Here is a 288,358-nt window from a genome sequence, read left to right on the forward strand (position 1 = left end):
AGCAGATGAAAGAACAAAGAGCACCCAAAAAACAGCAGCAACAACAAAAAGCCCCAGATGGATTCTCATCTGCTTGTAGCTTAAGGCCTACCTGATGAGCTAAATTAACACTAAAGACCATATCTGCTTTCCAGTATCCTCTAACACCTTCAGCTATCAGGCAAGGCCATTTTCTCTGCATAGAAAACTCAGGTCTATGGCCTGAAGCTCAGCAGGTGCGATTCAGCTGAAAAGTCACCCCTAGGAGCTTCACCTCTAGGATGAAGTTTCCACCTCTGCCCAGACGGGTTACTCTCACCCCATTATTCCTATTTTATCTTGTTCAGTTCTTTTGCCACTCTGAAAATTTCCAATTGTTTCAATTATTTTTAAATCTTCTATATCAAACTATTTTCTATATCAATAATTGACAACAAACAAAACAAAACAAAACAAAAAACCAACCCCAGGGGCTGGAGCAATAGCACAGCGGGTAGGGTGTTTGCCTTGAAGTCGGCCAACCTGATTTTGATTCCCAGCATCCCATATGGTCCCCCAAGCACTGCCAGGAGTAATTCCTGAGTGCATGAGCCAGGAGTAACCCCTGTGCATCGCTGGGTGTGACCAAAAAAGCAAAAAAAAAAAAAAAACCTCAAAAAACCAACCCCACTTTTAATTATTCCTGTCTATCCCCATTAGAACGTAAACACTGGAGAGAGAACCCCAGGACTGCTCTGTTAGCCACAGTATGCCCAGGGTCTAGAACAAACAGTTGTCGAATGAATGAAAAAAAAAACACAAAACACGCGAGGAACCCAGTTCCTTTAAAAAGCCGGCCCATCTGGTGACTTCTGCGACAAGGGAGGCCAGGGCAGGCAAGTGGAGTACTGGCCGTTGCTCGGGGCAACCACTGTTTCCCAGCAGACGCGTGCCCACGCCACCTGGCCCCGCCCCTCCAGGCCCCGCCCCCGAGGCGCCCCGCCCCCTCGGCCGAGTCTCGGCCCAGTGGTAAAAGCAGCGCTCGCCCTTTAAAGGGCGGGACTTCTGGTCCACGTCGTGCACGGCCGCCGGAAGAGGAAGTTTCGCTGCCGAACGCTGCCTCGCTCGTCCGAATTCGGTGGCGCCACGTCCGCCGGTCTCCGCCTTCTGCACCCCCAGCTCCGGCGGATTTCGCCTCGACACCGTCCAGTGGCGGAGCCGGCCGCGTGGTGAGGGGCCGGGACGGGGCGTCGGGCGGCTGTGCGCATCCTGGCCACCTAAACCGGGCGAAGATGTCGGACATTGGGGACTGGTTCAGGAGCATTCCGTCCATCACGCGTTACTGGTTCGCCGCCACTGTCGCGGTGCCCTTGGTCGGAAAACTCGGTCTCATTAGCCCGGCCTACTTCTTCCTTTGGCCCGAAGCCTTCATCTATCGCTTTCAGGTACTGACCGGCGGCAGAGGGAGTGGAGACTGCAGGTCCCAGGAGGCCCCGCGGCGGTCGGGCGCACAGCGGCATGTCACGGGCGCGCGGTGCCTGCTGGGATTTGTAGTGCCCATGGCTCCAGCGCTTTAGGGCGGGGTCCTGTGGCCCGGGTCCTGAGGCTAAGGGTCTGGATCTGGAACCAGGGCTTGCAGAATCCGAGGCGAGGAGACGTGCGTTTGGCCCGCTGGAAAGGGGCAGATTTCGCCTTTCTGTAGAGGTAGCGCTCCCTGCATTCAGAGGAAGTAGAGGGGAGCTAAGCCTCTGAGAGTTGTCAATCTAGTGGATGCTGCTGATTAGCTTGAATGTGGTAGATGCCCTCTGACCTCCCTGTGACACCACGTGGGTGACATGTGGATTTCAGTTTTCCCAACATCCAGTTGAGTGGGTCCCCCCCCCCCCCACACCCCATGCTAATGAACTCCCCTGCATAGGAGTTACTTGAAGTCAGAGGCGCAGAGTGCGTTTATCTTTCTGCATCATGTAGTTGAATCTATGAAGGAACGAACCAAGAATAAATTGCTCCAAGAATGGAAGAAAACCGAGTTTAATAAAATGAAATGTTAAAAAAAAGGAAAAAAGACAGAAAGAAAAGAAAAAGAAAAGGAAAGAAAAAAGTTCAGAAAGTAGTGCAGGCAGTAGGTCCTTTCACGTGTCTGACCCAGGCTCAGTACCCAGCACTTCACAAAGCCCCCAAGAGTAATCCCTGAGCACAGCCAGGTGTGTGGCCCCAAAATAAAAGCAGACAAACAAAGAAACAAATAAGGCCTTGATATTTTAAGTATGAATGAAACAATCCAGACTAATATGCCTGGAAAGAGAAAATTAGTTTTCTAGAAGTTATTTTATGCACTGAATTCTGTGATTTCGATCTTTCAGTCAGTGGCAGGTCAGTATAAAAAAACAGACTTTTGAATTTTGTGTTGTGTCCAGAAAGCATTCTAGAACCTCTTCTTTACACTTTCTTGGCTGGAGGTGAACTCATTTAGCTTCATGACTTTTAAATACTTTTTGTAAGCCCAAGACTCCAAAAGAAAAATAGTTTCAGTCTCGATCTAACTCCTGATTTCCAGACCTGGATAGCTAACTGGTACTTGAAATTAGCACTTGGCCAAACAACATTATCTCAAACTTAACCTGTCCCTTTTAGTCTTTACCTGAGAAGTAATAATGACACTTACGTTGTTGTTTGCTTTGAGATCATACCGGTGATGCTCAGGGCTTTCTCCTAGCGCTGCACTCAGGAGTCACTCCTGGCAGTGCTTGGGGGACCATAAGGGATGCTAGGGATCACACTCAGGTTGGCCACATGCAAGGCAAGTGCATTACCCACTGTACTTTTTTCTCCAGTCCCAAGTAGTGACACTTTTATGGCCAGATGCTGAGTTAACAGTGTTGGAGTCATTTTTGACTTGTCTCTGTCTCATGCCTGACCGTCTGCAAATTCTACTTATTGTACCTTGGACATAGATCTAAAGTACAGTTCCTTTTCATTCTGCAAGCCATTCTAGCTTTGCTCATTCCGTTGCTTCTCTGGATAGCAAGGGGGCTTATTTTCAAACATAAATAAATCGCTATCATTCTGTCTGAAGGACTGCCCAGATACCTTCTCAACTAAATAAGTGAAATCCATGACCACTTAGTGAATTGCAGGATCCCCTTGTACTGTCCAATCTCATCTCCCTCCCCCCAATCTCCACCTTGTACAAAAGGTTCCACAACGGACTCCCTGCTGGTCTGTCCACAGCTTACTTTTTTCCTGCTCCAGACCTCTACATACAGTGTTTCTCCGCCCGAGGAGGGTCACGTGGTTTGCCTCCTTCCTTCATGTCTCTGTGCAGGTGCTACCTAATGGCAGGGCCTTGCCCTGTATAAAAATATGAACCCATCCATTTCTCTCCCTTTGATTTTTTTCTCTTGTGATTTATCCTACCGTCCCTTGGTATTGTTAGAAAAGAAGGCTCCCTGGGAGCCTGAGCTTTGTGTCATGTCCACTCTCTGCATCCCCTGGGATAGTGGCTGGCACACAGAAGGTGCTGGAGGACTGGCGGATGCATGGGACCAATTGGGGCCATAATGGTGAGTAAGGCAGTTGAAAGCTCAGCTCCCTTGAAGAAAAGGGGAGAGAGGCAGGTGTTGGGGAGTGACTCATGGGGTGTGTATTTGATGCAGTATCTTAGAAAAGCCTCAGAGAAGATTTTTGGACAGAATCTGGGACTCTGGGAATAACTTTCTAGGGAGAAGGCATAGTAAGGCTTAGAGACAGGAATTAGGAACAGATACTACGAGACAGTCAGCGGTGGGGATGAGGATCCTTAGGTCATTGCTAGATTGGTTTGAACTTTTGGCCTTTTGGAAAAGGACTGACAAGTTTACTTTGACTGTGGACGAGCTTGGTGTGTTGAATGGGGTGAGATAGGGCGGGGGGCTGGAGGGGGCGCCTAACCTGTTCCTATGAGCTAAAAGGCAAGAGGGATGGTGATATGGGCCAGTGTGTGCGGAGACAGGGCAGCGATCCACGTCCCAGCCGCAGTGGCCAGGATTGCGGCTGTTTGAGACAAGGGTGAATGGGTCTGGCTGCAGGACTGAGCAGTGTCTAGGCGAGTGGAGTGGATGCTGGAGCTCTTCACCAATCTGGGGAATGCTGAGGGCAGTGGGGCCTGAGGACACGGCAGCATCTGCACCGAGAGTGTTGCTCTGACCCTGTACCGTCTCCAGCTGCTTTGGAGGCGTCCAGATGGAAACGTGAAGCAGGCTGTTGATTAGAGTGTGCTTCTGGCATGCAGCCTGAACAGCACACTGGTGTTTTTTTTTTTTTTTTTTTATGCATTTGGTAAATGTATGTTGACAGACTAGATGTCAGTAGACTTGTCCTTGGGTAAAGGATGTTCACAGGAGCTGTGATTGTACGTCATTCTGTGAGAAAGGACTTGCTCCAAACTGGTCACTTCCTCTTTTCACAGAAGCCAGCTCATTTTTGCAATTAGATCCATCAAAGGCTTTCTAGTAGACTCGCAGTGGGGCTGTGACAAGCCAGGGATGGATTAGAAAGTGATTACCCTTGTGATCCACCTTCCTTTGTTCCTCCCATCTTCCTGGTTTGGTTTTGTGGGGGTATGACTTGGAGGCTGGGGTTCTCCCTGGGGTCCCCCGCCTGGCCCAGGTGGGGAAGGAAGGCCGTCTGTGCTTTCTGCCCTCACCTCAGTTTGCCGCCAAGGCGGAACCTGTGCTGCACAGTGGCCTGGCGCTCAGCCCATCTGTAACAGCTTAAGCAGCGTGGAGATGATTGATTTCGGGCTGTGCAGCCCTGTAGGAAGGGACAAATGACTTCTCCTCTTATCTCTGACGCTCCTTTGACTTGTTAGGCCCTCCAAAGTTTCAGACATTCCTTTCTTCATGGAAATGGCAGCAGTGTGAGTAGAGACTTGAGGAAATGCTCTTCACAGTGGGTGCTGGACAGTGGTGGTGGAATGCTTTAAGGTTGGTTCCTGATTGCCTAATGGAGAGCTGGAGTCCCCTTACTCCCCCTCCCCCCCACCCAGCTCTCTGTGGTTTGAGACCATGCATAATAAAAGAGATTGGGTAAGCATCACCCCACCCATCTGTATTTTTTTTTTAATTTTATAAAGGGCTGGAGCGATAGCACAGTGCTAGGGCGTTTGCCTTGCACGCAGCCAACATGGCCGACCCGAGTTCGATTCCTCCGCCCCTTTCGGAGAGCCCGGCAATCTACCGAGAGTATCTCACCCGCACGGCAGAGCCTGGCAAGCACCCTGTGACGTTTTCGATATGCCAAACACAGTAACAACAAAGTCTCCAATGGAGACGTTACTGGGCCCGCTTGAGCAAATCGATGAACAACGGGAGGACAGTGACAGTGATAAAGTTGTTCACAATGATTTATTACATTCAATATTCCAACACCAGTCCCATCGCTATTATGCCTTCCCACCACCATTATTTCCAATTTCCCCACCACCACCCAAGCCTGGCCCAAAGGCAGATCCTAAATAATTTATTTAGTATTGCTTGTTACAAATAACCTGCTGAAAATGATCTAAAAAGTTTTTCTTAGTGGAAAGTGTGTGAAGATCCACCCCCCTGTGTTGTGCTGCTCCAGTGGTCCTCTCAGTCAGCTACCACAGCTGGCCCCAGGTTAGCTGGTTTATAGGCCCCTGCAGTTGCAGTTTCTAGTTTCGATAGTTTTCTTGTTGAACTCTTTTGCATAATGTTGGTGGCCAAAGCACACCTTTATGTATCTGGCAAAATACTGTTGGTGGTGATTTCTGGTGCATTATTTCCCTTTTCTGTTAGAGTGTTCCAGGCAGTTGAGTCATGGTCTCTATGCTGGGCTTAGCTGAAGACTGGTAGGATACCCGTCACCGGCCTTTAATCCTTCGGAGTTGCAGGTCATCTATCCTTAGGAAACCCCCTTTTATTTTTATATTATTTTATTTTTGTTTTTGGGTCACACCCGGGAGTGCTCAGGACTTACTCCTGGCTCTTTGCTTAAGGATCACTCCTAGCGGTGCTTGGCGGACCATATGGGATGTTGGGAATTGAACCCTGGGTTGATTGCATGCAAAGCAGGTACTTGCCTGCTCTATCATCGCTCTGGTCCCAGAGTCGTTTTTTTTTTTTTTTTTTTTTTTTTAACAGGAGGACTGTGACCGTGGGTCATACCCAGCAATACACGGGTTACTCCTGGCTCTGCACTCAGGAGTTACTCCTGGCGGTGCTCAGGGGACCATATGGAATGCTGGGAATCGAACTCTGGTCAGCCACATGCCAGGCATATGCCCTACTCGCTGTACTATCTCTCCAGCCCCACAGAGTCCATTTTTAAAATCTAAAAATGGGGGCAATTTAACGTGATAGTAGATTTGGTTTTTGTTTTTGGGCCACACCTGGTGATGCTCTGGGCTAATTCCTGGCTCTGCATTCAGGGGTCACTCCTGGTGGACTGAGAGGACTATATGGGATGTCAGGGATCGAAGCCGGGTTGGCTGCTTGCAAGGCAAGCACCCTTCCTATGGTACTGTCATTCCAACCTCATATTCGTTCTGTTCTAACTATTGTGCTTAAACCATCTACAGTTTGATACATTGGTGGGGATGGAAGGGAGGAAAGTAGAAATGAATGTTCTCTGAATATATTGATTGGGAGACATATTCTAATTTCATAAATACAAAAGTAAGTCTTTTCAAAATGATGAAATGCTACCCACTTCATGTCTCCATTTAATAAGACCCATGGAAGCACGTTTGTTGGAGTGCCCAGTGAATAGTCTGCTAAGTAAGCTATTAAAAATAGTAGTTTGCTTATAGTGCTAGTTTTATTTATTAGCCAGTTATAACTCCAGCCATTTTTGCCTTCTATCCTAAGCAGTGCTATTAGTATTCTAATTTTAATATGTAATTGAAATGTAACTTCTCTGTTCTTACCCTATTATTTGTCCCATTGAGAGTGTCCTGACCTGAAATGGGCAAGAACCATTTCTCTAGGAAATGACACCAGCCTCGACCCCAGTTGGAGCTGGTCCTTATATTTCGGTTATGTTATACTCAACCCGATGATAGCAGCCCTAGCAGATTGATTTAAGAGAGTTCTTGCCTTGCTCTTGACTGACCCAGGTTCTTTCCTTGGTTCCCCCTGAATACTACCTGGAGTGATCCCTGAGCGTAGGCAGGAGTAAGCCCTGACCACAGCCGGTTGTAGCCCAAACCCAAAAACAGAACAAAAGGTACCAGGGAAAAGAGACATGCGCATGCAAACCTGGAAGGGGAATGAGCTTTATCTGTTGGTTGAGCATAGAAGTAGAAGACTCACAATTTGGAGTTAGGAGCAGAAGATTGAGCTGAGTGGTTAAGCACATGCCTTATATGCATAAAACCTGGGCTTAGTCTCGGGCACTGCAAAACAGCAATAAAAAACTTATAATTTTTATAGTTAAAAAACTCCTTTTTTTGGCCACAACTGGTGGTGTTCAGGGGCAGCACTTGGCTTGTGTTCAGGGGTCCTACTCGGTGCCAGGAGCCAAAACCCACACATTTTTTTTTTAATGTAGGAGTACTGTTATTTATTCAGCCACTGATTAGCTAATTGAATTGTGCATGAACTCCAGTTTACTTTTTTTTTTCATTTTTTCTAATTTTATTTATTGAATCACCGTGAGAGCAGTTACAAAGCTTTCGGGTCTAAGTCTCGGTCATACAATGAAACACCCGTACCTTCACCAGCGCCCATTCTCCACCACCAAAAACCCCAGTATACCCCCATCCCACACCCTTCCCCTACCTGTGGGACAGATGATTTTCACATTACTCTCTCTCTACTTTGATCACATTCAACATTTTGACACCAGACCCACCATTATTATTTGAGATTTTACCCCAACACTCAGATCTGCTGAAAAGGCAACAGTAGACAATTTGTGTTCTATTGCTGGTTATGAATAGCATATGATGTCGTGTGGCTGCAGTAGGGCCACGTGATTTTGAAATTCTGAAATTTTAACACTTAAATCTGGAGGAATTTCTGCCAAAAGCCACTGGGTTTCGAGATTTGCTCCTAAGTCTCTGGGATCATGGTCGTTGAGCAGCTTGGTCAGGAGCCAGAGAGGCCGTTCATGGGCGATGACTTGGGATCTTGTTGGGACAGGGAGACCAGGACCGGTTCCACCCCCATCCTGTGAGGCCCAACAAGTTTCGTCACTGCGGACCCAGACCTGACTGTCCAATGGCCTCTGAAGGATGACAGCCACCGAGCCGCCAGGGGAAAGCAGGCGGAGGGACAACACCCTTTCCCCCCGGGGTGGCCTGGCAACAGTAACCTACTGTGGGGTCTGGACGCATTTCTGCCAAAAGCTGCTGGGTGAAACCTACACATTTTACTGCAAATCATGCTCTCCAGCCTACTAGGCTAACTAACTTTCCAACCCAGCTAGAATAATTCTCCTAAATTTTCTGTTCATACTGGACAGTCTTGCTTATTAGGCTGCCCATTTCTTGATAGGTATATTTTTTAAATTGTTGTTGAGCTACAATATATAAGCAGAGTAGTATATGTATTTGTATATATGGTATATTCTTGAATTTTCCAAACATGAATACATGTAGGTAAGCACCATGTAGACCGAGAAATAGAACCTTGCTTGTACTCTCCAAACCTTCTCACTTGCTCCTACTTTCCTTAGATTGTTTTAGCCAGCTTTTTTTAGCATCTTTGAAAGAATATGGTGTTTATCCTTGTGTATCTAGCCTCTTTCACGCAGTGCCTTGAGAATGCCCATATTATTGCAGGTGGTTTTCACTTGCTCCTATCCATGCAGCCCTTTTGGGTGCTGAACTACCATTTATTGATCCATTCTATAGGTGTGGGCCTTTTTGGGTAATTTTGTTTTGATTTAGTGAAAACTATGACTGTGACCATTCCCAGAACATGTTGTTTAGTTGATGACTTTGAAAGAGTTCATTTAAAGTTCTCAATTGAGACATCATTTTTTTGTTTGTTTGTTTCTTTGTTTGTTTTAAGTGGTGCCCAGGAGGGATACTCCCAGCTCTGTGCTTGAGTTCACTCCCAGTGATGCTCAGGGAACCAGGCATTGTTGGGATTGGAACCCAGGGCCTCCCATCTGGAAGGCCAGGACTCTCCCACTGAGCCACAGCCTGTCCTCAGGACTGAGTCTTCCATTTGTTTTTCTTGTCTACCTGGATAGATAGATATGCCAAACCTTGCTGATACTGAACAGTTGGCATATGGGTGCCTTTCCTCTCTTGCATAGATGGTGACCTTTGTAGATTTTCTTCATTCCAAATCAACTGTTTATTGTTTCAGTAAAACCGGAGTGGGTGAGTGGGGGAACTTTGATCATGGGGTTTTTTTTTTTTGGTTTTTGGGTCACACCTGACAATGCTCCGGGGTGACTCCTGGTTCTACACTCAGAGATCACTGAGGACCATATGGAAAGCTGGGGATTGGACCTGGGTCAGCTGCATGCAGAGCAAGCACCATACCCTCCGTATTATCTCTCCAGCCCTGTAAGGAAGACACTTGTAATTATTTCAGTAGTAGAATGTTGGGCGGAAGTTGGTGAAATAGTAACTGAAGAACAGTATCTTGGCCTGGGGTGTAGCTCAGAGAGTTGAAACACTTGAAGGTGTGTGGAATCTTCAGCTTTGGGTGGCCCAACACCGCCTGGTCCCCTGAGTACTCCTTGGGATAGCCCAGAAACCAAACCAAGCCAGTTTTTATTACTATTATTATTTTAAGGCCTTAGATGCCCTTGAGCACACGTGGTCTTCTTGCTTGTGTCCAGTGAAGGACTCTGGATGGATTTTCTCACTCTCACAGGAGTCTAGCTTTCCTCAGGAGAATGGTGGGGATTTGTAACACTTGCCTTCAGAGTGTTAAGTCAAGGTGTGCTTCTCTGCAGGTCCTGGGCTCATTGTGCCCTACCTGGCTGCCTCTTCAAGGGTCAGTGAAGGTTTTCTAGTATTAAAAGTCACTTTCCACCATTCCCTAAAAATAAAGCCGTTTTCTATTTGAATTATTTACATATGAGTCAGAAGAAAGGGAGGGATTTGGTTGAGTACCTGCCACGGATCTCAGAAAAATATTATATTGTATCTTTCTGAGGAGAGAAAATATCTCTTAATGTTTTCAAATGATCATTTTAAAGGAATACAAAGATAACATTAAGTCTTTTAGATTGGTGAGAACAAGTATACCCCAAGGGTAAGCTTAATGAATGGGGGAAAGACATGAGGTATTTTGACAGACGCTGATTTCCAAAACACAGGTGCACACGGTGGCTAAAAATAGTGTCAAGTTGTCAGTGTTGTGAAAAATATAGTCAGCAAAAAAAAAAAAAAGAGAAAAAGTCAACAAAAAAAAGGTTGCTTTTCTAGTCAGGCCTTGAGTAACTTATGAAAACATGGGGGGTAGTTTAAAATGGGAATCTGTAAAAACCAGGTCAGCATGAGTCTCCTAAAAGATCGTAATAATCTTACACCCACAGATCTCTTTTTCATCCACGCACCTTTTAACTTCTCCTCCTTAATTCCAGTCTCTTACCAATTCTGTGACATAAAGAAAACAGGAGCCACAAACAAACTCTACTGGGTAGATGAAGAAACAAACTCAGAGGCCTGGAGTTTCTGAGGCCTTGGGCTGTAGGAGCACTGAGGCAGCCGAGGCCTTACTCACTGCTGGTTTTTCCTCCAGGGGTTTTTAATGGGCAGGGAGAATGACTTTGTAGATTCAAAGCACGGTTCATTTCAGGATTATGAAAGTCATAGTCAGACCGAGTTTTTACCAACTGTAGTGACACCCCGTAATGGTGTTAGTTGTGAAGGGGCAGTTAAAGTAGGGGTTTAGTCTCATAAACTCTGGAGACAGGCTGTCTGCGACAAAATCTGAGCCCGGTGCCACTTACTGCCTATTACTTAACCTCTTCTCATCCTGTTTCCTCGTCTATAAAGTCTCCCTCCTGAGTCAGGGCTTGCTCTTTCAGTTTTTGACCATTACCCAAAGTAGGGCAGGCGTTCGCCTGTCATTCTCTTTTACAGATCGAAATTGACGCTCAGCAATGATAGCTTGTCAGCTAAGCCTTCAATCTAGCCCTTCTCAAATCATTTTCAGTGCTGGGCTCTCCACTTCCAGACTCTACGGGTCCTGTGACAAAATCGTAAATAAATCGAAATGAATTTCTGCCTGTCATGCTGTGCTGGTTTAAATAAAGTTGGGTACTTTGAAAGTTTTTGGGTGTGTAGAGGCTGTTGTTCACCCCGGGCTGTTAAGTGAGCTCTGAGGATTACTTTTCCTGTGCGTCTGGCCAGGTTCCACCACTTCCGTTCTCCAGATCAGCCACACCCGAATGCTCTCGGTGCTCCCTGTCCATTGGTTGTGCTTTTGTAGTTCTTTGGGACCATGTACTGTTGTCCCAGACATTTCCTGCTTTGCGTTCTCCGTGTGCTGCTTTGGAGAGCCTCTCTCGGAGGCAGGGGTTGAGCCTCAGGCTTGTGCAATAAGATACACAACTCTTAAGCCCACAGCCAGCTGCAGGATGGCAGGTCCAAAATTTGGGAAAGGTCATCCATTTCAGCCACTGTTACTTAACATTGTTCTGGAGCTACTAGCCAGGAAAAGAGACGGATAGGATGGAGGTACAACTTTTATTTATAAGGTAGACTCAATATGGTTGGGACACCATTTCTGAGTATACAAAAGAAATAGATAATTCAACATCAGTGGTTAGGTGTTAACAATAAAGAGCCAGGCTGAAGAGATAGTAACAGCGGGCAGGCAGCTGGCCAGGGTTTGGTCCCCTGCATATGGTCCCTTACACCTGTCAGGAGTTATCCTTGAGTACAGACCCAGAAATAAGCCCTGAGTACTTGCAGTGTGTGCTGGGTGTGCCCACCGTGTCCCTCCCCTCTCAATCCCCCCAAAAAGGTGTTCTACTTTTAGAAAATTAAATTACTGAGATTAGCCAAGAAAATCATGACAAATGTGCAAGAAAATGGGAGGGAATTATTGAATTTTTAACTTTTTCAGATATGAAAGTAGGAATAAAACTAGGAATTGAAAGTGCCGAAGTAGTAGTACAGGGAGTAAGGTGCTTGCCTTAGACATGACCAACCCTGGTCTGATACCCAGCACCATGTATGGTCCCCTAAGCACTCCAGGATTGATCCCTGAGCTCAGAACCAGGAGTTGGTTTTGAGCACAGCCAGGTGTGGCCCAGCCCTCCCCAAAACACACACACACACACACACACACACACACACACACACACACCCCCAAAAAAACTAGGAATTAAGATATCTTGATAGTGACATAAGAATTTAATTCCAAGCAAAATAGTGTAGAGGTGAACTTTAGTATAGAAGGTAATATGTGAATGATACAAATAGGCTTTTAAATCAGTAGGAAAAAAGATGGTTGGCTTTATAGATAGGACTGGGAAGCTGAGTGGCCTTCTAGAAAAATAAGTTGAATCTTTTCTCTGCTCCTCAGAGGAGCCATGAATGTGCGCTAATAGCACCAAACATTGCATATTCTTGTGAAGTATTTCATCACTGTGCTACATGATTGATACATTTGCCCACATTAAATTAAACTTTACATGTCAAAATATGGTAAAAATATCCTAAAAGCAGTCTAGCAATGAATATACCAGGAAATATTTGCAACAAGAAGAAAGGAAAATTTCTGTATATATAAAGAAACGTCAATCTAAAGGGTTTTTTTGTTTGTTTTTGTGGGGGACCTGCCCCTGGTGCTTTGGGCCACCTCCAGTAGTGAGTGGAGGCCAACGGGGCTCTGACTAGTGCTACTGGGCTCCTGGTGTTGGTGCAACATGCAGGGCCGAGGAGCAAACTTTAGGTTTTGGTTTTTAAAAAAACTCTAGGCGAATACGAACTTTACTACATGATGTGGAGGAAGAGAGAAATCAGGCATTCATCTGCATTTTAGGAGGAAATCGAAATTATCCAAATATTTGTTACAGGATAGCGCATGGGCCCATCTGCGCCTTGTTCCAGGCCTCTAACAAGTACCGTGAGTGGCTTCAGAGTGCTCCTTCTCTGTGCACTGCCAGGTTTCATGCAGAGGACTCAATCTTGGGGTGGCACACATGGATGCTTTGCGAAGGCATTGCGGAACAGTTTAGTTGTGTTGTTGGGGATGGGAGACGGGATCAGGAACGAGGCTTGCTGCAGTCTTCTCTGTGGGTTTTGGGGGTGGTGGTGGAAAGGGATAATATATCTAAGTCATGTATCCATATTACCTAAAGAGCAGTTCAGTTTGAGCACGGGGAATAATACTGTCGTACCTCTCCCTTTTGAGTGTCTTTTGACAAGGTTGTCATCTCAGTATTTTGCTCTCCTAAATAGAGACATGATTCTACTGTCGGTAATTGTCTTTGTTACCGACAAATTGTCTTTGTCTTAATTCACTTTTGACAGACTTAAGTATATACCTGACTAACCATAACCATGTCCTTCTCTAGGACTGCCTTTTTTCAGCCTGCTTTGCAAAGTGTGTTTTTCATTTATGATGCCACTTTATACCATTGATTTGCAAATCGATGTAATTAAAGCTGGTGTGAACTTTTCTTGTCTTCTTGAATTATGTTGGTGGTATCTCTTTGGTAGCACTCATCATTATGACGTGTATTTGCTAGGATTGATTTTATTTAGTTAAAATGAATTAATTGGGCTTAGAGAAACTAACAGCTGTGTTTATTTTGATCTGGACAGATTTGGAGGCCAATCACTGCCACCTTTTATTTCCCTGTGGGTCCAGGAACTGGATTTCTTTATTTGGTCAATTTGTATTTCTTATATCAGTATTCTACACGACTTGAAACAGGTATGTTACCCATAGTTTTAAGTATTGTCTATTAACCAGTCCTTAAGTTTACTTAGGGGCCAGAGTTTTGAGCGCATATAGAGAAACGCCTTAGTGTCTGTAAATGCCCCAGAAGTAGTCAGACATTTATGATTTTTTTTCTTGGATCCATTCCCAGGGGTGCTTGGGGACTACTTCTGGTGCATAGGGATTGTTCCTGTGATTTTTCAGGGGACCCTAAAAGGCTGGATATTAAACCTGGGACTCCTGTGTACAAAGATGTACTCCAGGGGCTGGACAGATAGTACAGCAGATAGGGTACTTGTCTGACACGTGGTTGACCTGGGTTCGATCCCCAGCACCCCAAATGGTCCCCTGAGCCCCGTCAGGAGAGATTCCCTGAGCACAGAGCCAGGAGTAAGCCCTTAGCACTGTGGGTATGGCCCCCAAACAACAAAAAATGAACAGAAATATCCCACCAGAGACATATTTCAGCCCTTTGAGCTGTTTTTCTGATGCAGATTATTTGATTTTTGTTAATCCTTACAGCAGATTCATGAGGTGTAAGCAGCAGTGTACAATTAAATGCGCTAAAAAAAATGGGGAGAGGTATACACGTTTTGCCCATGTACTTACAGGCTGAATCATGTACTTCCCATTAGTCTGACATCTCACTCATTCCTGGCACACATCAGGCCCCGTTCTGTGCTGCTTCATGGGCCTGAAGTGTGTTATTTCCTAGATTGGGTTCAGAAAGCACGACTTATGCAACTGTAAGCATAGGTTTAGTGTCATAATAGAAACCTTCAGCTCTAAAGGTATATAACTTGCATTTAAGAATAAGGTAGTTGGCTGGAGTGATAGGACAGCGCGTAGGGAGCTTGCCTTGCAACCACTATCCCTGTGTGAGGTGAGGCGTGATCCTTGAGGACAGAGCCAGGAGTAAGCCCCGAGTACCTCTGGGTTTGCCCAGAGAAGAAAAGAGAAAAGATAAACCTGCTATGACTCCCTATGCTGTGGGTAAAGTGTTTGTGTATTTGGGAGGTGTCTGCCGCCTATTCCCAGTGACACTCAGCCCACTGAGCTGGATATCAGTGCGAGGATGTACTGCTGTCCTGGGCCACACTCAGTAGTGCCCAATGTTCAAGCGCCTCCGTGGCTACCCCTGGCTGTGTTCGGTGTTCAGGTGCCTACGTGGCTGCACTCAGCCATGCTCAGCAGGTCATGTTGGTGTTGGGGGTGAGGGTGAGGGGTCACACTTGGGTCAGTTGCATGCAAGGCATGCTCGTCCTTGTGAGGTTTGTTTGCTTTGTTTTGTGAGGGTCTGGGCTTACTCCTGGCTCAGTGCTCAGGGATCCTTCCTGGCAGGGCTTAGGGCTCTCTGTGGGGTGCTGGGGTAGAACCCAGGCCAGTTATGTGCAAGGCAAGTGTACTGTCTCTCTGGCCCTGCTGTGAGGTTTTTAATAGAAATCTTTTCTTGGGCCAGGGAGTTAGCTCAAAGGGCTGGAGAACATGCACTGCATGTGGGAGGCTCGAATCTGATCCCCGCACCACACTTCCCCAGAACACAGCACCAGGAGTAGTCCCTAGGAAGCAACCAAGGTGTGGCCCAAGACAAATAGACTGAATTTCTTACTGAATCGGTACGTGTTTGCTGCCCTACCGTATATGCTATTTTGAGTTGCTTATATGAGAAACAGTAAATGACGTTGCTGTGTCAAAATGTGAGTATCAGTTTGTGAGGCCGACATGAATTTGCGAGGATTGGCTGACTACCAAGGCTTTATAAACCTGTTAGCATAGGATAGGGAATTCCAAGCCATTAAAAAAAGTAAATCAGTTTGAGATGTGTGAATCAGATTTGTAACTCTGGGGAAATAGAGGGGTACTTGGTGTCAAATGTAATTTTCCCGTAAATTGCTGCATTTTCAGTGCTTTTTGAAAATAGGGAAACTGTTGTATTAATACAGGTGTCGGGTTGTAGACATTTATTTATTGGATGGGACCTAACTATCCCCTTGGTTTCACTGAAGGAAGACAGGAAGTTTAAGGATGTTAAATAACTAGGCTGAGGTGAAACTGACAACCGTGATTGTCACACCGATTTCAGAATTGTGATCCTTGAGTCCGCCAGAATATATGATTTCCCTTCTCTGTCCTCTCTGTCCCCTATTACGGTGCTGACTTTCTTACTAGTGTTCTGTCCCTCTGGCATAATTTTATTTAGATTAAAATGTTAGAGTAGTGTTTTTTTTTTTTTTTTTTTTTTTTGGTTAGCAAAGTCTAGATTAAATAGGAGTGATGTATGACTGGTCTAAAAAATGTTTTTTTTGTGGCTGTGAAAAGATAGTACAGGGAATAGGGTGCGTCACTTGCATGCAGCTGACGTGGCTTCTATCCCTGGCACCACATGTGGCCTCCTGAGCATCGATAAATGTGCCCCCCAGCCCCCAAATAAAGTTTATTATGGAAAATTTTCAAATATAGAAAGGAAGAGAGAAAGGTTGGGGAAACCCTTTTTTTCTTTAATTGAGATCAAATTTATATAAGATGAAAACTGCCATTTGAAATCATCCTGTCCAGTGTCTTGAGTATCTTTGCTGTTACATAACCACCGCCGCGTGTGGCATTCCGGGCAGGCCCACAGAACACAAAGGACAGTCCCCGTTAGTCCTTCCTGCTGCCCCCACGTCCCTGACCAGCACTGATCTGGTTTCTGTATGGACACACCTGCCTGTTTGTGACATTTTGTCTCCCGTTGTGACTGTTATTTTCACTTAATATGTTTTCAACGTACTTGTATATAATTTCAAGATACTGTGTATCAGTGGGATCACCTTTTTCCATCACTCCCTTTTAACAGATACCTTGAAAGCCAGTCTGTGCTCTTGACTGTCCCATGATTGTTTGAAGCATAATTCACAAACATTTAAAAATTTATCTTTGAAGTAAATACAGGGACTTGAAAATCCTACTACACTTAATAATCCTAATACACTTAATTTACAATAATTTCACGACCACTTTTTATTTGCAGATCGTCTTCTCTCTCAATTACTTAAGGTCCCTCAACCCTTTTACTTACACCTGCTGCCTAGTCAGGTTCTATAAGCACTTTGTAATTCTGTTGTCTGCATGACAACTTACAGGATCAGACCGTAGATGTTGGTGTGTACTGTAATTCTTAAAGTTGCTTCTAGTTCTCTATCATCCAGTAAAATTTGAAATTCTAGAGCTGAGAAACACTTTTTAAACTGCCTCATTGATTATTCATGTATGGTACAATTCTACGCATTTAAAGTATATGATTCAGCGAGTATTTTGAGTTGTGCATTCACTACACTCAACTTTAGAATGTTTCATCACTTCAGAAAGAAGCCCTGGATGTACTTGCAGCCATCCACATTTCCATTCACTCCCCTCCTTCCCTTTGGGGTCTGAGTTAGCCTGTGGCAGTCAGAACCTGTGACTGGAATCCAGTTAGGAGAGCACAGGTTGACCTGGGTGACTGAAGTTTAGGGCAGGCTTCTGGGGATGGACTTTTGGATATTTAAAAAATATTTACTTTTCTTTTACTTAAGAGAAGCAAATTAAAAATATTCTACTTTGGCATTAGCTGTGTTTTTGAAATGTTTCTTTACATGAAATTCACTTTGTTCTGAAATTCTGAACCATGAGATGTTTGGCTTATTCTTCTTTTTAGGAGCTTTCGATGGAAGACCAGCAGACTATTTATTCATGCTCCTCTTCAACTGGATTTGCATCGTGGTATCCTTGAATCTATTACATGGGTCCAGAAAGTAACTGGGATTTTTTTCCCCACCCCCAAATTTGGGGAAATAGTATTCTGTTTATTATTTCCACTGACAGAAGTTTGAGTCTTTGTTTCACTCGAGGTAATAAGTAAGAATAATTAAGATTCTTTGAAAGCTAGAATGAATCAGCCCTGGAGTGGTTTGTTCGCTTGTCACTGCCTCTGTGGCATTTCCCCGCAGTGGACTGTGTTTTATAGCTGTTCCCTCTTCCCCTTCTTAATTCTCTGTGTTCTCGTATGTGACAACTTGACAACGGCACAGGGATCCTGTGCCATGAGATAGCGTTGGAAATCGGTGGTCCTTAGTGGAAAATGGGTTTACGCCCAGCCTCCTCTTCCTGCTTCATTGCTGTCCTGGTCTCGGGGCTCTGAGTCCTCCCTGCATCCCTCTGTGAGGACCTCACTAGGGATGAGGCACGGCCCCTCCCTTTGTCCTGCCTCTTCCAGCTCTCTGCCTCGGCCCGTGGGGGCAGAAGAGGAGGCTTGGTGACTTTGGGGGCTTTGCTTGAACGTTGGCCAGGAATCAAGAAGACGTGGTCTCTGGGTACCCACTCCACTTTTGTCCCCTCTGGAAAGAAAAGAAAAGCCTTTCAGCTTGGCTCTGGAAACCTAACTGGGATGAGAATCGTCACGGGTTTCAGACGGCACAGGCATCATCCTCTGCCAATGGGAGGAGCGAGGCCACAGCATCAAGGGCAGGGCAGAGGGGATGCCACAGAGAGCCCTGTGCTTAAGCCCTGAGGGATTCTGGCCAGTACTGTAGCCTGTAGTCTGTCTATGGTGAAGATGAGCTCATATCTGTGTGATTGGAGGGTTTTAAGCAGTTTGAGTTAGAGAAAAGTATTTTCCTTTAGAACACTGGAGATGAAGGGAACTTTTTTACCAGGCCTGGAATGCCTGCTTGGTATTTGATCTTTAACTTTACAAACCAAGATTACTGGCTTAGCAATGGATATGCAGGTAAGTGGCCATGAAGCTGTCTCATTTTCTTTATTACGTTTTATATTTACAGTTAATAGCCTCTTACAGAAGTTGATACTACACTAACTAGGTAGTTAATCATGTGGGGTTTTGTTGTTGTTGTATTTTTTTGTTTTGGTGGCCACACCCTATGATGGCTGAGGGCTCAATTCTGGCTCTCTCTGCACTCAAGAATCACTCCTGATAGTGCTCAGGGGACCATATGGGATTTTGGGGATTGAACCTGGGTTGATCTTGTGCAAGGCAAGGCCCTACCCGCTCTATATTTATTGTTCTGCCACCCCTCCACCCCTCCATTTGTGTGGCATTTTGAAATGGTGATCGTAGTTTTATTTTGAAACTCGTGCATGGGTTTCAAATAGACGTACTAATTTTTACTCACTTTTGGCTTATATGTGACTATTGAGAGTAACGGTTATCAGTTATTGCCTATGCTTGCATGAGGCTCTACATTTAAAAAGATTCTTCAGTAGGAAAGCTTTGTTTTGGATGTGTGGGGGCCACTACTCCTGGCGTGGTGCTCAGAGGTCACTTACACTGACGCTTAGAGGATTGTTCCGTGCTTGGAATTGAACTTGGGTCTCGCCCATTGAGCTCTCTGCCCTGCCCCAACCTGATCATTCTGAGCTCATCTACAATAATTGGGTTTCATTCTAGGGTTTTCAGTTAAAGTTATCATTTTGATGAGTTGAATTTCTTTTTGCCTTTTGAATGTGAGAATTCGGAGGGGTAAGTTCAAGAAAATAGATCCATGTTAAGTGCCTCTGTATTCTAAGTGCCTCTGGGCCCCATCTTTACATGTTGACGTCTTTTTGCAGTTGCTGATGATTCCTCTGATCATGTCAGTACTTTATGTGTGGGCCCAGCTGAACAGAGACATGATTGTGTCATTTTGGTTTGGAACGAGATTTAAGGTACTGTAACCTACTTGGAAAACTCCTTTCCATCTTTGTAGCAATCCTTTCTTCAGCTGAGCAGTGTACTTTCTGACTTGTCCAGAAGAGGTCACTGCTGAGCAGTGTCCAGCAGGCTGGCCCCTGCTGCCTTCCCAGTCACCCCCCTCCCCTCCCCCCTCTCCCACTCTCCCCCACCCTCCCACCCCTGGGTTTCCTCTGTTCACCTGAAAACCTTTGCTTGCTGTTACTTCTCCCTCCCTCTCTCCTCAGGCCCCGCAGCCATGTGTCCCCAAGTCACCTCCTGTTTGTGGATGCAACAGGAGGAAGAAAAGATATTCACGGGGAACTTGATCTTTAAAAATCTGTTCTTAGCACTTTCCTGTTACCTACTTTACACTTCAGTTTAAGCATTGTTTTTTGTTTTTTGTTTTTTTTTGCCCCCAGACACGTCCCTTTGTGTCTTCTCCCACAGCTTTTCACCTGTAACATGTTTTATTTTCTTCATTTTGACCCCGTTCTTTCACATTCTCTGATGAGATACATGTTCAAAATAAGTTTGCATGATACGTAAAAGAAGATGGGTATTTTTAGTTCCCTGATTATAGGGGCCATGTTTTGGCTTGCATCCACTTTTTGAAGCTATGGGTTGAATTAAGCTGGGCAGGGACTGCATCAGAGCTGTGGGCCAAGTAATACTCGGTCTCCAAGTACTAACGTATGAGGCGCTATCATTATGAATGCAGAATGTTACGCTTTGTTATTTGGGGCCTCCCCAGCAGTGCTGAGATCCCGGCACCGTTCCTGGCAGTACTCAGCCCAGTGACCAGGCACTGGCACTTTGGTACTAGGTAAGGTGATGTGGTTTGTGGTGCAGGGTCACACACATGCAGCCCTGGGAACTCTCTCCATCTCCAGAGAGAATGTTTTTCATTTTTATTTGTTTGAGGGCAGTGCTGCCTCCCAGAGCAGTGCTCAGGGGTTCGAGGGCCACCCTTGGCCACAGTTGGCCAGCTGGGCTGCAGGGGTCAGTGCTCAGGCCTGCTAGTGCTGGGAGCCACCAGGGTCACACATGGTGGTGCTCAGGTAGCCTTGCAGTGCTGGGGCGCAAACTGGGGTCTTGCGTGCCAGGTGCCCCGACCTCTGAGCTGTCTCCCTGCCCTCCTGAGGGCAGCTTTACGGACAGCAGCAGTAGTGCTCAACTGACCTCAGAAAAACTACCAGTGACTTTCCAGAGGATTAAATAAAATCTCCCAGGATATCTTAAAACATTCCAGTGTTCAGTAAATGGTCACGGTCCTCCCATTATTCATCGATTAGCTCGAGTGGGCCCAGTAACATCTCCATCATGAGACTTGTTGTTACTGTGTTTGGCATATTGAATACGTCACGAGTAGCTTGCCAGGCTTTGCCGTGTGGGCGAGATACTCTAGGTAGCTTGTTGGGCTCTCCGAGAGGGGTGGAGGAATCAAACCTGGCTCCACTGGGCCAGCTGTGTGCAAGGCAAACGCCCTACTGCTATGTAGTAGCTCCATCCTTTTTACTCATGTTTGTGTGTATTTTTTTTCCTAGGCTTGTTATTTGCCTTGGGTTATCCTTGGATTCAACTATATCATCGGAGGCTCGTAAGTGATACGAGATTTATTTAACTGGAACCAAATCCATAGAAGACTCTCATTGTTCTTTGTCTTCCTTTTGTAATCTTCATAAAACTTTCAGAAAAATCTCAGCAATGAGATTGGAAAGTTAATGTAAAATACGTGGATTTTGAAGTAATGCAGGGACGTAGCTGTAGCACTTTAAGCAGTGAATGGTTGTCGCTTACCTCACTGTTGTTGGTCACGTCAGGTCTTGATATGTGATTTTGTTGGTTGGTTTGGGGAGCGTCGCACCCAGTGGTGCTCAGCTATGGCTACTCTGCCTGTGTACTTACAGGCCATTCCTGGTGGTCACGGGATCCACATGCAGAGTGTGCACTCAGCCTGTACATGCTCTGAGTAAATGCTTCTTTCTGGAGTTTTCTGTCTGGATTGCACAAGCACAGACTCAGTTGTCTCTGAGCTGACTTCCTGGAGTGCTGGGGATGCATAAAGTTACGCTGTCTTTGATCTGTGTAAGCATTACAGTTGCCAGGGATCGTACCCAGGGGGACTGGGGACTGAACATGCTAGATGTGTGATCTGCCACTTTGCAGAGTCCTTTAGTTTTCTTTTTTTATTTTGTATTTTGGTTTTGGGTCCATACTTGGCTGTGCTCAGAGCTTACTCCTGGCTCTGCTCAGGGTTCACTCTTGGGGGTGCTCCAAGTGGGATGCCAGGGATTGAACTTGGGTCAGCCGTATGTAAGTCAGGCGCCTTCCCCGCTACTCTAGCAATCTGTCCCCTAATCCAGTCAGAATTTTTTTTTTTTTTTTTTTGCTTTTTTTGGGTCACACCCAGCAATGCTCAGGGGTTACTCCTGGCTTTGCACTCAGGAATTACTCCTGGCGGTGCTTGGGGGACCATATGGGATGCCGGGGATCGAACCCGGGTTGGCCGCGTGCAAGGCAGATGCCCTACCCACTGTGCTATCGCTCCAGCCCCGCAGTCAGATTTTTAAAGGAGGATATCCAGGTGCAGCTATTTTAAGAATTCCCCCCCCCTTTTTTTTAACACTACAAGGTATTGTTATTAGTAATAGGGGTTCCACCCAGCAGTGCTGGTGGGGGGCTGGTCTCTCCACTCCTGGGGCTGCTTAGGCCATCCTCGACAGTGAGGTGCTTGGGGGCCCCCAGGGCCTCACCGAGCAGCATGTGGGGGGTTATGCGGTTCCAGAGGGTGAATCTGGAAGCTTCTTCTTGCTGGATGTGTACTCTGTTGCTTGGTCTCTCTCCCCAGCCCCCTCCAGATTATGTCTCATTTTCAGTGGGGTTTAGGGCTTGCCCTGCATGCGCCTGGTGCTTTTGCTCCCGGGGCGCCTCCCTTCTGCCTCCGTCAATGCTGAGAGCACCGTGAGCTGGGAGTGGAGGACATCCCTGCCCGCCACATGGGCAGAGCCAGGGAGTGCTTTCCTGTGCCCATGTGTCTCTGAGGTGGAGGGGGATGGAGAGTAGCTTTGGAGACCCCTGATGGAGGCTGGAGGAAAGCTGTTTATTGTGGGCACCGGAGCACAGCTCCAGGAGCCAGAGCCGGGCCCTAGGCACACCCTGGTCTTCTGCCTCACTCCCCTGCTTCCCCCGTGGGCCTTCACCGGGACCCACGGTCTACGGATTCAGCACTCACCACTGAAAGCTTTCAAGAGCTCGCTTTGCAACCCCTCTAATTCTCAGGCCGAAGGGAGCCCAAGCAGTATTTTGTGGCGAGGCTGGGACGTGCAGAAGATGTTGGTGGGCTGCTAGCCTTGAAGAGCGCAGGCCCCCTGGGTCCTACCCCCCAGGGTTGCGCTGGCCGCCCACCTCAGGGCTGTGCTGTCGTGCCTGGCCGACTCTCCCATGACCACGCGGCTGTCTGGAGATTAATTGAACTCTCTGTTTGCAGGGTAATCAATGAGCTCATTGGAAATCTCGTCGGACATCTCTATTTCTTCCTAATGTTCCGGTACCCGATGGATTTGGGAGGAAGGAATTTTCTCTCCACACCCCAGTTTTTGTGAGTTCTTGCCCTGCCCTTGCCCTGGTGTGTCCCTAGGGGCTCAGATAGGGGTTTCTCTCTCCGATGGGGCTTGAGCCTCTGGGTGCACAGGTCCTGCATCCCGGTACTCTGGGAGCACAGCAGCCTCGGCTCAGTCTTCTGGGAGCCGAGCTTTGGGTGTCCCCGGAGGAGTGCTGCACTGGGCCAGGATGACCTGCCACGCCTGACCCCCGTGCACCTCGGGGTGGGGGTGGGGATGGTACACATTCAGCATTTTAATTTTTATGGGCTTATTTGAGCTTGAAGACATTCTCAAACCATCTTCCCGTGAAGTCAGAGCACGATCAGCACCGGGTCAGCATATGCATCATCGGCAATCCAGTGAAGCTGCATGCTGCTCCCTCCCATACCCCCCCCCCCCCCCCCAGGGCCGCGCTGCCCTCCACTGCCCAGTTGACCCATGTCCTCCACCCCCTTCATTCTGCAACCAGTCATCACCCTTAGAGTCCAAAAGTCTGCTTTGGCACCGTCAGTGTTTCTTTGGTTAAACATTGCAGAATTGAGCAGGTGTCGGCATTCGAGGTCCTGTGGCCCAATGCTTGGGACTTTGTGCTGGCTCTCCCTCATCTGCAGGGAGGCCAAGGGCCCAGCTTTCCTCTGACACAGACTCAGGGTGGGGTCCCTTCCCTCAGTGCCCGTTTTTGAGGTCGCGGAAATTGATGCGGAGCTTCCGAGCTTGCCTGTGGGAGGGCGTCAGCCTGCGAGGCATCTGGGAGGGACAGCAAGCTCCCTTACTCCCTTCCTGGGACTTGGCAGAGCCCGAGGGAGGTTGGTGCTCTTCGGTCCGCGAGCTGCAGGACCGTCCACCCAGGAAAGGCCCCTGGCTGCTAGCCAGGCCCTGCAGTGTGCCCGACGTCAGCCCCGGGTCCGGCTGCACGTGCCGCCTTTTGGTTCCAGCATTCTGCTGGTTGTCAGTCCCAGGGGCTCAGTCTAGCAGAAAGTGCAGGTAGCGCACCACTCAGCCCCCTTTCCTAATTGATTAGGAGTTAGGATTGTTTTTTTAAAAAGTCTGATAGGAAAAGTCATTTTGAATTGAGGAAACAGATTTATATAGAATTTCGGGTGTACATCGTTACTCAGCGTCATAATGGAGTATATACTTAATATATCTGCTACATTAATTGCACTTATTAGGGGTACATTTTGAAATATGATATATGAACAGAAGTACACTTTGGTTGTTGTATGGGCTTTTTATTTGTTCTTGGGCCACACCTGGCAGTGCTCAGGGGTTATTCCTGACTCTGCAGTCAGGAATCACTCCTGGCGGTGCTCGGAGGACCATATGGGGTGCTGGGGATGGAATCCAGGTCAGCCTCATGCAAGGCAAATGCCCTCCCTGATGTACTATTGCTTTTTTTTTTCTTTTGAAGTGCATAAAAAGAAACTTTCTCTTTTGAGCCTTTAAGCTAAAACAACAACAACAACAAAACCCCAAAAACCAAATGACCAGTCTGCTGTCTAATTATCAAAGGACACATTAACAGCAGGCTTGGATTTCTGCTGTAGGTTTTCAAGTCAGATAGCAGATGCCTTAATTTAAAAAAGAAAATACAAAAAAACCCCAAACCCCAACATGGAGCTTTGGGGGGTAGCCAAGGGCTATTTTCCTTTAAGTGGCCATATTCTGACTTAACAGTTTGGAACTGTTTCCCAGTCGGGGGCAGCAAGTGGACAGGAGTCTCGTGGAGGACCAGCCGCTCGCGGGAGCCCGCCTTCCCCCAAGCTCTCTCTGTTGGTGGAAGCCCTTCTGCTAGATTTTGCATAAAGATCAGATGGCAAAATGTAGCTCCTTGCAGAAGCAATAACTGCTTTGAAATTACCATAAATTTTTGTTGATTATGTATAATTGGGCATCTTCTTGCACTAATGACTTGAATTTAATCTCACTCTTCTTTGAAGCCGTGACGATGGCTGCCATAGAGTCTGGGAGCACATCGTGTAGCCGAGCAGCGTTGCCTTTTTGCCGTGTTCCTTTTACTCTGTGCTGTGGAGGAGCGCTGCTGTACGCGACCTTTAGGGGTGCTGAGAAATGCATCTGGGACTTAAGTGTCGAGCTGTGTCGGTTGAGAAGAAAGGATGCGAGTTAGAGAATTCTAATGTGCCTCGCTATTCTGCATTCCGTTTAGAAAACTAGATAGATCCTCTTCTCTGCACTTACTTTCTAACTAGAGGAGTGTTTTGGGGGCGGGAAGAAACCTGAAAGGTATCAGGGATGATCTGAACCAGCATCTCTCAGCAGAAGGCCCCCCTGTGGGCTCCAGAGTATTCCAAGGGGGCCACAGGTGAAAAAGACTGAGGCATGGAATCGTGGCATAAGACGAGTCGGCCAATTAGTTCAGCCTGTTTCTGCCCCTCTGCTCAAAAGTGACCCTGGTGATGTTTGGGGGACTGTCTGCTGGGCCGGGGATGAACTTGGGGGTGGGTACATGCAAGTGAACGGCCTCTACTATCTCATCAGCCCCAGAAAGACTGGCAGTGCTCAGGGCTTACTCCTGGCTCTGTGCTCAGGGATCACGGGACTGTGAGGAAGGACCCCAGGGACCATATGGGGTCCTGGGGATCAAACCCAGGTCGGCCTCATGCAAGGCCAAATCCCTTACCTTTCTGACCCTAAGACAGTTGTTTTGGAGTGTGAATTTAGTCGAAAACTTAGTACATGTAAGCAGCATGCGAAGGTGTGTTTTCTGTGATCAGAACAGAGAGCCAAGATGGATAAGGTGGTGGCCTCGGCTCACATAGTTCCTCCTGACAGACCCACGCTGTGGGACCCGACACAGCTCTGGTAAGTGTGTGGACCTGACTCACTTGTCTTCTCTCCCTTCCCCCGCCCACTCCAGGTACCGCTGGCTGCCCAGCAGGAGAGGAGGGGTGTCTGGATTCGGCGTGCCCCCTGCGAGCATGAGGCGAGCTGCTGATCAGAACGGTGGAGGCGGGAGACATAACTGGGGACAGGGCTTCCGACTTGGGGACCAGTGACGGAGTGGCCTCTGGCCTGCCCCCGCCCCAGCCTCTCTGCTCATGATGAAGTTCCTCTCAGTGCTGGGTGCGCTTAACCACCGAGTTCTAGCTAACGCTGTTGGACCTGACCCGCACTGAATGTAGTCTTTCAGTACAAGACACACTTTTTCAATCCTGAAGAAAAATATAAAGTGTTCCTCCAGTTTCATGATTCCCATTCAACTCCTTCCTGCTATGAAGAACAAATTATCAACTGTGCAAATTGCAGAACTGACTATAATTTTTGGCGTCTTCCTTTTTTCTGTCTTGAATAACGGGGTCCCGGCAGTTCTTGGTCTGCTGGTATGCAGCGCGGTGTCCAGGGGAGGGTCACCAGACCTTTGTCAAAGGGACTGTTCTCTCTTACACACACGCCACTTCCCTCCTCTTCCCAGCCCCCCAAGATTTGCAGCTAGAGGAGTTGCCCAGAAAGTGACTCTGCCTTTGACAAGCTCTTATTTATTGACTTTTGCCAAGGCTTCACCGAGAACTGATCCCCACCACTCACCCCTTGGGGGTGGGCAGAACTCTCCCAGTAGGGAGAAGACTGGAGCAGCCGACGACAAGCTCTCAGCTTCTGGAATCACTGTGACCTGCCATCATTGCAGTCGGTCAACACCTCTTTAGAGGTCTTCGGACAAAAAGCACCACGTAGGGCAGTCACAGATGGGGGCTTGTCGGGGGTGGGGGTGGGGTGGGGGTGGCTGACAGTTTCCCCTGAAGTCCTGCATTAGGGGTGCATCGCTGACCTTGGTGGGCAGAAGTCCAGACCCTTTTGTGTTTCATAGGGAGGGCATACTGACTTTGGCTGCACCCAGTGAAACTGAGTTGTACTCCAGAAAGTTCCAGATTACATTGGCCATAGGCTGATGCTCTCTCTGAGAGGTTAGCCCTTAGGTGTTGATACTATTTTATTCTCAGTACATGTAAATTGAATGAGGGAGGAAAGAGCTTTATATCCCTGATTGAAATTCTCTCTCTCTCTTTCTCTCTCTCTCTCTCTCTCTCTCTCTCTCTCTGCCCCCTCTTCCCCCTCCCCCTTCTCTCTCTCTCTCTCTCTCTCTCACACACACACACACACACACACACACACACACACACATGCACACACACACCATGTTCCACGGACATCGAAGCACATCATTCGGGGTTGGGTTGTAATGCCTTGAGAATCTGTGTCTGGGAGCCTTTATTATTTTGAGTCATGAATGTATTTCAGGAGCAGCTTAGGAGCCCATGACTCCCCTGTCCTCTGTGGGCTTTCTCCATCAGGGTAAGGCTTGTCCAAATAAAAGGTTTTTTTGACGACTACAGTGTTTTTCACAGCTCTTCATGTTTTTTTTTTTTTTTTTTAAATTCCAAAGGCAGCTCACCAGGAGCTGGGTTCAGTGGGGATCAGTTTCCTGGCAGGAAACAGGGCCCCCAGACTCCCAATAGTCTTGACCCCACCCCCCAACTGTGACGTCTGTCCCCCTGTGGACATGGGGATTTGGAGACGACTCCTCACGGAAGGCTTTGTTGCCCCTCCATGCACAGGTCACCAAGTAGAAGGTGGGGGAGAATCTCAACGGCCTTGTGGAATCCGTGTGTGCGGAAGCGGCTAGTGGAGGAGGGAGCCCTGGCACTCACTGTTGCCCTCAGCACCATGAGCAGACTCTCCTCAAGAGGCGACAGGGACCCAAATTCAGGGCACCTGTTCCTTAGATTCTTCCCCTTAGACACCTCAGGAAGCTGATCATTTTATGGCTCTTGTCGCGATGACCCTTGTTACTATTTTTTGAAAAGAATTTGAACTTAGTGAGCTGTTTTGAGATCGGATTTGGCAAGGCCCAGGCAAGCCAATGGATTCTCTATGATTAAAAAAAAAATCCTTATTTTGTACAGAGAAATTCCCTTTTTGTAACTAATCCTTTTTATTGGCAAAAATTGTAAATTAAAATATACAACTTGACGGTTGTGTGTCTTAAGTTTCCATGTCCCCACTCCCCCCGCTGTTGGGATATTAGGTAATCCATGCAACCAGTTTCAGGTACTGAGGCGTGCCCAGAGTTGGTTGGGTGCCATTAGAGCTGCATACGATTCCTGAATTCTATTCCATGTTGGAGAATATCGATAGGATTTAATCATTGCTGGGAGGAGGATCACTGGGTTTGGTTTTAATGAACCATGATCATCCTAAACATTGGGTTCAGGAGGTTTTTTGTTTATTTTTGTTTTTCTAGTGTATCTCTAATTAGGCTGTTGTGTGCCTTTGGGGTGTTTCTCTAGTTTCCACCGGTGGCTTTGAGTCTGAGTCCTGTAGGATTAGTTTAATCCCCTTTCTGGGGGACCTGGAAAGGCAGCTGTGTGACAGCCTCTTTCCTGGCACCTGCAGCCCAGGCCTGCTTGGGGCCTCTTTCCCCTCCTTGTCCCAGGGAGGGCCGCTGAGAAGGAGCAGGGCTCTGCACCCCCTTCGGCTCCGGGGAACTCCCCAAAGCATCAAGGAGCCACTTGTCCATTTTTTGTGCCAGACCAATGTGGTACCTGTCTCCATTGATGAATGGTGACTGAGCCCTGGCCCCAAGACCTTTAGGAGCCGGACTGCCTCTGATGACACGGCCCTCGCGGCTGCCAGCACCTTGTTTCATTGCCAGTGGTGCCGAGGGCCCTTCTCTTCCCCTTTCACATTTAAGTATGACAATACAAAGCTGAAGACCTTTGGGGAAACAAAAATCTCCATTCTGCTTGGACTTAGCCTATAGTGCCTTGAAAGTCGAAAGAACAGGCTATGTGTAGTTTACTTGTTTGCCTTCCCAGGTGGTTTGGTAGCTTTACTTGGAATCGGGGCATCAGGCCTTGTAATTTCTTACGTGTCTGCTTTAAGCCCAGAAAGCTCCCCCCCCCCCCCCCCCCCCCATTCTCACCACTCTGTTAGGGTGGTTCCCGATTCGGCAGCATACCTGGCTGCAGGGCATGATGTAGGTGCTGTGTAAATCCTTTATGCCTCCTGGCAGCTTCCCACTTGGGCTATACTGAGCACAACCTGGGCCTTTTTGGAAAAGCCGCAACTTTCTCAGACTGGTGTCCATTCTGCCTCTTTATAACGTTGCCGCGGTTCGATCTTGAGCAGGAGTTGGGAACTCATGTTTAAGCGAAATGGGAAAGACTATCCTCATTTCTCACCCCCTTTCCTGCGGTCAAGAAATTTTAGGCTCAGGGTGTTGCTTGACACAGAGCAGCTGACTGGGACTGGGGTTCAAGCCCCTGCACCTCACGGTCCCTCCAAACACGGCTAGATCTGAGCAACTACAAATCCTCAGGTCTCAGCAGTGAGTCGTCTGGCTCAGTCAGAGAACCACTGGGAAGGGCACCAGACCTGCCTTCCCATCTCCTTCTCCCTAAACCCCTCTCCAAAAAAAAGAGAAAAATGCAGCTAGAACATGTCCAAGATTTGAACTCAACTTGGCTAGTGATTTGCTGTTGAGACCAAAACTCATCCTTGGAGCCTAAGATTCTGTTTTTGCCAGGTTGGAGGGAGGCAGAAGTTTGGAAACATTTGCTGAAGATAGAAAATGAGTTCTCCATCATCCTTGGGGGTAGGAATTGCCTTGGGGCCTTGAAAAAAACATCAGTTGAGTAGTGTCTGGGCAGATGCAAATAGAACCTGGTCTTTCTCTTCCTGATTCTCAATATCAAGGCTGGCAGCCCAGGCCATTTTAGAAACTCATTTATTGGATAGCTGAATGCAATTTAGTTTCTAAGCTGCTAGGAGTAAGTCAAATATTGTCTGGGACAGGCCTAAGAAGATTGATGGGGCTTTTCCAGTGAGAGAGGGAAATGGTGACTCATTGAAACATTTTCAGATTTCTCCTTTTTTCCTCCCTTTTGTTGCTGGGGATCGAATCCGAGACCTTGAACAGGGCAGACAGGTATTCTACCTCCGGGTCACAACCCAGGCCTCCAGATTGTTTTTTAAAAAGTAGTTGGTGGGGGGTGGGGGGAAAGGGGAGCTGGAGTGATAGCACAGCGGGTAGGGCGTTTGCCTCGCATGTGGCCCACCCGGGTTCGATTCCCAGCATCCTTATGGTCCCTGAGCACTGCCAGGAGTAACCCCTGAGTATCGCCAGATGTGACCCAAAAGCAAATAGATGTATTTTAAAAAAAGTACTTGGTGGGGACCAAGAACACGTGGCCAATTCAGGTTCTGTCCCCACCACCACTTAGAGTCTCCCGAGCCCACCAGGAGTTATCTCTGAGCCCAGAGCCAGGAGTATGCCCTGAGCAGCACTGGGTGTGACCCCCAGATTAAAGGTCATTGGTAGAACTGGAGATACAGCCAGAGGTACAGGCTTGACTTGGGGTGTGAGACCGTGGGTTTGATTGCCAGCTCCCCTAGGACTACTGGTAGCATTTCTGAAGCACCAAGCCAGGAATAGCTCTTGAACACAGCTGGGTGTGGCCCCCAAATAAAAAACAAATGAAATGAAGTGGGCTCTGCAGCGTGGGGAGTACAGGATCGAGAGGCTGAGAGAAGCTGTAGAGCTGGTAGGCTGGAGAGAGAGTTCAGAGGATAAGGTAACCTTGCATGCAGCTGACCTGGGCTTGATCTCTAGCATGGTCCCTTCAAGCTTGACAGAGGTGATCTCTGAGTGCAGAGCCAGGTGTAAGTCCTGAGCATGGCCCCCCAAACCAAGTAAAGCCTCCAAACTGCAGAGTAGGTGACATGTTGGCCAGTATAGGATTGAGTGTAGGTGTCAAAATGGCCTGAACTGTGTGGCATTGGGCGTAGGGTCTGGGGATTGGAGGGGCGTTGAGCAAGAGTTTCTACTGGACATCAGATTAAGTGTCCCATAAAAATAAGAGCAAAATGCTATTTAGTGGGCCTTGAACAACATGGAGGGCAGGGATGCCAACTCCTACCCCTCCCAGTGGAAAATGCACAGGGAACTTGTGCTTCACCCCCAGGTGGGACTAGTAATAGCACCATGGTCGATCTACACAGATTTGCATTTGCATTTCATAGTGTTGAAGTGGATGCTTCATTCTGGTCTTGGAGCGGATGAGAAGGGGAAGTGGAGGGTTGGACTTGCTGTTAGGGGTGCCAGAGTGGGAAGAGATGAAGTGTTCATGGAAGGGTTTGTATCACTTTAAGAGAAGTCAGGCAGTCTTGAATGATCAGAACACTTGCCAGATAGTCTACTGGTCTGATTCTACATTTCCTTCCTTGTCAGCTGCTGCTGCTGCTGTGAGAATGCTGATCTATTATAGTTTTCTTTTGGGGGGTGGGATTCAGGGCTTATTCCAGGCTCTGTGCTCAGGGATCATTCCTGGTGGGCTCCGAAGACCAAATGGGATGCCGGGGATCAATCCCAGATCTGTCATGTGCAAGGCATCTTACCCACTATACTATCTCTCTGGCCCCTAGTTTTCTTCTGTTGCTTCCTCTGGGGTGGCGTGTACCTTATGTAGGCAGAACTACACTCTTAAAGCCTAGGGTATCCAATTGTCAACTCGTGTGCTATTGTGAGTGCCATGTATTGCTGGTAACTAGGTGGAGGTTGTGGATCAGCCTGGAAGTCCAGCCACTATGGGAAGTGCATTTTTAGTGGGAAATATACTATGATCTCAAACCAGGAGCTTAAAATGAACTTTGGGGCTGGAGAGATAGTACATAGGGCAGGGCGCTTGCCTTGCATTCTTCCAACCTGGATCTGATCAATCCTTGGTGCTACATACAGTCCTCTGAGCTCTTCCAGGAGGGATTCCTGAGCCAGGAGTAAACCCTGAACTCCTTGAGCTCCTTTGGGTATGGCAGAGAGAGAAGAGAAAGAGAGACAGAGACAGACAGAGACAGAGATAGAGATGAGAGAACTTTTAGAACCTGGTCACTTTTCAAAAGATCCCAGAGGAAGACAAATGATGTCTTCAACATCGCATGCAGAAACTCGAGTACTCTTGCAGCCAGAAAGGATGCTCTTCCCTGTGACCTGCTGGCTCCAGAGCTCAGCTCAGTGACCCTCATGACACCTGTCATCATTTGCTTAATGTCTCCCCCATGGTCTGTTAGCATCGCCAGAGCATAGCCGCTGCCCTGTGTTCATGGCTGTGTTCCCATTACTTAGCACGGTGCCTGTGGCAGGAGATTCTCTGCCGGTTGCATCGGACTGAAGGTTAGAATGGGGCAGGGCTGTGGCTTGTTTTAGGTGTGAGCTAATGGTTTGCTCTCCGAGGAGTTTTAGAGGAAGTCTGTCTGTGAGGGAATCAGACCCCTGGAAGAGGGTATCAGAAGAGGCCGGAATGGTTCAAATTTAAGATACTTAAAAAAAAAAAAGTCATGTAGACTCTACAGTGTCAGTAGACAATCAGTGTGTTGCCTCTTCCTGGGGGCTGGCGCTGGCTCTGTGAGGTCCTTGCAGGTTAGAGGCAACCAATCATCAAGGAGAGCTTTGGGTTGTGATGGAAATGAGGCTGATACAGAAGCCGTATACTGGAGGTAAGATGTGTCTGTCCTTACTGCCAGGCCCTTGGCACCCAGAGGGTGTGCCCAGACCTCCTCTCGGGAGGAGGGATTGAGGTTTTTGCTGACCACTTCCATTAGTCAGCATTCTTGGATCGAGGTCTCCCTTACAAAGGACAGTCAAGGAAGTTTATTGAAGTATGTAGAGGACCTCCCTAAGCTCAGGGACCTATAGGAGTTGGCTGAGGGCAGTAGCAGGGACCCAGGGAACAAAGACGGATCCTACCACATCCACTAGGGAAAATCACTTCCCCTTTTTTTATTCTCTGCTTGCATCTTATTCAACTCCTATTATTGGGTTAGCTGGAACTTTCTGCCTTTCCTGTGGCTAGGGTTTCAGGGGAAAACATATAATTGACAGGCCCATTTAGGCGACATCCCCATGGGGGAGAGGTAACTTTCCAAAAGCAAATCAAAGTGGTTTTTTTTTTTTTTTGCTTCACAAGTAGACACTACAGCTGCCCACTTCCAGGGGAGAAGAAAGAAAGAAGCTGGACGCATCTCACATCCTGGCTGGTCCCCAAGCACATGTAAAGCACATGTGTGACCTCCTGAAGGAGCCCTGGCTTTGCTTCATTCCATCCTGGGAACAAGTCAGCGTTTCCTCCCCCAGCTTCCCTCTAGCATTAGCAGGCAGCTTCGATTTGTTTTTGTTTCTGGCCACACTGGGCAGTCCTTGGGGACTGTTTTTGACTCTGTGCTCAGAAGTGACCCCTGGTGACACTTGGGGAACTGTCTGTGGTGTGGGCGATCGAAGGAGTGGACCACAAGCAAGGCAGGTGCTTTACCCAAGCAGAGTCATTTTGGCTGAAGTTTTTTGGGGAAGAGAGTTGACTAGGACATCACAGGGACACTCATCACACTCTTGACAGCGAGGGCCCTGTCTGTCTGGTTCACTCACCTCTCCCCCACCCTCCACCCCACCCCTCACCCCAGTACCTGGCACAAAGCTTGGCACCCATTGCTTCTTGGAATACCTATTTATTGAAAGTGAATCCATTTCATAGCTTATAGCTATCAGCTGGCTCCCTGCCCTTCCCGTTTCTTCCCCATGTGGCTTTTCCAGTTCTCTCTAATTTAACTCTGGCTCAGAAACTCTATACGCAGCAGAATTAAAGTCTTGCTATTAATCAGGTCTACCCACCTTACAAAAGCTTCTCAAAATGATGCAGACACAGAGCAATACTCTGGGTCAAGGAAGGAGGGAATTTTGCTGCCCCCACCCCTGAAAAAAACACACACACACACAAAGATTTTATTATGTGCATAGTCTCCAGGGTTCTGCGCTCTCCTCTGTGGTGGGCTGTGGTGGTCCTCATAAGTCCATGTGCTGATTTCCAGAACTTCTGAATGTGACCTTATTTGGGAAAAAGAATCTTGGCTGATATCATTAAGTTAAGGACCTTGAGCTGAGGAAATGATCCTGGAAGATCCAGCTGAGCCCTGAATCCATGACAAATGTCCTCTAAGAGGACCACAGATGCCTTGGAGGCAGGCACAGGAGAAAGTGATGTGCAGTAGATAGAGACTGGATGGATCTGGCTGTCAGCCAAGGGGTGCCTGAAAAGCCAGCAGGCACGAGAAGGGGCAGGGGAGGGACGCTCCCTGGAGCCTTTGGAGGAAGCGTAATCCCTCGAGAGGACATTTCTGTTGCTCTCCACCATCCAGTGTGTGGTGACGTGTGGAAAGGAACATACCTCTGGAAATCCAGTCAAGACTGTTCAACTCATCTTTCCATCCTTCGCACACACTGTGCCCTGTATGCCCCTCACACTCATTTCCATTTCTTAAGGAGCACTTAACTAAAATCTCAGGGCTGGGACTAATAGTTACTAATACTTACTAATAGTTACTGGTGCCTGCTTGAGCAAATCAATGAACAACAGGATGACAGTGATACAGTAAAGGAGCACTGTGAGTGACGTTGCCTCCCTTCAGGTGAGCCAGTCAGACTCCAGCTGAGTTGATGAGAGACACCGACCAGCTCAGATAACCTGATGCCTTTCTTGACTTTCTGAAAGGGCCTTTAAGCTAGAAGCTGCCCAGTCCACTCTGCATCCTGGTATTTGTGTGCTTTTGTCTTAGACCACGCTGATCATCAAAACTGATCATCAAAAATGGAATTTGGGGTTTCTTTATTTTGGGGAGGGGTTTGGGGTGGGGATGTTTAGGCCACTGACTGTACTCAGGGCTTACTCCTGGCTCTGCACTCAGGGCTCACTCCTGGCGCTGCTTGGGGAACTATATATAGTGCCAGGGATCAAATTCAGGTAGAGCATGTGCAAGACAAACATTCTACTTGCTGTACTATCAGCATGAATTTTGGATTTTATATATAAGTTCAGAAATCCTTTAGAGGGTTCCTTAAATGTTAAATCAGATTTTCAAACAATTTTTAGGCATGGAACTCAGCTTTCTGAAACCTCGGTATGTTAAAGACAAAAGTGAAGCTGATCTGAATTGGGAGCAAAGAGAGAAGGGCCTTAGCTAAGTGCATCCCCACCCCATTTTAGCCCCCAATCTTGAACAAATCCCTTGTCTTTTCCCAGGATTTCCATTGTTGATAAAATTATTTTTCCAAGTTCATCTTCTTTCTAAGCTATTGCTACAGAGAACAGCTTCTTAGTCTTCATTGGCTTTTTAGGAGAGCATCGATCACTACCTTTTACAGTTTGGAATCACAGTTATTACATGGAGATAAAAATGTTAGCTTCATTACTATGGAAAGCTGGCTTAGAAGATAGGGTATAGGGGTGTCATCCTGCAGACATCCTGAAATGCATCCCCAGAATCTGAAAGACTCCATCGGCCACTGGCACAGCCAGACGAGGACAGAGTTTATTGCTATGAGCTTACCAGAGAGAAGAGCAAAGAAAGTGGCTCTCAGAGGCGTGATTGGCTTGATGAGAGCTGAGCTCCAGGTCCCATCTACTCCTCAATCACATGAGTCTTCCACTGGGGAGAAAATGAGTTTCTTGTTTACTTTTTCTTCTTTGGAAATTCCCTCTCTTCTCTGGAAATGCAAGAAATAGGAACGTTGTCTTCGCTCCCATTTATAAGAGAGAGGTTCCTCTGGGAGACCCAAACTCAAAGGGTTCAGTGAGGGTAACTGTGTCACAGGATATACCTTCTTCTAATAGGATAAGGGCGTTCGCCTTACAAGCGGCCAAAATGGCCGACCCGAGTTCGATTCCTCCTCCCCTCTCGGAGAGCCCGGCAAGCTACCGAGAGTATTCGATATGCCAGACACAGTAACAACAAAAGTCTCCAATGGAGACATTACTGGGCCCGCTCGAGCAAATCAACGATCAACGGGAGGGCCTTTACCTTTACCTTTCTTAATAGGATAACTGTCAGGTCGGTTACACTAACAGCTGTAACAAACAACCTCCACACCTCCATGGCTTATCACAACAGATTTCTTGTTCAGCTCACAATCCAGTGTGGGGGTGGGCTGAGGGGCGTCCAGGCAGGGGAAGAGAGCAAGAAGTGGGGGGTTTGTCTTCCATGCAATATTCAGGAACTCAAATCTCACTCGTGCAGGGATTTAAAAATCTTGGTGTGTAGTTGTGTGCTGTTGCAAGAGCTCTCAGCAGCTCAGCCAGCGCCCAGGATCCTGAGTCCTTCACTGAATTCTTTGCGGGTGATGAGTAGATTGTGCAGGAGATTTTAGGGGCCAGGTGGAGAGCAACACATTATTCTTAGAGGAGTCCAAAAGAACATTCCACAACAATGCTGTTCTTAAAAAAAAAAGACATTTTATTGTGTACTGTACATTCAGAAAATCGCACACATCTGAAGTGTTTTTTACCAACGGGAGTACAGAGTAAACATAAGTTTACACAAGGTGTATAAGTAGCACCCTGGTCAGAATGTGTGACATCATTGGTCCCCTGCCCTGGGCACCCCCCTCTGCCCATGTCCCCACCTCTCACTGACCTCACCTCCCCACCCCCCAGCGGGCCACAGTACTGACTTGTAAGCAGGTAGATTTGTTCTCACCTAGTTTGGAATATTCTGGAAGTGGAGTCAGACTGCATGGATTGTTTAGTGTCTGGTTTCCTGTGTTTACCGTCGCTCTCGTGAGTCATTCCTGTTGCTAGGTGCTGCGCTGGGCTCGACTCCCGTTGCTGGCGAGGACGCAGTGTGTGGCGGCGCTGGGCGCGCGCATCTGGTCCTCCGTTGACCGGCATCTGGGCAGCTCCAGGATGGAGCGCGGCAAGCTGGGGTGGGCATTCTGGGACACATGGCTGCCGAACATATGGGCGCCTCTCAGGCGGGGAGGCTGCTCCTCCCGCCTCATTCCCAGAAGTGACAACCATGAGATCACCGAGTACAGGCTTCGTGGTGGCAGGAGTTGCCAGTTTCCTCAGACAGGAACAACGCTCACCCCGCCCCCAGGGTGCCACCCATGGAGGGTGCATCCTAGTGATTGTTCTTCCCCCTGCTTCTGAGAATCCTTCTCGGTCCCTCTTTGTTAACTTAGAGTCAGGGCTGTGCTGGATACCCTCAAAAGTCCTCTTCCAAGGGAACATTTCCCCCAATTTCCTCCAACAATTTTTGTAGGGGTCTGGGGGACTTGGGCCACACCTGGAGGTGCTCAGGGGCTTGTCCCAGCTCTGAGCTCAGGAGTTCACTCTTGGTGCTGCTCAGGTGCTGGAAGATTTCAAATCCTGGGTCGGCAACTTTAAGGATGCAAGGTTGGGGTTAAGTTAGGTGTGCCTGGACTTGTATACCATCTGTCTGGCTCCAAATCCAACATTGTGAATGTCAAATTTTCTCCTCTTTTTTTTTTTTTTTTAAATTTGGAGTGGGAAGTGGGTCTCTCCAGGCTTACTCCAGGCAGTGCTCAGGGACCATGTATGATGCTGGGGATCAAACCAGACTTGGCTTTGTGCGAGGTAAGCACCCTACCTGCTGTACTTTCTTTCTCTCCAGCCCTCCTCCCCACCATCCTCTCTCAGACCATTCTCCACAGTCCCCAAAGGTGGGAACAGATTTAGTCAGAAAAGAACTGGCAAGGCAGGAGAGGGGAGGAGAACGCTGGGGAAGGAACTGAAGAGGCAAAGAGGAAATTGCCTTTGGCCGTGAGAGGAGAGCTGGGATACACACATGAATCATGATTTCTATCTGTCAGCAGGAAAAAAGGAACTAGAGAAACCCTGAAAAAAATCACTAAGATGGAATATCTGGAGAAGTGTGGGGCCTTAGTAAGCTGTGCTCCAGCCTGGTCCTGCAGAGGGGTACGGAGCGGAAAGGGGTGTGTGTGTTGGAGAGGTAGGGGGGTATTGGGCAAGGCCAGGGGCCCCCTCCCAGGGCCATAGGCGAAATCCCCACCCCCAGGCCGCCCTGAGCTCTGTGCTAAGGCAGCCGAGGGCAGAGTCTTTCCAGCTCTCTTGAGAAGTGCACAATCATTAATCAGCGTTAGCGGGCCCCTCTCAGACTAAGTGGCCTCTTGTGATGAGGATCGGACCCTTGAAAAAAAAAAAACGCAGCCTTGTAGCATTTTGAGTGTGCATTTGACAATGGCTTTCTGGAGAGCAGTGCGAGTTTGGGAGGGGTGGTCGCCAAGCAGGCTGGTGACGTGTGACGTGTGTGTGTGTGTGTGTGTGTGTGTGTGTATGTGTGTATGTATGTGTGTGTGTGTGTGTGTGTTGGGGTGCAGACCTGGCTTCCTGCCTGTGGAACAAAGAACGATGGAGAAGTTGAAGGATTGTCCTTAGCGGTAGGAGACCAGATTCTGCTCTGCAGGGCGAATTCTGACCCGAATCTTATCTCTCGAAAGTATCAGAAGGTCCAGGAGTGATGAAGACATGGTGGTGGTGGTGATGGGCTGGGCTCTCCCTGGGAACTCCTCACCTTGCAGTAGTTGAAAGAGGAGGCCTCAGTTTCCCCTTGCCAGCTGCCGTGAGCAGTCCTGCTTTTGGCGGCCCCATTCTCCAATTTTGGGTCCCTGCAAGTTCCTGGGCTCTTTTTGTTAAACAGGGAGTTAAGATTGTTCATCATAAAATTCTGTCCCAGAGCTTATTCTCACAGGGAAACCAAGATGATGGAAAATACCTGAGGCAAATGATCAGACTCACACCAGCCCGATCACCCTTTAGATCCCCCGCATTCTCTGTAATTCTTGTTGATTGCTAAGAAATGCAAAGGGCCCTTTAAAAAGGCCTACACAAACCCTTACTTTAAAATTTTTTTTTAAAATTTTATAAGGTGGTTCACAATATTTGATTACAGATAGCACAGCGGGTAGGGCGTTCGCCTTACAAGCGGCCAACATGGCCAACCCGAGTTCGATTCCTCCGCCCCTCTCGGAGAGCCCGGCAAGCTACCGAGAGTATTCGATATGCCAGACACAGTAACAACAAAGTCTCCAATGGAGACGTTACTGGGCCCGCTCGAGCAAATCGATGATCAACGGGAGGGCCTTTACCTTTCAAACACCAATCCCACCACCATTGCACATTCCCACAACCAAATTTGGGATGTTTTCATCCCAAGCCTCAATCTCTGTCCCAAAGCACAACCGAAATGATATATTTTGTATTATCTGTTATGGAAAAACGCTGAAAATGCTACAAAAAATTACCCATAGAGGAGACAGTATGAAGATTGTTCTATTTTGGCAGGGGCCATTAAGACATTCTTTAGGGGCTGGAGCAATAGTACAGCGGGTAGGGAATTTGCCTTGTATGCAGCCAACCTGGGTTCAGTTCCCAGCATCCCATATGGTCCTCTGATCACCGCCAGGGGTAATTCCTGAGTGCAGAACCAGGAGTAACCCCTTTGCATCGCTGGGTATGACCCCCCAAAAATTCTTTAGAATATTACTAACATGTTAAAGGTTGAATGATGTGAGCTTTCATATATATATATATATATATATATATATATATGCATGGTTTGTTACTTACTATCTGAATCCCATCAAATGTGGTGTGGTACTTATGGAGAATGGGTAGGGAGTGTCTTATGATGTGCATTTGTGGCAGAGCAGTCCAGGAATATGTTTACTCATAGGTGAGGCTCTGCCCGAGCGTGTGGGGAGCAGCCTTGAATGTGGCAGTGGGAAAGGCTCTCACCTACCCCCCTCTGGGGTGCCTCGAGTGAAACAGCCTGGCAGGGAGTCCAGTGGCATGGCTATGGTGGGTGTCATGTTGCTCCCTTCCAGTAGAAAAAGCTGTGTGATCTGGAAGGTGGCCCATGAGGAGATTATCTGGCACCAGCAAGAGGTGGCTTTTGGGCATGACGCCTGGGTCACCAGAGACTGGAGGGAAACGGGCAGAGGATCTCCGCTCCCTGTCCTGTTGAGCCAAGTCTAAGGTCACAAAGTTCCACATTACCTGGGTTTTGTGTGACTTCGCTCTTGTGTGAGGCTCATCCCGAGCTTGTGGGGAACAGCCTTGAGAGTGGTGACAGTTGGGTTCTGGAGGTTTTCGGCTGCCAGGTATGAATCCCTTGGGGCGGGAAGGGCTCTCACCTGCAGCCTGGTGCAGAGTCAGGTGGCATGGCTATGGTGGGCGTCATGACAAACCCTTACTTTTAACGTAGTCCTATACTAAGTTCTTCTCCCCCATGGGGAGCTCCTTTTCTTTCCTACTTTCCAATAAACTTTTCTACTTTCCAACTCTGAGTCTGAGCATCTTTATTATTCAATATTTTCATCCTTGATAATATTGAAGAACCTGAGAATGGTGAACAGAGACCCACGACCACCCCTACCTCACCTGGTCCTAGTGACACAGCTGTTGCTCCCACCTCCCCTCTGCTGGCTATAATGGAATCAAACCAGGTGGTTCGATCCAGGTGGCATTTGGGTCCATGATAAACTCTGGTATCCTGGTGCTCTCCAAATTCTTATTGTGCAGTGATGTCCGAGGTGTCCCCCCCCCCGCCCCCCGGTTCCTTTCCCTTGTGTCTGAGCTCCTGCTGATGTTGCAGGGACACTCATAGATCACTGACCTCAGCAGTGCAGTCTGAGGGGCAGAGACGAGCAGAGTGAAGAAATAGGAGAAATTTATTGGTGTGTGCTCCAGGGCAGACCCCACGGGTTCCTGGCAAGACTCAGGTAAAGACCCGTGCCTTGGAAGAGGCTAAGTGGGATTTGTTTTCCACAATAATTTATTACATTTAATATTTGAACACCAATCTCACCACCATCACATTTACCCACTGTATTTTGAACATTTCCACCACGAACCCCAAACCCTGCCCCCAAAGCAGAACCAGAATAATTTATTTTGTATTGCTTGTTATGAATAATCCACTAAAAATGATCCAGAAGAGTTTCCTTAGAGGAAAGTGTGTGAAGATTGTTGTATTTCACCCTGGAGTCATTAAGCCCGTCTATAGGAGATTATCGACAAGTTGCTAAAGGTTGAACCGTGTGTGTGTGTGTGTGTGTGTGTGTGTGTGTGTGTGTGTGTGTGTGTATTCCCCCTGAGACTGGTTGCCTTCTACTTTAAACCCCATCAAATGTGTGTGCTACTCTTGGTACATTAGTGTTGTAAAGTATGAGATGTCATATGGCTGCGAATGTGACTGTGTGTTCTAGGAATTCTAAAATGTAAAATACAGTTACACAGCAGATTCACTCATGGGTGAGACTTGTCCAAGCGCAAGGACAGCAGCCATGAGCTTGGTGGTGATTGAGTTCTGGAGGTTTTCAGCTGCTGGGGCTCTGTTGGGGCAGGGAGGGGAACTCCCTCCACCCTCCAGGTTGGCCAAGATGAGACGGCCTGGCGCGGGGTCTGGAGTTATCTCTGAGGCATGTCCTTCTATGTTGCTCTCTTCTGAAAGCTTTATTTCTGACTCTGGATCATGACCTTTAATGAGATTGTATGGTACCAGTGGCAGTTTGTGGGCATGACTGCCAAGGTACCAGAAACAGCTAAGCAGGATTTTAAGTTGTCTTGGGTGGGTAAAGGGAACAGACACCTGGGACTGCTGTGCTTGGTCTGGCTCCCAGTATCTGTTGGGGGTTGAGGTGAGGAAGCATGGAATGCAACCAGGTGGCTTCCTGTCTCCAGACAGGCCATAAGTCCTGTCCTCCGAGCTGGGGAGCAGGTAATCTTTGATTCTGGGAATGTCATTATTTCACGCGCTCGCTGCCATTTATTTGGTTCCCAGCAATCCTTACAGACACAATGACCCCCCCACCTCCCTGTCATCACCTGCCCCTTCACCCTGGGATCACCTGATCAATTGACTTTCCGTTAATCATCGATTTGCTCGAGCGGGTGCAAGTTACATCTCCATTTGTCCCTGTGGCGTGCTAGTGTAGCCCAGTGGCGTCTGTTCGCTCTAGGAACATGAAGAGCCTCAAACCAATCATTCATGATCTTGATGTAGAAGTCTGACCATCTGGTAGGTGGGTGGCCACGTGGTCTTTTGACATCCTGTGGAATCCAGTCGGTAACAGCTCTAGTCCAGCGGTCATCTTTAAATCTCATTACGTGACCAGCCCATCTGATTTTCGACACCTTGGCAAACGAGACAGCATCCCTGATTCTTGATCGTTGACGGATGTTGGAACTCTGGATTGTTACTCGAAACGTGATTTCCAAGCATAGCTCTTTCAATTCCTCTTTGGGAGACCCGAATAGTGTTCTTATCCTATTTGCGTAGGGCCCAGGTCTCTGAGGCATATGTTAATGCAGGAAGAACAGTGGAATCAAAGAGATGTGCCCGGAGCCGGAGGTTCTTCGTCCTCTTAGCTATTTCTTCGACGCTCTTGAAGGCCTTCCAATCTGCTCTCTTCCTCCTGCGCAGTTCAGGTGCCAGGTCATTTGTCATGTTGACTTCTCGACCTAGGTTCACATAGCTGTTGCATTCGGAGATGGTCGTTCCGTTGAGAGCAAATGGGGCGTCAGGAACGAGGCTGTTTCTCATAAACATTGTCTTCGTAAGATTCAGCTGTAGTCCTACCTTTCCACACTCACAGTCAAAGTCGGCCAGCATTTGTGCCGTTTGGCTGATGTTTGGTGTTATTAAAACAATGTCATCAGCAAAGCGGAGGTGGTGTAGTTGCCGACCATCTATCTTCACTCCCGTTCCTTCCCATTCCAGTCGTCGCATGATGTTCTCGAGGGTGGCACTGAAGAGTTTCGGTGAAATGGTATCACCTTGCCGAACCCCTCTCCTGACATCAACGATCACTTCTTTGTAGAATGGTGAGATCCTGGTAGTTAATCTGCAATACAGCTCACGGAGGATCTTGATGTATTGAGCTTGAATGCCCTGATTGGCTAGGGCTTCAATGACCACTTCTGTCTCAACAGAATCAAAGGCCTTCTTTAAATTACAATGAGTCTCATTCACCTGACCCTGAAGGCTTCACCACCCTGGGATAACATTGGGTTATTCTTGTTCCTCCCACAGGGAGCTTAGGTTTATTTACTCCCACAATGGTGCTCCTGAGGCACACCCAATTCCATAAGGGACTAATAATCCCATATTGCTTTTCCCTTTCCTTTGTGTCATTTGCATGGTTTAGCAATGTCCTTTTTGTATAGACACAGGAAGACAGTTCATGCTATGCTTCTGTAACATGGGAGTTAGTTGACTCCAAAATCATATTTACTCCTAAGCATCCATATTTACTTGACTTAAGCCTCAGTTGCCCTTAGCTCCTTAGCGCCTTAGCTCCTAGCAGGGTCCCGACGAAGGGACTGGAAGGGCAACACATCTGTGTTGGGGAGTAGAGGTGCGGGTCACCCTAGGGCGGGGAAGCACCCAGACACACCTCCCACGTGGAGAGGTGGGCGAATCTCAGCCCACGAGAATGCGTGCTGCTTGCTCTGCGAAGTTACTTTTATAGAGTTTTTCCAAGCCGCTGGGAAGAAAAGTCCGTTGCTAGGGTGTTGCCAAGGGGAGGGCTGGGAACTGTGACTGGTCTTTGATATTCTGAGCACGGCCTTTGTTCCTGCAGGAGCGGCTCTCTCAGGGGGTCCAGTGATGCTTCAGCCTGGAAATCTGCAGCTCAATCAGTATCTTCTGATGTGTTTCTGCCTCTCCGAGGCTACCAAGCCTAGTTTTGGGATGCTTTGGTCTTTTTTTTTTTTTTTTTTTGCTTTTTGGCATTGCACAGGGATTACTCCTGGATTGTGCACTCAGGAATTACTCCTAGCAGTGCTCAGGGGACCGTATGGGATGCTGGGAATCAAACCTGGGTTGCCTTGTGCAAGGCAAACGCCCTACCCACTGTGCTATCACTCCAGCCCCAGGATGCTCTGGTCTTGAGACAGTGACTTCTTCTAACCTTCATTGCTGGGGCCTCACCTCCCTGCCTGCTTCCAACCCTTTCCTCACACCAGTCTTTAACTTGACCCTCACGAGTCCACTGAGGAGGGTGTTGTTATCAATTAGAAAACCAAGGTACAGTTACTATGCCATGTTCTGCTTCAGGGAGGCAGAGTGCCAATTGGCCACCAAAGTTTCTTTTATAAATTTGTTTGTTGGCCACACCTAGAGTGCCCAGGGTCTACTCTCAGGTCAGTGCTCCACAACGGTCCCCTGGTGCTCAGGGGACTATGAGGTGCCAGAGGGATGGAACCCAGACCACCAGTGTGCTCCAGCCCCTTGAACTAGCTCCCAGTCCCAAAGTGGTATTTATCTCAGTGGAGCTGTGGGCCCTATGTGGTACCCTAAACCCATCTGTTAGAAATGATCTGGATTCAATCCCCAACACCGCCTGGTTCCCCAAGAACCGTTGGGAGTGACCCCAAGCACCGAGCCAGAACTAGCCCTCAGTGTTATATACTGCCAGGTGTGGCCCCCAAACAGCGAACTACTAAACTATACTCGTGCCCCGCATGCTTTTTGTAAGGCCATGATACTTTTTTTGAGGAGGGGAGGTGGAATCCTAACAACCAAGAGCCCTCACAGGCAGACAAAGAAGGCATCCAGCCCTTCAAACTGTCTCCTCAGCCCCCTGCTTGGGAAGTTTTTATCTTGACCCTCCCCTGAGTCATATAGACCAACAAAGGTTGCTTCCAAATGGTGCTCAAGGAACCTGGGGGCCACTGCTGGGAGGCCTTGGCACGCTAGCCTGAATGTTTGCCAGTACCTGCCTTGTGGGCCAGTAATTGTCAGGGCCATACCCTGGTGTTGCGCAGGGGACTTAAGGACCACACTGAGCAGTGTTTGGGGCTTCCAAGGTTACACCCAGTGATGCCCAGGGGTCCACTCAGGGGACTGGGGATTGAGTATTCAAGGCACACAACACAACACCGATGTACTATCTCCCTGGCCCGTTCACTTCAGTTTTAATGCACACTTCCTTTTTAATGCTTGTTGAAAGATTAGTGAGTGGGAGACTAAGAGACTCTTCAGGAAAGCTGGAGACTTTGACTGCAGGCTGGATTCCTGGCGGTAACCTTCATGTCCCTGCCGCAGCTTTGGTCAGATGGGGCTGTGGCCCTTCTCAGAGGGGGCAGGAGCTTGGTCTTGTAGATGCCGAAGAGCCTTGGCACCTGGTGGTCCCATGGCGCCGTTGCTTCCTTGCATGGACTGCACGTAGTTGGCCATGTCTATGTACCCGCGCCCACGCCACCTGCCAGGTGGAAGGTGGGGTGTACTCCACCCTCCAGGACTGCAGAGGGGGTACGGGAGAGCCAGGAAGCCTCGCGAGGGCCCCTTGCTTGTGGCCGCAGCAGGGACTTAGGGGAACATCATTTCACTTTCTGGTGGAGTCCCTGGGACTTAGATATACCTGTGGGTGTGTGGCTCATCCCTGACCTTTTGTACTGATGTCAATGGGCCCCACGGGTGACTTATGTGAAGTAGCGAGGAGAAAGATGGTCATTTTCTCCCCATCCACCTCTGCCACCCAGGGCCCAGGGTTACTGGGTTCGTGTCTTGCCTCACAGAAAAGAATCTCAGGAGTAGACAAGCAGGGAGGGAAAACAGATTTTATTTAGAGATGTTGAAGAGAAGGAGGAAGAGAAAGTAACATGCTCAAGAGAGAACCCAGTCTTCTCCAAGGGCAGAGAGAGCCCCTGCACACATGCCAGAATTAGACATGTATGACGTATGAAAGTACACATCTCAAGAGGGGAGATGTGGGCGACACATGTGCTCGGGCACCATATGTGCTTGGCCACTTAGCACAAGCAGCACATAGGCTCAGGCAGCGTATGCGTGCCCTTCCTTTGTTCAAGGCGGCCTTTATAGGGTTCTTCCAGCCTGTTCCCAAGTGGGGCTTCTACCTGGGCAAAAGTTCATTGCTAAGGAGGTTACCAGGGGGCTTGGGGGTGGTGATGGTCATGGTCATGGTCACCATGAGGTACAGTTGTGGACATTACAATACAAGTTTTTGTGCTTGGGTTTCAGTTATACAATGATCGAGTACCCATCCCTCCACCAGTGCCCATTCTCCACCACTAATGATCCAGGTATCCCTCCCACCTTCCCATCTTCCCCCATCCCACCCTGCCTCTGTGGCAGGGCATTCCCTTTTCTCCTTTTGGGTGCTGTGGTTTGCAAAAGAGGCATTGAGTGGCAATCATGTTCGGTGTATAGTCTACTTTCAGCATGCATCTCCCATCCTGGGAGGATCCTCCCAACACCCTTTACTTGGTCTTCCCTTCTCTGTCTGAGCTGGCCTTTCCCCTAGATGTGCGGCTGGCCTTCAAGCCACCTCCATTGCACTTTCACCCTCCCCAAATTTCTCTTATTTAGGTTCTTCCTTTCCCCATGCACACGATGGGGTGGGGGCAGAAACCGGACATTCACAGCATCCTAAAGAAGAATATCTGCTCCCTAGGGTCCCTCTGGGACATGTCATTGGAGGGGTTCAAGACTGGCTCACCCTGGTGACTCCAGAGGCCCGGGGCATGCGATGGAAGGAGAGAAGGGCCTAGAACACCTGAGCCTGGCACATCTTAGGCTCTGGGGCATACCCTAACCTCTGTGAGCCGGCAAGTGAAATCCGAGGTTTCTCAAAAGCACTTGCAAATGGGAGCATTTTTGTTTGGGGGCCACACTGGTGGTGCTCAAGGCTTACTCCAGGCTCTGTGTTCAGGGATCAGTCTTGGTGGGGCTCAGGGGACCATCTTTGGTGCTGGGGATCAGACTGGGGCTGGCTGTGTGCAAGGCCCTTCCTGCCGCACTGTCTCTGGGGTGGGGAGGGGTCATTCATGCTCCTCTGTCGTCAGTCCAGAGGGATCAACCTTGGCTTTCGCTTCTTGGTAGTAGGAGTCAGGTGTTGGTGGTGCAGTCCATCAGGACGGCTGAGGTGCTGAGGTTTAAAGACAGAGAGACTTGGAGGGAGCCCTGAGAGGCAGGGCACACAGGTGGGCGGGGGAGGTGCACTGGGAGCTGGAACAGGAGGCTGCCCCCTTAAAACAGAGCTTTGGGAAACCTCTAGAAACCGGGATTCCCGCCCCCCCCTTCCCTTCCCTTTGCTATATGCATGCCAGGGTGTCGCACTTCGGCCACAGTGCTTGGAGATCACACAGCAGTACCATGGGGATGGCACTCGGCATGTGGGCTGCTGCCATGGAGCTAGACTCACAGCCTCCCACAGGATCCCGGGCCCAGCTGGGACAACAAGCGGGGCTTTTTAAGTGAGACCTCAAAGAGGAACAACGACTGGGCTGGAGTGATAGCACATCAGGTAGGGCATTTGCCTTGCATGCGGCTCGACCCAGGTTCGATTCCCAGCATCCCTATGGTCCCCCGAGCATGGCCAGGAGTAATTCCTGAGTGCATGAACCAGGAGTAACCCCGGTGCATCGCTGAGTGTGACCCAAAAAGCAAAAAAAATTAAAATAAAATAAAATAAAAAAGAGGAACAAGGACTAGGGCGGGGGAAGGAGTGGAAGGGGCCTGAAAAATAGGCTGTGGGGAGCAGAGGGAGAGTTGGAACGGGAGGATAAGTTCAGCTGGACGTGGACCACAAAAGCGGTTTGAATTTACCTTGAGCCATCGGAGGGCACATTCTCTGGCCCCAGAGAAACCCAATTGGCCCGGGTGGTAGCTCCAAGCAGATTTCTAAGCTCCAGGTGCCAAGAGCATCTGCGTCATCTGCTCTGAAATTGGAGGTGCCCAGGATTTCGGGGCAAACAGAACCTCTGCCTCACAGGTCTGTGAGGGAGGAGAGTCTTGTCCATGAGTTGTGGAGCCCAGCCCCCAGTGCCTCATGAAGGTCGGAGCAAGCCCAGGACCGGAAGTTGCTCCTGCCAGGACCCCATCACTTCTTGGTCCCTCTCTCCACCTGGGGTGTCAAGCCAGGCAGAAATGACAATAGTGGGGATTTCCCACCTGACCTTCAGAGGTTTTAAATAAAAAAGGTTTTTTTTTTATATGTAAGTGCTGGACAGATATTACAGGGGTTAATGCACTTCCCTTGCATCCTGCCAACTCTGGGTTGAGTCTCTGGCACTGCATATGGGCCCCTGAGCACCTCCAGGGGTCACTCCTGAGCACAGAGCCAGACACAGCCCCTGAGCACTGCTCTGTAGGTATCCCGTGCTCCCCCAAACAAAGCCAAAAACAAACAAAAGATTTTATATGTGATTGAACTGAGAATTTTTCTCTCAGGTATTTGTCATTAACAACCCACAGTGTATCAGGAATTTTTTTTTTTTTTGTATCAGGAATTCTTGATTGCTTCAGAACACCAGGAGTAATTAGGAATTTTGCCAAACTTTGCCAAATTTGCTCGAGCGGGCCCAGTAACATCTCCATCATGAGACTTGTTGTTACTGTGTCTGGCATATCGGATACATCACGGGGAGCTTGCCAGGCTCTGCCGTGCGGGCGAGATACTCTCGGTAGCTTGCCGGGCTCTCCGAGAGGGGCGGAGGAATCGAACTCGGGTCGGCCATGTTGGCTGCGTGCAAGGCAAACGCTCTACCGCTGTGCTCCTCCCTCCTCCAGGTATCTGGCACAAAACTGTTCTACAAACATTTATTAAATGAAGTCATAAAATAATATATTTACCTGTAACAATGGTATTTATGAAGATGGACTGGTACAGATACTTTTTAAAAAAGATTGTACATTTTAGGTTTTCTGTAGAATCCCAATATAGTGGTGTACTAGAATTTTAATTTCAATTTTAGCTCAGGTAATAGAGTTACAATAGTATTGAAGGTTATAGTAATGGTGTCCAAAGTTACTGCATATCCCACCCCTCGCCCCCACCACTAATGTGTCCATGACCCTTGACTCTTGTCTGCTTCTCCCCTTCGCTCTGCCTGTCTAGCAAGGGAGGTGCCCAACACACCTTCTCCATGTCACTTCTGGTCTTACCTTCTTTTCTCTCCCTCACACTCCCCTCTTCCCCCCTCCATACTACCATTATTTGCTGATTGATAGTTATGATTTTGGTAGACACTGTTACCTCCCTGGGCCAAACTCATGCTACCTTGCAACCTGCCACCTCAGTCCTGTAAGCCAGCAAAGAGGCCCACTAGGAGGGTTGGCCTTTCTGGGGAACTGAAGGTTGTTTTCCGCCTGAGAGTAAAATCCACAGCTGTGCTCAGAGAAGCAGATGGAAGAGAGAGCAGGAAGTGAGGAGTGACAAAGCTAAGCATGGATCTGCCCCAGTCAATCCCTGTCTCCTGCCCTCTTACCTCTTACCTCTTCTTGTGTTAGGTTTTTGGATGATTAAGACCTTGGCTCAGTGGGCATCTTGGCCAGAAATCTCACCATGATTCCATTTGGAATTGACTTCCTTCCTCTCTCTCTTTCACCTTTCTGTGTTCGACTGTAGCTGTTGACTTGTCTGCTTCTCCCCTTCGCTCTGCCTGTCTAGCAAGGGAGGTGCCCAACACACCTTCTCCATGTTGGACTACTAGGTCCGAGGTGGTCGGCAATGAACTCGACAAGGTCCTGACTGGTGATCTGCTGCAGGCCTGGACACCAGGGGTTCATTCTGGTTGAGCTTCAATAGTTTTATTTCCTCAGCAATGACTTGCTGGGCATAAAGTCAGCACTCAGAAGTGAATACTGAATGGAGGGTTTGGTCAGTGAAGATATAAATATCATATTCCTTCAAAAAGAAAGACAGGAGCACTTTGAATTTTTTTTTTAAGATTTAATATTTTCTTTCATTGTTGAGGTATCACAATTTATCATAGTATGGTTATTTCTGGGCTGGAGCAATAGCACAGTGGGCAGGGCATTTGCCTTGCACGTAGCCTACCCCCAGATTCATTTCCTCCGCCCCTCTCGGAGAGTCCAGCAAGCTACTGAGAGTATCTCACCTTCATGGCAAAGCCTGGCAAACTACACATGACGTATTCAATATGCCAAACAAAGTAACAACACGTCTCACAATGGAGACATTACTGGGCCCACTTGAGCAAATCGATGAACAACAAGAGTACAGTGCTACTGTGCAGTGCTATGGTTATTTCTGTCTTAGGAATACAATATTATTGCACACATCCAAAACAGGATCACTTTGGAAAGTAACCCATAGGCAAAGATTTCACCAATTGTTCTTTTCCACAATCTCCTCGTTTCCATTCACAGCCACAGGCTCAGGTGTGAGTTCAGGGTGGCTGAGAACCACCTCCACAGGCCTTCCCAGCAGAGGGACAAAGAGATGGGGTACTCATAGAAAAATGGTCAAAATGGCCCTTTTAATGCAAAGCTGTTATCATACTTATAGAACATCTGAAGGGGTTAGAGGTATAGGACTGCACGTAGGTATCATTGACCATTTACAGAGGTAAAGAGTTTTGATGGAGGCAATTCTCTTGGGATTAACTCAAGGAGACAGTCTGTCTCCCAGGGCTTATATGGAGAGATTTGCTCAGGGGCGACAAGCATTATATTGCTTTTCTCTTTCCCTTGCTACTTAATACTTGCAGTTATTTGCATAAACACAGTCAGATACAGATTCCAAAACTTAGTTCTCTGGGCTCTGAGGGAAAGCAAGGCTTTTACTGTAAATCCCAGACTAAGTCCTCAGGCTGGTTCAGCTTGTCCTTCCCCATGGGGTTTCTCTTAAGTCATAATGGCTTGCATCAAGACTGTGTTTTTATGCTTTCTAGATTGTGCCATTTTGATGCCAGGGTAGCTTTGCTGCTCTCCCCTGGTCCATCCAGGTCCAGTAGCGGGACTCCTTTTTTGGGGTGTTAGGGACTACAGCAAATAAAGCCACAGTCAAGTAATTATGACGGATGCCCAGAGTAGATATATTTCAGAGTCAATGAACTCCCAAATATTAGGAGCTAGAAGTATTGGCCTTTCTGTGTTTAAGCGAAGAATATTGCTCTAGTGTAAAATATGAAAAGGTTATAGGGAAAATAGAAAAGCAAGTAATTCACCACAAAGTCCATAGTCACCAGAAGGTATGACTTATAAGTAACCAAGCCTGAGTGGGCCCAGTAACATCTCCATCATGAGACTTGTTGTTACTTTGTTTGGCATATTAAATATGTCACGGGTAGCTTGCCAGGCTTTGCTGTGTGGGCGAGATACTCTCGGTAGCTTGCCGGGCTCTCCAAGAAGGGTGGAGGAATCGAACCTGGCTCAGCCAGGCCAGCTGCACACAAGGCAAACGCCCTACTGCTGTGCTATCGCTCCAGCCCAGGGGATTGTAATAATGAGAGGTAAAATACAAAGGAAAGATTAATTATAAACTCAGAAGCGCACTGTAAGCTCCTCTGGTGGGAGGAAAAGGGGCAATTCACTGATGAAGTCTTGGGGTTAATATCCAACCTTCTGGTACCTGGACTCATAGCTGCTTTGCTGGTAGGCATCTGTGTAGTGGGTTGGGACCCGAAATCTCAACCTGGAAAGGCGGGGGAGGAGCAAATAGCTTGACTTTTGAATGAGAACTGGAAGTCTAATCAAATATCAGCAGCTGTCTTACAGCTTGCATGTCAGTGTTATGACTGACGTGTCACAACTCAAAATTTACTAAAGGTTAAGAATAGTAATGCCAGGAGCATGGGCCTGGTAGCCCTGTACCAGAATAACATGGTGAAAGGCATGCTTATAGATGAAAGTCCATGTGCAAATGAGGTTTTCAGTTTTTGTACTACTGACTAGTCAAAGTTAGCCAAGCAGTGATTGGTCAGATTTCAGTGTTGGCCAGTCTGAGGCTTACAGTAACCATTCCAGATGCACCTGGCCCCTATCCTGTATAGCTTTCTGGCTCTGGTTTTTATCCAGGTATGGGATGGCTCCATGCTTATTGTTTTCTATATTATTTATCACAGTATTTGGGTCTAGTCTAGGGGATCAGGAATACTGAGACCTGAGGATTAGAGCCTAGAATTGCAAAGCTTATTGGAAGAAACTTTATAGTTCATCTATGGACGATGGCCAACGTGTGGTCCCACACTATTCTCACAACCAGTCCTACTTACTTGCCATTGCAAAACATTATCACATATATTAGTATACTGTCTTGCAAAATATCCCCTGTACAAATAGGACTAGCAATTTTGTCACTTCCGAAGTAAACAGAATGTAGTCCATTGTTTAGGCATTTGTTCAAGTCACATAACTGCTCAGTGGTAAAATTGGGAGCAACATGTAGATCTTTGACTCATTTTTTTTCTTTTTTTTTGCCCCCACTATGTTATATGATTGTTATTATGGCCTCTTCATATGGCATTATCTCAGGTAGGTAGAGTACATATTATCCTAAAGCCATAAGGTTTAAATAATTTTATCATTCATCAACTACCCCCTCATTTATCTATCCAGCCATTCATTCATCCACTAAATCATCCAGGCATTGGTTCATCTAAATATCCACTCATTCATTTATCTACACAAATATTTACCAATTCACTCAACTACCTACCCATATGCACTCATTCATCTATATTTTCACTCATTAATTCTTTCATTTACCAACCAGTTAACATGTTGACCTTTGACCTCCCACTCTGTCCTCGACAGTGCAGAGGGAAATGGAAGCTACAAGGTAACTGGGATCTGATTCTTGCCCTTGAGCAACTATGTCTGATGGTGGAGAGAGGCTGAGAAGGCTATTAACAGAGTTCAGTGAAAAGGGCGAGGTGAGGGGAGGGGAATTAGGGGGAGGAGGAATCTCTCCCTGTCCTGGCAAGATGAAGAAAGGTGGCAAGATGATTCTGCCAAGATGTTTCTCTTAGTATTCTCAGCCTTGACTGCAGTGAAAAATATACAGCAGGTGCTCAATAAGTGCCAAGGATACTCTGTGTGAGAGAAACCAAACATGTGATCAGAAAGGATCGTAAGAACAAGGATCATTACCACTATAAGGAGACTCCATTCCACTCCTTCCCAACAAGCTGCAGTCTGAATGTGGTTACTCATTCCCATCAGAAGGCAAACCTGGTCCTCAATATTCCTTGAGATCTTGAAGACTGTTCATATCTGCTATTTGCTTGGATTTATAAAATAGAGAGCTCCAAGAGACCAGAGCAATAGTACAGGGGCTAGGCTCTTGCCTTGCATGTCGCCAACCTGTGTTTAATCCCTGGCATCCCTTATGGTCCCCTGAGCACCCCCAGGAGTGATTCCTGAGTCAGAGCCTGAGTAAGCCCTGAGCATCATCAGGTATCTTCCTCCCACCAAACAAAACGAAAGAAACAAACAAAAAAACCCAAAGAAGTAAAATAGAGAGCTCTTCTGATTTCTCATAGCTATGTTAAGCAAGGTTTACAAGGGATGATTAATAATTTTGCAGCCCGATTTTTGGGGGGCGGAGCATGTCCAGCTTTGTTCAGGGCTTCCACCTGGTTTTGAGCTCAGAGATCACTCTTGGCTGGCTCTGGGGACCATGTGGCATGACGGGGATTGAACTGTCACTCTGATCTTGCAGTCCAGATTTTTAAAATAAGTGCAAAGGCTGGAGAGAGAGTACAGTGAGTATAGCACTTACCTTCACACAGCCCACCTGGGTTCAATCCCTGGTGCCACGTATGGTCCCTGAGCTTTGCCAGGAGTGAACCCAGAGAACAGAGTCAGGAATAAGCCCTGAGCATCACTGGATGAGTTCCCTCCCACCCTAAAATAGTAATAATGACCACTGAGACTTCAGTGGTAGACGGTAGAGTATGTGGTTAATGGTAGAGTTTGATCCCCAGCACTGGAAAAAAAAAGTGCGTTGAAGGATTGGGGAAGTAACTCATGTGAAACACTTGCACATAGAGGCCCTAAGTTGAGTCTCTAAGCACAGATGGGTACAGCCCTGGTGGCCATTAGAAATTAACTATCTGATCCCACAGAGCCAGGCCAGATATTTCTGGGCATGGCTGCCAGGCTCCCTGAGGACTTCTTGGGAGACTCCAAAACAAATCAACCAAATCTAAGCAAACAAAACAAAATGAAACCCTAGGTTGGAGAGAGAAAACAAGGGTTGAGGTGCCTTCCATGGGACAGACGCAGTTAGATCTGGCACCACATATCACTTCTGTTCCCCTTGACTTCTCAGTCCCTCCAGGAGTGATCCCTAGCACAGAGTCAGGAATAAGCCCTGAGCACCATCAGCATCACAGTGCATAACCTTCTCTCCACCAGAAACACAAAACAAACCAAAACAAAAACTTTAACATGGGTTTGGTCTTCCGGAAACCTGGGCTTAAGTCTTTGGCAGTTGCCTAAAGCTGGTCTTTTTTTTTCTTTTCTTTTTTTTCATTTATCGGACCACACCCAGTGGTGCACAAAACTTATGGCTCTGTACTCAGGGTTGACTCCTGGGGCTCACTGACGAACCGTATGGGGTTCAGGGGGATGGAGCCAGGGGCCTCCCTATCTGCTGTCCTATTGCAGTGGCCCCTGAAGCCATTCTTGTAGACACCTTCCCCTAAGCTGAACTTGATTCCTCTGAGGTGAAAAAGGACCCCTGTCAGAATGCAAAGCCCCCCACTTTCTGGTGCCAGGCCGTTCTTCCCTCCTGCACTCCTCTTACAACAATGTCAACTGCCTGCCTTACCAAAGCATGAGGAACGCGGTGGAACACTGCTTCTGCGACAGGCAAGGACTGAAACTCTGTGGGGGAGAAAGGGCCCTCGGAGGGGTGGCCCTTCCTCTGCCTGCTCTGGGGTGCCTGGCCCGGGCACCCCCTACCCCCATTTCCCAGGGAAGTGTGCACAGGGTGTCTGGCACCTGGCACCAGGAAGATGGTGCAGGCATCCTTAGAACAGCTGCTTGGGGGCCACTAACAAAGGCTCTCTGTCTCTCTAAGCAATGCCATTGTGATTAGAGCTTGGTGATGGACCAAAGCTGGGTGCTACATTCTGAATTGGGAGAAATGTACCTCAGTCATCACCTTTTTAGCTTCTCATGCTTCTGTTTGCTGCTCTTGAATGAAATACTGTTTGGCACATATGGTTCTTCTAAGTTCCCTTTGGAAAGCTTGCTAACAATCTTTGTTCTAAAGCTTTAGTTCTAAAGCTTTCTTTTCAGCTCAGTGAAGTCCTGAAAAATCCCCCCAAAGCCTGTAGAGTATCTCTTTTGGGAAGCAGAGTGGGGAACTTTCAAAAATCTCCAAGCCAGAATGACCTGTGAGTGGTCATCTGTCTAAATCTCCTCACTTTTCAAATGAGGAAACTGAGGCTCAAAGAGGGAAAGTAACTTGTCCAAGGTGATACAGCTCATTTGTAGTAAAGCAGGGACCAGAATTCAGGGTTCCTGAATTCCGGGGTGGTCTCACCAAGTGATTGAAAAAATTCTTTGTTAACTGCTGCTTCAAAATTTGTTTCATCTACCAGGGCTCAGAACTCCTGCCAGGCAGAGACCTGTATAAGCAACTGTGAGGATGAGGATGGTCTATGCAAATGGGTGATAAGACTCATCCTGTTCATTGTAGGGTATGCTTTGAGTTGGTTTTCCAACACTTGTAGTTTTAAGGGTCTGTACTACAGAAATGTGCTGTGGTGGCAGTATGGGCTTCATCTGCTACTAACAGTTCACAGAATTCAAAGGTAAGTAGCTGAGGAGTAAATCTGAAGAGGTGAGCCTTGCTCCAAGGTTTATGACCCCAGTTTGCCTCTAAGAAGGAAGTTCAGGGTAAAAAAGTCAAATCACTTTGAATTACCTTTTTTTTTTTTTTTTTTGGCTTTTTGGGTCACACCCAGAGATGCACAGGGATTACTCCTGGCTCTGCACTCAGGAATTACTCCTGGCGGTGCTCAGGGGACCACATGGGATGCTGGAAATTGAATCTGGGTCAGCCGTATGCAAAGCAAACGCCCTACCCGCTGTACTATCACTCCAGCCCCTGCATTGCTTTATTTTTTGGAATATTTTTTGGAATATTTTACTTGTTTTGGGTTATTCCCAACCAATTTTAAAATTTCTCCTTACACAAGCAAATAATTCTTGGCATGTTTTACAGTTTTTTTCCTAAGTAATTATTATTATTTTTTAATGAGTGGGTTTTAACTTGGGTGATTTGATTGCTATTCAGAGTTGGTGGTCAAAACTGAAGGTCTCTTCTTTTGTAACCACTTCCTGGGTTCCTGCTACTTACCATCCTGACATTGTCTGTACCCTTTCATCTCTGCTTCTTGGGGTTTCTTCTGCTTTGCCCACTTGGTACAACACATCGTTCAAAGGATAGATCCATTTCCCTCAAGAGGGAAGGTCTCTAACTTATCTCTGTGTCTGGCAACTGCACAGGGATAAGCAATGGATGGATGAGTGAAAGGCTTCAAATCTAGCCCAGGGAAGCACAGAGATTTTGTGTCCAAAGTGGAGTTACAAATATCCGATAAATCCGGAGGGATGGGTGTTTGTGATTGTAACTCAAACATGAAAGCTTGTAACTATATCTCACGGTGATTCAATAAAATAATAATAAAAACAGTATCTGCCAAATCCAAGGAGAGGTGAATTAAAGAAAGGTTCACTTTTCTCCTAAAGGAAGATGTTTGAAAATGTTCAGCGGTTCTGGCCCTGGCGCAGGGGCAAGCTGGAGTGTGCACACAAGTCTTGATTCATTTTTATTGATCAACTTTCCCCCCCTCCCCCAGGCAAGGCTGAGGTTTATAAGTACATCCATCTGTGAGACACTCCAGATGGGAACTTTCAGGAATCAGTAGGAGGGAACTGACATCTCTCTCGGCTGGTTCCAGATTGTATCGTGAGGCCAGTGAGTGCTGTCGTTTCTGAGAGTGCTGATCTGTGTGGCTCCTCTCTCTCTCTCTCTCTCTCTTTGTCTCTCTCTGTCTCCCTCTCTCTGTGTCTCTGTCTGTCTCTCTGTGTCTCTGTCTGTCTCTCTGTGTCTCTCTGTGTCTCTGTGTCTCTCTGTGTCTCTGTCTCGCTCTCTGTTTGTCTCTCTCTCCCTCCCCCCTCCCCTCGGGCCTGCCTCTGCCTCCCCACTCTCCAAAGTCTTGGGATCTACACTCATAAAACAGGTTCTGCAGTGAATTAGTGAACTATTATCTCCTCCTCCAACCTCATGTGCTGGAGATGGTGGGGGATGAGCTGTTTGCAGAAACTGGAATGAACCTGAGCATCACCCGGGACTGGTGTGCAATTATAGCCTGATTCAACAGGTCTGGGGCATGGGGCGGGGTGAAGGCTCTGCATTTCTCACAAGCCTCCTGCTGGGTCCCGGAATACATGAGAACATTGGGGGACTTGAAAGTGAGCTTTCCAATATGGCGGCCACAGTGGACACCTGGCACTGTTCTAGGGCTATTCCTGGCTTTGTGCTCAGGGTGGGATCCCTAGCGGTGCTCAGGGGACCATAGGTGATGTCAGCAGTTCAAACCAGAGTTGTAGCTACATGCAAAGCAAATGCATTAGTCCCTGTACTATCTCTCTGGGCCCTATTATCTTTCAAGTTTTGAATAGCTATCTTCAACTTAGCTGCTGAGGGAAAGAGCGTAAGGGGAATTTTGTTTTTGTTTTGGGGCCCCACACCTGGCAGCACTCAGGGCTTATTCTTGGCTCTGTGCTCAGGCAATAACTCCTGGCAGACTCAGGGGACCATATAGGGTCCTGAGAATGGAACCCAGCTTGGCTGCAGGCAAATAAGATGCATTATCCTCTATACTATTTCTCTGGCCCCAGGAGGGGAATTTGGAGGAACTGTTCTATTAAAGGGTCTAATAGAACAGGCTCCGGGTCTCAGTTCAGAGGTCCTGATTACGCTGTGTGTAAGGCTCAGAGAGATGGAGAGGAGGCCCCGCTCACACCTGCCCAGTCCGTCTTGGAGTAAGGCCAACCCTGGAAAGCCAGTCTTCTTAGGGATGGGGTGGTGCCTCCCTCCCCAGCTGCCTGGGAAGGTCATGTGACTCCCCTTCAGTCACTGAAGCTCCAGGGAGTTTGTACCTGGCCTGTGGGGTAACATTGTGCTCTGCAGAATTCAGTGAACCTGAGAGAAGGCCCTTGAAGAGAGTGCCTCTGTCCCTTACTTAGTCCTGGGTGTCCAAGAGATGTGGTGACGGTTCCTGAGTCGGCTGTCACAGTGTTTCAAGTTTCACAATGAGATGCATGGCGATAGGAATGAGACACAGGAGTCGGTACCCTTGGGCCCCAAGTCAAGCAGCAATGAAGCAAGAGGAGCAGAGGACAAGGTTATAAAAATGTTTAGTCTTTGCTTTATTGAGTTACAACAAATGAGCAACAGGTTAGAAAAAAACCGCTTTTGTTCCAACTCCCTAGTATTTTATTTGTGCAGTGTACTCAAACAATGGGCGGTGAGTGGGGGAGGAGGATGGTTTGCAAACACAGTTCATATTGCAACATTTACACCAGATAGGCCTCTTGGTTTAAGAGTTAGGACTAACTGGGTGTATGTATGGGGTGCGGGGAGGAGAAGGGGGTAAAGGAAGTGCACCCAGGAATCTAAAATTAGCCCAAAACAAACACACAAAACAAAGGATCAAGTCATGGTGAGGCCTTACGCTGCTATCTTGTCTAGTACCACTCTGGGAAAAGGCAGCTAGGCACAGAGATGAGAACCAGCCACCGTGGGCCTTTGTGCCATTGAGAGGGGGAAAAGCTCCTTTTGTTCTAATGATGCATGCATCATGGTAACGTGAACCAGCACAGAATCCTCTCTAAGGGACAGTCGCCTGCCACCCAGTGCACCTGGTGCAGGTAGGCCAGGAAGTTGTTATTCTGGACCCAGCCCCGGGTAGTTCTGAAAGCCAGTGCTTAGTTAAACAAGGAGCCTGCAAGGGGTAGAGGGAAGAACTGGACACAGGTCACTTTGAAAGATGTGCCCACAGCAAACCCTCTTCCAGTTGCTACCGATGCCCCAAACTTAGCCCTTCCCGTTCCCCTGAAATCTCCCGAACTTCTGACTACCTTTAAAAAATGAATTCTTCCCTACCTAAAATCCAGTAGATATAATGACACTAATGCTAACCTTCCCCCCCTCCCCCAGTAATACCAATGAGAAAAGAATACAAGAGAAAAAGCACAGGTGATTAGCCCTCCCCTTCCTGGGGAAAAAAAAAACCCAACAACCCCCAAACCCACCTTCCAATGATAGTGCTGGAAAAGGAAGTTGCCCTTGATAAAAAAGGTAACAAAATTACCACATTGTACAAATCGTTCCAGTATAGCAAGAGGTGGAGGCTGGGGCAGAGGAGCAACTATTTACAAGGACCCATTGAAAATGCAGTAGTAGGACTTTGGCACGAGGAATTCCCACCCAGACCTCTGGGTTCCTGAACCCTGCAGGCACACACGAGCTACTGAATAGTTCCACTTGGAGTCTCTGGCCAGGGTGGCTGGGGGAGGGAAGTTCTCTTCTTTCATCCAAGACGAAGTGTCTCCTGTCTCAGCACAGCAGTTCGGACAAAGTCTCTAGAAGGGCAACACAACCAGAGAGACGGGAGGTCATTTCTGACGGATATGAATACACAGAAGCCGCGAGCCATAAGTATGTGGAAGGGAAAAAGGGTATCACCCATCCAACCCAACAGATTGCAAGTCCAAAGTTACTTTATGTTTTTGCTTTTGCAACGATTTCCAAAGTCTCTGGCTGGCTCTAGGTGCACCTTTAGAACCGCTGGACCTCAGTGGTTGCCTCTGACCTTTCCCAAGGGGTGGGGCTCAGGCTAAGGTAGTTGGCAACACTCTCAGAGGGTGCTTGAAACAGGACAGTTGGAACAGAAGATAGGGTGGTTCCTCCACCTGGGCCAAAGCTTGCTCCAGTCACCTCGGGTGTCCAGTCTGCCCCCTGCCACTTCCGGTGGAAGTTGCCATCAGTCAGGCCAATGTTCTGATGTTAGGGCTGCTGCAAGTGGGTCTGTTACCATGCAACTTCCAACAGTCTAGTCAACTGCAGATACTGGAAGGTGGGTGGGGCTCTGGGGACAGTGCCTGCCGTAGTCACTACTGACCCCTGCTGCCTCTTCCCACTCAGCGTCTAGGCACACAGGATTCTCAAACACAGTGAGTGAAGCATCGGGGAAAGGACCATGCTGTCAGAGAGTTGTAGCTGGTCAAGAAAGAATAAAGTCATGCAGTTTGCGGACACTTGGATGGAAGGTGGAGGGTATTGAGCCGAATGAAGTAAGCGAGAGGCAGAAGGACAGATTCTAAAGGATCTCACTCATCTGTGATAGGTCCAGAAACAAATCAAGGGTACAGACAATCTCACCAGATGATAAACCCTGGACACTGGGTACAGACCCCAGAGTGCCAGGCTGGGGGTACTGTGAGGTTGACAGGGAACATAGGACGACGGTCTGGAGCATATGGATGGTGGCTCAGGGAGGTCAAAGTGGGCACTAAAGCCATAAGTGCTAATCAACATATAATGGGGGCTATGGAGGGGGCAGAAAAGGCCTCTCAGAGGTGACACAGGGACAGGGTGGAGAGTCTGGGGTACTTTGGTGGCGGTGGTGTGCAATGACCTTGTACATCATTTCTGTAAACTTGACCCCAGAGAAATGAATCAGAGGGCAGGGGCACGTGTATGGCATGCAGAGACTTCAGCACCACACATCCTCAGCAAGACACATTTCTTCAAGCCTGGTGGTGGTGGTGCCAAAAGGCCAACAGATATGGCCCTGGTGGGCCCCAGCTCTCCTATGCTCAATATCACAGCACGGACCTGAACAATCAACCATTTGCCTCTCACAGCTGGGTACTGCTGAGAGTGACCCAAGCTTCTGATCCGTACCTGGGAAGCCCCATTCCACCCCACCCCCAAAGTGCATAAAATAAATTTCAACACTATTATAGCCCTATTACCTAAAATATAGTAATAATAATAATAATAATAACACTGTAGAACTGTCCTCCCGTTGTTCATCAATTTGCTCGTGCAGGCCCAGTAATGTCTCCATTGTGAGACTTGTTATTGTTTTTGGCATATTGAATATGCCACAGCAGCTTGCCAGGGTATGCCGTGCAGGCAGGATACTCTTGGTAGCTTATTGGGCTCTCTGAGAGGGGTGGAGGAATCGAACCTGGGTTGGCCACCCATGTGCAAGGTGAATACCCTAACCACTGTGCTATCACTCCAGCCCAATAATAATAATAATAATAATAATAATAATATAATAAATAATAATGGTGGCTGGTTGTAGAATAACATTGGTTTGTCCTTTCTGCCTTGCCACAAGGAGTTTAGGTTTATTGGGTTACTTCCATCACAGTGCTCCCATTCCTCTGTATTTATCTGTAACCTCTTTCTTTGTGCCCTGCTTCCCCAACCCATCAATGGTCAATCACCTTTATCTCCTAATCAGACTCTGTTAACTTGCAAATGTTGCTTCTCTCTTCTCCTTAAAATCCTTTGCATAGTTAATTCTGAGCAATGTCCTTTTTGTGTAGACACAAGACAACAGTCAATGCTATGCTTTTGTAACTTGGGAGTTAATTGACTCTGAATGACGTTCACTCCTGGGCTTCTGTTCCCTTGACTTAAGCCTCAGTTGCCCTTACTTCCTAGCACCCCAAAAGCAGGGTTCCAACAAGAGAATGGATGTGAGTTACCCTGGCATCGAAATGGGCCAGGCCAAGCGTCATAATACTTAACTGTAAATTAAGAACATGGTCACGGACAAATTTTGTCATGATTTAAAAAGTAACAACTGGATTAGAACCCTGCTAGGGTTAGGAAAGATTAATCTGGCCTACGCACTCTAGTGTGATATCTATAGTGAGATGTCCACAGGAGAGCCGCCCTACAAGCTTAATGTATCTCTTACTGTGTCCATACAAAATGACCATTAAGATAATAGCACAGTGGTAGGGCATTTGCCTTACAAGCGGCCAACATGGCCGACCTGAGTTTGATTCCTCCGCCCCTCTCGGAGAGCCCGGCAAGCTACCGAGAGTATCTCGCCCGCACAGCAGAGCCTGGCAAGCTACCCGTGACGTATTCGATATGCCAAACACAGTAACAACAAGTCTCATGATGGAGACGTTACTGGGCCCGCTCGAGCAAATCGATGAACAACGGGAGGACCATGATACCGCGATACTGAAGATGAAAGTTTAAATGGTTATTGGACTTAGGAAAGGAGAAAAACCTCTAGGTGGTATTTCACCCTTGAGCAGATCTCCTGGCTGCAGGTGATCAGGAAGGGCTTTCATATGTTGATTGTGCTACCAGACCTAGTTGTTGCTGCTACCTCCAAGGTCAGGAGATGGGAGAGACTAGAGAGACCAGGATGGCAGTTAGAGTGTGGGGAGACTAGCAAGGGGGACAGGAGGAGACGGGAATGAGGGGCAGGGTAAGACTGGATTGGGGAGCTTAGTGAGACTGGAACAGGCGCATAGGGAGAATGGAATAAATGGCAACTGATCACCAGCCAGCCTGACCCTTGTTTCCTCCTTTGTCTGCCCTTGGCATTGGCCATCCCAAGTGGGGAAGTGGCCCGAGACCACCAAATGCAGGTGGTGAGAGAGAGCTGCAGGCTTCTTAGTCGTTTTACGAATACACAGCTCGTGACACAGGCTGGTGACAAGATTCACAATAGGGGGTTTAGAGTACAGAGTGAGTCTAGCCTCTTGCTAATATCCTGGGTTCCTCCTGGACTTTTGTCACATGACCAGAGACATCCCTCCCTTACCCCTGTCCAGCAGAGACCAACCACCTGATGTACTTACGACTGGGTCCCTGAGCCCCAACTCTCAGCTTTGGGAGGAAACCTCAGGACCATCAGGTCCATCAGGTCACTTTGCCACCGATGCTCCAGCTTCTCCCTGAGCCTGGGGCTAACCTACAGTCTCCCTAGTTTTCTATCTCGGGGTCAGTGGGCTAAAGCTGAAAGAGGACGATCAAATTCCTGAGCACAAATTGCTGCCCTGTTAATTTACCCACTGGGGAAACATAAAAGAATTAGAATTCTTTCCCCTGTGAGAACTTGGTTTCTGCTTCTCTTTCATTTTCCCTATAGGAATTTCCCTCAGGCTCTCGGGACTCAGGAGAGAATAACACTGCACTCACTAGGGAAAAGAAACAAAACTGAGCAAGAGATGATCATGATTTATCATCTTCATCAAGATTTGAGTCTAATTTTCTTCTACTGGCTGGGGAGTACAGAGAAACAGGCGATTCTTTTGCACCCTTAGGATGAAGATCACATAGAGGCAAGGACACAGGAGGACGAGTCTTTCAATGGAAAGGGCATTTCCTAGGGCAAAGAGAGGCAGCCAAAGAGGACATGCCCAAGCTGGCACCCCAGGGGAGTTGACTGAACTCTTTAGGATTATTTCTGATTTGTGCAAAGCAGGGGGAGGTTCATTCATGGGTTTTCTGAGGAGTGGGCCCTTGGTCCCTAAGGAACAGGCTTTCACCCCTTTGAGCTCCCTCCCAATACCTATGCTGGTTTGCCAGCTTTGATTTTGCTGCCATCGTCAGGTATTCAGACCACGACCTGAGATGGGTTACAGGGCAAGAGCTAAGAGCTGAGGAGTCAGTGTCAGGCAGTGTCCTGCCAGCTAGTCGGTTGTGTCTCAGGGGCAGGGTCTGGTTTTACAATTGAGACAAATACAGTACACAGGTAAGAAGGTGCATTTCCAAGCAGACAGTGGAAAGTCCATACTTTTTTTTTACATTCAGGTTGTTCTCAACAGAGATCTCAGGCAGCTCTGGTCCATGTGATCAAAGCTTGCTTCCTGTAGTGATATGGGACTCCTCCAGGGCTAAATTTCCTCCTTAACTTTAGGGGAGACTGAATGAGTAGGAATCAGAGGGGCCATGGCTCTTCCTACTCCTTCTCCATTAGAGGACAATAGAATTCAACAGAATTTGAGCTAATGTAGTTGGATTGTATACTTTAGGCATTTTATACACTCCCCATGTGCTTGTGTGTGTGGGTCTGGGTTTATCCCAGCTCCATTACATTCTAACTCAATGCTGGGTTACCTTTCTGTGTCCCCTTCTATTAAAATGAATGTCAGCTTCAGAGAGTTGTTAATACATGTACCCCATAACACAAGTCAAAACTTAAGCAGTGCCTGGCATAGCAAATATTATATCTTGTCATTGCTCCAGCCCCACCTCTAGTTCCCCCCTGTCCCCAACCTTCTCCAAGATGTAATGGGCACTCTACCAACCTGGCCAAATTGGAAAGGCAGAGAGCACATGACCAATTTCTTCTCCAAGTGGAGGAGAGTGTGTAACTTCAGAGCCAGTATCCATGGAACATGTGCTGGTTCTAATGCCAAGTGCCTGTTTAGTTTTCACTCTTCTCATTTAAGGCTAACAACAACAGACAACTCTGAGTAAGGGCGCAGACTAAGTTTTCATCAATTTATATGCTGGGGACTTGATTTCTGACTCTATTTGGAGATGTCATAGTTCCTAAATTGTTACAAGCTACTCAAAGCACCATGAGAGACCTCAACATTAGGTACTTGGAAAAGGTAACAGATAGCGAAGATATAAAGCCAGGTGTAGCCCCAAAGATGTGTAACTCAGTAAATATCCAATGATTAATTCTTGGTAAATAGGAGCGATAGCACAGCTGGTAGGGCGTTTGCCTTGCATGTGACCAAACTGGCCAAACTGGGTTTGATTCCTCTGATCCTCTTGGAGAGCCCGGCAAGCTACTGAGAGTATCTTGCCCACACGGCAAAGCTTGGCAAGTTATTCGAAATGCCAAACACAGTAACAACAAGTCTCACAATGGAGACGTCACTGGGCCCGCTTGAGCAAATCGATGAACAATGGGAGGACAGTGACAGTGACAGTGATCTAATAATCAGGATTTTCCCTTGAGTTTTTCCTTCAACTGGAAAGCAAACTGTATCCAACTCCCCTGATATTACCAAAGAGAGTGAATGAGTGATAAGAAAAAAATTTAAAAAAAGAGATGAAATAACAGATCCCAAGTCATAGAAGGTTCTAAGTTAATTCTCATGTTGATATAATAAATACTATTGTGAATCTGCTCTGAATCAGGCCCTGGGGCTTCAGACAGGAAAGGGAAATGTTTCCTGCTTTCAATGGTCTGGTGTAAGAAAGAAACAGGTACAGAAAGTTATATTTTTTCCACCCACCGATTCATCCATCCACCCATCCACCCACCCTCACACCCATCCATCCATCCATCCATCCATCCATCCTACATAAATCTACCCTTCCACCCATCCACCTACCATCACATCCATCCATCCATCCATCCATCCATCCATCCATCCATCCATCCATCCACCCAACCCCCATTTGTATTTGAAGAGTTAATCTAAATGGTGCTGGGATATACCTATTCTGGATCCTGAAGTATAACCAGAATGTAATAATTGACATCCTTGATAATTTTTAAAAAGCTAAACTTGGAGAAATTTTCTTCTAACATTGTGTATATTTTTTTTTACCTCTTCTGCAAGGCTACCTCTAAGAATTAAGTACTGATAATGACCATACATCAGAAGGCAGCTAAAGCAGTGGCTTTTTTTTTTGGAGTCAAATTTAGATACTGGCTGAGAGACTTATGCCACTGCCATTTAATTCCGTCAGATTTTGGACCTTCATTTTCTCTTTAAAATAATCAGGGAGAAATTTTCCACAAGAGGGTTTGAAGCAGCTTTTGTGAGAGTCCAGATGGCCTCCCCCAGCCCCCGCCACCCCATATACATGTCTCACCTCTGCTGGTCTAGATCTTGGGCTGGGGGTGATCATTTTGGCATTATACACAGAGGGCCAGAGAGCACAGAGTTTGTTAAAGCACTTGCATGTGGTTAAGCCCAGCCTGATTCCTGGGCACTACCTGCTGTGGCTCATCCCTTCACCCCACAGAATAAAAACAGTTTGGGGCTGTAGATATAAGGTACGTGCTAAGCACAGAGCTGTTGCTGCAACCCTAGTTCGAATCCTAGAACCGTATATGATCCCTAGAACACACTAGGAATGGTCCAAGCACAGAGCCAGGTGATACTCCTGAGGACCACTGGATGTGGCCCCCAAACTGAATCCACTAAAGAATACCAACTGGGATGGAGAGATGATAGTACAGTGGGTAGGGCACTTGCCTTGCATGTGGTTGACCCCGGTTCCATCCCTGGTATCCACCAGGAGTGATCCCTTGACTGCACAGCCAGGAATAAGTCCTGAGCACTGCTGGGAGTGACTCAATAACAACAAAATAAAACAACAACAGAAAGACACTCCAAAGTTCTTGCTGTGTGAACAGTGGTCCGTGAGTTTCCATTCCTGCATGGAACTAGGAAATGACCACATGCTGTAGGTTCAGCCTGGGTGGAGGTGGTGTGGCAGTGATGGCAGCATTGTGGGAAGCTGGTACCCACCAGGGTTAGGCACTGGCTTGAGAGATGAGAGGTGGCCTCCAGCCTGCAACCATGATCCCCGAGAACTTGGGTGGGGGGACGTGATTCATGTCCCATGCTGTATGGATCAAACGGACTTCAAGCTCAGCTTTATGGCTGCCTTGGGTGTTGGTGGAATGCTAGCAGCCCCATGCAGGGGCTCCTGGGCAGACTTTACCAATCTTGAGACACTAGACTCTTTCTGGGGACAGAGTTGAATGGAGCCAAAGGATAGTAGCATTCTTGAGAGTACTGCCTCCCCTTTGAGTCTCAGTTTTCCCACTGACATCATTTCATGAACCATGCAGGAGACTGGAAGACAATGAGTGAATGAATGAATGAATGAATGACAAGGCCAACCAAAGGTGGCTGAGTTTACAAACCAAGAGCTGTGGGCAATGTCCGGGATTCCTCTGGGAGCTCTGCATTCTCCAGGATCTTACTGGTGTTACTTCCTTAGAGGCCACCGGGGTCCTCCATTGGTTTTAAACTGAGTTCTTGTGAAACTCACAGCAGAGGGTTCCCAGCTGCTCTCAGAATATTTCCACCCCGGCCAGGGCATCCCTGCCAGAATACTTCCTTACCCTCCTATATCCCTCTTTCCACCTACTGTCCCCGTTTTCCCAAACTCATCAAAGAACAGGTTGCTAGGCTTAAGGCTTCCATTTCCGGGGACCTCATAGAAAGCAGACACATCAAGGGCTTGGGTGGCACGACCCATTCTGTGGATGACACAGCCATTAGTAACCATGGCAACCTTCCCTTCCCAGGTTTTTGTGGCTCACCAGGCTCTTTCACATTTGAAGGGGTCTGGGGACACAATTAGTGCAGTTTCCAGCAGGGTCACTTAAGCACACTCAGGGTATACCTCCTTCGGTCACAAAAAATACCAAACACTTATCGGGCTAGAAGAGAACCACCCGATATCTCTGTAAATCTGGATATTTACTCTTAAATCCAAAAAAAGAAAAGGAGAGGGGAAAAAAAGAGGAAGAAAAAAAGAAAAGACATATCCTTGTCCTGTTTCTTATAGCAGCTACTGCAAACAGGTGGGAGGATGTTTCTACAACTGCAAACAGATTTGAGAGTGGGGAGGACCCCCAGGGTGGGGTCCACACAGGCCTTTGGCAATAGTACTGCCTGCCACCCACCGGCACAGCCCTGCAATGGCAAGCACGCCTCCTCCATGCTGGGCTCTGTGGAGCCTTTTACAGTTGAAATGTTGGCAGCCCCCTGCGTGGAGCAAGTCTGGGCGCTCCATCTTCCCAAGCGCACATGCTGACTTCCTGTCTCTGTCACATTTCATTAGCCTGTGTCTTGTTTTAAGGCAATAACCACTGCATTCTTAATTGACCACAGCATGGTATAAACACTGCTCTGACATGCACTAGGAAATTAATATATATATGTATATATATATATTTATGTGACTGGCTTTATTGCCGTATGTACTATTTGGTGGAGCCAAATTGGCAACATCTCCAAGGTGTGCCTGTCAGGACTTAAAAACTACCTCATCTCTTTTCCTGCCTTAAAGAAAACAAAAACAAGGGCCTGAGAGAAAATACAGGGGTGTTTGCCTCATGAGGCTGACTTGGTTGGATCCCCAGCACTGCCTATGTTCTTCCAAGCACTGCCAGGAGTGACCTTCAGGGCACAACCAGGAATAGGCTCTGAGCAATGCTGGGTGTGCCCCCTGAAACCTACCCTCCCCCCCCAAAAAACCCCCAAAAGTAAAAAAGCCATACCAAACTCAAAGAAAATAAAAACAAGCTTTAAGAGATGGAGGAATAGCTCAGCGACTTACAAACTTGGCCTCACTAGCGTCAGGCCATGAGTTTAATTCCTGATGCCACCTCATGGGCAGAATGCAATCTTGGCAGTTCTGCTGTCCGTGCAGATTTGCAGCCAGATGTGTGGGAGCCCCTCTACAAAAAGAAACAGAGCCCAGAGAGCCCTATCGCTGCCGAGTGCTGCGTGTCTCCAGGGGCCCTGGGGCGCACCACAACCAGAGCACGTGTGAACACCGCCCTGCTGAGTGAGGCCCTTGGCGAGCTCAGGTGCCAGGGACACATGTCTCGGTGACCAACATGCTGAGTGTGTGGGACCCACCAATCATTGCACTCACCACCATGAAGGGGAAAGTGAGGAAATTTAAAAAAAAATCACGGTTGGAATTTTTCTTTTTTTATTTTTTAGGAAGATTTTTAAAATTTAGGTTTTGGGTCACACCAACAGTGCTCAGGGGTAACTGATGGTGGTTGGGGACCATGTGGGATGCCAGGGATCAAACCCAGGTTGGCTGTGTGCAAGGCAAGAGCCTTACCCACTGTACTCTCTTTGTCCCCTGGAATTTTTCTTTTCTTTTCTTTCTTTTTTTGCTTTTTGGGTCACACCCAACAATGCACAGGGGTTACTCTTGGCTCATGCACTCAGGAATTACTCCTGGCAGTGCTTGGGGGACCATATGAGATGCTGGGAATTGAACCTGGGTTGGCTGTGTGCAAGGCAAATCCCCTACCCCCTGTGCTATCACTCCAGCCTCTGAAATTTTTTTTAAGAGAAGAAAAGCCATGATATGAATGTACTGGGAATAAATGCTTTTCAAAGGGCCAATCAACTGCGTCAATAGCTCTGTTTACTGCAGCTAGAAAGAAAGCCCAGCACTGTCCCCAGGCAGGAGGAGTCTCAGGAGAAATTACCTGTCTAGGCGTGGCCAGCCTCTGCAGGGGCTGCATCGGAGTCGGAGTCGGCCAGTTCTGCCGTGCCCTCGGCTGCAGACCTGTCTGAGCTGGCGTCCTCCTCTCCCACGGTCACCTCCACCCAGTCCACAACGCCAGATTCGTTCTCATTGCCCTGGCCGTCCCGGCTGTTACCCTCCGGCCGGTCCGAGGTGGCCTCTGAGGGCTTGGGAGGCAAACGGTCCTGGACTTGTTCACTGCCGACTTTCCCCCTGGGCACCAACTTCTCCAAGTCCTCTTTGCAGAGCTTTTTGGGGTCCTTGAAATAGGGGGGACCCGCTTCGCTCCCATTCTTGGGGCTCTCGGTGACCACACCCTTTGCTGCTTTCCTCGAGAGGGCGTCGTAGCCGTGGTCGTCTGCCACAAGCTGCTGTGGCTGCTGGTACTGCTCCATCCACTTCAACGTGCCCGTTTTGTGCAAACATCGGTTTTCCTTGAACCAGCGCACGATCTCAGTTCGGACCAGGCCGGTCTTGGCTGCGAGCTGGTCGTACTCCTGAGGAGTAGGCCACTGGGTTCTTGCAAACGTGCTTCTCAGGAGATGAACCTGTTCTTGATTTTTTGTCGTTGCTGGGGAAGGGCTTGGCAGAGAGCTGGCTAGCTGGGCGCCAGAGAGCTGGTCAAGGCGAGCCAGAGCACCGTTGGGGGCCACCGCCTCTGGGCCTTTCTTGCCAGACCCCATGGCATCCAAGATTGCTTGCTCCATGCTGTCCCGGAGCTTTCTCCTCTCCGAGAACCAGGAGTCGATCTCCCTCCGGCTCAGCTTTGTCTCCACCCTGAGCCGATCCAATTCCGCTTGGGTAGGGAAAGAACTTTTCACAAAGCTGTCCTCGAGGACTCTCACCTGACCCTGGCTTTTCTCTTTGAACTTGGCGGGGGTGAAGTCTGGGTAGGCAGGGTACGTGCGGCCGTGCTGGGAGGTGGTGACGGCCATCTGCTCTTTGGCAATGGAGTCGCTGGTGATGTGGACGATGCCCCTTTGACACCGGTACCGGTGGTCACTGAACCACTTCTTGATCTCGCTCCTGGCAAGGCCAGTCATCTCCATGAGCCGGCAGACTTCGGCATCGTCGGGGAACTGGTTCTGAAGGAAGCTGGTCTTGAGGTGTGAGATCTGCTCCTTTGTCTTCTTGCGGTCACTGGCGGAGGGCAGCGGGGGGTTGAGGATCTTAGGGGAAGGCTCTGGCACCTGGGCCACATGTGGACGCTTGGGCTCTGGGGCAGCTTGTGGGGTCACTAATGGTCTCTTCTGGCTGTGGTTGGTGACTCCAGCCACGGCAAGGGCAATGGGGGAGCAAGAGACGGTGGTGGAGCCGCTGGTGACTTGGGTCAGCACCAGGCTGGTCTGGCCGAGGATCTGACACGGCAGCGCTGTCTGCAGAATGGGCTGCGGCATCTTCGTGGGGGCAAGCTGGGCAGGCAGCACGGTGATCGTCGGGGGCACGGACTGGATGGTGCCATTGAACATCTTCTTCCGAGCCTCCTCCACCTCCTCCGGGGACCAGCTGATGCCGTGTTTTAGGCGCTGGGTGGCGAACCAGATCCGGATGTGCTCCTCGGGGTGTTTGGAAGCAGCCGTCAGCCAGGACAGCTCCGCCTGGGTGGGGTAAGGGAACTTGTTGAAGGAGTTGATCATGGTGGCGTTGGTGTCCAGGGCGGAGTTGTATTTGGTAGTATTCAGAGGGACGGGGACCTTGGGGACAAGGTTGATATTTGGTGGGAGCTGGACAGAAGGCATGACGTGCCCCAGGGAGTCCTGGAGCAGCTCCACGCTGCTTCCCAGCCTGGAAAGGATCTCTGCAGCGTCCGTCACCAGGCGGGCTGTCCCGTCCATGTGACTTTCGGGGGTGACCTCCTCAGGCTTCTTGGGCACCTTCTTGGCATCCGCTTTGGGTTTCCCCGACTTCATGATGGGGGTCTTGCTGACCGGGATGCCAGGGTCGTGCTCGCCAACCCCAGGGCCGCCGGTGGCGGTGGACATGATGTGGTGGGTGGCCTCAATGGACTGCTCCAAGACCGTCTGATTGTTGCGTTTGATCAGCTTCAGCTTAAAGTTGGCCTCGCCGGGGTGGAACTTGGCATTGTGGTCGGACAAGGAGTCGTACTTTTTGGTTGTGAAGTTACATTCGGCGCACACGTAGAGGGGGTTGAGGATCACATTGGGGTGCTGCATGTCCACGTGCTCCGTGAACTCGTTCAGGTTTTGCGTGGAATAGGGGCAGTATTTGCACTCGTAGCCGCCCTGGAGTTTTTTGGACTGACTTTCCCCGCTGGATTTCACCTCGATCACTTCGTTTTCTTTGGAAGCGTTTTCTGGTTCCGCAGCCCAGCTGTCCTTGGGCGCGCTGGGCTGTGGCAAGTCCGCTCCTTTCTCTTTGGCCCTGTCTCCTTCCTCGGGGACCTCTTGCTCCATGACTTGCGAAGTCCGGACCATGCACGGGGTTGTGGATTTCCTTTTGCTTGCCATGTTGTCTGTCTGTGTGCAATGGCTGGTTGAAAAGGGAGTGGTCCGGTGAAAAATCTGCAACGAACAAAAGGCTTTTTGGCTTCCCCCCCCCACCCTCCAATGGCTTTGGCTTCCCTTGTATGCTGAAGTTTTGTGTTTGAGTCTTCAGGATGATTTCAGCATAGAAGACTGTGACCACTCCATGGGCAAAACACAGGAGGCAGCATCATATCTATAGGACAAGCAGGGGGAAAAAAAAGAAGAAGAAGAAAGGGGTCAATGTTTCTCAGGGAGGATTGTGTATTATCAGGGATTGAATTAGGGACCTCACAAGGCAAGGCATATATGCCTTAATCCTTGAGCCATCTCCCCCATATCCCAGAACTGAATGTTTTGTTCCATATCACCAAAATAAACTCAGTGCAGAAAATCCAGAGCATGCATCAAACGATAAAGAAAATAAAAACAGCGTGAATATGACAGCTCCTACGTGTCCTTAATTTCACTTGAACAGTTCCCATTTTCATAAATATTGGGCAATAACTAAAAAATGACCACGTGATAGCATATTGCAGGGACATGCCATAGAAAATATATTTAGTCATTTGACTTTTGTTGGTCTTGTTTTCAAGTTTTGACTTGATCAACAAAGTTGCAGCCAAAATCCTGAGGCTTTACTTCTGTTAATAACTTTAGTTGAATGCTTAGAAATAGAAGCACTTAACCAAAGAACATTTCAACTTCCCTTCACTCACAAGACTAAGGAATTATTATTATTATTATTATTATTACTTAACCACTTGGCCTTTCGCTGGGTGTGAATGAGAAGACTCAACTTTCCACTTAGCCTATGTAAGATATCACTAATAAGAGTCTTGCAAGTTAAAGGAGAAAACTGTTTTAACATGCTTTTTTGGGTTGCTAATAAGGTTGAGCTTTTTAAAGAGATTTACTTGCCACTTATATATTTTTTGTGAGTTTTCTATTTATGTTCTTTTTGTATTATAGTACTCCGTGGTTTTATTATTAATTTTCTAGAGTTCTCTCTATATTAAGAATATTAGCACTTAGCTATATTTGTTTAAAAAGTTTTACCAGTCTTTCATTTACCTGTTTGGTTAGCATATGGTGTTTTTAAGATTTCATATGAATAAATTAAAATTTTTAGGCAGTAGACTTATGAACCTTTACCCTTGTGTTTTCTTTTACTGTGATTTTATATTTAGAAAGTGATTACCTTTCATTTTTTAAAAAAATTTTATTAGTGAAACACCATGAGGTACAGTTGTAGACTTAGAAATTTTTGTGCTTGGGTTTCAATTATATAATGATCAAATACCCATCCCTCCACCAGTGCCCATTTTCCACCACCGCGGGTCCCAGTATCCGTCCCACCCCCCCCCATCCCCCCACCCCACCCTGCCTCTTGGCAGGGTATTCCCCCTTGTTCTCACTCTCCTTTTGGGTGTTGTGGTTTGCAAAAGAGGCATTGAGTGGCAATCACGTTTGGTCTATTGTCTACTTTCAGCATGCTTCTCCAATCCTGGGAGGATCCTCCCAACACCCTTTATTTGGTGCTGCCTTTTCTATCTGAGCTCCCTTTTCCCCTGGCATGTGTGGCTGGCCTCCAAGCCATGGAGCAAAACTCCTGGTACTAATCTCAGCCACTCTTGGGTGTTAGTATCCTATTTTGTTACTTTATGTTCCCCAGATGAATGCAATCTTTCTATGTCTATCCCTCTCTTTCTGATTCATTTCGCTTAACATAATACTTTCCATGTAGTACCAAAAAGTGATTACCTTTCTTGATAGCTGAGACATACTTTTCTATTTTCTTATGGATGTTTAGCTTTATGTTTTTATGTTTACATCTGGACTTGAACTGATCTTGGGTGAAGCTGAAAGATACTGTATTTACCATCCATGATTTCAACAGCAGGCAGTGTATTTTTTAATCTCCTTCCCACCAATTTATAAAATAGCTTTTATCATACATTAAATTAAAAATACATACTATGCTTGCTTCTGGTTTTTCAAGTTTATGCCTCTGATCTAGCTATTGAACTCAGTTTTTTGCATATTTGAACAATGGTTTTCAACTTTTTACGCCTATGGGCTGGCACCAGCCCAGGGACTAACAGATGAAATGAAGGGATTTGAAAATGTTTTAGTATCTGGGAAAGTGAATGTTATCCCATCACTCTTCTTTTGCATTTTGAGAAAGTTCTGGGTTATTTTGATCATCAGTTCACACAAATGTATCTCATAAATCAGAATAATCTGTAACATAAAAAAGAGACCCTGTTAGCATATTAAGGGGGGTGGGAGAGCTTCAGAAATGACTCACCCGGCTGAGCACATGCTTGGCTGTAGGAGGCCAAACTAGGAAACCAATGGGCCGGGCCACTTAAGCATCTAAAAGTATGGGCTGATGGGAAGGAGGGTCTTTCCTTTTGTGGCTAAGGGAGGAGGGAGAAGAATGTTGAAATAAAACCAGCTGACATCAGGAGGAGGAGGGAAAGAGAGGAGCCGGTTCATCACCCCATATCCCTCCTACTGCCCTGGGTTGGGGTCCCTTTGGTGGAAGGCTCAAGGGCAGAAGTGAAGAAATCATTTTCATAAGCACTTCTGTGGGACCCTGGATGTGGGATCCAGGCTGTGATGCTTGTGAGCAGAATGCATGAGGGGGCTCTCTCTGTGTGAACCCAGGACACTGGGACACTTGTATTTTTGTGTTAGGCAACTTCATCAGCTGTTGGTAGGGGATCTCCGTGGGTTACTGGAGAAGACAAGAAAGCAGAAAGGACCCATGTTCTTTACTAGTCATGCCCAAATTGACATCCTCTGTTCACTGCTAAACTTTGAGCTCAGGATCTTTTACCATTGGCTGTTTGTTAATCCCTTCCTTACTATGTTTCTTCATATTCCATATATATGAAGAGATCATAAGATCACATTTGTTTTTTCCCTATGACCTCACTCAACCTGACACTCTCTAGTCCCATCCATGAAGCAGCAAACTCTATAATTATCTTTTTTACAGCCAAGTAATATTCCACATATATAAATATATATATATATATCACAGTTTCTTTACTCACTTTAATATCTTGGACACTTAAGTGATTTCCTATATTGGCTACTATGAAGAATGCTAAACATAGGAGTGTAAATGTCTTTTCAAAATAGTGTTTTGGTATCTTGGCGTAGATGCCAAGAATTAGAATTGTTGGGTTAAATGGAAGGTCCATTCCTACTTTTTTGGGAGCAGTCTCCACACTGTTTTTCACAGAGGCTGAACCAAATGACAGTGGATTTCCACAAACAGTGCATGAGGTGAATCTTGGGATCTTGAGTCTCACCCCCCACCCATAAGCTTTATACCCTGCAGAGTCTTCATCTCCATCAATGGCTCCAACTTGGCTCACCTTGACCCAAAGCCTCTTCACCTCATCCTCCATCACTAACCCATCAGCAATTCTGTTGACTCTTGCTGTCACATCCTTTGGGTAGCAGACCATGTCTCACTCCTTCTGCCTCTCCCTGCCTTAGCTCCACTGTCATTTCCCATCTGGACGCTGACAGCAGCCTCCCCTGGGTCTCTTGCATCCTCTCCTGCTGGGGGATGTTTTCAGACAGCTCACAGTTCTTGTACGTGATGTGCAGGAAACCCCACTTCTCAACAGAGCCAACTCCATCTTCTAACAGCCTGCAGATCTCACCATGTTCTGGTCCTTGCTACCCTCCCATCTCACCTCACATGTCAGCTTCTGGAACAGGGAAATCACTTTCACCCCTCCCTCCCCAATGCCAGAACATTCCACTAGGGCTCATCAGGGCTCCCAATTCCATATCAAAGGGTGGCCTTTACCTGGCCTCCCACTCATCTCAAACGAATAACTCCCCCAGGATCCCATTTCCTTCTCTTTACTACTTAAGGCATCCTCTTGCGTCACCTTCCCTGTTGTGAGTGGGTACAGCTCAGCTGGGGTTCTGTGTACTGAGCAGATAGTAGGACCAGCACCTTGAGACAAAGATGACTAAAAGATAAAGCTATGGATCCTATCAAGTTTTCAACCAGTATTGGTTTGCTCTGGCTGCTATAACAAGTAGCACAGACTGGTGGCTAAGACCACAGAACCTCACTTTCTTGGGAAACCTGTGCTCCTGGTGCATCAGGGTGAGGCAGAGCTCTGGAAGCCCAGGCTGAGGAGGGCCTCTGGCGGGGGAAGGGGCTCCAACAGGGAGGGAGTTGGAGGAACGCACTGGTGCTCCCTGGAGGAGGGAATGGCATGAGGGAGAGGACATCTGAGGCATGACAGAGACTGAGGTCAAAGGGCAAAGTGTGAGGGCAGGGGCTGAGAAAAGAGGGAGTGTGAAGCTTGACTCTGAGGAGTTGGGATTTCATCGTGCTGGCATCCAAATATTAAAAAAAAAACAACCCTCTGAGAGCGAGTCACAGAAGCACCTGGACTGCTATGAGTGAAGGAGGTTAGAGATGGCAGGGCGGAGAGCGATACCAGTGAAGTTAAGCACAGACGAGCAAGCTTAACTAACTCCAAATTAAACAGGGCAGGCTGAGAGACACTCCTTTCTCCAGCTTCCAACTTGATCCTTTAAGTAGATCTTAAGGGTTCTTGATTTTTTCATCTGGAAATTTCTCCCATTCAGTTTGACTTTCATTCTCCACCAAGGAATTAGATGGATGTCTCAGGTTTAACACATTGATGCCAGTGTGTGCCACCAGTGGCTCACACATGGACGTGGCCCCATGAACACAAACTGCAGCACGGGCGTCAAAATATTGACATGGCTCGTAATTGTTTCCCCGAATAACACCATTCTTTTCACTTCTCAAAAATTCCGTGTAGATAATGAGGCACAGAGAGGTTAAGGAGTCTGGTTAAGGTCACACAACTATGGAGTAGTGAGCAAAAGGCAAAGGTGGGCTACAGGGAGAGAGCACAGGGAGGCAGGTTTGCATATGCTAACCCTGGTTCCATCCCTGGCACCACAGAGTCCCCTCAGCACTGTTGACTGCAGTCTTGGACGTCTCTGAACACTGCTGGGTGTGATCCCGGCAACCCCCAACACCTCAGGGTCTGAACAGTACCTCACTCTGGGGCCCTTGTTTTGGACTGCCAGCCCAGGGAGCCCAGAATCCCTGTGAGGACCCCCGCTGGGTCTCCTGCTTGGGAGGCCCCTCCCCAACAAAGAAAGACCAGAAACCAAACACAAAAGCAAAGGTGGACTACAGTGGGAGTAGAAAGGTTCTAGAAGCTTCTCCCAAGTAGGCATTTTCATGCTGTCAGCCCCTGGCCCCTGCCCCTCAATCTCCAGAGACATGGTGACAGCATTTTCTGATCTTTCCCTGTAAGTGGCTCTAGGTCCTGGGGGGATGGAGGGCGGGAGAAAAGGGGAGGACAAATGGGTCAAACATAGATTGACCCCAGAAACTCTTCTCCAGGTGGTTGTGATGGGGCAAGGGCTCTGTCCTGGGCCTCCTCAGGGAGGAGCCGCAGGTGATGCAGAATCACGAGGCCACAGGTCCGCTCTGGTGGCTCTCCAGCCCGAGGGGCTCAGAGGATGGAGTGAGTCCAGGTGCCTCTCCCTGCACATGGGCTGCTGTCTCCAGGAACCGCATGTGCCTGCCTGCAGGCTCAGAGGGGACTTGGCTTCTTTGGGCAGAGCCTTTCACTGAGCTGTCAGAGCAAATAACAGGACTGTCTCCAAGCTTTCAAAGGAAGCCTCTTAACAAGACATCAAAGCCAAACGGATGCTTTCAGCTTTGCCAGTTCTTCTGATGGAGCTCGTTACAGATTCCGCCCTATCTCATCAAGGGTGTGTGTATGTGTGTGTGTGTGTGTGTGTGTGTGTGTGTGTGTGTGTGTATGAGCATGAATGATTGTTTCTTCTGAAAAGTCAAAGGGGACCTAGGAAATTCTCAAGTTTTCCCATTTCTCCTTATCCTATTTGAAATCTACACTTGAATTTGGGGGTGGTCCCATTTCATGACTCTCATACCATCAGATCAGATACCACTTTGAAGAAATACCCATTCCCGAGCCAGAAATACCCAGTCCAGATGTATTAAACCCAAACAGCCAGGAGCAGGCCCAGATAGTCTCTGTGGCCTTGACTAAAAGGCACCGCTTGGGCTCCTGATTCAGAGGCAGCAGGACTGAGACCAGCTCTGATCCCTGTGGACAACAGGTGAACAGACTTCTCTGCTGAAGCTGGAACCAGAAGCCACCAGAAACATTTTTTTCCCCCCCTGGAGCAAAATGCCCATTCCCAGAAGGGATGAGGATTAGGAGTGTGAAACAGAAATGGGTGAAGAATTGCATATGATAATGATTCCGGAAAGGAGAATTTCGAGTGCTCAATAATGCAATCTGAGGCATCTTTAGAAACGACAGGATCCATAACAGCTGAGCTGGTGGCTGGGGGAGGTGAGCTTTAAGAAGCTATTTCCTGTTCACTGTGTCTGTGTTTAAAACTTTTATTGCTCAGTTGCTCAAACACATCATGCTTGCTGCTCTGGTTAATGTAGGCAGGGTGGTGCCAGTTACAAGCATCGTTTTATTCTTCTTCCCAACAACCTGGCAGGTGGCTAGGATGTCTATTTCACAATAGGGAAACTGAGGCTTGGAGAAATTATGCAGCTTACTGAATCAGGAGAATGTCAGAGAATACTGGCCTGACACCCACCATGGGGAGTCTCTGCGGTACATGGGCTGTTAGTGCCCACATGCCATCCCCTGAAAAATTAGATTTCTCACAAATCCAAGTGGACCTTCCTGTCTGGTGAGTCTTCAGGTAGATTCTTTTTTATTTTATTTATTTAGCTTTTTGGGTCACACCTGGTGATGCTCAGGGGTTACTCCTGGATCTGCACTCAGGAATTACTCCTGGAGGTGCTCAGGGGACCATATGGAATGCCGGGGATTGAACTCGGGTTGGCTGAGTGCAAGGCAAACGCCCTACCCACTGTACTATTGCTCTCAGGTAGATTCTAAAGGGACCATAATGTCAGTTTTGGGTAAAAAAATTTTGGGCGACGTATGGAGATGTTTAAGACTTATTCTTGGCCCTGTGCTCAGGGATCACTACTAGCAGTGCTCAGGGATCATCATATGCAGTGTTGAGGATTGAACTGGAATCGGTGGCATGCAAGGCAAGAGTCTGAACCCCCATACTATCTCTCAGGCCCCAGGAATTATAATGTCTTTCTCAACTTGCAACTCTAATGGGCTCACGAATTAAGTGGAAGAAGCTCACATTGTGTCCTCATCCAGCCCAAAGCGTCTTGCATTGTCTGTTGATGGAAGGAAGTCGGTGGCCCCCTGCGCCCCCTTCCCAACTCCCTGCCCATTAGAGTGGCCATGTCCTCAGGAATCGGGACTTGTAGTGGTCCTGCAACAGTAGGTAGGGAAGTGACTTGAGAGGAGAGAGTTCACTACCCTCCAGGAGGCAGGCCCACCCTGGGCGCCTGTAAGCCCAGAACTTTGTCATTTACTCAGAAACACTGAATTCTGGAGCTCAGTTCTTGGTATCTTCAGGATGGAAGGATTTGGCCTCCAGCTCTCTCACTCCTTTCTCTTCCCCCCCTTTCTTTCCTCTTTTCTCTGTTTTAGGGCCACACCCAGGTTCACCACATCTTCCTTTTTTTAAACATCAAAGCTCACCTGCTGTGGGGAAGGTGATATAGTCTGGAAATAGCCTCCTCCTTGGAGTCCTGCCTCAGCCTTTTCCTAACAGACGAATTTGGCCTTCCCTGGGCACACTCAGGCCGGAGGAACCCCTCTGATCTCCCGCCCTGCACACTGCTCTGATTCACCATATCCAGTCTCAGCTCCTGCAGCTGGAAAATGGGCTGTGTGAGCACGTGCATGATTCCCGTGACGGTTCCCTGCAGGGTGATTTTCGGGAGCAAGTTGGTAGGCGTGATGAGGACTCTGGCAGGGGACACTTTGATGCCTCTTGCTCCTCTGTCTGCAGCCCTGGGATCACGCTCAGCCTTTCTGCACTGCCCCCCACAACCGCCAACCTCTGAGTTTACTACAGGAAGCCCCTTACATAAGGCATAATGCTCCCGGACTCTCTTTCTCATCTTCTGTTCTGGCCTATAGAATTTTCTATGGAACTGTGTCAAAATCCCAAGACGGTCTCCCTGTTCTAGTAGATTTGGCTTTGTTTTTTGCCGAAGAGATGAAGATTCGTTTCGTCCCTGTCTCTGACACATCCCCACTAGTAGCAGGAATCTTGCTGCTCCCCCATAATAGACCCCAGCTACTCATCTGCTTATTTTTGTTGTTTTTTTGGTCACACCTGGCTGTGCTCAGAGATTACTCCTGGCATTGCTCAGGGGACATATGTTGTGCTAGGGATGGAACCAGGACTGGCTTCATGCAAGGCGAGCGACTTCCCCACTGTATGATCTCTCTGGCCCAATCACCAGCTCTTAGAACTCTTCTTCCATTTATTGAATCCTTTACCTTTGGGTTACAAATAGGTCAGGTTGCCATTTCCTTATAAAGGCAAATCGAGCCAAACCAACGTGAAATGTAGCACTGCATTTCCCCAAACATCTCAAAACCCTTCCAATCGCTCACACATATCGCTCTTGCTTCCTCTGGCAGGGCTGAAGGGGTCTTGTTCCTGCGTGAGGACAGCCTGTCTCCCACGTCCAGCTCCGCCTCTCACTGCTGTGTCAGCCTGGACATGTGACCTCAACCTTTCCATTTGTTATTCGGGGAGGAAAATGGAACCCATATCCAAGGGGTTGCTGAGAGTGTTCTGTAGGCTTATCAGAGCACATGTTTGACCCTTGGTTCTGTATGGATGAACTCACTGCACAGTATAACCATTCTTCAGATTCTCCAAGGGAGAACTGATCAACTATAGCCAAGGGAGTTTGAGATGACTGCTGGTCACCTCCTCTGCTGGTGGATTGCTTACCTCTCGCTGCAGCATACTCTCTCCTCCTTCATTTCTCTGGAATATCCAGGAATCTCATGCATGCCTCAGATTTGATGTATCAAATACCGAATTCCTACCTACATCTGAAACATGATCTTTCATGAACACTTCACTCACCAAATAAAAGCACTACCGTCTACTCTGTCATTGAAACTCGAAACCATGATTCTTCCTGCTCCTCCACTCTCTTCCTACCTCATGATTCATCACACAGAGGTTCTCCTAATTCTATTTCTGTAACTTCTCCTCATTCTTCAACTCCTCTGCTTTAGGCCTATTCCTCTTCCTGTTTCCTTGGGCTGCTTTAATAACACCTGCCATCTTGGCTTGGCCTTGTGATGTGACCTGCTGAGGCAGCACTGTCTTTCTTCCTCCTCTTGGCAGTGTTCTTTCTAGAGAAGGCCTTTGTCCATTCAGGCCCATGGTGCGCCCTCAGCCTGGACCACTCAGAACACCAAGGAGCTCAGCAAGAGTGAGTGATTAAAGAGAAGGGGACTCTTGAGCCAAGGGGAGCTCTAAGCCAATGGGGTTCTGTCCTGAGTTGGAGCCACTGGGTGAAAAACGTGCCCTTTTTTGTGTTGCAGTTTCTGTCAGGATGGGCCATGAGCTCAGGCGGGCCAGTGGGCTACCTTACCATGCCATGTGGAATCTGTGTGATAACTGGGTTGAGTGATGCAGTGAGTTCTAGCAACCCCCCACTGAATACTGCTCTGCCTACATCTAGCAGACGTCTGGACATTTCCATCATGTCACTCCGCTTAAGCCCGTTTGATGGGGTTTTCTGTCAGCTGTAACTAAGACATCTTGAAAGAGTTTCAGGCTAGTTGCCTCACTGCCACCATTTCTTTCCAAAAAACTGCGATTCTCAGCTGTCTTCCTGTCACCAGAGACAAGTGAGGTGACACTCCTGCTAGAAACATTCTCCCCTGGGTGACCTGCCATTGTTCTTGTACTGGTTTCCCTCCCACAGTGGTCCCTCTCACGCAGGGTGTCAGTGGGAGGAATCCTGGCAGAGGCATAACCTCCAGGCCTCGCTACTCAAGGAAAGTCTTTTGCATTTCCAGACTATTCTGTATGAGCTTTCTTGCCACTCCATGTTCTCCGTGGATGCCATGATGAGACATCACATTTCTAAACCCAGATTTGATGGTGACAGACTCGTCTCCAAAACCTCCCTGGGCACATTGAGAGCTGGCAGTGAGTGGCATTTTTACCACTTAATTTCACCTCCATGTCCTGTTCCTGCCATGCTCAGATACTCCTGGTGTTTTTAAAAGGAAAATACGGCAGAAGATCTATATAAATATGTTTTTCTTTTTTGGAAACAAGCAGGGACCTTGGAAGAGAGAATGAGTATGGATGTAAATTCTTGTCAGTTCACCCAGCCATTCATTCATTCTTGAGTCCCTGCTCTGGGCACTGCCTTAGAGTTTCAGAGAATAAGAGATCCTATAGCACAGCAGGTAGGGCGTTTGCCTTGCACGTGGCCAACCCAGGTTTGATTCCTCCATCCCTCTCAGAGAGCCCTGCAAGCTACCGAGAGCATCTCGCCTGCACGGCAAAGCCTGGCAAGCTACCCATGAGGTATTCGATATGCCAAAAACAGTAAAACAAGTCTCACAATGGAGATGTTACTGGTGCCCATTTGAGCAAATCGATGAACATTGGGAGGACAGTACTACAGTGCTATAGTGCATTCTTGCTCTCCTGTTCCCTATTTCAGAGATGGAGACGGAAAATAAACGGAAATCAAGAACTTATAGAGAGTGGTCAGTGGTCTGCAGAGAGTTATGATGCAGATGGTATGAAGAGGAGGGCTAGGGGCTGTGGGGTTCCCTTCACTGAAACAATCAGAAAGGCCCTGAGGGCGGGAGCACTGCTACCAGAGCAACCTAGGAGAAGGTACGGTGCAATACTGAGTATCAGTGAACAGAGGAGGCGATTTGTGGATTTCCTGTGACAAACTATGTTTCTTGCAAAATAACTTTCAGATTTCTTTCTTTTTTTTTTTTTGGCTTTTTGGGTCACAACCGGAGATGCTCAGGGGTTACTCCTGGCTCAGCATTCAGGAATCATTCCTGATGTGTTCAGGGTTCGGGGGACCATAGGGGATGCCAAAGACTGAACTCAGGTCGACCACATGCAAAGCAAATGCTGTACCCACTGTACTATTGCTCCGGTCCCTAACTTTTTAAAATTTACCAGGATGATTACTCCATAACTTAGAGGCCAGCCGGGTATCCTAGAGGAAAGGGCAGTTCAGATAGAAAGGGAGCACCAAATAAAGGATGTTTGGAGGATCCTCCCAGGAGGGGAGATGCATGTCGAAAGTAGACTATGGACTGAACATGTTTGCCACTCAATGCCTCTTTTGCAGACCACAACACCCAAACGGAGAGAGAGAACACAGGGGATTGCCCTGCCACAGAGGCAGGGGGGATAGGGGGATGGGGGTGGGAGGGATATTATCCATGGTGGTGAAAAACGGGCACTGGTGGAGGGATGGGTATCTGATCATTGTATAATTGAAACCCAAGCACAAAAAATTGTAAATCTACAACTGTAAAAATAATAATAATAATAAAAAAATTAAAAATTTTTTTTTTTTTGCTTTTTGTGTCACAGCTAGCGATGCACAGGAGTTACTCCTGGTTCATGCACTCAGGAATTATTCCTGGCGGTGTTTGGGGGACCATATGGGATACTGGGAATCGAACCTGGGTAGACCGCGTGAAAGGCAAATGCCCTACCTGCTCTGCTATCACTCCAGCCCCTCTGACTCCTAACTTTTCATTGTTAACGTAAAAATAAAATTCTTTCATGGTTTTATCATGGCAAACCCTTCTTCTTTTCCCTGCTTAGGACAATCCAGGAACAAATGAACACTAGAAAAGAGCTCTAAATAGCCCTGTGAAGAGGAGAAAAGGAAGTCATACACTTGTCCAAATAAAATATTAGAAAAAGGTTTTGTCCTAAGCAAAAAGGTTTCAAAAAATGAAATAAAAACAAAACTACAACATAACATTTTTTTTGGGGGGGGGATAGTCAAAGTGAAGCAATTTTAGTAACTTAAAAAGACCCAAGAGCCATGGAGGAATCCTTCAATTCAGAATGTCCACAGGACATCACAGCATTGGAAAACTCTTTTTTTTTTTTTAAAAAAAAATTCTGCTTAACATTATTCTTGTAGTTTTTTTTTTGCATTTGGGGTCACACCTGGCAATGCTTACGGGTCACTCCTGGCTCTGCGCTCAGGAATTACTACTCGAGGTGCTTGGTGAGCCATATGGAATGCTGGGGATCAAGCCCAGGTTGGCTGCGTGCAAGGTAAAATCCCTATCAGCTGTACTATCACTCTGACCTCATTGGAAAACTCTTAAAAGGAGACCTGAGCCTGTCTAGTACTCAAGGCCAGATTCGGGAGGAATAGAACACAGGTGTGGTGAGGTTGCACCATCTCATCATTCCCCAGCATGACAAGTCTTCTGCACCCCATGTACCTGCATCAGGGGGTTCAGTTTCTCCCAGAGAGGGCCGTGTTAGGCTCTGCTGCCTGGTTGGGTTCAGAGGCATGGTGGAATGCAGGTGTTTGGGTTCAGCCCTTGAGAAGCCAGCTAGGAGAGTCTGTGGCCCCATAGGAATTGGAATTAGAATAGACTTGGGTTTGAGGGAAGATTTCTCTTAAGACGTCTTGGCTTTCTGACGCTGGCAAGCTATGTTACCATCCCAAGATTTGGCTTCTTTTTTTTTTTTTTTTATAAATCTGGAGCTAATGCTTCTCACAAAGAATTGGTCGGATGCTGGAATGACATCATGCTGCCTCAAAGGAAGGGAGTGATGTGAATGAGAGAGCAGGAGCTGCTGTGCTGGACACATCATAAAGCAGAAGTTAGCGTGGTAGAAAGAATGAGGCATAGGTGAGGTGAATTTAATGATGAGATGGGAATGAGGCGCTTATGATTCTAGATCAGTGATTTCAAAAATGGGTGATAGTGGGCCCTGGGTGTGCTGGAGCAATCCAAGGGGTGGGAGTAGATCCATTTTCGGATACAATTCAGGGCACTTCATGTTTGCCTCAAGAAGGCAGATGTGCTGAGTGATTTTTGTTGTTGTTGTCTGAAAGGAGGGAGTTAGATCAAATAAGTCTGGGAACCTCTGCCCTAGATCCAAGATGGGTTAATCAGGAATTGTGTGTGTGTCCAGGCCCATTCTCCTAGGCCTGGCTGGATTTGAAATCACAAGTCTAACACATCGGGACATCTCTTTCCCTTTTCTTTGAGTAATAATCTTGTTCAAAAAAAAGGGGGGAGGGCGGGGGGGGAAAGGCAACAAGATGTGCTTTGAAGTCAAGTGGCTTTATTATTTTTGGGGTTAATTTCTGGTTCTATCATCTCTAAGGCAAAGCGACCTTTTTCTGGGTGGAAAGACTCAAACAGCAGCTCCCCCCACTCCCCAGTACCTGCACACTCACTCACACACCCACAAACACACAACATGGGGGCTGGGACAAAAGAAGGGTGCCTTTTTCAAAGCAGAAGGAAAAAAAATCTTGCTGAGACACAAAGGGAAAAGGAATCAATTCTTACTTTATGTGTCACCTACATAAATAAATAACACACTATCAAAGGGTTCAGATGGGTCTACTGTGATTTATAATCCATCAGATTCTGCTATCAAAACATTTAGAGAGACTGTGATCCTCAGGGATTTATCAGATTGACAATTCCGGGTGCAACCTTTTCATTTCCGCCCTTGTGGCTGATTCTAGCGGCGCACCCACCCTCTTCCTGGAGCCAGCAGAGGGGTGAGATCAGAGAAACGGGCTTTTTAGTAGTGACTTAGATTCTGTCTGCCTGGCCCCGTTCTCTGTTCCATCCCCCACCATGCCCTCCAGCCCTCCAGCCCATCTTTTGTATCCCCAAACCCACAGCATTTCTCTTGAACCTCTTTCATCCCTCCCCCAGAGAGACTTCCCTTCATCTCCAAGCTCTGAATAAAGGCTGAAGTTCCCCAGAGCTCTGGCATAGAATGGCTTCCATCAAGCCTTTCATCCAAACCAGTACAATCCCAAGCAAAATCCACAGCCACCCAGACTTCACACATTGACACTGGAGTGTACCACCAGTGGCTCACGCTGCACTGTGGTTTAATTAACACAAATTGCAGTGTCAATATCAACGTGGGGCTGGTTAGAGTCCCTGGAACCTGTGAATGTGGCTTATTTGGCAAAAGAGACTTTGAGACTAAGTGACTGAATTAAAGACCTGGAGATGGAGAGATGGTTCAGGTGGACTTAAACATATATGTGTCTTTCAGAGGGGCAGAGCGAACTTTGAGAACAGGAGGGAAGACCCTGAGATGCTGAAAGTGAGGCTGGAGTGAGGTACTCTGAAGACGAAAGAGGGAACCACAAGCCAAGGTGCTCATTAAGAACTAGAAAATGCAACATTCTTCCCCAGAGGTGCCCAGAGAAGCTGCCCCACGCACACCTTGATTTTAGCCCCAAATCAGAATAATAAATTTGTGGTTTTGTTTTGTTTTGGGGCCAACCCTGGTGGTCCTCTGGGCTGATGTCCAACAGTGCTCTGGAAACCATCATCTGTGGTGACAGGACCCGAGTCAGCCAGGAGCAGTCCTAAATTTATCCCCCCAACTAATGGTAACTTATTACAGCAACCACAGCAAAGGAAAACAGTGGATCTGGTGTCCTTCCTAATAACCAACTTTTTGTTTGTTTTGTTTTTGGCTCACACCTGGTGATGCTCAGGACTTACTCCTGTCTCTGCACTCAGGAATCACTCCTGGTAGTGCTCGGGAGACCATAGGGGATGCCGAGGATCAAACACAGGTCAGTTGTGTGCACAGTAAGCCCCCTACTGCTATACTATCTCTCCGGTCCTTCATAACCATCTTTTAAATGAGCTCCTGCCTGATTCCCAGTAGAAGCTGGAGGTTCATCTCCCACTGACTCCAGAGCAGCTGGGCTGTTGTCTTTGGGGAATGAGCAATGAACTAGAACCCTTCCCCAACGACACCTCCTGACCCATACCCCTGGCCCAGCCCTATTGGGCTTTGATCCAGGTGGCCAAGAGCTACTGCCTTTGGTTTCCATGCAATGGTCAGCAAGGATGTTGGCGATTCTCCTGTATTTTAGAATGACAGATTTTAGAGAGCTGTGTAAGCACACATGTACCCACTTCAACCTTTTCCACCTGGAAATGCCCCATCTAATGCACCATCATCTCTTCTCCTTCCTTCAACTCCTCTCCTGCTTGGTTTCTTGGCTGCCCTGTCCCCAATCATTAATCCTACTAGAGAGCTGTGCTGTCTTAATTTTTTTTTTTGGCTTTGGTTTTTAGACCACACTTTGGTGGTATTCAGCAGCTATTTCTGGCTCTGTGCTTGGAACAATCTCTGGTGGCTCTCAAGAGACCATCTGTAGTACCAGGGATTGAACCAGGATTAGTAGGACATAAGGCAAGCATCTAAACCCTTGTACTATCTCTCTCATCCTGTTTTTTGGTTTTAGTTGAAATATTGCATTATAACATGGTATAGATTTCAGGTGTGCAGCATTGTAAATCAATATACTATCAACTGAAATTCTATTTTTTTCCATCACCAACTGAAATACCAATTTGCCCTTTTGATAATCACAATTTTGGTCTTGCGAGCTAAAACTTTTTTTTATTAAAATTTAAACTCTAGCTCACTATGGCTTGTTTTCTCTCTAGATCACATATGACTGAAATTACCTCATGTTTATCTTCCTCTGCCTGGCTTGATTTCACATTAGGCCCAACCAGGTAGTTGTAAATGGTGACACACCCCCTTTACTCACTTGCTTTTATAGCTGAGTAGAGTCAGAATAAACTTTTCAAACTGCTGACCCCTGGCCAAGGATGTGACTCATGACTCAGTGGTAGAGCACCTGCCTCCCAGCAATGAGGTGTGTCTGATGTTCTCCCAGAGCATCCCCCTCCCCCTCTCCTCCCCCCGCAAGGACCATCCAAGCAGCATTGCCATTATCATCCCTGACACGGTTGCTCACCTGATTCCTATCCCCAGCCCCCCTTATTTAAACATGGTGGTTTACAACATTGTTCATGATGATTAGTTGCAGGCATTTAATTTTCCAACACCAATTCCATCACCAGTGGGGTCTTTCCTCCACCACTGTCCCCCTCCCAAGTCTGCCCCCTTAGCAAGGACAAAATAATTTATTCTATATTGTGTTATATTGCTTGTTATAGCTAAATGACTAATGGAATTATTAAAAATACTTCAGTAAAAGAAAATTTCTGAAAAATTGTTATATCTCATGAGGAGGGCATTAAGTCCTTATCTGAGGGCTTCCTAAGCCATTGTCATAGTTGAGCCTTCTATGTTAATGTTTTTGTTTGTTGGGTTGAGTCAGCTTCCATGTTACTTTCCCATTTACTTTGGTGTGCTGCTATCGGGATGTCAGTATTACAGAATTTGGAGGTGTTGCACAGCCACTCCAGACTACTTAACTGGGCCGTGGATTTACATGGCAGCCACCATGGGGCATGGGTGTAGCTGTTGGGGCTTTTGGAAGTTGGGGGGGAGGGGAGGCTTCTCATCCCCACTCTGAGAAGACCCCAGAGTTCTCACTGAAGACAGGTGCACCTGGGGCTGGAGTGATAGCACAGCGGGTAGGACATTTGCCTTGCAAGTGGCCAACCCTAGTTAGATTTCCAGCATACCATATGGTCCTCCCAAGCATTGCCAGGAGTAATTCCTGAGTGCAGAGCCAGGAGGAACCCCTGAGCATCGCTGGGTGTGACCCAAAAAGAAGAAAAAAAAAGGCAGGTATACCTGGAATTTTTGGCAGTTTTGTGTCTCTGCAGAGCTTAGTCATGAGCACAGGTCCCGAATTCTGGTGCACTGTAGCCAGTGTGGGCGAGCACCTCCACTGCGTTTGCATCCCCTCCACCAAGTGAACAGCCCCCGGGGACCCAGCAAAGGGTGCACACTACTGCAACCTTGTGTGTGATCTCAGTCACAGTAACCACCACCAAGGAAAAACAACACTCACAGGTGCAGACAACACTATCAGCATTGGAGAGGACAAGGCACGAGGACATTGAAAGTTCCAGAGGCGATGCCGGCAAAAATACTTGAGATTCTCCGGTCACAGCAAATAAGGACACTGGATACACCCCAGACTCGAACACCTGCTCTGGGAGGGGAAAGACTGACCTCCGCAAGCCTGTCGGAGCTCAGCTCTCAGGTGGCCAACCTAACACACAATTTCCTTCAACAGTTCCAGGACTGGAGTGAGGAGCAAATGAAATAATGGTGCGAAGCTGCCTTTCTTACCCCCTCTCCTTCCACCCTTTTTCCACCCATATTTTGGGGGGCCTCTACATAGCAGTACTCAGAGGTCCCTCTTGGCGGTATAACACACAATTTCCTTCAACAGTTCCAGGACTGGAGTGAGGAGCAAATGAAATAATGGTGCGAAGCTGCCTTTCTTACCCCCCTCTCCTTCCACCCTTTTTCCACCCATATTTTGGGGGGCCTCTACATAGCAGTACTCAGAGGTCCCTCTTGGCGGTACTTGGGTTGCTCTTGCATGATCAAGTTGGGGGCTCTTGCGTGCAGAGCTTGTGCTGCCTGATCTCTCCCCACCCGCAACTCTCTAGGCCTCCTCCTCCCTTTGCTTTCCTGCCTCCTTGTTTTCAAAGCTCACATAAGGGGTGACTGGCATGTGGGAAGATCTTAAAAACCCAGACAGTTACTCCCAGGTCCAAGGATAAGAGAGACAGGGGAGTGCAAAGTGTATGTGCTCTCTCACGGGCACCGACAACTGCTGCACAAATATTTTCAACATACTCCGAGGGCATTGCACAGAGCACTCTTAAGATGGTTGCGCCCCAATGTAACTAAGAACGAAACTGCTTGGGTCAGGCACAGTGAAAGCCCGCATTTCTCGACCAGCACGAGCTGCAGACTGCAAACCTGGATTTGGTTTTGTTCAACCCCACTAGATTTACGAAGAAGGTAGCTGTGACCCAGAGAGGTGTCACAGCCCCTGTCAGGGACTTTCTGACAAATGTTCTTGCAAAGGCTTGGCACACCCAGTCTGAAACAGTCCTCAGATCAGATGGCTTCCAGGAGAACATCATGGGCCCACTTTGGGGTGGAAAGGCTGAAGGTTCTGGTGCACCTGGCTGAGAAGATGTCCTGATGGAAAGACAGCGACTGGGGTGAGGGAGTAATGCTCAACCACTTCCGTAGGTGAGGGGAAGAGGGAAGGGAAGGTCCTCCCTGGGTCACTGTTCCACGGGGGAAAATTCATGTTATGGGCATTAGTCTACTGCAGAAGGGCTCTAGAAAAGTTTGCTAGTTTTCCAAACGCGGAGGGGTAGTCTCTTCCAGAATTCCTCTTTGACAGTTTCTGAGCAATTTCCCAAACTGCTGCTCTTTGGTAGAAAATCACCAGTCTGCTTCTTCCTTTACCCCAACAGCCCTCCCATCTCCTCCACACCAGCAATAATAACAGTATTGATGCTGGTGGTAATAGGCATCCCTCAATGTCTGAATTGTGCATTCCGGCACACAAAACATTTTTATATCCCCATACGAACCCCTAATCCTGAGGAGGCAGAATGTAAAATGGTATATTCTCGATTTTCTGTGGAAGCTGCTGAGGTTGAGATGAGGCTTTCTGTAGGGATCCATCTCAAAGCTTTCCTGACAGCAGCTCTCAGCTGTCACCTGCCTGTCGTACAAATGGGAGACAGTGCAGAGCTGGTGGGGTGGTGAAACTGAAGCAGGAAACTCAAGCCAGATCTTTCTTTAGTTTTTGTGTTTTTCCTCTTTGGAAGATTCTGAGATTAGTCAATTATAACCAAGCATGTGGCATCTATGGCTTCTGACAGAGATATACATTGGCAATTGTACTCTACAGATCAGTTTGGGAAAGGGTGCATGTTTTGGGTTTCTATGACAGGAAACAAAATAATATGCAGTGGACTGTTCTGTTCAGACATGGGGCATAGCTTTGTGATTGCTTTGTCTTTTCCCAGAGGCATTTTGAGCTTGCAGTAGTAATGAGTTAATGTGGTATGACTAGGAGTCTGTGAGATTGGTCAAAATAAAAAAAAATTACCTGCTGATGCATAGGAAGAAGCAAAACCCTATACACAAATGAAAAATGGGGTTACTTCTTGGCAAATTCAATGGACCGGAGTGGCCAATGAACACTGGTTGATTTGCAAGTTCACGAAGGGGAGAAATAAAAAATTAGTGGGCCTACTACCATGTCAGTGGTGGTAGAAAAACATTTATAACACCACACCCTGATTGAAGGAGAGAGAATTTCAAAGGTCAAACATCTTAGTCTTTATTTGCATTCAGAGAACAGTGAAATGACTCCTCAAAAAATTGTTCCAAAGTTCAAATAACATGACTGATTGAAGAGGATTATAGTCCAATGTGGTATATAAAAAGCATTCAGTGCATGCTAATATGGTAATAAAAATAATAATAGCAATGACAAGAAGATGAATAGGAGGTCCTCTCTTAATTGCAAATCCAACCTTCCCCAAGCCAAGACGATCACTCACTTCCTCATTTCACCTTGCATTTGTGGGGTACCTGACTGACTCCCCGTTATTTTGCTGGCAAATACAAGCCACCCTCCACCCTCCCATTATTCTAACATGCTCAAAAGTGGAAACTTAGCCCATGGTTTTATCTGTCTCTTAAGAATCCAAATGCTGACATTTGTTTGTAACATTATAGATGATGCCATTTCAGTTCAAGCCATTATTACACCATGTCAGGATTCCTGAACTGGAATAACTTTTCTCCCTTCCCTGCTCTCTCCCATTCCATTTCTTCTGTGCTTGCTGATGGGCACATCTCCCCATCTCTGATTTTCCTCCATCTCTTCTTTTAGTAATGACCAGTCACAGCTGCCATTATCCATTGAATCTATTAAAATTTTTCTGTTGAGCTTCAACAGTCCTCCTTAACACCATTCCAAGGCTCTTACCACAACTCATACACAGTCCTCTCTGAATTTGATGCTTATAACAGGATCTCTGGTTTGATTTTGTTTGCTTGCTTTGGGGCCACACCTGGCAGTGCTCAGGCGTTACTCCTGGTCCTGCACTCAGGAATGGTGCTCGGAGGACTCTATGGGATGCTGGCGATTGAACCCAGGTCAACCACATGAAAGGCAAATGCCCTACCTACTGTACCATCTCTCTGTCCTCTAGCCAGTTCTTTGCAATCCACCTCTGTCAAATGTCTTTTGAGGACTTGTCAGTCACATTTCTAGTCGAGGCATTGGGACATAGAGATGAGCAAAATCAGTCTGATTTCCCCTGATACACCAATATTCTAAAAAATGAAGTCTGATTCTTATTAATCTGCAGATCTTTAGTTCTAACTTGGTCATAAAGAATACCCATTAAGATCCAGGTTCTGTACTGAAGGCTGCAAATAAAGGGAGGGGACAAGGTGTTCTCATGGACTCTAATAGACAAAGACAAGCACAGAAGTGGGGCTGGAGAGATAGCAGAGCAGGTAGGACACTTGTCTTGTATGCAGCCAAACTGGATTAGATCTCCAGCATCCCATATGGTCCCCTGAGCACCACCAGGAGTGATTCCTGAGTGCGGAGTCAGAAGTAACCCCCAAGCATCAGTGGGTGTGACTCCAAAACAAAATTTGAAAAAAAAAAACCCCACAGAAGCAACAATTGAACCTGAATGCCAGATGTATCTAAAGGAGCAGGAAAGAGAGCTAGGAGAGGAGATGGAGAAGCCAGCAGGAGCCTCACTGGGTTTTGTCCTGAAGGTGATGGGAAGGCCTCCATGGGGTGAGTGGCATAAATCGGTGTATTTTAGCAGGCACCTCTCTTAAACACATTTCGTTACTAATGTCTCTTGACACTTGCACAGCTTGCCTTGAACTGTCCTCCTGCAGCCCTGCACTCATTCCCGATACAGAATGATTATAATAGGACAAGATTGTAACCTGACTCTAGACATCTATTCATTCACTATGCCACCATCTCCCTGGGTCTTGGGCACTGAACTTGTTTCCAAGGCTACAAACAAAAAGCAACAAATCCCTGCTGTTACGCTCAATAATGATTCCCAAAGGCAGCCAGGTCCTAATCCCTGGAACCTGTGAACACGTTATATGGAAAAACAGATTTTTTAGATATGATTAAGTGAATGCCTTCCAGATGTGGAGAGCATCCTGGATTATCTGGGGTGGGGGAGGCTAAGTGAGGGTCATTATAAGAGAAAGGGAGAGGGAGATTTGAAAGAAGGTGGCCATGTGCTAAGGAAGCAAGGTCACAAAGAGGACACTGGCTTTGAGACGAGGGGAGTTGAAGACCTAAGGATCGCAGCTCTCAGAAGTGGAAAAGATGAAGGATTCTCCCAGAGCATCGAAGGGAGCTGGGTCCTTGTAGTCCCTTGGACCTCCAGGAGTTCCCTCCCCTAGCAGGTTAAGAGCTCCTTTTGGGCAGGGACCATCATCTTCACTACTTAGAGCCTTTAGCACACACATCTGCTCTGTGGGTGCTCCTTTGACATTTCCCGAACATCAGTTACTGGGTCCTTTATTGTGCATATTTCCTTGATATTTATTACAATTTTTCAGGAGACAGACCTATTAAAAAACTCATCTGGCAATTACTGGAACTCAAGGAAGATAACAATGCAATGCCCCCTTTCCTTTCCAGAAGTTCTTGTAATAGCTGATAGTAGAGAAGCAACGTTGTTTCCCAATTCCTTCCTTCCTTCCTTCCTTCCTTCCTTCCTTCCTTCCTTCCTTCCTTCCTTCCTTCCTTTGCTTCTTTCCCTCTGTCCCTCCGTCCCTCCCTCCGTCCCTCCCTCCGTCCCTCCCTCCGTCCCTCCCTCTCTCCCTCCCTCTCTCCCTCCCTCTCTCCCTCCCTCTCTCCCTCCCTCTCTCCCTCCCTCCTTCCCTCCCTCCCTCCCTCCATTCCTTCCTTCTTTTTCTCCCTACTTCCCTTTGTTATACCGGAGCATCTAGCGCGCTACCCCTGGCTTTGCATTCCAGCATTGTTCCTGGTGGTGCTCAAGGGACCGCACGGGATGGCAGGGATCAAACGCAGGTCAGCAGCATATAAAGCTAGGGCCCTACCTGCTGTATTATTGCTTTGCTCCCTCCCTCCAAATAGTATTTTAATGGTAGGATGTTACTGACTCAGGTCTATACTAGGACAAAAGGTTTGTTAATGCTCTTCAATTACTAGCAGCAGAAGTAACCCTAGCAGTGTCAACTCAGAGGCACTCAACTACACAGTTACATAGGATTCACTCTTAAAAATGGGGCACATTGGACATTTTACTGTCATAACCACTGGCTATGTGTGAGTTGGGTAAATGATTCCTCCATTCATTCATTCATTCATAGAAATACTTTTTTGTTGTTGTTGACTTTTGGGTCACACCAGCGATGCTTAGGGGTAACTTCTGGCTCTGCACTCAGAAATTACTCCTGGTGGTGCTCAGGGCATGCCGGCAATTGAACCCAGGTTGTCCACGTGCAAGGCAAATGCTGTCCCTGCTGCACTCTGGTCCCAGTTTCATGAAAACACTTATTGGATGCCTAATTTGTTCCAGCTCTCTTCGGGGCCCTGGGAATACTGCCCTGTGGAGCTTCTATCTTGAAGGCCTACATTACGACCCCAGAGGCAGAGAGACTCATAGGGAGAAGGCCTGGGGTCAGGCTGTGATGCTGCATCTGCTTACTACCTATCATGGGTTAAGTTTAGTCCCTGCAAGAAGATACACTGATGTCTCCACTAAGCCTCAGTACTTCAAATGGGAATGTATTGGAAACAGTCTTTAGAACAAGGGCTAATCCAAAGACTTCTTCAGAAAATTGGGGTGGGGATTTAGACTAGAGACACACAGCACGAAGAGACTATGAACACCTGGTGTGTGTGTATGGGGGAGACAGTCAAGGACCTCTTGGAGCTATGAAAGCCAGGAGCCAGACCTGCAGCCTCTCCTTCCTGGCCTTCAGAGCAGGTGGCATTCCTTTCCTTATTTCTGACTTCTGGCCTCCCACCCCGCAAGCAGAAAATCCATTCTGCTATTTTAAACCATGTTGTTTTCAGTACTTGGTTAATGGCAGCCCATCCAAAGCGGGGATGGCCTGACAAAGAGCTCTCTTTAAGCTACCCTCACCCGTGTGTGCCTGACATCAACATGCAAGAGAAATGGAGAGGAGACTGGGTTATCAGTAGGGATTTGAAAGAGACCGTACCCACGGAGCATGCCAAGCTGTGGCCCTTGTATAGCATCTCAGACCAGCTACCCAAATGACGTGCTCTCTGGCTTCTGCCTTCTGATATGAATTTTACCTTTTGATTCTGCCCTCAGGTTTTGTTACTAATGTCTTACTTTCCTTCCAGGACTAGCAGGCAGGTGGCTGTGATGACTTCAGAGCAGATCCTCTGGTAGTTTATAGGGCCATACGTCCTTAATGCTTCTCTCCCACTGATAGGGGCATCCATGCCCACATCCCTGGTCCCCTAAACTGAACTTCCCTTCAGCTGCTTTGACCAACAAATGGGATAGAAGTGGCATTAAAATGAAGTCATAAAATTTGCTTATAAATGAGACAAATACCCAAGGACAGTAGGAACAAGGAGAACTTCCACGGTTGGAAGCTTGCCACAAGTGTGTATGCATGCAGGGGAGGGCAGTTAGGATAGAGAAGGGACCATTATGACAATGATAGTTGGAAATTATTGCTCTGGACAAGAACTGAATACTCAAAGGGATATACATGCTAACCTTTCAGTAACTGTACTGCAAACCATAATGCCCAAAAGGAAGGAAAGAGAGAGAGAGAGTAAGGAGAGAGAGAGAGAGAGAGAGAGAGAGAGAGAGAGAGAGAGAGAGAGAGAACAAAAGTGTCTGTGATAGAGGAGGATGGGAGGATGGGAGGAAAGCTGGGGATATTGGCTCACTGCGGACATTGGTGCATTGGTGGTGGGAAATGTACACGGATATACACTGGTGAATTCATACAGTGTATGACTGAAACCCAATCATGAACAACTTTGTAACTGTGTGTCTAGTGGTAATTCACTTTAAAATTTAAAAATTAAAAAAAAGAGAAAAAAGTGGGAGGGCAGTGCGGGCTGTAAGAGAGAGAGAGAGAGAGAGAGAGAGAGAGAGAGAGAGAGAGAGAGGGTTAACATAGCAAAAGGAAAAACAAACAAAATATAAAACTAGACCTATGAACTTGATTTTCTCAAAGTAAAGCAAATAGTAATTAAAAAAAAAACCCTGCACTTTGACAGCTCTGGATGGAGGCCATGAGGCGTCTGCTTCAATCCCTCTTAGAGCCCTGGGACACAGCCGTCAAGCTGGGAGAAAACTCAAGAGAAGCATCCCTTCCTCCATGTTCAGTGCCATCACTTCACATCATCAACCAGCATTCCCAGATATCATGGAATAGAGACATGACTGCCAGCCTCTTTGGAACTTCTTCTTCTCAGAATTTTGAGATGAGCAGATTTCTGTCCAAAACTATGAAACTGAGTACAGTTAACCAGGATATAGACAGACTGCCAAGGTACTGACAACAGTGTAAGAAGATGCTCCAGCTTTGAACCCACCATTGTAATTCTACAGATGAATGAGTCTTGCAGAGAAAGGCCTGATGTTGAAGTGGGACCCAGGCCTGATGGGGTTGCCTGACTGGTTTGGTTGACAAGAATTGACAGACGCAAGTAAAACTGCTCTTTTGCTCACTCCCACAGTCCCTTGTGCATATAGAAAACTTGGCTAGAAGGCAAGAGATGCTCTTCTGAATATATAACTGTATATGACTAATAGCTCTGGGCTGGCCACCATGCTAAGTGCTCTGCATGTTCTGAGGAAAATTTTGCAAAGTCTATAAAGCAGGTGTTTGACAAATATAGGACCTGCAGGGGTACTGAGTAACATGTTCAAGGACTAGAGCGAGGTTAAGGCAAAGCTGGATTCAAACCCAGGCTCCAAGTCTTGGCATTTGGAATGACCCTCATCAGTTGGGTCAATGTGGGGATGATCTCCAGCAAACAGGGGAGTGGGAAAGACGAGTCAGGCTGTTAAAGAAGGGAAGAGAATTGACTCCATCTATTCAGAATTTCTCCTGGATTACTTCCGGGTCATCTAGTTGCCAAAAGGTTCCAGGCACCAATCTAGAAATCTCAAGCAGCCTCTCAGTATTTGCCCAGAGCAATGACTATGAAAATGCTCTGCAGAGTTTTCTGCAATGCTGAGACTGATGCTGGATAAGTCCTAACATCTGCTGATTTTGTAAGTAGATATATTTAGTGGTGGAACAGTTTTTCTTCTAGTTTTGTAACATATAAAAAAAAGATCCTGCTTGTCCTATTTTTTTCAAATATTTTTTTTTTCCTGTTTCCTCCATTTTCTTTTCTTTTTTTTTTTCTTCACAAGTGATGTTGGCATTCTCTCCATAGCAACACACTAGGAGACCAACTGCTTTGCTGAGAGGAGTCTCAGCAGGCCTCGGGAGGAGGGAGAAGAAGAGCTGGTTTGGGGAAGAAATTGCTAGAACTTTCAATGCCCAAATGAAGGCAGCCAGGGGCGGGCTGCACACAGCCTTGTAGGTTTTGCTCCCAGTGGATCAGGATTCTGTCGGTGGTACTCATTCCCTCCCAGAGATTCCTTTCTTCCAGACTCTGCCCTTCTTCTGAAGACCTAGAGGGGAGCACCTTCTAGGTGACAACTTGTCTTCAACACTTCAACACAATACGAGACAGTGATTTTCATTCATTCCTTTCAAAAGGAAGGTGGATGCAGACCTTCGGGCACCGGGTAGGAGAAGATGGGCAAGGAAAAGGCCTTGACGTCCCCCAGAACCTGTACCTCTCCTTCCATCCTGAGCCTGAGGTCCCCCAGTGTCTGTACCCCTGATTGATCTTTTTATTTATTTATTTATTTGCTTTTTAGGTCACACCCGGTGAGGCACAGGGGTTACTACCGGCTCTGCACTCAGGAATTACTCCTGGCAGTGCTTGGGGAACCATATGGGATGCTGGGAATCAAACCCGGGTCAGCTGTGTGCTACCCACTGTGCTATGGCTCCAGCCCCGGATGGTTGTTCTTATCTCCACTTTTTTGAGGAAACTATGGGGAATCCAAGAATTGTAAAGTGCCTAATGTTTAACAAGGGTGTCCAAAGCAGAGTTGGTCACCAAGTCTGTGGTTTGGTGCTAGCCTCTGGGCTTGCCAGAGCTAGCGACTCTGGTCCAGAGGCAGAAAAGCCAGCAGCTCCGGTCACTGGCAGGTGGAGTTTACCAGATTGTTCCATCCAACAGGCCATCCTACTTCTCCTTTTTCACCCCCAAGAGGCTGCTGCAGGGAACTGGAGAGCATGTGGAACCAAGTTGCAGGTAGGTATAAAAAAGAATGTCTGAAGAATATATCCCGACATGGGAGCATGCTCATACGGTGCCAAGGAGTATATGAAGCTCCAAAAAAGACAAGCTGTGTCATCATTTTCATTTTCTGCTTCATACATTTTCAACATTTCCAGCCCTTTTTCGACTAGATGTTCGGCAAGAAATTTCTTCAGTGTCTTCTTTACTGAGTATTTTTTTTGCACGCAGATGATCAAAATGTCTCTCAGCTATAATTTTTTCACACAAGTATACATGCAAATTTTCTAGAGCGTCCTTCTTCACTTCGGTCAGGTCCTCCTCGGTGAGTGACGGCGAAGCGGTCTCCATGGCCGAGGTGGCTTTGGGCACCTCTTCCGGGTCCGCGAGAAGGAAGGAATGGGAGTGAAGACAGATGGGAAGGAATGGGAGTGAAGATAGATGGTCGGCAGCTACACCACCTCCGCTTTGCTGATGACATTGTTTTAATAACACCAAACATCAGCCAAGCGGCATAAATGCTGGCCAACTTTGACCGTGAGTGTGGAAAGGTAGGACTACAGCTGAATCTCACGAAGACAATGTTTATGAGAAACAGCCTCATTCCTGATGCCCCATTTGCTCTCAACGGAACGACCATCTCCGAATGCAACAGCTATGTGTACCTAGGTCGAGAAGTCAACATGACAAATGACCTGGCACCCGAGCTGCGCAGGAGGAAGAGGGCGGCTTGGAACACCTTCAAGAGCGTCGAAGAAATAGCTAAGAGGATGAAGAACCTCCGGCTCCGGGCACATCTCTTTGATTCCACTGTTCTTCCTGCATTAACATATGCCTCAGAGACCTGGGCCCTACGCAAACAGGATGAGAATGCTATTCATGTCTCCCAAAGAAGAATAGAAAGAGCTATGCTTGGAATATCACGTTTCACTCAAATGAGAGAAAGAATCCGGAGTTCTGACATCCGTCGACGATCAAGGATCAGGAACGCTGTCTCATTTGCCAAGGTGTCGAAAATCAGATGGGCTGGTCACGTAATGAGATTTAAAGACGACCGTTGGACTAGAGCTGTTACTGATTGGATTCCACGGGATGTCAAAAGACCGCGTGGCCGCCTAGCTACCAGATGGTCAGACTTCTTCGTCAAGATCATGAACGATTGGTTTGAGGCCCTTCATGTTCCCAGAGCAAACAGATGCCATTGAGCTACACTAGCACGTGACAGGGACAAATGGAGACGTTACTGGCGCCCGCTCGAGCAAATCGATGACTAACGGGAAGTTAAGTGATTAAGTGATAAGTGACATTTTCAACAAGGAGGTCTATATGATATACAATGCATGCACATGTAGAAGTGAATATAATTATAACGTATATCTTATACATTCTCTAATGATCTGAATTATTACTTGCATTAAAAATTTTTAATTTAAAAAATTGGGAAGCTTGTCTCATGAGCTGGGGGAGAAGGCAGCTGGAATCGAGAGGGGATCGCTAAGTCAATGATGATTGGAGGAATTGTTCGGGATGGGAGATGTGTGCTGAAAGTAGACAAAGGACCAAATGTGGTGGTGTCTCAGTATCTATATTGCAAACCATAATACCCAAAACTAGAGAGAGAGTATGGGGGAAATTGTCTGCCATGGAGGCAAAGGGAGAGTTGGAAAGGGGGGGGTTAATACTGGGGACATTGGTGGTAGAGAATGGGCACTGGTAGAGGGATGGGTGCTCTATCATTGTATGACTGAAACTCAAACATGGAAGTTTTTGTAACTGTATCTCATGGTGATTCAATAAAAAAAAATTGGAGCCTATCAGGGTGATTTGGCAGTACTAAGGAAGCCATTGATCGGTTGCAGTGGTCAAACCCTGGGCCTTGTGCATGCAGCCATGCCCCCACCCCTTTGAGCTATCTTTTCCTTCACTTAATCATTACAGTTATACACAGAAAGGTGGTCTTGCTCCATGATAGGAAAGTTTGGTTGTACGATTTCAGACACAAGCTTCATTTCTTAGAAGCTGTGTCACCTTGGCAGCCACAGTCTTTCCATCTGTAAAATGGGAGGGTGTCATTAGCCTCAGAGGGCTGCACCTTGATTAGGTGAGGCAATGGGTATAGAACCACTAGCTTGACCAGTAATTACTACTGTCCTGTTATCTTTTGGGGGGACTCTCTCAAGTGGTGCTCAGGAGACAGGAGCCTCTGGAAGGGAATCTAGGTGGTATTGGGGAGTCTCCGGGCCTCACCTGGCAGGGCTCGGGACCCATCCGGCGCTGGGTCAGAGATTTTTGGCATGAAAGGCCTGTGGTTTACCCCTGCACTATCTCTCTGGCCCAGTTATTTCATTTCTTAATCCAGGGGATGTTCAAGTACGGTGTTATTACACATTTAGCTAGTAACAGCTTGAAGTTAGTGTGCAATTAAAAAAAAAATAAAGAATATCGAGTAAGTAGTGAGCATTTAATATGTGCCAAATGAATAAATGCATTGTCCCCCATATGTTGTAACAGATAATATCGAGAACCACCATCTTACTCACACAGTGCAATCAACAAATTTTCAACAACTAGAGACTGTGTTTGGCACACTGGTTATAAATTGAATACAACCTGCTGCTTATCGCATAATACATGTGAAGAAACTTGAGATGTGCAGTTGGAGAAGTTAATCTTTACGTAGGATAACAGAAGCAAACTGATTAAGACAGATGAGGACACAGGATAGTTGTGATGAGGGACTTTTCTGACAAGGTGGAGTCACAGTGGTGCCTCAAAGGACAGGAAGGACCGGATGTTAGCAAATGGGGCAAAAGGATATTCTGGAAGATGGAAGAACAACTTGGGCCGACGGGAGTTAGGAGCCTGGTCCACCCAGCTTCTGCTTTTGTAAATCAATTCTTACTGGGAGCCAGTCAGCCAGGTCCATGTCTGCCCTCCATTTCAACAGCAGCATTCTAGAGCTACTACAGAAAACTTGTAGCCAGCACCTATCTGCGCCTGGGTCTCTTCCAGGAATGGCAGGCTGATGGCAATCAGGACAAGACACAGGTCTGAGCAAACTGTTTGCCGAGGGTCAGGCGAGGAGGAGTTTAGGTGGAAGATAAAAAGCAGGATGGGAGACAAGAGGAGAAAGTGCGGCATGGGTAAGAAGGGAGATGATCCAGAACCCAGAAACCAGAATTGAATTTTGGTTTCTAGAGAAGCAAGAAGTGTTGCTACTACTTCCATGGAGGCAGAGAGCCTGGGGGTTTGGGCTGGTGGGCATCCAGACCTGGTGAGGAGGACTCTCAGTGCAGGACCTTAAGAGAATGTCCTGTTCGGGGCTGGGGAAGGTCCGTCTTGGAGCAGTGAGGCCGGGGCCTCCCACCACTAGCACCCACCCACACGCCACCCACATCACCAGCTCTGACGCCAGCTGCTGAGCATGGGTGCGCAGGAGGGAGAAGCGAGCTGCTACCAGAACAGCGAGGCCTCTCGGGAAGCAGGATGCATTAGTCAGACTGCAGCTTTATTCTCTCCTCTCCCATTCATTGCAAACGTCTTCAATGAGCTTACTCCCTCCACCTACAATTCAGCTCCTCCATTCTTGAATTAAGCTCCAGCCGCCGCACCAGGAAAACTGTGCTCAGCACAAATGGCTTTTTAAAGGGTTGTGCCCAAGTGCCACACCTGATTCCACTTTTGTCCTGACAGCCTTTGGCAGGGCTGGGGAACCTTTTCTAGGCTAAGGACCAGTTGGACATTTATAGCAGCATCTGCAGGCTAGACCATGCAGGCAGATGGGCTGCAGGCGGCCGATGAGAAGTCCCGTCATGTACCAGGGACACACCACATGCTTGTGTAGGCCCTACGCAGCTTGCAGAGGGATGGTCCCCTACTCTGGCCTATGGCGATGCCTAGAGACTGGGGTGCCCAATAAAAATGTTGACTGATTGAATACAGTGACAAAGGTGAGTGGGGCTGACTTTCTCATGTCGCGGAACTGTGAAATCCCTATGTCTGCTTTTGCATCTGTGAAACTGGCAATGGTATGACTTGATCCAACTAAGGAGAGAAAAAAAATATTTATTTATCTATCCATTTATTGGGTCACATCCTGGCTCTGCACTCAGGAACTACTCCTGGCAGTGCTCGGGGGGGGGGGGGGCGCATATGGGATGCCGGGATCGAACCTCAGTGGGCCGTGTGCAAGGCAAGCACCCTACCTGCTGTATTATCGCTCTAACTCCAAGACAACAAATTTAATACTGAGCACTAAGAGCAGTGCCTGAGTTGAAGGAAGAACTCAGTGGGTGGGTGTTGGCCAGTAGTTGTTTTATTATGATCTGGATGAACACACACAAGAGCATCCACATCCAGCGGGCCATGCGAGGGAAGAGGAAAGTGGAAACCATTTGAGAGAGGAGCCCCAGAAGCCTGGAGAGGTCAAGCATGCAGTGCCTTCAGAGTGGAGTGCTGGGTGGACCCTAATGGCTCCACCAGCCTGACATCAGGCTGTGATTGGCTACTGAGGTCTGCCCTGAGTGAGGAAAGTGGAGGAATGGCCGTCGGTGCTGTCTCCCCAGACTGGGCTACTTGGTTCTGTACTCACACATGTCAGGGCAAATTTGGAATTCTGCAGGTCAGGACTGCCAAGACCTTTTTTGAATCCCGAGGCTGTGGAGTTATTTGGGAAGTGATGCATCCTTTGGAAAGGCACATCCCCTGGCTTGAGCAAACTGCCTGAGTCATCAGAAGAAAATGCTGCCCTGGCGGTGGCTGGGTGCCTGATCTTCAGCAGACCATCCTCCAGCCCAGACCTCAGGGAGATGTTCCTGACTCCAGGAGAGGGGCAAGTGAGAGCGGATGGGATTGTCTTTTTTTCTTTTTGGGTCACACCCAGCGATGCTCAGGAGTTACACCTGGTTCTGCAGTCAGGAATTACTTCTGGTGGTGCTCAGGGGTCCATATGGGATGCTGAGACTTGAACCAGGTTGGCTGTGTGCAAGGCAAACACCCTACCCACTGTGCTAGCACTCCAGCCCCTCAGATGGGGTTGTCTTAACCAAGATCTCTGTGTGCAGCCACTCAGGTTGGCCCCACACACTGCTGTTACACTGGAGCGGCAGTGAGGGGAAGCTTCCGCTCCTCCTCACAGAGGGTCACTACTACCAAGGTCGCTGCAGGTGGCTGATATCATAGTGTTTTGGATGCTCAGGGAGACCGTGGTATACATGCTGTGTGTTCCCATAGTGATGAGAGCGGGTGGCCCTGTGGCGGGATGAGGGGAAGTTTTCCACAGCCTTCCAGAGTGAGAAACATCCGCATGTTCCCAAAAGACCACATGGAGGGGCTGGAGACGCTTCAGAGGCTGCAATGGGGAGGGACAAAGGCTGATGTGTCATGACCCAAATAGGACTCCAGCTCAAAGCCCTGAAGAGCCAGGGTCACAGTAGGAATGCTTCTCCCAGGGTCCAGGGGAGGGGGCTTCCAGCTGCCTGGCATGGGTCATTAGTGCTGGAAGGCTTCTCAGAGACACAAGTGGAGCCAGGCCAGTTGAGGCCAGATATTGATAAAGGAAGATCTTGTGGAGTTCGGGGGAGATGCAGGCACCCGGAGACAGGAATGCTGGGAGAGGGAACAGACCCGGGGCTGTGGAGGTGAGGAGACAGGGTTGGGAGGTGAAGCTGGTGGTAGAGTGGTGAAAGCAGGTCCAAAGGAGTATAGACTCAGCTCTGAGAGCTGGGGGCGGTCTTCCTGGGGGACGGCACTCGCTCTGCATGCAGCCGACCCTGGCATTGCTTATGCTCCCCGGATCACAGAACTAGAAGTAGCTCTGCACCTTGCCTGGTATGACCCCAAAACAAAACAAAATCAAAAATAAACGGACACTGTTTTGTTCAGGGTTCTAGTCTCAATTCCTTCTGAGAACTGGTTAAATGGTGGGACGGCTGGATGCGGAGGAGGAGAGAAGATTTAGGGGAGGGGAAAAGCTCCTCTTTGTTCCGTTGGGAGCAACGCGGGAAGGAAACCCACGAGGACTTTGTAAAGAGAGGGAAGCGGCAAAGCACGCTCACGACAAAGACAGCAGAGAAAGAACTAAGGCCGTGTGTGTACAAACACTCACAAAAGCACAGCGTAAGAGACGCATTATGTTTTGCAGCTCCGGATCTCAAAAAAGTGCCTCCAGGTGGAAAAGAAAAAGAAAGAAAGACCGGAAAAAGAAAAAAGACACCGAAGCCCCCTCTCCCCTGGATTGAAGCTGGAGGCACAAAGCGAAAGGGATGATTAGAGCCTTCCCAGGATGCAATGCACTTCCTCAGGCGCCCAGGGGGATGGACCCCTCTTAGCCCCGGGCTCGCGCTCCCTTCCCAGCCTCTGCGGCTCAAAGGGCCACTGCTAGATGCAGCACAGGCCAGGTCACCCTGCCCCGTGGGGAAGCGACCCGAATGTGCCTCCTCGCCTTGTTCTTGCCTGTCCTCGTCTGTCTTTGGAGCCTTGCTGCGAAGGAGGAAAAACGGGGCCAAAGAGGAGATGAAAGAGCCTGTAATCTCATAAAAGAGCCAGGCAGATGCTAGACAGGCAGAGAGGAGCCAACCTGCCATTTGCACTTCAAGGAAAAGTGGTTTGAAACCCACCAAGGCAAGAGGCCGCTCTGCCCTTCCTGCAGTGGCCGGGCTGGGGAGGGGCGCCGGGGCAGGAGCCCTCGTGGGCCACTCTCATGGGTCAGTGCAGTAGCTGAGCACAGGGCCTGAGGCTTGCGCTGGGAGAGAAGGAGCCTTAAAGGCCCCGCCGGCCCCTTCTTTGCCTCACCCAGCATTTCCCACCCCTTTCTGGCCTTCAGGTGATGGAGCAGTGTGGAAAAGTTCCCACGGCCACAATCAACCCCCTGTCAGCACAAAGGAGGAATCTGTCTCCCACGAGAACCAAACAGTGTTTGGTTTGGTGTCGGAGGGGACCCACCAGGAGTTCCTCCAGGCCCCCATCCCTGATCTTCCTTTGCTTTCCTGAGAAAGATCATCCAATCCGGCTAGAACCCCAGGGCGGAACAGGGTCCTATTAATCACGTCTTCCTGCGAGAGGAAATACGCTCTGGCCCTGTCCACCAAGAAAGGGAAAGCAGGAGGAGATGGGGCAATTCTCCAAATGCAGTCCCCAGATGGGCGGTGCAAGACTGCTCGCAAATTTCTGATGACAAGGAGCATGCAGGGAAATCTCTGAGACTGGGGAGGACGCTCTGTCTTCTGTGAGGGTTGGGGAGAGATGCTGAGGCAGTGGGTGAGATCTTTGGGCTCAGAGGCTGTGGGGGAACTTTAGAGGAAGCAGCCTCAAGCCTTACTCAGCCTGGCCGGCTGGCTAACTAGGTATCTTTTGGTCATCTTCACTCTGTGGGAGGTGGGGGTTGGGGGGGACTGCTTGCTACTTCCAGAGTGTTTTGACTAACAGGTGTCACTGTGACATCAGTAAAGTGCAGGGACTGGAAGGGAATGAGCCTTAGGGTTGGCTGCAGCCTTCCCGGGACCCTGAGATGTAAGCACTGTTCTAGAACCCAGTCCTTTTTTTTTTCTTTTTGGGTCACATCCGGCATTGCACAGCATTTACTCCTGGCTCATGCACTCAGGAATTACTACTGGAATGCTCAGGGGACCATATGGGATGCTGGGATTTGAACCCAGGTCACTGTGTGCAAGGCAAATGCCCTACCCACTCTGCTATCACTCCAGCACTGTAAACACTGTTTTAGAGAGATGGGGGAGAGGCAGCACCCATGTGCTCCGGAGATGTACTGTTGTCACTGCAAGAACCAGGATGAGACAGACACAGCCTGCAAATCAGGGTTAGAGATTGCAGAGAAGCAAATGATATCTGGTCCCTGGAGACGAATCCAATACGGCCATTGGAATGATGGCAAGGATAAGAGATGGACCTAAGCCCCGCCCCCCCCCAAACACACACGCACACACACACATACACACACACACACAAAATAAAATAAAATCAGTTTCTCTGAGAATAACCGAATTACAGACATGGCACATCAGAAAAATCCAAGAGGAAGATGAAAAGGCTTGGAGTGCAAAGCAGCCAGGAGCAAACCACTTTGGCAGGAGTGGGCTGGGACATCTGAGTAAGCACTGAAGCCTGATTAGTGAGTAGAGGTCCACTGTTTTAAGAAAGGAAATGGGCTGTGCCTTTTAATTAGCTGGGGTTTTGATAATCGGAGAGTCTTGGAAGCGGTAAAAGTGATGGTTCTAAGAGGGCATGTCTCGGAGAGTGCGGACCAGCGAGCATTTTGCTCTGGCAGGAGCTGATAATGAGGTTGAAACTAGGCCAGGGCTGAGCTGGGCCTGTAGGCATGACTGAGAGACCAGCAGAGGGGCACTTGTGCCAGTCAGTTTGGGGGAAGATGCCATCTGCTCGGGCTGCTGCTGCCCGCTCTTCCCCATTCTTTCTTTGCTGCACTTGGGTGGTTCCAGGGACCCTGGCTTGGGGGCTCTCTAGTGCCATTAGTTCTAGAGCCTCTGTCTTTTGGCTCAGTATCCACTGCCGCCTTGGACCCAGAAGGACACCAGGCTCAGACTACTCCCCTGCACGCCCCATCCCACATTGTCTGTTGGTTTGCCCGCTTCCCTTCATAGCCTCCTCTGAGCTCCCCCAGGGGCCAAGGAGTGGGCGCTTGGAGTGTGACCACGAGTAATATGTTCTTCATGCCTTCAAAGACCAGAGGCAGTGGACAGAGTGTGTGGGGTTGTAGGGTGGAGATCAGGAAAGGTTTGTTCCAGGAACCAGCAGAGAGAGCTCTTTAGGGTCACAGTGAAAAAGAATGGGTTCATCCAATGATTTTGGCAGGTTGCTGCACTTTATGCACACATCTTTTCTTCATATCAACAACCGAGTTGTTAAAAGCTTCCTTCGATCATAAGAGAGTCAGTGGAGGGGCGATTGGTTTGGGAAAGAACCATGATGACTTGAAGCGCATGCCCTGTGATCAGTGAAGAGTCCCAAGTCCAGGGTGGGGCTTTCACTTTCATTCAATTTCCACAGTAGAGCGGCTTAAACATCTCAATGAGTGCCCTGACCCCCAAGTTTAGCCTTGCTCAGGACAGAGCTCTTTAGCTTTGCTCTCAGCCTATTTCTGTCATGAGAGAGAGAATACAGAACAATTGGATTGCTGGAGACTTCCTCAGCTAACTTATTCCCAGGAGCTCAGAGGGTGTCACACACTGGCCAAAAGGTCTAGCAAGCTCAGCTAAGGGAATAGAACCAGAACAAGCACTTCCCCCTCGCACAATATGCTTAGCTCTGAGCACTCGGGCTCATGACACCATGATTATTTGGGGGCCCAGAATATGCCAAAGACATAGTGGTTGAGCTTTGGTGATGGGTTTGAATATGGGTTCTCAGGGTATAAAGACCTGGACGTGAATGCTTGCAGCAAGCAGAGCTATTTCTAACATTCAAAGAGTGGGATTATCTGACCTACTGAGGCCTGATAAACCAAATACGGTCTGTCCCTACAACAGAATCTTACTTGGCAAAAAGAGGACAAATGGCTGGTATGTGGATAGACCTTAAAAGACATTGTGCTGAGTGGAACAAACCAGCTACAAAAGACCCCGTACTGTGGGATTCCTTTTGTATGATGCATCCAGAATAGAACAGGCACAGAGATTGGACTGGCAGAGGGGTGGGGCGGGTTGGGAACAGGAAATTTGGAAAGTGACCGTGAATGGTTAGAGGGTTTCTTTCTAAGGCAACAGAAGTGTTCTAAAAAACCACAGAGATGGTTACACAATTCTTAATACATTGAAAGCCATGGAGGGGCTCACTTCACTGGGTGAATGTTATGCTATGTGAATTCCATCTCTAAGAGGCTCTTCTATCAAAATACCAAGGTTCCCTGCTCTTCCACTCCTCTACGTGGTTCATGAGGGCATGGACCCTGATTTTGTTACCACTGTCTTCCCAGGATGCAGCTTGTAGTAGTAGATGCTGTCCGATTGGTAATGAGTGCATCGGTGCTAATGGCAAGTCCTTAACACATACCTGGAGCCTCAGTTTCTACATCTGCAAATGGTGAAGGTCACACCTTCTGGGGGGGCTGATTAGGACCTAGGCCTGGGAGGCCTCAGTTGCGTAGAGCACACAGTAGGTCCAATGAGTGACTTGTCCCTAGACTCATGGCTTAGTGCCATCGACTAAGAACTGAGCTCTCCTCCCCCTCCCTTCCCCACTGAATGGCTTGGCAATCTACACATGTGTGTTCCCGTGGTCACACTATCACACCGTGGCCTGCAGAATGCCACAAATCAGGCCTTGATAAATAACTCTGACCTGACATGCTCACGAGCTTCTCAGGCTGAGAGCCCAGACAGCAGGGGGTGGACACATGTGGTGCCCTGGGTTTGCTGCTTCTGTCTGGAGTTGGCTGATGATCCTCCCAGTCTGTCCCACTGGGTAGGGTTGACATCAATTCTGAGTGCAGGCTGCAAACATAATGCTCTCAAGGCAGCATTCGAGGGTCAAGGCTTTTACCCTGCTATACCAACATTCTGATGAAACCATGTGGGCTGAAATGGGAGAGGGTCAACTAATATTTAATTTATTTGGAGGGGATTAGGAGGGCAGAGGGAAACTCAGCAGTATTCAGGAGGTACTCTCAGCATTGATGAAATATTAACTTTTTTTGTATTTATAATTTATTCTTACTTATTTTAAATAAATATATTATTTATAATATTAATTCATTTAATACATTAACAAAATATTAGAACCTTGATATTTATCTGATTCCCTCCAAATCCACCTCTATCCACTGTACATTCTCGTCTGTACAGCCCCTTTGTTCCCTGGGGCTCTGGGGATGAAGGGGTATGAGGGAAGCTGGCAAAAACCCTGCCGAGCAATAGGACAAAGGACTGGAAGGAGGTGCCCTCTTAGTTTTCAGACGTCTTTGGCTGTGATTCAGCTTGCAAAAAGCATTTTATGTGGCCAACCTGTGTGTGAATGTGTAGACTGGTGTTTAAGCAAACTGGAGGGCCAGAGAGATGGTACAGTGGGGAGGGCTCCTGCCTTACACGTGGCCACCCCTACATACAGACCCTTCAGCTTAGCCAGAAGTAATCCCTGAGCAAAGAGTCAGAAATAAATCCTGAGCACCACTGGCTGTGGTCCCTAGTAGAATCAAACCAACCCACCTGGCCCGGCAGGGAACTGCACCAGGGCTGCTGGATCTCTTGCATGTGCGAGGCTGAGTTGGACGGCAGACATGGTGTGGCTGCACGAGCACTGCCAAGGCCGGTGGTCTTCAGCGTCGCCCAGCCTGAGAACTGACCCTTTCAGCTTGCACTGGTGGGGGGAGGGGGCTGAATATTACTGGAAGTGGCCCCTGGGGGCCTGGCCACTGCTTGGGAGGTCAGAGCCCCTCAATACAAACAAACAAACTGAGCCAAAAGGCACCCGCCTCCCTCTGTAGGACGTATTCTAATACTTTCCCAAGCTTCCTATTTTCATTAAAGAAAACCTTCCTGCCCTGACCTACTTCCAGGGACACGTGGGCAGTCGAGCGGGCAGAGGCTGGGCTCAAAGTGGGTCCCGCACTTTGTTGCTTAGTGCTTTGTTCTTCTGTCCTGAAATTTGCCACAATGTGTTTTGTAAGAAAAGCCCAATGGACGATGTGGCAACCCGCTCCTTGGGCACCCTTCCACTCTCAGCCCTGGTGCCTGGGTTCACAGGGGCCTAGCATTGAGTGGCACAGGAAAAACCCGTGCCACCCTGAGAGAGAGTAGAAGGAGGGAGAGAGCTGTGTCCTGCCTACCAAACCCATTGCCCAGATGTCAGAGGAACGGTGGCTGGGGTCCCAGAAACACTGCCACAGTCACTGAAAGGCAAGTTTCAGTCGTAGCTCAAACACGGGACTGACTGTGACTTAGGACAAAGACTAGGACCTTTCCTTAGTGTGGGGTTGGAGCTAAGGCTAGGGCAACAGCCCTACGATGACATCAGGAAGACAAGTGGCTGTGATGAGGACTCAGAGCCTTTCAGGCTTTGGTCTGGCTCCAAGTTTCCTCACTTGGATTCACTTTTTGGAGAAGGGCGTTCTTGAGCTGGGTTTTGAGGTGCACGTAGGAGTTTACCAGATGAGCAAGAAGGGGAGGGGGTGCTCTGGGCAGACAGGTTGCAGGACATGGGAGTAGGCAGTTTTGTGAGGGTGCACTTCTGGGGTGGAAGGTGAGCTGCTGAAAAAGTGGTTGTGGCAGTGTGAGGGAGGAGGTTGAAGGTGAGAGGGGTCCTGAGCCTTGGGGTGGGGCAATCCTGGAAAGTGATGAAAACTAGACTCCCTCAGGAGTCTGTGAAGGCAGAGGGTGTGAGAGCAGGCTAAAAGCATGAGCAGACCTGTTCTCTCAAAGATGACTTAGAGACAATATGGAAGGAAGGCGCTTCCCTCGGCACCCTCAGGAGTGACACCTGAGTGCAGAGCCTGGAGGTAGCCCTGAGCACTACCCAGGCATGGCACAAAAACCAGAAAACAGCAAAACAAAATGAAAACCGCCAAAGATCACCCTGGTTATGGAGTGAGAGAAGGATGGGGGAGTAAAACCGAAGGTTCTGGAAAAGGGCAGACATGAGACATGCAGTCCCAGTGAGAAAGATAGGGGGGATGGGAAGCAGAGGTGACCCAGCAACCAGGAGCAGGGGCGGATGTGGGAGGCAGCACAGCCTGGGAAGGTGGCTGGGGGGTGGGGGGGGTGTGTGCCCGGGCCCTGAGGGAGACTAGTAAGGAGGACGCACTGTGGCGCCCGTAGCGTTGGAGTCACGTCCATGAGGAACTGTTATTAATAGAATCCTAAATAAAAACAAAATCATTTTTAAAAATGAGGAGGCCTGCTTGGTCTATTTTCAGAACCCTCCAGGGATGCAAAGTCTAAAAATTAACCTACAGAGCAAAGACTATTCACAAGGCTGTCCCTTAAAACACACACACACACCCAACAACCAACACAACAAAATAGCTCTAACTCCTTCTAGCTATGCAGCCTGAAGGACGTAACCTTTAAGCCTCCATGGCAGGTGGGTCCCGTCCCCTGCTGGCTCTGCACGGATGATGCTGGAACCAGGTGGAAGAAAGTTTAAATTACAGAACAAGTTAGAACTCAAGTGACAGCCAAGCAAAGGGAGGTGATCACAGATCTCCAAGGAAAATGTGATTAATACCCTGGGCCCCGGCGGGCAGTTCAGCTCAGAACTACACACAGGAGACCCTTGCACAGCCTTGAGAGCACCAGAGCTGCTTTCTGTTTGGAGGGTGCTGCCTTCTGCTTTCTCCGCAGCCACCCACTAGAAAATGGGGTGTGAGTGCTCCTGAAAAGCAAATGTTGAGGCCAGAAGTCTGATTCCTGAAACTGGTGGGCGCGGGAACCCTTAGATGGGCTGAAGTCAGACGGAAGAGGCAGGGGAGGCCAGCGGGGATTACCAGGCTGACCCGGTCTCCTTCATCTGTGTGAGGAACTGGGTGAGAGAACCCAGGCTCTTGATGCGGTGCTGATCTCATCTGATGCCCACGACTCTGATGACGTATGTGTCATAAAATTGCTTCATAGTAGCACAGAAATTCTGGTTGGGGTCCTGACTTCACGCTCTTGGGGGTACCTGCCCCCTGATCTCTCCTCATTGCTTTGTTTAACCAACACTCTGGAGAGGCTTTCCATTTTTTAATTTTAAAAATTATTTGGAAGAAGGTTTGTGGTCATACCTGGTGGTGATGTGGGGTGGAGGTTACTTTGGGCCCTGGGGGGACTCTTGGTGATGCCTGGGGGCTCCTTTGTGGTGGTAGGGATGGAGTGTAGGTTAGGTGCCTAACTATCTCTCCAGTCCAGAGCTTCCCATCCTGAGGAAACTTAGGCTCAGAGCTCATCAGCCAATGAGACCTGGAAGGTCTTCCTGCCTTTTGTCCCTTAAATTGTGACTATGGGTGCCAGAAAGCTAGTACAGGGGTTATGGCACTTGCTTTGCATGTGGCCGACCCTGGTTCAATCCCTGGCACTGCAAATATTGCTGTGTTGGTGGTATAGTGGGGAGCACAGCTGCCTTTCTGGTACATGAATGGTTCTTTGAGCAGTACCAGAAATCCCTGGCACCACCAGATGTAGCTAGAAAGAAGAAAGAGTGAGTGAAGGAGAGAGATATCGTACAGATTTACTACCCATATAGTAGATATATGGGTAGGCACTTGACCTGCACACACTTGACACTGGTTCACTCCCCAGCACCAGAAATGGTCCCTGGAGCCCCGCCAGAAGTGATCCCAAGACATCAATTGCCTTGGTGGCTCCCAGCACCACTGAACTCGAGTACCACGTCTTCAGGCCTACACATCCAGACCGAGCATCACCAGGAGTAGCACTCAGGCACCCTAAGCACTGTTTGGGAGGAAAACTAGCTCTAAAAGTCCAACTTCATTGTTGGGTTAAGCAAATATAGCACCTGGGCCATGAGCATCATTTGTTTTCACAAAGGACAAGAGCTTGAGCCATTAATTCATTCAAACTCTTTGAGCTAAGCACCAGAGGGTCGGAGCAATGGTTCAGTGGGTAGGGTGCTTGCTTTGCATGCAGCTGACCTGGGTTTGATTCCTGGCACCCCATATGGTCCTCTGAGCCCGCCAGGAATGATCCCTGAGTGTAGAGCCAGCAGTTAGTCCTGAGCACAGCTGGGTGTGCACCCCACCCCGGCCCACACCACTATTCAATGAGCTCTCGCACTAGGCATTGAACACAGGCAGTCAGTTAAATAATGCTATGTAAGAAGGCTGAAAAGTTAGCTAATGTTTATTGAGAGCTTATATCTCTGGGATCTGTTACCATTATAATTATGTCGGCGTAGAACTAATGAGAAACTGGAAACAACCAGGAGTCCATCAACAGGGGAGTGGTTTATGCTCCATTCAGACAGTGAAATCCGTCCAAGAGAAGGATGTCTCTTATGTGGATGGGGAATAATAACTGTGATACATGGTTGAGTGAATCAAGCAAGCCACTGAATAATGCAGCTAGTACAATTCCTTTTGTGAAAAATAAACTCCACGTGTGGGTGTGTTTGCACATGGGAAAAGAAGATGCATCAAACTGTTAAAAGCAGTGCCTTCTGGAGTGTGGAAATAGCAAAGCAGAAGGGAGCCTTTTACTTCAGACAGAGTTTCGTGAAAATCAAACATTGCTTGTGAAATTAAATGTAATTAGCTACAATTTTTTGAGAGATAAGGGTATAGGGCCATACCTGGTTGTACTCAGGGCTTACTCCTCTCTCTGTGCTCGGGGAGCACTCCTGGTGGGCTTGGGGATCACATCGTGTGCTGGGGATCAAACTGGGGTCTGTTGCATGCAAGGTAAACATTACCTGCTGTACTATCCCTCTGGGCACTCTCCCACCCCCAATTTTTTGAGTCCTCTTCCAACTAGCTATCTTATGTAATGGCATAAGGTAAGGTAAAGGTAAAGGCCCTCCCGTTGTTCATCGATTTGCTCGAGCGGGCCCAGTAACGTCTCCATTGGAGATTTTGTTGTTACTGTGTTTGGCATATCGAATACATCACGGGTGGCTTGCCAAGCTCTGCCGTGCGGGCGAGATACTCTCGGTAGCTTGCCAGGCTCTCCGAGAGGGGTGGAGGAATCGAACTCGGGTCGGCCATGTTGGCTGCGTGCAAGGCAAACGCCCTATCACTGTGCTATCGCTCCAGTCCATGGCATAAGGTAATTAAAGTTTTTAGGTTTCTAAGAAAAGTTGCAGAATTCCAGAGTAATACAAAGAAGAGAGGAGCATGATCAGCCTCCTATGTTTTATTATTATTCACTTAATCACTTAACTTCCCGTTAGTCACTGATTTGCTCGAGCAGGCGCCAGTAACGTCTCCATTTGTCCCTGTCGCGTGCTAGTGTAGCCCAATGGCATCTGTTCACTCTGGGAACATGAAGGGCCTCAAACCGATCGTTCATGATCTTGACGAAGAAGTCTGACCATCTGGTAGGTGGGCGGCCACGCGGTCTTTTGACATCCCGTGGAATCCAGTCAGTAATAGCTCTAGTCCAGCGGTCGTCTTTAAATCTCATTACGTGACCAGCCCATCTGATTTTCGACACCTTGGCAAATGAGACAGCGTCCCTGATTCTTGATCGTCGACAGATGTCAGAACTCCGGATTCTTTCTCTCATTTGAGTGAAACGTGATATTCCAAGCTTGGAATTATTATTATTATTATTATTATTATTAATGATTTTGGGTCACACCCACCGATGCACAGGGGTTACTCCTGGCTCATGCACTCAGGAATTATCCCTGGAGCTGCTCGGGGGGACCATATGGGATGCTGGGAATCAAACCTGGGTCGACCGCATGTAAGGCAAATCCCCTACCCGCTGTGCTATCGCTCCAGCCCTTCCTATGTTTGTTCTAGTTTACATCATGTCACTGTACTAATTCAAACAATAAGAAACAATTGTGTTAACCAATGATGACTTCCATTCCAGTTTCCAGGTGATTTTTCTCTCCTGGGCAGAAACCAAGCTGACCTGCTCTTCCATCTCATAGCAACCTTCAGATCAGACTTGTCTTCTCAAACTCTCATTCTTGCTTTGCCTTTCTGGTTCTTTTCCTTCCAGAAGGGCAGCCAAGCAGAAACCAGTCCTGTTTCTTCCTTTCCGGTTCTAAGATTCTTTCTTTTATTGATTGCTTTCTAGCTTCCTTTAGGCATTGTTTTCAGTAGATCTGTTGGGAACAGATTCTTATTTTTCTTTCATTGAGAATCTCTCTGCTTCATTCCAGAAGAGTATCTGTTTGCTGGGGAGAAGGCTCTGTACTGACAATTTTTAAAAGTTATTGTGCCACTACTTTCTGGGCATCTTTCTCTTCCGATGAGAAAACTGTTGTCATTCATACTGTTTCCCTCACCTAGAAGTGTTGTTTCTCCTGTAGCAATTTCAAATATCTTTTTGTTTCCTGTTTATAGAGTTTTAGTGTCTTGGTGTGGATTTCTTTAGATTAATGCTATTTGGAAACCATTCAGTTTCTTTAACCTGTAGATTTACATCTTCTTACTGAACTTGGGTGTTTTCCCAATCATTATTTATTAGAGTTGTTTTGCAGTTCCATTGTTATTTCCCCCTCTTTCCAAATCTGATGACGTGGATATAAAGTATTTCACTATGTTCGTACAGGTCTCTGAGGCTTTGTCCATTTCTCTCCCTGCCATCCCCCTCCCCCCGCCCCCAGCTATTTTCTCTTTATTATTCAAATGGAAGAAGCTTTATTGTTCAACATTAAGTTCACGGAATCCTCTATTTCCTCCCCTGGGTTGTCGAGTGGGTTTTTAGTTTCAGTTATTGTATTTTTCATTTCCAAAATTTCCGTGTGATTCTATCTTCTGCTTCTTTTGTTCGGCCTTTTTTTTTCCTCCCCATTTGCTTCACGAGTGTTTCTATTGCTTAATAAGGCACTTTTATGCTGGTTGCTTAAACTCTTTGTCAGAGAGTCATCAATCTGTAGACTTATATCTCCTTACCCAATTTGGGTGTCTTCTCAATCACTGCTTACTAGAGTTGTTTTGCAGCCCCATCATTATTTCCCCCTCTTTGTGTTGATTAGTATTGCCTTTTTGTCATTCACTTTGCCATATTATGGGTATGAGTGATTTTTAAAAAAATATTCAAATCTGGATTTTTGGCTCTTTTTGTTGGTATTATTTAGTTTGTGTTTTGGGCCAGAACTAGCTGTGCTCAGGGTATACTTATGCCTCTGTGCTCAGGGATGATTCCTGGCTGGCTCAGAGAACCATCTGGGGACGTTAGGGATCCAACCTGGGTCAGCTGTGAGCAAGGCAAGCACCTTACCCACTGTACTATCTTTCTGCTCCCCAGCTGGTCTATATTTAAACTGCCTTTTAGTTTATTTTTCCTAATAGGGGGCGGGGCTGCCACACTAGTGGTTGCTACTGGGTGAGGTGTCCCATTTGCCCCATAGCTGTCACTGGTACTGCAGTGGGGAGCACATTACTGGACAGGATATTCGTTCCTGATCCCCCAAATGCTTCCAGTGATGCTTTCTGAGCTGGAGGCGTTGCCCCCATGTAGTGTCACTGACTCTGAGGGAACAAGTGACAAGTCCCCATGGGCAGGCAGTCTCTTTTCCTACCTGGATTTCCCTGACAAAGCACCCTGGTCAATTCAATGGGGGGAGGTTGGGTACATTTCCACAACCTGATGGGCAGAAATCTAGGCACTCCTTTTGAACTTTGCTGGTAGGGATTGGGTCACAGTCTTGTCACATGGTTATTGGTTAAACATTTTCTTTCGTCTCAGGTTGGTCCTTTTCTAGGAAAGAGAGAGAGAGAGACAGAGAGAGAGGGACAGAGACAGAGAGAGAGACAGAGAGAGACAGACAGAGACAAAGAGATAGAGAGATACAGAGAGAGACAGAAAGACAGAGAGACAGAGAGATAGAGAGAGAGGGAGAGAGCAAGAGAGAGAGAGTATTTTGGTTGGGTTTTTTTGGGGGGAGTGGAAGCATGTTCATTGGCCTATGTACAGTAATTGCTACTTCAGATCCAAGTTTGGGAGATACATTATATGAGGAAAACAAACAAAACCTCACCAAAACCCAGGGAGCTCTCACCATTTTATTATGTTAAATAATCCCTAGGTGAGAGGTCTTCTTTGCATCTTTGCACCTTTTATGTTTTATACACGATGTCTGTCGCTTTTTGTTGGGTTTAGTGGGAAGCAAAGGAAGAATCGTGTCTACTCTATAGCTTAAGAAGCCCATGAGCATTAGCAGTATCCATTCTCCTCTCCTAGATAGACTGAAACACCAGTTTGGCTTGTTTACCCTCTATCCTTTTATATTTTGATTTACCCAATGGCTGGAGCGATAGCACAGCGGGTAGGGCGTCTGCCTTGCACGCAGCCAACATGGCCGACCCAAGTTCGATTCCTCCGCCCCTCTCGGAGAGCCCGGATAGGCCAGACACAGTAACAACAAAGTCTCCAATGGAGATGTTACTGGGCCCACTCGAGCCAATCGATGATCAACGGGAGGGCCTTTACTTTACTTTACTTTTAATGTACAACACAATGTCATCTTTCTAGCCTTCATGACGACAATGAGGAAGGAAAGGTACCATCAGGAAATACCAGAGCAACATTCCATTCTACTTTTCAAAGTATTTTAGAGATCTCTACCATTAATCCAGAGCCCACATTCATTTGCATGACAATGGGTTCTTTCCACTGCTCTGGCCTCTATCATCTTTTTCATCCACAGTCCCATTTACTTGCACTTGTCTGTTCAAGGCTGCCCTTCTAACTCCATCCCTACACACTGAATCTATTTCTTAATGACCATTTCTCTCTCCTAGGACCTCTTGGTTGAAACAAAAGCCCATCTTAAAACTTGGCACTTATAACAGACATGGTTAATTCCTGAAGGTGAATGGCATACATCCTTAGTTGAATTTTAAACTCATCGAAGAGCTGGGTTTTCCTTAATACCTTCTGGTCTTGTAGCGTAATGAGCAGCTAATAAATATTTTTGTTTTGGGGAAACTGTCTAAAGGCCCTTGCCTTTCAGAGTGAGTCTGCTGGCACAACTCTAAGAATTAAATAGAAATCCACTGGTCAAGAAGATTAGATTAGTTATATGGACAAAATTATCTTAAAGAAATAAGGAAGGAGCAGGAGAGTGTGTAGAGTTTGGAGTATCAGTGAGAATAATCACAGTTGTTAACACATCTAAATAAAGAGTAAGTTTATAAGAGTGCTAGGAGAAGCAATCATTCAGCTGGGTGGAGTGTCCTGGCGTGAGGAAAGCCCAGGGGCTTGGAGGCAGGGTCAGCTGCATGGACGGATTTCCAGTCAAACATGTGCATTTAGGAACCCCCATACTACCACCAATGCTTTCTGCACTCACCCAAACAGCCTCGGGAATTCAGATTCTCATTTTTGCGGGGGTTCTGGGGAACTGACCAAAGATGAAATTCTCTGGCTTTTCGGTGCTCTTATTTTTCATTTCAGATCATTGATTTTTTTCTCTTTTAATGAATTTGGTTGGTGAAAATCCATTAATAGTAACATAGTTATAATAACATTAACACACACACACAAATGTCTCAGTGTTTACTGCATTCTAGATGGGGCTGGGCGTTTCACAGATCTTCCTGTTTATCTTTACTGTCATCTTGTGGGTCAAATACCATAATCAGCTCATCTTGCGATGGAGTATTTGAGTATCAATAGAATGATTTTGCTTGCTTGAGCTCAGAAAAGTCAGAGTTAGAATTTCAACCAAATTATCCTAACTCTGTTGTCCCTCCCTCCCTCTCTTCCTCCTTTCCTTCCATGTATGCTTAGGGCATATTCCTGGTTCTGCACTCAGGAATCACTCCTGGCAGGGGACAGAGAACCATATGTGGTGGTGGGGATCAAACCCAGGTTGGGCACTTGCAAAGCAAATGCCCTTCCTGCTATACTATTTCTCCAGCCCACCAAAGTCCTTTCGAAGTTCCTTATACCTATGAACTCATCAAATCCTCCAAATTGCCTCTTGAGGTAGGGAATATTTCCCCTTCCAATGTCAGCTAAGGAAACAGGTCCAGAGAAGTTGTGCAACATGCCCAGGGTCACATAAGTTGTGTGAGTGCAGCAGGACTTGATCTTGGGCAATTTGGCTAAGAACCATTATATTATGTTGTTGTCTTTCAGTGCTCTGTAATAGTAAATACTGCTTGTATTAGACATAGACATAGGCCTGGCATCCATAAAAGCGCAGTATCTTACTCATTTTTGCATCCTCACTAGCTTCCATGGTGCCTTGCACACGTTAAGCCAGAAATACCTGTTGGCTCAGCTGAATTCCCTGGAAAAGCAACCACAGCTACATCTCCTGGCTACATTCGGCTTCCACAAAGTCCTTTTAATTTATAACTAATCTAAGTAAGTTTATGCGAAGCTGCAGGCAACTCATTCTACTTCATTCACTTCATAAAACATTCTCTTTCTGCCCCATATAGCTGGGCCTGGAGGCTTCTGAAAAAATAAAAAGGGCAGAAAACAAATTCTATCCAAGGGTCATAGAGCAATGAAAAATTTCCACTGAAATATAAATTTTGTTACATGTCTGGGAATCTGAATTTTCAGAGAACTCAGTCCTGATAGTAGTGGGAGGTTAGCAGATACCTTTTGAGTTTATTGAAACTCAAAAGAGATTTTGAGCGGTATAGAGTTACCCTGTCCCATTAAGGGATTCTAAGTGTTGGGTGGTGTTGACCCCATGGGTAATTTTTAGCAATGCTTGAAGCCATGTTTTGGTCACCATAACAGTGGACATGAAGGGATGCTATTCTTATCTAGTGGGCAGAGAGGACAGGGATACTGTGAAACATGCTACGGTGCATGGCGAATCCACCACAACAAAGAATTAGTTCGAAACATCAACAGTGCGAGATTGAGAAATCCTGATCAGCCAAGCAGTCCCTAAATCTGCACGTACAAGTGGTTTAGAGAGGAGGCATTGCTCAACAGCTAAATTAGGTTTTATGAGATTTTATTCCCAGAGAGCAGGCATGGATCTTGTTGCCAGGGGAGGGGAATGAAAGTAAAATTTCTGCTGAAGCAGAACCAGCCTTGTTTGGTAGCATATTTTGAAGCTGTAGTTTGGGCATCACCTATGACAAATCCACCAGGGATGCTTCTTCAAGTGCAATTCTCCATACCTATCCTCCCCCTGCAAATCCACTCATTCAGGCTCCTTGGAGAGTACAGGGGAAGTAAATTTTCAGGAAAACACCTACCCCCACCTCTATTGAGAAGCACAATGATATTTTTCTCCCTTTTCCCCCCAGAAAGTAGGGAGATATATGGGGAAGGCAGAAGGCAGAAGGCAGACCACGTTGGTGGTGGATGTACAAGTGCAATATCCACGTTGATGCAAGTTGCCTCCGACTTCAATTTCAGTCAGCTGTACCACACCATTGTGAGATATGCTCTTAACAAATAAATCTGTACTTTTTCCTAATTACCCATTTTCACGGACTGGAGCGATAGCACAACGGGTAGGGCATGCGACCTACCCGGGTTCGATTCCTCCATCCCTCTTGGAGAGCCCAGCAAGCTACTGAGAGTATCCCGCCCACATGGCAGAGCCTGGCAAGCTCCCCGTTGTGTATTCGATATGCCAAGAACAATAATAACAAGTCTCACAATGGAGACGTTACTGGTGCCGCTTGAGCAAATCGATGAACAATGGGAGAACAGTGCTACAGTGCAGTGCTAACCATTTTCATAAATTCCAGTATTATTTTAAGCAACAATTACCCATGGAACCATAGGTCTGATTCGCTGGTTCTATTGTTTCTTTATCCTTCTGAGGATAAATAACCATGGGAATAAGGAAGCCCGGTCTATGTTGCACACATATGTAGGGAAAGCTGTGTGTAATGGCAAAGTGTCTGCAATCTTACAGGCGTGATCTGCTAGGAATGGTATCTACAGGCTCTGGAAGGCAGACATAAGTGGCTCTTCAACTGGAATATCGCAGAGCCGCCTTCTCAGGGACCCATGAAAATCCTTGCTGCTTCCTGGAGGAGGAAGTCTAGAGTAGTAAAGGCTCACATGCCTGACCATGACACTGTGGACTCATTGATAGCTGCTGCCTTGATGTTTATGATCCTTGAATGTTACCATAGCAAATCCAGTATTAAGACCAACTCAAGGAACAATGAAGTGTGTGTGTGTGTGTGTGTGTGTGTGTGTGTGTGTGTGTGTGGCGGAGGCCCTTCCTAGGAGCCCAAAGGCCATTCCTGGCAATATTCTATGTAGCACTATAGGCCTGACCATTAGTGCTTGACCCAGTGGTGGGGCTAGGGGTCACCAGGGTCAACCTGGTGGTGCCTGAGGGCCAACAAGGCTGCACCTGGCAGTAGTTGGAGGACCATGTGGTGCCAGGGATCGAACTTAAGGACCTTATGCATGTAAGGCATGCCTTCCACTCTTTGTGCTTTCTCCGTGGCTAGCCTTCAGTAAATTTTTTTTTGGTACGTGGGTGCACAACTGACGATGCTCTGGGCTTGCTCCTAGCTCTGAGATGAGGGGAACATATGAAGTATCAGGGACTGAACCCAGGCCAGCTGCAAGCAAGGCAACGCCTTACCTGCTGTACCTGCACCTCACCCCCCATGCATTTTTTAATTAGAAACTTGAACCCAGAGGCTTCCTGTCTTGGTGGGGGTGGGCAGAGGGAGAAGCATCATGTAGTAAAGGCTGCAAAATTTTTTCTATGTCTTTGCTCAATCTTACTACAAATGCCTGCTGTTGGGTTTGTCATTTGCATCTTTTTCACCCCAAACCTACACTCAGTGCTTGTTTTCCCTGGGCCTTACATACAGCCCACCATGCTACAAATGAAGTGAAGAAAGTAGCAACAGCTCAAAATTCTGAGTGCGCCTGTATTAGCTCACACTACTTTATTTTTGGCTTTCCCTCCAATTTGCATTAAGTTGCCTGCATAATTTCCACCTCAGGTGAAATCTCCCTGTATTAGTTGCTTGGTACTTGAAATACGTTGATTTTTCCATGTAAGTCAGGAGATTAGGAAGTGAGGTGGGAGGTGTGATTGTGGAAGCGGGTTAAGGGGAGGTTAAGACATAATAACATTCTCAGATCCAAACAAGACAAAAGCAACCCCAAGCCCACTGACAGCATTTCTCTGAGGTAATGAGCTGGCACTTAAAGGACGTGCTTCTGGATGAGGCCATAACTGGGTACGGTTGACCACAGTCTAAGAGGGTCCTTGATTTAAGAAGCTTCTCTCTTTTTTGGAAATTATAAACCAGCCCTGTTTGGCTCTAACTGGAAAGAGAAGTCTGGGGTGAGCATCAACCATTAACAGGCATTTATTGAACACCTACTATGAGCCACCATATTTCCATGAAGCAGAGACAGAATTCTTGCTTTCATGGTGTAGGAGTGGGGATGAAAAGCAGTTACAAGACAAGCAATGGGGAGGAAATGCTCTGAGTCGTGGAGAAGGGTGAGCGTGTGAGAGAGTCTATGTGTGGGCTTTAGGGGGGCTCTAGCTTGTGGGAGGGAGAAAATAGAATATAAAGTACACCACCATACTCTGGAACCTTGGGTTTCCTTGTGAATAGAAATAACGGGCTGGACTCACAGTGCCTGGTTTGGGCCTTTGGACCCAGCAGGGATTCCTTATGGGCTCTCAGAGCACGAGGGTGTCTGACCTCAGGACTTTCAGTGTAAGAAGAGGCAGACAGTGAGTCTTAGACAAGTCTGAGCAAAACCATGGTTGCAACTGGAAGAATGAGGCAGGGAATAGGTTCTGCAGAGCTGGTGCAGGAGCCCACGGAAGAGAGGAGAAAAGCAGAAGGGGCACTGTGACTGCTTGGATACAGGCACGTCCTGGTGTGGCCACTTCACAGCAAAGTGTGTGTGTGTATATGTGTGTACCTGTGTGTGCACCTGTGTGTGTGCCTGTGTGCACCTGTGTGTGCCTGTGCCTGTGTGTGTGTGTGTGTGTGTGTGTGTGTGTGTGTAGTGACATCGGCAAGTGTCTCTGCTTCTCTATGCCCCAGTTTCCTTGTCTGTGAAATGATTATGCAACTGTATTTGTCTCGCAGGATTCTTATTAAGCTCTAAGCAATGAACACAGGTAAATACTTAGAACAATGCATGGCACACAGGCTAAATCTATGCTTTTTTTAATTCTTTTTTTTTTTTTTTTGGAGCGGGGTGTAGTATGGGACAGATTGGGACTAAAGCCAAAAAACAGAAGCAAAAATCCTCACCAAAAATGTCTACCATAAGAATCTTGTGATGTGTTGCGGTAGGGAGGGGGGCAGGGGAAATTCCAGAAACAGGTAGACTGGACTTGATTCTTTCAACTTTTGACACTCGGAATCTAAGTGGACAAACTTCCGTCCTCCTCATTTATCTCCCACAGTGTTAATATGCATCTACTATTCCATTTTTAGATTCTTTTTTTTTTTTAATTTTCAAAGTGAATAGTTAAAAACACTGCCAGTAGCATGATGAACAGCAAGCTGTTGCCACTGATGGCTAATGCCACCTCTACCACTGACTTCCCCTGAGGCTCTTTATGCCTTTCTCATCCTTAATTCCCCCCCCCCTCCCCCCCCCCCCCCCCCGTGCTTTACCAGAATAGCAAGAGCTGAGGAATAAAACAGAGGCTGCTTCACAAATGACATGGCAGTGTCTTCACCTCTCAAGTTTGTTTCCTCCATGACGTATGCAAAGCACCTAGTACAGTTTTGCCACTTACAGGAAAATAACACTGTAGTGCTGTCCTCCCGTGGAGCAGGCACCAGTAATGTCTCCATTGTGAAACTTGTTGTTACTGTTTTTGGCATCACGGGGGAGCTTGCCAGGCTCTGCCAGTGGGTGGGATACTCTCGGTAAATTGCCGAACTCTCCGAGAGGGATGGAGGAATTGAACCTGGGTCAGCCGTGTGCAAGGTAAATGCCCTACCCACTGTGCTATCAGCTGTTCCAGCCTGATACAGAGATTAGCAAGGCCCCTGCGCAAGGATGCCATGCAAATTCGTGAAGCATTCCATATAGAAAGATGCTGAATAAAAATTCTCATGGTGTGGACAATGAGGAAATGCCATTTTATGACTTCTCTTTTAGGTCCTAAAATGTTTCATTCACTTGAAGACATCTCACAGTCTTGATTTCTCCTCAGGCATTTGTATTTCTGGGCTGAAAAAGATTGCCTGACCCTCCAATAAACCAAAATGTGGTCTTCCAGTAACAGGGCTCCACATTTGGCCCAAACCAAGCTATCCTCAATGGGCAGGGTCTTTGTCCCTGCATCTATACTGGTCATTCTCTTGGCACACATTTCCTGTTGTTTGGTGACAAAGACAAGCTGGGTTTAGAAAAGATTCTTCCCCACTGGGCAGTCTCAAGGAAAAACAAACTCTCAGTTCTTTGCCAGAAAAACAGGAAAAATCACTCCACGTAGGAGGCAATGTCCTTAGGATGTGGACCTTGTTGATGAAAACCTCTGTTTTCCTATTGCTTCAACAGTCTACTTTACTAAATGGAAGGGAAATTGCTCCATTACATTTTCCAAACACCACATTAAAGAACAAAACACACAGACAAAACAAAAAAAAACCTCCCAGCCTGAAGGAGATAAATCCAAAACCAAACAGTGGGACACAACGGTTCCCAGAAACAATTAGATTTGATTTCCAGGCCAAGAAATGTAATCATCAGTGAGGTCTTAGAATCTCACTTGAGAGAGAGAGTTTTTTGTCAAGCTCTTGAAGGAAAGAACAAAGTGAGGGTACCAGTGAACCCGAAACAATTGTGTTTAGGATTATCCTCAACACAAGATCACAGAATTCTGGCAACAATCAGTTGAAGGAGATGCCACTAGGTTTCCCATTTAACAGGTAGCAAACTGAGGCACAAGAGGTGAGTGATTTGTTGAAGGTTCTATAACTAGTAAATTGAGAACTGGAAATTTTACCTAAGACCACTAGTCTGCGATGCCTTTCACCATCTAGAAGAGACCTCAATATTTTGAAGGAGGAGGTGTTCTGGTGCTGGAGATCAAGAGGAGCCCTCTTAGACTCCCAGGGGCATCAATTCTTCAAGTATGGCTCCACATCCTGGATATTCAGAAATTCTAGAACCCTAATACATTCACCTTCTTCAGAGCCAGGAAAGTGGAGGCACAGAGGGGTTATTCTCCGGTCATACCAGCTTTATCCTAATTTCTAGACAGTGTTTGTGGCTCCATGACATGGAATAAAATCTTAGCGAAACTGGGTGAAGGTTTGGGTGGGGGTTGAGTTCAATACTGACAGAGCTCTCTCAGTCTAAGTATCATGGGTCTAGGCTGGAACTGGCTAGACTGACTAGAGACTGGAGAGGGGCACTTAGAGTCCATCTATAAAGTCTCAGCCACAAGGGTGTAAGTTCCTTGTGGTTATGGCTGGGTTCCCAGCACATTGTTGAAAATGTGGCAAGTGGTTGATGTTTTTACCTTTGATGTTATATTTTTGGAGCCACACCTGGTGGGGTTCAGGGATCATTTCTGGTGGTGCTCAGGGGATCATATGTGGTGCTGGAGATCAAACTGGGATGAGCTTCATGAAAGACAAGTGCCTTAACCCCTGTATTGTCTCTCCAGCCTTAACCCCTGTATTGTCTCTCCAGCACAATAAATGACTTTTATGTTTGAGTCACACTCAGTGGTGTTCACAGGCTGCTCCTGACTCTTGGAGGTTTCTCCCAGGGATCTTCAGAAGAACATGCAGTGCTAGGGACTGGTCTTGGGCCTTGAGTCCGAATTCTTGAAAGCAAAGCATGTGTTCAGCTTGTGCAACTATCTCCCTGTTCCAATAAGTGACAAATTAAAGGCAGAATAAATAAAACACACACAATCCTAGTCCTTCATCTTGTTTCTGTAGGGATTAAATGAGGTGCCCTATAGAAAATATATAAAACAGAAGTGATATAAAAAAGGTCAAATACTTCCATCATTGTGTTATATGTATTTATCTTCATTTCTGTGTTATATCCTCCCCAGAACCCCACAGAGTAGGACTATGGTTATTTTAATGCAAGAAGGAATGGAAGAAGAGAAAGAGAACAAAATAATTCCCAGAGGAGAGCTGATCCCTTGTAATAAAAAAATTGTCAAAAAAAAGTCATAGTCGCCTCCCCGGGAGGGAAAAGGTGTTGCTCCCTTCACACAGACGCCCAGAAACCAATCTCATAATTAATCTGGCTCTTTGCAGAAATCCAGACTTACCTAGTAAAGTATCAGAAATACAAAATCATGTGGTCGCAACACATGACATCATATGATTCTCATAACCAGCTATAGAAATCAAATTATTTCACAATGCCTTTTCAGCAATTCTGATTGTTGGGGGGAAATTCTAAACAATAATGTTGGGAAGAGAAGGGCCACATGGAGGGCTGGACCCACAGCTCCCAGAGAAAAAGAAAAAAACAGGTTCCAAAAAGAGCCGAGATCATCGGGAAGTCCCAGATGGGGTAGGTACCGCATCCCGCCTCCCCCAGATGGAACCCTGGTGACCAGAAGCCTCTACAAGCACAGCTCGAGTATGCGGGAACTAGACATCTCTCTATATACAAAGTGATCAATGGGAAGTAAACCACCCAACGTTTCTCCCTGAAAATCAGAGTTAAGTTTGGAGCACGGCCACAAACCCAGAAACACAAGGACTTAATGCAGAACCCAGCAGCTTGGAGCAGAAAAGTGAACGGACTATGCGTTAATCCAGGCCATCATGTCTGCCCGGAGGGGAAAGGGTGTTGCCCCATTCACCCTCTCTTCTCTGGAAAGAAGGATGGCGGCCGCATGGGAGCCTTGTGGACAGCAGGTATGAGCCGGGGGTGTGGGGGCGACTAAAACCTCATGGGAAGGGGGGCGTTCCGGTCCATCCTTCATGCCCTACCAAGGTCACCAGTTGCCCCCCACGAGCGGCTCTCCAGCACAGCCACGGCCCCAGGAGCACAAGGACTTAATGCAGAACCCGGCAGCTTGGAGCAGAAAAGTGAAAGGACTATGCGTTAATCCAGGCCATCATGTCTGTCCGGAGGGGAAAGGGTGTTGCCCCATTCGCCCTCTCCTCTCTGGAAAGAAAGATGGCAGTCGCATGGGAGCCTTGTGGACAGCAGGTATGAGCCGGGGGTGTGGGGGCGACTAAAACCTCATGGGAAGGGGGCCGTTCCGGTCCGTCCTTCACGCCCTACTGAGGTCACCAGGTGCCCCCCACGAGCAGCTCTCCAGCACAACCACAGCCCCAGAAGCACAAGGACTTAATGCAGAACCCGGCAGCTTGGAGCAGAAAAGTGAAAGGACTATGCGTTAATCCAGGCCATCATGTCTGTCCGGAGGGGAAAGGGTGTTGCCCCATTCGCCCTCTCTTCTCTGGAAAGAAGGATGGTGGCCGCATGGGAGCCTTGTGGACAGCAGGTATGAGCCGGGGGTGTGGGGGCGACTAAAACCTCATGGGAAGGGGGGCGTTTCGGTCTGCCCTTCACGCCTACCGAGGCCACCAGTTGCCCCCCACGAGCGGCTCTCCAGCACGGCCACGACTCCAGAGCACAGAAACCAATTTCTTAACTATCTGACTTTCAGTAGAAATACTTCCAGGGTCAATATGTAAAATAGCAGAAATCCAAAACCAACATTTAATTCTTGAACCCAGCTGTAGAAAGCAAATCACTTCACAATGCTTTTTCAGCATGTCTGATTTGGGGGGGGGTAAACTCTAAATAATAGTGGTGAATCTTTTAATGAAACAATGAATCTAATCAAAGCAGATAGAGTGTTAACTAGAATTCATCTGCCTCACAGGGACTGGGAGGGGTGGGGGGTGGGATCTTATTGGGGTTCTTCATGGTAAAAAATAAGTATTGGTAAAGGGAAATGTGTTTGATATTTGCATGACTGAGACCTAAACCTGAAAGCTTTGTAACCTTTCCCACATTGATTCAATAAATAAATAAATTAAAAAAAATAAAAAAAAAATAAAAAAAACAATAATGTTGCATCTTTTGTCGAAATAATGAATGTAATCAAAGTAGAGAGAGAGTTAAGTAGAAATGATCTGTCTCACAGGCATTGGGAGGGGTGGGAGGGGGGTATATTAGGGTTCTTGGTGGTGAAAAATAAGTACTGGTGAAGGGAAAGGTGTTTGATCATTGTATGACCGAGACTTAAACCTGAAAGCTTTGTAACTTTTCCCACAGTGGTCCAATAAATAAATATAAGAAAAGGTAAAAAAAAGTCATAGTCTCCGTGCCAGGTTGTTTCACATGGGGCACCCCAGAGGGGGGCGGGTGAGAGCCCTCCCTACCCCAAGGAACCCAGCACCAGCAGCCGAACACCTCCAGAACCAAACCACCACCACACTCAAGGCTACTCCTCACATGCTTGGGCTGAGCCTCACACATGACTGAAGTCCTATGGAACTCAGGTAATGTGAAACTTTGTGACATTGGACTCTGGGCTGAAAGGGACCACCAGGAGTGGAAATCCTATGCCTGCTTCCCCCGGTCTCTGGTGATCCAGGGTCCACACCCATAAACCACCTCTTGCTGGTGCCAGATAATCTCGTCATTGGCCATCCAGATCACACAGCTACTTCTCCAGGAAGGGAGCATAACATGAGGCTCCATAACCATGCCACCAGACTCTGCGCCAGGCTGTTTCACATGGGGTGCCCCAGAGGGGGGCAGGTGAGAGCCCTCTCCACCCCAAGGGACCCAGCCCTGGCAGCCGACCTCCACTACCCAACCACTGCCATGCTCAAGGCTGCCCCTCACATGCTCGGGCCAAGCCTTACATATGAATAAACATATTCCTGAACTGCATGGCTGTGACACATCATAAGACACTCCCCACCCATTTTCCATAATTACCACACCATATTTGATGGAGTTCAGATAGCAGGCAACAAATCATAGAGGGAAATATACATATATGCATATATACATATCTTCAGATATATATATACCAAAACTCACATCACCTAAACTTTAACAACATGTTAGTGATATCCTATAGAATGTCTGAACTCCATGCCAGGCTGTTTTCACTTGGGGTGCCCCAGAGGGGGTGGGCGAGAACCCTCCCTGTCCCAAAGGACCCAGCCCTGGAAGCCAACCTCCACTATCTAACCTCCACCATGCTCCAGGCTGCTTTCTGGATGCTCGGGCTGAGCCTCACGCAGGAGCGAAGACCCATGGAACCCAGGTAATGTGGAACTTTGTGACCTTGGACTCTGAACTCATTGGGACCTGGGAGCAGAGATCCTCTACCTGCTTCCCCCAGTATCCGGTGACCCAGGGGTCACATCCATAAGCCACACCCTGCCAACACCAGATAATCTCCTCATTGACTACCTTCCAGAACTCACGGTTACTCCTCCCAGATGGGAGTATAAAAATGAGGCCCCCATAACCATGGCACCATGCCAGGATGTTTTCACTCGGAGTGACCCAGAGGGGGGGCAGGCGAGAGCCCTCCCTGCCCCAACGGACCCAGCCTGGACAGCCAACCTCCACTACCCAACCACCGCCACGCTCCAGGCCGCTTTTCATCATAAGACACATCATAAGACACTTCCCACCCATTTTCCATAAATACCACAACATGTTTGATGAAGTTCAGACAGTAGGCAACAAATCATAGAGATATATATTATATATGCCTCTCAGAGATCCTGGCAAGCTACTGAGAGTATCCCACCCTCACGAGCAGAGCCTGGCAAGCTCCCTGTGGTGTATTCAAAATGCCAAAACCAGTAACTAAAACAGGTCTCATTCTCCTGACCCTGAAAAAGCCTCCAATAGTTCGGAAAGATGAGTAAGGAGAGGCTGCTAAAATCTCAAGGCTGGGATGAATAAAGACGTTACTGGTGCCTGCTCGAGTAAATCGACGAACAATGGGATGCCGGTGATAGAGTGATAGAATGTCTTAATGACTCCTGCCATAATAGAACGATCTTCACACTGTTTTCTATATGAACACTTTTTTGTAAGCATGTTCAGCAGTTCTGCATAACATAATACGAAATATATCATTTTGGGACAGGGCTTGGGGCTTGGGATGGAAACATCCCGAATGTAGCGGTGGGAAGGTGTAATGGTGGTGGAATTGGTGTTTGAATATTAAATGTAATCAAATATTGTGCACAGCGGGTAGGGCGTTCGCCTTACAAGCGGCCAACATGGCCGACCCGAGTTCGATTCCTCCGCCCCTCTTGGAGAGCCCGGCTAGCTACCGAGAGTATTCGATATGCCAGACACAGTAACAACAAAGTCTCCAATGGAGACGTTACTGGGCCCGCTCGAGCAAATCGACGATCAACGGGAGGGCCTTTACCTTTAACTTATAAAATAAAAAAAATTAAAAAATGTCATAGTAAGGAGCAGTAGGATGTTTCTAAAGTGAGTCCTGGGAGACGAGAAGGTGGTGGGATTAGGGCTTTGTAACCCATCTATGGTGGGTGTTTCTGCCTCCTCCCCTTCCCCCACAATCCTCAGCTTCTGAGAGCCATCCTGAGACAACGAAGGGCACATGCCACCCCCTCTCCCCTGCCTTTGCCACAGACCCCTTATATCTGCCCAGTGCTCCGACTCTAGCATGGAATGCCAAGCTGTGCTCCTAGTGACAATAATAGCAATTGTAATGAATTGCAGGCTGATGAATCGTTGATTGCAGGAGAGAAAAAAAATTAAGAAGGAGCTGATTGAAACTTGTAATAAAGCTTCTTCTTAGGGAAGGTGGGTGGCAAGTAGGAAAGACTGCAAATCTTCCTGGAAACAAATGGGAGATTTTATTGACTTATTTTTTTTGGGGGGGGGGGAGGCACACCCGGTGGTGTTAGGGATCATTCCTGGTGGGGCTTTGGTGTGGGACGCTGTTAAATGCCAGGTATCAAAGCCGGGCTGGGGGTCTGCAAGGCAAGTTCCCTGCTCGCTGTACTATCTCTGCAGTCCTGCTGGAAGATTTTAAAACACAGGTCTGGTGGTCAAACTCCAGAACCATTTTTCCTATGCTCATCTTAGCATTTTATACCAGGAACCAAACTGCCCAGTCCCTGGGCCATTGGCATCTACAGGGCAGGGGTGGCACTCACCTCGCACTGCAGGTGGGAAAATGCCCTGTATTAGTGACATAAGGAACCTGTGACAACCAGGATGGAAAACAATCAGAATGGAACAATGGAAATGAGGCTGCAGGTAGAGAATGGCTGGGTTTGCTCAGTTTCCAGTTGTCAAGGGTTTGTAAAACCTGACTGCTAAAACTCGAGCACGCACGGCCAGTGATTCCGGAAACAACCCTGGTGGACTCAGCCTCTTTCTGGGCTACACACACCATCTCTGGAGGTGCCTCTGAGGAGGGGGCGGTATCAGCCCTAGGGGTTTCTTGTCAGAAAGTGCACTTCACTACCTCACTTAATTGCAGATGCCTTAGCAATGCTCACTCCACCTCCCCATGACGTAATTACTATAGGATCTTCAATTTCCAACCCCTGGGGTGCCCCCTTGAAAGAAAGAGGGAGACAACTGTCAACATAAATTGCAATCTAATTCTGTTTGTTGACTGTGACCCTGGGGAGAGGGACGAGGTCAGCCAATTCTGGGTATTGCAAAAAATAATATGAAGAGGGCATGTGGAGGGATTAGGATATGGGTTAAGGCACTTGTCTCAGCTGGTCCCAATTCAGAGGTCCAAAGCACCCCCTCAGTGCACCCACAGAAAAATTATATGGGAAATATGAGGCTTGACTCAAATCTTTGGTCAGAAAAGCATCTCCGTGTGGAGCTGCTCAACACTTCAATGTGATGTGCTCAAGCATTTGTTTTGTTTTTGTCTGGACTCACACCTGGAGCTCAGTGCTTTTGTCTGGCTCTGCGTGATGCCAGAGATCCAACTGGGGTCGCCACGTGTAAGGCAAACATCTCACCGCCTGTACGAGCCCTCTAGCCCTCACGCTGGAGGACATGCTTTACACCAGGTAATGAACTAGACTGAAGGGGACAGAAATGAATAGGACACAATTTATGGCCTTACGTGGGTTTCTCCAAGAACGGGTGGAAACAGGGCTATCAAGATATGGAAGCGGTTAAAAAAGTGACAGTGCAGTACCAGGAAAGTGGACAGAGAGGACAGGCTGCCTTTGTTTGGCCACGCAGCCATAGCTGAATCCTGGATGCATAGTCTGGTACACAGTAACCCCATCAGATGCCCACAGGAGACACAGGCTCATTCATGCCAGCCACCTTCCAGGGAGACAAGCCACCTTGTCTATGTGTCTGGGCTCTAAATGCTCCAGCACAATCACAGGCAGCACTGGGAGATTAGGGTTGCTTGTCCCCATTTAAGGAAGAGATGTTTGCTGCCTGGCCCTTGGTTTCTTTTGGAAAGAGAACAGCACTGGAGAAAGAGGTGCAGGTTGAGTGTGTGTGCATGTGCATGTGCGTGTGCGTGTGCGTGTGCGTGTGTGTGTGTGTGTGTGTGAGTGTGAAGTGTGTAGAGGCCAGGGCTCATGCTGCTGGCAGGAATGCCTCCCTATAACCCGGGGAGAAGAGCGGCTCTCTGCAGCTCTCCCAGACCACCCGGTGGAAGGCCATCAAGGACCATCAGAGACACTGGGTCCCACTGCACTCAACCCCAGGATGAGCTCTGGGCCAGCAGGTGGACGGTGGTGAAGCTTCAGGATAGTCAGAAAGGGAGTGGCAGGGGACAGGGGACAGCCCCCTTCCTTAGACCAGGTAACTCAGGGACACATGACTCCCTCTTCCTCCTCCCTTTGACTCTTTCTTCCCTTCATTTTCTTTCCTTTTTATTCTTTCTCCTTCATTTGTGTATGTGTGTGTATGAAAAAATATGTACATTTTTTCCTTTTCATTATGTGATGATTTTCTCTTTCATTTTATTCATCTATCACTCCCAATTGCTCTTTGTCTCTGCCTCTCTCTCTCTCTCTCTCTCTCTCTCTCTCACACACACACACACACACACACACACACACACACACACAGAGTTAGGTCAATGGGTGGAGCAGTGATAAGGTTCTAGTTCAAATTCCTGCTTCCAAACCTCCTGCCTGTGCTACTGGGCCCCTGACCAGCTCTCAGAGTCTCCAATTCCTCTCCTTATAAAAGAAAGATGATAATTGGACCTTTTTCCCAGGAGACTGATTTATACCCAAGTCTTAGTTTGCCTGCTGGGCTGGATCAAACACTGTTGAACTGGGAGCTGTACGTTCCCACTTGTTTTTCAATTGCCTCCCGACCCAGCAAGGATGACAGCTGTGACTTCTTGTCCTGTGTGTGCTTCTATGGAAGTGCTCGGTCTTAGCTCTTATGAGCACTGCAACAGTTTTTATTAATTCTGTTATCTCATATTGCTTAACTATTTGCCCAGAAAGTGCAGAACTCCTGTATCACTCCCTCCACCCCATGCCCCTTGCAAGGGTGTGGTGTATGTTACAACTGATGTGCGTGCACCAGACCAAATGATTGATCCGTGTCCATGGTTGACATTCAGACTTTCACTTTGCACAGCACATTCCATGGGATTTGACCAATGTGTCCTGATGTGTGGCACACAGGTTAGCTTCAATTTCCCACTTTCACTTTCACTTTCCCATGCTCCACCTACTCCTTCCTCCTTCCTCCTTCCTCTGGGCTCAACACCTTGGCAACTGCTGATCTTCTTACCGTTTATGCTGTTCTGCCTTACCAGAGTATGGCAGAGCAAGAATTCTACTGTGCCTTTCCATCTCAGACTGGCAGCTTTAGCTCAGCAAATGCACTTATGGTTTCTCCATATCTGTACTTGGTGTGGCTAGGCTGGTAGAATAACTCTCCATTATGAGGGTGCATCCATTCATCATGGAAGGGTAGCTCAACTTTCAATTAGGGACATATAGTGTTTAACATTTAATAGCATCTTGTGTACATTTTTATCTAAAATATTATTTTGAATGAATTATAAGCCTTTAAGAAATGCTGATGTATGGTTAAAATCATATAAAACAAAAGAAAGAAAAGAATGCTGATCTAAATATACATACACTCTTTATTGATACTTCCCAAGTAAATCTTCAGAGCTAGTACAGGGGTTAAGGTGATGGGATGCTGGAAATCGAGCCTGGGTTGTCCTCGTGCAAGGCAAACACCCTACCTGCTGTACTATTGCTCCAGCGCCCAACAGGCTTAAATTCTTCACCCTATCAGTAATAATTCCCTCGATCAACACAAACTGTAAGAACTGCAAATATACTCAGATAGTGCCAAATATCTCCAGAGGGGTCGTTTCTCCCACTGATGGGAGCCACTTTTTTTTTTTCAATTGGTTTTGGGCCATATCCAATAGTGCTCAGGGCTTACTTGTGACTCTTTGCTCAGGGATAACCCCTGGCAGAGCTCAGGGGACATATGGGGTGCTGGGGATTCAACTATGGTTGGTTGCATGCAAGACAAGTGACCTACATGCTACACTAACTCTCTAGTGGCAATCACTGTTTTAAGTACTTTCTTATGTCAGTGCTCCTATGAAGAGAACCACTATGCCATCCTGATTTCCTAACACACCCCAGGAGAGATAATTTTGCAAATTAATCAAGAGGCCCACCCAGTCTTCCCACATGTCCTTGCACTCCACGTATGTGTGGCACTGTCACGATGTAAACTGGCTTCTGGATGGTTCCTCCACGGATGGAAATTTTTTTTTTTCCTTTTTGCTTTGGGTCACATCCAGCCATGCACAGGAGTTACTCCTGGCTCGGCACTCAAGAATGACTCCTGGCAGTGCTCAGGGGATCACATAGGATGCTGGGAATCAAACCCGGATCAGCTGCGTGCAAGGCAGATGTCCTACCTGCTGTGCTATTGCTCCAGCCCCCCACAGATGACAAATTTAATGTGGAGATAAATTGGAGCTTTCACTGACCCGCCAAAATACCATCCTGCTGTCAGGGGTCCACTGTCTCCAGGTTGTGATCCAGGGGCCTTCTTGGGAGCCAGCAAGGTTTTTCTTGGGACACATTTGCTTACCCCAATTCGTTCACCAGCAATTCCTGTGGCCCCGACCTCTAAAACAAGCCCATGCTGACCACTTTTCTACAGCCCTACCTGAAGTGGCCTCTGCCCCATCCGTGCTCCTAGCATGACAGGAACTTCTTAGCAAGGCCGATTCTACATTATGGCCAGGCCCTGGCTAAGGAAGCTCAGCCCTAGCGCCAGTGGCTTCCCATTTTCACTGAGTATTACTGTTTGTGGGCTTCCCATTTTCACTGAGTGTTACTACTGTGGGCCTTGCTTGAAGGAGTGTCTTTGAGTGAAAATAGGAATCAGCAGACACTGGCCATGAAGAGGCAAAATCTAGCATGAGCTAAAGTCGGTTCAGTGAAGATGCTGCTTTACAGGTACTTAGGCCCACCTGCATACTGGGTTTCCACTGGTCTTCTCCTGGCAAGCTCCCCGTGACGTATTCGATATGCCAAACACAGTAACAACAAAGTCTCCAATGGAGACGTTACTGGGCCTGCTCGAGCAAATCGATGATCAACGGGAGGGCCTTTACCTTTTTACCTTTTACCCCTTTCATTTGGGGGGCACATTTGGTGGTATTTGGGTCACAATACTGTCTCCGCACTCAGGAGTGAGTCCTGGTGGTGCTTGGGGATCCCATATATGATGCCGGGATTTGAACTGAGATCAGCATCATGCCAGGCAAACGTGCTCTCTCTCTCTTGTCCCAGGTCCCCTCTTTCCTGCCCTCAAGGGGAAGGCTTCAGTGTGGCCAACATTATACCTCTGTCTGGGAGTGGCTACAGCTCTGAGCTCAGATGCCACCAGAACCCTGGTCTCCAGCAGCTGTCCAGCGGGGTCAGGGAACAGTAATGTGAGCATGGAGATTAGTGCCTGCAGGGGAACCCTGGCCCTGGCACAAGATGGAAAGGCACAAGATGGCACAGGAATCTTTTGACTTCATGGATTCTTCCAGGGACAGTATTCACAGAGCTACAGTGGCGGAAAACAAATTTGTTCTACACAACTAATCTATCAGAGAACAAGGTCCATCTCTCACGGACTTTGCAGTTGTGTGTACCCAATGTCACCCATAAGAAACCTACGATGAACACAGGCAACTTTATCCAGCTGGGCCAAGATGTACAGAAATGCCCCAAATGCTCCTGTGTGTACCTGTGTGTACCTCTAATCTCCGTGTGTGCTGGTAATCTCATACACTTCTTGTCCACACCTAAAGTTATGATTCTCTCCCAATTTCACCTTTGCCCACCCATACATTAACTCACAGACCGTTGCCTTGAGAACACCCAGTTCCTCAAGAAAATGGGCCTTTCTGCAAAATATCTGCATTCACTGCAGTGTTTGTGTATTTCATAAAACTATGATACTGCTCTCTTTGTGTGTATGTGCGTGTGTGTGTGTGTGTGTGTGTGTGTGCGCCACATCTCATCCAGTAATGCTCAGGGCTTACCCCAACTCTAAACTCAGAGACCACTTCTAGTGTGGCTTGGGGGACCACATGAAGTTCCAGGGATCAAACCCTAGGCAGTCATGTGTAAGGCAAGTGTCCTATCTACTGTATTATCACTCTGGCCATATTTTCAAATATGTGGCATGTCAAAGCTTTTAAGTGTTGAGTTCATAGCCTTATTTTCCCCATAGTCTGTGAGTTCTTTTTTGAATTTTATTTTGCCAAGTGAGAGGACTTGGGGACCACAAATGCTGTGCGAAAGCAGAGCTTTTAAATTCCAGCTCCTCATTCTGAAGTCACCAGTCACTGGCTTAGTTCTCCTGAGGTGAAGACTCCTCCTCTTGCTCCCTGCTTGTTCGTGCTACTTTCCGGGATGGTCCATTTGTCCCTGTCCACCCTCCCCTGTCCTGTGGTAAGCCTTGGGCATTTTGCCTCATCCTCCTCTGTCTTCCAGGGAAAGGACTATGAGAGACTATTCCAACTGTAAGAGGAAGCAAGTGCAAAAGAGGAAAGTGACAGTAAGTTTGTATCTGAGGAATAACCCTGTGTGACTGAAGCCCCAGGGGAAGCATTCAGGGAGGCAGAGAATGGCTCAGTCTTTGCAGTCAGGGGAAGGAGCTGAAAGCAGCGATAGGGTTGTTACAATCCCTGGTTTACGTGTTAGGGAGAGAATCCTGGCTGCAGTGTGAAGGCGGGATTGCAAAGCAGCTGAAATATGACTGGGATGAACAGGCCCCGGGGGACAGATACCCAGTGGGGCCTGGGTATCCCCATGGTCTCATGGACTTGGGTGCGGAGGGAGAAAATCTTGCGGAGGGAGAAAATCCAGGGTCCTCAAGGTACGGTTTGGATATTTCATTATTTCGCAAAGTGGGAGTGGGCCCCGCTTCTTTAGAGAAAGTGATGAAGAGTTCTGAGGGTGGTGCTCACGGCCCCGGGAGTCACAGGATGCTCACCTGCCGGCTTGGAGCAGAGCACATAAAGGAGTGTTCTGGAGGAAAGATGTGGGGAGAGACCACTGCTGCAGTTTTCGGGGATGAGGAGCCATAGCATGAGAGGCCGAGGTGCGAGCACTGTCTCTGGCTGGAACGTGGCCACGGAGAGGGAAGAGCAGCACCACAGAGGCCGCTATCTCGGGGCAGATTAAGACAACAAGCTGTCCAGAGGGAACTTTCAGTTATGACCACAGTGTGCTTATTTGGCACACCGTTCCCCACTTTATAGAAAAAAAATTACACATTCCTCACCAGAAGGCCCCCCCAGTCTACCTTGTCTAAGTAAACGGAAAGCAGCCCCCCACTGCATCTAAAGTTACCACTGCTCCTAGATCCGTCCAGGGACCCCCAATGGGGTATTACCACCCACTCTGGTTAAGACTGCTTCAAACAGTGTTCTTTTTTCGAGGGAGGACATGGAGATGAGGAGGGAGGTCAATTTAATTCATTAAGCCTAGTATTTAATTAAGGTTCTCGGGTAAGAACATTTTGCATAGCCCACAGCCCACCTGGTCTCTAGCTTCTCTAACTCTGTAGGCTGGACGTTCCCGTGAATACTGGCATGCTTCTCATGGTGAGTAACAGAGTAGTAGATGGGACTTAAGGAGGGAACAGGAAGTCAGTCTAAAAGCAGAAAGGGTTGTGCTTCAAAAAGTTAGGTGTGGTCTCCATGTGGCCTGTCCCCTGCAGGGTGACCTCAGGTAAGTCACCTGCTCCCATCACTCCTGAGTGTTCTCATCTCTCTATGCCTTCCATGTCCACTCCCATGCCCAATAACAATTTCACTTTTTTGTTTGTTTTTATGGTTTTTTTTTGTCACACCCAGAGATGCACAGGGGTTAGTCCTGGCTCATGCACGCAGGAATCATTCCTGTGGTGCTCTTGGGACCATATGGGATGCTGGGAATTGAACCTGGGTCAGCCTCGTGCAATGCAAATGCCCTACCTGCTGTGCTATCGCTCCAGCCCCGCCCGGTAACAATTTCTGTCTGAAATGATAGTCATCAAACTCCACTTCCTTTCCATGCATAACTCAAGATACATCAGGTCATGGCCACAGGTGTCACTTACCATGTGCTTCTCATGTTTGTTCCAGGTATTGTTCTGCATAGCAGATATATACCATTTAATTTTCCCAACAATGCTGAGATGTGCTATTGCTCTGGAGCGATAGCACAGTGGTAGGGCGTTTGCCTTGTACGTGACCAACTTGGCCGACCTGAGTTCGATTCCTGTGCCCCTCTCGGAGAGCCCGGTAAGCTACTGAGAGTATCTCGCCCACATGGCAAAGCCTGGCAGGCTACCCGTGATGTATTCGCAATGCCAAACACAGTAACAACAAGTCTCACAACAGAGACATTACTGGGCCCACTCAAGCAAATTGATGAACAACGGGAGGACAGTGCTAAGATGTAAAACACCATTATCTCTATTTCTTAAGGGAGAACTCTAGTTTTTTAAGGGGCACAGAGAACTAAACTAACTCACAATGTGACACGAAGAGGAAATGGTAGAAAGGAAATCAGAAGCTGAGATTTGGATGCGGCAGAGTTATTTAGTTCATGACATCCTGGACCTCCTCTGCCTCTCCTAGATGCTGGCGGCCAAACAGAAGTGCTCCAGTCTTCTTGTCTGCAAAATAGGGATAGCCATGCCAGCCTCCCAAGACTCCTGTCTTCCGGGAGATAGACATCGCTAAGGTGAATGCGCTAGTGAAGCTTTATAGATCCACCTTGAGTGAGGATGGGACTGGAGCAGTCGGAGCTCAAGTACGGTTCTTTCTAACATTGTTCAGCAGCCAATAAGCAGCGGCAGCACATCTTCAGCATTAGGGATCTGGCCCTGTAGGTCATTTGTGTTCAGTGTATCTGTACTTAGATGAATCTATTGGCTCTCATGGAGGTCTGTGGCCTGAAGCTGTGTACAGGGGAGGCATTTTCCCTGTAGTTTTTCAGGGTGTGAACTGGTGGCTTCTCTAAGAAGCTTCTTCAGAGCGATAGCATATCTCAGCATTGCTGGGAAGATTAAATGGTATATATCTGCTATGCAGAACAATACCTGGAACAAACATGAGAAGCACATGTTAAGTGACACCTGTGGCCATGACCTGATGTATCTTGAGTTCCTAGGGTCTGGAGGGACCAGAGGCATGGTAGCAAGTATGCTGGATGCATTTAAAGTGGGAGCTGGGCTCACCTTAATTTCTGCTGGGTCTTTTTCCCATCTGTGCATCCCCAGCTCCGTGTTCCTAAGGGAGCATGACAGTATTCATGATGTTTGGGAGAAGATGTTCGTATAGAATCCTTTACATAAAGGACTGACATTCAAAAACCGATAAAGCACTCACAAAGTCCAGCAACCACCAACTAACCAATTACCCAATCAGAAACCAGGGAGGACAGATGAGGAGATACTTCCATGAAGGAACATACAGGTGGCCAGTTACAAGGGCTCATGATCACTACCAGGGAAGCACAGATCACAATGACAATGAGGTATCAGGTATCACCTTACACCAGAGAGTAGCATACATTTATAAAAAAAAATGGAAATAGCAAGTACTATGAGAGTGCGGTGGAAAAAGAAGCCTCAGTTATTGCTGGTGAGCATGTCATCTGTGTTCAGCCTCTATGAAAAATAATATGGAGATTTATAAAAAAAAAAGAGGGGGAATGGAGCTTCCATTTGACCCAGCTATCTCACTTCTAGCTATATGCCCCCCAAACAAACACATTAAAAAAGATACAGGCACACCTATGTTCGCTGCAGCTCTGAATACAATAGCCAGAATATGAAAGCCAGACAAATGTTTCATGACAGATGAATGAACTAAGAAGTTGTGGTATATAGACACAAAATGAAATATTATGTATCCACAAGAAAAACAAGCCCCAGAGAGACAGTGTAGTGGGTAAGGTGCTTGCCTGTTAGTGGCTGGCCTAGGTTCTATCCTTGGCACCATATATGGTACCCTGAATACCGTAAGGAGTGACCCCTGAGCGGAGTCGGGGAGTAAGCCATGAGCATACACAGGCGGGGTCCACAAAAACAAAAACAGAAAAGAGAAGAAAAATAGTCATGTAGTTTGTGGCAACTTGGGTGGAATTAGAGAGTATCTTGCTGAGTGAAATAAGCCAGCGGCAGAAGGACAAATTCGGGGTGATCTCATTCATCTGTGGTACGTAGAGAAACACATCAAGGGTATCGAGAGCATCAGCTGATAATAAACTTTGGACAGTGGGTGAAAGACCTGAGAGCAGACTGTGGAGGGAGGGAGGTGGAGGAACCACGAGATTACCTGGAAGGGACCTGGGAACGCAGGTGAGCATCTGGAGCTGATGGGCATCGGCTCAGGGAGCTAAAAGTGTGCACTAAGACTCTCACTGCCAATCAACAACGGGAATAAGGTCAGACCAGAGGTGACTCAGGACCGGGGAGGAGGGTCATGGGGACTTTGGTGGCAGTGGTGTGCAATGAGTGACTTTGTACATCACTATAAACTTCAACACAACTTTAATCCTATTACCATCAACACTATTTTAACCCTAATTATTGGGCTAGAGTGATAGAACAGTGGTAGGGCATTAGCCTTGCACATGGCCAACCCGACTGACCCGGGTTCAATTCTTCCACCCCTCTCAGAGAGCCCAGCAAGCTACTGACAGTATCTTGCCTCCATGACAAAGCCTGGCAAGCTACCCATGAAGTATTCAATATGCCAAACACAGTAACAACAAGTCTCACAATGAAGACGTTACTGGGCCCGCTTGAGCAAACTGATGAACAACGGGAGGACAGTGGCAGTGACCTACACTATTAAGAAAATCTTAGTCATTAACTTAAAATCATTTATTCCTGGGCTGGAGCGATAGCACAGCAGGTAGGGCATTTGCCTTGCACATGGCCAATTGGGCCTACCCGGGTTCGATTCCTCCGCCCCTCTCAGAGAGCCCAGCAAGCTACTGAGAGTATCTTGCCTGCTCGGCAAAGCCTGGCAAGCTCCCCATGATGTATTCAATATGCCAAACACAGTAACACAAGTCTCACAATGGAGACGTTACTGGGCCCACTGGAGCAAATCGATGAACAACGGGAGGACAGTGCTACAGTGCTATATTTATTCCTTGCCACAACCGCTACCTTGTGACTTTGGAGGGAAGAGTCTCTCTGGAGAGGGTGAGTGCTAAAGCTGAGGCCAGCACCTGGATCTGAGCGTGGCACTGAGAGATTGAAGGACGGTAGGGCCGCACTGAGATCCTTGTGTAGGAGAGAGGGGGGCTGCATTATACCCTGGTCTTGAGGAAGTCACAGAAGCTCGTTGGGCTTCTGTTTTCTCATCCGTGTAAAAGGGGATAATGCTCAACCTTCTTGTTGAGGAAGTACAAAGAATAAAATGAATTTAAAACACTGGCTACCTACTGGCCGCGCGACATCTTAACAGAACTTTTTTTTATGACATCTTATTGTCTTTTTTTTATGACATCTTATTTTTATGACAACTTTTTTTTATGACATCTTATTGTCTTATTTCTACTTTGGACAAACTTGCAGGCTATCGAATGTAGCCTGCCCACAGGGCAGAGTCTGGCAAACTCCCCGTGGCATACCAAATATGCCAAATACCAGTAACAATGATGGGTCTCACTCTCCTAAATAGCCTTGGATATAATCTCAGGGCTAGGATGAAAGAGACGTTACTGGGGCCTGCTCGAGGCAATCGACGAATAACAGGATGATGAAATGAAAATGAAATGAAATGGCTACCTAAGAGTGTCTGGGGAGTGGGGTGGGCAGAGGGCAGTTAGGAGAGAGAAGGGATCAGTATGACAATAATAGATTGAAATGATCTTTTAGGAAAGACACTGAGTGTTGAAAGTAGGTAAAGGGATATAACTGATAATCTTTCAGTATGTGTACTGCAAATTATAAAGCCCTAAATGGAGGGGGGTTGAAGAGAGACAGAGAGAGAGACAGAGACAGAGACAGAGACAGAGACAGAGACAGACAGAGAGAGACAGAGACATAGACAGAGACACAGAGACAGACAGACAGAGAAAGAGAGCGACAGAGAGAGACAGAGACAGACAGAGAGAGAGCAACATAGAGAGACAGAGACAGACGGACAGAGAGAAAGAGACAGAGAGAGAAAGAGAGACACAGAGAGATAGACAGAGAAAAAGAGAGAGAAAGAGAGAGATGCTCTAAGAGATATTCCCTATGCGTGCTATCGAGCATAGAGGCGGATGGGAGGGAAGGAAAACTGGGGACTATCGTGGTGGAAATGTACACTGGTGAAGGAAAGGAAGTTGGAATATTGTATGACTGAAACCCAATCAGGAACAACTTTGTAACTGTGTTTCTCACTGTAATTCAGTTGAAATCAAAACAAAATGAAACAAAACAAAAAACAAAACAAAACATTGACTACTATAGAAAAAAAGATGTGGATTAAAAAAAAAATCAGGGGCTGGAGTGATAGCACAGCAGGTAGGGTGTTTGCCTTGCACATGGCCGACCCAGGTTCAATTACCAGCATCCCATATGGTTCCCTGAGCACTGCCAGGGATAATTCCTGAGTGTAGAGCCAGGAGTGACCCCTGTGCATCACCGGGTGTGACCCAAAAAGAAAAAAAATCATCAGCTGGGCTTTGGCCTACATTTCTAGGCAGACTGCCTTAGGGTAGCCTTGGGTGTTTCAGGTTGTGCTGTCCACTTTTGCAGGCAAACAGCTCAGGCAGTGGTAACCAGAGGACGCCAAGCCCTCGTTCCTTCAATGATGGGTTTTCCTGCCACAGCAGATACCTTAGACCAGGGCTTGCGGGGTGACAGCAAAAAACAACAGCTTGAACATCGTGCACAAAGAACTTTGAGGTCAGGTTCACCTTGGAGCTCCTGGATGTTATCACATGACAATTTCAATTTCTCTCTGAGATTGATGATGCTATTAGAAGAATTCAGGGAACAGGTCATTGGTAGCAATAACACTCCCGAGTCTGTCCCCATCCCTGATCCATGTGCTTTGATGGAACTGTGTACAGTTCCTCCTACTGAACTCTGACCTTATAACTTAGTTTAGTTGCTGAGAGGCAAGACAAGGTTTGAAAAGCACCAGCCCCCTTCTGCTTTTCCCCTTTGCTTCTCAGCTGCTACTCTGGAACAGAGAGATGGTTGGAAGGTGAACCAAGTGTAGAGCGTTGGCATCACAACCGAGTTCACCCCCAATACAGGGGGTGCTCTGCCAAGATCAGCAGAGCAGCTTAATCCAACCTGAGTTGCTCTCACCCCAAACCAGCCCAATATGTAGCTTGCGAACTGAAGAAAGAGCTCTCCATTCATCACTGCGGTCAGCGAATGAAGCACCATGTGGCATTACCACAAGTTACATATTCATTTAAAAATGCAGTACACTATGGCTTTGATTATTAATTTGCCACACAGTCTAAACCTTTCTCTGCCTTTTTCCTTGTATTTGAAGGCACTGACACAAAATGTTTTTTATTTTCCATCGAAGGCAGGTCCTCAAATAAAGCCATTTTGGCCAACATCATTTTGTTATAATATTGATGAGACAGAAAGAAACCCAGCCACCAAATGACATTGAAATCACATTATTTGAGGACCTGATTTTGTTATACATTGTTGTGCTTCAAGTTTCTGTCCAAGAACCTGTCAAGCACATTAAATGACAGTTTGCCATACACACACACACACGCACACACACACGCTCTCTCTCTCACACACACACACACTCACACACGCACACACACACGCTCTCTCTCTCTCTCTCACACACACACATACATGCTCACACACACACACACTCTCACACACACGCTCACACGCACACACACACACATGCATGCACAATACAGGCATTTTTGCATCGCCCCAATTAAATGTAGATCTGAAGAAATGGAAAAATTTGCTCTTCCTCTTAGCTCTTATGCTTCCTCTTCCATTTAAAATTAAAATGCGATATATATTTTTAATAAACAGGTCAGGTTTAGGATAAACTCATTCCCAAGAATTTGCTTTGGAAAAGTCAGTCAGCAAGTGTGTCTCCTCCAGTGGCGGCTTCTCCAGGCTCCTCAGCGTCCCCCTGCTGTCAAGCATCCACTGTGTGCCAGTCTTGGGCTACCAAGACACCCTGGCCTTTAAGGCACCTACAGTTAGACACTTCCTTTTGAGTCCAAGAGCACTGCTGTGCTCACATGGCACCATGTATGTGTTCTTGGTGATATGCTCTTGGCGTTTAGTTCGGTGGCAAATGCAGACAAACTGGATTCACGATCTTTCTCATCATCCTCAAGCAAGTGGCCCCGTTCCTGAGCTCCAGGTGCCTTCTTGGCAATGATAAGGACAGTTCTCAGATGGGGCTGTCAGTGAAAATTAAATGAGATAGTATAACTCCAACACTTCGCATCGTGCCTGAGGTATAGGAGCCCTTCATAGATGTTAGCTATTATTATCTTCATTTGCCTGGTACCATGAGAACCTGAAATCCCAGTTAGCACTTCTTTAATACCATGTTAGCACAGCCTTGAGGTTTTTTTCCCCTTTTTCTTTTGTGGTGCTGGGGATGAATCTCAAAGCCTCATCATGCAAGGCAAACACTCTTCCACTGAGCTACATCTCCAGCCTTGGGTTTTTGTTTTTGGGCCATACCTAGTGATACTTAGAACTCCTGATTCTGTGCTCAGGGATCACTCCTGTTGATGTTGAGGGACCATACAGATATAGTGCCAGGGATTGGACCAGGCCTGGCCATGTGCAAGGCAAGACCTTAATTCCTATACTATTTCTTCAGTAATTAAAAAAAAAACCATCTAATCGGCTTTATACAACAAATTCACAAACTGAGCTACATGACCTCTATGCTTTATGTAGGGCTTTTAAATGTCTATTTCCCTTTTTATGTTCATGATAATAGCGATCAGTAGTTATCCTATAGGTAATCTTCAGTTTATGGGCAAGAACACTAAGGCACAGAGGGGTTACATAATTTAGCTCAGGGCACACAGCAAACAGATTCCCATGCCAGCATTCTCTCCACTTCATTCCCTATCTCTCCCACCAGAGACGGGTAATCTGGAGTTTATTTATGCCTTCCCAGAGATCAAAATGGGGGTAGCTGGTGGCACAGAATGCTCTACGTTGCCCTGGCCTTTTCTCTATTGAAAAGACACTGACCCTCGGGGGTAGAGAGCAGTGTCCGCTGACCTGCTTATCACTTAGTGGGCTGGGAAGGCATATAAGGGTCTCCAGAGAGTAGAGGCACTCGCTCCTCCTGGCACATACTCCTGTGCTCCAGGCTCTGTGCACACACACACACACACACACACACACACACACACACACACACACACACACCCCATCCAGGCTGCTTCAAGACCCGGGAAGCCACTGGGGCTTCCCAGCCGCCTCAGGCAAGCAGGGGTAAAATTAGTAGATTGGTGTACAAAGGAGCGTTTAATAATGCTATCACGCTACCCCGTCCTTGCGGGGCCGTTGTGACATTCTGCATTAAAGAAGTGACAACCCTCAATTGTGGCACAGAGCAGAGGCCCAGCCTCATGCTGGCTCCCCCCGCCACCCCCCCTTCCATTTCCTGGTGACAAACGGCACATAGGGATGGGGAAACTGATGGCTTCATGTAAAAACGTCCTTGTGGACCCCTCGCAGCCCTTTGTGGTGCGGCTGCTCTTCTTCTCGCCTGTCAGGAGCATGATTTTCATTAAATATTAAGGAGCTGTTTGTTAAAATAATGTCGTCATGGTAACGGGGGTGGTAGAGGGGGGGCTGCCGTCGTCCAGGGCTGCCTGAACTGCAGCATATTAATCAAATGCTTGGTGCTGCTTAATGAGCTTCCACGCACGCGCCCTGTCACAATGGACGCGAAGGACCTGGGGGCTTGGTGTGCCCGGCTGTCACTGTCGGGGGCTGTGTGTGTGTGTGTGTGTGTGTGTGTGTGTGTGTGTTGGGAGGGGGGGCTCCCAAATCCCTGGTGCCTCACTGTGCTGGCTGGCTAGAAGGATGGACCATGTAAGCAAATGTTCAGATGCTTGGGACCAGCCCGTCTCCAAGAGCATTTCCATTTTTCAGTTTCCCTTTCACTAAGGGGTGGGATTTTTTTTTTTTTAATCGGAGGGTCGGACAAAGAGGCGAGGAAAGTCACTAGCAGAGGACACAGTGAGGAGAGCTAAGGGCCACCTGAGGGAGGCAAGGAAGATGAGTGTGGCGCCCATTGCTTGGGTTCAATTCCCAGCTCCAGTTCCTTTTCTATAGGCAGCCGGGGCCCTGCACCTCAGCCCACCCCAGCAGCTTTGGTCCCCCATGTGTCAGAGGGGCTTTTAAGCATCTTACCCCAGAGAGCTGGGGAGGGGATGGAAGGAGCTCTGACCCCAGGCCCTGCCTTGAGTCAGAGCAGCCCCGTCCGCTCTGCCCACAACCTTCACTTGCGGTGCCAGCAACGCCTCTCCATACTATGGCTACCATGATGGTTCTCAAAGTTGTTGCCGTCTAAAGGCCTCTGGCCAGCTGGCCCCAAACCCAAGGCTGGTGACTCAACTGCCTATGTGTTCTGAGGTTGGCACGCTTTCCCCGTCAACTGGCCAAAGGGCAGCTACTCCAGGTGGAGCTGGGCCCTCCACAGAGGTCAAAGCCGGCTTTGTCTCACAGTTTGCTTCCAGGCGAGCCTGGCTGTTGGGTCAGGGGGCATCTCCCAGGCTCCCTCCTGGGCAGCTCCCCCAGCAGCTCCGGGCCTTGGAGTGGACCCAGGATGGAACCCCTCAACCCCGGGGGCCTGGGCTGACTACCCAGAGCAGGGAAGCATCATGGCGGAGGGAAAGGCGTGCCTAAGAAAGCCAAGTGCAGCGACGGGGAGACAGGCGCGCTGACTTGGCTTCCTCCTGCCGGGCTCCCCGCCAGGCCCGCACAGCCTTTTCAATGACACAAACTGCTTTTTTGGTTTTACACTTCTGTCGGGTGGAATTGGATCTCGGCTAGAACCCAGTGTCTATGTAAGCGCAGCGTCCTATCCACTGCCGTACTGTGCTGACTAGTGTAAGGTCTCAGTAGCTCCGTGAGGCTCTGGAAGCCCAGGGAATGGGGCTGGGGCAGGGAAGAGTTTCTGATGGACAGAGGGGCAGGTAGGACCATTTCTCACTTCCCTTGTCTCTCCTGTATGGCTCAGGGATATGGCAGCTCCCTCTGCAGAGGGAGGAGCAGAGAATTCCTCTCAGGCTCTTGGAAGGGGGTGTTGCCAGTATGTGCACCTGGGCCAGTGGAAGAACCAAATACCTACAGTGGGGTCTCGTCTACTGGGCTGACTTTCCTACCCAACAATGGGATGGTTGTAACTCAGCTTCTATTCGTTTTTGGTATTTTTGGCCACACCTGGCGAAATTCAGGTTCACTCCTGGCTCTGCAGTCGGGAATTACTCAGTTGGTGATCAAGAGACCTCTGGGGTGTTGGGGATAGAACTGGGTCAACTGCATGCAAAGCAAACGCCCGACCTGCTGTACTATCACTTCAACCCTTTAACTCAGCTTCTGGATCAACTGGTTCCTGCTGGTCCCGCCACAGTGGGGCCTAAGAGTCTTGTTTTTAAATCATTGGGCCATACTTGGCTGCACTCAGAGATCACTCCTGGCAGTGTGAGGAGGGTCCTAAGTGGTGATGGGTATTAAGCTGGGATCAGCTAGCTGCATTCAAGGCAAGTTCACACCTTGAACTACCTGCATGCAAGGCAAGTGCATATCCTTGAACCCTCTCTCCGGCTCTTGGGTTCTGCCTTTAACTCAGTTGCCCTCTGACTCTCAGCTGTCCTGAGGGCCAGTAACTACCCCCTGGCTTTGCCATCTCCTGCACTGAGCTGGCTAGTCTCTGTCCTGGGCTGAGGGGAGTGGCTCCAAGGGATGACCTCTGGTAGCAGTGTCACCTGCCTATGTTGAGTTTTCCCAGGAGAGCAAGGGGGTGAGAGGGCATAAACAAAGAGCACAGACAGTGCTCACCACCAAGTTACCCAGAAATGACTCTTGGGAGAATCAGCCATCCTTAGCTGGCTTTTGCCTCCCAGGCCTTGCACCAGGATGACGATGCAAACACCAGTTCTAAAATGATTATCAATCCTGAAACTAAGGCCATGCCCTGACATTGAGCCCACCTTCCCTGCCAGGCAGAGCTCTAAACACTCTTCCTGGGCTGAGCCAAGAAGCCGTCTCGGGCAGCGGGGACGACATAATCATGCCAATGGAGATAGCGCGACTCACCTAAGGTCTCACGTCTGGTACTGACTGGGCCAGGGTACTAATTAAAGCTGCCTGGGTCCTGAGAGCCTTACTGCTCAACCACGGCTCTCACTGCCTCTAAGCTGGGCACACACTGCGGAAATGCCCAGCACTGTGACCAAGCATGACTTCCTACCTGTTCATCACCATAGGCATGGGGGCTCCTGAGCTGAGTCCTCCTCTCTTTTTTTTACCTTACATGATTTTTATATTTTTGGTGCGGGGGGTTGGTTGTTTTGGGGCCTCTCCCAACAGTGATCAGTGATCACTTCCGCCACGGCTAGGTGGAGTGCTGGGGTAGAATCCACATTGATTGCATGTAAGGTGAGTGCTTCCTCGCAATCCTAGTTCTCCGGCCCCCACCCTCCATGTCTAAATTAGCTGATAGCCTCCCTGAACTGTGGCTCTGGGTCAATCCTCTTGCTCCACACCTGCTATGAGAGGCTCCATGCAGGGACCCCTTGCCCCATTCCAGACTCATCCGCCCATAGATGCAACTTGTTTGGTTTAGAGCTTCAGCAAGTTTTCGGGCTTCCTGCAAACAGCTCCATCCTAAGCATGGTGTTGGAGGATGTCTGCAGGTTGATGCATCCAATGCGGCCCGGCTCAACAACCAAGCGTCCCTCACTGACTCTCCCTGCCCCAGTCGCACCTTAGCTTCCTCTCCCCCACCTGCCCCCTCATCCTCTGTCCAGGCCTCTCCTTCCTGCTGCTCTGCAGAGGTCTAGTTGAAAGTGTCCCTAACGCTGCACAGCATGAAGGACATTATTTTCTCCCCCCACTGTGGGTAGGAAGCCAACAGCCTGGATGGCAATCTGAGGATGTGTTGACGTCTGCATGCACTCATGGATGTTGTCTTCGGTGCCTCCTCTGGGACCCACACTGTTCCAAGCACATTCTAGAAGCTGGGAGAACATCAGATGAGGATAGTGAGGCGCTCAGCTGTGCTGCCTGCACCTCCGGTTCACCGCTCCCTGGGTTGCTCCTGCCTTGCACCCTCAATGCCTCCCCTTCCCCTTGCCACACACTGTGTTCTCGGGTCTAGCCACAGCAGCAAGGGACCAAGGAGGACAAGGATGAAGAGAAGCACCATGGCCACATTGGGGGTGGGGTGGGGGGGGAGAGGGATGAAAGGACTCTGGAGTTAGGATTCAGCGCTACATAATATCCTTACGTATCTGGGGCCCTGGCACTACCCAACCCCACCCTGGACAAAAAGAATGGGAAGAGAGCAAGACAGGGTGGTCGTCTCTTTTCTCTTGTGTCCTTGACCTTGGGTGGTGACCACTGACCACACTATTTCCTAGGATTCAGAGGAACCCTTCTGCTACCGGCCTCAGGAGAGGGGATTGAAGTGAGGTGGCCCAGCCCAGCTCACCAGGCAGGAGGCCAGCATGGGGCAGCCAGACTTGGGGGACAGAGTAAAGGGCCGGCTGCTGCCAGGAGTCTGGCTCCAACCAGGAGTCCAAGCAAGCTTCCTGGGCTTCCCAGCCTCTCTCTGCCATCTCACCCTGGGTTCTGAGACCAGGGGGCATTGCTCCTCCAGCCCCTGGGGTTCCTTTCTTATGCACACTGACTTAAGTAGTCATTTTTATTTGTTTTAAGTGAAAACATTATCTTTCTTCTTCAGATTCTCAGGGGCTAAGGTGGGAACCAAAGTTCTCCCTTTAAACTCCGTGCCTACTTTGAACAAGTGAAGCCACTTCTTTTTTTTTTCATGGTGGGTGGTAGAGGCCACATCTGGCGGTGCTCAGAGCTGACTTCTGGCTCTGTGCTTAGGGAATCACTCTTAGGGAATCAGTGCTGGGGGACCATATCTGGGGTTCCTTGTGTGGTAGATTACCCCTTAAGCCCTATACTTTCTCTGGCCCAAGCCTTTCTTTTGAGCACACTCCCACTCAAATTCTACTGACATCTGCTTGGCATTTGCCCACCTTTGCTGTCTGTGCTCTCCTGCAGACAGCAGGAGAAATAAAGGTGAAATAACGATGCTTTTTGGTTGAAGACGTTGGGGTCAAGGTCTGGTCACAGCGGGGGCACTATTAAGTCCCTTCTAGAGAAGCCAGCTACTGACAGACCCTCACCTGGTGTGTTAGGAGCCCTGGGGTTTCGACTTCTCACCCAGAAGACCATCCTTGGGCTTTAGCTGAAGACTACAGTGAAACTTTCTCACTGACAAAGCATCAGAAGTGAAAAAAAAAAGCCTATGAAGAGCGAATCTGAATCACCTGAATATAATAAAATTACCCCCACCCTCAAAAAATATAACATAATTTTCTTGACACACTGAAAAAGGAAGCTATTTTTTTCCAGACAGATACAGATGGAAGGTGGTAGAGAGAGAAGAAGTACCATTCTGTAACTATTTTTTTGTGAGCAATTTCCTATGCGAAGCCTCTTCCACATTTTCTCATTTACTCTCCCGAATAGGCCTCCAAGGTGTACTATTTCCCTGTTTTACAAATGGGTGCACTCAGGGGAAGCCTCGTTGTGAACTATTTTGTCTCATCTTCTGCATATAACTTTGGTTAAGCAGCTTGTTTCCAGCGAGTGCAGTCAAGTCCTTGTAATTCAAATTCCCTGGCAATTTGAATGAACACTGCACCTTGAGCAATTTTTTCCCCCTTTTTTGTCCTTAATAACCCCCTGCATACAGTCATCAGGGCTTCAGTTATGCTGGTGATATGGGTGAGTGGTACAGCCATGTATCCAAAAAACAAACTCAACAACACTGAACACATGAAATCTAAAATGCAACCACAGGAACTTTGTCATGTGCCTGTCAAGTTGACAGGCAGGAGATGGGGTGAAGATTGGGGCTGAGGAGGGAAGATGGAAACAATGGTGGAGGGAAAAACTAATAGTGGGATTGGTGTTGAAATATTATATGCCTAAAATTCAACTACCAATAACTTTGTAAATCAGAGTTCTATAATTAATTTTTTTTAAAAAGCCTTGCGGGGGCTAGAGCGATAGCACAGCAGTAGGGCATTTGCCTTGCACACAGCCAACATGGCCGACCCGAGTTCGATTCCTCCGCCCCTCTCGGAGAGCCCGGCAAGCTACCGAGTATCTCGCCAGCATGGCAGAGCCTGGCAAGCTCCCCGTGAAGTATTTGATATGCCAAACACAGTAACAACAAAGTCTCCAATGGAGATGTTACTGGGCCCGCTCGAGCAAATCGACGAACAACGGGAGGGCCTTTACCTTTACCTTACCTTAAAAAGCCTTGCATTGGACTGGAGAGATAGTACAGTGGGCAAGACATTTGCCTTGCCTGTGACTAAGCCTGGTTGGATCCCTGGTACTACACATGGTCCCCGAAGCATTGTCAGGGGTGATCCCTGAGCACAGAGCCTGGGGTTAAGCCCTGGGAACCACAGGATGTGGTCTCACTTTCCCCACCATCCCTCCCCTTGCAAACAAACAACAACAAAACCCCCCAAAAACAACAACAACAAAACAACCCATCTTTGTTCAGAGTTTTGGAGGTATCCGCCCTAAGCATACAAAGTTCTGGGCAGCCAGGCAATAGCCCACTGGTTACAAGGTCAAGGGCAGATCTGCCGCAGCCACTGTGTAGAGTTGGGCTGAGCTGAGTGCAGGCACTAACAGGTAACAGAGCTCCCCCAAGTGCAGACATGCTCAGACTTCTCCCACTTCGGCTGGTCCCACAATGGTCTTGTGGACCTCAAGCATCTCCCTTCTTCAGCCCTTGAATGTGAGTTTTCTCAGACACTGATTCAAGTTCCATGAATCCACAAAGTGTAAGAGCAGGAAGGGGTCTTGGAAAGCTATTATGTGGGATGCCAAAGAGATAAGACAGTGGACAAGGCACCTGTCTTTCCTGTGGCCAGCCCCTAAGCACAGAGTAAGGAGGAAGTCCTGAGCACCTCTGGGCATGGTTCCCCCAAACAAAAATCAAACCCCAAACAGTGGCAGTCTTCCTTCCTGCCCCATCAGCGGACATTGCTAATCTGTTATAGCACAATCATTTCTGGCTATATTTCACCTTTGTTTTAATATTACGGTCCTGCAGCCACAACCAACTGAGCAGAATTAGCCTGTGAAATCTCTACCACCCCCAGTTTATCCGAGTCCCCTCATCTGAACAGGATGCATCAGAGAGAGCCTGACAAAGCCAGGGATCAAGACATCTTCTGAGCACTTTGCCTTTGTTGCTGCCCCCAGAAATGCCCTCTTACCCTTGTTCCCTTCACTAGAGGTAGTAATTGGGGGTAGATGCCAGGGAGATGCGTGGGGAACAAGGGACTGGGATAAGTGACTTTAAGACATCAAAGTACAGAGGCTAAGCAGATATCACATACATTTTTGCTTAAAATTGGGATCCTTCTATGTTTCATGCAAAGCTCACTCTACGTTGCAAGTGTCCTACTCAGGCATGTAATGGAACCCTGAAAAATGTTCCAGGAAAATGCGACTTTCATTAGAAACACACTCCAAATTCTGGTGCAGTGACTGGTGCTTTTGTAAAGTGACACATCATTGGAAAATCTGTCTTCGGCGAGGAGACAGCCAGGCAGGCCACACTGGGGAGCGACGGCCATGGACATTGGCTGTGAGACATGAGGTAACATTGTTCCCCAGGCTGGACATTGGAATGAACTCCCATTTGAGCCAGCACTGCCCTTCGCTCAGAACGATGCTGCTCAGCTCTCGAGATGGCTTCTACATGGGAAGGAAACGCATAGGAAGTATCCTGCTCACCTGGGACACAGAGGTTTGTCAAAACCAACATGGATCCCCAGAGGGACTCTTAGGAGAAGCAGAGTCACTTTCTTACAGCCAGTCTGAATGACAGAGTGGCCTTCCCTCTCCCCGCCCCATCACTAACCCCCGCTTTCCTGCAGCTGAGCCAGGGCATCTGACTCTCAAGCCCAGAGCTCTGTCTTCTGGCCCCTGCTGCTCTTTCTTATTCCAACCTGGAACTCAAATCAAGGTCAGGCCCAACATCTAGGACCAGAATCGGAGATTATTTCATGGGCTGGACAGGTAAGGTGCTTGCCTTGCATGAGGCTGACCCTAGTTTGATTCCTGGGATCATGTATAAACCCCCAAGCACTGCCAAGAGTGATCCCTGAACTCAGAGCCAGAAGTAAGCCCTGAGCACTGCTGAGTGTAGCTCAAAGACCAAAAAAAAAAAAAAAAAAAAAAAAAAAAAAAAAAAAAAAGAGAGAGAGAAAAAAGAGTTTCATTTTATGAGCAAGTAACTATGGAACAGGGTCAAACAGTTTTACACGAGTGAATTTGAAAACGCTCCTAGCTACCGTACGCAGTAGGAATGCACAATAGCCCCTTTGACAAAAGAGACAGAAGCCCAGGGAGGCCAGCAACTTGCTCGAGGCCCCACCACAAGCAGAAGTGGACCTGAACCTGGTCAGTCTGAATTGAGGCTGGTACTCTGCATCCCTGACGGGCCTTCCTGGTTTCCCCTGTCAGTCATCTGAACACCATCACACACCATCACTGATTACACAGTCACCTGAGCACAGGCTGGAGTCTGTGAAGCCAGGACACAGTTTGTCTTTCCAGCCTGTGTCCTGCTGACAGAAGTTCCAGGGAAGCACTAAGTCAGACTCAAATTCACTGCCCCCCTCCCCTGACCCCCATAGCCCCCTGCTGCTCTGGGTACCTCACTGTTTTCCCCTGGCCCCAATCTTCATAAGGGAACACAAGAAACCCCTGACCTATCGATCTCAAGGTCAAATTCCAGGCTATTAGTTTCTTAAAGGAAACACCTCCGCATAGCATCTTGCTTTAGGGGCACCCTAGGTAAATCACAACAGACCCAGGTCTGGTCACGAAGCACCCTGGAAGGTAGCAGGCATGCTGTTCACTCTCCCATTCCTATGCAACGGCGATATTTCCCCTCAGGTCTGCGGAATCCTGCTCCAGTGGCTGAGCTTTCGATCACTCCAGTGGGGTGCTGGTCCTGTCCTGGTCAGAGGACCCCCACTCCCTTGAGAATCTTCCTCCTATTAGGTGCAGGGTTTGGGTATTTTTCTGCTTTCCCTCTTGCTGTGTGGTCTGGATTCTGCGTGACATATTTCTAAGGTATATCACTAGCTGGCAAATTTTTTTGGAGTCCTGATCTAGGAGTTTCTGAGTAGGACCCCCAACATGATTTAAGAGGTGCCTCCCCTCCAACTCTTGCCCCTAGACCAGGTGTTGAAAGTCGTGGGGAGAGATTTTCTAGTCAGGGTGGGGTTTTTTTCTTTTTGGGTCACACCTGGCGATGCCTAAGAATTACTTCTGGCTTTGCACTTAGGAATTATTCCTGCGGTGCTTGGGGGACCATATGGAATGTTGGGAATCGAACCCGCTTTGGCTGTGTGCAAGGCAAACGCCCTACCCACTGTGCTATCGCTACAGCTCCTAGTGGGGGTGCTTTTACAGACCTTGGAGGACCTAGAATCCACGAGGTGTGGTGTGAGGAGGCAGAGTGGGTGAGAGGCACAAGCTCACGTGGACTGCCATGTGGCACTCTCAGCATGGCCTGTTCGATGTTCCAGTTGCCGAACTCTCCAGAAGCTACTGCGTGAGGCTGTCCTCTGCCTTCTTATCCACAGACCAAATGCACATGTTATGCCTCCCCATGCAACACCTCCCAGGACTGCTTGGCTGACCTGTCCTTGGGTCCTTCCAGCCACAGGAAGGAACCTCATGCCCGTGGCTCTTTTGTAAGTCACGTTTGCTGAAGTTGATGAACTTCCATCCACCTTTCACTTCTGGGCCAGCCACTGCCCTCAAGACTCATGAGGGTGGCTTTCTGCCCCATCGCCTCCACAGTTGGCATCCCCACAGCACGAGTGCCCCAATTCTATTTTCTGGTTTGAAACTCCCCAACAGTCCTGCGACTGGTGAGTGTAGCAGCTGCCCCCTGAGTGTGGACAGGGAAGCCAGACATCTGCAGGCTTGTCCGGCTTCTGCGGGGGTGGGGAGGTGGGGGGCTGGCCGAATCCCAGCAGGTACCCAGGGTATCATTCCTGATGGTCTGCCGTTCCCAGTTTGCAGGTGCTTCTGGAGGGCAGCTCCTCGGTGGGCTCAGACCCTGCCGTCCTGCCCCCTTCTAGTCATTTCCATCCCCTCCTGGAAATTCGACCCTGCCCCCAGCCTTTGCCCGAATACCCAGCCACTCACCAGTCCCGGGTAGCTCACATCCTGGGAACCTTTGCCTGTGTGATTCTGAGAGAGGGCAGTGTGTTGAGATCTGCAAAGAAGAGAAACTGCATTAAAGGCGGGGTACAGCCATGAGGTACCCAACTCTCTTTCCAGGAATGCCGGGCTCCTGGCAAAGGAAATGATAGAACCGAGGTGCTGATTAAACTGACCTCAAAAATCTCTGGGCTTTGTGACCATCATGGGAAGGAAGAAAAAAAAAATCGAAAACAAAAGAAGACCCTCATTCTGGGTGAGTCAGCAGCTTTCGGAGAGGCGGGCTTTGGGGAAGAATGACACTCGAAGCAAGAGGAGATGGGGGGCATGGGGTGGCGCCTCTGGAGTCTCACCCCCAGTCTGTGATGTCTATTCCTGGAGGCCGGGTGGAGTGGGGGTGGGGGGACACTCTGTGGTTCCAGTTTGGGGAGGATAAAGCAGGAGAGCTGAGCGCACAGGCCTCCCCTGGAAAAGACACTTAAAACAGGGCTTAAAGCAAAAGCCCTCAGTGCTGTCGTATTTATATCCAGGGAGACTCCTGCCAAGCGAACCCTGTGTGCTTAAAAAAATTCCTCAGAACTGTAGCTGGAGGAAGCAGGTGAGTACCCCGGGGCTCCTGGGATGCAGCAAGTTGGGACCTGGAGGCATGGCTGGGTGAATTGGAGCTCATTGCTCCCTGGACCCATCTGAGAAGGCTGCAACACCTTCCCCTCTCCCCACCCAGCCTGTCTTTAAGGCCAAACTTCAAACTTGTTTTTTCTTGTTTTTCTCAGAATTCCGAGGGGAGCAGAGGTTTCTCTGATCATCCATCCTTGTTCTTGGGGGGAGGAGGGGCAGGGCGGGGAGAGATGGAGGTGAGGGCTCAGTTATCTTTTATTTTTTTCCATAATTGTTTTTATTTTATAAGGTCACTGTCACTGTCACTGTCACTGTCACTGTCCTCCCATTGTTCATCAATTTGCTCGAGTGGGCCCAGTAACGTCCCTATTTTGAGACTTGTTGTTACTGTGTTTGGCATATTGAATATGTCATGGGTAGCTTGCCAGGCTTTGCCACGTGGGCAAGAGTCTCTCAGTAGCTTGCTGGGCTCTCTGAGAGGGGTGGAGGAATCGAACCCAGCTCGTTCGGGCTGACTGCACGCAAGGCAAACGCCGTACCACTGTGCTATCGCTCCAGCCCATTTTATAAAGTAGTTCACAATATTTGGTAGTTCACAATATTTGACTACATTCAACATTCAAACACCAATCCCACCACCATTACACCTTCCCACCACCAAATTTGGGGGATCACTCAGAGCTCAGCACTACAATCTGAAACACAGAGATTCCATCTCAAGCTCTGATTCCTGTCCCAAAGCACAACCGAAATAATATATTTTGTATTGTCTCTTATGAAGAACCACTGAAAATGCTTACAAAAAAGTATTCATATAGGAAATAGTGTGAGGATTGTTCTATTTTGGCAGGAACCATTAAGACATTCTTTAGGATATCACTAACATGTTGTTAAAGGTTGAGTGATGTGAGCTTTCGTATAGATTATATATATGTGTGTATATATATATGTATATATATATTTCCCTCTATGATTTGTTGCTTACTATCCAAACCCATCAAATGTGGTGTGATACTTATGGAGGATTGGTAAGGAGTGTCTTATGATGTGTTGAGAGCCTCATGTGTGAGGCTCGGCCTGAGCATACGGGGAGTGGCCTTGAGCGTGGGTGCAGTTGGGTTTTGGAGGTTTTCAGCTGCAGGGGCTGGGTCCCTTGGGGTGGGGATGGCTCTCACATGAGGGCTCAGTCATATTAATGGCAATAATTTGCGCTGACTTGAGGGCCTCATAGGGTCAGGCACACACACACACCTGATGTGTGTTCTTTTTAATCAAAGGGTCTGGAGCGGCTGCAAGGGTGATTCTCAGGCCCCACCCAGGCCCCAGGAATTCCAACTTGCTTTCTAAGCAGCTCCTCAGGTAATTCCTGAGTACATGAAGTCTGCAAAGTACTTCTTTGTGATTCTCTTAATACAAGAAGGAAGTAATTAATAATATAAAGAAGGAAAAGAAACATGGCATCATCCTGGTGATGGTGGGGTGGGGGAAAAGCCCGAGGTGGGAGACTGTTGAGGGTTCAAGCATCTGGAGGCCTGCATCAGGTATGATGGGGTGTGCCCATGTGTAACCATGGACCAGATGAAGACCCGATGGCTAGCCAATGACTGTCCAGGATTGCAACCCAACTGAAAGTGGCTTGACAACTTTCCACAAATCAGAACTGTGCTAGCCTGACAAAAACCCTCATTTGCATAAATAGAAGGAGTAGGACCTAGTCCCACCCTCTTGGCCTAAAAGAACACTCTGCAGGGCATTTACTCCCCTCAAGTGTTGGGGAGAATCTCTATGTTTCAGATTGTAGTGCTGAGCTCTGAGTGATCCCCCAAGCTGCAGTACATAGGCTGGTACACTGACGCTGCAAAGCCATTCCTGAAACTTGACCAAATGTCACATTTTGGGACAACAGAGACAAAGGAGGAAGGGAGGAAATCATAGATCATTCTCCAGCAAGTGGAACAGCAACTTGGCTATGGTGATTTTAGAAACTGGTAATGCTGAGTGATTTCCAAGTGAGTACTTCTCTTCAGCACAAACCTGTGGGGGAAACAAAATGAGAAAGAGAAGGAACAGATCCAGGGAGGAGAGGGGAAGCAGGGATTGACTTTCTTACTTTAATTCTCCTTCCTTCCTTCCTTCCTTCCTTCCTTCCTTCCTTCCTTCCTTCCTCACTCCCTCCCTACCTTCTCTCTCTCTCTCTTTCTTTCTTTCTTTCTTTCTTTCTTTCTTTCTTTCTTTCTTTCTTTCTTTCTTTCTTCTTTCTCCCCTCTCTCTTTTCTCCCTGTTTCTCTCTCTCTCTCTCTCTCTCTCTCTCTCTCTCTCTCTCTCTCTCTCTCTCTCTCTCTCCATTGTTGAGTCACACCCTGCAATGCTCAGGGCTTATTCCTGGCTCTGTTCTCAGGTGTGAATCCTGGTGGGGTTTTAGCGACCATATGTGTGGTGGGGATTGAACCCAAGTCAGCTACGTGTAAGGCAAGTGCCTTACCCACTGTACTATCAGTGTGCTACCACTTCCAGTAGCTTTCAAACTTCTAGGCTCTTTCCTGCAGGTGAATTCAAAGGCAGGTGTTTATTCCCAGGGATTCTCTTTATGATTTACACCCAGTGGGAGAGAGAACCCAGGAGACAGGCTACCCTGAGCATTCCTGGCATTGACTTGGAGGGAGGACAACACTTGGTAAAACTTTTGGTAGAACTGACCTCCATGAGCTAATCTGCTCTTTAGAAAGAACTTGGGCAGTGGTGTTACTTTGAGCCAGTTGAACAAAGCCTAGAGAGGCTGAGTGATTTTCCTGAGGACACACAGCTCTGGGGACAGCTGGGGTTGAGGTCACTTGACTCCAAACCAGAGAGGTCTGAGCTCAGCTGCTCCTGATGGGGAAAAGAGATCACACTGCAGGCTTAGGATGTTCCTGCTTGGTGTCATCAACTCCATCTGTCCTCACACTATCACTGCTCATAGATGGTTTATTGGCAAGATTCATGGGTCAAGAGGACAATTAGGTGTGTGACTGGTATCTTTCTTCATGTAAACTGGCCTATTGCTAATTTGGGTTTTAATCAGTTCCTCATGTATTACATCATATGTATGCCCTTCATCTGACTTACTTCCATAAGGCAGAGCAGCATATACACGGTGACGTCGGAAAACAGTATCAGTAAAATGTGGGAGTCACACCATGGGCATATTTTCCCAGTACTTTAGTGGTTTGTAACACCAAATGATGGGAGTCAGGTGCAAAATCCTACCAGGTGAACAAACCACGAGGGCTCCTCCTTGTGCAAACGCCCTCTTGCTCCTCTTCTCCACCTGGGTGACTGCGTGTTCCAAATGTGTGCATATCACTCCCTGATCTTGATGTGGAAACTGTGGACTAACCCCTCTACCAGCCACTGCTCTTCTACCTGGGACTTCCAACGGTGACAGCCATCACCGTCTACATCTGCAACTCAGCCTTCTCTAGCCAGCCCCTTCCATTCAGCTCCCTGCCTTTGGCTCTAAAAATAAAGTCCTATCATTATGCAAGTCCTACTATTAATATATTGTTTTTATTTCACAATGTAGACCAATTTCTGCCCCGTGAGTGTCCCATAGGAGTCCAAGTGGTTCCCAAACACTGTGATTAAAAATTTTGTTTTTCAGAACATAAGACCTTATGTATGTACTTATTTGTGGGTGAGAACCAGAGGTGCACTGGAGCTATTATGGGTTCCATGCTTGGGGTAACTCCCAGTGGTGCTTGGGAGACCATGGAGTGCTGGGGATTGGACCTAGGATTCTCTCACACAAAGCATTTACTCCAAGGCTAGAGAGATAGTACAGGAGGTTCAGCATTTGCCTTGCATGTTGCTGACTCCTGTTTGATGCCTGGCACCACATATGGTTTCCTGAGTATCTCCAGGAGTGCTTCTTAGAACAGAACCAGAAGTAAGCCCTGAACACAGCTGGAGGTGACCTCAATTCCTGTCCCCCTTCAAAGCATGCTTTCCAGCCCTTTGAGCTATCTCCCAGGTCTTAGAATGTCAGACTTTACAAGAACATATCTCACAGCAGAAATGCTTGCATAATGGGTGTCATGGTAAAGGTGCTGACATCAATAACAAAAGTAATATATAGTCCTTAAATAGTGAAAACAATAATATTCGATATTAGATATAGAAAGTGTTTCAAATTACAATCATTTATTGAGTACCTGTGTGTACCTCATTTCTTTACTCTAAGCAAAGGAAGACCATCAGGAAGAAAAACACAAAGACCATGACCAGGACTGGAGGGATTGTATAGTAGGTAGGGCGCTTGCCTGCATGCAGCAAACCCAGGTTTGATTCCCAGCATCCTATATGGTCTCCTGAGCACTGCCAAGAGTGATTCCTGAGTGCAGAGCCAGGAGCAATCCCTGAGCATACCTGGGTTTGGCTCCCAAATTAAAAAAAATTTCAAATCAAATAAAAAGAAAATAAATAAAAAGATGACTTTTAGGAAATGAAAAATATTTAAAAATGAAAAGACAAAGACTATCCCAAGTGTGGGCAAGGGCAACTGTGTATCATGGTGGGACAAGGTGGAAACAGCTAGCAGGGCCTCACTGGTCTTGGGCAGAGACCTCCCAGCTCCCATGATATGGGTTTCTCTCCTTACCCTGCTGGGCTCTGGGCTCACTGACCTTTGTTCCCCCTCTTCTTCTAATAACCCATGCCTTACCCTGAGGGACAGAGGCAGCTACACCTTTTAAGTGCTTAGAACTGGCACCCATCAATGGACCTGTGATTAAAAACTAATGGCTTTGAATAGCGTGAGCTTACTACTGAGCTCAGGGAATCATTCCTGGATTGCCTTGGGGGACCAAATGTGGTGCCAGGGACTAACCCTTGGTCAGCTGTGTGCAAGGCATATTTCTTTACCTCTTACTATCTCTCTGACTCTGAAGGTTCTACTTCTGGAGCACAGAGAAGTCAGTGTCTTGGCTGCAGTACACAGGGTACGATGTTCAGTGCTGGGAATTCTCCTCGAATGGGGTGTCTTACTGACTGCTACCCAAGCCCAGCTCACTGTCAGCCAAGTAGGCCCTGAGCACTAACCATCATGGGGGCAGGACCCTGGTCTTAGAGATAGGCCTGAAGAACCAGGAGCCCAGGATTTTTGCATTCTCATTTGGCACATTCCTCACTAGGAAGTCCTTTGGTTGCCTCACCAACCAAGTGTGGCTCTGTAGTGAAACCCTCTCCCGGGGCTATGGGGTGGGCCCAGTGTTGGAGCACTCACACAGCTTCTGCTCAGGCTTGTTCATAACATAGATCTGAAGGAGGGGAGCAATACCCAGGTATGCTCAGGGCTTACTCCTGGCTCTGAACTCAGGAATCACTCTTGGCGGTGCTCAGGGGACCATATAGGATGCTGGGAATCAAACCTGGGTTGGCTGCATGCAACCCTGCACATTGGCCCCCTAAGTTCTGAATGCACACAGGATTCCAGTCTCCCTGACTCTTTTTTCTTTTTTTTTAAAATTTTGAAAAAAATTTTATAAGGTAGTTCAGAATGTGCTAGACCAGCACTTTGGCCCTCCCGTTGATCATCGATTTGCTCGAGTGGGCCCAGTAACGTCTCCATTGGAGACTTTGTTGTTACTGTGTTTGGCATATCGAATACGTCACGGGGAGCTTGCCAGGCTCTGCTGTGTGGGCGAGATACTCTTGGTAGCTTGCCGGGCTCTCCGAGAGGGGTGGAGGAATCGAACTCGGGTCAGCCATGTTGGCTGCGTGCAAGGCAAACGCCCTACCGCTGTGCTATCGCTCCAGCCCTAACTATTTTTTTGAATAGTCCAGAATATTTGATTATATTTAATATTCAAACACCAATCCCACCACCATTACACCTTCCCACCACCAAATTGGGGATGTTTCTATCCCAAGCCCCAATCCCTGTCCCAAAGCACAACTGAAATAATATATTTTATATTGTCTGTTATGAAAAAAACCACTGAAAATGCTACAAAAAAAGCATCCAAAAAGGAAACAGTGTAAAGATTGTTCTGTTTTGGCAGGAGCCATTAAGACATTCTTTAGGTTATCACGAACATGTTGTTAAAGGCGACATCAGAAAACTAGTCAAAGAGCAAAGCCACATAGGGGAAAACCTGCCTCTAAGGCAGCCCCATGAGAGGAAGGTCATGTTCAAAGAGGTGGCAGGCACTGAGCTGCGGGTACTCCTGAAAGCTTTCTACCATGGTCTCCAACAACAGCCCATTTCATTCAGCAGACCAGCCCGAGACAGTGACTGAGCCAGAGACCAAGCTGGATCCTCGTGTCTCAGCTGTCTTCGCAGCACAGCCCCTCTGCAGAGCAGGAGTTCCCACATCCACATTCCAGTGTGTGACCCTGTTTCAGTGCGACCGTACAAGCTGCAGGGAATCACAGCACAGAGAGGAACACACAAGCAGGGCTGAGTTCATACCGCCCAGAGGGTGCACGCATGCATGCTCTGTGTGCATGTGTGCATGCATGCATGCTGTGTGTGTGTGTGTGTGTGTGTGTGTGTGTGTGTGTGTGTGTGTAGGGGAGGTTGGTGTCCCTGAGATCTTCAACATTCATGAGCATGCTGAAAGCTGCCTGAGCTTGATCAGCATTTGCTTCCAAACATCTCCTCCTGCACATGGCCAAGCCTACTGGCCCCCTCCCAGAATATGGAGCCAGCAGCAGGAGTGGGCGTGACCTCGTTTCCTACTGCTCTGTCTTCATTCACAGCAACACACCTCGGGTAGATGCTGGGGAGAGGGGTGAGGGTAGGGTCCTTACAGTTGGGTTGGAAGCAGTGACTTCCATGACTATCAGGCACTCAGGATAGTGGTAAGATGGCAGGGAGAGGGACGTGAGAAAGTAGCAGATGGAGCTGGAGGCAGCCGACCAGGCTGAGGAAGAGCAGAGAGAGGAAGGATGAGAAAGGAAGAGCAGAGAAAGGGATGTGGCTGGGGCCATGGGAGGAAGGAGCATGGGATACTCTGGTGACTCAGGTGAGCTGCAGGCTAGAGCCCAATAAGACAGAGAAGGGGCAAGCCAGTATCCCAGTTTCGGGTACAGTCCCCATTGTAGGGGTGTCTTGCCATCCCAAGTATTTGTTGAAGAAATGACTGGAATCTGGTTTTTCCCAGGACCCCTTCAGTTCTTCTGACACCCTGAGAAGCATCATTTGGGAAGGCGGCACCCTTTTGAGGACAACCACAGGACAATCTGATTTGTGTAGGGGAAAATGCCTCCTGAGCAGCTGGTCTCAAGTCTCCTTGCGTCTTTCAGGTCCCACGGGGGCCCTGGTTCCAGCATAGCTGTTGGCAGATGTCAGAGGATCAATGTACCTTGGATTTTAGCTCAGGTTTCTCAGGGGAAGACAGTTCCCAAGAGGCTGGGAATTCATGAAAATGAGTCCTTGCAAAGGAGCTGTCCGTGAACTGGAAACACAAGCCCTCTGGTGGGTAGCAGACTCTTTTGAAAATAAACAACAGCCAAGAGAGGACCAACCTTGAATCAGGGTGTGCATAATCCCTGACATAATCCAGCAGGACATAATCCACTAGACTGCAAGTCCAGTGCAAAAAAAAAAAAAGTGGAAAAAAATAGTCCTGTTCAGGAACACAAAGCTTGTAGTTTCAACATGTTTATTTATTTTTTATTTTTTTAAAGGATACAGACCTGAAGCTGGTATAATGTCAGAAAGCAATTTTTAAAAAAGCCTCAGAAAATTAATTACAAAGTTCAATAAGAAAAATGCCCCCGACATATAGAAGTGTTAAGCTAGTTTCCTGAAATTCTACAGTACTAGAAACCAATAGTAGATCAAAAGAGAAAGAGAAGCTGGTTAGAGAAGGGTCCATGAGAAAGGGTCAGAGGGACCCCAACAGACCCAGGAGAGAATGTGGGTCCTACAACAGGATATATTTTTTTCATAGACAAAACATGAGTCTTATTTTTGTCATCGACAAAGTGGGGTTTGATAGGGATTATGATAGGGATATTATGAAAGTTGCTGGATTTCAAGCTCAAATGTGCCCGATTACAACTGGAATCCTAAACCTGCACACAGCCCCTTTTGCAGTTATGACACATACTAGGCACATACTAGCACTTAATGCTGATTCTATTTTCCTTCTTCCACACATTTCTTACTTCCCTACCCTAACTGAGCATATCCGATATGCCAGGGATACTTAATAAACTTATGTAAATTGGGCTCTCCTTTGTGAGATACAGTGGCTGAGAGTATAGACAGGAGCTGTAACTAGCTGTGCTTTCTTTCTGTTGCATCCTGTTTCAAAACCTTTATTAAATGTTGTAAGTATTATTTGCCTTCAGGGTCAAAATAAAATTTCCAGAGATTTCCCGAGATCTGCACTCATAAGCAGTTCTTGCTGAACTCCACTAATAAACAGTTCTTGTTGAACAGTTTAGTTGAAAAAAATTTTGTGTAATGTGCGTGTATGCGTGTGTGTGTGTGAGAGAGAGAGAGAGAGAAAGAGAGAGAGAGAGAGAGAGAGAGAGAGGAAGAGAGAGAGACAGAGGAGAAAGAGAGCATAAATATACTGACTCATAGCTGGAAAAACTCTCTCCTAACACATTCCAAATTTGTCGAGTCACATGAATCGAGCAAGAGCTGACTGTGGCTGCTAGCCTGCCCCACGACCGCCTCCCCCCTCCTGCCTTGAGCAAGAGGCGAGCACGGGCAGGGGCTGCACATGCGGTGAACAGCTGATGCTGGTTCAGTGAATGCAGGATTTGGAACTACTGATCTCAAATTTTGCAAAAGTGGAACCTTTTCTAAAGAGCCCGATAAACATTTGCCCAGAGGACCATCGAGATGGAACAACTTCATTTACTGACTCAAGTCTCTGTGAAGCACTATATCAGGTCTCTGACAAGAATGACTCACTGAATTTTACAGCCACCTTGTCAGGCAGCAGGGTGAGGATGATTAGCTTCACTTAACAAGTGAGGAAACTGAGGCACAAGGGTGTTAAGGCATTTGCCCAAGGTCACATAGTATGCAGAGGGTGGAACCCAGATTCGGCCCTGTGTAGCTCTGGGATAGTCTCTCTCACCCGACTGTTCATTTTCCAAGGAAAGAATTCTTTGCACAGAAGAACAAAAACTCCAGAGAATTCTCTTCACACAGATGACAAACACTGTGCCAAACTTTGCTTTGTGTGTGTGTGTGTGTGTGTGTGTGTGTGTGTGTGTGTTACACCCAGTGGTGCTGAGGGCTTAAGCCTGGCTCTTTGCTCAGACATCACTCCTGGTAGGACTCAGAAGACCATATATGATGCTGGGGATTGAACCTGGGTCAGCTGCATGCAAGACCAACGCCCTGCCTGCTGTACTATCACTCTAGCCTCTGAGCCAAATTTTAAGGGATGCTGCTGATAGAGAAAAATGGGACTACTTTGTTATTGCTTTCAGTGGTCTGAAATGTCTGGAGGAGCTCTGATTGGTATACGAACACAGTGACAGTACAAAAAAGTGACAACAAGCATGGCGGAATCAGAAAGCCTCATAGATGGGTATCATAAAGTCTCATGGGACTTGGTAACTTGGTGATATCTCTGGCTTGGGGGATGCAGAAGAACTTCCTGGTAGAGGTGCCATTTGGCCAGATTGGAGGAGGTTTGGAATTCGGATAAGTAGCTAACAGAGGTCTTGCTTGCTGAAGACTTGAGCAGAGGCCACAGATAGCCCAGGGAATTCCCATCTTGGTTCTGATTTGGGACCACTCACCCCCAGGGCAAGAATCATCCTTGCAAGGGGCTGAATGTTAAGCAGATGGGCAGGAGGGAAAGCAGACGCCAGGGACAAGAAGATTGGAGAGAAGAGCCAAGACATCCAAACAAAGGATGCAGGTCTGGCTAGAGCAAGCACTCCAGTCCCACTTGCCAACCTTGATCAGATTGCACCAGCCCGTCTCATGGGCCTCGGTTTCTCCTGTCTGTGAGAAGCGAAATGTCAAATCATTCTTGCTAGGTGGAACCTTGGAGAGCTCCCAGCTCGTCCCACCACTTTACAGGCTAGTAGCCTTCCTCATCCTGTCCCTGTGTGTCCCCGCTGAGCACCCAGGGTATCCCAAGCGGATCACAGGTGAAAAATCACATTAGCGAGGGGCCACAGCATGAAATGAGAGGGGTTAATTGGCAGAACTGGAGGTCCTGGGAAGAAAACAAGGTCAAAGGCGACAATGGCCAGAAAAATGTTGAGAAAGACTGACTTTGAGAACCAACAGTCAGAAAGGCTCTGTCAGAAGTTTCTGGATCTCTCCTTTGTTTTTTAAAGTTATTTTTAACACAAATGACTTAACTTTAATATTGTTGGTACATTACCTATCTTTTCAAGGTAAGCACGTATAAAGGTATAAAACTAAATATGAGATCTGCATAGTAATCCACTGTATGGCCAGTATTTTGATAACTTTTATTGATAGAATTTTCAAGTGTGGGGGTTTCAATCCAGGTTTTTGAAACAAGCGCCCAGGCTCCATCTCCCTCCCATTCCAGCAGCTCTTTTTCACACTCACTGCTCTGTCAGCAGGCCTGGTAGCTGTGGGGACGCTGTGGGAAGAGAGACAAAGGCCCTCAAACATGTCATGGCTAGTCTACTGCCTCTGAGAGGCCCGCGGGCCCTGGAAGCCTTGGCCTTGAACTCTGTGGGTTCGACTCTGGGCCACTGACTTGGGGCGGGTCCTCCAAACACCCTCTCCCTCTGCTGCTGAGACCTCACCTCTGGTCTTCCACTCAGAGGTTTCCAGGAAACCAGTGTCTTCTGGCCATGGCTTTCCCTGACAAGATGTGCATCTGGCTGTGACTCACCCCACTGGATTTTCGCCCAGGGCCTTCCGTCATGAGCAGGAACACATTCTCTCGAGCTCACCACCCGCCCACCAGGCCATGACAATGGAGGCTCTGAGGTCATCCGCAGGGCACGTGGGGCCTCCTGGCTGGGCATTTCTCCCTGACTAGCTCTTGCTGGGGCACCCCCTCAGAGACGAGGCCCTTCACTCAAAACCCCTCCTCTGGAATGCTCCTCCCCATTCCTCCTCCCTCCTTGGTGCCACAAGACTTTCCTGCCCACTCAGGCCTTCACTTTCCCCCACAGGGCAGGGGAGAGACCTTGTGTCTCTCCAAAGAAGAGTGGACTCAGGGTGGGAGCACGAGGATCACGAGGAGCAACAGCAAGAGTGACAGTGCACATGAACGGCCAGGAGCCACAAATAGGCCCATCGCAGGCCTCCGTGTCTGCTGCTTCCCACTCTCAAGGTCCTGCCAGACTCTGGATGCTTTGGATGATTCTTAGTTCTCCTCACACCCCTCCCAGTGAGGCTTCTTCTCCCCCACTTCCCTCTCTCTTGCCCTCTTCCCCAAACTCTATTTTCTAGAAACGGGGTTTGGAGCCTTGTCTGAAGGTGCTCAGGGCTCTGAGCTCAAGGATCACTCCTAGCCAGGGATTGAGCCAGGGTCATCCACATGCAAGGCAACCACTGTACTATCCCCCACTCCACACCCACCCACACTTTATGTCCTTCTAGTCGTGTTTCATTCCCAAATGATTGACCCATGCCTTAGTGAACCCCATTCTGATTTGCTACTCCTTAAAGCTTCCAGTAAGAAAAAGAAAGAGGCCTCCTGGCGCCCGGCAGAGCCCTCACAGAGTCTGTGTTCAACGAAGGTGTCTCAGCTGCCTCCCCCCACGGTGCTGCTGGCCACTCCCCACACTTCACCCTCACGGGAGCCTGGTGTGGCTGGTGTCATTGTCTCCCCTTCACAGGGAGAGATCTTTAACTCAGGGAAGCAGAGGAGGTGTCTGAAGTCAGCCGGGGAGCCTCTCCTGGAGTCAGCATCAAACCTGAATTTGTCTGCTAGGAGAAGCCCCCACTTCACCCCACAGAAACTGCCCACAGAATTTTCAGAATCCCTTCTGTAAAGACATAGGAAATATTTGAACATAAAAGGAGTTGGAATGCCTCATGTTAGACTAAATGTACCCCCTTCTCCTCAAGATTTTTTTTGGGGGGGTCACACCCAGTGATGCACAGGGGTTACTCCTAACTCTGCACTCAGGAATTACTCCTGGCAGGGCTCCGGGGACCATATGGGATGCTGGGAATAGGACCCGGGTTGGTTGTGAGTAAGGCAAACGCCCTACCTGCTGTGCTATAACTCCAGCCCCCTCCTTAAGATTCTTATGCCAAAGTTCTGCTCTCCACTGTGTCTCAATTTGGAGATGAGATGTCTAAGGCAAGTTTACAAGAGATTATAGCATAGCCTCAGAGAAGGGACAGTAGAACTTGTGTGTATGCATGTGTGAGTATACAGAGAAAGGCCATGAGAGGATAGAGCATGAAGGCATCCAGACACAAGCAAGGGGAGCTCTCACCTGCATCAGGATTGTCTGCAAGCGTCATCTTGCACTTCCAGCCTCCAGAATGGTGAGAAACACATTTCTGTTGCAAACATTTTTCTATGGAGTAAGTGCCTTGATCTGTACTATTTCATTATGGCCTCATCAGGGCAAGTAGGCCATGCTCTATGAAGGCCAAATCCAGGCCCAAGGGGGTAAAATTTCCCACCCTCCTAGAAGGGAGTGGACGTGAGATGATCTGGGTTAATGTGGGCAGAGGCTGTGTGGCTGTGATTGTGTCATCGAGGGACCTGGGGCCACCAGCGACTCATCTGTGAAGGTTTCTGTGTATCTCAATGGGATATTATGGAGATTAGAGGCAAATGGTTAAAACTTATGGAGGTGACACAGAGCTAGTGGTGGAGGGTAGTGTAAGATTTGTTACATCAATTCCATATACCCGAACACTGGTGTAACCATGTGACCTAGACTATGATAACAACAGTAAAGAGAAAATGGTTACATGTTAAAAGACCCTAGCACAGTCCCTGGCACATAGGAGACAATTAAGCATGGCTATCACTTATTACTCATCTAACAATTAGTAGTTTAATCTATATATTTATAACTAACCAGGGTTAGCAATACTGTGAAAAATGACGGGTAACAAACAAAGGCTGTGCTTGCTCAGATTATCACAACAGATGGAAGGAAAACCCAGAGGAAAGGACCCAGGAAATACTCCTAGGAGATAGGAAGATGAAAATGTGACCTGCTTTCTCCACTTCTCTACTGCCCTCTGTTTCCCAGTGTGGAAAGGGGTCTCTCCATGCCTTGCCACCTGAGGTGTCTATGTGAGCTAAATAAGGAAAATTGAGAGTGGACTTGGAGACGCAGAGAGAAGAAGAGAGAGAGAGGGAAGGGGAGGGAGTGTGTGTGTGAGAGATAGATACATAGATAGATAGATAGATAGATAGATAGATAGATAGTGCAGGGGTTAAGTTTCTTCCTTGCATGTGGCTGATCAAGTTGGACCCCCGACACCACATGGTCCCCTGCACTGCTGGGAATAACCCCAGAGCACTGCCAGATATAGCCCAATCCCTCTCTTAAAGAGAAACACCAGAATTATGAGGGTTTAATTCTTTGACACAGAAGGGAAAAATGCCCAAGGAAGATCAGTGCCCAGGGGCACCATTATGCAAAGCACAGAGCACTGAGGCAAGGAAAGAGCCACAGCAGAAGGGAATATGTTCCAGGAAGAATGTGTGAGTGCAGGAGCCCCTATCTCAGCACTTCCTGGTGACCAGGTGGATCAGCCCCACTTCATCCCAGTTACCCGCATCCTTTGCCTTCCCTCCAGTGACTCAAAAGGACTGCCAGATGGTCAGCCTCAAAAGCAGAGATTCTTCAAGCTGAATAGATGACCCTGCTGGGCACATTCCTCACCATGTACAGACAGAGCCGGGAATGTTGGAAGAGGGTATGGTATGTCCCCAGTTACCATCCTGGATGCACAGATTCTGAGCTGTGTGACTTTGGCAGAGATTTTGAATATCTTTGTGTCTTTGTGACAAGGATTAACTGGACTTTAGTACTCTCTTCCAAGTACTAAAGGTTTGAGGAATTAAGCAAGTTAGTAAGCATAAAGCACATGGGAAGATGCATGAATAAGTCTGTGATTATTATTTAAGGTCACAGAGTTTTAATAGTAGAGTTGGGAGTACATCTTTGATTCAATCTAGTGCTCTTCACACTAAACCCCACACTGAAATTTCAGATTCAAATCAATATCCCATGTGTACTAAAAGCAGAAAAATGGACCAAACTGGTTTTGGAATGAAGACCAAATTCCTGCAGTCTGTGTACTCCATACCAGAATTAGGCTCAGACCACTAAATTCTGAGAGAAACTGATCACAGTGATGATGCTCATGGACAACTTACTTACCACCTCATGTGGTAGTATCCAGGGAGGCAGCAAAGTTGTTCTCATTTCCTCTCCTTTGTTTTGAGGCCAGCTGTGCTCAAGGATTACTCCTGGCTCTGCACTCAGAGATCATTCCTGCAGGTCTTGGGGGACCATATATAGTGCTGGGAATTGAACCGGATTGGCTGTATTCGAGACAAGCACCTCAACACTGTACAAGCTTTCCAAGCCCAGTTTTCAATTTTTAAAAAATAATTTAGCAAGGAAAAAGAACAGAAGACCCAGGTCAAACTGGAGCAATCTGTTTAGATTCATGGTCAGGGCTATGGTGCTTCCAGAATCCTCCTGAAGCTCTTTTCCATTTCTAAAGCTGTTTGATTCAGCCTTCATCTCTGCCTCATGACAGTGATGATGAAGAATGTGGGTTCTGGAGGGAGGTTCTTCAGATCCTGCCACTCCTTAGAGGGGTGGTCTGGGGCATAGACTGAATAGCTCAGATTCCTGACAAATGAGAATATGACAATGCTGAATTTGATGGTTGGTGGAAGATCTGACATAACACAGCCAACGCTGGAGCGTGGCCATTATGACTTCTCATCTGGGGAATTTTGATTATGTCCCTACCATGTGCCATGGCCCAGGGATCCACCTATTTTACCACAAGATCCCTCCCTACAGAAGACTTGAGCATCACAGGGAAGGTGGACTCTTCAACACAAACATAAACACAAACATGAACATCAGGATGAGGTAGTAGCATTGTGTGCTGAGGAGGAAGCAAAGTAAGGGGATGAAGAGTCAGGGAGGTTCTTCCTTTGCTGGGACCCTAGGGTGATCAGGGAAGGTCTCTTTTAAGCAGAACCTGGATGAAACGATGGGAGAAACCACAATGATGGCTGAGGAGAGAAGTGTCCAGGTTGAGAGGGCAGGCAGTGTGAAGTTGTGTGTGTGTGTGTGTGTGTGTGATGTGTATGTGTGTGTGTTGTGTTGTGTTCACAGTGGAGCCCAAAGGCCAGTTGATTGGGGAATGTGAGTTGTTTGGATCTTGCGGGCAACCCTAGGACTCTGCCATTTGTGCAGAGGGAACTTGAGGAAGGCTGATGGCCGGGAGAGATGGACTCTGACCCATGGCTGTAGGAGAAGCAGCTGCGTGGGGAGTCGGCAGTCTCAGGGGGCCCTGCATGAGCTGGGAGGAAGAGCAGAGCACATGGGACTTGATGGTAGGCGACAGCGCTGGCAGCCACCCACGTGAGCAGGGGCCAGTGGCTGAGTGGAGCAGCTGCTCATGGGGCCAATTGGGCACCTGCACTACAACTCCAGACAGGTTGTGTCTCCCACACAGCAGGAAGGGCGCCCCCTGCCAGGGGGCAACATGGGGCATGTGGAAGGCAGTGAGCACCTAGACTGTGGAGCTTTTCTGAATGACAGGAACTACAAGTGTGTGTGAGAGAGAGGAGATAAGAATGATGTGAATCCATGGTTTTCAACTGCTGGTCTGCCGGCCAGTGCCATAGAAATTTCCTGCTGCCTGTAAAAGCAAAAGAGCTATTGCCACTTAGCTTATGGTATTTTATTTGGGGGGGGGGGTGTTATACCCAGTGATGCTTAGGGGTTGCTCCTGGCTTTGCACTCGGGAATCACTCCTAGCAGTGTTCAGGGGACCATATGGGATGCTGGGAATCGAATGCCGGTCAGCTGTGTGCAAGGCAAACGCCCTACCCGCTGTGCTGTCCTCAAGCCCTGCCCACGGTAGTCTTGATCATGTTACGGGTCTATTGTAAATAGTGGTATGTAAATAGTCTTAGAGTAAATGAAAAAAAGTCTGCTTTGGCAGTCCACAACATATTTCTATTTTCACCACCCTGCAGGTATGAAAAGATGGGAAAAGAACTGATTTCTTTCTTTTTTCTTTCTTCCCTCCCTTTCTTCCTTGCCACGCCCAGCTGTGCTGAGAGCTTATTCCTGGCTTTTTTGCTCAGGGACCAGTTCTAGTGGCATTCAGGGGACCATAAGAAGTGCCTAGGATTGAACTGGGATTGGCAAGAAACTGAACCCCTGTTACTCTCTCTCTGGTCTCCAAAACCAATCGATTTCAAGGATAAACAGAGTTAGCCCTTTCCTGGGATGCTGAAGACTGAGAAGTAAGAGTTAATTTTAGAAGTGTTAAGTTTGGGACACTTCTTTGCAAAGCCTAACCGTGGCAGTGATGGTGATAAGGATTATGGAATGAGCCCGTCCCGAGTGCCTACTGTGTGCTCAGCTCCAGGGCACGGTCATTAGACACAACACTCAGGTCCTCTCCACAAGGGAGCAGGCACCGTGGCTACCTCCATTTCAGAGATGAGAGTTGTGGGTTAAATTGTGCCCCATCCCCAAGCCACATGCATGTCCACGTCCCCTTCCCACAGGTGATCAGACCAGATTTGACTAGAGTCTTTGGGGTTGGAATTAAGTGAAGTATCTCAAGGTGAGATCATCCCAGATTACCCAGACAGGCCCTAAATCCAATGGCAAGTGTCCTCAGGAGAGATGCTCAGAGGACAAACACAGGAGAGATGATGACAAGAACCGGGTAGAAAGTGGAGTGATGCCACCTTGAAGAGTGCCCGTGGCTTCTGGAAGCTGGAGGAGACAGACAAGGCTTTCCCTGGAGGCTCCAGAGGGAGCCTAGGCAGGCTGCCCCTGGTGGTGGGAGTCCTCATTTCCAAGACTTTGAATAACACGTCTCTGCTGTGTGAAGCCAACAAGGTCCTGTTCATGTGTCACAAGAAATCAACCCAACAAGGAAAGGCAGGCACAGAGAGGTGAAGCGTTTTGCACTGAGGTCATATGGCAAGTGAAGTAGTACAGCCTGAGTCGTCTCACAAAGCAGACAGACGTGGCCGGAGTGATACTGCAATGGACAGGGCACTAGCCATGCGCGCAGCCAGGTAGAGTTCGATCCCCAGTACCCCTGTAAGGTCCCCTGCACTTCCAGGAGTGATCCCTGCATGCTGAGCCAGGAGGAAGTCCTGAGCACTGCTGAGTGTGGCCCCCACAACAGGAGCATCGGCAGAGCAGAGAGGCAGCGCCAACCCCGGAGAGCAGAACTGCTGGGCTGCCCCCAACCCCGCTCAGTGTCGTTCCTGAAGATGGGCCCCACCCCACCACTTGGAAATCCCTAGAAAAGCCTTTGTCCACCCCCTCCAAGGCTTCTCAGCAGACACCTCCTGGACCCAGGGCTCTGCTGGGGATCCCATCCAGTCTGTCCAGGGCAGCTCCCAGAGTCTGGGCCCACATGCCAGTAGCCACCAAGAACCTCCAGTGCAACAACGGCCTCAGGATCTCTAATGGTCATGCAGAAACCACCTCTGGTGTCCGCCTGTAGAAACCATCACCCTTTGCCACGAGACCCGCCCTGAACATCTCTTGACTGCTCACCAGGTGTTAGGGTTGAGGGGGGGGGGTTGCCAGGATCAGGGGCACCAGCTATACCTGAACCACCTCCGCGTGACACCCAAAATTGGCCCCCCAAGAAACAGAGATTGTCCATTTCCTCTCCCTCTGATGTCCAGGAGGATGTTTCAGGAATGCATGGAATACCTCCCCTCCCCCACCACGTCAGATCCTCAGGCTAACACAGCCTGACAGGGGAAGCGAGGGCATGCAGGCGGGAATGGAGGCCCCTAATGAGGGATGGGGGGCGGGGGGTGTGGAGTGTTCTGCTTGTGAAGAGTAAAATAATGAAATTCAGGTCAGCGCAAAGGGTCACTGGGCTGAAACAAAACTGAGGGCCCGTGAAGGAAGGCAAGAAGCGAAGGATCATGGAGGCTTCAAAATTGCAGACTCGCTCTGCCCACACGCAAGCCCTCCCCCCCGCCCCTCATGAGCACAGACAGGCCCAAGTGAGGCGACACACTTTGTCTCTGAGAAACACTCTCTCGCCTCCAGATAGTGAGGGTTCACTCACACGCTTACTTGCTTGTTCATTCCTCATAATATATTTTAAGGGAAAATTTGTTCTTTCTCTCTTTCTCTCTCTCTCGTTCTCTTTCTCTATTTCTTTCTCTCTTTCTTTCTTTCTTTCTTTCTTTCTTTCTTTCTTTCTTCTTTCTTTCCTTCCCTCTCTTTCTTTTTTCCTTTCCTTCCCTCTTCCTTCTTTCTTTCTTTCTTTCTTTCTTTCTTTCTTTCTTTCTTTCTTTCTTTCTCTCTCTCTCTCTCTCTCTCTCTTTCTTTCTTTCTTTCTTTCTCTCTCTCTTTCTTTCCTTCCTCCCTCCTTCCTCCCTAACTCACTTCCTTCCTTCCTTCCTTCCTTCCTTCCTTCCTTCCTTCCTTCCTTCCTTCCTTCCCTTCTTTCTTTCCTTCCTCTTTCTTTCCTTTGGGAAAGGTACTCTGCATTGTGCTCCAGGCTTCCTCCTGGCTCTGTGCTCAGGGATTACTCCAGCTGGGGCTCAAGGGGCTCGTGTACAATGCTGGTGCTCAAACTCACGTCAGCTGTATGTAAGACAAGTGTCTTACCCTTGTACTATCTCTCTGGTCCTCTTTTAATTATTTTCCAGAAGTCAGTGTATAGTGGGGTGGCACCTGCCCTGTAGGCCTGGCACTGAACCATGATGGGTGGACCGTGACAAAGTACCAGACCAGGTCTTTGTCCGTTCCCCAGGAGGAGAGACCTGGGACACCCAAGTCCAGGTGCCGTGCATGGGCTCTGCGTGGAACCACAGTAGAAACCTATCAAGAAAGGGCCCCTAATGCTGGGAATCCTGGCAGGACGTGGTGTAAGGATGTGGTGCAGATGAGGTCTGAACTTATTTTATAGAATGGGGAGCACTGGTCGCAGATGGGCAGACAAGAGGACCCCTGGGACAGGAAGCAGGGAGCAGAGCACAGGCTTAAAGCTGTTCTGAGCAGGCGCTCAACCTGACAGGGGGACAGGATTGCGCCGAGACAGGGAGAGCCGGGGAGCACAGGAGAGTGAAAGGGCATGTTCACGGGGACCAGGCCGCGAGGAGCCCTCCTGGACAATCAGGTATCACTTTGAGATACAGATTCCTTTTGCAAGTGGCACCCAGGAATCCTGTAGCACTGTATGAACTTAGAGCTATTCCACTCTTTTGGGGGGTGTGCTCAGGGGTGCTGGGGATTGAACCAGGTCAGCCACGTTCAAGGAAAGAACTCTCTTCATTGTATTTTGGCTCTGGTCCCGATTCCACTCTTGGGAGTGGACCCAACTCTCTCTTGGTGCCTCAGTTTTTCTTGAAATAAATCACAAAGACAACCTTTGCTGCACTCATTCATACCAGCCCTGCTCCAAGAACCTGAACACCTCTGGGCCACACCTGGCAGAGCAGGGGCTGCTCTGTGCTCAGGATCACTCTGACAGGGCACAGGGAGCAGATGTGGGGCCAGGGATGGAACCAGGTTTGTCTAAAGACAAATACATATAAATACAATGCAAGAGCTTTATTTATTCTCCGTACTATCTCTCTGGCCCTAAATACTTAATTATGCTTTTAAGTCATCATTTCACAAAGTTTGGCTACTTCATTCCTTGGCCTCTCAAACAATGCCACCAAACATACCACTTAATCTCGCCTCCGGGATCTCCTGGAGATGAAGAAATCAAATCATGTGTATACAAAAGAGGTCTCGCAATGAAATGACTCTGACATAAAAGCTTAACCATTGCTGTGGATGGTATTCTAGCTTTACTACCTTCATCTATTCAAAGTCATCAGAGGGTGAAGGTTACTTAAGGCCTGAGTACAACATTAAAAATAAATAATAAAAGACTCACTTTTCAAACATTCGCAGAGGAAAAGATAAGGTGCAGATGACTGGCAACAGAAGCCTGAAACGTGAGAAAGCAGGGCATGGGACTTTTGTTGGGCTCTTGACCCGTGCCCAGCTTGGTCCCCTGGCACCATGAGGCATTCAGCCCCTGACAGGGGCAGCATGCTTTCTACAGGGCTGCCTGGGGACAAGCTGCAGCCTCCCAGCATCCGGGAGGCTGAATGTTGGGCAAATAAGTCTTCTTTCTCCTGCTCCTCCCTGTAAGTCTGTTATTCCTAAGATTTAATCTCCATCAGCTACCCACTGACCCACAGAATCGTGAGAGCCATCCCCCTTCCCACCCATATCCAAGTCACAGTTGGAGTGATGACCGCTGGGTCTCCAAGCCCATCCCCCCCCCACCCCCCCCCCCCCCCCCCCCGCATCACCTCTGGGAGCTTCCAAGGCCCCTTCCGTGTGTCTCCCTGGCAATCTCCCAAGGGATCACCTGAAGCAGTAGGTAAGATGGTCTCATTCCCAGTGGGGAGGGCTCCAGCTCTCTGTCTGAGTCCTGTGGCCTCCATGCTATGTCCCCAGATCACTGCTCTGCCACCTGGCTGAGAATCTTTCCTCACCAGAGCAATGAGCAGATGAAGACCTACATTCTGGGAAGGGAGATGAACAGGCACATTTATTTACTTAAGTTCTACTAGCTGGGCTGGGGGTGGTGGTGGTCGAGATGTTTCTGGTGAGGTCTAAAGGGTGATGTGGTTCTGGGGATAGAACCCACCATCTTACACATATTCCATGGGTTCTAACACTTGCGTTAACTCGCTGGCACCAAGAATATTAAGCAAATTTAAAACAAAAACATAAAAACCAAAACAAACAAAAGAATGTTAATGCTTCTTCCGTGTGGTACTGGGAATCCAACCCAGGACCTCAGAGCCTATATTCCACTGCTGAGCTGACTCTCCAGCCAGGCAGAAGGTATTGGAACTGGCTTTGTAAACTGGTCCATGCAGCCTAAGGAAGTCCATTCATAATGGGCATTTGTGTTTTGGTCTCTGGATTTCAAGGTTTCCAGTTTCAGTCATTGGATTCATTGCTGGGGGGCCTTTTGTTGTTTGCCATTATGTCCTTTCAGATACAAAGGTATTTATCAGCATAAGGTGCTGCTGACAACTGACATGATAGTATCTCAGTATTCCATAGATACCAGCCTTGCTCTGGTATGGTTCAAACACAGATAATATTAGGTTTTCCCTGGGTAGAGTTTTAACTAGACAGCCAGATTGCTAGAGGCCTAGTGAGATCTCATTTAAATGATAAACCAGTTAATTCCCTTATGAAAATGATACCACCAACACGTGATCCTCAGCTCTCTCCAGCATTTTTAATAGCGGGCAGATAAGCAGTGTTCATTAAGCCCAGACTTTCTGCCAGCTTCGTACTAAGTACTTTCCTGATTTCCTTTCATCAACTCTTGGTGTATTAGGAGATAGAATTGCCCCAATGAGGAAGAATGTCCAGCCAAGCCTGAGAGTGGCACAGTAACTTATTCATGGTCACACTGGTGGTGAAAAAGAGGATTCTAGTTTTTGTTTTTATTAAAAAAAATAATTTGTGGGAGGGGGATTTGGAGTTGGCAGTGCTCAGACTTACTCCTGGATCTGCAATAAAAGATCATTCTTGGCAGGGCTTGGGGGACCATATGGAATACTAAGGATTGAACCCAGGTCAGTGCAAAGAGTTCTTTGGGTCCATCTTCAGTGTGTCTGAGGGTAGAGGGTCCAAGAATGTGTTTATTTGTGGAAGGGGAGGAGGGATAATAAAGAACAGATTAGGTAAGTATTAGGCCACCAAGCCCCACAATGTGAGCGGATTTGGACAGAAAATTCTTCTTCATGTTATTTTATTTTCATTTGAGCAGGGAGAGGAGGAGGGGCCATTCATGGTGCTCAGAAGCTACTCCTGGCTCAGTACTCAGGGATCACTCCTGCAGAGGTCAAAGGTATTGTCTGCAGGCAGCTACATGTTTTGAGAATTGAACCCCAGTCTCCCACATGCAAAGCATTGTGCATTGAGGCATCTCTCCAGCCCTTCTCCTTAATAAAACACCCTTTAAAACATCACTCCTTGAGAGAGAACACAGGGGATTGCCCTGCCACAGAGGCAGGGGGGGATGGGAGGTTGAGGGTGGGGGGGATATTTTCCATGGTGGTGGAAAATGGGCACTGGTGGAGGGATGGGTATCTGATCATTGTATAATCAAACCCAAGCACAAAAAAATTGTAAATCTACAACTGTACCTCATGGTGTTTCACTAATAAAAAAAATCATGCACAAAAAAAATCACTCCTTAACATATTATTTTCCATTTTGCAAAGTTGAATAATATCCCAACTATTTTTCTTATAACCAGTGAAAATGAATGAATTTCCTTCTATAAGGGGGAGGGGGATAGAGAGAGAAAGAGAGAGAGAGAGAGAGAGAGAGAGAGAGAGAGAGAGAGAGATTAATTTAGAAGCTCACCCACCATTGCAAAGCAATCATGGGAAAGGAAAGCTCAGCCTTGAAGACACCCTATCGTGACTTCCTCGGTCCAGAATTTGCTCTGAGAATTACCTCATCTGTTTTCTGGGCCCCTGCTTTCTGGTTAGTGAAGTAAATGATCCAGAATCCCAGAAACCTCCAAGCTCTCAGACTGGGGGGACTGCTTTTCCTGCTTTTTCAACCTCCACGAGAGGTGGGCAGGACAGACTGGTCACATGACATGTCTAGAATCACCATGCTCCTATGGCAGACCTTGGACTGCTGTCTTCCATCACCTATCCACAGTTACTGACTCTATCATGATGCTTTCAAAGCTGTAAGCAGAGCTTATGCTGGACCTCCGCACATGTATCATCTTAGAACAGAAAGCTCTGAAGCTGCTGGCCAGAGCACTCCCATACTTGGGGCTCTTGGCAGTGGGAAGAGCACAAGTAGAAGAAATAGGAGAAGCTCCAGAAAATGCATGTCTGGCTCAGATAACTTCTTGAGGTTCCTGACTGATATAAAAATAATTGGAAAATAACCATACCAGCATATGTGTGAATGTACGTGTGTGTATGCTGGTGGGTGAATGGTCAGAGTAAGGAGGTAAGTGTAGGAAAAGACAACCCCATCTATATTTTCTTTCTAATAACCCTGTGTTGTGTAGTTTTTACCAATCAAGGAACCCCCTCAGGATGGGCCACCTCCCCCATCTCCCTGTACTTCCAGAAGGTCACACCCATTAAGCACCTTTGGCACCGTGTAAGCTCATTTACTGGCCAGGATCCAGAGACTCATAAATAAATTTTGAAAGAGATCAACAAGTTGCAGAAGTCTCTTCTGAACAACCAGCATGTGTGGCTGAGTCATCCAGCGGACCCGGAGCAGGGGTGGGTGACCCCAGTGCCCTTCCAAACTGAGCCCCAGCATGCCACACTTGCTGCCATGCTCCCAGTCAGACCCCACTGTTCAGAACAAGTTTCATCCAGAAATTAATCTGCTGAAAAACTCAGGTATGCCGGTTTTGTGACTGAAATCTCCATCTAGGCTTTCATGGAGTCGGGATGGGCTAGGTCCCCCCATCTCCCTGTACTTGGCAGTCAGGAAGCCCTGGCAGTCACGTCCATACCCCAAAGCTGCCACCCAGTTAGAAACTTAACCCCAGTCTTATCATCCTGTTAAAAATTTTGGGCATCCTGTAGTGACATCTCAAACTCTACAACACTGATAAACTAGTAGTGGCATACCAGATTGGATGGGATGTAACATAGAAGGCAACCAATCTTGATTAACAGAATATGAACACAGAAGGCTTAACCTGTCACAACATTTTAGCAATCTCTTACACAAGGACTTAATGGCTTCAAGGTGAAATACAACAATCTACACTAACTTTCTTATAAGGAACTATTTGATTATTCTTTTAGCAAATTATTTATAACAAGAAATATTAAATAAATTACTGAGAGCCTGCTATGGGGGCAGGCTTACGGGGGTAGTTGGGAAAACTGGAGATGATGGTGGAGGGAAGGTGTGATGGTGACGGGGTTGGTGTTGGAATACTGAATGCCTGTAACAAATCATGAACTTTATAAACCACAGTGTTTAAAGTGTATGGGGAAATTGGAAAAATAATTAATTAAAAAAACAACAAATTAATGAACTCCCTATAAAACAAGGTCTTCACAAGGCCGCATTAAGATGAGCCATCTAGAATAGTGTAAGTCTTATGGCCTTCCCCCAACCACTCCCCCTTGTGTCTGGTGGATATTCCTGGGGCCCAGCACCAACAATAATTTCTCATGGTCCTGACAGGCAAACAAAGTGTCGGACAGTTCTACCCCAGGTAGGCTGAGGGGACACGGGTCCTCTGAGATCAGGCAGTGAGCCACTGGTTTTACTGTTGTAATAGGAGTTCAACCCATAGATACAACAATCTCATTTACATGAAGGGCCTAGAAGTGGATTAACCCAGAAGATGAGCAGCAAGAAATGCTGTTTCTCTGGTGTGGGTCAAGTACCACCATCACCAGGGTACAGTTTGTGGGGCACTAATCAAAGGTTCCTCTAACCAAGACTGACCATCCCCAAACCTGTGCTGTGATCCTATTCCAAACCTGACCTGACACTCCCATAATATGATCATTTGCTGCTAAAACAGCCCTTTGGGAGAAAGAAAATCGCTGGAACTTTCTAGACAGTTCCTGTTGTACCTTCAGGAAGTACAAATCTTAGATGATAGGTTTTTCTGATAACTCTTCAACTTTTTCAGTCTGAAAACCCTACACAGTAGTGGGAAGCACTGACCGCAGACATCTAGGACAGAGCCTGACATGTGGCATGTCAGGGTGGCCAGGAGCTGCTGTGCCCACGAGCTTAGTTGCCCAGGGCTTCTGCTCCCCAAGCATCACTCGTGGGTAAAGATCCCCTTGCTGGTTTGCTAGTGGGTTCTCAGGACAGTGAGTCTCAAGATGTGAACTTGCAGCAATTGAGAAATTCTTTGGAATGCAAAATTTTTCCCCTTCCCAGCCCTGAAATGGTTAAAAAATTCTGGGGTGGGTCCCAGCTATTTTACAATCCTCGTCAAGTGATTCAGAGACCCACCAGCAAGTAGGGGCTTGAACCTAGGCTCTGAGATTTCCAAACCTACCTTATTTCCCACTGCTCTTTACAGAACCTGGAAGCATGTGTTCCCCAGTAGGCAAGATGGTAGGATCTAGAACGGCAATCTTTTAACCAGAATCACTTCCTTATTTCTATGATGATTTTTAAAATTTTGGGTCCATGCCCAGCAGTTCTCAGTCGTGGCTCTGAGCTCAGAGATCACTCTTGGTGGAACTGGGAGACCATATGTAGTGCTGGAGGTTGACCAGGTATATGGGGTATATGCATCAGGCAAGAGCCTTAGCCTCTGCACCATCTTACTAGTCCCATTAGCATGGTGATTTTTTTTTCAGGTCAAAGGCTCCGTCTGGAAAGAAAGACTCACCACTGAGTTTGCATGAGTCCAGTACTGGAAGCATTTCTTAGGAGCCTGGTTGAAGCAGGGAGGTCAACTGGGTGCCTTGGCACAGCCCCAGCCTTAGGGTTGGGCCACCTGGATTGATTACAATGTCCCTACAGCACCTGTATCCTCAGTTGGGGTCACACAGCCACCCAGGATTCCATTTTCTTATTGTCTCATCCTTTAGTTGTGCTGGGATCTTCCTGCCCTCTCGTGGTCCTGATTAATTGGTTTTCATCAAAGTTTAGCTTCTCCTTACCCTGCCTTTCTTTGGGGTAGAGGTGAACCATACACAGGGATGCAGGGCTTACCTCTGGCTTTGTGCTCAGGAAACATTCCTGGCAGTGCTTTGGGAACCATATGCAATGTTGGGGATCAAGCTAGTTAGCTGTGTGTAAAGCGAGTGCCTCAACCCCTGTGTTATCGCTCTCGCCCCTCTAGACCTTACCTTTGAAAAGATTCTGCATCCATGCAGTCATTAATTTCTCCATTAACAAAATAGCAAAGTATTTGTCTAACTGTGGGATTTCTGATAAAAACAAGGGAGCCATTGTTATCCATTTCCAGCCCAAAGTAAAAACAAAACAAGCAGGGCTTCCCACACCCCCAGGATATTTTTAGGCAGCCAAGGCCCTTCGTATCCATATCCTGGGTACTACACAATTTCCATGGGGTTCTGGAAAACACTTGCTGCCATTCTGTGTACTTTTAGGGACATGCTGGCCTAAACAATTTCTGAGGTCTCTTCCAACACCAAGTTCAACAATTCTACCCAGTTAATCAGTATATGGGGAATATGTGCTGCACTGCTGGTGAATGTGGAATCGCTTTTCTTACTCTGCTGGCTCCGGGCTGGAAATGCAAAACCCTGGGAGGACCCCTCAAGCCTGGAGGTCATCTGAGGACACCTGCGGAGCGGGCCTTGCCGTTTCACTCGGAGGGTGGAAAACACATGGAACTCGTTGGGCCCCAGCGGCTGTGCCGGCTAAAAATACAAACAAGTTCAAGGGTTCACTGCTGGTGGAGTGAGAGCTGGGTAAAGGCGAGCTGCAGATGGGCAGCGTGTCCTCTGTCCTCTGCTTCCTCTGCTTTGGTTAGCAACGGGAGGCTTGGCCGGGCAGAACACACGAGCGATGCTATCAGTGAATGTTCTCATGCAAGGAGAATGGCACAGACTTATAGGAAGAAATGGAGCCAGAGAGGTGGGACAGGAGGACGGAGCTCATCTTGCATGTGGCCATCCCCAGTTTGAATCCTGGCACTGCCAGTCATCACTCCTGAGCAGAGAGCCAGGAATAGCCCCTGAGTAGTACCACTGGGTGTGGTCCAAGCCCCATTCCCTAAAAAAGAAAGGAAAACAGACCCAAAAGGAGTCTGATATAGGAGAGCTTCTTGTTTGCTGTATAAATACAATAATAAAAAAATTCTTGATCATTTGAAATAAAAGCAGCATAAACATCATCTGATTTTAAGGCTAAGTTGAACTCTCAGCAAGATATAATATTCACCAGGGGCTCTGAGGCATAGACAAAATCATAAACACAGTGGCAGTCCTGTCGCTTCACTGAACATCGCCACATGTATTTGGGAGGGGATCTGGGCCGCACCCAGGGGTGCTCAGGGATTTCTCCTGGAAGGTGCTTGGAGGCCTGTGTGAGCCTGGGGATAGAACTGGGGTCCGCTAATGCAAAGCAAGTGCTTTGACTCCTGCCCTACCTACCAGGCCCTTTTAGACACAGGACTAAAATGACTTAAGAGTTTTTATCACCTAATTAATTTTTTCATCCATTCATTTCATTGTTAAATTATCTTATGGATCACCTCTGCCTAGTTTTTCCAATTTTCTGCCCTGTGAATGATGCCAGGAGACACAAGCCTGGAGTCCAATACCCCCACCCCCTGCTTTTGATAAATAATGATAAATCTCAGGATCTCAGAGTGTAACACTGAATAAGTGTTTCTTGTCAACCAAGGACATGAAGAGATGGGCACATAGGAATATTCACCAGGGGCTCTGAAGCTATTGCAACACTATTTTAAAGGTTCTCACCAGACAGCATCCCACCATCGTGGACTTTCTCTCGGTCCTCACCCCTATTACTCATGCTGAAGGCTTGGTCCCTGCAACTGCACTCAAAGAGCTAAAGAGCCGGAGCCGCTGGGCCTCTGTGCACCCAGGACAAGGCTCTTATTAGAAATGCAAATCTCTCAGCTGACAAACACAGAGCTGTCAGCGCACCCTCTCCTCCTCCCAGACTCGGCCTCTGACTTCCAAGCAACCGGAATGAGCTGAAAGGGAGTTGGCTGTGCCCCGATCAGTAAGATCAGTAATTGGAGAAGGAAAGGAATATGGAATTTTCTCCCCATGTTTCTATTTTCCCCACACAGACAAAACTAGTTCCTTTCTTTCCAGTCTGAACTCTACTAAGAGCCAATAAGCAATGCCAGAGACCACATTTATCTGTTGGCAAGTGTGAATACTGCATTCTGTATCTCCAGCAGGGATGGAAATTAAGCTGTTTACTTGGTGGTCACCCTGAGGAGCTGAAATGAGGCACTCATGTAAAAGCATTTTTGAAATTCAGTTTTAAAACTCCCTGATTCTCCTCTGTTCCCCACCTGCAAACCTATGTGGAATTTGCAAAAATTAATTTAGCTGAATTATACCCAAGTCAGCTCTGACCACCAAATTCAAATGGGGTCACCAGTAGGTGACCACACTAAGTTGGATTTTATTTTGGAAGGGGGGGGGGTGAGAGTCTGAAGGTACTTGAGTATTGGTCAGGCTAGCATATTAAGTAATTTTCAGGATGGGATAAAGATCAGAAGTTGCTTGGGTGGGTTTCCTTTGTATAATAAAACTGGGTATGATTAAACATGCAAGCAAAATTTAAAAATTAAGTCTTTCAGTACTTGAAGGTGGAACCACGAAACCAGACTTGTTTGGGGTCTGACATATGGGTATTGGGCAGTACCTGGTAGTGCTCAGGGCTTACTCATGGTGGTGCTCAAAGGACCGTATGTGGTGCTGGGTATTGGATCCAGGTAAGCCACGTAAAAAGTAAGTACCCTACCTGCTGTAGTAGCTCTCTCTCCCTGGGCTCTGTCTGTGGGCTCTGCTGAATTGATATGTAGAATCCTAACACCCAATGCGGTGGCTCTAGGAACTTTGGGAGGTGATTAGGTCATGAGGGTAGGGACTTCGAACGGGACTTGTGTCATTATAATTACCACCCTAAGCACTCCTTTACCTCTTCTCTGTGAAGACAAAATATGGTGACAGTCATCTATGAATCAGAATATGAGCCATCAGCAGATGTCAAATCTACTGGCACCTGGATCTTAGATTTCTCTGCTAACAGAACTGAGACACATTGTCTGCTGTTTACAAGTCACCAGTTCATTGTATTTTTAAGATGGTACGCTACATGGGCTAAACCAGTCCCTAACAGTGCTCAGAGAGGAATTTTTCCTCTAGATACAAAGTGAGACAGGGGAGTTTTCATGCTGTTCTTATTTTCTCTTGAAATATGAATGTATAGATGTGCACATTTTTATAAAGAAGCACATAGAACAAACTGTGAAGTCTACAGAAACATCTATCTCCACCCATCACCCAATTGTCAATTCTTATTCACTGGCCACTAAGTTTTTGAAGCACTTAAATGAGAATAAAAGGTAACAATCCTTGTTTCAATGCAAATTCTAACCAGTTAAGCAAATTGTTTTGAACTTGTTGATTTGGCATTAAAATGTCTCAGCCTTCAGCTTTGGAGGTGGAGTGAAGTATGAGTGAGATTAAGGAGAAGCAGGTAGAGCACTTGTCTTGTAAATGGCTGACCCGTATTCAATACCTGATATCACATATGGTCTTCGGAGCACCATCACGAGTGATCCCTGAGCACAGAACCAGGAGTAAGCCCTAAGTACTGCCTGATGTGGCCAAATATCAACCTCCCCCCTGGCCATAAATATACATATATATGTCTCAGAGTCCTAACACAAAACACTTGTTTTGTGATTCCACCTTCAACTACTGCACTGTAGCACTGTCCTCCCATTGTTCATCAATTTGCCCGAGTGGACACCAGTAATGTCTCCATTGTGAGACTTATTGTTACTGTGTTTGGCATATCGAATACGCCACGGGGAGCTTGCCAGGCTCTGCCATGTGGACGTGATACTCTTGGTAGCTTGCTGGGCTCTCCGAGAGGGACGGAGGAATGGAATTCGGTTTGGCTGCATGCAAAGCAAACACACTACCCACTGTGCTATCGCTCCAGCCCACTTCAAGTACTAAAAGATTTAATTTTAAAATTTTGTTTGCATGTTCAATCACATTCAGTTTTTATTATCAGCCTGGGTAGAATTGGGACTCAGCTACTTAGAGATGTGCAACTCTGGGCAATTTATTTAACCCCCTGATTCGGGCTGCATTTGATTCCTTAAAAATGTTATCCTGCAGCTGGGAGGAGAGCACCAAAGGATGGAGAGATGCCTTAGATAGCTCTGTGTCCCAGCACTGTTAGTTGTGGCCTTCGTGGCTCCCCCATCATTGTGCCAGAACACTGGACCATCAGCCAGAATAAGCATCACTGGGAGTGATCCTCTGAGCACTGCTCGGGAGGCTTCCCCTTAAAGTGTTATCTTACAACACACACTTCCAACACTTTTTATTTTCACTAATGCCCCTTATCACACCATCCTCATCACCACCATGAAAATAGTTGCATAATATTCTATTTAATTATTGCGTCAGAGTTACATACTTTCAAACTTATTTATTTATTTATTTGCCGAAATGCAGTGTTTTAGTGCCTTCCCCCCCCCCCCTTTTTAAATCAATGCCCTCCATTTGTAGAAGAAATAAATTATAATCTGCCATCTCCCGGATATTCTGTGTAAAATAAAAACTGGCTGACAAGACCCTGGTAGAGCCCATTATAATCGGTTTACATTCCCAATGAGAACAGCCTGTAACTAGCTTTTCTGCAGCCTTTGAGAGTGTGGGGGAAGGTAGTGAAGCCCTCTTCTTCAGGTCAGTTTACCTCAGCCGATGTCCATTGCTCATCACCACGGACTGTCCACACCCTCACCCCTAATCTCACAACAGCAGGAGAGGCTCTCTGGGCAAACAAGGTGTGGGCCAGGATGGCATCTCGCAAGAGTCACTTACATAGACAGCTGTAGGAACGCTCATAGACTGTGGCTTTCCCTGACTTCCTAGGGTTTGGTTCCTCTGTAAACCTTGTGGTCCTCACACAAGGAGCCAGACTGAAGTGTTTTGAAAGTGCACTCACTCTTTCAGTCACCAGACACTCCTGAGGGGTGTGTGTGTGTGTGTGTGTGTGTGTGTGTGTGTGTGTGTGTGTGTGTTGAGGGTGTGTGCATATGAGGGAGAGTGTATGTGGCAGTATTGGTGTGGCAGGATGTATATATGTAGATGAGGGTTGTGAGGGTGTGTATATGTGAGTGTATGTATGTGTACGTGCACCAGTGCCTGTACTCAGCATATGTCCTCCTCCCCCTCGCTCTTCAACTCTTTCTCTTGGAAAGTTCTGGAAAAAAATGGACTTTGAAGTTACGTTCTTCTCCTGAGTTCAGCACTTCTGCCGGTGGGTGAAAACTACTCTCCACTTAGACACAGGTGTCCAGTTCACCCTTTGATCCTCCACCTCTTCACCTCACTCTTCTCCTCAATTTGCTGGAAACTTCTAGGTGCTATGGCACTCCTGTGCTCCAGCACTTTTCTTTGTCAGCTTCTCTGTTCTCTAGACTTTCAAGGGGCTGTTGGCCAGATTGTACTTTAAAAAAATTATTATTGTTATTTATCTTTTGATTCTTTTCTATTTTGCCCCTAAAAATTTGAACTTATAAGTGAAACAATTTTGAATCAGTTACTGATCTTTTGTGCCTCAGTTTTCACTTCTGTAGTGTAGTTATTAGATACACATAAAATGTATTACTTTAGAGCTATTGTGAGGATTGAATGAGATTATATAGTACAGCACAATACTTGGCACAGAAAAAGCACACAAATACTAGCAATGATCATTTTTACCATTACCATAAATTACAACAGTAAAAAATTACCTTTCTCTTCTAATCCTTTATTAACTTACTCTACAAAGTCTAAGTTTCTTTTTCACAGTCTGTCACTCTCTAAATTCCTTCATCTCTGATTTCCTAATCCTCTCTCAGGGCCTGTATTCAATTCAATACCTTTATCTCCTATTTAATTTTTCTTTTCTACAGGCTTGTAAAAATACAATTCTGGATTCAGTATCAGGGGACCTGATTCTACTCTCACAGAAAAGCAAAATTATGACCCTGGAAAAAAAAGTAATAGTCTTTGAGGGCTCCCTCTCCTTAACCTGTAAAAATAAGGAGATTGGTCCAGAGCAGCATTTACTGAAGCAGGTTCTAGAAGCTTCCACCACTGAGACGTACCCCTGAGCCCCACCCTCCTTGGCCACAACAGTGTCTCAAGTGCCCAGCCTGGCACCTGTTTCCACACTCCACCTCCGAGTTTGATGTCAAGATTGGAATCTCGTCTACACTGCCTGGCGCCTCAGCAGCCTCATACCGACTGACCTCGGCCCTCTCATAAAGGGAGGTTTTGAATTGGTGTAAATCTCAGCTCTGTCAGGAAGGAAAATGAACTGCCAGCTCTGCTGAGAAACTAGGACAAGGCTCTCTTTAGCAAGTCTCCAGGTACTGTTCTGGCAATCACTGGGTATCAGGAGCCTTAAAATATGCCCCTGCCTGGTACAATGTCTCCTGATTAAGCTGGTCTCCAGGCCCAGGGCACGCCAGGCAGGACTGGTGAATTTTAAGACCATACAAACTCCTAGTAGCTTGGAGTTTCAACCCTTTTGAAACACTATGCCAATCACTTGATTCATTTTCTAAGTTCTTTTTTAATGCAAAATATGCTAATATGTTGTAGAGTGTCCAGTCAAGAAACCTGCTTAAAACAGGGGCCTCTCTCTGGCTTGGCGGTTAGGGAGGATTGGTGGGAAGGGGGCGCCAAGAAGAATGGCCTATTTTCCTGCCAGTGAAGAAAAGCAGGCCCAAACCAGGAAATCAAGTGCTCCTTTGTCTCTGTATCAGCTATGGAAGGTGTGAATGCCCTGGTGGGCACAGAGGCCTGGGGTGTGAGCAGAAAGCCTTTTTGCCTGGGCCTCCTGATTCATGGAGGGGCGTACTTAGATGCTGTGGATGCAGCCCGTGCATGACACGTCTGCACATGAGTCTGAATTTGGTACTTGAGCACTTGTAGAAAGCCCTTAGCTAATAGTTGAAATGCACACCTGCTGATAAACAAGGACACTACATGATTCCACTGCGTAGCTCTTTGGATGCTAAAAGAGTTTTGGATGCTAAAAGAGTTGTTGATCCCTGTAGTCTATAGACCTATTGTTTCTATATTCAGTGTTTGGTATTTTATATTTTAATGAATGCGAAATGAGGATTCTGATTTTTTTTCTTTTGTGAAGCTAGGTCCCAAACAGAGTTCAAGAACCTGGACCAGGTGGGGGTTGGGATAGGGGAAAGGGGGACAGTTCATTAAAGCCAAGTGGGCAGTGGGGCTAGGACCATTTCTATCTCAGTCAAATGCAAGTAACATAGCCTTTGTGGTAACAGAGTGCCAGGAATATGCTTGTGTCTGGGCACAGGGATCACCAGGCTCATTCCCTGATGATATCAAGGTCCAGCCAGGTAGCCAGGCACTGAGTTGCTACCAGGCTACATATGCCTCTGAGGAGTAGGTAATTCTGGGAATCCTGAAGGGGAATGAGTGTTTGCCTGAGAGGCAGATGGTATTACAGGAGGTGTGGTAGATGGAATAATGTCTGCTGCAAAGATGTCCACATCCTAAATGTAATACCTGCAGCTATATGGCCTTACATGGCAAAGGGACATGGGCAGATGTGATTAAAATAAAAATGTTGAGATGGAAAGATATTGTGGATCATCTGGATGGGCTGGGTGTCATTAGCATGGTTCTCAGTTGTGGAGAATCAGAGATAGGCAGGTTGAGGAAGGTAAAAATGGTTATTGCTGACTTTGAGTTGGTGGAAAGGACCAAGACCCAAGGAGTACAAGAAACTTCTAGAAGCTAGAAAGGCAAGGAAACAGATTTTCCGCCTTTACCTTCCAGAGGAACACATCTTGGTATTAGAACCTTGATTTTAGCCCAGAAAGTCCCCTTTTAGACTTAGGATATCTAGAAATGTCAGATCACAAATCTGTAACTTTTAAGTCACCAAGTTTAAGGAAGACTGTACCACATCAACAGGAAACGCATGGAGACAATGACCTGAGAAGTCCTGGAAAACAATGACTCCGGGAGACCAGCCCCTAAACTGGCACCTAAAAGCTCTCTCCAAGTCACAAGTTTTCCTTTTGAACAAAAAAAAAAAAAGCACAATGGGGGCTGAGTAATCATATCGTAGTTAAAACACTGCCTAGGTTGTACCTGGGCTTGATTCCTGCTATCACATGGTTCCCCAAACACGTCGGGATATATCACCAGGCTGCCTCTGGTATCCCCAACAGGACCCTAATGACATCACATCTTTGGAACTTTGCATTGAACTGACTTCCCAGTTGGCTGAGAATGGAGTCCCCTGAGCACTGCTTGAGAGCACCCCACCACTAAAACAACAACAAAACACAAGATTGCAAGAACACTGGGCTACAGTCTCTCTGATAACCTTTCTGGCACATGGCTTTTTTTGAGGGTAGAAGAGAGTCTTTTCATGCAAGAATAGAGAAGCCACTATGCTACAACAGCTGGTAAGCAATTGTAAGGATTGACAAGAAAATAGTATGTCCCTGAGCCCTTGATTGCATTTGGGTTCTCTGGGCTGTGGATGAGGGTTAAGTTCCCAGGATCAGATCAGAGGGACACTCCTACAACAAATCCTCATGGATCTCTTCCCATGCACTGTTGGAGGCTCCGGGTGAGGTGTTAGAGTGAGCAGGGCAGAAAAGGTTCCCAGGGAACTCAGCCCAGGGAAGTGAGCCAACACGCAGAGGACTGTGAGCACGCAGCTTTGCTGACCACTGCACCCTAAAGGGAATGAGACTGGAAGCCAGGAGGGCAGAGCGGGGATGGCAGCTACTCTCAATGGGGTACTGGGGGCCAGCCCTAGAGGATCGATTTGCCCTGAGCCATGCTTTCCATGCAGAAAGAAGTATGACAATCACCCAGCTCAGGGGGCCTTAGCAACAGTACAGTGGGGAGGGCACTTACCTCACACGTGTTCTACCCAGGTTCACTCTCCAGCACCCCATAGGATCCCCTGAGTCTCAACAGGAGTGATCCCTGAGTACAGAGCCAGGAATAAGCCCTGAGCACCACCTGGTGTGGCCCCCAAACAAAAACAAAACAAAATAAAACACAAACAAGAAAGATTACTGAGCTTAAGAAACTAAGTGAAACAGACTTATATGTGGAGGAGACCGGAAGGTTTGGAAATGTGAATTGGTTCCTATCTTGATCTGACACATTATTTCATAGGAGCAGGTGATGTTGAGGCATGATGATGAATATGATGCTGAACAGAAATAACCAGGTTGTGGTGGGCAGAGTTAGTGTGTGTGTGTGTGTGTGGGAAACAGACCACCCACAAGACATAAAATCAGGCGCAGGAGAACTGAAGGACAGAGCAGGTAAGGGATGGAGGGGTTCCTGTCTGAGAAGAGGGCTAACACGCAGAATGGAATGTGGGCTGTGTCCTGAATGAAGATGTCCGTGCAGCCCCTCGATCACAGAGCATGTGGCTCAGTTCCTATTCCTCACAACATGCTATGAGAAATGCCACACCTCAGTGATTTCCTTCCCCAAACAAAAGGATGGGGTGGCAGGGTGGAGACTGGCATCTCCTGAATGCAAAGTGTGATATTTCACGTAAGAATCCTCACTCCAAATGCCCAGCGGAAAATGGGAACAAGTAGGCAGCACTGTGCTGGACTTGGATAAGTGTGGCCCGTCGGCCCAGGATTCACTGCAGTTCTGCTGGGTTTGGGACGCTGGAGAAAACAGGAGATCAGTGATTGGATGGGGTGACCTCGGCCGGCCCTGAGCGGAGGCTAGTTCTTGGTATGTGCCACGCTCAAGTATGAGAACTTGAGTTCTATGCTCTAAAGAATGCATCTTTATTTTTCCAGAGTGTCCGGGTGACAGTGATCAATGGCCACATTTCCGGAGATCTTTCCCAATCGTTCTTCGGGCTTGATAGAATATATTCTACACACCCACACTGGATCAGAAATCAGATCTGGGGACCCAGCTGGGCTCACCCTTTTTCTCATGGAAAGGACCCACCCCTAGAGAGACGAATGCTCTCCGCGGAAACACAGCCGTTTCCCTGAGCACAAAGCCGCTGTCCCTGCCATGTCCTTTCCCATCCAGGGGAGGCTGTCTGGACTTGCTCCCGGTGCAGATCAGAGGAGGCCATTACGTATTCAGGTCCAGCTGCCCCGAGCCTTCCAGTACTGTCCCTCCGGGCAGGCGCCGGGGAAGAAAACCCTCCCAGGAACGGGTTCCATTTGATGCTGGGCTTCTCGGGTCAGAAAGAGGCACACTTGGGGATGCCGCAGAACTGGCCTGACCTTGGCAGCTGGTGGTGTCACACACCTTGCAAACGCCCCTGGTGGTAAGAGCTGACGCAGAGGCAGATGGAAACAGACTCCTCACACGGGCTCTCATGGCTTCCAAACCCGTTTCCCAGGAACCGTGGGACAAGCCTAGCACACGTGGTTTCCTCTGCTGGGAGGCTCTCCTTGGCCCTTGTCAGCCTTTGTCTTTTCCATCTCCACTAAGCGTCGCTTGCTCTGAGACACTGGATCAACCTCTTTCCCCGCCCCCGCGCCCCTCATTCCAGTTCCTATAGCTCCTCAGACCTGATTCTGTGAACACACCAGGTGACTTCCTGCCCTGCCACTGTCAACTCACTGTCCTCTAAACAAATCCTATCTTCAGCCTGGGCTGTAATCAACTAAGAACCTCTGTCTGGGCTCTTCCAAGCCCACACCTCAGTGATTTCCTTCCCCAAACAAAAGGCACCGTAACAGCTGCTGGCCTAGCAAAGGTCTTGGCAGTGGGGGTGCTCTCTGCTCTATGTGCCCGTTTCTGGTGCCCATTACACATGGAGCGCTGAAAGGACAGGCTAAATGACTGGCTTATGAATTCAAGTATAAAATTCATTAGAAAAAAATTCAGGGGCTGGAGTGATAGTACAATGGGCAGGGTGTTTGCCTTGTATGCAGCTAACCCAGGTTTTATCCCCACCAGCTCATCTGGTCCCCTGAGCATCGCCAGGAGTGATCACTGAGTGCAGAGCCAGGAGTAAGCCCTGAGCACTACTGGCTGGGAATCAATTAAAAAAAAATCTCATCTAACCTAAAATAAGAAGAAATTGAGATGCCGTGTTTGAAATAGAAGCCAAAGTCGACTGGAAAGATAGCACAGCAGTATAGGCGACTGTTTTGCATGTGGCTGACCCTAGTCTATTCCTGGCACCTTCATATGGTCCCCTGAGCCTTGCCAGGCATGACCCCTGAGCACAGAGTAGGTCCTGAGCACTTCTGGGTATGCCCCCCCAATATCCCCCACAAACAAAACAAAGGAACAACCGTAAGAAGATGAAATAGAAGTGAGAGCCTGAAGTTTCTTTTCTGTTTTGGCTTCTGAGCTCATCCAAGGAGGCCCCTGGCAGTCCCATCTGAAAACCACTCCCTGGGATGGTCATTCCGAATGAAACAGCAAGCCAAGCAAGTTCCTTTGTCCACCCACTGCCCCCTCAAGCCTATTTGCTGGCTGCCCTCTGTTGGCTCCGGCAACCTTCCTCTGAGAAGTGTCTAAAAGCTACAAAGGCTTTAACATTTTTAATGTTCCCCGCCCCCCCCCCTCATCCCCTGCCACATGTTTGATCTCAAAATGTTGGTCCAAGGACAAAAGAAATGAAAACTATAAAAGGAGAGAAGAGGAGACACCAAGTGATCCATTCCTTTCCTGAGCAGCACTGTGGATGTAAATGCCCACGGTGGCTAGGCCAGCCGGACTCACTCCCCCAGGTGGCACCAGCAGCCCAAGGAGCACTGTGGGCACTGCCCATGCCCTCACAGGGCACAGCTGAAGTCAGGTTCCTCCCACAGCCGGCTGGACAGCAGTGGGGGGCCAGGGCTGTCGGTCCCAGGTGCGTGACTGAGCACCTGACTGAGCACATGCATTCAATGACACCAGCAAGAACTTCAGCCTCCCACAGGATCCATCTGCCCAAATGAGCTGGCACCTTGCCTCCTGTCACTGCTACCTAGGTACCAGTACTGGAGGGCTTTCTAGCAGCAGGGCGGCAGGCTACCTTAGTTACTTTCTTGTGCCTTCTAAATTCACTGTGTGCGGGTAGAGTGAATCATGCGGGAATTTGTGGAGCCGGAGAAAACACCCCAGGGCCTCCATATCAGGGAGATCCCAAGTATGCCCAGAAGGCTGTGGGGAGCACTTTATTTTTTTGGCTTTTTGGGTCACACCTGGTGATGCACAGGTATTATTCCTGGCTCTGCACTCAGGAGTTACTCCTGGCGGTGCTCAGGGGACCATATGGGATGCTGGGAATCGAACCCGGGTCGGCTGCGTGCAAGGCAAATGCCTTACCTGCTTTGCTACTGCTCCTACCTGCGGGAAGCATCTTGAGGGACAGGCCTTGATGGCATCCGACCTTGGGTCCTGCTTGACAAGCTAGAACAGCTGCACTTTCAGAACCGCAGAGACCATTTCGGTTTGGAGGCAGCTGATTTTTGTTGTTGTTGTTATTATTATTATTATTATTATTATTAAAGTCTTTAAAAGGTCCTCTAAAATTATCTCTGTGAGTTAGAGCTTCCTTTGACTCCCTCCTTGCACCCTGCCACTTCTGCAGACTTAGCTGGTTTGTGGACGTGCAGTAACAGGCATTGGTGCCACCCCAGACGGGTCCTACTCTCAGCACCTTGGGCCGGTCACCCTTCTCTCTAGCATTCCCAGGTCAGCAGCGGGACCTACTGCACAAATGACATCCCTGATCCCTTGTCCAGTTCTGGCCTCTGAACTTCAACTACCCGCCCTCCAGTGTCAGACACAGTGGGAAGGGGAGGGTGCTGGAGCTATTTATAATCCGGTGGCGCTCACCGTCAGCACACGGCCATTTTTTCCAGGCCCCACATTCCCCAGGCTCCATATATGGGTGTGTCTCCCGCTGGCATCTGAGGGGCTCTGTGCAGCCTGGTGAGTGGAGAAGGTAGGACTGGCCTGTTCTGGCAGGGTCTGTGAGGAGGCCCAAGCCAGCCGCAGCCTGGCCACCCCCATCTGTGGGGTGCGCCTGCTCCCCAGACCGGGGAGAAGAAAGGACCAAGACACCCAGAGGTGCCAGCCCTGCCGCGCCTGGCGAGCTGCCGGCTTTCCCTCGGGGCCTGCCTAAGAGCAGAGAGGGAAAAATGTCTTCTTGCTATAAAACATTAGGTCACCCGTCTTCCTTGCCAAGTGGCTTTCAATTGTTTCCACCGCGTGGTGATGGAGGTCTACGGGGGCCCCCGCCAGGCCTCCAGGGCTCCCAGATTTATGGGCGCCTCTGGACAGGCAGCAAGGAGGGGGAGCACAGAGGACCGGCCGGGCCAGGAGAAGGGCACGAAGCTCTGCCAGGCAGCTCTTTTCTGCAGGCTCTTGGCTTTGATTCACTTGGAGAGGCAGAATGATGGCAGGCCTCTGGGGGGTGGGCGGTGGTGGTGGTGGTGGTGGTGGCTGGGGGTGGAGGGGGAGGCGTTTGAGTGGAAACACCCCACTGCCTTCCGGAAACTGTGCCCAGAAGCAAGAAGCTGAGTTTGTACCACACGGCGTTGTGACTCTCGGCTCCTCGGCTCTCCTCCTCTCTGCCCCAGCAATGCCAAGGCCCTGGCGCGGGACCGTCCTCTGACCGTTTGTGAGCAATTTCACTTGAGTGTCTTGGCCAGCGCCTCTCCCAACCCCACCCCCCCCAATGATCTGCAGTGGACACAGCTGTGTCCAATCAAGTTCAAGTCCTTCCTTGAAATAGCCTCTGCGGCCATCTGGCGAGCTCTTCTCAGGATGGACAGCATATGGTATGACCATAAATTATCATGATTAACGGCGTTCACTGTTGGGCTCGATTGAGTGCTGCCTGTCTGCCAACCCCTGAACGCATAGCATCTCATTTAATCCCTCCCGACCACCCCGAACACCTTAGCCTCCGCATCCCGGTCTCCCTAAAATGTGGCTCTGCTCTTCTGCAGGACAGGAAATGGAGGGGCAAAGAGGTGAGGCCACCAGCCAGGGCTGTTTCGAGGGGGAACAGGAGACCCCAGGTCTGAACTGTTCTCATCCCCCACCTCTCCACAGTAGATGCTGGGGTCACTGACTTGGCCTGCAGGTTTCTCTCTTACCGCATGGCCTTGCAGGTGGAGGCCACGTTTCAAACGCCTTAAACGCATCCACTTCGTCTCTCCACGAGCTCTGAGAAAACGTTGCCTCATGTGGACGTTTTTTGGCCAAGGACCCCTTCTCCCTCAGCACCCCCCTCCCCCCCCCCCACACACACACCCATGGAGAGGTTGTGGCCACCCCCAGGGTTACTCCCGCGCCTGTGACAAATGTGAGACTGGCACTTCAGCTGGGGTGAGGGGGACAGCAGCAGGAGTTGATCAATTCCTAAGCAACCAAGATCCTGTTTTCCTGCAAACGTCTTCGGCTTTAAAACAAAAACAAATTCCTCCCAGGGTGCGTCCTGGATGCCAAGTCTCCTCACAAGACACTTTTTTTTCCCCCCGAGCTAGGTTTTGCGCCTGCGTGCAGGGCTGACTAGAAAGGGGAAGAGCATGCTAAGAGCATTTCAATATGCTCATTTAAACCTCCCCAGGGGCCACAGTGGGAAAGAGTTGACAGATAAGGGACTAGGCTGAGATGCAAGGGGATGTGGGCAATGGCTATCTGCAGACCAGGGAAGCCGGGAGGTGACCAAATCTGCTGGACACTTGGTTGTTTCTGGCACAGACACAGGGATCAACAGTGACAGTGTTTATCTTACAGAGGCTGGAGGGGTGAGTAGTCACATATCAGATGTCTCAAGACCAAATCACTTAAAAAATAATTAATGGGGCTGGAGTGATAGCGGGTTGGAGCACAGCGGGAAGAGTGTTTGCCTTGCACATGGCCAACCCAGGTTCGATTCCTCCGTCCCTCTCAGAGATCCTGGCAAGCTACTGAGAGTATCCCGCCCACACAGCAGAGCCTGGCAAGCTACGGAGAGTATTCGATATGCCAAAAACAGTAACAAGTCTCACAATAGAGACGTTACTGGTGCCCGCTCGAGCAAATTGATGAACAACGGGAGGACAGTGCTACAGTGCTACAGTGGAGTGATAGTATAGCAGGTAGGGTGTTCGCTTTTCAAATGGCTGACCCAGGTTTGATTCCCAGCATCCCATATGGTCCCCCGAGCACTGCCAGTAGTGATTCCTGAGTACAGAGCCAGGAGTAACCCCTGAGCATCACCAGGTGTGACCCAAAAAGCCAAAATAATAATAATAATGATAATGATAATAATAATAATAATAATAATGTGTCTTTTTCCACCATCAAAATGGAAAGAAAGGATAGTGGTAGGATACTAATTCTCTGCCAATAAGAAACCTTGGACTGGGGTGGGATGTAATGTGACAGTTAACTAGGTGCTATTGAGCCTGTGATTCTGCAAAGAGCTGAGGACCATGTCCGCTACTTGGCTTTACTCCTGATCTGGCCAATAGTACACACAGAGAGATACTAAAGGCAAGACCTTTATATAGAATGGCAGCTCAGCATCACAAGTTCTGAAGGGGCTGAAGATCATGGGGGCTGGGGGGCCTCCTGGACCAGGAGCTATTCCAATTCAACTTGGGCACCTCTTAACAGATAGCTTTGGCCTGACTGTAGAGAAACTGGGTGTCTACCCATGCCAACATCCCTGGAACATTACCCAGGTCACTGCATCTGCCTAGTGATTGCAGGAAAGTGTCTCCAGGGTTTCAGGCCACTTTGTCCTTGAGAATTGTGGGTACCCCAAAGCAAGACACATGGTTAAAGGCAGGTCACACAGCTCAGTGCTGCTGACGAATGACCTGTAATACAGGATTGCAGCATGTTTCCCCCTCACTGCTGATGCCTGGTATGGATTTGTAGACCCCTGAGACTCCAGTTCAGGCCTCTCTCCATCCTCTCTGCAGCTCCCTCATCTCACCAGGAGGGGGTTGCTCACTGATTTCAACGCATGTTCAGAAGCAGGCTACAGGCCTGGTCCAGAAGGAACAGAAAGCATACACCTACTGAGCACAGCCTAAGGGCTCCTACAGCATGGGGAGGCACTCTCCCATCTGCATCTCTCTCCTGGTGCTTCTTACATCAACCTGAGACACAGCAAGCAAAGGTCGGGTACGAGGAACAGTGAGGAAGCAAAGAGGCAGGAGAAAACGGCCCAGGAATCAGCTTACTGGAGTGGAAAGCACACGGACTTTGTACACAGAAGACCTGGGCTGGCCTCCAGCACTGTCACTGGGTCAGGATGAGACTGCTCCCCAGTATCTCTCTCTCAGTTCTACTTTCCTTCTAGGTGAACCGCAGGACTACATTTCCCAGTAGACCTCTGCAGTTGGAAGTGGTCACGTGACTGCAGTCTGGGCAGTGGACTGTGAGCAGAAAGGGACTTAGGTCTCTTGGAAGCCTGGTCCCTAAAATCCCTCCCTCTGTCTTTCTCACTAATTCCCCCTCTGACAGCAGGGTGGAGGGGACGCACAGGACAAGAGGGACAGAGAGTAATAAGAAAAAAGGCGCCTAGATCTCCAATCACTGTCTGCCTGACAGATGCAATGAGTTGTGAGAATAAGAAATCAGTTCCCAAGGTATAAGTTGTTAGAATGTGGGGGCTGCACAGGGTGCTGGAGGCACTTTGATGGCGGAGGAGTTGTAAAGTTGTATACCACAGACTAGCACAAATAGTTTTTGCTTGAATGGTATGTTGCCTCAACAATAATAATTTTTTTTGTTTGTTTATAAAACAAGCCAAACCATGAACAAAATAAAATAACATAAAATAAAACTGGGGGATTGTTGTAGTTGTTAGCCTGTCATGATTAATATAGCCTCTTTAGGCCATGGGACTTTGGCCAAGTCTTTTAACTTCTTCAAATTTCCATTTCCCCTACCATTAATACTGCACTGTACTGCACTGTCCTCCTGTTGTTCATTGATTTGCTCGAGTGGGCCCAGTAACGTCTCCATTGTGAGACTTTGTTGTTACTCTGTGTGGCGTATCAAATACATCACGGGTAGCTTGCCAGGCTTTGCCATGCGGGCAAGATACTCTCAGTAGCTTGCTGGGCTTTCTGAGAGGACCAGAGGAATCGTACCTGGGTCAGCCATGTCTGCCGTGTGCAAGGCAAATGCCCTACCTGCTGTGCTATCTCTCCAGCTCATTAATAGGAGGGCAAAACATTGATCCTAAATTTATAACCAAGTTTTCTCAGGACTTCGGTCAATCTGAGCCACTTTTGCCTTTGTGGATCTTTCCTTGCATTCAAAATCTACCAAAAAAAATTAGGTGATAATATTGTATTGTTATCACTGTAGCATTGTCCTGTATCACTGTTGTCCTGTCGTTTATCAATTTGCTCAAGCGGGCACCAGTAACGTCTCCATTGTGAGACTTGCTGTTACTGTTTTTGGTATATCGAATACGCCACAGGGAGCTTGCCAGGCTCTGCCGTGCTGGCGGGATACTCTTGGTAGCTTGCTGGGCTCTCTGAGAGGGACAGAGGAATAAAACCCAGGTCAGCTTTGTGCAAGGCAAACACCATACCTGCTTTGCTAAGATGAATATAATTCAAGTTGGATTTATCATTAGTTTTTTTTTTGTTGTTGTTGTTTATTTGATTGAATGTGCATTGTTATTTGGTCTCTTTTAATTCCAGCTTTTGGAGAAAAAAAATCAAACATTTTATGAGACCCTAAAACTCGTGGCTCCTAGGCACTGTGCCTATTTCACCTAATGAAGAAGCCCACCCAATGGATTACAATGCCTAGCGCATGATGAATGCAATAAATGGTAAGTATTGCAAAGTGTTTATGAAAATAATAATAGGGAGATGACGGCAAGCAGTAACATCAAATGGTGATAAGCCCCTTCATGTACCTCATTTCCTCCAACCCACATATCGCATCATATATGAGATGGGAATCATCTATAATATCTTTTATAATGGGCCTCCTAAACAGTGCCCAGGAGGTCTTCAGGCTCCATTGGTGAATCTCAACCCCAAGATGCTGTACTGCTTGGGTCTTGCAGTGCTGGGTCAGCCCAGTGGTGCCAGTGATCTTCAGAGATGCATCTGGCAATGTACAGGCAATGTACAGTTAACCTTTCAATATCTCCTGGTCCTTCATCTATGATTTTTATGAAAAAATAAGGCTTGTACCAGAGAGATAGTACAAGGTTTAAGGCACTTGTCTCACAAATGGCCAGTCCCTGTTCTATTCCAGGCACCTCATATAGTTCCTTGAGCACTGCCCGGAGTGCTCCTTGATCAGAGAATTAAAAGTAAGCCCCAGGCACCACTGGAAGTGGTCCCCCACCCCTACTCCCCTGCAAAAATAAAAAAGTAAAACACAAAGAAAATTTTAAAAATGAGGTTCAAGGCTAAGCATTATGCCCAATAAGGGCAGGAAGATGTCCACTCAGTAACCTATGCATGGTACCTCTTGTTGGTTGGCCACCATGCTGTACACCTGTCTTGCTTTGTCACTATTAATATTGATTAAAATATTTTATCCCCCTCTGATGACTGAAAAGAAAGCATTGAGATTAAGGATAAGGAGCTGAGCTGAGAACTGAAATTCTGCCCACTGTCAAATCTGATGCTCGCGCCACCACCTTGCTGTTCCATCTATCAATAGCTGTGTCATGAGAATTGATAAATGGCAGGATCTGTGGGGGGGTGTCAGACTCCCCAACACCTCCTTTCACAGAGCAGAGAAGAAGCTGCTCAGGGCTGAAATCCAAACACATCATGCCAGATTACACTTGTGCTTTCTCATTCTTCACCCAAATGTACTCCTCAGAAGGTCTAATTATAGTGACTTCTATTTTCTTGTAAATAATCACATCTGTCATAACTGATTTAACTGATCCAAGGCTCCAAGTTGGCAGTCTTGGCGGCCTGAGCCAATGTGTCAATTATGCCAAGTAGACTGTAAGCAGAAGTTGCACGGAATGGAAAAGAGAGAAAAAAAATTATTCACAGGCATATAGATGGTGGGAACCAATATGCGCTTTTCCACAACAAGTAACATCAACACAAACTCCTGAGTGTGGCCAATGGGTGTCAATCCCTCGGCAACTCAGTTTAGTAAAACAGATCCAGCCCGCCAAGAGCCAGGCATTAAAAAAATATCTTTTTAGTAGAGAGACAATCCTAGAAACTGGCTCCTTTAATATCTTTAGAGTCTCAGTGGATGCCCCTAGGAATTTGTCATGGCGTATTTTGCTTGTTTTCAGGCAGATATATGGGACGAGAGACTCCCACAACTCAAGGAAATCATCTTTCAGGCTAAATTCCAAGTGTGGCTGTTCAGAGGGCCTTCAGCAGTATCTGGAACTTTGGATTTGAACTTGAGTACAAGTATTTCCCCACCCAGCTTATCAGTGATGTGACTAAACAGGTCATTCAACCTTTCTGAGTTCAATGCAGTTTCCTCCTCTAGAAAATGATGACGACCAAGAATTCTCCAAGAAAAGATTGATACAATGTCTGCGAGTTTCAGCCTGTCAGAAAATGCAATCATACCTAAAGGCACACCATTATATCATCATCATCATGATCATTATAAACAGACTGACATATCCTGGGTCCTGTTTCCAATCTAGGGAGATGCCTTCTTTCTCTCCTCAAATAATGCTTTACATTAGAGATAGCAAGAGAAGGTATCTGCTGGGAGCTTCCCCCCACCCTCCCCGCCCAGAGAGGTGCCTGAAAGTTCTCTTGTCACAAATGCTATTCAGGTTCATGTCTGATGGAAGCTGTGAGAAAGGAGCCTTTTCTGGGTAAGCATTTGGAGAAATGAAAGACTGCTCTCATTCACTTTTCTGCTGCCCACAAGAAACGGAAATGTGTGTTTAGTGACCCAAACCCTGTGCTTGGTACACGTTTCTTTGTGTCTGGCTAACTGATCTGAGTAAAGGGGAAAGAGCAGTAGCAGTGTGTGGGGTGAAGGGTCGGTTAAGATAGAGAAGGGACCCTTATGACAATAATAGTTGGAAATGATCATGCTGGACAAGAACTGAGTATTTAAAGTAGGTAAAGGGACAAACATGATAAGCTTTCATTACCTATATTGCAAACCACAATGCCCAAAAGGGGAGAGAAAGAGAGAAAGAGAGAGAGAGAGAGAGAGAGAGAGAGAGAGAGGCAGTTTGGGAGGTTGGGGGTGATGGGAGGGAAACTGGGTTCACTGGTGCCGGGAAATGTATACTGGTGGAGGAATGGGTGTTGGAACATTGTATGACTGAAATCTAATCAACCTAAAAAAACCTAAGCTTTGAAGGATCTATTGCACAGTGATACAATTAAAAATCTTTTTTTAAGAATAGACATGGAAGTCTATGGTGAACTTTGAGTCTAACTCAGCTTCTTCCTTACTGTGTGACCTTCAGCCAATCATCTCATCTGCCTGTGCTTCAGTTTCTGCATCCACCAGGTGATAGTAGAGACAGTATCTATCCCCTATACAGTGAGAAATGAATGAATGAACTCATGTCAGAACTCAACAGAGCCAGGCACACAGGATGTCACAGTGACTACACTTGTGGCAATGTTTCACTGCAAGTCAATCACCTGCCTTCCCTCATCCAGGATTTACTGGTAGGCATGATTAACATGCGAGCCTTTAAAGATTCTCTGCATAGAACTCCTTACAAGAAAGAGTGCTTCCTGGTTTCCTCAAAGAAGTGAGGCACAGTATATAGAGTGCTCCATGATCTCTGTGTAAATCCTCCGAAGAGATGTAGACTCCCTCCCTTCAGAGGAAGTTCTCACCTGTGGAAGAGGGAAAATTCTGCACTGAGAACCAGGGACACTAAGTCCAATGCCATTTTCCTCACTCTGTGGCATAGGAAAGTCCCTCTCAGATTAATATTTTTCTCTTATAACATAAAGATGTGGGCTGGAGTGATAGCACAGCAGGTAGGTCATTTGCCTTGCATGCGGCTGACCCGGGTTCGATTCCTCCGTTCCTCTCGAAGAGCCCGGCAAGCTACTGAGAGTATCCCGCCCACGTGGCAGAGCCTGGCAAGCTCCCCATGGCATATTCGATATGCCAAAAACAGTAACAACAAGTCTCACAATGGAGACGTTACTGGTGCCCACTCAAGCAAATTGATGAACAATGGGAGGACAGTGCTACAGTGCTACAACATAAAGAGGAGTTTGGGCTAGATGTCAGTTTATTCCTCTGTAACATGGGAGGATACTGAGAACTATCATAGTGGTGCTACGAGGTGTGTACCAACCAATGCTTCACATACTGAAAAGGGGGGTCCTGAGGTGGCTCTGAAGGATACACGCCCTCTGGCCCTTCACCCCCCTCGTGTACATTTGCTCTTTCAATTTTTCTCACCCGCCTTGGGCACACTTCTGATGCCTCAGGGACTCCTTCCTACCCTGCACTGGCATCACTTTGTCCCACTGTCTATTTTTTAAAAAATAAATGTTTATTTTTACATTTATTTTACATATTTGTTTTTGTTTTTAGGGGGATTGCACACCTGGCAGTGCTCAAGGACTATTTCTGGCTCTGTGTTTTCAAGGGACCTTTGAGTCTCACTGTTTAGAATGCACTTCCCCTTACTATTTCATGTCTCGGATTATTTTTCCAAAGCAGCTCACATTTTCTAGAATACTTTATGACTTCCTTATGATTATTGCTGTCTGTCTCTTCCAAGATCAAGCAGGGGAATTCTGTACTCATTCTGTTTTGCTCCTCACAAGTATGGAAGACCACCTGGCACATAATAGATACTCAATAAATATGTGATGATCTCAGCCAATCTCCACAGTCTCTGATGAGCCTCATCCATGAGTGAATCTGCTGAAAAGCCCGGGTATGTGGGATTTGTGACTGAAATCCCCAGGCTTTCCCAGAGTTGGGAATGGGTGACCTCCCCCCACCTCTATCTACTTCCAGTAGCTGGCAGTTATACCCAGTAACTGCCTCTGGCACCATTAACGGCCACAATCTAGAGACTCACAAATAAACCTTGGAAGAGGAAGAAAGTAATACCCTGCAGAGATACCTCTGGACCCCAAAGTCACAAACCAGTTAAAAATTTAATTCTTGCTGTATCACCCTATTTAAAATCTTAGAATTTCTGGAGTGACAGCTCAGAGTCTATACAAGGGCTCAATGGCTCTGGGATGATACAACAATCTTCACACACTTCTCTAAGGAAACTTTTGGATCATATTTAGTGGATTACTTATAACAGACAATACAAAATGTTCTGCTTTGGTAGCAGGCTTTGGGGACTGGGTTGGAATAATTTGAAATATGGTGATGGGAAGATGTAATAGTGGTGGGACTGGAATATTGAATGTAATCAAGTATTGTGAACAACTTTATAAAAATAAAATAAATTTAAAAATATGGGATGATTCATTGAATGAAAGGGAAAAGGATGAATGAAGAGTACTTGGTACACTAAGATGGTACTTAGTGAATTCTTGGCAGCCTCTCTAAATGTGAAGGGGGACTTTCACTCCACACACATTTTCATTCTAGGAGGACAGATCCTTCCTTAGACACTCTGAACCCCTTTCCATCCCTCTCAACCTCTCAGTGAGGTTAATCTGAAACATCAATGGCTCCAGCTCTCTACCTGTTCTATCTCTTCTTTATTAGAGAACAGCCATGACCTTGATGCCCCTTGGTCCCAGTGTTTTGCTTTGCAGCCTCCAAGATTCCTTATTGGACTCTTCACCAGGAGGCGAGCATAGGATGTGTTGGACAGGCCTCTGAGCTATAGCTGTGAGCACTGTTCCTTAAGTCTGGTCAGGAGCAAAGTGCATATTGTTTGACCTACCGTCATCCTCATGCTCTTTTGGCTGATGATTTTGTGGATGCCTCTCTTTACAAACAATACTCCAAATGGGACAAAAATCCACAGTGAGGGTTGTGGCCTGGGGTGAAGGGTTTTGATGGCTCACAGGGTGCTTGTTGGGCTACTGCTACTGCAGAAAGTACATCCTTTCTCCCCCTGCGAGCCCATCCACGCTCCATTCCTGCAGCGACCGGGCCTGGTGTTGTCCTCCAAGTGGCTGGGTGTGGCCCATTCTTATCTTCAAAGACCCAGGAGGCTGCCTCTACCATCTCTATCATCCATCCAGTTCCTGGTTCTTTCCAACTTCTTATCTCCCTGACCACAGTGAAGAGAGAGTCACTGCTAGCTCCATGTTCTCAAGGAGAGAGCCTATAGTATCCTTCTAGCACCCTATGGACACAAAGTCAATGAGGTAGGTGCTACTAACCCAATTTTACAGAGGAGAGAATCAAGCCTTTCAGAGTCGAAGGGTCTGCCAGTAATACTGGTTTTCCGTGCTGTCATAACTGACAGTGTGAACTTCCAAGTTTGCACTAGGGGGTCATTTCTAGGGCTAATGGGTCTTCACTGAGCCACAAATAGAAATGAAATCTGAAAGATAAAGAGCCCAGAGACCCCGACAGGGAATTCAGGCAAGACAATCAATCACCCAGCTCCATCAGCATGCGTTGGGGGCAGAAATGCAGAAATGTACCCTAATGTATCCAGAGGTATCAACCAACCGATGTTTTTCTGTCACAGTCCCAGAGAGCTTAAAACCAGAGACACTGTATGTGTGGCTTTTGCCTCAGCTACTAGCTTGAAAGCCATTCAGAAAAAAATGAAATTAATCTGGCTCAACCTGATCTTGGTGAGCCTGTGCTGAATTTTAATGACAAAACACTCTTTGCTCTCTGCTCCCTGGCAAAACAGCCCAGGGAGCCAAAGGGCAGTTCAGATGCGTGCCTAAGGAGCTCAGGCCCCAGGTTCCACCCCAACTAAGGCAATGTCTTCCTTCTTCAGAAAGCTGGTGGCATGGAGGCGCTGATGGTCTAGACAGGAAGCAAGAGGATTCACTGGGTGTCAGGCTACACTCCACTGAAACAGCCAGACACACCCAGGAGGTGCAGACAGCAAGTTGTCCGAGGACACTGACATGAATGGAACAGCCTGCATTTATTAAGCTCTTACTGTTTGCCAACACTGGGCTGGATCAACAGCAATCTCTTAAAAAGGCTTGAAGACTATTTTTAGTCAGCAAAGAAAAACATGTCCATGGTCAAGAAATCAAATACTACAGAGGACTGTAATGAAAATCACCAGCTAATAATAGAATATGGGCCCTGCTCCCCCCCTCCCCTCAGCTCCCTTCCCCACGGGCAACCTTTTCTAACTCTCCCTGTGTCTCCTGGGGCAGCTCACTGGGTACGTACAGAGCACTCAGAAAAGTGGGGTGGTGTGTATGGAAAGATTGCTCCCCTTTAGGAGGGATGAAAGAGTGCACCTGTAGCTCAGGTTACACAGGGCAGAGCCAGGCTTTACACTCCCCGCAGAAGGCCCAGCTCTGAAAGCCAGGCTCCACAACTCACTGCATAAAGCTGCAGAAAGCAGGTGACAAGGCCACCACAGGCCCCTCCGCCCAGAGAGCTTCCAGGTCACGTGACGTCTAGAAGCTCTCCCAGTGGGCATGGCTAGATGGCATCTCAGGGTTACCTAGCGTGACAACTGCTCTGGAAGGTCTGTTTTCTAGAGCTTTTTCCTATCCTCTGAGCTCTGCCCCCGCCAGCCTATTCAGCCATTTCTGCCCCTTCTGTGACTACACACTTGCGCTCAGAATTCTGGGGTGGAGTCTCTGGGAGCCTTCTTACTCTTCTCCTGGAACCTTTCTGCCTCCACTCTCTTGTCCTGGAAGATATGCGGAGATGTTTGAGCACCATTTCTGTGAAGATGCTGCTTTAGAAGACCAATTCCAGGCAGAGAGATAGGACAGAGATTATGGCATTTGCCCTGCAGGTAGCTGATGCTGGTCCCGTCACTGACACCACATATGCTCAGTCTACTGAGCACCTTCTGGAGGGACTCCTGAGCAGAGAGTTAGAGGAAGTACTTGTATGGCCCACTCATATCCCATTTTGCAAAAAAAAGGGAGGGGCTAAGAATAGTATATATGTTTTCTTATGTCAAGTTAGGGAAGAGAAAACAAAAAATACGTGTGCTTTTTTATATATGCATAGATGACTTCTGGAAGAGCACATAAGCCCTTATACAGGCCAGGTGTGGCCCAAACCCCTTTGTACTCCTGTGGTGACCCCCCCTCCCTAAAAAAACAAAATGGAAAAGAAAATATCAATCCCTTCCAGATCCAGGTTTGACAAGGAAATGCTCCTCCTTCCCTTTGTGGGCTAGAGTTCTGCTTGCGGACATGTGGTGCAGGGTAAAGTGTGACCACACTCAGAGTCTTTGCTAATAACAGAGGGAATGGTCAGGAGTTCCAGGACAGACTAGCCGGAGCAGAATCTGGGGATGGGCAGAGCTGGCTCACCGAGCAAGTAGACCCCTCTCTGGGGTGGTTTCCTCAGCGATTAGACTCGAAAGGCTGACAGGGACAAAAGTCATTTTTAAAATTTAAATTCTTCTGAAACCTATTTGAAGGTGATCAGCTCTCCTTCACAGATAAGTCAGTCCACTGAGGAAAAGGCCATGGACCTACCGAGTGGACAGCAGGTTCAGAGTCAGAAGCAGGTACTAAGATCCATTTACACTCTCCTGCTGATAAGGTTGGGTGACCGTGGACAAGCCAGTCTCCCACTTTGAGATTTTTTTTTTTTTTGCTTTTTGGTTCATTCCCAGCGATGCACAAGGGTTACTCCTGGCTCATTCACTCAGGAATTACTCCTGATGGTGCTCAGGGGACCATATGGAGTGCTGGGAATCGAACCCAGGTCGGCTGCATGCAAGGCAAACGCCCTACCCACTGCTGTGCTATCACTCCAGCCCCTCCCTCTTTGAGTAAAGGGAAACGAAGTTTCATTTGCACCACAGTTAAGAGAAGTCAGAGTCTAAACTTGAATTAATGGGGTCTTCCATTTGCCATGTGTTGACCTTGGGAAAAATTCATCTGTGCAGAAATGGGAACTGAAATCAGTAACCACCCCAGAGGGTGGTTATAAGTCCAGAATGAGTTAATCAGTGTCCACAGTTTAGCACTGATTATTACTGAGCCTGCTGTGGCCCCTGGGAACTCACTTAGCGGGATCTAAGCCGTTTTCCAGGTTGGGTGATCATAGGTGGGTGTGTTCAACTTTCAACTTCAAGTCTAAGGCGATGTCCAAGAGCCTAAACGTTTCAATCTGAGTGGGAAACCCTATTTTTCTCTTTCTACCGATAACATTCGCAGGAGTGTTTTTACTTTTCTTCACATGCGGTCTAGAAATCCTGAATAAATGTCAAAAGAATTCACTGAGTCAACAAATATGGAATAGTATTAAAACTCTTAGGAGTGAACCATTTCCTACATTACCAGGAGCTTAAAGGGATAATATTTTCAATTACATTATTCAATAAATATGCTATTTAGGGCCCAAGCAATGCCGCTATAATTTGTAGTTATTAGGTCAGCGGTTCCTTCATTCAATTAGGAAATGTCTGAGGCTGCCTAGGATGCAGGCATTGCGCGAGGCGTGCGGGATACTCCAGCACAGCATCAGCACCACCGCGAGCCAAAGGAGCAGGAGCAGGAGCAGCCCCCCTTACAAGATGCCTGCTGTGCTGGTCCACATCCCTGTGCCTTGCAGGCTTCTCTCTCCATCCTATCCATTTGGCTTTGTGACCCTGGTGGCCTGTCTTAGCTGTTCCCGCACATTCTCTCGATTCCAGTCAAGTTCTGCTGGGGGTAAGACTGGCATCACATTAGAAGGTCCAAGGAGAGTGAGATCTGGGTACCCCATTGTGGGACCCAGAGAAAATGAATCTTTCTGTGATCCAGTTTTCCTCGCCAAATGGAGAGATGGAAATCCTTACCCCCTGCCTGTGGTTTCAGTTGTTAATGGACTTAGAATCATGCCTGGCTCAAGGAGGAGGCACTTGGGAAAGGTGAATTCTTATTGCCACCTGGGACAATCCTCAGCTCTGGCCAGAAATCTTGAGTTCCAGCAGGCAGCCATTTGGTCCCAGGAGAAGGAGGATTTTCAGCTGTTTCAAGCCTGGTGCTTTCCTGTTCTTTGCAGATGCTAACCGTGTCCATCCTCCTTCACGAATGCTGTTCATGAGCACTCCACACCAACCACATTCCACTTTGGCTTTGGCCTCTATCTGCTGTGTGAGAAGCAGGTTTTCTAGGGAAAATTCTTGAAAGGGCAGGTACTGTGACTGTTTCTAAAGATAGGAAAACAGAGGTTTTGCCCTACCACTGAAAAGGAGCTGAGTGTTCAATTTAGGTCTAGCTTTTTATACCCAGGCAAGCTTTTGATGCTCAATGACAATGACTCCTGAATCTTTGACTTCTCCAAGGCAAGAGGTGACAGAATATCTTGTGTGATGATGATTCTGATGAAAATTAAAGGAGTTACATTGACAAAGGCCAAGAATCCCTGGGATACAAGTGGTAATCAGGATACAAGTGGTAATCAGGGACGCTTTCTGGAGGAGGCAATAATTATCTGATGAATCAAAGATGGGCAGTTAATTCTTGGAGCTATAGAGATACTACAGAGGGCAGGGCTCTTGCCTTGCGCATACATGACTCAGGTTTGATACCCAGCATCCATATCATTCCCTGTGCACTCTTCGGAGTGATCCTTGAGTGCAAAGCCAAGAGTAGCTCATGAATTTTGCCGAATGTGTCCCCAAAAAACAAAAGGAAAGGACAGTACATAGGCTGGGGTGACAACTCAAAGGCCATGAGTTCACTCCCTGGCACTGAACACAAAACTAGCATAGCCTCGGGGTTGAGCAATAGTACAGTGGGTATGGCTTTTGCCTTGCACGCGGCCGACCTGGGTTCAATTCCCAGCATCCCATATGGTTCTCTGAGCACAGCCAGGAGTAATTCCTGAGTGCAAAGCCAGGAGTAACCCCTGTGCATTGCTAAGTGAGACCCAAAAAGCAAAACAAACAAACAAACAAACAAAAACAACCCCCCAAATCAAACAAACTAGTATAACTTCCAAGCACCACCACCAGGTGTAGCCCCAAATCACTGTCTCCTCAACCCAAGAAAAAGACAAATATGGGCTGTTATTTTGGGAACAAGGAAGAGGGCCTGGAATGTGGGAAGGTCTGGAAGTAGGAGGAGAGAGAGAGAGAGAGGAGGAGCTTTTTCAGGGGCTGTAAGCAATTCAAAACTCCTGGAGCAGAGAGCTTGAAAAGGGGGCATGACAGGATGTGAGCCCTGACAGTGAAGAGATGGGGGGACAGAGCGGGCACCTGGCTTTTGGCTGTTGATACTTGTGGAAATGATGCTTATACAGGGCAGTCCCAGCCGATGGCCTAGGGTACATCACTGTACATTAGGTGCTCAATAAATAACAACTCAGTAAAGGATCCCAGTTAAGAGGGGCTCCTCTGAGTCTAGGCAGATACAGTTTTGTGCCTGATCATCCTCCCCCGCCTCTGCCAGGGCTCACTTTTACCTGGGGATGTCTGTGTTCGACAGGTCCCTTTGTGCAGGGGAATGAGCCTGCATCCAGGCTCAGATAGAGCTGGTGTAAGTCCTCTACTTCTCAGACCCCAGGGAAGAGGCCCATAGTCTCCCGGGGAGGGGGAACTTGCTAAAAATGTTCCCTGAGTCCCGCCTTCCCTTCCTGGCCTCACTTTCTGGCTTCCCCCAGGAGAACCTCTTTACTTCTCATCTGAATTCTCTGCACCTTGAATCTCAGTCTTGGGTTTTGCTTCTGGGAGGCCAAAGAAAGGCAGCTTGTGTTTAGATCCCAAGCAAGAAAGAGCTCGAGTTTATTAGAGCTCACAGCTGATCAGCAGTATTACTGAGTCTTTTGGGGGTGACCTTTTAGGGATAGGGAATACAGATAGTCTACAGCCGGCTCATTAGAAGGGGGCACTGTAACTCCAACCCTGAAGGGTCAGGGCACCAAGCAGTGTCTTACACAGTTACAGGGCTCCCCGTTTGCTGCATCACAGCTAGTATGATGCAGTTCAAGCGGGAAACTACACAGCAAAGCCCAATAAGAGAAACTCAGTTCCTTTCCAGTGTTTGTAGGAATGATTTATTAACAGCGGGTGCTCAGTGTCTGTGTTTCTCCAGTTTGGCAATGGCATCATTGTAGGATTTCCTCCTATTTCCAAAGGAGGGAACTCATACATGGGAATATTTGCTATCCAGGAGGAAGGAGACACCCAGAAGAAGCAGGGATTCATGTGTGAGTGTCATACATGCCTACATGGCACCCAGCACATGGATGTTGCATGAATAATAATGAAAGATGCCCTATTAACTAACTTTACCCAGGTGGATGGGCTCTGGAGCATTTTGCTGGCCCTCAGTATGAGTCTTCCTGTGTACTGGACACTCTCCTCTCTCCTAGATCGACCCACCGTGGGCCATATGTACCATGGCTTCCCTCAGGGGATGCTCACCCTCCGGAGACCTGCAGGCCAGCTGGCTCAGCAGACCAGCCAGACTCCTGAGAGTCTAATTTAATTATCTGCAGTGATGGGACCTTGGGAGTTTCAGCAAAGTGTCTCAGGTGAATATAGTGCAGGGCTAAGGCAGAGGCCATTGGGGTGAAGGGACACAAACTTGCAGGCTACTGTGGAGAGAAATCGGAAGAGTATGGTGCGGACTGCAGCTCCCGTTGGAGGGTAGGTGGCAAGGGACAACCTGCGTCCCAGCCCCAAGAGACACCAGAACATCTGGAGACACTTTTGATTGCTATATCTGGAGGGAAGATACTCGTGGAAGATACTATTGGAGTGGGGTCACCTGGGATGCTGCTCCTATCTGAACCACAGAGTACACCTCCCACGACTAAGAATTAGGGCTGGAGAGAGAGAACAGGGGTTAACACATTGATGCTGGCTCGTACCAACAGAGGCTCATACTTGAATGTGGTTTGAATGAGCACAGATCACTGCACACTTGTCAGTGTGGTAAGGCACCTGCCTTGCATACAGCCAACTGCAGCTCAACCCTGGCACTGCACAGGTCCTCATGGACCAACAGAAGACACCCCCTAAGCAGAGCCAAGAGAAGCCCCCGAGCACTGCCATTCGAATCCCCCAGTGCTCTAAAGCATCACTTTCCAAAATTGCCCGCAAATAGCTATTCTGGTCCAGAGGGTCAGGGAGAAGCCACCATGGCAGGAAAGTGTCCCTTGCTGTGCCCCCCACCTGCCTCTGTGCCCCCTTGCAGAGTGATTGTGGCTGCAGTATCCAGCTCTGCAGGAAAGATCCATGACATGAGCAGGAGGGGGTCAGTGCCTCCAGCCAGCCTTGAGCAGGTGCTGTGGGTGGTTACGTGGCAAGCCTGTCACCACTCTCCCACCTGAGCCCGCAACCTCGCCCCCATGCCCCCACTTTGGGTTGCTCCTGGGGCTGTGGGGTAGCGACATCCGGAGGAACTTGCTGGGCCTCTTGCTCTCACTTTGAAGTCCTCACGTCCCAGAGTCACTGCACCCTGTCCAAGCTCCAGATGTAAGTGGGAAGGAAGGAGAGGGTGTCTCAACGCTGGCTGACCAGGACCCCAGCCCCGCCTGCGGGCTGACCACCTCCGCTCAAGCATCTCCCTGCTTTCCACTCTAACTTAGCAGGGAGGAAAGATTTCCTTGGGGACATCCTGCCAACATCCTCAGGCCCTGGAAGAAATGATTTCCCTGGAGAAGAGGGATCCACCAAGCGTGAATAAATAAACAGAGCATTCCAGGGGGGCGGGGGTAGGTGGAGGGAGTTCTGGCCAGCTTTGTCCCCCTCACCCACTGCTCATCAGTTTCCCCGGCCAGGCAGGGGGTGGAGAACCTGCCTAATCCCGTGGGTCCCACAGTCTGTCTGTCTGTCTGTCTGTCTGTCTGTCTGTCTTTTCCTCTCTCTCCCCACCTCCTCTGTCTCCTCTCTCTAATCTGTGAGTGCTTCTTTATTACAAAAGAAACAAAGCATTTATACTTAGAGACCTCAGAAAGAGGTGATTTTGATCTTGCCATTCTAGATCAGACAAACCTCATAGAAGGAAATTCTTGTTTTCAGAACTTTGAGGGCTGGGGGAAGAGAGGGAGGAAAATATTTAGGGCATTGTTTCTCAAAACTGGCTGCTTTCACCGACATTCTTGAGGGGAGAAAAGGGGTTACATGTTTTCTACGATGCTACATTAAATTTTATGTTTTACTTTTGCGGATCATTTCAATCAAACAAAAACACACTTCTCCAGGACTGCCGGACGGTCATCTTATGTAACTGAGTGTGGCCATTGAGTTTCTCTCTCTCTTTCCCTTTCTTTTTCCGGAGCGTCACCGTGAATCAGTGGCAGATTCCTCCGCCCTGAAATCGCCTGGCTGGATCAGTGGGGGAGCTATGCAGAACTGGTTGCTTGCTCAGCACCCCACAGGCTTTCCAGGGGAGTCACAGCTCTGCGGGCAGTTTCAGGAGGGTCACTGGTGAGGGGGTTGTACCAGGCTTCAGGCAAGGTCTGAGTTGGGGTGGGGGGTGCAGCTCAGAGACAGCCAGGGAGCCAGAGAGCCAGAAAGCCTCTAACAGTTTCTACCCGCCGAATCCAGCTCCTGTGGATTAGGGACCCCAGCCCGAAGGGGGCTGAGAGGAGTAGCTTGACACTGAAGGGCCACCTCCACTTTACCAGCAAGGAAACTGAGGCCAAGGAGGGGGTTAAAGTCCTGCTCTCTACTAAGTCAGTAGATAAGATCAGAGGTGGTACTCTCCAGGACCTATCCCCCCTCCGCCTTCCCCTCCTTCCACCATCCCCCCTCTCCCCCACCTGCCTATGTTTGGAATTTTTCTCTTGTGGTCACACACTTATTTTTTATTTATTTATTTATTTATTATTTTAAGGGACTGGAGCAATAGCACAGTGGGTAGCACGTTTGCCTTGCACACGGCTGACCTGGGTTCGATTTTTCCGCCCTTCTCAGAGAGCCCGGCAAGCTACTGAGAGTATCTCTCCCGCACGGCAGAGCCTGACAAGCTCCCCATGGCGTATTCGATATGCCAAAAATGGTAACAAGTCTCACAATGGAGACATCACTGGTGCCTGCTCGAGCAAATTGATGAACAACGGGACGACAGTGCTACAGTGCAGTGCGATTTATTTTTTTTAGTTTAGGGGCCACACCTAAGCAGTGCTCAGGGCTTATTCCTGGCTTTGACTCAGAGGTAATTTCTGGTGGGGTTCAGGGGACCATATGGGATGCTGGGGATCGAACCTGAATTGATAATGTGTAAGACAAACACCTTACCTCCTTTATGCTATGCTCCAGTGCCCACACACTTATTTTAGAGTGGTTGGAAAGAGCCCTGTTGACTTGTTCAAGGAAAAGGATAGAAATGGTCTATCTTTCTGGTGAAGCTTTTATTCCAGATAATAAAGTGCACGTTAGGAAATGGTCCAGTTGTGCAGGCCAAGGGCCAGGACATTTTTCTTGAATCCGTATTCTAAACTAACATCATGCAAATGTGGAGCTCCTCAATTTAGGAATCTCTTATACAAGGGCTTCAGGTCTCTGTGGTGAGATAGAACAATCTTCACTAACTTTCTTCTAAGGAAAAAAATTTTTGATCATCCTTTTAGCAAATTATAACAAGCAATGTAAGAAAAATCACTGAGGGCCTGCTATGGGAGCAGACTCAAGAGGGGTTGGGAAAATTGGAAATAACGGTGGTTGGAAGGTGCAATGGTGGTGGGATTGGTTATTGAATCCATTGGTGGGTTTGAATATTGAATGTCTGTAACTAAACCAATGACTTAATAAAGTTATTCAAAACATGTAGAACTCCTCATTCATCTGGAAACCTACATTTACAGAGCTGAAGAGCTCCAAGATCTCAGTGTGGAATTGACCAGACAAAACTACCAACCTCCTTGTGTATTTTCTGCTTTGCAAGTTGTAACCAAATGCTCTAGCTCTAGCTCTGGCCAACCAAAAAAGAAACGGCCCAGCTGTACTGGGTTGAGCTCTGTGCGTGAGCACCTGTCTGTACAAGCTCCAACTCCCAGTCGAGGCTTTATGTTTGGTTTTTGTAAATGTTTCAGGCAGGCTCCCATGTGATTTTGAAGGGGGGCAGTGTTCTTTGTTCTTTAGTTCCTGGAGGTTAATGGGACTCAGCTGCCGGCCCTCCATGCCCCCTGTACCCCTCTTCCCTTGGGAAAGGCTTGCCTGGGAAATGACCGCCGCTATTCTCATAGTGAAGCCAGCACTGGAGTACTGGCTGCTCACCTGGGTCTGGGGTGCAGGGATATTTCATCGGGTGCCAGCCTGAAATGCAGGTGCCCAATCCCCCACCACCTGCGACCTGGAGAGATGTCACTGGGGTCCTTTTGGGGCTGCAGGCCTCAGAAATCCTGTAAATATTCACTGAGCGTCTGTCCAGGAGGTGGCTGTTGCAGCTCTCTAAGTGGGGGCTCCACTATCCTGACACACCCAGGACACACACTAACCACCTATTTGGGGAATGAGGGTTGATCCACACCTGGCAGTGCTTGGAGGTCACTTCCAGCTCTGTGCTTCGGGGGGTTGGGGGGGGGTGGGAGCCCTCCCGTGCAATGCTCAGGGAACCACAGGCAGTGCCAGGGATTGGACCTGGGCCTGCACAGGCCAAGCATGTCCTCCAGTCCTTGGGGCTCTCAGCTACCCTGACCCATAGTTTTGCAGAAGCGGAGACCTGTACTCACAAAACCAGTTTCCTTTGGGGGCGCCAAGCAGAGCAGAAAAGCTTGGGGCCGCTACTGCCCTGGTTACAACCATTATGTGAACCCAGGACAGAGGAAAAGGCTGGCATGGGACGGGGGTGAAAGGGACATAGAGGGCTCACCTCCTGTCTTCAATCATCAGCTGTTTATATTATAGGCAGCTCCTCTAGTTGTACTAGATGAATTAGGACAAACCTGAAGCATTTTCTTTTCTCAAAAGCAAAAACAAGGGGCCAGTAAGAACACAGCAGGTAGGGTGCTTGCCTTACCTGGGCTTGATCCCTGGCTTGGCTAGGAATGATCCCTAAGTAAGGAGCTGGGAGTAAACTATGAATCACTGGGTGTACCCCCTCCCCCAAAGCAAAACTAAAACAAATGCCTATTACTTGTGCAAAGCATAGACAGAGAGTAGGAGTTGTGACTGGGTTGAAACTGGGTTATTCCAGAATCTTGGAAAGAAGGAAGTTATTCATACCCCAAGAGCCTTCTCTAGGACAAGGTCTGAGCCCCTGGACTTCCTCCTTTCTCTGTCAGATAACCATGATGACTATAAGCAGGTCCTCTTCCCAAAGAGAAAAGCAAGTCACAGTGTTATTTACTGGGTACCAAGCTTTTGAATTCATGAGCCTAGGAATGGCACGCATACTATACAACTTAGTGGATATGTTTCTCTGGAAAGGTTCTCACCATCCCCAGCCCTCAGGAATTTCAAATGAATCATTTTGTCAGGGAGCTGGGCATGAAACTCTAAGACTAAAATCTCAACAAGAAAACAACATCAGCACTGAGAGGCACAGGCATGCCTCGATACCCTGCTGTGGGCACTGAGTGTGGTGATGAGGCACATTGTCAAAGGGGCATAAACACTGTACCACAGAGGGTTCTATAAGGTGTCCCTAACATTTTTGAATGTGAGTGCTGGAGAGGGAAGAACACTTTTTGTCTCATGAATATTTCTGACTGTTCAGGAGTGAGCTTGGATATCTAAACATTTTAAAGAAGCAGAGTGGGGAGAGAGCTCAAAGGGCCAGTGCACTTGCCTTTGCATGTGGGAGGTCCATGTTCTTGGCCTGGCAACCATGGTCCCCCAAGCACCACTAGGAATGACTCCCAAACGATAAACTGTAAGTAGTCCCTGTGCTCTCCCGAATGCAGCTTAACACCCTCCCCCACAATACTACTACTACTACTACTACTAATAATAATGTAGCACTGTCCTCCCATTGTTCTATGATTTGCTTGATGCGGGCACCAGTTACGTCTCATAACAAATTGTGAGACTTGCTGTTACTGTTTTTGGCTTATCAAATACATCATGGGGAGCTTGCGAGGCTTTGCCGTGTGGATGAGATACTCTCAGTAGCTTGCCAGGCTCTCTGAGAGGGGCAGAAGAATCGGACCCAGGTCGGCCTCATGCAAGGCAAACGCCCTACCCGCTGTGCTATCGCTCCAGCCCAATTATAGGAAACAGACTTTTCACAACTTGGAGTGTGCCTGGTTTCTCCCTCCTAAGTCCTCATAGTTTGGGCAAGGTGACCTCAAATGTTGTATTTCAATACGGTTTGGCTGCCTATTGGACACAGGAACTATGCAAAGTTATTCACAGCAAACACCGGCTGGCTGATCATCAACTCCATTGGCTAAAGAGGGGCCTTATTTCCTGGGCAGGGCCTTCATACAATATTGCTCAAGCCAAGATGAAAACTAATGACTATTCCTGGTCAGGATGCTGTGAGCAAGCCTTTTAGGTTACCTTTCAACGATATTAAAATTAAAATTCCAGGAAGTTCCACAAAGAACTAGTGTGAAGGCAGTATCTCTTTCCCTACCATAGTAGCCCAAGTGTTGTCTGACACATAGTAGGCTCTGGACTACCTCCTGCATGAATAAACAAAGCACCCAGACTCTCTAATACTTCTGACACCCACGGAAAAGCGCAGGCAGAGATGAATACACATAAGCATTTGACAGCTTGCATGAATAGCACTGGCATTTACTCCCTGGCCTCCTCTGCATCGCCTCCCCGCTTCCTGACCTCACACCCTGAGTACAGGACTTAGAACCAGCTACCCGGGAAGCAGTGCTCTGCCTCTTCTTAGCTCTTGACTGTGCCTCTTTGAGCCTCAGTTTCCCCAGTGATTACAGGCAGATAATCAGGCTGAAGCCCTCTTGAAGGAGTTGGGTGGGGTATGTAAATTTCTCCTCGAGAACGCAGACTCACCGGGCACACTGCATGTGTCCAGGTAAGGGCCAGCTATCAGAGCTACTATCGTGCTTGGCATCATAAGTGCTTGGCAGGAATTAGAGATTCATTAAATGCTAATTTCCTTTATGCCAGACTGAATGCTAGATGCAAAATCCAAGTAGTCATGGTGTTCCAGAAAATGTTAGAAAGGTAATATGCTGCAAAAATGAAAATAGAAGGTTTTGTGTCCTTCAGATCATCAGGATCTTCCTTCCTTGGAGTAGGACAAGTGAGCATCATCCTTAGAGCCAAAGTGACTCTGGACTAAATGCCAGGAAGCCTCAATTAGGTCTGGGCTGTGCCGCAGGTACTTCTAACTGTCTGAAACCTCAACAAGGCCATGGGAAGCAATGCCCATGTGGGTCCCGAACCAGAACCACCAGCCCCAGGCTCATGGGGCAGAGACACACACAGTTTGCCAAACCCTCCTATTTCCCCACAACCTTTGGTCCCCTACAGAGATGACATGTGCAAAAGTGACACCTTGAAAGAGTTGTGGCCTGCCCTTTAATATTTATTTCCCCTGCTCCTGCATTCTAATAGCCTATTGTTTGCACAACATTTCAGCAGTCTAGATGCCTGGCCACAGCTTGGAAGAAACCTTCTTGAGGAGCTGTGATCCTTCAGTACTCTTGCTGAGAGGAAGAAATACATCTTGCTTGGTTCAGCCAGTATGCAGTAGGGTCTATTTGTCATTGCATTTTAGTTTGGCTTAACCTGACCACTCAGGGGTCGATCATATGCAGAGCCTGTTCCAGGGTTCAAGCACATCTGTCACAGAGCATCTCATTACTGCCTAGAACTGCAACCCACACTCACTTGAAATCTCATCAAGATCGTTTTTTCCTATCACACATGATGGCTTGGTTATGAGTATTAATGAAGATTTAGAAAATTTAGTCATCTCTCTCTAACAGCTATTTCTGCCCCTTCCCCTGGGGAAAGAAATAGTGATAAAACTGATAGAGAACAAGTATCTTGAGTGTGAGAAGCTGTGTGTTGGTGCCAAGAAGCACTTGGAGGGAGAGGAAAAAGATGCTGCTATTCTAGTCATGGAGTCTTTCACCAGGAAGAGAAAGATCTGAAACTCTGGTGGAGAATCCCATTTGTTAAGGCAATTAACAGACTTATTTTTTCTTTTTGGATCACACCCAGTTGTGCTCAGTGATCACTCCTGACAGTGCTTGGGAGTTCACATGCAGTGCTGGAGGACTGAATCAGACTCGGCTGCATGCAAGGCAAATGCTTTAATCTTTATACTATCTTTTGCCCCACTTAACAGAATCTTAATACCTTGTACCTAATTTGCTCACTGGGAGGTGGCAAGAACCTGGGTTTTGCTGTCACTCAGTACTGGCTTTATATCTCAGCTTGGCCATTTACTGTGAAATCAGGACAAGTTGACTCCATGGAGCCTCAATTTCCTCCAGTGTCAAATGAAGATAGGGAAATGTGATTTCTACCAAGAGGTATTGCTAGGGACATTAAAGTTAAGTAAGGTAAGCCACGTGCTTGATTCACTGGCTGGAATAGAGTGGGCATCCAATCAATTGATCTCTTTTTCTTCATGACTACTCTTAGAGTTTGGCCTCAAGCCCTAGATATGTGATTCGGGATGTGAGCCTTACCAGATCCCATGGAAGGGGCTGTCACCCACTGGCCAGGATGCGACCTGAGGTGAAGAGAATCAGCACCAGGTTCTCTCTGACACAGAAGTCTGTCCTGGGAATTCAACTCAGTTTCAAAGTTTAGTGTAGGAAACAGGAAAAAGATCCTGCACCAACTCAGGTGATACTGTTTCAGGTGCTATGTGGGAAGGTGGAAACTGTGTGTCTCCCAGAAAATAAAGGATAAAGTGAGTCAGGGGGATGATTTACACCAGGCAGCACCCTGTGACCAGATATTCAGATGAGGCAGCTTGACTGAGCCAGGGAGGCAGGCCAATTAGCAGAGACTGAAGCAGATGCTGAACTTGGGTCAAAGACAGTCTGGACCGGAAGTACTCGTGACCACTTCCTGTGAAGAACTTGCCACCAGAGGCAGCAGCGCACAGCAACTCTGATTTTGCTGTGCTCTACTGAGCAGAGCAGATTCCCCACATTGGCTCTGGGAAAGAGTTATCTCCTCATTCATCAACCATCCAGTGGCTGAGACTTCATTTTGCATCTACTCAAGGGGCCATTCCTGTGTGGGTGTTGGGAACACAGAGACAGAGAGGAAACTCTCTTTGGACTGGCTCACCATGTTTTAGGGACGAACTGTGCCCAGAGATTCTGATTCATGCGCTAAGATTTCTAAGGGCTTATTTCTGAGACACACCAACCTCTTGGAGGAGAGAGCAAGTAATATTATTAGCAGGAATGAGGAGATTTTGCTAAATTTGGTGTGAGGAGGGTGAATCTTTCAGGTAAAAAATCTATCTGTGGAAAGGAATGAAAGGAAAAGGGATGGCAAATTTGGGGGATCAGGAGTCAGTTTTACATGGCTAAGATGTGGAGGTGAAAAGATGGTGGAGGTGGGGTTACAGCAAAATAAGACTGATGGGGAGATATCAGCTCTCAAAATGCCACTATGCCATGTTCAGGAGCCTGGACTTAATCCTATTGATTTCTAGTGTCTTAGAGGCAGCCAGAAGGACAGGAAAACCCCTTTGAGGGAAGTACACAGGGAACAGGTATGTGAGGTGAACAACGACCTGGCAGGCTGGGGTGTACCAGTAGGAGGGGACCAGACTTAGAGCTGCCATGTCAATGAAGTTAAGAAATCGGAATACCTTTGGTCCCATGAGTTGGCCAACAGTCAGTCTTTACAGCTTCACTTATTAAGTAAAAGTGGGGAATTCATGTGCAGAATTTACATGGTCTTTGCCCAAACTGAGCAAGCCAGCTCTCGTCATTTCCATCACGGCTGCTACTGACACATATCTTCCACCCAAATCTCTTGACATTGATTCTCCCCAGATGCTACTAGGATCTATCAGTGTACCCCTCCCCAATCCTGAAAGAACCAGCAGGCTCATCTACATACAGATCTGTCCCAGACAGGTCCTCCACCTCCCACATCACCCCAGCAAGGACTAATCAGAGGGGGATGGATTCAGCAGACAGGAATCTCGTCATTATTTCCCTGGCTTCATATGACTTTCCTTATATCATGCATCAAGTATAGAATCATGTCTGGGGCATGAGAATTATGGGAATTGTTCTCTGGTTTCCGCAATACTGGAGGCCAATGGGTGTGTTTGGGAACCCCTAGGGAAACGTGAGCTTCATTCTCCTAGGCCAGGAGCTTCATTCACACACAGCTCTCTCAGCAGGGATTCTACCTGGGAGCACAGCAAGGTCAGCTGCGTGGGGGATGCAAATGTGTAAATCCTTCAGTTAGAATGACAGCATTTCCCAGGAATCGTAGTGCTTTGGTCACCTGTGTATACTGCCCGCACCGTCCCCCCAGCATGTGGAATCCATACATAAGGAAGGGTAGTGGCCAAGCCGGGCCAGTGAGGTAAGGATGTAACATTTAAGGAAGGACTCTCTTTCAGGTGCCAAGCATACACTTGAAGAGGCTTAGAGTGAGCAATGAGAGAGAAAGAGAGAGAGAGAGAGAGAGAGAGAGAATTTTTGAGGAGGTGCCTCATTTGCTCCATCCAGTTCACATTGGGTAAGAAAGTGCTCAAACCATCTCTTCCAATGCTCTCTATTCATGTGGCTGGCCTTCCCCTTCCTGTTTCCTCCCCTGTAAAATGGATTTACAAGAATCCCAAGAGTTGGCTGAAATATGGAGAAATCAGAACCTTCGTCATTTTCTCGGGTGTAAAGCATAAAAAGGTTACAGCATAGCTGTGACTCAACTATAATGAGTAATTTTTTTTTAAAGTTTGCTAAGGAGGTGTGGTGGAGGGAGGGAATCTTGGGTCATTGGTGGAGGGACCCTGACACTGTGGTGGGTTTGACGATGGAATATCAAAAGTACATCAAGAGTCTCTGTTATTAATATATTCACCACTTTGTAAATCATGGTGCCTAAAAATATATATAGTTGCCACCTTGGGAGGACAATTTGGTGGTGATTTCCCCAAGTATTAAATACACAGAAACTACATGAGTTAGTATTTCCATCCCTAGGTATCTACCCAAGAGAAATATAAACATGTCTATCTGAAGGCATGTGTAAAAAGGATCGCGGCAGCATTATTATAAAGGCTAAAATGTGCCAACAACCGGCTGTCATTCCACAGGCAAATGACTGAAAAATGTGATAAGAGCATGGGCTAATAGGTGTCCCTGCCCCAACCCATTTCTAATTCAGATGTTGAAGCCTTCCTCCACCAGCATCTCAGATATGAGTGTATTTGGAAACAGTGTGGGTGATGAGGTGATCTGGTTAAAATAAGGTATTATATCAAGGCTTGATCCAGTGAAATTGGTGTTCTCATAAAAAGAGGTAATTTGGGCCTGAGAGATAGAGGAGTCGATTGATGTTTGCCTTGTACACAGCTGGCCTGGGTTTAATTACTGAGCACTGAGCCAGGAGTGAGTCCTGAGCATAGTTGGATGTATCCAAACCCCAAACCAAACCAAACCAAACCAAACCAGAATAGGCAATCTGGACACACACAGATGCTCTGAATTGGTGTTGACAGAGGAAAGGCTCCTGTGAGAGCTCAGAGAGCCTTGAGAAATAAGCCAGCTGCTGACACCTTAATCTTGGACTTCCAGCCTCCTGGACTGGGAGAAAATCAAGGTCTGGGTTTGAAGGACCCTCTCCCCCACACCCACAGGATGCTTTGTTGTGGCAGCCCAGACTAATCCAGCTGGAATAAAACTGTACAATGGAATATAATTTCACTAAAGAAACAAGTACTGATGCCTGTTACCATATGCATAAGTCTCAAGAACATCAGGGTAAGTGAAAGAAGCAGACATGAAATGCCACATATTATGCAATTCCTTCCATATAAAATGTCCAGTAAAGGTAAATCTATAGAGACAGAAAGTAGATTAGTGGTTGCCTCAAAACACAGGGAGAGGGGACTGGAGTGACTATGAATAAGCCCAGGGTCTCTTTCTGGGGTGATGGAAATGTTCTGAAAGTACCTTTGTGGCAATGATGGCACCACTTAGTATTAAAAATTAACACCGAAATTTTTAATTTTACATTTTAAAGGGTATATTTTAAGGCAGGTAAGTTATATCCAGACTTTTAAAAAAAATAACAGGATAATTCCAGTACATGTGTAGGGTCTGGCACACAGTAGGAATCTTAAATTACAATCTTGGTACTCTCTACTATGCTACAACAAGTATCTGTGGCTCAACTCAAAGTTGCCAGAAGTGCCATAAAAATTCCTTTATTTTTAAGGCCATTTTGGGGAAACCCAACTGGGTAGTCACCATGAGCCAGTGTCCCTAAGTGACCTCCCCACCAGCTGTTCTGGGCGGCAGCGTGCCTGATGGGGCAGAACCTGCTCAGGCCTTGGTTGCCCCGTGCTGGAGTTTGGGCAGCACTGCTGGCCCCCAGGGTCTCTGTGCAAAGAACTTGGGCTACAGTGTCGGGGTATGCGCTCTGCATGCAGTTGGCATCTCAAACAATTCCAGGGGAAACCCTGTGCGTGAGAAAGCTCTCTGACAAGCAGCGGGCGCACACCTGTCCTTGCTGTCCTCCTTAGTGCTGGCAGCTGGCTGGGCCACAGGTTCTGACGGATGAAGGGGGAGCCACGGTCCTCTCCCTGGAGACATACCGGTGCAAGGAAGGAGAAGAGGGTGTATCCTGGGCAAAGGGATATTCCTCATACCTTTCAGTATCTGTATGGCAAACCACAATGCTCAAAAGAGGTAGGAGGGAGGGAGGAAGAAAGGGAGGGAGAGAGAGAGAGGGAGAGAGAGAGAGAGAGAGAGAGAGAGAGAGAGAGAGAGAGAGAGAGAGAGAGAGAGAGAGAGAGAGCCTTCCATAGAGGCAGGCTGGCAGGCTGGGAGATGGGGGGGGTGATGGGACGGAAACTGGGTTCACTGGTGCTGGGAAATGTACACTAGTGGAGGGATGGGTGTTGGAACACTGTATGACTGAAACCTAATCATGAATAGCTTTGTAAGGGACTATTTGTATCTGTATAAATTATATATACGTGTGTGTGTGTGTGTGTGTGTGTGTATTTCAAGCACCTACCTGGGACTGGAAAGACAGTGATCCTTGTGTCCTAGCCTTGAATCATCCTGTTGGTCAACTGAGTGTCACAGGGAGTAGCCCTGGGGCCCCTGAGCACCACTTGGGAGCCCCCCCTCCCCCCCGCCTAGCCCCTCGCAAAAAATAATAAATAAGAGAAAAAACACCCAGTGGTGAAAAGCTTCCTGAATTTGAATTTCAGAAACCTTGCACAATGGGTTTTCCAGAACTGTTTCCTCACCTGTGAAAGGGGCTAGCCTAGTCTTTTTGGGGAGGAAGAGGGACAGTAAGCAGTGGCCAGGAGGCCTGGTGCTCCTCCTGGAGAGTCTGAGCTAGCCAGGCTGCCAGTTTAATGCAAGTTCCTGGGGATGTGGCACTGCTCAGGCCCTGCTGTCCTGGAGATTCTCCGGGTCACCCAGTGTGTTTGTTGCTCTACTCTGGTGCCAGAGACGGAACAGGGGTCAGCTACATGCAGATACCTGAGCCTCCTACTATCCTTCCAGCCCCCAACCGACTCCTTTGACACAACCTCCTGAATCAGGGACTAAGCCACAAAAGTACTCAGCATCATGTTCATGATGTCAGGGAGGGCCAGCTACGAGGATATGCTGGCATCAGGGGGACCTGACACGCTGACTCTGAGGCCGGGCAGGGCTTGCTACATTGGTGGCTGCAGTTGTGGCTGCAAAGACTTCAGTGTCTGAGGGCAGGGAAACTGGTTTCTTAACTACCAGTTCATAGTGTTTGCTGATTTGACAGGGGAGAAAGGTGGAGGGGGGAGGGCACCCGTAGGAACAGGGTACTCCAGGAAAACCTGAGGGAACAGGTGGGCAAGCTATGCCGCCACGTGATTGTGTTGCCTTGTGCAAGTTTTCTTCCCTCTCTTTGGCCTTTTTCCTTTGAGTGAACCCCCAAGATTTTACTAGTCAGAATACTCCTTGATTCCACTTTGATTCTACTATGTTGCTATGAGACTCATCTCTCCCAAATCCCCCTCTGGGACCCTAGAAGACAATAAATTTTGCACCAGGAGACCCATGAGTCCCCTTTTTAACAGTGCTGCAGTCCGGCCAACATCCCATTCTGTCCCGTCACACACTAGAATGCAGCCCTGGATCTTTGGAATGTCTACACCAGCCCGCGGAGGGCTCCAGAGCATTTCCATGAGGGGTTGTGTGGGGGATGGGGGCTCCATGGGCCCGACAGTCCTTGTTCCTGGAAAGAAAGTGAGGCCTTCCGGTTCTCTGGAACTGCATGGCTCCAGAGAAGTTCACAGCAGGCTCAGAATCAATTCAGTAACACCAAGTTCCCCGGAAGAAAGGAGCAGGCGGAGGAAACCTCCGAGCTCTTTGTTAGAGGAGGCGAGGCGAGATGCTGTGCTTCTCTCCCGAAATCTCTTGGCCCAGCCATTCTCTTTGTCCAGCGGCTAGTGGGACTATCCCTCCATTCTCTCAGCCCTCCTCTTTGCAACACCCCCCCCCCAAAGCTAAGACACACCCTACCCCCTCTGGGCCACCACCCACAATAAACTTGGCCCTGGCACCCCACTCTCACCAGGCTCTGTGCAAATATCTTAAAAGAGCCATTTCCAAAAAGACCAGGAGGCAGAGCGAACAACAATCATTTCTGAACGTCCTCCTCTCTGGGGCAGGGAGATTCCACAGGGGCCCTGGGTCCACCCAGGGGCTGCGGGAGCCCGAGGCGGCTTTGTTGTTACAGCGATTCAGCCCAGTTTCAGATTTTAAGAACAGCGGGAAAGTAATATCAGCTGAAAGGAGTTTTCTGTGCGCTATTTAACTCAATGGCTCTGCAGCTGGAGAGAGCCATAGGCAGGCGTGTTATGATTCAAGGGCTCCCAATTACAATGATCCTTTTTTATTATATAAAAACAGCAACACAGCCATTCTCCACCCTCCCAATGCCTGCCACCGCTGACCCCTTCACCCTCTGACTGGCAAAGTTGCTCTGTATCCTGAGAGTGACACCCAGGTCCTTCCCAGGGTCCAGTCTGGCAGCTCTCAGCACCCCAATTCCTGTTCTCCAGAGCCAAGGATGAGACTGAAAGGGCACAGAGCCTCCCCACCCACACCCCCTGCTCCCTGATAATATTCTGCTAGAGGCACAGGTAGAGGTTTTAGCGTTGTCTTTCCTGAGGGGGCAGGTTATTTGGGGAGACTGTGCTAACAGGCAAAGATTAGGGGGATCCCCATTACTTGACGCACACAGACATACCTATGCAAGTCTATATGTATGCGCTCTCCCATGCCCAGGCCCACCACACACTGGAATCCATGGGAACTGTCTCTTCTTCCAGTACCTACTATTGGGCTGGGGTGGGACTGGTCCCCAGAAAAACCTGGTGGCAACTAAGAGCGTCAGCTCTGAAAACAGGCTCATCTGAGTTCAAGTCTCGACACTGTGACCTCCCTGCTGTGACTCTGAGTAACCAGGGAACATTTCTGAGCTCAGGGTGTGGAAATAAGGTTTCAGGTCTGGAAAACGTGCCCAGGCTTCCTGTATTTGGGCACCCTCACCCTCAGACTGTCTGACACTGACATGGCAAGAGAAAGGTGTTTCACTAGCAGATAGCATGTGTGTTTGTGGCGTGTCTAGGTGGCAGAGAGAGCTTTGTTTTGATTTTTTATTTTTGCAAGGGGGAGGAGGATGCCCTGGAGGTACTCAGGGCTACATCTTGCTCAGGGCTCAGGGCACCATGTGGCACTGCGGATGGAGCCCAGAACTTCCCCATGCAAACGGCAGTCGCTGCACCATCTCTCCTCACCTCTCTCTCTCTCTCTCTCTCTCTCTCTCTCTCTCTCTCTCTCTCTCTCTTTTGGTTGGAGTCTCATCTTCTTCCACTCTCATGAGCTAGAGTGACAAGACTGATGGCAGGGAGCCCAATGGCTGCAGGTCATGCCAGCTCTGTTGACCCATCAAGTTTCTCTGCCATCCACCTGGACATAGGTCTCAACTGTCATACCTGCTGGGTCCTTGCTTGCTGCCTCCTTTTTAATCTACACTCTGCTCTATCCTCAGTTTCCCTGCAAGATCTTCTGGGCAGCAGAAGCTACAGCTGTAGCCTCTGACTAAGCCAAGTAAAATCTGCAGCCAGGAATGCATTCCCTCCCCTCTCCCCTCTGCCCTTCTCCCCAGCAGCCTCCTTTCTCCTGCAGTCTACTGGGGTTGCCCACAGGGAGCATCCCTCCCCATAGGAGGAACTAACCCAATGTGCCTGCTCTCCGGGCCCTAGCGACACACGTGCCCACTCCCCAAACCCAATCTCACAGCAAATGGAGGCTAGGATTGTTGCTAGTTTCCTCTTGCCAGGTAAACCAGGTGTGGACCTTCCCCTTTACCATCCACAGCCTGGGCAAAAGCTGACATGATTGATTTTCCTCCCTGAGTCTGTTGTCGATGCATGCGTGTACACACACACACACACACACACACACACACACACACACACACACACACAGGCTCACTCGCACCCCTGTCAATCAACCTCTCTTAACTGTAGTACTACAAGCGGAAGAACAGGAAACAGATTGTGGGTGGCTGTTCTTAAAATTACAACCTGTTCAGTGCAGGGGTGGGGGCTCAGAAAAGGATGGGAGAAGGGGACTGGAGGGGATTTCCTCCTCCCCTCCACCCCCGATGATAAACGAAGCCACTTTGTCCACATGAAACGCCATGTCCAGCTTATAGTCTCTGTTGGGCGCATGTGCAGAGCCCAACGTCCTCCCAGACCTGCACTGTCTGGACTGGACATGACACAGCACGTTACTCTACCTGAACACGGCCTCAGGGCCTCCCTGGGAGAGTCCAGAAGAAGGTTCCAGCCCAGTGGCTGCTCTGGCTTGCCACAAATAAACACACAGTGTGTGAGGGGTGAGGGGAAGACTAGTGAGACGGGGACGGTTTGGCTCTTCGAATTGATGCTAAAATCCGTGCATGTTAATTACTCGACCCCTTAATGGTACAACAAAATCCCATCTAGCTTTGCCTGCAGCGGTGGGGTTGGGGATGACAGGTAACCGAGCACAATCTGTGGCAGGCACTGTGCCAAACCCTTTTATAAATTTCTTCCTCAGCTTCCCAACCACCCTTCAGGCAGTTGCTAGAATGATCTCTATTTTAGAGGCAAGGAAAAGGGAGGTTTGGGGAGGTGAAGTTATAGCCCAGAGTAATAAAAGTAATAAGTTAAAACAAGAGAATCAGAGATGTCTGTCCTTGTTCTGCCAAGGAAGGGCGGACTTTCTGGAGCCAGGACTCCAGAACCTGACCCACAGGAAGAGGAAGACAAGAGTGATGCTGGGGGTGGGGGTGGGGGTGGTCAGTGGGGTGGGGTGGGGCGAGGAGGCAGGGGTAGTTCACAAAGTGTTTGCAAAGGAGAGCAGTCAGTCCTTGTAAGAGCTGGGGTACACAGGGTTAATATCATCCCTCAGCTTCTTATTGCATGCTGTCTTCTTTTTGTCCTAAGGCAAAATTGGTCCCCTGGTCTAAAACTTTCCAGAATTCATTTTATTTCAAATAAGAACCAAGTTGCTATCTCCACAAGGCCTACTGTCAGTCTTGCCTTTCGAAAACTCATAATATTCCCTCTTTAGAAGGCTGCCATAGCTCCCCAGTTCCTGAAAAGATGAAAAGACCCACCTACCCCATCATCTTTGAACAACCATCCTTTCATCACACCCTAACACCTGCATCCCCCCACACATCCTGAAACTCCCACAATACAAATGGCACTCAGGACTTCGTTTTACCTTCCTCAGGAAAACCTCCCTTCTTCTTCTCACTTGAGGCCACACATAACTCATCAGCCAACCAAAGAAACCATTCCTCTATTTACCCCATTCGGCTTACAAGTTGAACCCAATTTGTTCAGGAGTGCAAGATGCCTTTTTAAAAGTAAATACTTTATGCAACCAACCTGGTTTCGATCCCCAACATCCCACAGGATCCCCCAAACACTGCTAGGAATGATTCATGTGTGCAGAGCCAGGAGTAACCCCTGAACATCACTGGGTGTGGCCCCCAAACCAAAAAAGTTTTTTAAATGTAAAAAGTAAGTGCTTTACCATCCATAGCAGGTTTGGATGGCCATAAGGCACAGTTCCATTCACGCAGGTAAGCACATCCTCAAGAGAGAAGCTCTCCCCAAGCAGGGCAGCAAAGACATAGAGATGTGAGTTACATGCTCTTTGACTCACTATGCATATCTAGAATGCAGGTGTGAAACTCGGAGATGCAGCAACCACTTTGCTATTGGGAGACAATAGGCAGGAGGCCAAAAGCCTGTGTGCTAAGAGCAGAAACACAGAGCCTGGGTCCCCAACAGCCCAGCTGAGGTATAGTCTCATTTATCCTTCTTGTACAAAACAAATAAGGTCAGTGTGGCTAAACTATGATGGTGATGATTTTATTCCTAGCTGCTGAATTCACATGATGCTATTTGGCCCATCTAATCTACAGGTGAATTCAGATGTGACCCTCTCTGGGCTACCCTCTGTGACATCCTCGGAGAACCCAAAGTACATCCTTCCTTCCCTCTGCTTTCACAGAAGATAATTTTCTCTCTTAGTCCTTCTGGATTTGGCCCTCATGAGGTTTTCCCCGTCAGTCTGTTCAAATGCCCAGAGGGCAAAGGGGGCTCCTCAACCCCACTTCAGCATCTCCACAGTGCCTGGAATGAGCTTGGCTCTGCTCCACTGAGGTCGTGTTGGTGCTGTGTCTCTCAGGTCACATCTCCAAGATATCTGCAGCCCCTAACTCCTCACTTCATCCTCTGCTGGTTCTTGAAAACTTGAACAGAAAAAACGACACATACCCATACCCGAAGCAGGTCCTCCGATGAAATCATTTGGTTCAGAATCAACCAGGACCATGTCTATTTTGCTTGCCTTGTCTCATCACTGTTATAACCAAAGACATGGAAGGAAAAGACCCACTGTAGAGTGAGGAGAAAGGGTGAGGGGTCCAGTTCTGGGGGCTGGCACTTGGCTAACTAGCTCTTTGGTCTTGGGCAAGTTAGAGGACCTCCGGGCCTCTGGTCCCTCATCTATAACAAGGAGAGGATGAGAATACTTATCCAACACGGTTGTCACAAAGACAAAATAGTTTAATTGTAAGCACTTAGAATGGCTTCTGTGCTTAATGACTGCAGGCTCCTATTAGTGTAATGAATACCACAGTTGCTGATGAACAAATAAATCAACATATAGTTGCTAAACAAATGAAAGAAACAAAATGCAGGAAAATTCTGGAATTTACACCGGAAAACATTGGGCCTGAACTGTTTGTACCTGACCCTTTACTTAGCATTCTAACTCTAATCCCCCACATTGGGGGACTTCTGTAGCCTGTTCAAGGTTATGATGGAAGGCAGATTTTTGAACTGTGACTTAGCTTCTGCTGTGTGGCTTTGGGCTCACTCACTCCTTCCCCTCTCCAGGCCGACCTTCCTTCCTTAGCTGTAGACTGGGGGTCCTAATAGTCCTTGTTCAAAGAAAAAGCAGCAGCATCCACTTCATCGGGTTATGGTGAGAATGAAAAGATAAACCCAACAGACAGTGTTGTTCCTGTCATTCTGAAACAGTTAAGCGTTAGCAACCGTTACCAAACACCGTGGTTACTAATTTGGTGGAAAGCGTGGCTTTCCCACTAAATCACATGTGGCTGTCTATGGCTGACACAGTTGGGGAGAAGCCCCCTTTCCTTACCACACCCCATTTATGTCAGGAGGATACCCGTTTCCAGTGCCAATAAAATAATGGTGTCATTTTAAATTTTTCTCTTATGGGGAGTTAATTTACCTGATGAGCTTGAGCTGGGCCCTGCGTAGACATCCCATGGGCCCAAAGAACGCCTGTGCAAGCCTGTGAAAACACCCAAGGACCCAAGTGTTCATAAAGCACTGCTGGATGTGGCCCCAGATCAAAGGTCTAGTTAGCAGTTCAGCTTCATCACATTTTCACCTTGTAGATTCTCTGTCCCCCCGCCCTGACCTTAAAAGGCATGGTCACACAGCTTTGCATAACTTTCCCTTAAAATGTAAATCAAACCTTTATATTGGTCCCTTCTGAGCCCTGTGGTGACTCCATTCATCTATTTTTACTAAGAAATATGCTGTTTTAACAAGATATTTATTCCACTTGGTTGTCATCCAAACGCCTTTCGACTGAACTGCCCTGGGTTGGAGCTGCTTAAACTCTGGGTCCTCGTAAGTAGGAAACTACCCTTCGACTGAGATCTTGAAGGGCTCTGGACTCTCACCCCTTCACTTCAGCCAGCACCTGTGCATGTGTTGCGTGCATTTCAGAGGATGAGTATGGGGGATGAAGGGAGGAGGATTGCCTTCTCCATCAGGGCCTGCCTCAGACCTGGTGACTGCTAACTGCGGGCAGAGAAGACCATCCTTAGAGGGCAGGTGGAGAAACTCTCCGGGGAAATGACAGTGATCTCTCAAGAGCAACTCTTTCAAACTGGGGTGGGTCCAGAGAAAGTCCTTGCCACCCCTTCCCAGACCCCCCCCCCCCCTTTCCGGTACCAACAGAAGGCCCAGACCCGCATCTCCGCATCTCCCCTGCCAGCCCTGTGAAGCCCATCAACCAGTGGCTGCCTTGAGCAAATGACAACTTGGTTTCCCTGGACAAGTTTTGCCTGCCAACTCACGCCCCTCTTCCTCCGTGTCCCCCTAGCACCCCGCAGCGAAGAGGCTACGGGAGTTGGGGGCTGCTGGTAGCTATCCTGCGAGGTCTCCCCCGCGTTTCCCAACTTTGCGCACCAGCGCCCGAGAATAAGGTCAAGTTTGCCGAAGCGATTCCCGGGAATGCCACAAAGACGCGGCCACCGCGGCTGCGAGGAACCTCTCGTGGGGCCGCCGAAAAGCGCCAACTGCCGGGCCCGGGGTGAACTTGGGCTGGAGCGGGCTGGGAAGGGGCGGGAGGGGGTGGGGGGAGGGTGTCCGCGCGCCCCCTCCCCACAGCCCTTCCACCCCCGGGACCCTTCCCCACGCGAGTTCCCCGGCACCTGAGCAGGGCGTCGGGGGTGCGCTGGGGGGTAGGGGGGCGGCGCTCGGGCCCTGCCCCCCGCCAGGTAGCCGGGGCGCCCCGCCGCCTGCAGCCGCCAGGAGCGCGGCGAGCGGCGGCGGCGGCGGCGGCGGCGGCGGCAGCCTCAGCCCACGGCGTCATGCTTCCTGCCACCACATTACGGCGAATCGTCACCGGCAGGAGAGGGGAGAAGCGGGGAGAGCGGAGGAGGGAGGGAGGGAGGGAGGGGAGCAGACACGAGCCCCCCGGCCTGCCCCAGCCGGCTCGCGCGCGCGGGGCCGCGTCCCGGGGCCGCCCCGCCCGCACCCCCGCGCGGCGGCGGGGCGCAGACGGGCGCGGGAGACGGCGGCGAAAGGCAGGAATAAAAGGCGAGTCGGGGCTACGTAACGCCCTGTCGAAAGCGGACGCCATATTTTTTTGTGGCTTATGTCGACATAGGGAAACGTAGACATGTTTGCTCTCCTCCTCCTCCTCCTCCTCCTCCTCCTCCTCCTCCTCCTCCTCCTCCTCCTCCTCCTCCTCCTCCTCCTCCTCCTCCTCCTCCTCCTCCTCGCGCTCCCGCGCCCCTGGAGCCAAACTTGCCATCGAAACTCTTCCCCCCCAATGATGCACCCCTCCATCCTCTTATTTCCTCCCCCCTTCCTTCCCCAGCCACCCCCCCCGACACACATGCAGCCCGCCCCAGCCTGCACCCCCTCCGCCTCCCTCCTCCCGCACCCCCCACCCCACCCCACTTCCAATCACAGTCGCGGCCAAGTCCCCGGAACCGCACGTTTTCGGGAGCCCGGGCGGCGGCGGCGGCGGCGGCGGCGGCGGTGGGAAAGTTGGGCTGGAGTGAGTGGCCGGCGCCCGATGCGCGGGCGCGGGGGGCGGGGAGGGGGTGCTGGGCGCCGGGGCGAAGTTTCTTACCTGCGCCGGGGCGGCGAGCGCGGGGACACCCGGGCCGGGAACGCGGAGACGCGGCACGGGCGTTCCAAAATGGAACTCTGCTGGCTTTCCCCCCACCCACTCCCCACTCCCCTCCGGGCGCCCGGCTCGGGCTCCGTGGGAAAGAGCCGCGAGCGCCCAGCCTGCCAGACACACAGACCGCGCAAGCCCCCGCAACGAGAGAGTGGCGAGCAAGGGGGAAAAAAAATTTTTTTTAAAGAAAAAAAAAAAAGAAGAAGAAGGGGGGGCAAAAAAAAAGAGGGGGGGAAAATGTCTCGATCAGTGGGGAATCTACGCCAAAACCCACATGATCTGTAACGTCAGCATGCGTATTTGCATACGATACCACCAACCCGAGCTGCCACCCCGGGCTCGGGTTCCGCAGAAAGTTACAAAGTGAAATCCAGCCCCCCTCCCGAGACGCCGGCGAAATGTCATTTTCAGACGCGAGCTGGGGGGTGGGGGGGTGGGGGGGGAGGGAGAAACTGGCCCTGGAGGCACTGGTGACTAGCCAAGGTTCGGGGCGTGGAGCGGGGCGGCCGTGGTGGCGGTGGTTTGCTGTTGCTGTAAATTAACTTCCAAAGTCTGAGCCCGGTAACGGACTCGGTGGCATTTCTGCGAGGGGGAAACGAGTGCGACATCCTGGACGATTCGGAGCCACCCGGAGGAGCGGCGGCCCGAGTCTCCCCGCTGCAATACTCCTTTTCTTTATGAAAAGTTCAAGGTGTCACTGATGAGCTCAACTAACTGTTGATCCTGACCACGTGGAGCGGCCGACGCCGAGCTCGGGGTGGGGGAGGAGGCGGGGGGGCGCGGCTGCTCGCAGGGACCGGGTGACATCCCGACCCTCGCGGGACTCCCACCCCGCGCCCGGAGGGCAGCAGTGCACGGGGGTGGGGACCCGGGTTGGGGGGGAGGGGGGAGGCGCCCGGCGCCCCGGACTCTGCCTGCACTTCCTCCGGCCTCCGGCTTCCGCGAAATAATAACAACAGTGACATTTATTTCTAAACGATACATTTATTCCCAGAATCGCTCCAGAGAGGACTCCGCGGACCCGAGAGGGTTAGGAAGAGCCACCACCTCCCAACCCCGCCCCCAGCTTATATAATGACTTTTGGCTGCGGGAGGGGAGACAGCGGGGCGGAGGGGCGGGGAGGGTGTGTGTGGGGGGGTGGGGGGGGGGAGATTCCGAGGTTTCCGCTTGCGCCAGGTCTGAGCTGGGTTCTAGAGCTTCAAACTTTTCCCCTCCGGAGTCAATAAACAATCAGACGCCCGGGGAGCCGAGCGAAACTCTCGCCTGCAGCCGTTCTCCCGCGACCGTCAGGCTCGGAGAAAGCAGGGAACTTTCTCTCCCGCGCAGAATCGGGTCGGCTGGTCGCGACGGGAGGGGATCCCCAAGGCCGCCGTCCCCAACCCCCCACCCACCTACCCGATTCCCTCCCTCACGCGTCTCGGTGCCAACGCGGGAGGAGCATCTCGCTGCCCTGTGCCTGCCGCCTCGGGAACCGTGCGTTTGCGTCCGGGGTCCCGCGCGCCTTGCAAACCAACCGGTGCTCCGCGGAGGCGTGCTAAACCCGGATTGGGGATCCTGCGGCCGTTGTCGCAATCTCAAGGGCCACCTGTCGGCGCCCTGGCATTCCTGCGCCGCTGGACCTGCGTTCCCGCTTCCGTGGGTATCTCGATGCGCTCGCATCTTCCCGGCGGTGAGCTGCCGCCCGAGCGCGCACCAGCCGCCGAGCTGGGTGGAGAGGGACGCGGTCTGGTGGTCTGCGTGGGGGACACCGAGAGCCTCGAGAAAACAAAGGGAGCCCGGGCTTGGGAGGCTCCGCCGAGTCTCCGCCCGCCCAGAGGAGGCGAGGGCCGCCGAGCGTCGCGGCTTCCCGGCCAGCCTCTGCTCCGGGGAATTAGAACGAACTCTAGCGGCGGCTTGCGACTCGGCTCTGGGCGCAGGGCGGCAACAGGTGGCCCTGTGCGAGCGCGGCGCAGTGGCTCGAGTGGAGAATAGCGACCGAGCGGGGAGGGCTGGCTTTGGTAGTTGACTGCGTGGCCAGCTCCCGGGGTGACCTTTGCGCAGTTGTGCTTCTTGGGGCTGGGGAGAAGAAAACAGCTTGACGAATTCCTTAAGTCTCCCTCTAAGGCTCCAGTGTCTCTACCAAAATTTTGGAGGCCCCAGACTCTTTTCTTTTTTTCTTTTTCTTTTGCAATAAAAATAGCTGATATGCAAAATTCTCTTACTGGCCTGCTTCTGTTTATTACTGATGTAGTGTCATAGTGTCCTCCCCCGACCTTACCCCACCCCCCCCGCCCCCATTGGTGCATACTTAAAATGGGACCCGCCCTGAATGGGGATCTCTTGCAGGTTGCTGGCCCACCAGAGAGACCAATTGTTCCTTCATCTTAAAAGAATCTATTAATAGAGGGGCTGGAGCCATAAAAGTACAGCGGGTAGGGTGCTTGATTTGCACGCAGTCTACCTGATCCTTGGCACCCTATTAGGACCCCCAGCGCGACCAGGAGTATTCCCTGAGCACAGTCATGAGTAAGTCTTGAGAATCGTTCAGTGTGGCCCCCAAACAGAACAAAAGGGGATTCTGTCAATAACTTCTTGAGGGCTGCAGAGATAATATGAGTGTTAAGGCATTTGTGTTGCCTGCGGTTAGATCTTGAGACCCCCTATGGTCCCTGGCACACCGCCAGGAGTGAGTCCTGAAATGCCAGGTATAGTGCTGAGCACAGCGGCTGTGACTAGTCACTCTGCCACTCTAAGAATGTTCTTGAAGACCATGGACCAGATGGCCCAGCATCTTTCTCTAACTCATATCATGCCTACAGCGATGATCCTTGCCATTAACATTAGAATCTAGGGATTCTATCTTTCCTTGTTTTCTTCCCTCAAGGGGGTACCAGAAGAGTAAAAGTAAAAACAAACCCTCCTCCTCAACTTCAATTACTTTCAATAGACTTTTCCAGGTCTTGTGTAAAGAGAAAAAGATAAATTTGACATGAAATTCCAGAAATTTGAGGCGGACTTTGTGTCACTTGATATATTTGTACTGATATTGATCACATTGCCTCCTTACCTACAATATTGTTGACTTTATTCATTACACACTATATTAGATCTCTATGACTTACTTCTACTTGTTTGTAAGCTTATTTTTGCTACAAGTTTGTATTTTTTGCAGGGGCATGCCTACACATGCACTCCAGTAGCCCTTTGAGCTATTTCCCTGGCAAGTGTGCACCTGTAAATGCCTTTGAACTTATTCACCCCAATCACCTTGGGAGTCATCATTTTATTATCTCTTTCTCTTTGATTTCTTTTCAGATTTCACACATTGGTCATATCCAGTTCTTGTCTTTGACTTCTCTTGCCCAAGAGTATGTTGTTGCCTATGACAGTATAATAGACTCTTTCCTTATGACTGATTGATAGTTTATGATTATAAACCATGAGCATTGCCTACTGTGGTTCAAACAAAAACAAAAAACAAAGTCTGGTTTCCATTTCTTTCCATGGAAACCATAGACACCCTAAGGAAGCTATTCACTTTTGATGCTGCAACTCTACTTCATTGCCAGTCACTTGGGGTTGCTATAAGCCAAGCTGCCTCTGCCCTCTCTCATTCCCACCTGCTTCAGACTGGGTCAGAGACTCAGAGGTGGGAAGGATCAGGCATTCAGGGAAGCAGGGTAAACTCTCTGGTGTCTTCCAGGCCCCCGTGTCTCGAAGACACTTGGGTTTCATGGATACTATGAGGATTTATGAGATGCAGTGACTTTGAACTGTTCAAAGTTTAGCATGGACTGATTGAATTTTCACTCCATAAAACATAGAGCGGGGAATCCAAAAAGAACTATGATTTCAGTTTGCTTTATGTGTAGGCAATGTAGGCAGCCCCATGTCTGGTATGATTTGGAGGCATTGAAATTGATCATTATAAGCTAATGTTTATTGAGTACTTTGTAGGTATATGACAGCTGCTCCTTAATCTTTAAAAATCCCTTTCAGGTCCTCAATATGTTCTGTCTCAGGTTGTCCTCTTTAGACTCTTAAAATTATTCATGATACCAAATAACTTTTGTTTTGTGGGCTATCTATGTGTATATATGTGTCCATATGTATGTATGTACCTGCTTATACTCCTTTTGGCTGATTGGCTGTGGAGATGCTTCGTAACTTCTCTGAACTATCATGCTGTCATTCATAGAACAAAAAGATGCAGTATCAATAGGAGAGACGGTTGTAATTATTTGACTGGATAATGCCTGGGAAGGACCAACTCAGGGACTGACACAGTGCTTGGCACAGAGTAAGTAAGACCTCAGGCATGATTGGTGATACTCAAATAGTCATGAGAAGCATGGAAACTGTTGCAGGGTCAGTGTGAGGAGTAGGTTAATAGATAGTGAAATCATTCATCGTGAGTGTGCAATCACTAAATAACTGGTTCTAGGCACTCACAGACTTGATCAAAACCCTAGTTTCCTCCATTTGCCATGCGCATGTTGCTTTATCACTCAGAACCATGACTTTATCATCTGTAAAATGGGCACAGTAGTGAAACTAGCCTTAGCTAGTGGTTCTCAAAATGTTGTCCTGGAAGTTCTCCTGGAATGTTACCCAAATGTTACCTTGGAAGTTCCCCCAATAAAACTTTCAGCATTGGCAAAGGGGAGAAAGTGGCACACTGGTGAGGGGGTGTGGTGTTGGAATCATGTACATGAGAAATCATCGTTAACAATATTGTAAATCACAGTATCTCAATCAATTTTAAAACGTTTTAAAAACAGGCTGGTTGGATATTAAAACACAAAAACAAAAATCAGGCAGTCATCAGGGTCACAGCTAGGTTCCTAATAAGACTACAATGTTATGCCTTTCATGCAAATTATCTCACAAATATGCCATAGTCTTCCAGAAGCCATGGAACAAGTAATAGCATCACTGATCTGATGGATAATATAACATGTGTTATAAATTCCTATTTTAATTTTTCCATTTTATCATAATAGGATTAATTGTATTAATAGGTTTAATGATTGTTTTTAATGTTTCCAGAAATGCATAAAGTAATAAGTGTATATAATAATGTGTATATGTGTATCCACAAAAAATGAAAGCTGTTTAGTATCCCTGATAATTGTAAAGGGGACATCTTGAGAGAGTCCTGAGAACACCACCTGAGAGGATGTGTACAGATTAAGGAGCAGCTGGCATATACCGACAAAGTACTCAATAAGCATTAGTTTATAATGATTGATTCCAATGCTATCAAATCACATCAGATAAAGGCTGACACACAAAGCGAATAGAAATCACATTAATATTTGTCTAGTGGCTTGGAAACCTAGGAAGAACAGACGTCTTTGTCAGGTTTTTGAGAAACCTGGGCAGGATTAGGAGTATTGGGGTGGGTTGGGGATGAAGAACAGGTTCTGCCTTGTAATTAGGTGAGAATTAAGCCAGTCTGGGAAATCTTGAAGTTTAGAAATAGCAGGAGACAAAAAGAGTCTTAGCATTACCCTCGAGGAATTTTTAATCTAATGACAACAAATGCACATTTTTAATGCACCTCAAGGAAACCTGGTGGGAGCAGCAATGATTTGGAATAGGTGATGTGGACTGGAAGGTTCTTTGTTCCAGATGTCTGATCTCTACTCACACATGCTCAGTAAGAATTTTAATTTTTATTAATTAGTATTATTACTGGTTTGAGAGTCACATCCAGGGTCTCAGGAGCTACTGCTGTTTTTTTTTTAATTTTTAAAAAGAGATTCCCAACTTTGCAGTTAAGGATCACTCTCAGCAGTGCTGGGGGTGGCCCTGATGGTAACAGAAATTGAACCCCCCAACTTCCACCCCCCACATGCAAAGCATGCACTCACCCTATTGGGATTTCTCTGGCCCACTGGATTAGTATTTAAGTAAAGAAAAGAAAGAGAAGAAGAAGAAGGAAAAGGAGAAGGAGAAGGAGAAATAAAATACAAACTACCAAGAAGTAAGCAAAGAGTAAAATGATCAGAAGTTCAGCCAGGTACTGGTTATTTTTGGTATCTATCCTTCCATATGTCACATTTATTTAATTTTTCCATTATAAGATTCCTAAGGGAAATGAAAACTATTAAGTATAAATTTGCCAACTGCAGCATGGTTCTGTCACTACAATGTATAATAAAGGGAGACAAAGTTTTATCTTTTGAAGCATTCAGATTGGTTTATCGTGTTCCTGTAAATGGGACTGAGTGAGGGAAACATGAGGGACAACTGCTGTTCCCTTCGTTATCTGCATCTCCCCACCTAATGATTTGTTATAAATTGCCTAGTGGCTTACTGTGTTGAAATCCTATGGCAGTGGCAGAACTTCTGCTACAACTGCAACCAGTTAGGAGTGTAGAGTTGAACAATTTCAAAATTCAGAGCTTATGGTTTATTTGATTTCATGATCTGGGTTGATCCTTACACCATTCATATAGGGTAAACAGAGATTATACTAACTTGCCCTATTTTAAAGAGGTTGCAGAAGCTTTTAAAGGTGATACCAAATCACTTACAGACTAAATTCAGAACCATAGCTTATAATCAAATCTTGTATGGGCAATGCCTGTGTTATTTTTCTTCACTTTCTTTAGGTAAAGGTAAAGGCCCTCCCGTTGATCGTCGATTTGCTCGAGCGGGCCCAGTAACGTCTCCATTGGAGACTTTGTTGTTACTGTGTTTGGCATATCGAATACTCTCGGTAGCTTGCCGGGCTCTCCGAGAGGGGCGGAGGAATCGAACTCGGGTTGGCCATGTTGGCCGCCTGTAAGGCGAACGCCCTACCGCTGTGCTATCGCTCCAGCCCTCACTTTCTTTATCATTTGTTATTGTATACCAAAAATGGGCTAAACGTGCTTTCTATCAGACATTCTCTTTTCTTGCCCATAGCCCCAAATAATTATCACTTGACAAGGTTTTAAAAAAATAACGCAGTATTTTATATGTACTTGTTCATTTGTTTGTCTCTCCACTGGAATGCAAGTTTCTCGCAGGCTATATTTAGCTCTATGCTGTATCCACATACTTAAACCTGCCTGATGTAATGTGGAATATAACAAACAACTCCTGAAAAAAATGACCTAAAAGGCGCTTTTTGTCCGGACTCCTCCAATCATAAGAAACCCATGCTATTTAAATGTATAGTCAGCCATTTACCTGGAATGACCTTACCTAAGAGTTTTGTTTCCTGTGGTCAAGACTACTGTTTTCATGGTCTGGTGAGAAAGTGCATGGGTATTCCGTTCTTGTTTGGATTCTCAGCTTGATAAGTGTGAGTTCTGCATTGGCCTTTAGGGATCTGTTAGCTTAACTGGCTCATTTTGCAAGTGGGAAATCAGAGGCTCTCTGTTGGTGGTTGTGCCAGGACTAGACTTCTGGTTTATAAACCCAATTTCTGGTTTATATGAATTCCCCTGAAGATTTGCTTGTAAACAGCAAAGCCTGCCAGAGGAATACCAAGTTGTAGCCTCTGTCAAAACACAGAGGAACTCAGAAAGATCCACATAGGCAAGTATGAGATGGTGAAAGGTATGGCAAAACATGGAGATATAGATCCTTGACATTGTCTTTAATGTGGGAATAATACTCTAATTCTTGCTGGTTTCCTTCATAAGAAAGAAGTATCCAATGTGAGAGAATACATAAATGTTCACTTTATTTTCTTATTTACTTGCTTAACCGAGTCTGGCAAGCTACCCGTGGCATATTCAATATGCCAAAAACAGTAACAGTAACAGGTCTCATTCCCCTGACCCCGAAAGAGCCTCCAATCATTGGGAAAGACGAGTAAGGAGAGGCTGCTAAAATCTCAGGGCTGGGACGAATGGGGACATTACTGGCGCCTGATCGAGTAAATCAATGAACAGTGGTATGACAGTGATACAGTGATACTTGCTTACCTATTTATTGATATGGAATTGGCATATATAAGTATAGCATTATGGTTAGATAGACATATACATTGCTTCTTTATTCTTGTATGTGTAAGTATATGTAAGTATATATTATAGATATAACCATTGATCTAGGGAGTTTTTGACAATAGAACACCAAAAACCTGGGATTTGAATTAAAGCTGTAGCACTACTCCAATTCTTAGGATTCTTATTGTATGAATGCTAAATGAAAATGCCAACCTCCCAGGGATGTTGAAATAATTTATGTAAAGTATTTCACTTCAGTGCTTGACCCACTGTGAGAGCTCAGTAAATGCTACCTATTATTATCAGTTCTCATACAAAGATAATACATTTTCATGTTTAAAATTTAGAAAGTTTATACAACTAAAACATGACAGTTGAAAGAATGCACACACAAACAAAAAGACTATGGAAAAGCATTATAAACTTTACGCTATGTTTGCCTACATAAAATTGGAAAAACCAGTCTGCATTGTATCACACTTTTCTAGGTCATGGGATACAGAGTTTTATATAAGCGCTAAATTATAAATAGATTTGATATCAGACAGTGATAAGTTCTATGAACATAAATAAATCTGGTAAAAAGGGAGGAAGTTACCTCTTTACTGATAATTGAATATCAACTTTTTTTCCTGGATATTTGTTATTTTTTTAATTGGGAATATGGTCAGAGGTACTGTTTTTAAATGGTCCTAGGTATAATATACCCTTTAAAAGGAAAGAGGATGGTTGGATCATACCCAGCAGTGCCCAGGGCTTACTCCTGACTCTGTGCTCCGGGATTACTCCTGGCTTAGGGATCAGTAGTCAGGGATCACTCCTGAGCAGTAGCTCAGGGGACCACATGTAGTATTGAGATTCACCTGCATGCAAAGCAAATACTCTAACTCTGATACTACAGCCCCAATTCTGAAAGTGTTCTTTTATTTGTCTCCACCTTTTTGGGTCACACCCGGCGATGCACAGGGTTTACTCCTGGTTCATACACTCAGGTATTACTCCTGGCGGTGCTTGGGGGACCATATGGGATGCTTGGAATCGAACCCGGGTTGGCCGTGTGCAAGGCAAATGCCCTACCCGCTGTGCTATCACTCCAGCCCCATTTATTTTTCTGAAAGTGTTCTTAAGTAATGACAACTTCATTGTCATTAAAATTTCACATACATTTTATTACCATGACACATTAAATTGTACCATAATCATGTTTTTTGAAAAATTAAAGACTAGTGATGAGAACATTGTATCAGTCAGGATTGGTCAGTATATGCTGCAGTAGCAAACAGCTCTTAGGACTTAAAATCACTCATTTCTTGCTTTCTATATGTGTTCTTGAAGGACCATCAAGGAGACCAATTATCATGATCATTTAGGGACTCGGGATGACAAAGATTCTGCCAATTACTGTGCAGGATGGAAAAGTTCTTGTAGAAATAATTAAATGTTCAGCCATAAAATTGTTTACAATTTGTTGCTCAGAACTAGCACTAGATCACCACAAGGAGTCATGGAAATGTTAGAGGTTGAAAATGGGGAGTAAATGTGGTTCTTGAACAACACCTATTCACTCTTATCTGAGAGCTAAAACGGATAGATGGTGGTACATAGTGATTAAGTACTGGACTGCTAGGGCTAGAGAGATGCTACAGTGGGTAGAGCATTTGCCTTGCATGGGGCTGACCCAAGTTTGACCCCTGGAATCCTATATGGTTCCCTGAATACTGCCAGGAGTAATTCCCAAGTACACAGCCAGGAGTCACCCTTAGCTGGGATCCTTACTTCTCCACTTTGCAGTTGCATTGCTGAGAGCAAGCTACCCATCTGTCTCTTTGCTCTTATCTGTAAAATGTAGATAATGGTAGTAGTTACCATCGCATGTTGATCATGAGGGATAAATTAAAGTTCAAATGAAGAACTTACATCTGGGACTTGGTAGATATCTAAATAGTTGAAACCTGTAATATTACTATTAATAGACAATTCAGAGTTATCCCATTGCTTTACCCTTTCACAGTCTTATTCTACAACTAACTTTCTGACTACCTCTCAGTTCTCAGATATTTTCTAATCTGAGCTAGTTATGAGGCAAGAGATATGGACTTAGCACTCGTTTGCGTCCCACTGTGAGAAGTCAGGGAAGGATGACTTCGGCCTCAGGAATACTTAGGGTGACTGTTGTTTTCTATTTATATATTTGCCCTGGGCTTGCCCAGAGAATGTCAGCATTGCCTATCCACAAAGCCATCAGCTCGTCAGTCACCAGAAGTCTGAAATCATCCTCTGATGTAACCATAAAGCATCCCAGAATTTAGAAGCTTGAGGCTGATGTCAAAACCACAAAATCTTATTACATCTGTGGAGAGAAATAGTTGTGACCATATCTAATGTAGAAATTACTGGAAAAGTTCAACACTTGTATGTTATTCCTAGTTCTTCTAGTTAAAAATTGCTTTAACATCTATATCCCAGATTTCTCCCCTCTCTTTTTACCATAATCTTTTACAGAATTTACAAGAGCCTGCTAATCAGGCTTAAGCCTTTGTACCTTTGTATCTTTGTACTTCTATAATCTGTTCTTTAGGGCAGTGTTTAGTAGAATTTTCCTGTAAACTGTCAGATGGTAAATATGTCAGGTTTTTCAGATCTTGGGTCTTAGCTCCAACAACTGAATTATGCTGTTACAGAGTTCACACATGTGTGTACAATCACCCCCAAACAGTTATAGAAGATTCACAAATGAATGATGATGGCACTGTCTCAATATAATTTTATTTATGGGAATGAAATTTAAATTTCATAAAATTTTTATGAGTCATGAAATATTACTTTTATTAATCTTTTATTTTTAAAAAACAATTATAAAATGTTAAAACCATTACAGACACATACATGAAATATGGAATAGAGTACCTAAGGGAAAGATTCACTTCAAACACAACCAAAAATCAACTGTATTTCTGACACAGCTTGTGTCAGTTTATCACTGAAGGGTGTCTAGTAAGTCCCAGCACCTGCAGTTTTGAAGACAGATGCTTAAATGCCTGTGGTGTTTTTGGAATAGCGAAAAGGTTTTTGGTGCCGAGGTAAATAGAGGATTGGAGCTGATGCCAGGTGAATTATAGACGCATCAGAAGGAGGGTGTGGGATCTGAGGGCACTCAATTATCCAGGAACACAATGAAGATCCCCATTACAGAGGGAAACACCTACTTGGCTGCCCAAAACTTGATGTGGAAACTAGACTCTAACCTACTGAAAACTTTATTTATTTATGGAATCATTGTGAGATACAGGTACAGAGCTTTCATGTTTGAGTATCAGTCATACAATGATAGAACACCCATCCCTCCACCAGTGCACATCTTCCACCCCCAACGTCCCCCAGTATCTCTCCCCCCATTTCACTCCTCCCCGTACTTCTGTGGTAGACAATTTTCCTCTTACTCTCTTTTTCTACTTTTGGGCATTATGGTTTGCAATACAGATACTGAGAGGCCATTAGGTTTGGCCCTTTATCTACTTTCAGCACACATCTCCCATCCTGAGTGATTCCTCCATCCATCATTGACTTAGTGATCCCTTCTCTATCCCAGCTGCCTTCTCCCCCAGCTCATGAGGCAGGTTTCCAACTGTGGAGCAATCTTCTTTTCTCTATTGTCCTTGGGTGTTAGTCTCATATTATATTTTATATTCCACAAATGAGTGCAGTCATTCTATGGCTATACCTCTCTTTCTGACTCATTTCACTTAGCATGATACTCTCCATGATCATCCACTTATAAGCAAATTTCATGATTTTTTTTCATCTTTCCTAACAGCTGTATAGTATTCCATTATGTAGATATACCATAATTTCTTTACCCAGTCATCTGTTCTTGGGCACTCAGGTTGTTTCCAGATTCTGAATATTGTGAATAGTGCTGCAATGAGCATAGAAATGCAAATGATATTTCTGCTGTGAGTTTTTGGACCCTCCAGCGTATATTTCAGAAGTGGAATTGCTTGGACAAATGAGAACTCAATTTCTAGTGTTTTGAGGAATACTCATATTGTTTTCTAAAAAGGCTGGACCAGTCAGCATTCTAACCAGCAATGAATGAGGGCCCCTAGATCCCTGCATCTGTGCCAGAACTGGTTGTTCTTGTTCTTTTTGATGTATGCCACTCTCTGTGGTGTGAGATGATATCTCATTGTTGTTTTGATTTGCATCTCCCTGGTGATTAGTGATGTAGAGCATTTTTTCATGTGTCTTTTGGCCATTTGACTTTCTTTTTTGAGAAAGTTTCTGTTCATTTCTTCTCCCCATTTTTTGATGGGGTTGGAGGATTTTTTCTTGTAAAGTTCTACTAATGTCTTGGATATCCTGGATATTAACTCCTTATCTGATGGGTATTGGGTAACTAATTTTTTTGTTCCATGGGCCTTCTCTATATTTTGGTCAATATTTCTTTTGAAGTGCAGAAGCTTCTTAGTTTAATGTAGGCCCATTTGTTTACATTTGTTTCCATGTACTCGGTCAGTGGTATTTCATCCTTAAAGATGCCTTTAGCTTCAATGTTGTGGAGGGTTCTGGCTACATTTTCTTCATGTACCTTATGGATTCAGGTTTGATATTGAGGGCTTTAATCCATTTTGATGAGACTTTTGTGCTTGGCATTAGACAGAATTCTAAGTTCATTTTTTTTTTTTTTGCGAGTAGCTGACTAGTTTTCCCAGAATCACTTGTTGAGGAAGCTTTTCTTGTTCCATTTCACATTCTTGCTCCTTTATCAAAGATTAAGTCATTATATGCTTCAGAGTCTGTGACAGAAAATTCAAGTCTGCTCCATTGGTCTGCAGGTCTGTTTCTATTCCAATACCATGTTGTTTCAATGACTACTGCTTTGTAGTACAGTTTGTAGTTGGAGAAGGTGATGCCATCCATCTTCTTTACCCCAAGGATTGCTTTAGCTATTCGTGGGGGTTTATTGCTTCATATGACTTTTGGGGGTGTTTTGTCTTTTTATTTGAAAAATGTCATGGTTATCCTTATAGGGACCGCATTAAATCTGTCTAATATTTTTGGGAGTATTGCAATTTTGACAATGTTAATCATCCAGATCCATGAGCAGGGGATGTCTCCTTTTCCTATTTTATTTCTTGAAGTAATGCTTTGTAATTTTCTTTGTATATGTCATTCACCTCTTTATTTAAGCTGATTCTGAGGTCCTTGATTTTCTGAGGCACTATTGTGAACACGATTGTTTTTACATATCTCTTTCTTCTCTTTCATTATTTTGTGTATAGGAAATCAGTAGACTTTTGGGTGTTGATTTTGTAACCTGCCACTTTACTATACAAGCCTATTGTTTCTAGGAGCTTTTCTGTAGAGTCTTTAGGATTTTCTAAGTATAGCATCATGTCATCCGCAAATAGTGATAGCTTGACCTCTTCCTTTCCTATATGGATGCCCCTGATATCTTTTTCTTGTATAACTGCTATGACAAAAGCTTCCAGTATTATATTAAATAGGAGTGGTAAGAGCGGGCAACCTTGTCTTGTCCCTGATCTTAGAGGGAAGGCTTTTAGTGTCTCCCCACTGAGAATAATTCTTGCTGTGGTAGATGTCTTTGACTAACCTGAGGAAAGCTCCTTTAATTCCTTTTTTGTTGAGAGTCTTTATCACGAACTGGTGCTGGATCTTGGTGTCAAGTACTTTCTCTGCATCTACTGATATAATTTTTTGGTTTTATATTTTCTTTTATTGATATGTTGTATTATACTGATTGACTTGTTACCCATCCTTGCATCCTCAGGATGAATCCTACTTGGTCACTGTGCATAGTCTTTTCGATGCGTCGTTGGATTCTGTTTGCTAGGTTTTTGTTGAGGATCTTTGCATCTGTGTTCATCAGGGATATTGGCCTGTAATTCTCTTTGTGGAATCTCTGTCTGCTTTTGGCATGAGGGTAATATTTGCTTCATAGAAACTATTTGCAAGAGTTTCTGATTCTTTAATTTCCTGGAAAAGCTTGAAAAGGATTGGGCATAAGTCCTACAGAAAATTTTAGAGGCCCCGTTTGTGGCAGGTGTAGCTCTCTTTCCCTTGCACCATCAGAGCTAAGCTGCAGTGACTGCTGCCAGAATTCTGGCTACAGAAACCTTCCATCTAGCTTGAATGGAACAAAGAGAACTGGCATAATGCTGAAGACTGAGACTTTCTCCCCAATCTTTGGAAATCCATGGCAGATGGTCTCCACAGTAACTGCTAACTGCAACAGCTAACTCTGGCTGGACCTGGAGGAAGAATATAAAACCATAGATATTGAGCTCAATATGAAACCAGTCACTGAGCTCAGAGAATAGGTCTGATCATATAAAGGAAGGAGACAGTGGGGGTGGTCCTTTCCAGACAGGATTGAATGAACATCCTCATCTCCACCCTGACAGATTGGCCTTTGGCCTTCCATTGCATCCTAGGTCCTGAAAAACAAAACATCTCCAAATCTGTGGAGATGGAAAAAAAAGCAAATGTTAAAAAAATTAGGAAAGTTAATTCTGGTAATAAAACGAATGAGAAAGAAAATTTCTGAGAATTAACATTAACAACATGAAATGGAGGAATCCAACAATCAATTAAAATTACTCTTATGAAGAAAAATGAGATACATCAATTGTATGTTAACAAAGAGTGAAATATTAGTAAAATAAGAAAGGAAATATAGGATCAGAGAAGGTTCTTCACCAGAGAGTGAAGCTACCAAATTATTTTCAACACAGATGCTGGATATGAAAACACAATGAATGAATGAAAACTTCCATGAAAAGCATAATAAATACATTTAATCTCATTGTGGAAAGGATAAGTAAAACTGAAGAGAAAATTTCAGTCATGTCTCAAATAAAAGAAGACAGAAATAAAATTTAGGAAAAATAAAGATGCCCTTCAAGAGTTATCAGACTCCATTAGTAGATGTTCAAGGCAATAGAAGAAGGTATAGAGAGAGAAGAGAAGTGAGAAAAATTTCCAGATAAGAAATAATAGGGATAACCTCCTTAACCTAAGCATAGAAATTAATTAATTAATTAGGCATTAATTAGGCCTGGAGCGATAGCACAGCGGTAGGGCGTTTGCCTTGCAGCCAACATGGCCGACCCGAGTTCGATTCCTCTGCCCCTCCCGGAGAGGCCGGCAAGCTACCGAGAGTATCTCGCCCGCACGGCAGAGCCTGGCAAGCTCCCCGTGAAGTATTCCATATGCCAAACACAGTAACAATAAAGTCTCCAATGGAGACGTTACTGGGCCCGCTCGAGCAAATCGATGATCAACGGGAGGGCCTCGAGCAAAATTAGGCCCTGTATATTGGTAATAATCCCAAAGGAATGGTCACCAATATAAAAACACTGAGTGACTATATGGACACAAAAAGAAAATTCATCTATATCTTGCAAATACGAATCTCAAATCAGATATGAAAGTGTGTATTAGACAGAAAGATTCATAGAGGAAGGATGCATTCAAAGTCAATAACAGGGAAAACAGTAGAAACTGATCAACTGGGTAAAGAAGTTTTCAAATGAACATCAACAGAATGTTGAATAAAGAAGTGGTGGTATGGACACTCAATAGAATACTGTTCAATGGTTAAAAAAGCAAGTTGCGCCTTTTGAGACAACAGATGGAATTTGAGATGATTATGCCAAGCAAAATATATCAGGAAGTGAAAGATAATTACCCAATTTTCAGATTATTTCACTCATATAGAGCGATAGCACAGCGGTAGGGCGTTCGCCTTACAAGCGGCCAACATGGCCGACCCGAGTTCGATTCCTCCGCCCCTCTTGGAGAGCCCGGCAAGCTACCGAGAGTATTCAATATGCCCAACACAGTAATAACAAAGTCTCCAATGGAGATGTTACTGGGCCCGCTCGAGCAAATCGACGATCAACGGGAGGGCCTTTACCTTTACCTTTATGTGGAGCATAAATAACCATAGGAACACACACACTAGAACAATGCAATTAAAATAATTCATAGACTATGAAAGACATGATGGCTACCAGAGAGAAGGAGGAAGACCATTGAGAGATTGGATAAGAGGGGGTAATGGCACTGGAACTCAGGAATGTTGTGCTGGAAGCCACCCAGTGCTAACAGGTTTGAAGCAAGGGCCCTACCATTAAGGAAAGACAGAGAAATGAGAGGGAAAATCATGGAGTCTGAGATTCACAGCCTTGGACCTAGAGCCTCAATTCTCCATCATTTGCCTTACTTATTGTTTTAAACCAACAGTCATTAGAAGAACAAGGGCAAACTTTTACACATTCGCCTCTATGTTAATCTAACCGAAATAAGCTTTTACATATCAAAGGGGGCTAGTGATTGACTGGTGCAGAAGTCTCTCAAGTGAATTTATCTCAAAGGACTCCAGTAGGGAAAATAGCAGAGGTAGGGCCCACACAATAGTACAGTGGATAGGGTACTTGCTTTGCATGTGCTCAATCAAGGTTCTATCCTGGGCATCCCATATGGTCCCCTGAGCACCGCTAGGAATATATTCCTGCCTGAAGAGTCAGGAGTAACCTCTAAACACCATCGGTGTGTGCCTCCTCCTGCCCCCAAACAAAAGAGTGTTTGCTCCGAATGATGCTGGTTTTCTGGTGGGCAAAAGGTATCCAATCTCTCTTTTGGGCTTATCTAATTAATCTTTTAACAAGTTATATCTATTTCCCATATCCATATCTAAGTGTGGTGGGTTCAGTATGAGGCTTACTTCTGAAATTGTAAAGTACTGTAAACCAATGAGAACAATAAAATAGAATTTCAAAGACAACATTAGCTCGGACAACACAAAAGTGGGAGGTAAGGTTAATTTTGTCTGGGGACCAATGTCTGTGACTCTTGCCCTTCCCCTCCCTTTTCTTTTAGAAACGTATTTCAGTTACTATCAATGGCTGCTGCTGTAGAAATGTCTTCTACTGAGTGCACGATTGCACTGGGCATTGAGATAAGAGCTATGCCTGGAGTGCACTTAAATCTTACAGGCCATAACAGAGGTGCTCTCTGCCTCCTAATTCAGAGGTTTAGGGCTGCCGTGGGCCACCCAGCCAGGAAGAGGGAGAGTGAGAACTTAGGGCTGGTGGAGTGAGCCTGCTTTCTTTATTTGTCACACACAGACTCACATAGATGATTCTCCAGTGGTTACCAGTGCACCTGCATGGTATCCCAAGGTCCTGGAGACTAGAGATATTTGCATTTCCACACGCCTCAGCAATCACCCCAGTTTGATGCTTCCCAGCCATTGTGATTACCTTCTAGGTGCTTGTACTCTCCCAGAGATTTGTGGCTTGGGATTTTCAACCTGCATGGTTCCTCTGCCCTTGCTTGACCCAGAGAATGCTTCAGTGCCACCGTCTCTGAAGGGCTTTCTAAAGCCCACCTCCCCTGGTATTTTCTCTCTGCAGTTTTGATGATAGCAGGTGAGTGCATAGCTATGTATTGATTTTATGTCATCTTCTCCACAAGCATGTAATCCTGTGATTCATGATGCGGGAAGCATGTCTGCTGGGCACATCTTGTTTGTATGTAGTATTCAGCCTGGGTTTGGTTTAGAGTAAGTGTCTGACAGAGTCTCCTGCCCCCACGCCTGGCTGTCCTCACCGGGGCCCCTTGGAGGGGGGCGGGTTGAGTTTCCCTCCCTGCCCTGAGCAGAGCCCTGGCAGCTGAAGACCTCCAGAACCAGCCACAGCCGTGCTGAGACCACTCTCCACATGTCCGGACAAGCCTCATGCATGAAGGAACTGGTAAAGGAACCCAGGCATGCAGGTGCCAGGGCTGAGATCTCCAAGCCTGCTCAGATAGGGACTGGGCCTTCTCCACCCAGATCCCCCATCTTCCAGTACGTAGGCATTTCACCCACCAGCTGCTGCCGGTGCCAGGTGGTCCCATCAATGGCCAAGACCCTGAGACTATAAAACCCAGCTCCCAGAAGATCTTATTATCTCGTTTTTACTTTGGAGAAACCGGCAGGCTACCGAAAGTATCCTGGCTGCACGGCAGAGTCTGGCAAACTTCCCGTGTCATACTCAATATGCCAAATACCAGTAGCAATGATAGGTCTCATTCTCCTAGCCCTGAAAGAGCATTGAATATGGCTCTTTAAAAATATCATTGCTAGAAAGGAGACATTACTGGTGCCTGCTTGAGGAAATCGACGAACAACAGGATGATCATGATCCTGATCGTGATCGTCTGACTAATGTTTAGAGAAGGTAAAGGTAAGGTAAAGGCCCTCCCGTTGATTGTCGATTTGCTCGAGCGGGCCCAGTAACATCTCCATTGGAGACTTTGTTGTTACTGTGTTTGGCATATCGAATACTCTCGGTAGCTTGCCAGGCTCTCCGAGAGGGGCGGAGGAATCGAACTCGGGTCGGCCATGTTGGCCGCTTGTAAGGCAAATGCCCTACCTGCTGTGCTATCGCTCCAGCGATAATTCTTTAGAGAAAAGAATTTAGATAATTCTTTAGAGAAAGAATTATCAAATACCTATTGCCTCTCATTTCTTCCTACCTCCTTGGGAAGACATTATCACTCTTCTCCCCTGACTCCTCTTTATTTGTCAATCAGGGAATCCGGGCTCTGAAACATCAGGTAGCTTTTCTAACATGTCTGACACAACAATGAAAACCAAGATCTCTAATGCCATGTCCAGTGATGTATCTCATTAATGTATCATGAATATTCCCTGAAGCTATTTGCTCTAGATGCTCAGATTTGCAAGACACATAATGAGAGAGAATAAAAAGTCCCTCTCCCATGTGTGTTTCCCAGCCACTTTTACCCTTTTTTGAAAATCAAAAATAGATGACTTTCTTCCAGAAGTCATCTACATATGCACAAGAAAACACATGCATTTGTTCTCTTTTCTATGAATTGGCACAGATATAGCATAATGTATACGCTATTCTTACTTTTTGTAGGAGAAGGAGAGTTGGGTCATACCTAACGGTACTCAAGATTTACTTCTGATTCCTGATTCAGGAATCATTCCTGGAGATACTTGGGGTAGGGGAGAGGGGTCACATGAAGTGTCAAAGATTGAACCTGGGTCAACTGTTTATGGCAAGTGCCTTAATCCATGGACTTGCTCTATCTTTTTTTTTATATTTTTATTTTTAAAAATTAAGTAATTATTTATTTTTTGCTTTTTGGGTCACACCCAGCGATGCACAGGGGTCACTCCTGGCTCATGCACTCAGGAATTACTCCTAGTGGTGCTTGGGTGACCAGATGGGATGCTGGGAATCGAACCCGGGTCAGCCACGTGCAAGGCAAACGCCCTGCCCACTGTACCATCACTCCACCACTATATTAATTTTAAAGATTTTCATTGAATAATTGTGAGATAGAACATTATAAAGCTGTTCATAATTGGGTTTTAGTCATTCAATGTTTTGACATCCATCCCTCCACCAGTGTAATTTCCCAGCACCAGTGTCCCCAGTTTCCCTCCCACCCACTCTGAAGCCACCCCCCACCTCAACCCGCCTCATTGGCAGGGACCTCGCTTTTCTCTCTCTTTCTTTTCTCTCTCTCTCATCTTAGGCATTATAGTTTGCAATACAGATGCTGAATAGTTAGTATGTATATATCTTTTTATCTACTTTCAATACTCAGTTCTTGTCCAGAGTGATCATTTCCTACTAATGTTGTCATAATGGACTCTCTTCTATCTTAAATATTCCTCCACCCCCATACCCTTGTAATTTCCAATCGTCGATCAGTCCTTCTGGCCCATTTCCCCTGGCCTTGGATATTAGTTTCATCTACTTTTTTTAATATCCCACAAATGAGTGCAGTCATTCTATATTTGTCCCTCTCCTTATCACTAATTTCACTCAGCATGATAGTCTCCATGACCATCTATTTACAGAAAATTTCATGACTTCAATTTTTTGACATCTGTGTAGTATTCCATTGTGTAGATGTGCCATGAATTCTTTATCCAGTCATCTGTTCTCGGGCACTCAGGTTGTTTCCAGATTCTGGTCATTGTGAATAGTGCTGCAATGAGCATAGAAATGCAGATAATATTTCTGCTGTGAGTTTTTGGACCCCCCACGGTATATTTCAGAAGTGGTATTGCTGGATCAACTGGGAATTCAATTTCTAGTTTTTGAGGAACGTCCATATTGTTTTCTAAAAAGGCTGGACCATTTAGCATTCTAACCAGCAATAAATGAGGGTCCTTATATCCCTGCATCTGTGCCAGCACTGGTTGTTCTTGTTCTTTTTGATGTGTGCCAGTTTCTGTGGTGTGAGGTGATATCTCATTGTTGTTTTGATTTGAATCTCCCTGATGATTAGTGACGTAGAGCATTTTTTCATGTACCTTTTGGCCATTTGAATTTCTTTTTTGAGGAAGTTTCTGTTCATTTCTTCTCCCCATTTTTTGATGGGATTGGGGTTTTTTTCTTGTAAAGTTCTACTAATGTCTTGTATATTCTGGATATTAACTCCTTATCTGATGGGTATTGGGTAAATAATGTTTCCCATTCTGTGGGCTCTCTCTGTATTTTGGTCAATATTTCTTTTCATTTTTTTTTATGTAGGAGTACTGCTATTTATTCAGCCACTGAGTAGGCTGATTGTATTTTGTTTGAACTCCACCTTACTTTTTAAAATTTTTTAAAAAATTTTTGACATCTTGGGAGAGTTGTTTGTCTCTTCTGATTCAGTAAGCTTGCTCCATGGCTCACGGAGGGCTGGCGGCTCCAGGGGCCAGGGGGCAGGAGGAGTTTCTTTCTCTGCCCCAAGCAGAGCCCCAGAAGCTGAAGACCTCCAGGACCCAGCCACAGCCATGCTGAGATCACTCTCCACACACGGATGAGCCTCACGCATGAAGGAACCGGCAGAGGAATCCAGGTGTGTGGAACCTGGGGCTGAGATCTCCAAGCCTGCTCAGTTTGGGACTGGGCCTCCTTCACCCAGATCCCTCATTTTCCAGTAGCTAGACAGTTACACCTACTAACTGCTGTGTAACCCCATCAATGGCCAGGATCCAGAGATTATGAAACCAAGCTACTGCAAATGCGACTGCGCAACCTCTTATTCTCTAGTTCTCTCTTTCAAAGAACCCGGCAGGCTACTGAGAGTATCCTGCCCGCGTATATGCCTGACTGGGAACACCTGTAAAGGTGATTAGAGGCTGCCCCCAAAGCCTCCATCCCTCTCGGAGAACCCAGCAAGTTACAGAGAGTATCCCGCCTGCATGGCAGAGCCTGGCAAGCTACCTGTGGCATACTCGATATGCCTAAAACAGTAACAATGATGGTCCTCATTCCCCTGACCCTGAAAGAGCCCCCAATATGCCATGAGACTACAATAGCACATGACAGGGATGAATGGAGACGTTACTGGTGCCCGCTCGAGCAAATTGGTGAACAACAGGGTGATAGTGATAATTATTTTTTTATTTAATCACCGTGAGAGCAGTTACAAAGCTTTCAGGTTTAAATCTCGGTCAAACAATGAAACACCACCTTCACCAGTGCCCATTCTCCACCACCCCAAACCCCAGTATACCCCCAATCCCACACCCTCCCCCTACTTGTGGGGCAGATGATTTCCACATTACTTTCTCTCTACTTTGATTACATTCAATATTTCAACACCAGACCCACCATTATTATTTGGGATTTTGCCCCAACACTCAGATCTGCAAAAAGGCAACAGTAGACATGAAGCCCTACGTGTCTTGTCATTGCGTGCCAAAACCTGACTGTTCAGTGGCCTCTGGAAGATGGTGGCCACTGGGCCATTAGGGGGGAACAGGCCAAGGCATGAAACCTATTCCTACCTGGGATGGCCTGCGCTGGTAACCTACTACAGGTAATGGACACATTTCTGCCAAAAGCTACTGGGTTCCGAGATTTGTTTCTGAGTCTCTGGGATCATGGCCATTACACGGCTTGATCAGGAGTCAGAGAGGTCATTTGTGAGCAGCGACTCAGGGTCTCGTTTGGACGAAGAGGAAAGGGCTGGCTCCACCCCATCCCATGAGGCCCCATGTGTCTCGTCACTGCGGGCCCAAACCTGACTATCCAATGGCTTCTGGAAGATGGTGGCCAACGAGCCGCCAAGGGGGAACAGGCAGAGGGACAACACCGTTTCCCCCATGGGGTGGTCAGGCACTGGTAACCCATTGCAGGGACCAGATGCACCTGTGCAAAAAGTTGGGTTTCGAGATTTGTTTCTGAGTCTCTGGGATCATGACCGTTAAGCAGTTCAATCAGGAACCAGAGAGACCTTGCCTCCAGTTGTATAGCCGAGCTGGAAGTGGTTTGTGGGTGTGTCTCCCACATACCTAACTTTTGGCAGTTTACTTCTTGGTAAACTTTGCCCCAAGGTTTTGAGGTCTGGCCAAAGGCACAGCAGCAATTTCGGGGTATCTGGAAATCTGAAGGCACCATCAGGCTGCTGATGCACTTGCCTCACAGGTACAGATTAACCTGTTGGTAGCACCATACCCCCATCAATATTTCTTTTGAGGTGCAGAAGTTTCTTAGTTTAATGTAGGCCCATTTGTTTATATTTTGTTTCCACGTGCTTGGTCAGTGGTAATTCATCCTTGAAGATACCTTTAGCTTCAATATTATTGAGAGTTCTGCCTACATTTTCTTCCATGTACCTTATGGATTCTGTCTGATATTGAGGTCTTTAAAACACTTTGATCTGATTTTTATCTGCACTATCTCTTGCTGCTCTTTTTAAACTTCAGAAGACCCATGCTGTTCTTACTTTTCAAACTTATGTTGTAGAATTTCATTTTCTAAATAAAAGGAAGAATGCTGTTGATAAATCTTCCAGTGTATTTTATTTTTAAATGGTGGTAGTGTACTTCATTATATGCATATTCCACACTCCAGCCATTCCCCCAATTACAGACATTTGGATTGATTCCCAAATTTTGTCATTATAAACAATGAGTAACTTTGGAAATATGTCAATTCACACATATGCAAGTGTATTTAAAGGATTCTGGAAGTGGAACTTCTGGAGTAAAGGGCATGTCACAACATTAAAATGTTCTATCTTTTCAGAAATATGCTAAAAAACATGACACATAATTTCTAAGATTCAGAGTGAACATGACAATTGAACTGTGTCAATACTAGGTCACTGCCTAGAGAGAAGCTGTGGCAGACGGTTCCCTTTTGAGTGGGACCAGAGAACCAGCCAAATGCACTCTTCTCTGCACAGCTTCCCTCACCCTACCTAAACCACCACCCTCCACCCCTTCAGTATGCTAACCCTATGGACTGGGTCTTTGAAAAGCCGGCAATTCTGCCAATGATGGTTTCATGCACTCATCATTCCAATGACAAGCCCATCACTATAGCACCCACTTCCCTTCACTAAGGTTCCATAGGCTGACATGCCAAATAAGTTTCCTGTTCTGTGATTTAAAAGCTGTGTGATCTAAAGAAAAGGGATAGAAGCGGAACAATCTCTCTCATATTGGGATTTAGAGATGTGCAATAATAGAGACAATAAAAGCCAAAGGCAACAAAATTTGAGTCTACAGAACTGGTGGAGAGTGGTTGAATGGGAGGAGTCTTGGTGGAGGGAAGTGGGAACTCTGGTGGTAGTGGTGTTGGAATGATGTAAGCAGGAAACCATCATTCACAGTATTGTAAAACAATGTGCCTCAATAAAGATTAAAAAACTAAGAAAATAAAGGTGATGTGGTTTAGGAAACCTCATTGAACCTCATTTTGCAAGTTTTTACTTGTAAAATGGAACTGATAATCCCATCCTACTCACAAGGTGATTATGAGAATTACATACACTGATCCATGGATCATAGTAAACACACAATACATGTAAGCGATTATTGTTAGTGCTAGTAACAATTTGAGGTTCTAGAACTCCAAATAGCAAGTGTTTTCTGGATATGTAAAGATAAAAGAAGTTGTTTGGGAGTATTTTGTGGATCTGGGAGGGGGAAGGAGATGAAGCAGGGCAATTGAGGTCACAGAAGACATAGGTCACTTTACAGCCACGGGGTGCCAGGGTAGGAATGTGAAGATGTTGCAATAATTCCAGAGATAACCTTTGCCTATTTCCCCGCTTAGCTAGGGTGAGCTTGGTTAATGGGTAAGTGACTGGTGCCTGCAATGTGGTAAGCTTAGGGGAGTCTTCCTGTGTACCTGAGAATAAATATTCCCTTGAAGTAAAAGCTTGTCAGGTTGTTTCTGTTCAGAGATTGTGTAGTGTGACATCTGCTGAGCAGTCAATTTTTGCCATTGTCATGGCTATTGCCTCCACTATTTGTGCGTGCTGCCCTACTACAGGGTAAATAACATATGGAAGATAAAATTCCCATTATATAGATGATGATGGAGGCTCATTGCTTAGAGAAGTTCATTGCTTAGATCACACAAAGAGCACATGGTAAAGCTGGGGTTTGAACCCGAGTCTCTGTACAGCTTCAAATCTTTTCAAATCTAAATGCAGTCTTTGTCCACTGCACTCTACTATCTAGCCTTATCATTACTTTCACTGTTTTCTTTATTATTCTTACTATCTTCCAAAAAACCAACTTCACATACATCATTTCATTTAATATTCACAATGGGTATCATGCACTATGGATAACTTATCTTTATTTTGAAGATGGATGAAATGATTTACTATGACATTCATAGCTGTATGACACTGGACAAATTGCATAACCTATGAATCTCAATTTCCTCTTCAGCAAGGTGGGGATAATAATGCCCACTTTATAAGTTTGTGAAATGATTGCAACGAAAGTACACCTGAACAGTGTAGATGAATTCTGTTGAAAAAGTGGAAGTGCCGTGTGATACTCTAGCCCATTGATGTACCTAAAGTAGCACACGTGTATTTGGTTTTAACATACTTGTTTGTATTCTTGTATACATCGGTTTAAATGGTCCCAGAATGAAATACAACAACCTTCACATACTTCCCTCTTATTGTGGTAGGAAGATGCTCGCTGATTGGGTGGGTGTTTGAATATTATCTGTAATGAACTAATGTGAACTACTTTATGAAAATAAAATGTATAAAAATCGTAAAAAAAAAGAAAAAAATGGAAGTGACTGAGAAAAACAATGATCTGGGATCATTTTAACTGGTAACATGAACAAGAAACCTCAGGGTGGAGAATGACCCAAAGTTGAAATATGAAATAAGTTACAAGCAGTTCACCGACCCAGGTACTTACTTACAGACATGCTGTCATGTGGATCTGGGAGCATCTATTAATTCTCTAGCACAGCAGGTAGGGCGTTTGCCTTGCACACAGCCAACATGGCCAACCCGAGTTCAATTCCTCTGCCCCTCTCGGAGAGCCTGGCAAGCTACCGAGAGTATCATGCCTGCACGGCAAAGCCTGGCAAGCTTACCGTGAAGTATTGATATGCCAAACACAGTAACAAGTCTCACAATGTTACTGGGCCCGCTCAAGCAAATTGATGAACAACGGGAGGACCGTGACTGTGACTATTATTGAAGACTATAAACTCATAGCTAGGGGGCACCATCTTTGATCTCTTTTGCGCTATTATTTAGCTGGTTCTGGGCCAGTCACAGATCCATTTCCACATATTCCATCTATCTCTGCTGATTCATGCAGAACACTTGCTTTCTTGTACAGAGCTAATGAAAGAGTCACAGAATATCCTTGGCCTCCCTGTCTTATAATTCCCAGCTTCAAAGAACAGCCTGTCTGTAGTAGCAGCCTTCTATGTTCCTATTAGCAACTGTACAATCCAGGCAAATACCAGTCATTTGAACCATAGCTCTGCAAAGTCCCTGTTCTAGTGCTAGAATGTTAAACAAAACAACAAAACAAAACTTTAATTTTAAAATTGCAATAGAGGGACTGGAATTTGCAAAGATAATGTGGGATAGAACCTCAACAATTTCCCCAGCTTCCATCAATGGTAGTATACATAGTGTACAGAACTATAGGAAAATATCAAACTCGGGAAATGGATATAATAACCATGCATGCGTATCATTCTATTATCTATTACAGTGTAGATTTGTGCAATCACTACCACGACCAAGTTATAAACAGTTCCATCACCCCAGAGATCTCCTTCTTGAGCTGCTTTATAGACCTTCATGCCTATTTGCCCTCTGCCCCTCTGCATAACTCTAAATCTTCTCTAACTGGGATATTTGGGGGAGTCAAAGGAAATGCAACCTATTGTTATACTGCGACATTAGGCAAAAGTGGATGGTTGTTCTCTGAAAGGAATGTTTTACTTCTTGGCAGTGATGGTGTGTGTCCTTGCATGGGGGTGGAAAGAAGTGAAACTTACAATGAAGGCTTTAGCTGTTTTAGTGCAGATTGTCACTTGTGTGCTATGTGAGAGATCTTTGACCTCCAGTATGATCTTTGGTCGTCAATATGGTCTACCTTAGCATCTCCTTTCAGAAGCAGGATAGAATATTTAGTATACCTTTTAAATATACCCATAGGAGACAAGTTTATAAAAAATTCTGGGGGTTTGCACCTACCCCAATACACTGACCTTTGGTTCACCACACCTCAAAACTGCAATTCTTACTGACTCTTCCTTGCTTCATCCTGCCTGCAGAGCTTTCCGGAGTCCTGGTCCAGACACATCTTTCAGTTTGCACACTCTTCCTGGGTCATCTCACTGCTTAGCATGATGACCATCATGTTAGTTTCTCATATGTTGATTTCCCGTGCTGAGCTGACCTGGTGGCAGGATTTACTGTCCCAACATTCATAGTGGCATTTTTTCCATTCCATATACATCTTGGAATTGAGTTCAGATATGCTTTACTTTACTTTATTTTTTTTTTTTGCATTTTTTATTTGAATCACTATGAGATACACAGTTTTTTTTTCTTTTTGGGTCACAACCATTGATTCACAGGAGTTACTCCTGGCTCTGCACTCAGGAATTACTCCTGGCGGTGCTCGGGGGACCCTAGGGTATTCTGGGAATTGAACCCAAGTAAGCCATGTGCAAGGCAAATGCCTTACCCGCTGTGCTATGGTTCCAGCCCTGAGATACACAGTTATAAGGTTGATACCAATTGGGTTTCAGTCATACAATGTTCCAGTTACCATCCCTTCACTGTTGTACAGTTTCTTCACATTGTTGCTCTTTCTACCTTTTGCTTGTCTTTCCAGCCTTAATCCAAGTTAATCAGATATGTAATCTTTATTTTCTACACATGAGAAAGTTAATGCACCAATAATCATCTGTTGAATAATCCCTCTGACTTTTTTAAATTTCTTAGCATGAATTGAAAATCTTGTGATTTACTATTTTGCGTTTTTAATGTGATGTGCTAATAGGTATTTTGTATATTGTTTTGTTTTGCCTTGTTTTTCTAGAGAAGATATTTCCTACCATTTTCAAGGTAACTGCTTTCCACTTGTTTTTCCTCAGCCTGTGCTACTTCTCAGTTTCCTTTCTTGCCTTATTGTTATTTTTTTTATCAACTTGTATGTGAATATAGTTTTCCTGGAGAAGTTCCCAAGACATCAGGTGACATGACAGATATTCCAGCGTGGCAACTATGTGAGCTAGTTGCATCTATCATTTGGTGCCTTGCTCAGATGCCTTACTCTTCATGCATTGTCTTTTGAATCTCCCATTCTTTTGCTGTTCTTTTCCCCCATCCTGAAATATGCCTCACCAGACTTTGCTCTCTCTGCCTTGTGTGACAGAATGCATGCAGCTCCCTCTATTCGATTCTTTACTCTCTGAGTATGGAGAGCACGTTTTATTCATCTTAGAACCATCTCAACACATAGAACACTGTGCTGTACGTGGTAAATGCTCAGGAAAGCCTTATAACAGTTCATAGGCAAGTTGTTTCCCCTCTTTGGCCATACTCAACTCCTTTACTATAAAATGAGAAGGTGCACAGTGTAAGAGACAAGAAAGATGCCCTGAAGCTCAAGACCACTGAGGACAACAATCTTTGTTAGCTCTGCTGCTTCTGGATTTGTCACCTGGAATGAACCCACATCTCCTCTAGCCCAACCCAGGAAAGCACCAAGGGTCTCCTTTGCTTTAATACCACACGCTTATATTATTTTGTCAAAAAATTAGATAAAATATTTCTTCCTAAACAGCTAAGCAAAACAAGAAATGGTTAGGAGGAAAACACCATTTCATGAACACTCACATGCATTAATATACACACATACTGTACATATAGATCTCTCCATCATTGTTCGTCAAAAAGCATAAATAGAGTTTATTCAGGGAAAGCTGATGGGAAAGGAAATAATAAAAGGAGAATCAAATCCACCAGTGAGCACATACACTCAACTGATTCAAATCCATGTTTCAAATTCTACTCTAATCACGTGTGTTCCTTCCCTCCTTTCCTTAGTTGTTATTTTTCCTTATATGTTATTTATGATTTAAGAATAATTGTATTGTTCAGGCACAAAATACATTCTATTTCAGTTTATATGGAATAAGATTAGCAAGACAAAGTCATTTGTACATTATTTCCCCAAAGAAAGAAACAACAAAAGGAAATAAAAAGAAAAATAAATGACATACCATCCCTTCTAGCAACATCCCACAGTTTTTCTAAAATAAACCCATCTTCTTAATTATTCCTGAATGGACATCTCGATCTGTTTTGTACAAATGTAAAAGTGTTGATACTAATTAAAGGAAAAGAAAAGCACAAGTAATTAGTAAGATCATTAAAATTCTTCCCTGTATTTGCATAAGGCTTCACAGTGAAAGGAAACATGCTTTTCCAGGTTTTATTTTATTAATGACTAAAACAACTTAATGGGGGAAGTGGATGAAGTATTTCAATTCTCATTCTATAGAGAGCAAAACGAAAGTTCAGAGAAATGAATTTTGTGCACAAAGTTATGCACTTGGAAAATGACGGATTCATCTTGAAATCTAATTGCTGAATTCATAATTTCTGATGATAATGACAACAGGTTATGTGTTCAACATTAAGATTAGCCCAAATTTGTTTTTTCTTCTGTCAGATATAGTTTCATTTTCCCAATGAAAAGCTTTAGCTATTATCTTCTCATGTGTCAATCTTAATTTTAAATGAGCAATTTCTAAAAATCTGGGAGCTATTGACATGAATATCAGGTCCTACCATGTCCTGACCCAGGATTGCTAGTTTCAGGATGTCAGCCATGCTGGGCTTTCCTCTATGCTTCAGAGTCGTCTTTATTTATTATAACTTCTTACACCATATATTAGGGGAAGGAAGCACTATTTAGTTACCAAAAGCATAGACTTAACATGATTGTTGAAAAAAAGTGAGAAAGCAAGCAAGCAAGCTATTATTTAGAGGGGTTGATCTGCATAAAAAATGTGAAAGAAAATAGAATGGAATGTGTTAGAGCATAATGGAGATAGTAAAGGTAGCACTGTAGCACTGTCCCCCTGTTGTTGATCGATTTGCTTGAGCGGGCCCAGTAACGTCTCCATTGTGAGACTTCTTGTTATTGTGTTTAGCATATCGAATAAGTCCCGGGTAGCTTGCCAGGCTTTGCTGTGTGGGCAGCTTGCTGGGCTCTCGGAGAGGGGTGAAGAAAACTCTGGTCAGCCGGGTCAGCTGTGTACAAGGCAAACACCCTACCTGCTGTGCTATTGATCCAGCCCCATAGTAAAGATAGTTTGTGATTGTTCATTTATTTTGGAACTGAGTCTCTCATGTGGTGTTCAGGACGCCTGGCACTCTTCTTGCTGATTTTCCACCTCGCTGGCTTGTGGTCTTATGTGAGGGCCTGGACTACCCTTATGATGTGGGGGACCTCCATGATGCTTGCCTCACCTGGCAGTGCCCCTGGGACCACGTGGAGCCAGATAGGTACTCTAACCCCTGCACTATCTCTCCAGCTTCCCTTTTAAAAAAATGTTCTTTTAATCATTTTCACACATCCCACTGCGGTGTCTGCTCTGGATCTAGAGTAATTTAGAGACAATGCTGCAATCCAGATCCATAAAGCCTCTACTGGCCTTGGGTTGAATCTTTGTTTATTTTTTTAATTTTATAAGGTAGTTCACAGTATTTGATTACATTTAATATTCGAACACCAATCCCACCACCATTACACCTTCCCACCACCATATTTTGGGTGTTTCCATCTTGAACACCAATCCCTGTCCCAAAGCAGAACTGAAATAATATAATATTTCCCTCTAAGGTTAATTGCTTCCTACTTTGAATCCCATCAAATGTGGTGTGGTATTCTTGGAGTATGGCTAGGGTGTGTCCTATTCAAGGCTGTGCGGTTCAGGAAAAGTTTCACTTCTGGGTTAGGTTCGGTCCTGAGCATGTGGAGAGCGGCTGTGAGCAAAGCGGAGGTTGGGTTCTGGAGGTTTTCAGCTGCTGGGGCTAAATCCCTTGGGGCAGGGAGGGGCCTCACCACCCCCCTTTGTGGCTGGGCTGAATCTTTAGAACATGCATCTCATTGTGCAGAAGCCAGGGGATAAAGACTCTGGGGGCATTCCCAAGGGAAATAAAATGATTGGATGTGGGTATGATGCACATCATCCCTGTTCATATTCATTGGTCAAAACAGGTCATGTGGTTGCCTTCATGCCCAGGGGATTAAGAATAACACCTGGGCTTCTTTACTAGTGTCTATTCTGTGCTTGGTCATTCTTGAACACTTGGTCATTCCCTAAGTCCTAAAGTAGTGCTACTTGGCATCCAGTACTTTAGAAAATCCTTTCTGAACACAATGTTTCTCGAAGCGTCTCTCTCAGGGATTAAATAGGATTCTAAGAGTTATACATCATCTTCTTAATTCCTCTTATCTGTCTCACATGCAAGGCAAAAGCAAAAACCAAGATTGGATAGTAAAAGACAGTCTACAGAATGGGAAAGGATATTCTCCAAATACACATCCGACAAGGGGTTGATAGCAAGGATATACAAAGTACTGGTTGAACTCCACAAGAAGAAAATATCCAACCCCATCAAAAAATGGGGGATGAAATGAACAGAAACTTTTCCAAAGAAGAACTCTGAATGGCTAAAAGGCACATGAGGGGGCTCAAGCGGTAGAACAACAGGTAGGGCGTTTGCCTTGCATGCAGCCAACATGGCTGACACGGGTTAGATTCCCAGCATCCCATATGGTCCCCCGAGCACCGCCAGGAGTAATTCCTGAGCGCATGACCCAGGAGTAACCCCTGAGCATCGCCGGGTGTGACCCAAACAGCCAAGTAAATAAATAAATAAAAGGCACATGAGAAAATGCTCTACATCATTAATCATCAGGGAGATACAGATCAAAACAACAATGAGATACCATTTCACACCACAGAGACTGGTCCACATCCAAAAGAATAAAATCAACCTGTGCTGGCACGGATGTGGCGAGAAAGGGTTCCTCCTTCACTGCTGGTGGGAATGCCGACTGGTTCAGCCCTTTTGGAAAACAGTATAGACGATTCTCAAAAAATTAGAAATTGAGCTCCCATTTGACCCAGCAATACAACTCCTGGGAATATATTCCAGAGAGGCAAAAAAGTATAGTTGAAGCGACATCTGCACTTGTTTGTTCATTGCAGCACTCTTTACAATAGCCAGAATATGGAAAAAACCTGAGTGCCCAAGAACAGATGACTAGTTAAAGAAGCTTTGGTACATCTACACAATGGAGTACTACGTAGCTGTTAGAAAAGAAGAAGTCATGAAATTTACATACAAGTGGTACTACATGGAAAGTATCATGTTAATCGAAATGAGTCAGAAAGAGAGGGATAGACATAGAATGATTGCATTCATCTGGGGAACATAAAGTAACAAAATAGGAGACTAACACCCAAGAGTGGCCAAGATTAGTGCCAGGAGTTTTGCCCCATGGCTTGGAGGCCAGCCACACGTTCTGGGGGAAAAGGGAGCTCAGATAGAGAAAGGAGCACCAAATAAAGGGTGTTGGAAGGATCCTCCCAGGATGGGAGAAGCATGTTAAAAGTAGACTATAGACCAAACATGATTGCCACTCAATGCTTCTTTTGCAAACAACAACATCTAAAAGGAGAGAGAGAACAGAGGGGAATGCCCTGCCATAGTAGCAGGGTGGGATAAGGGGGATGGGTGGTGGGAGAGATACTGGGATCTGTGGTGGTGGGAAATGGGCACTAGTGGAGGGATGGGTATTTGATCATTGTATGATTGAAATCCAAGCACAAAAATTTGTAAGTCTACAACTGTATCTCATGGTGTTTCACTAATAAAAATTAAAAAAAAGACATGCAAAAAAAAAGATTGGATTATAATCATGAAACTCCTATTTGTCGGTGTATTGGAGAAGAGGAACAGGGTTAACGAGCCCAGGCAGAGCCCAGCTGGGACAGGATAACACAATTTCATTTGATATCATGAGTTATGATTTGGTGCCAGCAGGTAATTCAGGTGGGAAGTGGAATAACAAATATCTAAGGCTGGGGATCAGCAGAAAGCATTCAGACCAAGGCACAGATGTTAACTTGAAGGATATTATTGCAATGATTGCCTATGGCTCAGATAGTAGGAGAAGTGAGTCTAGGACAAGTTTAAGGGTTTGGGGACAAAAGACTCTTACACTTCAAATGGCAGAAGGTCATTCAATTTATTGAATGACCTTGTAACATAAGAATATTATTATTGTTGATGTTAGATTTTGAGGCCAGTGTTCAGGAGTTTTTCCTGGCTCTGTGCTTAGGAGTGACCTCTGATGGTTCTCAGGAACCATATATGGTGCTAGGAATTCAACCCAGCATTGGGCAGGGTGCAAGGCAAAATCTTTACCCCTTGTACTGTCACTCTGGCTTTTCATATCTGGCGGTACTAAGCAATATAAATTTCTTTTCATATCCTGTGGTACTAAAGAATTACTCCTCATTCTATACTTAGAGGTCATGTCCAGGAGATCATGTGGTGTCAGAGACTGAACCAGGGTTTAATCAAGTGCCTTAATTCTTATACTACCTTCCTGACCCCAAGGGCATTGTTATCTAATCAACTGATAAGGAAACTGAGAATGGTTTTATGATTTGTTCCAACTTATAAGTCTTAGAAGAGGTACTAGCAGGTTCTGGACCCCATGCCAGGCTAAGTCTCATATCTGGGGTACTCTGGAAGAGGGTGGGTGAGTCCACCACCCTCCCAAACAGACCCCTGGCAGACCCAAACCTCCACACTCCCATTGTCGCCATACTCATGGCCAGACCACAAGCTTGAATTAATCTGTTGAAAATCTCAGGTATGTGGATTTTGGGACAGAAATCTCCAGGCTCTCATGAAGTCAGGGATGGCCTACCTCCCCCTATTTCCATGTTCTTTCAGGAGCCTGGCAGTCACCCCCATGAACTGCCTCTGGTACCATATAAACCTATTAACCAACCTTGATCCAGAGACTCATAAATAAATCTCAAAAGAATCAGCAAGTTGTAGAGTTTTTTTTCAGGACCTCAAAGTTAAAAATTTTGTTAAAATTTAATTTAATTTTTTTTAATTTAATTTAATTTAATTTAAATTAATTAAATAAAAATTTAATTCCAGCTGTATCACCCCATTCAAAAAATTTAGATTTACTGGAGCATACCTCATTAGCGTTGCACAACATCTCAAACTCTGCACCACTGATATATCATGAGTAGCACACCTCATTGGATTGAATATAAAGTAGAAGGCAACCAATATCAATTAAGAAAATATTAACACACACTGCTTAACTGTAAGAACATGTTAGTAGTCTCATACGAGGGTTTAATGACCCAGGGTGAGATACAACAATACTCACATACTTTCTTCTAAGGAAATCTTTTTTGATCATTTTTAGCAAATTTTCATAACAGCAATATAAAACAAATTATTTAGAACTGCTATTGGGTGGTAGTTGGGAAAATTGAAAATAATGCTGGTGGAAAGGTGGAATGGTGGTGGGATTGGTGTTGGAATATTGAATGTAATAAATCATTGTGAACAACTTCATAAAAATAAAAAAATAAAATAAGAAAAACAAAAGAGGTACTAGCAGAATACAAATTTATTTGACACTCAGAGGAAAGACTGAATACATGAGAAGACCCATGTAACTCACAGAGGTCACATGTCCAACTAGATAGCTATGTGACCCTTCACCTCCCAATCCCTGACATAGGAGAGCCCAGTTCCCCCAGTGCAAAGGCTCTGGACAATGGCATTAGGAAGGTACAATAATGTCTTCTTGCATGTGCCCCTGTGAAGCAGCATGATAGACAAAGGTCACGGCTGCTGTGAGGCATTTCCCATCTGTTGATACTCAAGTTCTTCAGCCAGCTTCTCCAAAATTGAAATGCATATTTAATAAGCCAACTCCGCAACAAAGCAATTTAACTCACTGATAATTATGCAGACCCACCTCTTGCTTGCAGAATGCTGCTTCACTCACAGTGTCCTCGATTTGGCAAAATGAAAATCCTTACATCTGCCGTGGGCATTTAAATTCCCAGAGATGTGATCATTATTTTGGAAATGTCAGGAATTCGAGTGCTACAAGAGTCCCACCTTTCCACCAGGGTTGGCAGAGAAAATGCAAGATGCCTAGTTCAATTTGAATTTCAGATAAGAAATAATGAATTTTTTAGCAAGTCCCAAATATCACCCGAGACACATTAAAATATTTTTGCTACAGCTCCAAAGATTGGGGGGGGGGCATTTTGTATTTTTATTTGCTAATGTTTGCAACTCTGTGTTCCACACTGAATCAAGATCTCTTAACTGCTCACAAAGTTTAGTTGGATCTTTAGTACTAGGACAGAAAGGACAAAGAATTCGGGAAATTTTGTAGCTTATGCTACTTAAAAAATAGATGTACAAAGAAGTCTTGTTCATCCAAGTAGTCCAGAATCTTGGGAAGATTTGATTGTGAGCTAAGCTGGGACAGAAATATTTTCCTGAGAAGTAGGATTCAGAGAGGATCACCAAATCTTTGCAAGCAGTTGGAGCAGAGATAACATTCCATGAGACAACCCATATACGTCCCACAATTCTTCTACTTTTCACTGAGCCAGACTGTGTTACTTAAAACCACAGAACAGTCCTCTGAGAAAGGGTACTAAGCCTAGACAGTGTTTAGTAGGCAGAATATTTTCCTAGGATTGCAATGCCTTCTCTTTCCACTATCAATGTCTGTTTGGACTACAGAACAAAATAGTGGCTTAAAAACAAAATAATAGACATTTATTTATCAAAGTTACTTCTCAGAATTCTCACTGTTTTTTAAAATTCAAAGAGATTTGTTATAATGTAGCATAAATTACGGTGAAAACCTGAAAACCAGGGTGCCCTCATGGTTGGGAGGACCTTGTCCCAGTTTTGCAGACTTCTCTGTCTTTTACATGGTGGGTAAGGTCAGAGATTCATGAGAGCTAACCCATGAACAAAAAACCTCAATCTCAAAGGCCCTACCTGCCACCATCACTTTGGGGGATTCAGATGAAAAACATATGAATATTAAGGGAGCACATTATTATTGCATTCACCTACCCACCCATTCTAACTTCATCCTTCAAATTCAGTTTAAACCCCATCTTCTCCCTCCAACCATTGTCCATGTCTCTATACAATTTCAAGCAATATCTGGGGGCTGGAGAGTGGTTCCATGGTAAAGTGAACACCTTATATGTGTAAGAACTTGGGCTACATCCCTAGCCCTATCATCACTACTCTACAATAACAACAATAACAACTTTCTCCTAAAAATAATTCCTTGCTTACTCAAGGCTTTTTTATCTTCAATTGAACTTTGAGTACATGGAATTCTATCAGAAGTTTAAGACTTTAGTTGAAGCTATAAAGAAGACATTTCTTTTCAAACATTCCATATTTCTCTTCTTAAAAGCTCCCTAAGCAGCCAATAACTTTATACTTGAGCCCCTTCTTGGCTAGACTATTTATGAGGGAGGGCAAAGAACATTGAGTTAGGATGCAGGATATTAGCTTTCAGGCTTGATGTCCACTTTTGCAGCACACCAACGGGGAACTTTGGACAACTGACTTGGCTGCTGTCTTGCTGTAATTCACCTGATTTTGTTCTGTACTTCTTTTAAGTAAATGAAGTCTCCTAACTAATGCTTTATTATCAGATTTTGTCCCCTGCACTACAAAATTTAAAGTTCTGTTTTACAACACAAACAATCAAGAACGTGTTAGCCTTGATTGATAAGGGGCTTACTCAAATTATTAATAATAATAAAACCTACCAGATCTCGTATATCTCTGCCTTTCCATTTCAGTAATATGCCAAGTACCCATGCTGCTACTTTTGGTTTGGGGCCACATCTGACCATACTCAGAGCTTACTCCTGGCTCTATGCTTGGGGATCACTCCTGATAGGGCTCAGAGAATCACATACCTTGTGCTGTGGATAGAACCCAGGTCTACTGCATATCTCTCTGGTCCCAAATGCTTCTTTTTTTTTACACACTATTACCTCTCCCTGTGAAGCTAATTGTTTCCTTTCCTCCTATTTAGTCCTCTTAAAAATAGTTTTGGGGCCACAACTGGCTGTGCTCAGGGATGACACCTGGTGTGGCTCAGGTGACCACATGGGGTGTTAGGGATCGGTCCTGTGTTGGTAATATGCAAGGCAAGTGCCTTCCCTCCTGTACTATTTCTCCAGACCCACATATTTATCTTTAAAGATATAACTTAAATATTGCTTCTTATGCAGATGGAGGCTTCCCAGCTCCTTTATTAATCCTAAATCATAATGTTTTATCCCTTCTCACTGTTTCTTAGTACTTTTCACATTCTTGCATTACAGTATTTTCTCCACTGCATAATATTTATTACATGGATTTGCTTATATATGTGACCCTTTATAGGCAATGAAGGCCCCTAAGGGCAAGATAGTGTTCTCCTAGAGTTTAGCAACTGGAACTTCACTCGGCACAGACAAGATGTTCATATTTAAGTTCTTAAGACAAGAGTAAATGCCCACCCCACTCATCCCTGCTACCCCACGGGTTCTTGGCCAAGTCTTCTAATTAAAACAGTAGTCAGATGGTGAACGTAATATGAGCTTTTTAAATGATCTGCAAATACCTTGAATAAAAAGCTAAAGAGAAGAAACTTAAAATTGGAGAAAAGAGTTCATCCTTCCCCACAATTTAGAATGGTTGAACCTACATAGCTTTCTCAGTTAACATAGCCAACAATCTGCTGCATGGTTAAGGTCAGCCTGTTGTGAAGTAAGCAGAGTGAGTCAAAGTGCCAGGTGAACCTAGCTGACTCTGTTCTGTAACAGAAAAAAGAACCATGATTGCAGAAGCAGGAAGTAAAGAAAGAAACATAGGCACCACACCTGCTGGTAAACCACAGCCTTGAGATCATCCAGCTTCAAAGGAGTGACAGGAGTTGTCCTCCTGTGGGGCCAGGCAGGGTGGGTGTGGAGGATGCTATTCAGGGAGGCAGTAGACAGGGACACTAGAAGTGATCAAAAGGTGGTTTCAAGTTAGGGTCATCCAGCAGGGTGGGCTCCCAGTCATGATCAACTGTAGGGTCATATGTATCAGAGAAAAATGCAAGCAGATTTGGAGAGGTGGTTTTCCTTCTTGTAGCACCTCTGTGTTGGCAGCTAAGTCTGTTAGAGCAGCCCTGGAACACACAAACACTATACATAGGAAAGACAAGAAAAATGATAAAACCAATATTGAAATGCAACTGTAGCACTGTAGCACTGTCCTCTCTTGTTCATCGATTTGCTCGAGTGGGCACCAGTAATGTCTCCATTGTGAGACTTGTTACTGCATATAGAATACGCCACGGGGAACTTGCCAGGCTCTGCCATGAGGATGGGACTCTTGGTAGCTTGCTGGGCTCTCCGAGAGGGGAGGAATTGAACCCAGGTTGGCCATGTGCAAGGCCCTACCCATTGTGCTATTGCTCCAACTCCAAGTTAAAATGCAACGGAATCACTAAACTATCACCGCTGACATCATTTCAAATTTTCTTCCGGTCTTGCATGCATGTATGTGTATTACATTAAAACTCTTATTAGGTGAGAACATACACACTAATGTATGTGTATGCCTCTGCTTTAAAAATGACTGAAGAGTAGCACAGTCAGTTCTCAGTGACACCAAATGTTCTTGTACAAAATCATTTTCCGTAGCAGCTGGATATTCTAATATGGGGATGTGGGAATGAGCCAGGGCTTAATTATCTACTCTTCTGGGTTTAGACATTTAGATTGTGTCTAGTTTTCCACTATGATAAACTATTCTGGAAAGAAGTTGTGCCCATCTATGATTGTTCATCTAGGATAAAAAGAATTTGGGGGAGGTTGGAATTTCCAACTTGTAAGCTTTTGAGGTTTCCTTGACAGATACTTGGCATTGGATTGTACAGATTGCCTTCAGCAGTGGCCTAGTTTCTCTGAAAGCAGATCTTCCTTAGGCTACAATGGGTTTACCTCTGCTAACTCTGCTATAAATTGAAAACATCACAAGTTAAAAGTACATTTACTGGGGCTGGAGCAATAGCACAGCGGGTAGGGCATTTGCCTGCACGCGACCGACCCGGGTTCAATTCCCAGCATCCCGTATGGTCCCCTGAGCACTGCCAGGAGTAACTCCTGAGTGCAGAGCCAGGAGTAACCCCTGTGCATCGCCAAGGTGTGACCCAAAAAGCAAAAAAAAAAAAAAGTACATTTACTACACCTAAATCTTATCTTAGGCTCAAATACCTTAACTGTGCTTTTTTTTTTTTTAACCTCCATTTGCCTCCAGGTGGACATCATCTACATACACCCTATGTCCTAATAGAGTGATGACCGTCTCATGTAATTTGTTGATTATTTTGTTGAAAGTGAAAGTTTGCAGAATATCTTGTGTTGATGACTGATTGACAATGCAGCTCCCTCTCTCTGCTCTGTACGAGCGAGTATTGAACTGAAATCATCAGCAGCCTGGAAGAAAAATCAAAATTCAAAGTACAGTTTCTATTGAATGCTTAATACTTTTTCACTATCTTAAAGATGAAAAATTATTAGAGCAAACCACCTTAAATTGGAGACTAAAGCCTGCATCCATGACTAGCGATATTGGGTATTCAGCATACATTGTCTAATTGATTGATGAGGTACTTTCTTAAGGTGCCTAATGGGGATTTAGCTTTAGTTACTCACATATATTCTCTCATTAACATACACTTGTTGAACTCTCTCTTCTTGTCTTACTACTTCCATAACTTGTCTCACTACTATCTTTCTGGGCTTACTACCAAATGGAAAGGAAGTTCCACTCAAGTTTCTAGTAGGAACTTCCACTCAAGTTTCAAATAGGATGCATGTTCTGTACATCCAGCTTGGTGACCCATGCATCCAACTTCTTACCCCAGAGGTTATTTTTGGAGGCACCAGACCCACATTGACAAAACTCCAAGAAAAATATGGGAACACACCTAAAGTAGAACTCATCCTGCCTGATTGTTTTGGTCTGCTTGGGCTGATATAATCTAATATCACATACAATCCATCAGATAAGGAACTTACATTTATTTCTTCTGGTTCTGGAGACTGGGAAGTTCAAGATCAAGGATCTGACAGATAAGAGTTCTGGTGAAATCTCCCTTCCTCAGAAATGGTCCATTATAGCTGTGCCCCACATGGTAGAAGGGACTAAAGAATGCTCACACGTCTTTTTAAAAATGATGGCACTAATCACTTTATGGGATTCCACTCTCAAAGCCTAATCACTTTCCAAAGATCCTATCCCTGAACAAAATCACACTGGGAATTAAGATTTAATGTATGAATTGGGGGTGGGCTGTGGGTGGGCACAAACACCACCATTGGATATGCACTGGTAGTGGTAGTTAAAGTCATTATAATGATTATAATAAAATTAAAAGTATCACTGCTTATTATGTGCCAGGCAATGTGATAACATTAGATCCATTGAACTGCCATGAGGTGGGCTGTTCATTATTATTCCTCTTGATGGATGAGGAAACCAAAGCTTAGTAGATAAATCAAGTTGCTCTAGATGACTGATTGGATGTGACAGAGCTGGGATTTGAAGTCTGACTTGAGGATCTATGTCCTCAAATAAGGAAATACCTGAGCTGATCCTTTAAGGAGTTTGTAGTAGTGGCGGGGTGTCTGCCAAGAAGACAGGAAGAAAGGGGCATCTTAGACATATGGGAGAGTAAGGGCAAAGATGGGTAGGGGAAAGTGAGTTTTGCAGAAGTCTTTTTTAGGGAAAGTGGGATGCATTAAAAAGTTCCTAGAATAGAGATAACAGCTAAAGCATTTGACTAGGGACAGACTGTGTGAACTTTATTTCAATAAGTTTAGGTTTAACTTTATGGCATCTACCCCAGTGGGCCCCGCACTCTATTTCAGAGAGGCATTTTCTCTTCTATGTTCACGCAGCACTACTTATAAATGGCCCAAATCTGAAAACAATCTGAGTGAATCTGACTGGACAAAGAATCTATGGTATGTATAGAAATGGAATACCACTGACTATAAGAAAAAGTTACATCATGCAATTTGCCTTAATGTGGATGGATGTGGCAAGTATTAGGCTGAGTGAAATCAGAATGAGAGGTACTGACACAGAATGGTGTCTGTGTGGAAGAGAAAGAAACATATTAAGAGTATAATAAATGGCCCAAAGCAACAGCACTGAGAACTGGTCTATAGGAAAACCAAGAGCTTACCATGGTGGCAGGATAAGTCTAGGGGTTGAGGTGGAGGGTGTGGTGCCAGAAAGTTGTATGCATGACACCCTATCATTAACTTTATTGTAAATAATGGTGACTAAAATATAAAAAGTTTTTAAAAGGATACTCTGGCTTAGAAGTAATGGATGAGATGCATTGAAGTATAGATGTGACATGTGCAGGCCCATGCAGTGAAGTAGGCTAGCCGGGGAGAAGACGCAGGGGAGACAATCAGGAAACAATTGCATTGGGTTTGCTTTGTTCCTGCCATTTCTCTGACTACCTCGCTCAGGTCTGGACTGGCCGGAAAATAAGCTGAGCTGTTCCCCTGGGATTATTCTCTCAGCAACTGGCTGTTCTTCTCATACATGAGCCAGGTTGGCAATGCAGCCAAGAGCCTGCTCTGATCTATAAATAAGCTTATCTGGCTCCTTTCACCCCTCCTTCAATGCTTCAGGCAAAGTCTTTGCTAGAACTCAGACAACCAGACAGAACTCTGAAGCCTGGTTGTAGTGATGTATTTAGGCTGGATAGGTGATATAGAGTAAATCCCATGAGATAGGGGTAACAAGGCTCTATGATGAGCTCCTGGAACCCCACACCCTTTCAGCTACATGACCCCTTTCTTGTCCCTTTGTTTTAATGTTGTGTGGAATACTCACCTATCCCCTGTCTTCCAGTTTAGTTTTAAATCTTACCTTTGCCCTGAGACCTGTAATAGCTGCCTATTAAATGTCAAGGCCTCCTCTCCTTCACTCCATTCTTTGCACTACTGTAACATCTATTGTGTCAGCCCTGACAATTCTGGGTCTCCTGTTATAGGACACCATTTGATGGTAGACTCCAGGTTTGAAAGACACATATATTTAGAAATGATGACTTGAAAAATTAAAGACTCATTTTATGACCTATATATTTTGATTGTAAATTATCAGTGTGGATGATTCTTGGTTAAACTTTAATTTTTTGGGGGGGAGGGGGAGTACCTGGAAGTCTTCAGGGTTTGCTCTTAGCTCTATGTTCAGGGGACTATATGCAATGCTAGGGATTAAATTCCTAGTAGCCACTAGTCACCTTTATCCCTGTGCTATCTTTCCAGCTGTGATTTTTCTTTCATAAGAGTTTTTGACACCTAGAACCATTCCCTGCTGATGATTTGGTACTTGGGCCCGATGATAATGGGGCCATATGATTCCAGAGATTTAATACAGGGCTTTGTATGCGCCTCACTCTATACTTTTCTATAATCTCTGGCCTGAAGAATTCTGTCTTCAACTGCTGTGACAATTGGTTTTGGATTATCTTAAAAGTAAAAGCACTGGATTAAAAACCCACATTGTATTCATCCCCTGAAGACTTATGGCCCTTCAAGGTCTGTGGCCTCTCCCTGCTCTACTGTGTTAGTATAGAAATGCTGTCTGTCTGGTAGGGCATTTCATGTGCAACTGGTGGATTCTCTGTGGGCTTTCCTTGGCCATTACTTTAAAAATTCCATTTTCCAGAGTGACTTCAGGTGAAGTCTCTCCATTTCAGTTTGTTGTAGATCCTTGGTATGTGCTAAATTGTCTACCCAGGTCTCACCAATTTATATGTTGAGGTTCCAATCCCCAGGACCTCAGGATATGATTTTATTTGGAGATAGGTCTTTAATGGGGTGATTAAATTAACATGAGGTGATTAGGGAGGCCCTTATCTAATATCTAATATGACTGCTTTCCTTACAAGAGGAAATTTGGACATAGACTGGTACAGAGGAATGATCACAGGGAGCCACAGAAGATGGGCAGCTGGCAGCCAGGGAGAGAGAAAGCCTAGCATACTTTCTAGAATTCTGCCCCAGGAGTGCTCCTGACTTTTCCCAACTTCCAGGAAGAACTGTCCTTTAGACATTTTGGTCTCTGATTTCTAGCTTCTTGAACTCTGAGGAAATATGTGTCTATTGTGTAAGTCTCCCTAGACCTTGGTATTTTGTGTGGTATCCCTGGAAAACTAAGAGTCTCTTAACTTCCTCTTGTCAGCCACCCTCACCACTTGGGTGCTAAACTTACCACTCCTCCTTGTTCCTAATCTGGTATCTGAAGACAGTGTCTTGATGCTGACTTGGCTGTTTTCTGTTTCATTAGTCACAATTTTTAAATGAAATTCCAGCAAACTCTCTTTGCCAAGCCTGGGAAATTAGAACAATTAGGACTAACGCCTAGGTCAAAAGATTCTACCTGTGGGGCTGAAGCGATAGCACAGCAGGTAGGGCATTTGCCTTGCATGCTGCTGACCTGGGTTCGATTTCCAGAATCCCTTGTGGTCCCCCAAGCACCGCCAGGAGTAATTCCTGAGTGCATGAGCCAGGAGTAACCCCTCATAATCACCGGGTGTGACCCAAAAAAGAAAAGAAAATAAAAATTCTACCTGTGGTGATCTACAGAAATCTAAGTGGAATGAAGACCACTCTGGCACCTTTTCCTTGTAGTGAAATTTCCAGATCCAAATGGTATTGTATATCAGATGTCTTGCAGAAAGAAAAAAGCTACAGCACTTTGAGTTGAGGCATTTCTAAAAATGCAGTTTCCATATGAGCTCTTTCTGAGCAGATACGACCCTACAGCTTCCCCACATGGGAAACACACTGGAGCATGAGACCTGCTGAATCTATGGCTGCAACCAGTGGTCAGCCGCAGAGGTCTGTCTCTGCTGCCCGCTGGTGACTTTCAGAGAAAGTTCTTTGTTCTATGTAGAACATAGAAAACCCAATGGGAAAGAAGAAACCAAACAAACAGGCAGACCAGGGTAACCCCAGTTTATATTATTGTGAAGTCTCCGAGAAAGACTTTCCTCCCCGTCTCTTCCAGGCCCAGGCTGTTCTGCTGGATCGCGTGTTGCATTCTTCCATGTGCCTAGTACTGGGCTGAGTGCTTTGCCATGTCACTTCTCAGAGTCTTTACCATTTCTTTGGTTAGAGATTGAGGGGTTTGGATTAAAATACAGGAGACTGTTCAGAGCCTTTTCCTCCTACCACAGGGGCTGCCTCTCATGTTTCTGCCAGCTTCCACCTTCTCTGTGGAAAGCAGTCAGGCCAATAGCCTCTCATGGCCCCACACCTTCTACTTGTTTCCATTTTTTTCTTTCTTCCTAAACCCTCTTGTGTGGGAATCCTTTCTGAGGGACTGGGCCAGTCAGGCTCATTTTCCTGGAAGTTGGCAAAAGTCAGGAGCACTCCTGGGGCAGAATTCTTGGGTACATTCTGGCAATCCCCATTTGGCACTTTGTCAACATATATTTTCTCCTTTTTTTCTGTTCTTTGTGGAAATGTGACCATTTCGAGATGTCTGAGTAAAGTTAATAATAGCAGTAGCACCAATACTGTTAAAAATAATATCACTATATTTTGACATGTCGATGGAGCTACAGAATGTTATTTTAGGAGACAGTCATGTGGCTCAAAGAGTAGGAAACTTGCTTACGTGGGGCCTGGGCTCCATGTGCTCTGGTCCTGGCTGCTCAACACCTCTGCCAGGTGTGGCAGTGACAACAATGACAACAATCTAGCTGCTACTGTGTATGTACATTCATGAAGGTTGCTTGATTTCTGCACAATCGGGAGGAAACAAGCTTTTGGGTATTTTTTTCTTTTGGCAGTAGGCATTTACAAAATTATTTAATAGCTAAACAGCCATCTCTTGTGTGACTCTCCCCATTACTGGAGAATTCAGATACTACTGTGTTTTTATTGTTATAAAGCAAAGCTTCCATGAACATTCTTGTTAGTTCTGTCCTTGTGTGTGTTTCTTATTTCTTCAGCTTAAACTCCTGTTTTGAAACTAATGACCTAGAAAGGTTACTTGATGACTTTTTTTTGGTGGGGGTTGAGACCTAATCCCCCATCCTCCAAAAGCTGTGATCAGGGCTTACTCCTGGCTCTGTGCTCAGGGATCACTCTTGGTGAGGCTTGGGGGGGCAATATGGAGTGCAGAGGATCATACCGGGGTTGGACAAATGAAAGGCAAACTGTACTATCTGTTTGACCTCTGATATTTTTCTTATTCTTTTAAAATATAAGAATATATATTTAAAATAACACTGTATCACTATCAACCTGTTGTTCACTGATTTCCTTGAGCAGGCACCAGTAATGTCTCCATTTGTCCTAGCCCTGAGATTTTAGCAAGTGCCACATTGGAGGCTATTTCAGGGTCAGAGGAATGAGACCCTTCATTGTTACTGGGTTTTGGCATATCAAATATGCCACGGGGAGCTTGCCAGATTCTGCCATGCGGGCAAGATACTCTCAGTAGCCTGCCAGGTTCTCTGAGAGTGACAACTAGACTATAAGAAGCATTTGTGGCCTCGTGCTTTCTGGGAGCTTGGTTTTATAGTCTCTGGGTCTTGGCCATTGGTGGGATTATACGGTGCCAGCACAGGGGGCAGTTGGTGGGTGTAACGCCTAGCTACTGGAAGATGGGGGATCTGGGTGGAGGGGGCCCAGTCACGATCCAAGCAATCTTGGAGATCTCAGCCCTGGGTCCCGCACATCTGGGTTCCTCTGCCGGTTCCTTCATGCTTGAAGCTCATCCAAGCCTGTAGAGAGTGGTCTTAAGCATGGCTGTGGCTGGTCCAGAGATCTTCAGCTGCCAGGGTTCTGCTCAGGGCAGGGAGGGAAACTCAATCCACCCCCTCCAAGGGGCCTGGAGGAGGACAGCCAGGCGTGGGGATTAAAATATATTTAAATAGATATTTAAAATACATATTTAAAATATATTTAAATATACATTTAAAAATAAGAAAAATACTTTTAAGTAAGAATAAAATGTAGATACGTGAAATTATGAAGTGACAGTTTCCTTATTCTTTTTGTTTCTCCAAGCAGTCTTAATCCCCAGAGGATCACTGGTACTTTTCTGCAGATCACTGATACTTTTCAACTTTCCTTCCAAAACAATTTCTAAAATTCAACCACCCATCCTTGGATATAAATCCCCCACAGTCTAAACACACACACACACACACACACACACACACACACACACACACACAGCTTAAGGTTTTTCATTTACAGTGTCAATTTTTCTTCCCAAAGATCCTTTCTTCTGTTTTAATCTCCGTTGGTTTCTGTCACTGACTTGTCATGGGAATCACTCCTGCTGATTGCTATGGGACTTTTGCTCATGCAGCCTTTTGGAGCTCTGTGAGTCCAGGCAAAAAGGATTTGGAGGAGCTGCAATTGTGGGTTGTATAGGAAGTAAAGCTTAGTCTCAAATTGAATCTAGCATTTCACCCAGCCCAACATTTCTCAAGAACATGGTTTTAGTGGCATTGTAGTTTCACTGAAGAATGGAATAAACCACCCATAACTGTGGCAAAGATTCCTGCTGCTTTCTCATCAAGTTCCCATGGAGGAAAAGAAAAACAGTAGGCGTTCACGATATCATGCACCTCAGCCTGACACGGAGAGGGCTACTCCTAGGAGAGCTGCGTGGGCAAAGAAACTGTGGTGACACTGAGATGACACACACATCTTTACAAACGGGATCCTCCTGAGAATATAGGGAGAGAGCTAAGAATACTGATGCTGGGATAATAGGCATATACTGGAAGCTGGTCTCTCTTCCTAGGAGGACGCTGTCTGCATCCCCTGCAGTAGGGCAAGGGTAGTCACCAGGGACCTACATCTGAGTCCTGTCCATGCTTGGCTGGTGGTGCCTGTGGAAATTCTTTCTTCTAGGCAAGTGGTGAATTCTTGACCTCTCAAGGCTGTTATGGAGAGTGAAGAAGAATATTGAGGTTTGAAAAGTTGGGTTTTGCTGTAAACATGCTCAGTGCTGGGACCTTCCTTTATGGGAGAAGTCTAGTTATGGCACACCAGGGAACTGGGCAGTACTGCTGTTACTCATATTCTTATCCTCTACTGGGGGAGGACAGATCACAGGAACCCAAGGCATCGGTAATTTGGTGCCATAGATTGGTAAGCATCGCTTCAAAATGCACACCCTCCTGGAACGGCAGAACATGATCTTATTTGGAAATTGGGTATTGGAGATGCAATTAAGGTAAGGGTAGAAATGAGATACTATTGGATTGGGGTGTCCCTAAATTCAATGTGAGTGTCCTTATGAGAAGAGTAGACACAGGGTCTGGGAAGAGGCCCATCTGAAGACAGAGACAAAGACTTCAGTTATAGGACTACAAGTCAAGTGATGCCTGAATCCCCCAGCTAGAAGAGGCAGGTAGTACCCTTCATTAGGTTCTCTGGAGGGTGGATGGCTCTGGTGAAGCCTTACTTTAAGACTGCTGGTCTTCAGATTAGTGAGATAATATATTTCTGATGGTTTTAATGAATGATTTTGTGTCAATTTGTTATGGAAGCTCTAACAATATGGAAACTAATCAATGGGGTAGATAATGGTAAATACAAATACATGACACTCAGGAAGAACCCAGATATGTTGTGAACACAGCAATCCTGTGTTAGCCCAATTCAAACACTACTATAATAAAGTGCTGCTTTCACTATCTGCAATTTAAAGAAGACTGAGACTCAGGGAGGTGAAATGACTTACCGAGGCCATATGGCTCACTGGTAGTAGAACCAGAATTTGTATCTAGAAAGTTCCAAACCAAAGTCCTTAACCAAACCACTGAATCCTCCTACTTCTGATTAAAAATGGGGTCTTCACAAGGCTCTGGATCCAGGAGATCATATTTCAGGAGAAATGCTTTTTCTTTAAGATTCATTTGTGTTTGACTTCAACTCCTGTGTTTCTGGCATGAAGCCATGATCTAATAAATTTGTAAAGCAAGGTGTAGGTGTGAAAGCCATCTTTAGGCTCTGAGTCATAAGACCTAGGGGTGTATGGAGGGGGACCGGAAGGAAGAAGATGCAGAAATTGGATTTGGAAGAAAATCTTGCAGCTTTCTCATTACCTATGACAAGCCATGAAAGACCTTCATACAGCAATGGATAGGGCTGGGGATTTCAAAGATCTGATGCCAGCTGCATGTCTATGGAGATGTCACTTATATTTCTTGGGGATTTCATTGGAGAATGGGATTCACTTATGTTCTCTTTAGAACAAAGTGTTGTTGTGAGGTCGAATGAAATTCTTTTCTTGAGAAATTGTCATATGGGAAGAAGTTTTAAAAAATAATATAAATGTTTGAGAAATTCTTTCAGCCTTATTAGAAATAGGCAAAGAAGCACATCTAAACATTTTTAAACAACACATAAAGGAACAGAAACCTGGAAATTATTCTATAATATTTGGGTGAAATATGAAAAGTGTGTCACTACATAGAAAAGGACCTGAGTATTGCTACCTGGAAAGAGGAATATAAAATCATTTTTTGCTCTTAAGCATGTAAAATCATCTATAATTGCAAGGACAATCATCAAAGAGACAGTAATATATGGAGTTGATATGTTTAAAAGTTTTGAGACAATACTTTATTAATACCAAAATGTTTTGAAAGTTAATGTAAATCAGGAAAAAAATGGGAGAAAATTTATGTGAAAGCACATAATTGTATCTAGTAGCTTGAGATCCTCTTAGAGTTCCTGAAGATACTCTGTATTAGTTTTCATTTAAAAGCAAATCAGAGAAGTTCTGAGAGGAGAATAATGAATAATGGTTGTAAGGGTTATAGTAAACTATTGGGTTTTGGGTTTCTCTATAGCACTAAGCAAAGACCTTTGTCCTGAAGTGACTAATGCCTGACAGCATGTCTGGGAGCCCAGGACAGGAGTTCTTGCTTAGGAAAAACAGCAGGACCTTGAAGTTAGAACCCAGGAAAACAGTGGAACCTTGGATACTTGTTTGTGTATCTGCGTACACCGAAGGCTGACAGAAACCCTGTGGCATTGTGCTGGCTTTGTTTCCTCTATATAAAATTGTGAAAGCTGGAACCAGAGCGATAGTACAGCAGAACGGCATTTGCCTTGCATAGCAGCTGACAGGGGTTTGATCTCCAGCATCGTATACTGTTCCCCGCATGCTCCGGCCGAGTCTCATATCCGAGTGAATGCAGCCGCGTGACACATCATAGAACACTCCCTTCCCATTCTCCATAAGTACCACACAATATTTGATGGGGATCAAATAGTAGGCAACAAATAATAGAGGGGAATATATATATATGCATATATACATAGTTTCAGATATATACACGAAAGCTCAAACCACTGAACCTTTAACAATATGTTAGTGATATCCTAAAGAATGTCTTAATGACCCCAGCCAAAATAGAAAAATCTTCACACTGTTTCCTCTATGGGTACTTTTTTGTAACATTTTCAGAGGTTTTTCATAACAGACAATATGAAATATATTATTTCGGTTGTGCCTTGGGACAGGGATTGGGACTTGGGTTGGAAACATTTCAAATTTGTTGGTGGGAAGGTGTAATGGTGGTAGTATTGGTGTTTGAATATTAAATGTAATCAAATATTGTGAACTACCTTATAAAATAAAAAAAAATTTAAAAAAGAAATCTCCAACTATTATTGTGTTGCTATCAATGTCTTTCTTCAAGTCTATGAGCAGTAGTTTTAAGTATTTTGCTGGCCCCTCATTAGGTGCATATACATTTAGGAGTGTGAGTTCTTCTTGATGTACAGATATGATCATTAACATAATTTAGAAATGACCTTCATTGTCTCTTGTAACCTTCTTCAGTCTGAAGTCTATGTGGTCTGATACTAATATAGCCACTCCAGCATTTTTGAGGGAGTTGATTTCCATCCTTTCACTTTAAGTCTGTATTTGCTCTGACTGTTAGATGTGTTTCTTGCAGGCAGCATAATCTTAATCTTGGGTTCAATTTTCAGATCCATCCTATCACTCTGTGGGTTTTTCTTTTTTCTTTCTTTTTTTTTTTTTTTTTGCTTTTTGGGTCACACCTGGAGGTGCTCAGGAGTCACTCCTGGCTCTGCACTCAGCTCAGGAATCACTCCTGGCAGTGCTCAGGGGACCATATGGGATGCTGGGAATCGAACCTGGGTTGTCCACATACAACATACTAGGCAAAAGTCCTACCCACTGTGCTAACACTCCAGCCCCACTTTGTGTCTTTTAATTGGTGCATTTGGCCCACTGACATTGAGTGAGATTATTGGTATGGGGTTTTGTCCCATATTCTGCAAAAGTTTGGTGTATTTGAGGGGCTTATCTTGTCTTAGATTAGCCTGTTTAGTTGTTCTTTTAACCATGGTTTTGAGTCTTTGAAGTTCCTGAGTTGTTTGTCTGTGAAGATGAGTGTTTTTCCTTCCAATATGAATGAGAGTCTAGCAGGGTAAGGCATTCTTGGTGAAGCATTTATTTAATTGAGTTTTTTCCACTATATCTCACTACTGTCTTCAGGCTCTTAGGATTTCATCAGATAAGTCTGCTGTGATTTAAGGATGTTCCTTTATAACAATATTTCTCTTTGATCTTTCTGTTTTTAGAATTTAACTCTGTCTATGGTTTTCATCATTCTGATAAGGATGTGTCTTGAAGTATTTTTATTTGAATTTCTTTTAGATGGTACCCTTCAGGCCTCCTGGATCTACTTGCATGTGCTCTTCAGCTCTGTCTGTCTGAACAATTATGTGTCTGACAGTTTCTTCTTCATCAGGGTTTTCTTCCTGTCCCTCTGGGACTCCAATGATTCTTATGTTATTTCTCTTGCGTTCATACCAATTTTATTTTGACATCCATTGGTTTATTTTTATTTTTTTATAACGTTGTTCACATTAATTGATTACATTCGATACTTCAACACCAATCCCATCACCATTATGCCTTCTCACCACTATTACACCTTCCCACTACCATTAATTCAAATTTTCCCACTACCGTTCAAGCTTGCCTGCCACAGGCAAATTCTAGATAATTTATTTTCTATTGCTTATTATGAATACCATGAGAGCTTGCGTGGCTGTGAAGCATGCTCCTAGAATTCTAAATGTGTAAATGATTGGGGTCCAGAGACATCTCTGTAGGGAGCTAATCCATTTTGAGATTCATTTGTGAGTCTCTGGATCAAGGCTGCTGACATGCTTAAATATGGCCCGGAGGCAGTTTGTGGGCTTTGACAGTCAGGAACCCAAAGGGGCGGGCAGGGAGATGGGAAGAGATGAACCCTCTCTGCTGCCATGTGGCCTGCATCTTCAGACCCTGTTCCCACTTACCTGAATTTTTATTCTGAAAGTTTGTAGCCACTGGGGGTTCATCTGGAGTGGGTGGGGCTGGGACACCTGCTCCATCTGAAGAGCTCTGGTGGAACCCACTCGGAATGGGATCCAGAAAGATCTCTGGTGAGCTGCTGTCTTCCCGGATTCACTGCTGAGTCTCACCTGTTGGGAGGGTGGTTTCCAGGTGAGATGCTGGGAGGAAGACCTTCCCTTTGGGTGGAGGACTGGGGTTCAGGCAGGGGGATGGGAAGCACAGACTGTGGGGTCTAACACCTGGTTGGAGGAGTTAGTTCAGCACTTTGGGGGTGACAGCTGGCAGCGGAGGGCTTCTGGTGGGTTCTTGAGAGTTGCATGAAAGATTTGCAAACAAAACTTGAAGATTAAATGTTAGTGTATTGAATAGTTTAGGGAGATGGGTCTGGGTCCCTCCTCAAATTTCTCTTGTACCAATGAATGGCATCCCTAGTCCTGTCTCTGATGTTCCTTCATCCTGTGAATGACCTCCCTGTGTTGTCCCACACAGCCTTCTCGTCTTGTGTGAACATCACTGGGTCCTATCCCTGCATTGCTCTCTCTATCCATGTACACTTTCCTCAGTCTCTAACCACATCCAGGGTAAGATCTCCATGCTCTGTACCTGTTGCTGGGCCTCCCTACTGTACCCTGGCAGTTCCTGTCGTCAGTCATGTGTGCATGTGCTAAGCACAGATACTCTGGTGCTTAGTATCTGTCTCTGTCTGGGTGTCTAAGCCTGCTTGAATCTGAGCTTCCCGAGGGAGCTGAGCTCTGTCTATTTTCTACCGATGTCTGGGCCTAGGAAGCCTGCCTCGACTTGGTGATCTCTCTGGGTGGGCAGTCTTACCTGATACTGCAGTGTGTTGGTGAGCAGGTCTGGAGAGAGTGATAGAATGAGGAGAGAGTAAGGTGGGGCTGGTGGCTTCCTTTTATCTGCTGCCATATCCCACCCCAGACATCCCATTATTTATTCTGATTGGCTACCTGTTTCATGGTAAGATTTAAAGTGATGACAAAATTCGCCTGGTGCTGTGCCGTTCCATTCCTGCTGTACCCATAGCTTCCAAAGTTTCCTGCAGTGAACAGGCAGATCAACCATACTCATACTTTCTGATCTGCAGGCTCTTTCTGTACGCCAGGGCTGCCTGGAACTCTGTACAAACAGGGAGTGTGTTCAAGCCCTGTCTCTTCACCCAGATTGTTGCTTGTATCTGGAGCAATGTTAATGTATTAGTTGTAGAACTTACGAAGGAGGTAGGTGATAAAGCAAAAGGGGAATTAAATTGCAAGTGAAATTAGGATTGCAGATCATTGGGGTATGGTGCTGCCAATAGGTCAACCTGTCTCTGCAAGTCCATCAGCAGCCTGATGGTGCCTTCAGGCTTCCTGATACCCCAAAATTGTCTCTATGCCTTAGACTGGACCCCAACAACTAGGGACCAAGTTTACCAAGAAATTAAATGACCAAAAGTTAGGCATGTGGGAGCCACACCCACAAACCACCTTCAGCTCAGCTATACAAGCTCATTTATTGGCCTTATTTCAGAGTAAAAAAAAAGTAAAGGCCCTCCCGTTGTTCATCAATTTGCTCTAGCGGGCCCAGTAACGTCTCCATTGGAGATTTTGTTGTTACTGTGTTTGGCATATCGAATACATCACGGGTGGCTTGCCAGGCTCTGCCGTGTGGGCGAGATACTCTCGGTAGCTTGCCAGGCTCTCCGAGAAGGACGGAGGAATTATTTCAGAGAACCATAGATAAATCTCAAAAGAGATCAAAAATCATACATGACTGAACATCACGACGATCATGACCATCCTGTTGTTCGTCGATTGCCTCTAGCAGGCCCCAGTAACGTCTCCTTCGTCCTAGCCCTGAGATTTTTTTTTAAAAGTGCCATATTCAAGGCTCTTTCAGGGTTAGGAGAATGAGACTCATCATTGTTACTGGTATTTGGCATATTGGGTATACCACGGGGAGTTTGCCAGACTCTGCCGTGTGGGCAGGTTACATTCGGTAGCTTGCCAGTTTGTACAAAGTAGGAATGAGATGATAAGATGTCGCGTGGCTGCGCGCTTCCAGGAGCTGAGTGTGATAATCTCTGGATCCTGGCCTTTGTTGGGATTACGATTACATGGCAGTTGGTGGGTGTAACTGTCTAGCTACTGGCAGGTCCAGTCCCAAACCATGCAGGCTTGTAGATCTCAGCCCAGGGTCCCACACACCTGGGTTCCTCTGCCAGTTCTTTTATGCATGAGGCTCATCCAAGTGTGTGGAGAGTGGTCCCAGCATGGCCTTGGCTGGAGCCCGGAGGTCTTCAGCTGTTGGGCCCTGGCGGAGACAGTCAGGCACAGGGTAGGAGACTCTGCCTTGTTCTCTCCCGGGAGCTGAGTGTGATAATCTCTGGATCCTGGCCGTTGTTGGGGTTACAGGGTAGTTGGTGGGTGTAACTGTCTAGCTACTGACAGGTCCAGTCCCAAACCATGCAGGCTTGGAGATCTCAGCCCCGGGTCCCACACATCTGGGTTCCTCTGCCAATTCTTTTATGCATGAGGCTCATCCAAATGTGTGGAGAGTGGTCCCAGCATGGCCTTGGCTGGAGCCCGGAGGTCTTCAGCTGTTGGGCCCTGGTAGAGACAGTCAGGCACAGGGTAGGAGACTCTGCCTGGAGAGTGGGTGGTGGGTTGAGGAGACTGGGCGGTGGATTGAGAGATGGTGGTGGGGAAACAGGGGGACATTGGTGGTGGGAAATGTACACTGGTGGAAGGATGGGTGCTAGATCATTGTATGATTGAAACCGAATTATGAACAGCTTTGTCATAATGATCTATCTCACAGGTATTCAATTTAAAAATTTAAAAAACATAATGGGTTCATGCCTAATTCAATCAGCTTAATCAATGGCTGAATAAATATCAGTACGCCTACATTTTAAAAAAAAGATTGTAGATCAGTGGACCTTGAGGTCAGGTTATTACCCTGATTGATCCCAGTCGGTCCAGTATAATCCCAAGTCCTTATAAGTGGAAAAGGAAAGGCAGAGACAAGAGAACTATAGAGAGATCAGTCAGTACAAGAAATATGTAGCCTAATACTGCTGATTTTGAAGGAGCCATGAACCAAGAAAGGTAGGTATATTCCAGTTAAAGAAGGCAAGAAGGAAGAGAAGGAAAGAAATTGGAGCGGGGAGGGGGAGAAGATGAGAAAGGAAAGTAAGGAGGGAACGAGGGTCAGAGGCCTTGGTTATCATGGTGCTGTGGGAAAGTGTATACCTAGAAACCAAAGCACAAACTCCAACATGGATAAAAGATCTCTTGGGGAGTGGGTGGGGTGAGTGGGAGGGAGCATAGAAACACTGTGGTGGGACCAGTGTTGGAATATTGCATGCCTAAGGCTCCCCTATCAAAAACTTTATGCCACAGTCTTTTAATTAAAAATAAAATAAAAAATAAAAGAAAGAGTGTGGATTTTGTCCCAAGAACCTCTAAATATAACACAGCTCTCAAACCCCCTAATTTTTTTTCTGTTCATTTTCTTTTTTTTTATAAAAATTTTTTTAATAGTGAGACATCATGAGGTACAGTTGCAGACTTACACATTTTTGTGCTTGGGTTTCAATTATACAATGATCAAATACCCATCCCTCCATCGGTGCCCATTTCCCACCACCATGGATCCCAGTATCCCTCCCACCCCCCATCTCCCCCACCCCACCCTGCCTCTGTGGCAGGGCATTCCCTTTTGTTCTCTCTCTCTTATTGGGTGTTGTGGTTTGCAAAGAGGCAATGAAACCCCTTAATTTTTATCTGCTGAGTCTCATTTTGGAATTCTGATCTCTAGAACTGGATGATGATATATTTGTGTTTTTTATTTTTTTTGTTTGTGAACAAGGTAGTTCTTATTGAATGAAACTTACTTAGGCTGAGGGCAGAGAAAGAGAGGAATGCATTTTCAAGAGAAAACAAAAGGCTTCTCCTGGGTGAAACAAAGCAGAAAGGGAGACACATGTTCAATGGAGACATGACCTTGAAAGAGCAAGCAAAGAGGCTTAGAGAGATACTTATTCAAGGGAGAACACAGGCTGGAAAGAAAAATCCTAGTTTGCACTGTTTTAGGACTCTGACTTTGTGGTAATAGTTTACAGCTGCAATGAGAAACCCATACAATGGCTCTTCCTAATGAGTCTACCTGAGAAATGATTGTTGGGTGAGCTCTCAGTGAGGGCAGGCAAAGGTTGGCCATTAGTCATCACAGCTCAGGTTCATTGTTTGCTAATCTAGCTAACAACTCATCCCTCCGTGATGAATTGATGAGATTGTTTTTAAGCTAAGAGTTTCTGGTTTTAAGTCTTTGGTAAAGTTCCAGGTAAGGGAGAGAGTCCCTAGAGGAAAGTCTTTGTAGATCTCAGGACAGACCTCTTCAGTGGGGAGGGCTCTGCTTCGTTTTATGGAGGAAGCAATGAGGCTCTAGAAGGAATACGGGAAC

The 288,358-nt window shown here is 46.9% G+C and overlaps 2 protein-coding genes and 1 pseudogene across 2 annotated transcripts; 2 read left to right on the forward strand and 1 right to left on the reverse strand.

The window, feature by feature from the left end:
• Positions 1 to 1,039: 1,039 nt before the first annotated feature.
• DERL1 (derlin 1) lies at positions 1,040 to 26,819 on the forward strand. Its single transcript, XM_056137480.1, has 8 exons — positions 1,040 to 1,403; positions 13,706 to 13,817; positions 17,500 to 17,564; positions 18,544 to 18,570; positions 19,410 to 19,505; positions 21,057 to 21,109; positions 23,000 to 23,110; positions 25,993 to 26,819. The coding sequence occupies exons 1-8, from the start codon at positions 1,251 to 1,253 to the stop codon at positions 26,129 to 26,131; spliced, it is 756 nt and encodes a 251-aa protein (XP_055993455.1). The 5' UTR covers positions 1,040 to 1,250; the 3' UTR covers positions 26,132 to 26,819.
• A 31,326-nt stretch (positions 26,820 to 58,145) lies between these two features.
• Positions 58,146 to 233,895, reverse strand: ZHX2 (zinc fingers and homeoboxes 2). The gene is made up of 4 exons (XM_056110763.1): positions 233,015 to 233,895; positions 155,403 to 155,472; positions 68,999 to 71,715; positions 58,146 to 59,372 (listed from the first exon to the last, which is right to left on the reverse strand). Exon 3 carries the CDS (start codon positions 71,502 to 71,504, stop codon positions 69,003 to 69,005), a length of 2,502 nt encoding a protein of 833 aa, XP_055966738.1. The 5' UTR covers positions 71,505 to 71,715; positions 155,403 to 155,472; positions 233,015 to 233,895; the 3' UTR covers positions 58,146 to 59,372; positions 68,999 to 69,002.
• On the forward strand, positions 123,437 to 123,505 carry LOC130023133 (uncharacterized; annotated as a pseudogene).
• Positions 233,896 to 288,358: the final 54,463 nt, after the last annotated feature.

Source organism: Sorex fumeus, unplaced genomic scaffold (assembly GCF_029834395.1).
Source record: "Sorex fumeus unplaced genomic scaffold, SorFum_2.1 ptg000002l, whole genome shotgun sequence".
Lineage (NCBI taxonomy): Eukaryota > Metazoa > Chordata > Mammalia > Eulipotyphla > Soricidae > Sorex > Sorex fumeus.

Excerpts from the sequence above, each read along its gene's own strand:
- DERL1 (XM_056137480.1), top strand. The coding sequence starts at position 1,251 with ATGTCGGACATTGGGGACTGGTTCAGGAGCATTCCGTCCATCACGCGT. Across the intron at positions 13,818-17,499 it reads TTCTACACGACTTGAAACAG|GAGCTTTCGATGGAAGACCA; the intron begins GTATGTTACCCA and ends TCTTCTTTTTAG. Across the intron at positions 17,565-18,543 it reads TCAACTGGATTTGCATCGTG|ATTACTGGCTTAGCAATGGA; the intron begins GTATCCTTGAAT and ends TTACAAACCAAG.
- ZHX2 (XM_056110763.1), bottom strand. The coding sequence starts at position 71,504 with ATGGCAAGCAAAAGGAAATCCACAACCCCGTGCATGGTCCGGACTTCG.